General features: G+C 33.3%; 2 protein-coding genes and 1 pseudogene across 4 annotated transcripts; 1 reads left to right on the top strand and 2 right to left on the bottom strand.

Moving 5' to 3' along the window:
* Positions 1-67,961: 67,961 nt before the first annotated feature.
* LIN28B (lin-28 homolog B) lies at positions 67,962-193,662 on the top strand. 2 transcript variants are annotated; one of them, XM_031964477.1, is made up of 7 exons: positions 67,962-68,309; positions 77,488-77,536; positions 86,847-87,034; positions 142,822-143,006; positions 162,175-162,225; positions 178,433-178,489; positions 188,449-193,662. In XM_031964477.1, exons 2-7 carry the CDS (start codon positions 77,500-77,502, stop codon positions 188,816-188,818), a joined length of 888 nt encoding a protein of 295 aa, XP_031820337.1. In that variant the 5' UTR covers positions 67,962-68,309; positions 77,488-77,499; the 3' UTR covers positions 188,819-193,662. The 2 variants fall into 2 exon arrangements, 1 of the variants encoding a protein (XP_031820337.1); XR_004233641.1 differs by lacking the exons at positions 86,847-87,034; positions 142,822-143,006; positions 162,175-162,225; positions 178,433-178,489; positions 188,449-193,662 and adding an exon at positions 83,129-83,206.
* A 28,497-nt stretch (positions 193,663-222,159) lies between these two features.
* On the bottom strand, positions 222,160-287,982 carry BVES (blood vessel epicardial substance). 2 transcript variants are annotated; one of them, XM_012549242.2, is made up of 9 exons: positions 287,728-287,980; positions 286,773-286,894; positions 275,442-275,678; positions 274,186-274,310; positions 269,472-269,659; positions 268,665-268,773; positions 253,554-253,721; positions 251,493-251,634; positions 222,160-224,529 (listed from the first exon to the last, which is right to left on the bottom strand). In XM_012549242.2, the coding sequence occupies exons 3-9, from the start codon at positions 275,665-275,667 to the stop codon at positions 224,420-224,422; spliced, it is 1,068 nt and encodes a 355-aa protein (XP_012404696.1). In that variant the 5' UTR covers positions 275,668-275,678; positions 286,773-286,894; positions 287,728-287,980; the 3' UTR covers positions 222,160-224,419. The 2 variants fall into 2 exon arrangements, with proteins under 2 accessions (XP_012404696.1, XP_031820332.1); XM_031964472.1 differs by lacking the exon at positions 222,160-224,529 and adding an exon at positions 249,858-250,922 and having other exon boundaries at positions 287,728-287,982.
* On the bottom strand, positions 255,670-257,001 carry LOC116423159 (annotated as a pseudogene).
* Positions 287,983-288,358: the final 376 nt, after the last annotated feature.

Here is a 288,358-nt window from a genome sequence, read left to right as displayed (position 1 = left end):
CCTATATGTTAAATCACCAAGGCAACTACAAAATCAGGAAGAGATTACTGCTTCCTTGTGATAAATCAGTTTTTCTTGAGTTCTATAGTTCTTGAGCTGGCAATGTCAAAGAAAGTAGGAAGAAAGAATAGGAAAAGATATTGGAACCCATATTTAAAATTTGCTAATATTATGATATTGTCAAAACACATTTCCAGAAGCATTCTTTCACCTGATACTTATTGCCATCACATGAAAATCCAAGATCTCTTAACTTAAGAATGATGATGGCAATTACTTCTATATTTTCCCATCTAGTCAATACCCTGAGGCATATAGTCATCTCTGACTTTCCCTGTCCACACATCCCTTACTCCAGTCTGCTTAAACAGGTACTAGTCTTATTTGTGCTAAGAAAGGGAATAAAATGTCATAAAAGGGATAAGAGCTGATTATGATAAATCAAAGATGGCATTTACATAGTTCTTTAAGAATAGCAAAGTAATAGAAACATACCTTCCATTAATAATATTTTACATATGTATAATCTCTTATATTTTACAAAATATTTTCATATATCTCTTCTAAAAGTATTTCAGTGCAGCAACATGGAAGTATCTCTAAGTTGTCAAAGATTTATTCCAGCCTAATGAATGTTCTGATAGATGTTACTAAGCTACAAAGAATTCATTCATAAGTTGAAGGACCAGCCTAACTAAGTTAGTCTAGGATGCTGACAACAGGATGATGAGCTTTGTCTATCTATTTCCACATTGATGATCCTATGAACTCTCAAAGAATTCCTATAAGATTGTAGAGAGATTGTGATCTGCATAAGCAGAGTATCCTCACCACAAATTCAGAAATCCTTCAAGTTCTGAAATAATTTCATAAACATGACCTCATCCGAGTCTCACAGCAACCCTGGAAAATAAGAAAAAACTGAGTGCTCTTCATCTAAAAGATGAAAAATTGGCATCCATAGACAAGAAATTGCTTATCCAAGCTCACATACCTAGTTGGTTGCAGAACCAATAAAAAGACTTAAGTCTCTAGTTATTTAGTATGGTGTTCTTTCCACTATATGCTGCCTCCATTGAAAGAATCACTAGAGATTTGATGCTGGAAGTTTATTTCATTGACTGAAATATCCTGATGCACGGTATAATTCTGATAGAAAGTGAATCATATCATATGAATAAGATACAATGTTCATCAAGACTATAGAACATCATACTTTTTTACAAAATATTATTAATTATAAAATGAAGGGCAGAATGACATAGTAAATAGCTGTTTTCAAACCCAAAAAGACCTAGGGGTTCAAGTTCTGTTTCTGGTACATATTAACCTTCTGACTCTGGACATTTAACCTTTCCATGCTCTAAGAAATTCACTAAGATTATAAGTTGCAGAGATGTTGACCTGAACAGATAGAAGGAATTTCCCCACCTGGGAGTTCAATGGGTGAGATGAGATGTAGTCCACAACTTTGATTGATGCTGGAATCAGATTAAAATGTAACTGGGAAATATTTAATAAAATAAACAAATAGAAATGCAATAAAATGAGTGTTAACAATATAAAAGTAAGTCAACATGAAGCCACAAGAATCATTGCTCTGATGTATGGTAAGTCAAAACTAAGATCTATAAGAAAAGACAAAGAAAAAATGCTTTTAAGTACTTTGTAACATTTGTGCAGCTGGGTCCCAGCAATGGGCATATCAAACTTTTGTGTATCAATTAGAAAGTGGGTTGGTTTAATGGAAGTGTCACATAGACTACACCAAACTATTACAACAGAAGAATAATAAAATCTGATATAAGTTTATTTCTATGGTTCTAAAACATTGATCCATAAGAGAAAGATGTTGTGGTCCAAATGATGGAGCAGAGGCTTTGAAGATCAATGTGAGATATTTGTGATTATAATAGAAAATCTTTGTTGCATTACTTTATTCTATACTTTGCCCTATTTTATGTCTCTGGGATTGCTTTTCTCTCTGTTTACACAGCCTAGGTGTTAAAAAATACTTGATTCCTCTTTTATGATTAAATCAGGCTTTACTACGTAACTATAACACAATGCATGACCCCTACTATACCATCCTGTTCCTTATTGTGTGATCTGATTGATGCATTTGTGTTGATTCATATGGTTTATTGTATAATTGTATAAATTGTATAAATTTGGATCCACAACTTAACTCCTAAGTATACAACTTAACTCCTAATTTTGCCTACTTTATCCTGAAATTTCCCATAACCTGCTATTAATAATGACTATCAAGGATATTAATTTTAAGTTCAGAAACATATCCAACTCTATGGGCAGATTCTATAGTAGGGGACTGCAACAGTTTTTGGATCTTGTTTTTGGATCATATCTTTGATACAATAAACATTATTGTATACATTCTACCACAGGCCACCTCAGCTGAAGGTGCACTTAACCTTTTTGGGTATCAGGTTCCTCATCTATAAAATGAGGGAGTTGAACTAAATGATCTCTAAGAGCTCTACCAGGTTTAAACCTAGTTAATAACTAACTACTAAAGTTACTAAATACTAACAATATTTGTGTTGATTTTTATGCATCAGATCTGGGGAGTCCTGACACCAAGGTTGATGGTTATGTGACCTAATTAGCCCACATATCAAAGATATGATCCAAAAACAAGTGATTAGTGCATATTCCGTTACTAAACTCTAGTCTCTGAGAATTTATTGGTCTAAATGATGAGAAGGATGAGTCCTTTTTGGGTTTCACTGCTTGAAGGTTTGTAGTCTTAAATTAATGAACGAATTGTGTATACATTCAAAATAAATGATGTATTTAGTCAGAATTATTCCCATCTTAGACATAACATCTACTTCCCCTCCCCCCAGTAGCCATTACCATCTCCCAGTGATGAAATAAGAAAGCAAATTTTATTTGCCATGATTATTTAGTTTCTTCCTTTTTATATTTTTATTTTAAATTTCAGGAGGAAGAAATTATGTAAACCTATAGATGTCGGGTCATTGTCGCCCTCCACATTCTTAATCATTGAGACTATTCTACTTTCCAAAATATATCTTATCTAAAGACATAACTTAGTGTAGTAGAAAAGACAAATTCTTAGCTTTTTTCTTGCTAAGTCACTACTGAGCTACTTTTTTTTCCTACCTATTGAAAAAGAGTAAGTGTTACCAGTGCTCTCTAAATTCTAGTATCCTGGGGGCAAAGCCCAGCTCATCCCACCCTGTTCGTAGGTCTGGATTTAAAAGTTGTACTCAAATTTATTATTTCTTTAGTCTTGTTTAAGAAAGTCAGGAAACTGTTGCTGTCCCCTACTATAGAATCTGCCCAAAGAGTTGGAGATGTTTCTGAACTTAAAATTAATATCCTTGATTGTAATGAGCTGAGGCTTGAGTTGATGTACTGAGGTCCCAAGAACATGAGGCTAAATAGTAATTGGACTATATTAATATATATGCTTGGATAAAGAATGGCCCCCACCCAGTCTCTGTGCAAGTCCTGATGTGTTGTATAGGAAATGACGATTTTGGTGGGTGGAGGCAGAGAGAGACAGGAAGAGAAGCTGGGAGAGATTGGGCCTGGGTTCTATGCTCTTAGCTGCTGGTCCTGTGGCTGCTGGTCTAGCTAGTTTCTTGACTCAGCTACACACATTGCTATTGCCCATTCTCTTCCACCTCCAATCTTTCTTCACTGAGAATAAAGACTGACGATTTTCCCCTAACCTGAATTCCTGACTCCAGCTGATTTTAAAATACGTGGTCTTCACACTTGATAGTCATTATTAATAGTAGGTTATGGGAAATTTCAGGATAAAGTAGGCAAAATTAGGAGTTAAGTTGTATACTTAGGAGTTAAGTTGTGGAGAACAGTTGTATACTTATCGTAAGTCCTGAGACAAAACAAATATAATAATACAAAGTTTCTTAAACTGTAGGTTGTAATCTCATATAGTCACATAATTGAATGGGGGGGGGGTCATGAAAAATGTGACAACAGTAAAAAGTTTCTGAACACAACGACCAAGAATTAATTCAAAATCAAACATATAATGATTCCAAGGTGTTTCTGGTAGTGCTTTCCCACGTTGCACTGTACATTTTTCACTGCAGCCTTGGCTCTGAACATACAACATGTAAACTTTGCATTGTGCTTGCACAAATATTTCCAGAAATACCTTGGTTCAGATACAAGGCAACATAAAAATTTATAGCAAAAAGGGGGTCGCAAATGGGAAAAGTTTAAGAAATCCTGGTTTAATGTCTGGGATTTCTAGAATAAAAGATTAAAAGGCCCAGGGTCAGAGCAAGCATGCTAAGCTTAGTGTCCAGAGGTCAAAGCAGAGTAGATGGTACAAGCATAAGTAAAAGCATAGAAAGAATGGCAGTAAACATTCAGAGATCCAAGCAAGGAAAGATAATAAGGAAGAAGCAGAATTCAGTTATAGGACCTTGAATCAGTGTTTGACTAAAGTCAAAAATCAGATCTTGATTATTAAATTTAATAAACAGAATTTATCAATCAGTTTAAAACATTTATTATATGATGTACCAGACACTGTGCTAAGCACTGGAGAATACAAAAAGAGGCAAAAATGCAGTCTTCACTTTCCAGGAATTTATACTTTAAAAAGGGAGACAATATGCAACCAAAAATATACAAAGCAATATGTATGAATGTTACATGGTTGGTTATTGTCATTTGTTCTTGAAAATGACCAAAATGACATCATTATGTTGGAGTCAGCTTGCAATGTGTCCAACTATAGCTGCTCAGACCAATATGAGCTGGAAAGGCTCTTCCACAGGTTGGGCACAAATAATCCACATGAATATTTAAAGTGGAGATGTCTCTAAATTTGCACATCCCACATTTCTTTTGAACTATTGCAATTCTGATTTGTTCATAGAGCGTAGCACCTTCTTTGATGTGGAAACATCATGATCAATATATTGTTCTTTGCCTATGTCTCACATGTCTCATAATCAATTCCAAAGTTCTTCAGAGAGATTTTGAGACAGTCCTCATATGCCTTCTTCTGAATCTGACATGAGTGCTTGCCTTGTGAGAGTTCTTCATAAAATAGTCTTTTAGGCAAATGTACACTTAGCATTTGAACAATGTGGCTAATCCATTGGAATGCACTCTGCAGCAGTTTGAATGTTTGGCAATTCAGTTCAAGAAAGGTACTCTATTTGGTACCTTATCTTGCCAGGTGATCCTCAGAATCTTCCTACGACAGTTCATATGGAAATGACTCAGTTTCCTGGCATGGTGTTGGTAAACTGTCCAGGTTAGCCAAGGTAAGTGAATTTATCCACAACATTCAAAATTTCTCTTGCCATAATTGATGTTCTATGTATGGTCGCTGCAGTAGCTGGTGGAATCCTGTGTTTTCTAGGTGTTTATTAAGCCAAAATCAGCACAAGCAGCCGAGAACAGATCCATACTTTATTGCATCTCGGCCTCAGAGAACCACTTTTTAAGGGCTAAAATAGTCATGTGAGATACACTACACAAATATGCAAAAGGAAGATATAACTAGATGTCAAGATAAGGAAAACCTGGCCTTTGGCCAGGCTTTAAGCAAAATGTCTCTATGAAAACAGAAATGTTACTATTATTATGAAAACCCTGAACCTAAGCTTTAGAGCTGAGCGCTGTCCATGGTTCTGACAAAGTCAGTCTTAGGGAAACTTGAATAATTGTGCAGTGTTTAAAGGAAAAGGCTGCCTGTTATTACAAGGGTGTGATTTAGCACCTGCTGTTCTGGGACATAGCATAGTATTTTCTTACACAATAAGAATGATTTTCTGTTTTTAACCCTCAATATTCTGAGATTCATAGCATTACTTACAAACCAGAGGGCACTTTATTCCAGGATTCAGTTTTTCTAAGGACTTTGCCACCACACTGTTTAGTAATGTTCTTCTTTTATAGTGTTATGAATTCTCTTGTTCTATTCTTTATTAGGAAGCTGCCATTGTCTGGGAATCAATATATCGTGTACTCTGAAGTGCACATTTCATTGATGAGTCTCTTGATCTCCCTGTACCACTGACACAGAGCAGAAATGGGAATCTAATTGATTCTCAATTAGTTAAGCCTAGTCTGAGTCTGGATTAGTAGGTCTGAGATCTAGAGTGACAGTTGGTTCATAGATAAGTTAATTCTTTGACTTCTGTGTAACATCCTTTACTCTCATCATTCTACTTTCATCTTTAATAGAAGGATATGCTCCAAAGTGCTCTGATGATAGACAAAAATATTATTATTTAAATATTATTCAAAATATTAATACACAATTATAACAACCTTCAAAATATTATTGTCAGTATTTTTCCATGAGAATGTTTGATAAATTGACAGCCTTCCTTAAGGAGAAACTATCATAGTAGTCTCAGGACCACCAGGCCCAATCTTATAGCAAGATTTGATATTATTGGGGAATAGACCTAGTAGTGGTATTGATGAATCAATTCAATCCAATAAATATTTATTAAGCACCTCTCATGTTCCAGGCACTGTGCTAAGTGTCAGGGATACAACTAATAAAGAAGAACAAAAAGCTTATAGGAAAGCAGGATGAGCAGGAGGAATAGAGACAAAACATCTTGTCCTATGAAGTTGAAATCAGGCAAGGAAGTAAATACAAAGCAGAGTGATCCAAGAGTCCAATTTCTGCCCTCTATAAAGGAAGATGTTGGGAGGAGTTTGATACTCTACCCTCCCACTCTTTAAACGGAAGAGAGAGAAGGCTGAGACAAGTGGAATCAGTTGAGAAGTGAATTAGCAGCATGATCATGAGTTTGATATGGATCAAAGCACATGCACAGTTTTATAATCCTTTATAACCTTAAAAACTACTTTTAAACTGTTCTTCAGAAAGGTTGAACTAGTTCACAACTCCCAAATGGGATATTAATATCTGTGATTTGTTCTAGTGCATCTTCTTTTCTTGTATTAATGCAACATAAAGAAGCAGCAATCCTTCCACTTTTCTCCAGGGCAAGATGATCATTATTATAGTTTCAATTAGAGTTGATCTGTAATCTTATGCTTACCCTATCTGTTTACTTGATTCTTAGAGAAGTCAAATCTTGGCTATGATGTTAATCTAATAAGTACTATTAGTAGACTTCAATTTATCAGCATTTCAAAATTCTTGTGAAGTCTTTACAGGTTGTAATAGTCTGTTATTATTTTTGTTAGTATTAGAAAATCTTATTATATTTAATAGAATTCAGATAGAAATATAATATAGAAATAATCATCAATATAATTAAATGATCCTTCTATTTTCCTTTTATATTTAACAATACTTGTCCCATGCACCAGAAAATTAATTGTCAGAAAAACATTCTTCTGCAATGTTCAATATGTAAATATACAAATGATCTGTAGTGGTGTTGTGGAAAGAATATTGGATCTGGGTTCAAATCCTGGGTCTGTCACTTAATATCTGTATGGTCTTAAGCAAATTATTTAACCTCTTTGGACATTAGTTTCTTCTTCTATCAAATAAACGATTTTGACTAGATAACACCTAAGATATCTTTAAGCTCTAAATCTATGATTCATTCCCCTCCCCATCCCAATACATCTCCAGCCTTCTCTCTCTTCCATTTAAAGAGTGGTAGGGTAGAGTATCAAACTCCATAGAAACATTTCTATGACTTAATAGATAAATACTAAGAAATTATCTTGCATAACAAAAAAGTTAAATGACTCCCCCAGGGATCCCAAAGGAAGTGTAAATAATTGAATATGAACTCATGTCTCCTTAACTCCATACCGAGTATTATTTCACTATATTGAATGGCCTTTTTTATTTTTATTTTATTTATTTATTTATTTTTGCTGAGGCAATTGGGGTTAAGTGACTTGCCCAGAGTCATACAGTTAGAAAGTGGTAAGTGTCTGAGGCCAGATTTGAATTGAGGTCCTCCTGACTTCAGCACTGGTGCTCTATCCACTTCATCTGGCTGCCCCTGCATAATCTTTAAAAAAAGTTTTATTAAAATATCAAATGCCTTATATTAATAGTAAATGTTTACTTAAATGATATTTAATAATAAATATTTCATAGTAAATCTTAAAATATTAACATCTATTTCTTACATTATTATAGTTATCTCAAGTTGTCTCAATTATACCTTTCTTTCCCTCTTCCAGAAAACCATCTTATATAACAACAATTAAGAAAATAATTATTATAATTGAAAATAATTATTATAAGAACTGATATTTACAAAGCCCTTTATAATTATTTCATTTGATCCTCACAACAATTCCATGAGGTAAGCGCTATTATTATCTCTATTGTGCAGATGAGAAAATTGAGGCAAATGGGGATTAAGTGACATACTCAGAGTCACATAGCTAGCTATCCATGGCCATATTTGAACTCAAATTTCCTGACTTCAGTCTCAAGAGTACTATCTACTGCTGCAGTTAGCTCCCCAAAAAAATAACACAAAGAGAGGAAAAAAACAGCACAATTGATCAATGCATTGGAAAAAGTCTAAAAATATGTGCAATGTTATAATACTTGTAAACTTCCCACTTCCAAAAAGGAAAAAGTTGATGATGTTTTCTCAAATCTCTTCATTCAAGTCCTACTTGATCTTTATAATTTTGTTATATTTGCTTTTGGAATTTTGGTGTGAAGTTGTTCTTTCCATTCTTATTGTTGTTATGATCTACATATTATCATTTTTTGACCCTGCTTACTTTATTCTGCATCACTTCATATCAATCTTTCCATTTTCCTTTTTTTTTTTTTTTTTTTTTTTTTGCTGATCTTCAGAGTATGAGATAAAACTACAGGATTGTTTTTGCTTCTATTTCTCTTATTGTTAATAATTTGGAGCATTCTTTTATATGCTTGCAAAGAATTTGCAGTTATTTTGAGAGCTATTTATTCATATCTTTTGTCCACTTATCTATTGGGCAATAATTATTTCTGTACAGAAGTTTTTTTTTAAGTTTCAAGTAATCAAAGCTATGTTTTTATCTTTTCTATTGTCTCTACTTCATGTTTAGTTAAAAATGCATCTCCTATCCATAGACGTGAAGAGGTATATGATTTGTTTCCTTTATATTTTTTGTAGTATGATTTTAAAATTAAAGTTATATATCCATTTAGAATGAATTGTGGGATATGGTGTAAGATGTTGGTCTAAACCTAATTTCTGTCATTTCCTTTCCAGTTTTCCTTGTATTTTTCCCCCACTTATGTCCTCTACTTTAAGAAACATTGGGTTAATGAATTCCACTGTTGCCGATTAAAGGGTAAATTAATTTTAGTAGTATTGTCATTTTTATTATACTGGCATGACCTATCAATGAACATGGAATATTCCTCCAGCAATTTAAGTTGTTCTCTGTTAAATAGATATTAAAGTCTCCTGTCACTATTTCTTCATTTGTAAATTGTGTACAGTATTTTTCTAGGACAAAAGGTAGGTGCTCAGAAAGTTCATTTAATGAATGACAATGGCAATATGCAAGGTTAGGTCTTAGAACTCTTCCTGATAATCAGATTATCATGCTCTTTACATTTTATATTGACTAAAAAATCAGGAACAAATATATTTCAAGTTATTTTTTCATGATTTGAAACAGAAAGGGAAAATACCTGACTTTAAAGAGCATGTTCAAAACCAGAAACTCAACTTTTTAAATGAAGAAATAAGGTCAGTGGATAATGTGAAAGTACTGTTGCTTCCATGCTTTTAAAACAATTACTGTTACTGTATATGTCTTTAAGATCCAATAATGTTTCTTTGAGGAATTTGGATAACATACAGGTTTGGAACATACAGGTTTATTACTGATTTTTTTTTGGCTATGGCTACTTTAATCATAATATTGTTTTCTTGTTTATCTCTTTTTATTTTTTAATGTTAATTTTTGCTTTGGCAGATAGTACAATAACTATTTTTTTATTCATTTGATGCATGGTAATTTTTTACCCATGGAGGAAAGCTTTATTTTGTGTATGACTCTGTAATTTAAATTTATTTCTTATAAATAACAAATAGTAAGGTTTTGTTTTCCCACAGAGGGAATGGTAGTGCAACCTATCACTCTTTTTCATTTTATTGAATTGTTTAATCCATTCACATTTAAAGTTATGAGAATTTGGTTTATATTTTCTTCCATGTTTCTAATATATTTTCTCTCTTCTGCTATATCTTTAATACTTTACCTCAGTGTTTTTTGAAAGTGACCAACTTCTCATTGCTTTTTTCTATTCACTGACTCCCTCCTCTCATTGGTTACCTATTAGTTTCTTTTTCTTTCCCATATTTATCTACTTATATACATCTTTCCCCTCTCTTTTTTCTCAGCAGATTCCTTTTGTTTTCTTCCCCTTCAATTCATTATAGTTTTTTATTTCATTTTTGTGCTCCTTTCCAAAAATATTTCTTACACTCTCATTATGGATCCTCTCTACCTAATTTAGACCCCTTTTATCTGAATCAATTCCTATAATTATCTGGCCTATCTCTTTTTTCTATATTTCTCATTCAATCAAAATTTCCAATTAGTCTCTTTCTATAGACAATTTCTACCACTATCTTGTAGAGCTTGTCTTATAGTTTCTCCTTTTCCATTGTGCCTCACTTCCAGAACAGTGCCAATTAGTGCAGGTATCATAGTTTCTTGTCCCATGGTAGGGCCTCTTCCCCACCATATCCCCACTTACATATCTTACCACTGATCAATACTCTTCCCCCATTTATGTTTTTCTCCCTTTTGTTCAAAATCTCCTCCTTGGATCTATTCTTTCTTACTCCTTTAGATGTACGTTGTTCCCTCCCCCTTCCCCAGCCACCAAGAGTTCATACTCCCACCCACAAAGGTAGAATGAGTAGACTTTTCAATAACCAAATTCCCCCAGCCATATCCAGTTCCTAATCTCCATTCACAGACTACCTCTCTTCACCTACAAAAGCATTCATCAGAGTGGAACTCCCTCTCACCACCAAAACAAGGTATCCTTATTTTCCCTTCTCCTCTTTTTAATTCTTCCTTTCCTCCTCTTCACCTTGTAGGCTCTCTTATTTCTGAAATGTCAGGGGAAACCTTCCTTTCATTGCTAATCCAAGATTTGACCTCATGACATCACATATTTCTTTTTATCTCCCTCTTACCATTGTAGCCATTGGTTGCTGCGTTTATTCACTCCTATTGCATTTCTATTTGAGGAGATGTTTGAGAAGCAAATAATCTATTCATTTCTGTTTTTCTTTCTTAAAAGGTTTCAAATTTTTTTTATTATTGAGCATTCTTCTTTTTCTTTTTTCCTGTATTGTTAAGCTCAGATTTTCAAATCAGGTTATAAGCTCCATTGCTTTTCAGAACACATTATTTCAGTCTTTATGTTTTTGAGTAAGTGCAAAATAGTCTTGTATTATTTGAATTTCTTTTCCTTTTCATTTGAAAATTTCTTCCAATTGCTTGCAGAATTTATTTTTAATTGAATTATTCATTTTAACTTCTATCTTGGATTTTCAGCCTTGAATTTCGGGTTTTTTCTGGATGTGATCTTTGATTGGTATATCATTTTCTATGTTCAAAAGTTTTAGGCAGTTCTTTTCTATTATTTCCGTCATTGGAGTGAGAGGATTTTTTCCTCCTCTTTAGTGCTTTGTGAGATCTATGATTCTTAGATTGTCTCTATGCGTTCTATCTTCTTTTTTTTTTCTTTTTTTTTATTTAATAGCCTTTTATTTACATGATATATACATGGGTAATTTTACAGCATTAACAATTGCCAAACCTCTTGTTCCAATTTTTCACCTCTTAGCCCCCCCACCCCCTCCCCTAGATGGCAGGATGACCAGTAGATGTTAAATATATTAAAATATAAATTAGATACACAACGACCAAAACGTTATTTTGCTGTAGAAAAAGAATCAGACTCTGAAATATTGTACAATTAGCTTGTGAAGGAAATCAAAAATGCAGGTGTGCATAAATATAGGGATTGGGAATTCAATGTAATGGTTTTTAGTCATCTCCCAGAGTTCTTTTTCTGGGCATAGCTAGTTCAGTTCATTACTGCTCCATTAGAAATGATTTGGTTGATCTCGTTGCTGAGGAGGGCCTGATCCATCAGAACTGGTCATCATCTAGTATTGTTGTTGAAGTATAATGATCTCCTGGTCCTGCTCATTTCACTCAGCATCAGTTCATGTAAGTCTCTCCAGGCCTTTCTGAAATTATCCTGTTGGTCATTTCTTACAGAACAGTAATATTCCATAATATTCATATACCACAGTTTATTCAGCCATTCTCCAACTGATGGACATCCATTCAGTTTCCAGTTTTTAGCCACTACAAAAAGGGCTGCCACAAACATTCGTGCACATACAGGTCCCTTTCCCTTCTTTATAATCTCTTTGGGATATAATCCCAGTAGTAACACTGCTGGATCAAAGGGTATGCACAGTTTGATAACTTTTTGAGCATAGTTCCAAACTACTCTCCAAAATGGTTGGATTCGTTCACAACTCCACCAACAATGCATCAATGTCCCAGTTTTCCCGCATCCCCTCCAACAATCATCATTATTTTTTCCTGTCATCCTATGCGTTCTATCTTCAAAATAAATGTTTTGCTTCCACAATGAGCATACTTCTTTTTGTTATTTTTTTGCTTCTCCTTCTAAATCATCCTTCATTTGGGTATATTTGCATTTTAAACTATGACTCTTTTTTGCTTCTTTGGTGAGACCTGGCATTGCAGATTCTATTCTGCCCATTATTTTTTCTGTCCAAGTCATAGATTCTGCTCTCATAATTCTCTTTTTGCTTTTGAACTTTCAGGAACAGCATGTTATGTTTCCATGTTTTCCTTAAATTTCCACAGGGTTCTTTGTCTCATTGAGTGTTGAACAATTTTCCATTTTGTGTTATATTTCTTCCTAGAACTCTGAACTTAATTACCAAATCTGAAGGCTGTATTTCCATCTATCATTACTGTTGCCTCTGTTAATTTATCTATTTACATTCAAGGACTTTGAATTTTTTTCTTCCTGAGATTTCTGGTAATTTCATTCTTTTTTTCCTCCCTGTTTTTCTCCTATTCAATTACTGATTCTGTCCCTTCTGGTAATGGTTTTGTTCGGGGCTATTGTATCTCAAACCACCTCAGACTCCTCCCATGATGGTCAATTCATGCTAGGTCTCTGCTCCAAGGAAACTTTGGGTGGTAAGAACTTCCCCCAACTGCATGCTCTTTACCTCAAACTTAGTAAAGTTGCACAGTCTCACACACACATAAAGTGTCCTATAATGGTGTCCTATCCCATTCCCTCTGTGGCAACACTGGTGCTACAGGATTATCTGCCCTGATAATTCAGAGCTTTATGATACTGATGAACCCCACTAGACTTTTGCTCAGAAAAGCTGTAATCTTCTACATATGCTGTCTATTACTGCCTGAACAAACTTCCTGAGTGAGCTCAGGGTCAATAAGCATCAATTCAAGGGTTATTTTAGGGTTTTATCCTTTTCTGAATTTTGGGTATCTCAGAACATGAAGAAAGCTGAAGTTGCTTTATGTTTGGTGCATAGTTTCTGTTTTGGAGAGGTCTGACCAGTCATGGAGATCAGAGAAAATATTTAGTCCTACATCTTGCTTCTGACATGTCCCAGAAATCCACTGTGCTAACCCTTATAATCAATCAATCAACAACATTTATTAATCACCTTTTATGTGTCAGGTTCTATAATACTCATGTAGAAAGGTAATAATAATATCATTACTATAATGCTTATGTAGGGGAATGACAATTACAGAAAAATATTGACTTCAGAGTATATACTTTTGAAACAAGTAGACACAGCTTTACTGAACAATAATATAACTGAAAGAATTTTGTTTCCAGCTGGATCTTATGAAATGACTAAGATCTGATAGTGAAATCAAAAGTTTCTCCCGGGATGATATCCACATGAACTCAGTCAACAATATGTTGAAAGAGAAGCATTTTTAAATGCATATTATTGTCTATGAACCTAATGGAATATTATTATTGTATAAGAAATGATCAGCAAGCTGATTTCAGAGAGACCTGGAGAGACTTACATGAAGTGATGCTAAGTGAAGTGAGTAGAACAAAGAAAACATTGTGCAAAGCAACATCAAGATTATTTGATGATCAACTGTGATAGAGTTGACTCTTTTCAAGAACGAGGTGATTTGGGCCAATTCCAATTGACTTATGATGGAGAGAGCCATCTGCATCCACAGAGAGGACTGTGGGGATTGAATGTGGATCATAACATAGTATTTCCAGCTTTTGTTGTTGTTATTATTGTTGTTGCTATTTGCTTGCTTGTGTTATTTCTTTCTCATTTTTTCCCTTTTGATCTGATTTTTTATGCATCATGATAAATATGGAAATATGTTTAGAAGAATTGCACATGTTTGATCTATATTGGATTATTTGCGTCTAGGGGATAGGGGAAGAGAGGAGAGAGGGAGAAAAATTTGAAACACAAGGTTTTGCAAGGATGAAGGCTGAAAACTATCTTTGCATGTATTTTGAAAAATAAAAAAGCTATTATAAAAAAAGAAAATAAATAAAAACAAAAATGCATGTTGTTATGGGCATTTCTTTATGAAAACAAGTGACTTATGATGACTCTCATTGCTATCATAAATTATTGAAGAGTCATTGTGAAGAAGTTGATATTTAGTGATCAGCGGTAAGGTAGATGGTACAAGCGAATGGAAGAAACTATGCAAAAAATCAATACAGAATATAAAATTTTGTACTCACTGAATGGTTAGCCAGACATGGTTTGTTGGATAGAATTATATGTCAGAAGCTTATTGCCTTTCAAGGACTGACAAAACAAAACCCATAGTACAAATAAAAAACTCAATATATCCTGGAGAATTCAGCCTCCTCATCTATTAAATGATGGAGTTGTTCCTGAGACCTTAAAAAGTCTCATTCACATTTAGAATCTATGGTTCAATAATCTTATAAAAACAGTTGCTTTATCTAATTCTGTAATAAATACTACACAGAACATTAAATATAAAAGAATAATAACAGAATGAGATTTGTTCTACAACTGTGTAATCTGATTTTCATTGATCAAGGTAAGAAAAACAAAATAATAATAACTGATATTTACATAACACTTTAAAATTTACAAAACATTTGACATATATTATCTATATCATCAGTTTAATGAAATTCAGTCACTTCTCTCATAAAAGGAAATTCTTTCTAAATGTATTTAAATTAATTAAACTCATTTTCAAGAAGATGCCTGACTAAATAGATCCCATATGTGATAGTTATCTTACAGAACACAGAAACTATATAGAGATGAGGGTAATGACTTGGATGAATGAACAAATAGGTCAGTTAGAGATGAACAAACTGATTTGTCTAATATTAGAACTGAACCAGACAAAAACCTCTCCCTGAACTAAACTATTCAGTTCAGTCTATCTCTTAAGAATTTCAAGTAGCTTTCCATATATGCTCAGTCTTTCATTTTCACCTATTAGAGAATTTTCTAGTAGGGGAAAATATAAAGAAGCATCATCTCACAAGATTTCCACTAGTAGAGATTCAGATTCTCCAACATTGATGACAAATAGGCTGTGACCTTTAGCAACTGATTCACAAAGAACCCTGAATTTGGAGTCAAAGAAACTGATTTCAAAAATGGGCTTGCTTTGCTCCCTATGTGACTTGGAAAAATTCTGATCTCATTTTCCTCATCAGAAAAATGAAAAAGTTAAACTAAATGACCTGCAACATCCCTTCCAGTTATAATCTACGATGCTATGGACAAATGCCAAAATAATATTTAATAAGTGTCTAAGGCCATGGATTAAGTAGCTAGCAGAGAAAGTGAATTGGTCTAAGAATCAACAGACATAGACTTTATTCCCCACTTCTACCTCCACACACCATGGCTTTGGGTAAGCTATCTAACCCCTTCATGCCTGAGTATTTCCTTTTGCAAAAAATGCTGTCTAAATTTTTAATATTTCAGTAGGATAAGAGAGGGATCGAGGATCTATATCCTGTTTTTCCTTCATTAATTGAAGATTTGCTTTTTGGTTCCATCAGTCCTTGGGCCTTGAAGTCTATCAGCTCAGATGATAGAGGTAAACATGAGGAGGATTATGAAAGAAAATGCTTTGGGGATCTGAGAGGCCAACTTGTTTCTATACACAAAGTATAAGTGTAAATAAATTCCATCCTATTACTAACCAAATACAGAAATAAAAAAAGCTATGTGACAAGAATTGAGGCATTTCTCATGTCTCATTGTCTTAAACTTCAATGTCAATTTACTCAGGTGAGAAACATGCCGTAAATAGCAGAAGTAGGATGGGTATTACATATGGGCAGAATACACTAAGAGTCAAATTGTGCAATTTTAGGAATGTAAATAGAACCCCAACAAAAAATCCTTTGATCTGGAGTTTTTAAAAAAAAGTTGAGAATAAGAGTGGGGCATTACAACAGTCTGAGCTGTAAGCTTTTTCCAGAGAGTATGGCCACCATCATGATGAGGAGACAGTGGTGAGTGGGAAGGTGGAATCCTGGACATAGTGGGAACCAGATGTGGGTCATACCACCTGGCAGTAAATGTCTGTCAAAGATCCAAATCTCCTAACTCCTTCACCTACTACTTCACTCTCCCAGTTTTTTTCTTTTATTTAGCTTATATTTGTGCTATTTTTATAATTGTATATGTGTATATTGCCCTTGTTTCTTCCCCATCCCAGTAGAATATAATCTCAGTGTAGAATGTCTTCCCTTTTTGTCTTTGTGTTTACAGTGCTTAGCACAACACCTGATACTTTATTAGCACTTAATGTTTTTGTGTGATTAGTCTCTGAAAATGTACTAGACCTGAGTTACTGTGAGGTTTGGCCAGTTCTGAGCTTCAATAACATAAAATTGTTATTGACCTAATTAATAAGTACTAAAGGGATAGGGATACCACCTAGAGTTTCATTTATATAGGGAACTCCTTATATAAATGAACTCCCTTTTATTTATGTAGGTTAGCACATTTTCTGAGATTATTTTGGCTCTATTTTTTTTGTTTATAATTTTTTATTATAGCTTTTTATTTACAAGATATATGCATGGGTAATTTTTCAGCATTGACAGTTGCAAAACCTTTTGTTCCAATTTTTCCCCTCCTCCCCCCACCCCCCCTCTAGATGGCAGGTAGACCAATGCATGTTAAATATGTTAAAGCATATGTTAAATACAATATATGTATACATATCCATACAGTTATTTTGCTGCACAAGAAGAATTAGACTTTGAAATAGTGTACAATTAACCTGTGAAGGAAATAAAAAATGCAGGCAGACAAAAATAGAAGGATTGGGAATTCTATGTAGTGGTTCACACTCATTTCCCAGAGTTCTTTCACTGGGTGTAGCTGGTTCAATTCATTTCTGCTCTATTGGAACTGATTTGGTTCATCTCATTGCTAAAGATGGTCACGTCCATCAGAATTCATCATCATATAGTATTGTTGTTGAAGTATATAATGATCTCCTAGCCCTGCTCATTTCACTCAGCATCAGTTCATATAAGTCTCTCCAAGCCTTTCTGAAATCATCCTGCTGGTCATTTCTTACAGAACAATAATATTCCATAACATTCATATACCACAACTTATTCAGCCATTCTCCAATTGATGGGCATCCACTCAGTTTCCAGTTTCTGGTCACTACAAAGAGGGCCGCCACAAACATTTGTGCACATACAGGTCCCTTTCCCTTCTTTAATATCTCTTTGGGATATAAGCCCAGTAGTAGCACTGCTGGATCAAAGGGTATGCATAGTTTGATAACTTTTTGAGCATAGTTCCAAATTGCTCTCCAGAATGACTGGATGTATTCACAATTCCACCAACAATGTATCAGTGTCCCAGTTTTCCCACATCCTCTTCAACATTCCACATTATCTTTCCCTGTCATTCTAGCCAATCTGACAGATGTGTAATGGTATCTCAGAGCTGTCTTAATTTGCATTTTTCTGATTAATAATGACTTGGAGCATCTTTTCATATGGCTAGAAATAGTTTCAATTTCTTCATCTGAGAATTGTCTGTTCATATCTTTTGACCATTTATCAATTGGAGAACGGCTTGATTACTTATAAATTAGAGTCAATTCTCTATCTATTTTGGAAATGAGTTGGCTCTATGTTATTAATTATTCTGGCCACCACCACCAGGAAGAACTCCCACATCAAGAGTGGGAATCACTTAGAGAGCCAAAATAATGTCAATTAATTAACACTGAATACTTCCCATAAGGACATGATTCATGATGCCAAGATAGACTATTATGTCACCTCGTTGACCTCCTAATCATCAGATATCTATCAAAAATTTTGATGAGTAAAAGGGGGTCAGATTCTCATTTCTGACATGAATTATGAAGGCTCTATTTGGCAAGTGGCCTGGGCTCATCCTATGTATGTAAATAGCTAATCCTCCTGCTCCTATATCTAACCAGAAAGTCATCATGTGGAAAGAAGAAAATTATACTTGGGGGGGGGGGAAATATATGACTATACAGGACTTCAGTGAACAGAGAACAGAGAAAGCTAGACTCCACATTAGTATGAGTTAATTCTTGCCTATGGCAGCTCAGACAGACCAATCTCACTGCTAAATTGTGGCAGTAGGAAATGAAAAAAAAATCAATAATGACACTTCTGTTGGCTGCAATGGTGTCACTGGGTTTCTGCTATACCTGGAAGCCAAGGAGATAGCCATCTAGGCAAAAACCAAAATATATCAAGAAGTTTGTATTGGTGACTGTGACTTGGCCAACATTTTGAAGGAAATGGAGGATGAACAATGAAAAGAGGACAGAAACTAGAAATCAACAGTGCTAGAGTTCAAAATTTTATCTGGGCTCCTTCCATTGGCCTGCCAACCAGCACCAAAACCAGCTGCTTCTAGGATGACCTGAACCTATTATGATATTTTTGGAAATACATCATTCCCAAGTGAGCTGATCTATCCCAGTTAATATTCTGGCTGTTTCATGAGGAAACAGCAAAGCTACTCTATGGAAGGAAACAGTCAATAGATGGTGGATATGTATCAACAACATCAACAAAGTCCAAGGTGCAGTATTTGCAATCAATAGAATAAACAGTGACATCAAAGATGCTGATGGGGCAGACACACCAGAAAAGTAGCCAGTCACTGGAACTGGGGAGCCAGAGGACCAAAGCTATGATCTCCAGGACTGCTGTACTATGGTTCAGTTGATGAACAGCTTTTCTTTTTTTCTTTTTTTTAATAGTTATTTATTCATTTGCTTGTTTAATATATACATATATATATATAACTTTTTATTGACAGAACAAATGCATGGGTAATTTTTTACAACATTATCCCTTGCACTCACTTCTGTAATGAACAGTTTTTCTTTAAAACTAGGAAAGGAAGTAAAATAATTCTGAATTCAATAATTCATGTGTTACTATGAATACATGAAACCATAGTATTAATCATTTGACTTTCATTTGATATGGTCTCTAACTTAACTGGTTCACATTAACTTATGATTTAAGAAAAAGTAACTTCAAATGGTCTTCAAAGATATTCACTTTAAAATATTTTTATTGACAACTTTTGTATGCTACTAGAATGTGGGGTTTGTGCTTATGGGGAGGGGGTTATACTCAAAATAATTGAATAAAGTCGATAATAATTATAAATCTTTTTTCAGTTATCTTGTGATTATTGCTTCTTCCATTTACATTCTTGTGGTCATTGTATGTGTTGTTTTCCTAGCCCAATTTACTTCATTTTGTACTAATCCATTTAAATCTTTCCATGTTTTCCTATATTCATTATACTCATCACTTCTTGCAACACATTCTACTACATTCATGTGCCACAATTTATTAAACCATTCCTCAGTCACTGGGTGCCTACTTTCTTTTCAAATCTTTGCTACCACAGAAAGTATTACTTTGAATATTTTAGTGCATATAGTGCCTTTCTTTGGGTCAATGGCCCCTCTGAAGTATATGACTAGCAGTGAAATTTCTAGGTCAGTATGGATAGCAATATTTTTTGGAATTTGCATAATTCTAAATTGCTTTACAGAATGGTTGGGCCAATTATCTCACAGCTCTACCAATGTATTAGTGTGGCTGTAGTTCCCTTTAATATTTATTATTTCTATCTTTTATCAACTTCACTAGTTTTCTGTGTATAAAATGAAATGCAAATTTGATTTGCATTTATCTAATTATTTAATGAAATGGAACATTAATTTAATTAATTGCAAATGGTTTACAATTTTTGTTTTGAGAACTTTTTGTTCATATCCTTTGACCACTTCTCGGTTGGGAAATGGTCTGATGACCTCTTGGTGATAATTTAGGCTGGACCTCAGAAAGCAAACACTGTCTGTTACCAGGACTATGTGTAGAGCCTTTTCTTCTGACTAGAACTTGTGTTAACATAGATTATAAGGACCCAGGGTAAACTCCCAAACACTTTAAATCATTGGAGTAAGGTTTTTGTAGAGAATTATACAAATAACGGGAAAATATAACTGACAATATAGCAAATTATGAAAATAACCACTAGGTGTCAGTATTTATGAGCTATAAAAAAAGTGGTTATAGTGTTTAATTTCTTTTACTATATGTTTATGATGAGTGTGATAAAAATTCTGTTAGGGATTAATAAAAATGTTGTTTATCTAAAACATATAGAACAGTATCTTCAGTTACCAGTTGAAATTAATTAATTCATTTTAAAAGATAGGTCAATAAAAAGGAAATTTGTTATAATAGACTGGAGAATAAGTAGACTTGGATTCTAAGACTAACTGCCATTTATTCACTAGGTGATTTTTCCCAATTCCTATATGTAAAATGACAAGTTTGAAAAAAAGTGAGCTGACAAGTTCTTCCAGTTCTAAAATTATATGATTTTATGGTTTCAGTTTCTTGTTATTCCCAGTTCCTTTACTTAGAAGTAGGACAATTTCAACCTGATCAACAAAGAATAGTAAGAAATTTCACAAAATTCTTTTTTCTGGGAAAAAAATTCTTTGGTTCAAAAGTAATGTAATTGGACTTTGAAACTATAAATAGGATCCTCTTGGTTGTTCAAAATTCTTCCATGACTGTGAAATGCCTTTATTTGTAAATAAACTATATAGTATTATCCAACATAAATGGTTGTTCTGTATTCATCAAAATGGCTGTCGGGGGCACTAGTGGCATAGTGGATAGAGCACCAGTCCTAAATTCAGGAGGACCTAAATTCAAATATGGCTTCAGACACTTAACACTTCCTACCTGTGTGATCTTGGACAAGTCACTTAACCCCAATTGCCTCGGGGAAAAAAAAAAGATTTTTTAATGAATATATTGTCCTGAGGGGGAGGAAAATGGTTGCATAGGTAAGCTTAAGTAAAGAGAATTACAGACATATTCAAAGTCTAAGTCCTTAAAGAAGACATTTAAAAACTGAATAGCTACAGTAAGTGGTTTCTTCAAAAGCAAAAAATTTAAAACTCACAACAAATTAGTTATAAGAGAGCAAGAAAAACACAGAAAGAAAAACAGATTGAGAGAGAGACAAAGATGGGGGAGGGAGGTAAAACCAGTCAAATCAGTTCAACTGCCTTAATGAGCCAATGGGGAAATCCATTGTATATACTTGATTTATATTGAATGGAACTACATTGGTAAGAGTCTGAACCAAAAAAAAAAAAAATTAATTATCAAAAAATTCTCATGACAAATCATTTAAATGACTTCTTGTCTTCTTCCACCAACTGACCTCGTATTGAGTTTTTAAGATTATGATTATGAAAAATAAATCTATGCTCTCTTTAGTGGTAAGGCAAGGAGCCACTAAGAATTTTTTTACTTGATCACCTAAGAAATGATAAAAGAAAAGAAAGCTATTAGAGATTTTATTGGTTTTGGCAAAATTTTATCTATCTCAGGAATAAAACCTGTAAAAGAATGAATCCTTTAAAATTGAGTTGAATAGATAAATTAGAAACAGATCTTAAAGATTTTGCTGATCTAGTGAGGAGTTTCTGAAATTGTGTCCTATACTTTCTAAAAATTAGCTCTAAATATAAATATAAATATATAATATATATATAATAAATATAACTCTAAAGAGATGAACATTCCAACTTGTAAATGTTTCTAGTCCAGCTAAAATTCATTATAACAAAAGGAAAGCATGGATTTTGCTTTTTATACTTAGAATTATAGTATTTGTCTTAATATAAAGAAAACAAAGACATTACTATGATTGCAAGATTTTGACAGAGATTACTGGTTTGGCTCTTTCCCACTAAAGTTTCTAGGATGTATTTTCTGGGATGTATTGAAATTTCAAAGGAATTTTCATAGCTGGATGCTCCTCTGCTTTCTGTCTCTGTACCTCTACTGGTAGTGTTGCCAATGCCTGGACACATGATCATAGAATCACCACTTAAGAGCTGAAAAGAACTTAGAGAGGATATGTATTCCAACTTCCTTTTTCCTCTTTTCCCCTCACCTATTGAATTTTCACTCACCCTTTAGAGCTTAACTAAAGAAACTACATCCTCTGTATAGCCTTGACTGATTTCCCAGTTTGGTGATAATCTTCCCTCTGGAACTCACATGGCACTTTAAAAAAAGAAACTAATTTCATTATTACATAAAATTTGATATTATATGTTTTTATTACTGCAATTGAATATGAATGGAAAGGATAACAAAAATTAAATGAGCACATAGAAAGGGATAAATGTTTTTATTTCCTGCCTCAGATAAACCTAACAGAAGGCACTTACGGTGAAGTGAGTGTGAGAGAACCTAGTCTATACCTTGAGGCAGGGAAAATATGAATAGAATTTAGGCACTCTGACCATGTTAGAAATAAGAGGTGAGAAAGTGTAGAAGGAATTCCTGGAAAAGGCCTTTTGTAGAAGGTAGGATTTGAATTGGTAGGGATAAGGAGGTAAGCAATTTACTCTTGAAGGACAGCCAGTGAAAAATCACAGAGTCAGGGGATGGAGTATCATGTGCTAAGAAAAACAAAAAGGTGATTATTGCTAGATAATAGCATAAATGAATGGGAGTAAAGTGTAAGAACACTGGAAATTTAGAAAAGATCCAGGTTGTAAAGAGACATTTTATTTTTGCATGGATATAGTTGATAAAGATTTGCACCAGTATAACTATCAAGTAGGTAAATGGGTCAGTTGATAGAATACAGTAACTGAAGTCATGAAAACCTAAAATCAAATCCAGTCTCAGACCTTTACTTAGTTGTGTGACTATGGGCAAGTCACTTAACCCTGTTTGCCTCAGTTTTTTCATCTGTAAAATGAGTTGAAGAAGGAAATGACAAACTACTCCAGTATCTTTAACTTGGACATAATTGAAGTGACCAAACAACATCAAAGCAACTGTGTGAGTGAAAAAAAAAGAAAAAGTGTTGTAAAGAGATTGTGTCAATATAAAAATAATGAGTTTGCAAATAATGGGTGAATGAAAGAGAAGAGTCAAGCATCATAATAAGGTTGCCAATCTAGGTTACTGGGAAGATAGTGATGCTCTCAAGAATAACATGAAAGTTTATAAATGTGAATAGAGAGGTATTTGAGAGAGAAAAATAAATGAGTTCAGTTGGACATAGTGACTTTGAGATATTACTGTTTGAAATGTCTAAAAGACCACTGATAATACAAGACTGAGCTCAAGATAAAGATTAGGATTAGACATATAAATTTTGGAATTGTCTTCATAGAGATAATAATTGAATTCATGGAAGTGAGTGAGAGAACAATATGGGAGGAGAAGAAAAGGAGATGCAAGATAAAGACTTGGTGGGGGAGACCCCATAGTAAATAGGTATGACCTAGATGAAGATCTAGCAAAGACTGATAGATAACTCAGAAAAAGCAGCATTAAAAAAACAAATAAAATAAAAAAAACAAGAAAAGATCAACAGTGACAAAAATTACAAAGAGATTAAAAAGGATGAGAAATGAAAAAGGGACTTCAGATTTGGGAATTAAGAAATCACTAGTAATTAAGGAAAGAAGAGCATCAATTCAATTAAGAGCTCAGAAGTTAGATTATAGAGAAATAAATTGAGAGGAGAGAAATTGGAGGTGCCAAGTGAGTTTCTTGCAGAATTTAGCTGAGAAAAGGAGAGATATAGGATCATAGCTAGAATATAAGGTAGGCTCAAGTGAGAATTTTTTAAAGATAGAAGAAATAGGGTACATTCATTGACAACAGGGAAAAAATCCAGTAGATATGAAAAGATGGAAGAGAAAAAAGTTAACAGGGGAGGTACTTTGAAGAAAATAAGCTGGATCGAGATCAGTGATAAATAGTAGAGGACTTTGCCTTGACAAGAACAAATGCCAAAGAATAAAGAAAATGGGGGGAAATATCTGAATTATGTGAGAAAATGGAAGGAAAAGCTCTTGTTAAATGTCCTTTTTTTCAGTGCTTTAGGAGGTGAATTCCTCAGATCAGCAAATGGAGAAAAGGTACCACTGGAGACTTGAGGAGGGAGAGTAAGATTTGGCCTACCATTGTGGAATATTAAATTGGTTAGAGAAGTATAAAAAGATTGCCTTGTTACTGTGAAGATCCAGTTGATATTAACATAAATTTGTAGTGGGCCCAATCAACATGGTTTTGTGGTATCCTTAGCTCCATTCAGTAGTACCTGAACAAATAGATAGAGAATGGTGTGAGTAATCTACAGTTGACATTTGACAAAGTATATCTGTTGATAGGATAAAGGGACAAGGATTTCTTTTTTTAATTTTTATTTTCCCCAGTTATATATAAAAACATTTTGGGAGGTTTTATATGTATACATTCATCTTTTACATGTTTCTTTATAAATCATGTTGGAAAAGAAAAATCAGAACAAAAGGCAAAAACCACAAGAGGAAAAAAAAAAACAGAAAAATAGGAGGAAAAAAGTGAATATAGCATGTGTTAATTTACATTCCGTCTCCATAGTCTCTCTCTGGATGTAGAAGGCATTTTCCATCCAAAGTTTTTTGGTATTGCTTTGGATTACTGAACCACTGAGAAAAACCAAGTCAGTCATAGTTGATCATCCCACAAACTTGCTGTTGCTATGTACAATGTTTTCTTGCTTCTGTTTGTTTCACACAGCATCAGGTCATGTAAATTTTTTCCAGGTCTTTCTAAAACCAGTCTGTTCGTTTTTTTTTTTTTTTACAAAACAATAATATTCCATTACTTTCATGTACAATTATTTATTCAACCATTCCCTAATTGATGGGCATCTACTCAATTTCCAATTCTTTGCCACTACAAAAAAAAGAGTGTTACTAACATTTTTTATATGTGAGTCTTTTTTCCTTCTTTTATGATTTCCTTGGGATATAGATGAGTAGTAGCACTGCCTTATCAAAAGGTACACACTGTTTTATAGCCCTTTAGGCATAGTTTTAAATTACTCTCCAGAATGGTTGGATCATTTCACAACTCCATTAACAATGCATTAGTGTCTCAGTTTTCCCACATCCCTTGCAACATTTATCTTTATCTTTTCCTGTCATTTTAGCCAATCTGAGATGTGTGAGGTGGTACCTCAAAGTTGTTTTAATTTGCATTTCTCTAATCAATAGTGATTTAGAGTATTTTTTCATATGACTATAGATGACTTAATTTCTTCATCTGAAAATTGTCTGTTTATACTTTGACCCATTTATCAATTGGGGAATGACTTGTATTCTTATAAATTTGACACAGTTCTTTTTATATTTTAGAAATGAGGCCTTTATCAGAAATGCTGACTGTAAAAAAATTTCCCCAGCTTTCTGCTTCTCTTCTAATCTTGGACATATTAATTTTGTTTGTGCAAAAACTTTAATTTAATGAAATCACATTTTTTCATTTTGTATTTCATAATGTTCTTTAGTTCTTTTTTGGCCCTCCAAAGATCAAATATTCCTTGCTCTCCTAATTTGTTTATATTATCACCTTTTACATTTAAATCATGTACCCATTTTGACTGTAGGGTGTGAGATGTGGGTGATGTTAAGTTTCTGACACATTATTTTCTAGTTTTCCCAGAAATTTTTGTAAAATAGTGAGTTTTTACCCCATAAGGTGGAGTTTGGGGGTTTATCAAACACAAGATTACTATAGTCATTGATTGTTGTATCTTGTGTGTCTAACCTATTCCACTGATCCACCACTTCTATTTCTTAGCCAGTACCATATAGTTTTGATGATTGCTGCTTTATAATAGAGTTTTAGGTTTGGTACTGCTAAGCCATCATCTTTTGTAAATTTTTTTTCATTAATTCCCTTGATACTTTTGATCTTTTGTCTTTCCAGATGAATTTTATTTTTTTTTCTAACTCTATAAAATATTTTTGTCAGTTTGTTTGGTATGGCACTGAACAAGTAAACTAATCTAGGTAGATATTAACTCAGCCTATCCATGAGCAATTGATATTTTCCCAATTATTTAGAGCTGACTTTATTTGTATGAGAACTGTTTCATAATTGTGTTCATAAAGTTCCTGTATTTGTCTTGATAAACACCCAAATATTTTATTTTGTCTACAGTTATTTTAAATGGAATTTCTCTTTCTATCTCTTGCTGCGTGGATTCATTAATAATATACAGAAATGATGATTTGTATGGGCTTATTTATTTATCCTGAAACTTTGCTAAAGTTGTTAATTGCTTCAAGTAGTTTTGATTGATTCTCTAGAATTCTCTAAGTATACCATCATATTATCTGCAAAGATTGAGTCTTACCTCACTGCTTACTCTAATATCTTTCATTTCTTTTTCTTTTCTTATTCTAAAGCCAACATTTCTAGTACAAAACTGAATAATAGTGGTGATAATGGGCATCCTTGTTTCATCCCTGCTCTTATTGGAAATGCATCTAGCTTCTCCCCATTGTAAATAATGCTTACAGATAGTTTTAGATAGATGCTGCTTATCATTTTAAGGAAAATTCTATTTGTTCCTATGCTTTCTATTGTTTTTTAATAGGAAAGGGTGCTGTATTTTTGTCAAAAGCTTTTTCTGCATCTACTGAGATCATCATATGATTTCTATTAGTTTGTTATTGATATGGTCAGTTATGTTAATAGTTTTTCTCATATTGAACCAGCCCTGCATTCCTGGTATAAATCTCACTTGACTATAGTGTATTATCTTGCTAATAAATTATTGTAATCTCTTTTCTAATATTTTATTTTAAAATTTTGCATCAATATTCATTTGGAAGATAGATTTGTAATTTTTCCTCTGTTTTGACTCTTGACAGTTTAGTTATCAGCACCATATTTGTGTCATAGAAGTAATTTGGCAGAATTCTTTCTTTACCTGTTTTTCCAAATAGTTTACATAGTATTGGAATTAATTATTCTTTAAATGTTTGGTTGAATTCATTTGTAAATCCTCTGGCCCTGGAGATTTTTTCTTCCTAAGAAGATGGCTTGTTCAATTTCTTCTTCTAAAATAGAGTTATTTAAGTAACTTATTTTCTCTTCTGTTAATCTGTACAATTTATATTTTTGTAAATATTCATCCATTTTAATTAGATCATCAGATTTGTTGACATTCAGTTGGGCAAAATAACTCCTAAATATTGCTTTAATTTTTTCTTCATTGGTGATAAGTTCATCCTTTTCATTTTTGATGCTGTGGTGATTTGGGGTTTTTTTTCTTTCCTTTTTCTAATCAAATTAATCAAAAGTTTATGTATTTTGTTGGGCTTTTTTTTAAATAAAATCAACTCAGTTTTAATTAATTTAATAATTTTCTTACTTTCAATGTTATTGTGATTTTCAGAATTTTTAATTTGGTATTTAATTGGAGATTTTTAATTTGTCCTTTTTCTAGTTTTTTATTTGCATGCTCAATTCATTGATCTCCTTTTTCTCTATTTTATTCATGTAACTGATTCACCCAGGGATTTATTCACCCAGTGCAGGGATAATGACTTATGAAAGAAGTGAAGAATCAGAGTTTTGTTAGGCAGAGTGATTTATGGAATGATAACAGATTATGATCAGAAAAAGAAATTTCAGAATTCAAGAACACAGAGGTAAAATACTTGAGTAAAATTAAAAGTATGACTATATCTAAATGTAATTTAGATGGTGTAAAGTGCTAGATGGTGGGAACTGAATAGATTGAGGAATTGGTAAATTAGAGAATTTGAGATCGTATCAATATAATGTTGAAATTTCTTAGAAAACAAGAGTTTTGTAGCTACACCCAGTGAAAGAACCCTGGGAAATGAATGTGGAACATAACATAGCATTTACACTCTTTCTGTTGTTGTTTGCTTGCGTTTTCATTTTTTTTTACCAGATTATTTTTACTTTTCTAAACCCGATTTTTCTTGTGCAATAAGAGAACTGTATAAATTTGTACACATATATTGCATTTAAGATATACTTTAACATGTTTAACATGTACAAGATTGCCTGCCATCTAGGGGAGGAGGTGGAGGGAAGGAAGGAAAAAGTTGGAACAGAAGTGTTTGCAAGGATTAATGTTGAAAAATTACCCATGCATATGTTCTGTCAATAAAAAGCTATAATAAAAAATGAATTTAAAAAAAGAAAAAAAGAGTTTTGGTGGAGACACCAAACCACTGAAGAACAGGAGTTTTATCCAGGTATTAAACCACTGAAGAAAGCAGAATGTCTAAGATGGGGTTATATGTGATGGCCACAAAGATCTGGATCAGAAAAAGTTGAATAATGTGAACCTAAAATGAAGAGAGGTTTCTGAGTGATGGCAGTAGAGTAAGAATTTAGAAGCAGCAAAAGGAAACAAGATTATTCTATTCTCTCACCATTTCCAACAAGCTGAGAGAAAATACTATTATTGTTTGTCCTTCATTTTTGAAGAGGACCAGTGACATCACAGGCTGATAGCTTGACTCATGTGTGAATTGAATTTAAGTGAGTCAGAGTTGCACAAAGTCATCAGTCTCATTCTCTCTTCCAAAGTCTTTGACGTCCAGTGGGAAGGCAAAAGTCAAGAGGAGTCAAAAGTCCAGGATGCACTATATGACTTTGTTGTCTTCAGTGTTTGACAAAGCTTTAAGAGTGCCATAGTGCCTGCTTCACTCTCCATCATGGACTTTGGAACAAATTGTTCTCACAAATTTTTGCCAGGGGAAATCTTCACATACTTGGGGCAGACATCCCCTGAAATCACTGACAGTTTGAGAACTAAACCATCTGTTGAGATGGCTTTACTGGGTTATGACTACTACACATGTTACGGCTTGTTGGGTGACAGGTGAACACCAAAGATAGATGAGCAGGGCTCATCTGAAAAGGGCTAAGCAAGCCCTCATCTCAGAGGTATTTTTCCTCTCTGAACACCCCATTCCTCCCAACCATCACTAGAGAACGTGGCAAGGGATACAGAGACAGCAGCAGTGATCTAGATATAAATGAGTTATGGAAGATAGAAGGAGTGACAAAGGAAAATGGATTAACATAAAATCAGATTTGTTAATCATGAAGTAGGTATTCCAGAAAGCATAGTAAAAGGGATGGGTAAATTAAAAATTAAGTGATATAAGAATAAAAGAGAAGGCAAATGGGGATGGAGATTGAGGATTACACACTGGTAGTCCATGGTCCAGCAATAGCTAGAGAGTTGCTAGATCACATAAAGGAGATGTCAGAGGTAAAAGTGAGAATAAGTTAGGTACAGCTCCACGTTCAGAATCACAGTGATGGAAACTTAGGCAGAAAAGTTTGTCTAGGTAGCACAGTAGATAAGAATGTTCAACTTAAAGTCTGGAAGGACTGAGTTTAAATCCTGCCTCAAGCAGTGAATAGCAATATGATGCAGGATAAATCATTTAGTTGCAATTAGTCTCAGTTTTCTCATCTGTAAAATGGAGATAATTGTGTTACCTACATTACAGAGTTATAAAGTTCCAATGAGATTACATATAAAATGTTTTACAAACTTTAAAGTGAGATCTATATATATGCCATTCTTATTATTAGCCATAAAAAAGGTAAATGGCACTAATGCCATTGAAAGTTGAGATTTCCATGTTTTGTTCTCTTCCTTACCAGTACATGAGTTATAGGAAATTTCCCCACTTTCCCTATGAATGAGGGCTTTGAATAATCCTACTTCATAACTTTTCCTACTATTTATTTTGCTCTTCTTTTTCAATACATTATTATATATGGTTCCTTTTTGATCTTTTAAGGAAATAGGAAGTCAGTGGAGGCTCAAGCTATAGACTTCTCTCCCACATTGAACCCACTTAGTATATGATTTTAGAGTTGAGTGAGAGATATTATACTAGAAGAGCTGTTCTTTTTGGTTTAAGATATGCTCTTTTATTCCCTTCAGTAATTACAAATTCTCTGATATCCCACATAAAGAAAATTAACTTTTCTGTAGCTTATACCGTCACAAATAATTGAAACAGCATAAACATGCTAATGTAGTTTCCTCTTTGGGGAAAAATGATCATATGACACTGTTGAATTTCACTTACAAAGCAGTGAAAATTTAAAACATGTTACACAGTTAGGCATTTTAAGTCAAGTTCTTTATAATACTGATTTACAGGAACAGTTTTTTTTCCTTATTGTTTTATAATTGAGATATAAAATTTACAGCACTGTTTTCAAACAGATAGTTCTATTGTAATCATTCTTCATATTTATCATGCTTTAAAAAAGTAATGCATAATATGTTTATATACATATAGAACCAAAAATAAATTTAATCCAGTTGGGGCTAATTGATAGAAAATAGTCTCAATTAAAGAAAAGTGTGAATAACAGAATAATATCTAAAGAAATGGCTGTCCAATAATATAAATTAATACCATTGGTAAATATATATTTGCACATATATGTCATACATATATAAAGTTGCATTCAAATACAAGTTTTCAAAGCTTCATATATATTATATGCTTTCATCTCTCCAAAAAACTTTGTGAAGACAGTGATATATGTAATAGAATATTTATTTTACAGATGAGAAAGCAAATGCAAGGAGATTATCTGACTTGTGAAGGTTATGTAATAAGTAAGAAGCAGAGCAAATATTCAAGATTAAAGTTTTTTGATACCAGAGTCAGTGTTTTTTCAGAGAATCACAGAGACTCAGGATTGGATAGGGCCTCAGGAGACATCTAATTTAATCTACTTTTGACCAAAGATGAGTTTCCATTGTTCCATTTAAAACATTGCCAAGTGGTTATTTAGCCTATGATTCAAATATCACCTTGTCCATAAAAATAGCATGAGGAAGTTTGCTATATGGTTTGTTGAAATTTATTTATGTATGTTTCATTTATGTATATATACAACTAATCCAAAAGACTAATTGCTGTCTAGATATATGTTTATCGAGAAATTTAGGTTGGTCTGGAATGACCTTATCTCGAAACTGTTGTAACTATTAGTAATGACTGTTTCCCTTTCTGGTGGCATATAGATCATAGTTTAAAATATAGTCTATAATTTTTTAAAGAATCAGTTAAAAACACTGATTTATACAATGCACATTTTATTATCTTCCTTTTTGAGAAAGCATTTATCTGATCTAATTCACCTATTCTGTTCTTTGCCAACCAAAGATCATTTACAACATCTCACAAATCACATCTTTGAGTTCTTTTAGTACCATTCGGTGTAATTTCTTAGGGAATTTCTACAAAGATAATTGCTTGAATAAGAAGCAGACTAGCCAGCTCCCACATACTATTCCAACAATACTCTAATTTTTATGCCAGACCAAATAGTAGATCAAGAAATCAAATTAGAAATTATAGTAACTATCCAAGAATGGCACAAAAAGTCAGACAGAAACCCAAGGAGGATAGGAAAAATGACTACCAGAAAAGCCAGTATCAGTATAGGATAGTCTTCCAGGACGACTAGAGATGAACCACAGACATTTGTAGACTGTAAATCACTATGTCTAAAGGCCATTTTAGAACTGCCCAAAGAAAGCTTCAACATGTATGGAAAGTTCCAGGGTAAGAGCCTTGGAAATGCTATAGGGCAACAATGAGCAGGAGATACAGCATCTCTCGGAGAGAGACACCCAGGACCAGGGGCTCTGAAATCCTTTGTATTCTGAGACACAAGAAAGAACCCTGAGTATCCAATCTTTTAAATCACAAAGCTCCAGGGGTTCCTAATCCTAGGAAACGAAGTCCAGTGCAGGAACCCAGGTTTCTTAAGACAAAACTAAACAGGTTCCAATATTGGCATAAAATCTCAATTAAGAAATTAAAACTGCAGAGATGGTTATGTCAACCAAAACACCAACCAGCACACACACAAATTTATTGCAAATCTAAAGGCCTCCCAAGGGAAGAAGCAAATAACTCCCAAACAAATGCAAACAGACACTCAGAGAGAAAAAATATATATTTTTTCGAAAAAGAAAACATGACTTCCCACAAAAATGAGGGAAGAGATAACAAAATAGAATCTTTTGGGGGAAAAATAAAGAGATGATAAATATCTTAAAAAGGAAAATGGCAAATCTTACCTACCTTACAGAATTACTGATGCCAGAACAGACCAAACAGAAATCAATTACTCTTGATACAATAGAAAAAAAGTGAGAACAAAAGAAAAAAATTGAAAAAAATTAAGAAAATGTAAGAAATCTAATACTCTGGGGGAAATATCTTATTATGCATTATTTATTAATATTATTTGAACCTAGCTTTACGTGGCTAGAAATTGTCTAACTTAAAAGTTATTGTAGAGCTCTGACTCGTCTCAGAGATCATCCAGGGAGCCAGATGACTATAGAGAATGCTTAGATCACACCCGGGTCTTGAGTCTATCTAATGTTTGTATCTTGAGTTCCCTAAATTGAACCCTAAATCTGAATGTTTATACTTAAATCTCATTCAACCATGATTTGAATGTTTATGCTTACTGATATACATATCAGTAGAAATTGTCTAGAAATTTTCCAGCTCAGTTTATTCTGGTTGTCAGAAGGCTATAAATCTCAAAGACTGGATAGGAGTCACCCTTTCTTTTGACTTTCTCTTTTACCAAATAACCAAATAAATTTCTTCCTATAACTATTTCAGATTTTGGAGCTCATTCTCTTGACTCACAGTAACAAAATTAATTGACTTGGAAACATGTCAAGAAGAAATCATTTAAGAATCAGTGGATTTTCTGAAAAACATAATATAAAAGAAATTCTGAACACAATTTTAAAAAGTTATAAATGAAAATTGTCCAAGTCTATTAGAAACAGAGGGCAAAATGAAGACAGAAAGAATCGACCACTTTCTAAAATGAATCTTAAAAGGAAATCTTGGCAATATTATAACCAAAAGCTAGAACTCCTACATCAAGGTAAAAAAACAAAACAAAACAAAAAAAAAAAAAAAAAAAAAAAAAAAAAAACAACTTCAAGTATAGTCTTCACTGAACCACCTACTGCTTCAAATCACTTAATTCTTTAAGTCTCAGTTTCCTTTTCTATAAAAATAATTCATAGGACTATTGTGAACATCAGTGGAAATAATACACATAAAGTCTTTGGCAAACCTTAAAACATTATCAAAATATTAACTATTATTATCATTAAACTAAATTTGTGATCTGTTTTCCGAATAATTTTCTAATTCTTCTTTCTGTCCAGGTAGTCTATAGTATATAGACATTTCATTGGTTTGGCATTTCATTGATTCTTACCAAAATGTCTTTAATCACTTTTTTTACTTCTCTCTACTCCTCAAGGTTCCTGGATCCCTATAAGAATATGTCTTTTTACTTCCACAAAGTTATTTTACCTGCTTCATCTTATCTTTTCAATTTCTTTTGAATAGAATAAATACCATTCCAGAGCCACATGAATCCCAGCAGTGATACTTAGCAGGTTTCCTTCCAATTCTAAACCCGTAATTTAAGGAAAAAAAAAAAAAAAAAAAGAAAATAGCTCTTCTCCAGTTATGGGTTTTAATTTTTTTTTTTTATCCAAGACTGAATAATCTCTAGTTACAGACCTAAGTTCCTTCTAGAAACTATACCCATATGACACACAAGAAGTGGATAATGGTCATTAGTACAACGTAAGAAACTTAGTTTTTCTTTTTGTCTTTATATCACAGAGCTTAAAATAATGTGTGTGTAAACCTTGTGACTAAGTGTTTTGGCAAACTTTTTTGTCTGCCAGGTCTTTTTATCAGACCAGGGATTCAATTGCTGACTGGATTCTAACTGGATTTTTCCAAAAGGATAAAATGAGGCAGCTATCTGCTCTACTGTCTTTAATGGGTAGTTAGCACATTCCTGATGAGTCTAATGCAAAGAAGAGGAAACAGAACCTGATCCACAAACAAAACCACAAGGTCTATATCATAGCCACCTCTTAATGTGTGGTATATAGCTTAATGCAAAATACATAAGAAGCAAATTGCACTTTCAAGCACATTAGCTCTTTTCACCCTAAAAATAACTCCAAAGACAGGAACACATATTTGTTAGTATCCTGGTTTTAGAAATGTGATAACTGCACTAAAGGAAAGCTAAATTATTCAAACTAAATGAAAAAAGATATTTTCGTCCTGTAGATCTTTAGGGTACCTGCTTAAATTTTAAAAAAAACTTCAATATTTCAGCAAACTATGATACAATCAGAATGGTAATTCCTGCTAATGCAGAATACAACTCCTCTTTGATTGATACAAAATCTTCAGGAATGACTCCTGCTTAACATGTACATGCATGCATGAAAATGCAGTGTACAGTACATATAATACACAAAGGTGTGTGCATATTAAGATATATATAGTATAATACAGGTAAATCCATGTGTAAGTATGAATTCACATATATATATGCATACACAGCATGCACAAACACATATATGTTATCCTGTTGCCAAATTGGTTATAAACTTCCCTAAGTTGGTTCTTAGATGCATGTCCTTAGACATAGAGTTTATCCCTAGACAAAGGACTCAAAGCCATCTTGAGGAAGAGGTGGAGGAGTAGGAATTTCCAGAAGTTCTAATTTTCTGGCATAGCCTTTGAGAATTTAGGATCACCTACACAATGTCATGAGATATTAGAATAAGGCTTTTTAGGAGAATTAATAAGTATAATTTACAATTGACACAATTGTGCATCCAACATTCTCAAAACCTCTGTTCTGGAAAATAATTTAAAATTATGTAAGATAAGTCATCAAATCTATAGAGTCATAGTCTAATCTTTGACCTAGCACTTTGACCCATTATTAGGGATGTATCTGAAGTATGTCAAAGATAGAAATAAAGGCTTCACATATATCAAAATATTCAATTGCAACACCTCTGTATTGAAAAAAATTTAAACAGCAGATGTCTATCAATTGGCAAATAGCTAAACAAATTGTTATATATAGATATAGAAGAATATTATTATATCATAATAAAAGAGGAATAAGAGAAATTCAGAAAAGCATGAAAAACCTTGTATAAACTGATTCAGAGCAAAACATGCAGAACCAGGAGAATAATTATAAAATGATTATATAGCATAAATGAAAATAATACTTGAAAGCAGCAAAGCTCAGATTCCTTGCAATGGCTAATCTTGTCCCAGACACTAGATAATGAAACACATTTCTCGTTATGCAATCATGGATTACGAGAGCAGAATGTTTCAGAAGCTTTATCTTTTCTCTCTTTGCAAGTTCTTGTGTTGCATTTTAAAAAAAAATATTACAAAGCATAGTTCAATAATGAAGTATATATTAGAAAATGATTGTTATAAAATATAAAATGAATCAAAAAAATTTAAACTGCTTGTAATCCCTTTGTTCCTTTAAATAGGGTAGCCATTCCCTTTGTCTCTCCACGTATTTTAGTGATATTTTCATAAAGAATACAAATCAATATCATCCCGTTCCAATTCCATGTTAAGTATAACTATAAAGTAAATAAACTGATTCTACACATAACCCCACATAAAACCACACATAAAAAAATCAACTTTCATATTTTATATCAAAGAACATATCAATTTTTCTTTTAAAGATAAAAATCATTTGCCCCCAAACTGGAGACAACATATGCATCAAATATACTGACAACTGTCCTTTCCTACTCTGATTCCTTTGAGCTTCTGTTGCTTAAGAGGCTGCTAATGATCAGAGCTATTGTGAGCTCTGCCTAATGGGCAGCTGTTTAAGCTGCAGAGGCAGACATTAGAAGAAACTGCCTTGCTGGGAGGAAGGTTTATCTTTACTATAAGTAGCAATTTGAATTTTCATTCAGAAAAATTCATGTTGTCCCATGTTCTGGTTCCACAAATACTCAAAAAGTACAATACAGTGTACTCAGAAATAAAAAAAGAAATGGTAGAATATAAAAATCCCTTGAGGAAAAGATCTATTTTTTTTTAAACTTGGTATCACCAGCACTTAGCACACTGCTTTGTCTGTAGTAGGTGCTTGTATGTGGTAGGTGGTTAAATCAATATATGTCCAATTAAATTGTATTTTTATATAGTATATTTTATTTATCCAAGTTTAGTATCACTGAGGAGAATAAATTGTGAACTGAGCTCCCATCGGATATATTATTCTATTGCCATACCATCCCAGAGCCACATAAATACAACGGCAAAAACATTTAATAAAGACATGAAACAACGTAGGTAACAAGGAAGAGAATCTGCACCCATGGACAAAGAGATGAAATCTATTATGCTCCATGGTAATTATAATCAAATTCTCTTTCAATGCTCACTTATTCTCCATAATAGCAAGAAGATAGTTACTTTAGATCTCATAGTTCCACTGGTGGATACTAAGTATGCAATACTGTCTACTGCTTGCAGTGTTTTTCCTGTGTTTTCCTAGGGCCAGGCTAGAGAATAGCTGAAAGCTTTTCCCTCAGGTCTGAAGTATAACACCCCAATAGTTATTTTCTCTTTTTCCTTTTGAGCTCATTTCCACATCTTGCCTTTCCTGTTCACAATTCATCTAGTCTATCTTTTAAATAACAGAACAATGGTGGATAAAGCACCAGCCCTGCAATGAAGAGGACCTGAGTTCAAATGAAATCTCCAATTCTTAATACTTACTATGTGACCCTGGGCAAGTTAGTTAACCCTAGTTTTGAGAGAGAGAGAGAGAGAGAGAGAGAGAGAGAGAGAGAGAGAGAGAGAGAGAGAGAGAGAAAGAAAGAAAGATAGATAGAAAAGAAGGAAGGAAGGAAGATAGAAAGGAAGGAAGGAAGGAGGAAAGGAAGGAAGGAGGGAAACAAGGAGGGAAGGAGGGAAGGAAGAAAAAACAAAACAAAATAAAAAAGCAATAACAAAAACAAAACAAACAACCTACCTGATGCAGCACTTCACCAATTAAAGCCCTTGTCTGGTAGAATCACCATATTCTAAGCCCACATAAAGCTCTTGTTTCTCAAATGTTCAAATCAAAGAAGTTCTGAATGAGCAATGTTCTCCCATACAGAATCGTGAGAAATGAAATCCTACAGATATACCTATTACACAGAAACTGTATCTGATTCTTCTGGGCAGCAGAAATAGGGAGAAGAAAAGTATATAGGAAAATTTTCAGTGTGCTATTAAAGTTCATTAATGGAGGAAGATAACACTATGAAATATAGCAATATGGATAGAGATCAGTCCTGTGATTTCATTGGTACACGGAAATTTTGAGTAAGGAAATTCCCTCTACTAATCCAAATCAGCAATTTCTCTGCAACTTATGGTCTAAGAGAGTTGCCTAGAGCAGAGGCATCATATACCCATTTCCCTGCCCTACTTCAGCCTGGGAGGCAGCCTAAACCAGATTAAAATATCACAGGAAATAATAAAATAAATAAAAATATAATAGAACACAGGTACTATTGTCATTTGGTTTTCTAGGTCAACACAAGGCTGCAGGTATCCTAATGAAGAATCTGCTAGTCTCTTTTCATTTGAGTTTGACACCACTTGCCTAGAGCACTGAGAGGTTAAGCCCAGAGTTGGAGCACAACTTGAATTCAGATCTTCCTAGCTCTTAGGCCAGTTCTCTATCCACTATATCATGCTGCTTCTTTGGCAACATATACAAATAATCCTATGATTAACACCACACACCCATGTATAGTACTTGGTAGACAAACCCCAAGAAAGATCCAAAATAAAGCAGAAGTAGTCAATAACCTCTTTAGTTCTAAATGTCACTAGTGAACTTAAGAAATTCCTGTGCTTGACACTTGGTGTTATTGATAGACCCAAGATATAAACAGGGAATAAAGAGAGAAAAAAAGAGAAAGGAAAGAAGAAAGAAAAGAGAGGGAAAAAAACTTTTAAATTTTTCTTTATAGAGTACTTTCTGCAACTTCAAGGGTATTATTCAAGTATATAAAGTATATATTCAAGTAAGGGTAAAATATATATTCAAGTATTGTTATCTACCTTTTATCTAAAGAAACTGAGGCACAGTGGAATTAAGTGACTTGCTTGGGATCATACTGATAGTTAAGTGTTAGAAATAGGAATTAAGTCCAATTTGAATCTCTCCTTCCAATAAAAGCTTAAGAATTCCTTCTGGTACTACTCCTAGTCCATAATACTATACATCAGGGGAAAGTTGGGAAGAGAGAAAGGTTTTACACTTGTTATAACTGCTCTTAAAGAATAGCTGCATATCTAACAACTCTACTAGAAAAATTAGTTTTGTGTAGAGCTTTTTTTTTTTCTTTTTTGTTTTTGACACACTAAATATTGAGTGTATCCCTGCATGTGAAATATAAATTTAGATGACATGTGTCTCTTGCTGAAGTGGAAGCTTCATGACGGATCCTGCACATAGGACTAAGAATCCAAATGTGTATATGTATAATAATAATAATAATATAAAATATATATGTATAATAATAAGAGTAATACTCTTAAGTACTTTTTCAAACAATAACTGACATTCACATAGAGCTTTACATTTACAAAGTACTATAAAGATACAATTCATTTCCTAAAATTTTAAGCTCTAGACTTATAAGGATCAGCTTCAAAACTGGAGGTAGACTCTCAAATTATTCTCTTTGCCTCATTAAGACCCCATACCTAAAAATAAAACCTGTGTTTAAGTCTCCACAGATATATTTCAAAGGGTCTTCAGTTCCCATGTAAAGGTAATTACACAGGATACAGGACAGCTTTTATCTCACCCAACAGACAGAATTCTACAAACACAAAGGACTCACTCACAGAAGCACTCAAACAATTGATACAACTTTCTTCCTGATCCATGTGAGACCTGCCTTCTACCTAGATATCTATATGGACTTTAAGACCCACAGTGAGACTCTGTGGTTTGGACACCCTTGAAGGGGAAATTAATTTGAGGCTACATGGTCCTCTTCTCCTGGGGCCACAGATTTAAGAACAAACACAGCTGGAACATTCTTTTTATCCTCTGTTTTTGGCTGGTTCCAGGAAATCATGGTTTGAGATGTGTCCAATTCCAGGCTCCCTTTTTAAAGTTTGCTCTTGAGGGGAAATAAAGCTCTTATAATTGATCATTCACCAAAAAGAGGTTGCTTTACTACAACACAACAAGGAAAACAAAGATACAGTGGTAGCCCCTTTTGTCTTCATATAGCCAAAAGGTCTTCAGATATCCACCAAGTTTGAGGGGTACTGAATACATAGACTGGACTTTTTATATCTTTAGGTGACCCAGAAGCTGGTTTTAAGGGAGGAAGGAATTAATCAGTTCTTTTGGCAGCTTTGTGGTCTTTTAGGAAAAACTGATCCCTGTCACAGGGAAATGGAGTTCTCTGGTTCTATCACAGGGATCCAGCAATTTGTTTCTGCAACATTTCCCACTGAAATTGCTGTTTTATACTTAGAGGCTCTGCTAATTGTTTCTCCATGACTGGTATCTCTAAGGCTCAGGAAGGGATTGATGGTGAGATAAGAACATTTTATTCAATATGCAGGAATCATCCCCTCCTAGCCAGCAACAAATCTTTGATTGCAGATCTATACTTAGTGTTCTCTTGTTCTGTCTGGTAAAATCGGGCAGCTAATAAGCATTTTTATTATGGACAAAGGCACTGCAGGTCTTTCAAAAATCTAGAATAAAGTGTTGGCTCTGATTTACAATACACTGAGCCAACCAAATCACCATATCAATAATGAATAGGTGGACCAAATGTGTGAGTTCCCGTTCTTCATAGAGAAATTCCTGCCAAGTAACCCCCAAAACAGACCAAGAAACTTCCTTGAAAATGAGATTGTAGATTTAGAGCTGAAAGTCACTTATATGACATCTACTCTAATTTTCTCATTTTCCAATAATTAAAAACTCATTATGATTAAATTGTGCACAGCTACCCAATCAATCAATCAATCAATCAGAAGAGAATTCTAGGTATCTATTACATGCCAAGCATTGTTCTAAGTGTTAATAATAAATTTGAACTCAGATCTCCTGACTCAAAAATCTGATAATTTTTTATTTTTACATTAATCCTGGAAATAGGTATTATAATTATTGTCCTCATTTTGTAGAGTAGGAAACTGAGGATGAGCTATTAAGCAACTTTCTTAGTGTTGTACAACCCTTATATATCTGATTAAGACCCCAAATCTTTCTGACTCCAAATCCATCCTCTTTCCAATAGGCCATTGAAGGTCAAATATTATTATTCTGAATTTATAACTGTGGTAACTGAGATCCAGAGTTTAATTGACTTACAGAAATTCATACAAGGAAGAGACTGTTCTAGTTTCTTAGTGTAGTCTCTTTTGTTGTCTTTTTCCAAGAGAAAAGTTTAGTAAGTTGAATTCAATCACACCAAGAATGTGGATTTTCTGATTAAAAGGGTTATATATATATATATATATATATATATATATATATGTATATACATATATATATATGTATAAAATCATTTTTTAAAAATTTATTTAATAGCCTTTTATTTACAGGATATATGCATGGGTAACTTTACAGCATTAACAATTGCCAAACCTCTTGTTCCAATTTTTCCTCTTACCTCCCCACCCCCTCCCCTAGATGGCAGGATGACCAGTAGATGTTAAATATATTAAAATATAAATTAGATACACAATAAGTATTATGTATAAAATCATAACCACACTTACACAGAAATGGCTTAACCAGGAAATTTTTTTTCCATTCTTCCCCTTATACACACTACTACCACCACCACTACCACCGCAACAAAAAAAAAAATCAAAGCAACTTGTCAGACTACACATGCTATTTATGGTTCTCCTCTACTATGTTAAGATTGGTGTTCCATTGGAAGAAAAAGGGGTACTGTGTTAGGATAAAGTTTCTGCACACACAGCCATTCACTAGCAAAATATAATTCTGGAATCCAGCCAGGTTTTACTACTGAATAGCTTTACTGATGGCATAAGCCTAATCTGCAACCTGCCACAGTTTAACATCTATTGTGCTGTTGCTTCAGGGATATATTCTCTAATGATTGAGACATCAGTTAATGGGATTTCTCCATTAGTGCAAATAAAGATGCTGGGTGACAATGTTTTTATTCTACCATACAGACAGTCTGAAACAAAAAGAAATTAATGTAAGCCTAAAATAAATCAGGCTGTGGTCAAGTAAAATGTTTTCTAACATTTTAATAAATTTTAAAATAAGAAATGTAATCATAGCAAAGTAAAGAACTTGCCCTTTATGGGAGGAAGCTTAATTAAGGAGGTACCCAGCTGGCTTCATTAAATGTGGTCCTAATAGCCAATATTTAATTTTAATCCCTTCATGCTCCCCTGCAAATCTAATTCCACTCAAATTTTGCCTAGCTAAGATGATGGGTTAGCCTGTTCTTAAAAGTGAACATTTCAATATTATGACATTTCAGATTATTTCAGAAAAAGAAATCTATCATGCATCTTGATTCCAAATGGTAGCCATATGGATTACAATCATTTCAAAACACAGATATTTCTATTAGACATACAAAGCAAACATGTAGAGATTATCTTCACCATATTGACCATTTAATATCTTCAATGATTTCCTCTTTTAATTGGGTCATTTAAAAACGATTATTAACATTTTTTCTTCTTAACTAAAATATGTATATTCAAAATAGTTAGTTAGATAGACTATAACGTTTTTTCTTTCAAATTATTTTTAATAATTGGAGAGTTTATGTGGATTGTTAACTATATCTGCTTTCTTTGACCAAGTTGTTATGTTATTCCCCTATTAATCAATTAGCTAAGCACATAAATCACTCGATTCTTTCAGAATACTATGATTTAGTATATATTGCTAAAGTATAATACAAACTTGAATATAATTAAGAATTTGTAAATGATTAAGTTAATTATAATTAACAGTACTCTAGCAGCCTGGGAAACTGTTTTAGAAAGTAAACTGAGATTTAAACAGCAGAATATGAAGCAAAAAAACTAGTATATTATATTTCATCTCATTCCTGCATCATCACTGTAATTCCCTCGAGCTCCATGCCTTTTGGAAATCCAGGCCAGGGACTTGGCTCATCCTTTTGTTGCTAATCATCCTCTTTTATATAGAAAATCTTCTTGCTTCAAGTCAGCTTTGACTGTGGATGCTAAGGACTCTGATCCTAGAGCTCATGAGGCTGTCGTCAAAACCAGAAAAGTCCATGTCAAGGTTGTTGTTCAGTCACTCTTGTTCTACAAAGAAGCAAAGAAGAAAAAAAAAAAAAAAAACAATAGTAAGGGTTTGTGGTGCTCCCAAGACTCAGCTCCACTCTAACAACCCTAATTCACTCTCAAACTAGTCTTACAGCCAGGTTACAGACCTCCTGTAAGTCATATCACAGCTTCATGCTGTTGACTCTTTTTCTTAGAGAAGATTGAGGCAAAGGACATTGAGTAGAAGAGAGGCAGCTAACAATTGTTGAGGAAAAGTTGTTTACCCTTTGTTCTGGAAGAGGATCAAGACTTTAGGGAGGTAACATCATGAAGTGCAAGTGATTTGGATTTGAATGAGAGAGAGTGGTACAAGATCCACTGCCTCACTTTCCCCTCCAGAGCCCTCTGAGTCCAGGGGCCAAATGCAGATCAAGGCTACTAGAAATGGCCGTGGATAAAATGGGAGATCTTGACTTTTTTAAGCTCAAATCTTCAATAGATCTGTTTGACTGAGGCTATACACACTCATTCAATGATTAAGGCTAGTTAGCTGTTGAGGCAAATCTAAATAAATAAATGAATCTCGGAGGGGAAGACCCTCAGGGTTTCTGGCCAAAGCAGAAATCATTGATATTTATATTCTATCTGAGTCAATCAGGACCCAAACAATAACCAAATGGGATTTGACCTAGAAAAAGAAACCTCCAGGGAAAGGAGTTGTGATAGACAAAGTAAACAGCACACAGTATTGATTTAAGCCAGGATTATATAACTAAATATAAGGCATTAGGCAGGAGTTGGGAGTGGAATTCATCCCAGTGGCGCAAAACTAGAGGAGTGAGAATACTCCATGATAAGTGAGATGACAATTGGTCTCATATAAATTCTTTGCCCAATAGAATATTTTCCCATGAGCATTGAGATGGTCTTGGACATGACCATAATAAGTTCTAACACAGTACTTCCCTGTGGCTTTTGGCTTAATCAAATTGGCATCAGTAAAGGGAAAGAGAAAGAAAGGATCAGATTAAATAGAGTAGAAGGAAAGAAGGGTGAGAGACAACAAAAGGCAATGGGCCAAGAGATGTCCCCTGACTCCTAATGAAATGTATTTTATGAAGGTCAAGAGAGAGCTAGTAAACAGGCTTTGAAAACAATTCTGGCAGAGGAATTCCACAAGCTTAAAAAATGATAATATTATTGTAATTAGTACTTAGCCTCCCAAAGCTACTTTATAATGGACAATATTGTAGGCAAAGGAGTATAGTGTAAGTAACAAAATCCCTTACCAAAAATTCCACTGACTCACTGAAGAATGCAGGAAAGATTTATTTTACATTCTTATAAGAATGGGTGCCTAGATAAGTAGCTATCTTTGAAGCTCCAAAAGCAGCATTTTGTTTCCTATCCTGATTCCCCAATAACTGGATGTTACAGAAATTACATGACATCAATCCCCACTTCTCATTGGGCCAGTCCCTGCCCCAAAGGATCTTACTTTTTAGAAAAGGGGGAAGATAACAGAAGAGGACTAAAGGCAAAGAACAAAAGATTCTTTTCAAATTTTAGGCAGGCCATCATCCCAGATTATAAAAGTCAATCCCTGTCCCCAAGGAGTTAATATTTTTTTGGTGGAGGATAACCTCCACCCCTGATTATTTCTTGATGTCCTTATGGGTTTCAATTTTCTAATTTTAGTTTCATTTCACCTATTTAACTTTCATAACTTTGAAAAGCAGATGCTCTGTCCATTTCTCATGTTTTCTCTCTTTTTTTCTTTTTTTAATAATTTGGTTTCCACATCCTTTTCTCATTCCTTCAAATTTGGCTAATTTTTTTTTTTTACATTTCACTTCATAAAAGTCTATTAACCCATGCACAGATCTCCTATACAGGATGAATAATTAATGCCTGAATTCTCTGCTAATTCTTTTTACAGGATTGTATTAAGAGTAAAATTACCTCCAATTGTAGCATGTTTCCTTTTTTTTTTTTGCCAATAACCTTTCCAGAGTCATTCTGTTTTCCCATGCCATTCTGCTAGTGATATCTAACTACTCCACAATTCCCTTCACTGCTTCTTTGGCGTAACTTATCCAATAATATTTACTCATCAGAGTAGAAATGACCCAGATTCAGAACTAGATTCCTAGCCTTTAATTCATCAGTTACTATCCTTGATTTAATTTTTCCTGATTCACTCTTACTTTTTTCTTCAAATGCCAGGGTAAAAGGAATAGCTAATTGGATCGATGCATAGGTGTCCACTTAGTTCCTGGGCAAAGCAGGTTCGAGAACGCTGTCTCCAGCATACCACCCAAGGTTTGCTTGGTGTGTGCTCATCCCCGAGAAATTGCCAGCGTTACCCTCAATTACATTCTAGACTCAGGGACTTGCCATTACAGTCCCTAAATTTTGGAATCTTTCATCCTGCCATAAGAAGCAAGCTGATTGATCTCCAGAGGTAAGAGACTACTATAAATCATTGCAGTTCTCCCCAGAAATGGTATTTTGTGAATGGGAGGAATTCACTCTCATGTTTTACCATACGCAAAGGGAATGGTACTATCTGGGCATGGGGTAACCTGTAACACAAATATAGAAATTGCTTTTTGTTCAGACTCTTTACAGAGTACTTTACCATTTCTACTCAGACATTAGTGTTTATCACTTGCTTTAAGTCCTTAACTTGATTCCAGATCTCCTAAATGATCCAGACCTATTACACTTTGATCTGCATTTTCTAAATGTTCAGCCCTTGTATCAAACCAAACATTACTCCAAATTGGACAGTCAGTTCCATAAAATCCTCTCTCTCTATTAAGATACAAATAGTTATTGTACCTATTTGTCTATAGTCAAGTCTCTATAATTCTATAATATGGCAAGCATCAAACTATATTGTTTGTGGGGTATCTTTCTCAGTAATATTAATCCAAATCTTAATCCAGTGTCCCCATCCTGAGTCTCAAATACTAGTGTAGCAGGGGAATAGCATTAATCCTATATAACCTACCCCCTTCACAGGACTGATAAGACTCCTTACAGGGAACTTACTCAGACACTGAGTACTTTGAGATCCATTCACCAACCAGTTCCAGTTCCTTTCCAAACAAATGGAGCCCAAAGTCCTTTGGGGTATAGGGTGATGAAGCTAAAACTGCTTCCTGCTGAGAATGGACATTGAGCTGGATCATCCCACAGGGTCCCATTTGGAAATTTTTGAGCTGATTGAAGATCCAGTGGGTTGAATCAGATCACTGAAGCTGGTCAATACAGCTGTCTAGTGCTGGTCATTTGAAGATGAATTGCTCAAAGCCTAGAGAAAGACAAACTGAAAAGAACTAGAAAGAAAGAGCAAAGAGCAGAATCCTTCATTTGTGGGAGGTGTGTTTATAACTTCCCTGAAGATTCTGCAAATACCTAGTTAAACATCATACCTTTTAACAGAATAATATATATATGTGTGTGCATATATAATTATATTATAACCCAAGAGTAATTTTGAGAAAAGGGGAATCCCATCAGAATAAGAGGTTTTCACAGAATCCTTCTTTCACAGGTCTTTTCATATAAATTATTCAAAAGAAAACAAATTTAAGCCACAGGAAATAGCATACAAACAAATGTTATTCCCACATTAGTAACAAACTTAAATAAAATTGACTTTATAACCATAGTTCATAGGTTATATCCCTCTTTAAAAAAAACCTGAATACACTACAGTCCTCTTTTCTAAACCATACTAAAGATGTTTCAGTTTTAGTTTCAATAATTAATAAAATAATATATTCCACAGATAGTTGTATCAATTTTTCTTACATTTAGAAACCTTTAAGGATCTTATTTCATATATCTAGCAACAGATAGGTGACTAGACCAAATATTCATTTACCTAATTATAAGACATAATGGCTATATATTTTCAGATTGAAAACAGCAAGATATTACATATTTGAACTGTGTTAATGGTTTCTATTGACTATTTACTCTAATTATAGAAATTTGCTGTAAGAGGAAAAAGAACTATCTATCGCATGTGCCTGCAGAACATGACCAAAACTAGACGCAGGACTGTCAGGTTGAAATCCTGCTCTAGGTACTTCAAGAAAGCTATAGATCATATTTGCTAATCACATTCATTAAACAATGACATCATGATGCATTTTAGTAATTTTTCTGAAGACAGATGGAAACCTTGGTAGAAGTAATCATTTTCAGAGAACTTGCAGTTCTAACAAATTTCTCTTAAAAGTTCCTTGCATTGAAGGACAAAATACCCAATAACTTTAATAATCTAGTGTTTGACAAACCCAAAGACCCCAGCTTTTGGGATAAGAACTCACTGTTTGACAAAAACTACTGGAAAAATTGGAAATTAGTATGGCAGAAACTAGGCATTGACCCACACTTAACACCATACACCAAGATAAGGTCAAAATGGGTTCATGACCTAGGCATAAAGAATGAAATTATTAATAAATTAGAGGAACACAGGATAGTTTACCTTCAGACCTGTGGAAGAAGAAGGAATGTAAGGCCAAAGAAGAACTAGAGATCATTATTGATCACAAAATAGAAAATTTTGATTATATCAAATTGAAAAGTTTTTGTACAAACAAAACTAATGCAGACAAGATTAGAAGGGAAGCAATAAACTGGGAAAACATTTTTATACTTAAAGGTTCTGATAAAGGCATCATTTCCAAAATATATAGAGAATTGACTCTAATTTATAAGAAATCAAGCCATTCTCCAATTGATAAATGGTCAAAGGATATGAACAGACAATTCTCAGACAAAGAAATTGAAACCATTTCTAGCCATATGAAAAGGTACTCCAAGTCATTATTAATCAGAGGAATGCAGATTAGGACAACTCTGAGATACCACTACACACCTGTCAGGTTGGTTAGAATGACAGGGAAAGATAATGCGGAATGTTGGAGGGGATATGGGAAAACTAGGACACTGATACATTGTTGGTAGAAATGTGAATACATCCAGCCATTCTGGAGAGCAATTTGGAACTATGCTCAAAAAGTTATCAAACTGTGCATCCCCTTTGATCCAGCAGTGTAACTACTGGGCTTATACCCCAAGGAAATACTAAAGAAGGGAAAGGGACCTGTATGTGCAAGAATGTTTGTGGCAGCCCAATTTGTAGTGGCCAGAGACCGGAAACTGAGTGGATGCCCATCAATTGGAGAATGGCTGAATAAATTGTAGTATATGAATGTTATGGAATATTATTGTTCTGTAAGAAATGACCAGCAGGATGATTTCAGAGAGGCCTGGAGAGACTTACACGAACTGATGCTGAGTGAAATGAGCAGGAACAGGAGATCATTATATACTTCAACAATACTATATGATGTTCAATTCTGATGCACATGGCCATCTTCAACAATGAGATGAACCAAATCAGTTCCTATAGAGCAGTAATGAACTGAACCAGCTATACCCAACGAAAGAACTCTGGGAGATGACTATGAACCACTACATAGAATTCCCAATCCCTCTATTTTTGTCCGCCTGCATTTTTTATTTCCTTCACAGGTTAATTGTACACTATTTCAAAGTCCGATTCTTCTTGTGCAGCAAAATAACTGTATGGACATGCATACGTATATTGTATTCAATATATACTTTAACATATTTAACATGTATTGGTCTACCTGCCATCTGGGGGAGGGGGTGGGAGAAGGAGGAAAAAATTGGAACAAAAGGTTTTGCAGCTGTCAATGCTGAAAAATCACCCATGCATATATCTTGTAAATAAAAAATTTTTTAAAATTAAAAAAAAGTTCCTTGCATTGCTAAGCAGTAGAATCTTTGATACAGCATCACAAATGATTGTCTTAAAACAACCACCAACTTGAAAAATAAAAACAAATATTCAGTTATTAATACTGTGTAAGCATAAGCTATTTCTTTAAGCAAAAGAAACAATTAATGTTAAAGGAATTTCATTTAACCAGAGAGGGGGGGGAATATAAAGTGTGGGGAGTGACCACCAGTGAGTGTGTTTGTTTTCTCACTTCTAAGGAGCCACCACACCCAGTGGGGAAGGGTAGACTAAGTCTTCACCTTCCCAAGTCATGGGATCCCAAGATCATGCAAATAATTAGTATAAAGTTTTCAACCCTAAATTTTAGTTAACTATTAAAAATCCTAAAGGTGAAAACCTAATCCTAAAGGTGAAAATACTAGAATTCCACCCCAGAACCAAACGTTTTCCAGACCTGGAAAGTTCACAAACCAGAGGAATAGACCCCGACACCCCAAGGTGATGAACCCCGCCTTAGAATTGCTATGGGCTTTACACACACACACACACACACATGCACACACACACACACACACACACGCACACACACACATTGTTGAAATCTTCAATGTCAGGTGTGGTTAGCAGAGGAATTGATCCCTGAAGCAGGCAGGGAGAAGACTCTGATAGAGATCAGTTTAGCTACATGGTTCCATCCTCTGCTAAGATCATTTCAACTATGAGAAACATAGAAGACAAAACACAGACTCACATTCACACAGAAACACAAACTGCTTTTAAATTCCTTTTCTGTCTAGTACAGTTGTCCCTTCCATACTTTCTGGAGAACCTCTTCTCTTCCTGGACCCCATTTCCTTACTTCCCTCCTAGAGTTTCTTGTAAATGTCTCTTGTGCAGATCCTTCCTGCACAGTACATAGCATGAAGGTCTCCACACTCCAGTGATTCTGGATCACTAATATTTACTCAACTCTAGATTTCCCTACATCCCCTTTCTTTCAGGACTATATGAGAAGTATGTCCTAGGGGTTTCCACTTCTTGGTACCTTTCAATTCCCTATTTTACCAATCTTTCTGACACCACAGACCCCATAAAATAGCTCTAGTCACCAAAAGCAATACTAGATAGTCCACATTCTTACCTTTGGTCTGTGCAAAGAGTTGCCTGGCTGCTGAAGAACCTACTCTAGTTCCTTTCCTGATTCTAGGGTTCATCAGTGGTCTTATTTACCAACATGGTCCTGGTATCTTGAATAGTCTATGAGTGGGGGACACCAAAGCCAAGCCATAAGGCCATTGAAATCAATGGGATTCCTCTCCTTGTGTTTCTACAGGGGCCACTCTGAAGTCATAATGTCTAGACCTCAGATGAGCCCCCATTTGTAAGAAACAAAAACTCCACTGACTCACTGATGAATGCAGGAAAAATTTATTTTACATTTTTGCAAGAATTGGTGCCTAGATGAGTAGACGCACCTTTGAAACTCCAAAGGCTGTATTTTATTTCCTATGCTGAAACACAAGTCCCCCCGATTCCCAGATAATTGGATGTTACATAAGTTAAATGACATGAATCTCTACCCCTCATCACATAGCCAGTACCTGCCCCCAAGGAACTTACATTAGATACCCTCTACCCCTTATTCTTTGATGTCCTTGTGGATTTCAGTTTTCTAATTTAAGTTTCATTTCTCCAATTTAATTTTCTTAACTGTGGAAACCAAATGCCCATCCATTTCTCACAATAGCAAAAGAGCATTGGCTTTGGAGTCAGAGAATTTGAATTCAAATCCTGTCTTTGAATAATTTATCTATTTTACCTTGAACAAGTAATTTAACCTCCCTTGGTATTCAGTTTCCTCATCAGTTAAAAATAAAAAGGGTTGGGCTGAATTGTTTTTTTTTTTCCAGGCCTTAGACCTAAGATTACAAAGCAGATAGATGCCACAATAAATAGTGTTAGACTTGGAGTCATGAAAACTTGAATTCAAATTCTTCCTCAGATTTGTCCAACTCTTTACAACTCCATTTGAGGTTTTCTTGGCAAAGAAATTGGAGTAGTTTGCCATTTCCTTCTCTAGCTCATTTTATAGATGAGGAAACTGAGGTAAACAGGGTTAAGTGATTTTCCCGTAAATATACAGCTAGTAAGTCTCTGAGGCTTGATTTGTCTTCCTGTCTTCAAGCCTGATATTCTATCCACTGTCCCACCCAGCTGACTCTAGCTGTCTGATTCAGAATAATTTAATTTCTCTGTGCCTCACTTTCCTCATGTGCAAAATGAGGTAATAGTCACAGGTGCATTAAAAGCTTTAAAATGCTATATAAAAGGTGATTTATTATTTTCCTTATGAATGGCTTTTTCTAATATTTATATGTTATCTTATGTTTGTAAAAAAAAAAACCCTCCTTTCTTTATAGCTGAATATGTTATTCAAGTATTAATATTATTTAAAATTTCTTTTAGAAAGGAAGAATAGGATTAATTGTGGTTGCAATCCACTATCATAAGAAAATATTCAGGATATATGCTGTCAAGAAATAAGTTTGATTTTATCTATTCAAGATCAAACTTATGATCATATGCCTTTGAGTTTGACTACCATTTGAACCAAAGATTTAGGTTCTTTTATCACCAAAAAGTAGCAACAATAAACACTCAGGTTCTTTTATCACCAAAAAGTAGCAACAATAAACTAGAAAATAGAGTGTAAGGTTTAGTTCATGCATTTTAAAGGTAAGTATGTTTTGCAACTTAGGGTGTAAGGTACAATTGGTTGTGCTGATGAGATGGCAGTTGAATAAAGCAGAAAGGCTTTCTATTTTCAGTACCTCAAGTGCAAGAAAACCAAAACTTAATCCCTACTGTCTGTACTATGGGAAAACATCCTTCCCTCAATAGTTTCTCATGAAACTATCAAGTGGCTCAAAAACATCTCCCAAAATTTAGATGCCAGACATGTCTTTTGTAGGAACCAGAGTTCTCATTTTAAAATAAGCAGAATTCTTAATGCAGGGGATGGTGAGGGAGCTTTATAATTTTTGTCCTTCCCTCAGTTTCTTGCAGCCCAAGTCTGCCCTCTGAATGCAAGAAGGGGAGCAGTAGCATTAACTTTTCCATTCTAGCTTTCTAACTTGACTTGGCCAAGTTGGTAATTACTATAACCTCCATCAATAATATCTTACATATACTCTTCCTTCTTAGAGTGAAAAATAATTGAAAGATCAGAAAATGATTGGACAGATAAGCAAACTACAATTAAAGAGATCACAGTTTTACTAGAAGTAGGTTTCCCTGGCCAAAACCCAGCACTAATCACAAGATTGAAGGCACCAAATTTAATTGCTGGTTCTTGTGCCGGGGACAGATTCTAAGAACTGCATTCCAAAGCGTTAGTCCTACAAATTCAAATTTACTCAACAAATGAAGGAGTATTTACCATGTTCAAGAAAACTCAAAAGCAGGAAATAAATATGAAATAGATTACATATTTGAGAATTGAAAAGCTGATAAAGAAGATTGTTATCAGAGAACAAGATTTGAATTTTTGAACCACAGATTGAAATATGGGAATGATGGACTCTTTCCCAGTTCTCATCTCATGAGAACAGATAAAATTAAATTTATTTGGAGACTTGCAGATCTACTCAAGAGAGATATAAACTGAAAAAAGGAGGGAGAAAAAGTAAATAGCCTATTTGTCTACCAAATGATACAGCATAAAGAACAGTAGCTACAACAAAGTAAAAACATAAAAATGCAAATGATTTCCAGGACACATAATCCAAGAAAGGAACCAATAATGATCTACAATAATGTAGGTCATTAGACATAAGCATATACATATGTATATTATAAGAATAACAAATAGAGTAAACTAAAGGTCCTAAAAAAAATAGACAAAAGTGGACCTTCTAGGTATCATTGAATCTTGGTGGAAAGTGACTGGAAATTCCATGAATAGGAAGGACATAGTAAAACAGGACTACCCAGGCTGGTCTGGCAGCTCACATTTGAGAGAGGAACAAAATAAAACACTTCTACTGTATCAAACAGTTAACAAAAGGAAATTTACTCAGTCGCAGTGAGAGAAGGACATGCTTAGAAGGAAAAGAATATTCATTGAAGAACTAGCATTCATTAAGTTGAGCACAACTTCACATGCAAGTGTTGGTCATGCTGCCAGTCTGTACTCAAAAGCTTGAAGAAGGAAACAGGACTCTTTTGTCCTTGCTATTTTTATATTCAAGCAACCAGGAAGTTAATTCAGTAGTTTGAACCTTATTCTTTTGAGCCAATTGACTCTTTCAATACTATTTAAGTATAATGCATACTCTTAAGCAGCTATATACTAGCCCACATTAACTAAGTCTGGTCCCTAGACTATGGCTATCATGTTCTCCCAGAACTATGAGATTAACCCTGAAGGGATGGGGAATCTTTTTAATGTTGACAAGCCCCAGCCAGTATGCTTTCTACCATAATTTTCAGATGATATCAGTAAGATATCAGTAAGATAATTAACTTTATAAAGTAGTACAAAGTAATTCCCAAAAGTCTATGACATACATTATCTCAAGTACATATGGAGTGTAAGGAAAAATGGGTTCAAACTTAAAGTACACATAGAACTTCTGGAAGTCATTTTGCTCCAGTCTTCAAAGACTTTCCTTTAGGTATAGTGTATCTTTCTTTCTGGACTTTGTAGAGTCTTGAATCTACTTGTCTAAGTGAGTCCAGTCTTTCAGTGGCTTCCAATATAGACATAGCCATCAGTTATTCTGGGAAGACTGCTAGGATGCTGAGGAAAAAGTCCAAATCTTCCAGACCCTTTGAGCCTCTTCTGGCCGAAGGTGAAGTGGGGGTAAACAACGACAATGATAAGTCACTCTCATTCCCACAAAAATTATTCCCTTTTAGAGGCAATTTTTTCCCTTCCACTTCTAGATGCTTGAAATTCATTCAGCCTTCCAGATGTTTGAATTTTTAATTCTATCTACCTTTATGACTTTTACAAGTCCCAAAAGGCATGGCCAAATCCCTTAACTAATCTGAACGAGTTTCCCATTGTATCTACAGAGATGTTTATGTCTTATTCATACCTAGTGATCAATTTATGTTCTCACCAGATAAATGTATAAGGCCTTAGGATATTAACACATTTTAAGAGGAGTGGAGATGATTTGAAAATGGGAAAGGACTGCAAGGTACAAATTTATAGAAACTTTTTGTGGTATCAAAGAATTGGAAATTGAGATGATATCCATCAATTGGATATAAGAAATGATGAGAGGGATGATTTAAAAAAAACCTGAGAGACTTAAATAAACAGATACATAATGAGTGAATAGAAGTGACTGAATACATATATAGTATTTTTTTATAATAGCTTTTTATTTACAACATATATGCATGGGTAATTTTTCAGCATTGACAATTTCAAAGCCTTTGTTCCAATTTTCCCCTCGTGTCCCCCACCCCCTCCTCTAGATGGCAGGTAGACCAATACATGTTAAATATATTAAAGTCATATATAGTATTAATACAATATTGTAATGATGATCAACTGTCAAAGATTTAGATACTCTGATCAGTACAATGATCCAATCCAAGAGAATCCCAAAGGAATTACAATGAAAAAAAGCTACTTCCAGAAAAAAGAACTAATGAAGTCTGTGTACAAATATTAATTTTTTCCTTGTCTTTTTTTAAAACAACATGGCTAACATGGAAATATGTTTTGCATGATTTCACCTGTATAACTGATATTGTATTTCTTGATTCTTCAGTGGGTATGGAAGGGGATAGAAGAAGGAAATTTATTGCAAATTAATATCAAATAAAGAATAACTTAAAATATATATATTCTCTGAAGAAGAAATCCAAGAAACAGAGGAGAGGAGCAGGGAGGTGAACATTTGGGTAAGTATCAACAGCAGAAGACTCAAAAGCAATAGTTAGAATATGCCATATACTACCTGAAAAGGAGGAAATAAACAAGAATCCTGGCACAGAAACATAACATAGTGGTGTTGTGAATTGTCAAGTATGTAGACATCTGCTTGAGCTCTCTCTATGCCAAAAGCAGAGCAGTTAACACATTCTTGGTTTATCTTAATGAAAATTTGATCTGTCAAAATGTGAAGAAAATGTTAAAGTGAAATGATGTTTCTGGACTTAATTCTAACTGTAGGTAAGGAATTGATTGTTGAAGTGAGCATGATTGGTTGCTTGTGGGGAACTGATCACTTAATCTTTAGAATTTGTAGTAGAAAGACAAAGGAAAAATCAGACAGTCTGAGATGCACTGCATGTTTTCAGAGAATGGATTTCAAAGAATTTTGAGAAAGGTTAAGAGTAAGTCTAGGTTTAAAATTCAGCAAAGAAGTCAGCCTAGGTAGAATAAAAAGCTCTCAAGAGTGAAATTCTGAAGACACAAACAACAACAACAAAATTGAAATAAGGAAGAAAAGAGAGTCCTGCAAAAAGATCAATGTGGATGTGCTGGTAATTTATCATCTAACTTGATTTTAAAACACCTGGATAGAAGATGGAAGCAAAAACAGTTCATGACGTATGAATACAAAAGTCTGACATGATTCTGTAAGATGCGTCAAAAATGCTAAAACTCAGAATGAATGGAGGATGACAATGATACAAAAGACAACAAAATAGGTGTTTTATTTTATTTTGCTGCTGGTAAGTTTTAAAGTCTTGTTGAGGGGAGGGGAGGAATAAGAAGGCTTTAAAAAAAAGAGAGAGAACCACTGATTTGAGACAGAGGAGGGAGAATGTGTGGTGGTATGTGAATATGGTAACTGAAAATAAAAAAAGGTAAAATTACTCAACTGTTATTGAAAATCTATTTTCCCTGCTAAAGAAAATGTAACCAGTACTAAAAAAGTCAAAATAAAGATGGTCAACAGGGAGTTGAAACTAAAGTTAAATAAGATATTTCCGAGAAGCTCTCAATGAGTCTAAGTTACTATCTATGATGAATTCTCTCCAAAGACACTGAGAGAACTAATAAATGATATTGCTAAATCTTTGCTGGGAACATTTGAAAAATTTTGGAATGAAAGGAGACAGACAATTGGGGAAATATTAATGTTTAGGTAGTGCTAGTAAATTTTAAAAAATAATAATACCTATAAAAGGGTATGGTGTGGTGATTAGGGGAGTCACTGATTAATCAGCTTAATGAGATTTTAGGTCATGACCCTTTGTATGGACACAGGCAACTCTTTATAGAATATGAGCATGCCCACTGGTGCATTACCACCAGTTTTTGGTTTTAAAGATAGGAACTGCCTCCTGATGGCTGATGAACTGAGAATGAACAATCCTTTACTTGTGATGAATAAAATCAAGTTGGTTGTTCTTTTGCTCTATTGAGTACTTTTTCTTGGACTTTTCCCTTGTTCACTTTGTCAAAAAATGTATCAAGTTTGATGGAAGGTGAAAGGATTAATGTTTTCATCCCATTCCAGAGTAGTTGATGGCTATTTGTGTCAGATGCACATTCCAGTGGTAGGCTTGTGCTTATACAAGGCCTGAGAAGAAAGACCCTGAAAGTGTGATTTCCTAATTTAACAGCTGGTAGTAATGAGGGATTGTCTGAAGAAACACATGACAAAAGTATGTAGGTGCATGTATATTTGACCCCAGAAGGAAAACCCAGCCTTGGATAGATACTTCATGTATAACTTCAAATTCCAGAGTTCCTAAATTCAAAGATTTGATCAACAGATTTGTAGAAAGAGATTTATGATACAGTATCCTCCTTGGATGATCAGTATAGTCCACATTGTTCTTGCTTAGAAAGAAAGTTAGAGAATTGCTTATATAGAGTGAGTCTGGTAAAAATGAGAAATTCTTGCTCAGAAGCTCTCAAATTATACTATATTTTTCAGAAGTTGAAGTCTCAGGGTCACAATATGAATCTGGAAAATACTGTGCGCAATTCTTTGGGAGAAAAGGATTTTTACCAGAATGCCATGGCATTGACCTAGTAGCAACTCCAAATTCACTCATCTAAGGGGAGTCAGTGTAATTTGCTGACAAGCATTGTAAGCTTCTAATGTATTTCTGTTTCTATAACAATTCATGGGCTCTTATGTATTTGTTGTAGAATTTGTATTTTATGTTAGGTGAAACAAAAGTTAAACTCTTTTATATTCACATTTGGGGAAAACCTAGACACAAACTCCAAGTGGAGACAATAAGCCCCAGAGAAACTGAGATTCTTAGGGTCACTCCCCTAGGATAGATCCAGTCTGTGGGATCTAAGAGTCCTAGAATGGTCCTGAGTTATGTGTTATGAATTAAATTTACTTACAGATTTAGTTCTGGACCAAACTACTAAGACAGATAGATGGCACTGGAGTCAAGTAGAACTAAATGAAAATCTGGCCTCAGACTATTGTTTGTCCTTCATTCTTGAAAAGGACCTCATCACCAGGGAGGCGATGCCATGACAGCAATTGAATTGGATTTGAGGAAAGACTGTGCAAGGTCACCTGCCTCATTTTCCCCTCTAGAGACATCTGGTCCAGTGGCCAAATATAACTCAGGACCACTGGAGATGGTCCCAGTTTAACAGAGGGAGCATCTAATTAGTGATTAAACTTAGGTAAGAAAGGAGGCAGATGGGGAAGCTATATGGCACAATGGATAGAGCAGTGGCCCTAGAGTCAGGAGGATCTGAAGATCTTAGATAAATTAGTTAGTGGCTGTCTGCCTCAGTTTCTTCATCTATAAAATGGAGATTAGAATGTTAAACTCTTTTATATTCACATTTGGGGAAAACCTAGACACAAACTCCCAGTGGAGACAATAAGCCCCAGAGAAAGTGAGACTCTTAGGGTCACTCCCCTAGGATAGATCCAGTCATAATGAAATATTTGTAAGCACTAATATTCTGTATAGCTACTTACTACTGAGTTTAGGTAGCTATTATTAATTCTCCCATCTTGTTTCCATTGTCACAGAATTAAGCCAACTCCAGAGACTGCCTTAATTAGCATATTTTAAGAAAGACTGGTACCTGCACATCCCTTCTAAAATTCTAATTCCTCCCTCACTCCCTATGATTTTGCCCTTACTTTCCTCCCCCTTTCCCCTCCAACTTTAAAAAAGTCCACATCACTTATAACACATTGCTTAGTCATATATGATTCATTCTTGCTTACTCATATTTGATTTGACCAGTAAACTGTTTCATGGAATAAACGGCATCTTTTGTGGCTGTGATCTCATGAGTTTTTCATGTTGGAACCACTCTCCCACCTAGTAACTTGGTACTTCATTTATCTGTTACTTCTTCAACTACATCATGTAGACAAACATTTTACATCATATTCCACAATAAGCAACAAAAAGATACGTGACCAAAATATAAATGATAATATCATAAAATATTAGAAGAGAGTGAAAGACAGTATCTTTTACAATCCTGTGCATAGGAACAATTATAATTTTTAAAGTTTTATTGAGACCTTTTGTTTTTATAAGAATTTCCAGATATCAATCCTCTTTTCCCACCTTAAATCCTCCTCTTAACAAAGAAGACAGCTAAACAAAATTAATCTGTGTAATAAACATAATGTATTTCATCTTTCTAGTCCCATTCCTTCACTGAGAGGAGATAGTATGTTTATCTGTTTTCCACATTATATATTTTCAACACACTTATCTGTTCTCTAAGACCATTATCAGATTTTTCTTGTACTGACCTTTTCAATTATATTGTTGTAGTCATTATATATGTCACTCTTATGGTTTTTCTTATTTCAATCTGCATCAGTTAGTATAAATCTTTCTATAGTTCTCTGAATTTTATGCATGTAACTTTTTTATAGCACAATAATATCCTCTGGCATTACTATATTATTCAGAAATATTTCCAAATTCCACTTTATTTTCATTCTTTTACTATCATAAAAATAATTTCTATAAATAATTTGGAAGTTTGTCATTGACTTCTCTGACATATATGCCAATAGAGAGACTATTGTGTCAAAGGATATCAACATTTTATTCAATTATATAGTAAGGTTCCAAAATATTTTTCCAAATGGTTGAACAAATCACGATTCATCAACAGTGTATTAGTGTTTCTGCCTTTCCACTGACTCTTCATCAGTGACTATTCCCATTTTTATCATTTTTGCAAACCTGATAATTGAAAATTCATTTTTATTAGTGATCAGAAGCACATATTCATATATTCATTGCTATTAATTTTTAATATAGTTCCTACACTTATGGATAACTCTTGTTATCCATATCTTGTCTTTACATTACAAGAATTTCCAGATATTAATTCTCTTTTCCCACCTCAAATCCTCCCTCATAACAAAGAAGACAGTTAAACAAAATTAATCAAAATGTATATTTGTGTCAATTTCCTATATGTCTATAGCTATGAAACATATGAACATATGAAACATAAAATCATATCCTTTGATCCAATAATACCACTGCTAGGTCTGAATCCCAAAGAGATAAAAAATAAAAATCCACAAATATTTATAGCAGGTCTTTTTGTGGTGGCTAAGAATTGGAAGTCAAAGGGATGCCCATCAATTAGGGAATGACTGAACAAACTATGGCATATGATTGTAGTGGAACATTAATTGTGCTATAAGAAGTGACAAGTGGGATTATTTTTAGAAAAACCTGGAAAGACCTACATGTATTGATACAAGGTGAAGTAAACAAAACCAGAAAAACACGTACACAGTAATAGCAATATTGTATGATGAATTGTGAATGATAATTTAGCTATTTCCAGCAATTTAATGATCCAAGACAATATCAAAGGATTCATGATGAAACAAGTTATCTGCCTTCAAAGAACTGATAGTGTTTGAATACATTTTTCATACTACTTGCCTACTATTTTTCACTTTTTTCTCTCATTCTTTTTTATTTGAATCTTATACAAAATGATTAATATGGAGATATTTTACATGATTACATATGTATAATCTATTATCAGATTGCTGATTCAGGGAGAGGAGAAAGAAAGGAAAGGGAGAAAAATAGAATTTGGAACTCAAAACTTTTTTAAAAAAATGTTTGAAAGATTATTTTAAAATGCCCCTAGAATTAAGTGATTGGTTTGAGATCATCCTTAAGATTTACCTAAAGGATGGGCTTCACTGATGGATTATCCTAATGTGAATTATTGAGTTTTTGAATTCTTACAAGAGCAGACTTATGGGAGTAGTCAGCTTATCTTTGGCCCATAAAAAGAACAGTCATTGAAGACAACCTTCTTTTGGAGGGCTTTTCTCTTTTGACTTTCTTTCAGAGAGAGATACTGAAGTTGAAGCATCTAAGAGTATGAAGGGGAAGGGATGATACAGTGGTAAAGCACAATGGCAACCTCCCTCCCAATTCATGGAAAACAGGAAATAGAATATTATGTATAAAGACTACCTAGTCAGCCAGTTTGGTTGTGATGTTGGTTGAGTAGTTAGGGAGCAGTAATACTAAAACAACCTGGGAATATAGGTTGGAACTGATTCAAGATCCATTAATAACTGCTTTATGGTTAAAGGAAGCACACGGCAAGACAGACACGCTTACTCATACAAATTCCTGAAAGAATTGTTCATGACTCATTGTTAGAGGAGGATGGAATTCCTTAGAAATATACTAGAATTTGTACTCTACTCAGAAAAAGATTCCTTGAGTTGCACCAATAGCCTGGGTTTTCCTTTTGAGAAACTACAACATTTAAAAGAATATACCTCCTAAAGAGAATGAGCATGGGGCTATCAATGCTAGGAATAGTAGGAGCAAAGGATTACAATCCATGAAATGTAAGAGCAAAAGATCTGTAGTCTTCACAATTAAAACTAGTTAGGTGTTGTGGGTTTAAGAGGAGAGGGAGAAATTGGTCAACAACCCAAAAAGCATTTTCCCTTAGAGGATTTGGTGAAGAATGCAAAACTCAAGGTGGCACTAACAGCTGGGTGGAAATTTGTAAGGTCTAATAGCCCCAATAGGGATTCACTGGAATTTGGAGTGTTGCCTTGATGTTAATACTAAAATTAATATTTTAGTGGAATCCCAGCTAATTTAATTTAATAAACATTTCTTATGTGTACTACATGCCATAGTGGTAGACACAGAAGATTAAAATTAAATAGTCTCTGCTCTCAAAGAGCTTATATTCATCCAGAAATAGACTGTCTACACAAATAAGTCAATGAAAATATAATCCTAGATTCAAAGGGGCATTTGAATGGAACTATCCTCATCAGTAGAGATTGATCAATCTCCACAAATGAGATTCTTATGTAAAAAGTCCTTTGAACCAAGAGTTATACAAATTTATAGTTATAACTAGAGAGTAATAATAGGGGGCACTAACAATTCAAGGAAACAAGATTTGCTACAACAGTTGGTATATGAAATGTCTTATAATGAGCTAAGTATCCCAAGAGATTGAAATGAAGTAAAGACTACCAAGCATAGGGAGATAGTATTTGAAGGGCTGTCATATAGGAGGAAGATTAGCCTTGTTCTGTTTGATTCCAGTAAACAGAGATAGGAGAAATTTTTGGAAATTGAAAAGAGGCAAATCTAGATTTGATGTTAAGAAAAACTTCCTTAGAATGGACCCAAAATGAAGTGGAGTTCCTAGAGAAATGGTAGATTCTTCTACCTTGGAAGCTTTATAGCCAAGAGTGGAGATTCACCTATTGGGTATGTTAAAATGGGAATGCCCTTAGTATACGAGTTGGAGTACATGGCTATTAGAGTCAAATTACAATTTGTGATTCTGTGTTATAAATCCATGACTATAATTACTTCAGAATCCTTGAGAAAGAGAATATGCTGATTGATAGGGGGAAATAATTCTCATTATTTTTGTGTTCATTTTAATCCATATCTTCATAATAGTAATTATTTTAGTATTTTAAGAAAATGTTTATATATGCATATATACAAATATATGTATATTTAAGTATGTATATGTGTATATATAAAACCATAACAAATTTATACCAAAATAGTTGATCATGAACTTAAAAAAATAAAGGTATGGGAGCATTTAAGTGCATCTCCATAAGTGCATTATTTGTAAACGCAACTTCATAAATAAACAATTACTATAATGCTTGCACATTTTAGCTTTAAGCACATTCTATTTCAGATAGAATGATTTACAATTAATTGCTTTATTTTTTTCATATACAGTAATCATGTCTGCATTCTTTTCCACTAAATCATCTCTGGAATCTTAAGGCATGATAGATTATCTAGAATTTGCCACTTGTATGAATCAGCATAATAGTTAGTGCATATTGGAATTAAGAATTGTATCCAAAAGAAACGTTTGAAAATGCTGATATTTAATGTGAGAAATAAATTATGGCTTGCTTAAAGAAAAAAGCATTTTTAAACTCATGTCACCATTGGGGGGTAGGAGTGGTAATCAATTGAGAGAGTAATCAATGATTATGTGAAAGTGCTGTGGAAAGCTATTAAGCCTGTGTCTACATAGATAAAATTAAGAAGAGCAACCATCTAGGGGATCTGACCATAGTAACTAAATTGGAGATATTCTAGATTGCCAAAATACTGCCAGCGTCATAATGAAAATCTGAATCAGAAATTTGCTTACACTCATATCCCAAATCCAGAGCTGGTTCCTCGACCAAGGCTATATTAAAAAGAGACTAGATATGTAACATTAATACAAACATGTGGAAGAGGATTGTAACCACCCTAATATTTTGAAAGTCTTATGCCTATACCTGCATTATACATAGTACAATTTTCTCATAATATTTGACAGTTTTGGTGAATTTTTTCCACTTGGGATTGATTTAAAATCTTCATATTTGGCTGTATCAACATATCTATTTTATTCATAGTATTTTAATTTTGATATAAAATATTTTCCTCTTGGCTCAATTACACATGAATCCAGTGTTCATTAAATCTCTAGCTTAAATCCTATTTTTAAGACCCACCAATTAGGAACAAAAGGTTGTTGAATAGTGTGGTTCAGGATTGAGATGATAATGGAAAAGATTCAGGAAAATATAGAAGTTAAGATATTCAGTTGCGGGAGTTGTTAATTTGGGAAGAAGAAAAACAAATGCCCCCCAAAATATGTTTCAGAAAAAAATGCTCTCCTTCATAGACATAGTATCTTTAAGTACTTCACAGATGATTGTTGGGTACTGCCCTCCTTTTGTTGGACAGGAAAGAACTCAGATAGAATGTTGCAAACACTCTCAAAATCAGTCTTCTATCAGTTTTTATTACAATTTTTTTTTTTTGGTACAAGGAAAAGAATTCATTAGTATATCCAGAAATTACTATAACATAAAAACAAAAGGCATCAATAAAACTTTTTTTAAAAGCATATTGATTGAATATAATTACTAAAAAATATCATAGTTAGGCGTATAGCTACATAATCATAGATATAGAGTTAGATGAATCCTTTGCAGTGATGGATTCCAATACTTTCACTTTAAAAATAAGGAAAACTGAGGACTAAAGAATTTTAAGTAACTTATCTAACATTAAACATATAGTAATCAAGTTGGGATCTAAATGAAACACATTTGGTGGTCTTTAAAATTTCATTATTCTTTACTAAATAAGTATCAAAGAACATGGTATATAAACCTCAGTTTATATACAAACTGTCACTTTTCAATATATTCTCTAAAATTCATTCTCCATACTCTCATACTCTTGTTTTATGTTCTATGTGTATGTCTCTGCTCCATCTGATGGAGACCCTATTTCTTCATCAGCCCAACAAACCTTCAACTAATCAATCTTTAATTTAGATAGCACAATGTTATTAGCTAGATCCCATCTTTCTAAAGGTCTCCACTATCAGTACATTTGCAGCAAAACCTATGATCTTCATGGGCCAGATATGACAAACTGATATGTATTTTGTCATTTTGGGATATTGGAAAGAATATTTTCAAAGAATATGGTAAGATTTATGATAGTGACAGTATAATGCATATAGTTCAAAATTACTAAATCCAGTCTTACAGCCTGTCAAGTCTGGAAATGTCAAATTTACCCATATTGCAATTGTTTCTAGCATTGTTTTCTTTAGACTATTTAAAATGGCATCATACAAAAAAAAAAAAATAGCATCATACCACCTAACAGCTCCACTCAATTGAGGACCACAATGGTTGAAGACATGGGAATATTCCATTTGATGCCCCATAACTACAGCAGAGATTGCCTCCAGAGTCAAATCCTGGCCCCATTCAAAAGGACACTACAATCTGGCTCTCTGAATGAATCAGTCCATTTATTGCATAAAGGATCTTTCATTTGAAAAAAGGAAAAAAAAAAGAGCCTGTAATTATTGATATAACAGAATATATTTTACTCTGGTCAAATCTGCGGATTAGGTACTGTTCAAAATAATCTCAATAAAAGAGGGAAGATGTTGCCCATGTGCAAAAATGTTTATAGTATCTCCTTTTGTCATTGCAAGAAACTGGAAATTGAGTGAATGCCCATCAATTGAGGAATGTCTAAGTAATAGTACATGAATGTAATCAAATATTGCTCCACCTGAAATGAGCTTTTCAGAAAAGTCTGGAAAGACATAAATTGATGCTGAGTGAAGTGAGAAGAACCAAGAGAATATTGTTCACAGTAATAGCAAGATTGTGATTGATGATCACCTATGATCGACTTATTCCTTCTCAGCAATACAATGATTCAAGACAATTCCAATAGACTTGGGATAGCGAGAACTATAGAGACTGAATGTGGATCATAATATTTTCACCATTTCGTTTGCTTTTTTGGTCTCGTAGTTTTTTTCTCCTTTGGTCTCATTTTTCTTGTACAACATGAAAAATATGGAAATACATCTAAAAGGATTATATATGTTTAATCTATCAAATTGGCTGCTGTCTTGGGGATGAGGGAGCTAAGAGAAGGCGGGAGAAAAATTTGGAAAAAAACCAAAAAATTTTACAAAAATGAAATGTTGGAAACTATGTATTTGGAAAACTAAAAAATTTTAAAATACAATATTAAAAAATCACAACTTATTTTAAGTTCCTCTTTACTCTTTCTAGGACCAAGAGGACCTTCATTCATCCAGAGACAAGATATTTGCTTTCTATTCAGTTGAAATCTTAACTGACAATTGTCAGGAAGCTATCTGAAGCCCCAACCAAATATTAAATGCTTACTGCAGTTTCCTTTCCAAATTCTCCTTCCATGAAGTCATTTAAAGAGATGGCAATGTTTCTGGCTGAGAGTCACATTTATTTACTAAATAAATAGGAAATCCAGCTCTGATCTCTTTTATAAAGCCCATCCCATCTGACATCTCATCTGGATGTTCCATTGTCATTTCAAATTTAACATGTCCATTTAAATGTCCATGGAACTCAATCTCTCTCCCTATTTCCACCCCTCCTCTAAGATTCCTCTTTCTGATGATATCATTGATGTAGGTTTATAACCTGGAAGTAATCTTTGATTCTTTCTTCTCCCTAACCCTGCCCCCGACAATGAGGGTAATGACTGTGCTATCATGATGACTCTTGCTATCATTTCTCTTCATTCTCATGGACATCACTCTTAATTTTTGTCTAAATTACTGTTATAACCTCTAAATCGGTCTCTCTACTACCAATCTCTTTCCACTTTATCCTTTATATAAATACCAGAATAATCTTCCTAAGGGACAAATATAATCATGTCATTCCCCTACATAAAAACTCAATAGTTGAATGATATACACTTTAAGCTAAGAGTTTAAGCCCTTTTACAAACTAATGTTTATTTACCTTTCCCTTCTTATTGCACATTATTCCTTTTAAAAAAAGGATCATAGAGTAGGAAGACATTTTAACTGGCCATTTATTCAAAACCTCTCATTGTACAAGTGAAATAAGGCCTAGTGAGATGAAATACCTTTTTCAAAGCCATTCAAATAGTAAAGTACTCAGTATTGGAACTGGGATTTAAACAAAGTTCCTCAAAGTCCAAATTCAGCATTCTACTAGACCATGTACACGAATTTGTCTTTCAGACAAACTGGTCTACTGGTTGTTCCCTAAAATCCATGTGCCCATATCTTATATCCCTGAACTTCTACACCTTGTCTGTTCCCTGTCTTAAATGACCTCCATTTATACCTTTCAAAAGCCTTATCTTCTTTCAAGAAATTAGATACCGCCTTCTCTTTGAAATTTTCCCTTTTAAGCTATTAGTGCTATCTCTATCTTTTCTCAAATATTCCTGTGCTTTTTGATTCCACTGTTTCTTCCATTAACTCATTATCTCGCTTTTTACTCATCTATCTACATGCTATATCTCTTTTCTATCAGCTCTTCAAGGCCAAGACATGTTGTTGAATCTTTTACTTTGTTTCACCCTTATATCTCTAGCACCCAGCGCAGTATCTTTCACATAGAAGTTGCTTTAAAAATATGTTGGCTGAGCAGTGTTACTACTGGACTTATATCCCAAAGAGATTATAAAGAAGGGAAAGGGACCTGTATGTGCACGAATGTTTGTGGCAGCCCTTTTTGTAGTGGCTAGAAACTGGAAACTGAATGGATGTCCATCAGTTGGAGAATGGCTGAATAAATTGTGTTATATGAATATTATGGAATATTACTGTTCTGTAAGAAATGACCAACAGGATGATTTCAGAAAGGCCTGGAGAGACTTACACAAACTGATGCTGAGTGAAATGAGCAGGACCAGGAGATCATTATATACTTCAACAACAATACTATATGATGACCAGTTCTGATGGACCTGGCCATCCTCAGCAACGAGATCAACCAAATAATTTCCAATGGAGCAGTAATGAACTGAACCAGCTATGCCCAGAGAAAGAATTCTGGGAGATGACTAAAAACCATTACATTGAATTCCCAATCCCTATATTTATGCCCACCTGCATTTTTTATTTCCTTCACAAGCTAATTGTACAATATTTCAGAGTCTGATTCTTTTTGTACAGCAAAATAATGGTTTGGTCATGTATACTTATTGTGTACCTAATTTATATTTTAATGTATTTCACATCTACTGGTCATCCTGCCATCTAGGGGAGGGGGTGGGGGGTAAGAGGCGAAAAATTGGAACAAGAGATTTGGCAATTGTTAATGCTGTAAAGTTACCCATACATATAACCTGTAAATAAAAGGCTATTAAATAAAAAAAAGAAAAGAAAAGAAAAATATGTTGGCTGAATTGAATTGAATCAACACTGAATGGAAGCAGTGGAAAGGGTACTGGCGTTGGCATATTAAGATGGTAAGATTTACTGGTATAACTTTGGACAAATCACTTGATTTCTCTGGGTCTCAATATAGTCTTTTGTAAAATAAGAGAATGGAACTAAAGGTCTTCCAAGTCCTTTCCAGATCTAAATTTCAAAATATTGCACAGTATTTATTGGTAACAGTTTTCTCCATTTTTTCAACAAGTGGTACATTTTATGCTTCCCCAATGTTATAATGCCAAAGTGAATTGTTTTATGCTTCCCAGTGTTATAATGCCAAAGTGAATTGTTTTATGCTTCCCCTATGTTATAATGCCAAAGTGAATTGTTTTCCATTCACATTAGATATAAAGGACATTTTGCACTGAGCAGAGATAATAAGTGGAGAGTTTCCCTCATGAAAATTGATCTTAACTAGGATGGTATTACTTGTTACTTTTATTGTAATGAATGGGAAACGAGGGAAGAGGTTGTACATAATACTTTTGTTTTACCCATGTGGCATTACTATCCTGATTTTTTAAAATCTGAGTTGGAAAAACTATTTTTTTTTTTTGCTCTTTAGGCACTTTACTGTACTTTTGTAGTAAACGTTGTGCAAGAATATCGTGAAGAGATGAAGAAACTCAGAGGGGCTATAATTTGCCCAAAGAGATACACATCTATTAAGTGACAGCTCTGAGAAACAAACTCGAAACCGCACCACCACACCTCAGCCCTCGGCTTTCCGATGGGTATGCGGACTGCGGCCTCAGGCGTGGGTTCTGTGTGGGGCTGCACGTGTGGGGAGAGAAGGACAGAGCAAGAGAGAAACAGACTCGGGGAGAGAGAGAGAACCCACAAGACAGCCGGTGCTTTACCCGCGAGCTCTCTCGCCCCTTCCGCCTCCACCCCCTCAAACTCTCGCAGCCCTAAGGAATGAATGGGAACACTTCAATCTCGCGCGCCCCTCCGAGGCAGCCAATCCGGAGGTAGGGCCGGGTGGTGGGCAGGTGTGCGCGTGCCGCTGCCTGACGCAGGGCTCGAGCTGTTAGTGTCTGCCGCTGCCGCCGCGTCTCACAACCTCTTCCCGACTGACTCCCCGGCCCTCCTCCCCTTCCACTCCCTGCCCGCTCGTCCGCCTGCCCGCCCCTCTCCCGGCGGCGGCGGCGGCGGCGGCGGCGGCGGCGGCGGCATCAGCGGCGGCGGCATCAGCGGCAGCGGCGACAGCGGATTCCGAGCACCGCAGCTTCGAGCCGCTCTCGCTTCTCCCCTCCCCGGCTCACCATGTACTATTGACCCTTCTGGCCTCGATCCTCAGTCTTCTGCCCTCACCAATTTTCCTTCCCTTTTGACATCCCCGCCCTCGACCTCCCCCCGGTCCTCTTCCCACTGCCCCTCTTCACTCCCCTTTTGAAGGGATTAAAATACGGGCTCCTTCCTCTCACCCCAGTCCTCTCGAATTACACTCACACACACAGACACGCACAGATACACAAACACACAGAGACACACACATACACACAGAGTTAGCAGCGCGACCATGAGGCCCGGGAGGTAAGCTGTACCATTTACCCGCCCTCCTCCTCCTCTTCCTCCTCCTCTTCCTCCCTGTCCTTTCCCCCCCCCTCTCTCCATCCCAGTCGCTATGTCTGTTACTGAGTGTATTCGGGTGTGCGCGCGTGGGGGGTGTGGTGTGTGTGCACGCGCGGACATTCGCAGGCTATAGAGTTTGGCACGTGAGTCGCGTCGAGGTGGGCAGCCCGAAAAGGAGAATGGAAGACCAAAAAAAAAAAAAAAAAGGGAGGGATGAACGGAAGGACTAGAGAAAGGAGAGGAAAGAATCGTTAAAAAAAAAAAAAAAAAAAAAAGTGACATCTGCCCAGGCGTTGAAATGCTTCTTCCCCTCCGCTCGTGATTTATTGCCCTTGTGTTGCCATTAAATATGCTGCGTGGGTCGATGTACTTCCGGGTTCACACCTTTTTTTTTCCTCCTTGACTCGCACCTCTTAGCTCTGGGCTGCTGCTGGAAGAAGAGATAGTGTATCAGCTCAGTTGCAAAGTTATCGCTTCTCCACCGACCCTTTCACCGCCTAAGGTGCCACATCCTTAGAAGGATGTGAGGCTGCTTGATTCCTTAGGGAAAGAAAGGGGCGGGGGCCAAGGACCGGTAGGCGGGGTGAGGGAGATGATAGGGAGAAGGTGGGAAAAGAGAAGTGTCTTGGAAGGATGGAGCAGACGTTTGAAACTTCAATGACGGTTTAGAAACAATGAGATGGTACCAGGGAGAAGCAAAGAGATTTCATTAACTTAAGTTACTCCCAGGTCAAAGTAAATCCTCTACTTGGAGGGGTTTGCAATAATGACATTGCGGCGACTGGACACCAGGGGGCGTCCAGCCCGTCTCTTTATTCTCACTCCTTTACAACTGGATCGGCTTTGTATCCGTAAGCGGCCGGGGAAAAATTTATGCGCAATGTATAGGAAATAAATGCATGAATTAAGATAAAGAACTTGGGAGAGAAGGAAGAAGATGAAATTGGATTTCGAATTGGTTTCTGAAGGAGAACGCTAAAAGAAGAAATAGCATGCTTGCAACGTATTACTGATTTGAACGCATTGAAAACGGATGCTTTCTGAGGATTTGTGCTCCCCAAACTGGTTTTTTTAAAATTGATCGTCGGTAATTATAGAATATTTTTAGGAAGCATTTTATATTATACTTATTTTCTTTTCTCATAAGCCGATTTCTTAAATGTAAGTAATAGTAAGTCCGCCATTTTGAATTGTTTCATGTAACACAGAATGAAATCTTAGGTCACTCCCTGTGTTTCCTTAAATTTCCCTTTAGTTCTTTCTTTGGTTTTTCCTGATATATATAGCTTGTGAAAGAATAACGGAGACTATTATATTTCTTTGTAAACATAAATTCTGTGTGAAGATGGTTATATCAACAACTATATTAATGTTAATGGAATGCAATACAAGGGAAAATAAATTCCATTCAAAATCAATGTAATTTTTGTTTTATTCTCTTGAACATTGTGGAAAGTGTACACAACAGAAAAACTGGCAGTTTTATTTTATGAAATAGTGTTATGAGTAAATTTTTAAACATAATGTTGTTACCAGAGGAAAGTGACAATTGAACTGGATTTTTATTATGGTCATGAAAATGCTCCATATTTCATTTTTATGCTGATAATTGATGAGTTTAGACAATAGGATAACAATAAACCATTTAGTTATCTATTAATACTAGGAAAAAATTACTAAGTCCAAAGGTAGACCCTCATCAGAATTTTATCAAATGTTTAAAAGCTTTCAAAGGTTTTTATAAGACTGGGATAATGTGAAATGCTTGCTTTAGATATGAGCACCAGTTAGGTGGTAAATTATTTAATAGTAAGATCAGGGACAATTTTTAAAAATTGAAATAATCAGTCTGTAAAATTAAACAATTAACAAACACTTGCTATATTTTTAGAAAAAGCTTGTACTCCCTTAATTCTTTATCTCAGCATGTGTGAAATAAGGTAATCCATTGTATGTAAAGGGCTTAGGAATTAAATTGGCACATGGCCTCTTTCTGACACTTGAGGGGGGATGGGACAATATTTTAAATGAATAAAATGCTTTACTTTGAAATTTCATTGCTTTCAGAAATATTGTTTTATCATTGTCATCAAAATTTAAGGAAATAAGAAACAATTGTAGTTATCTTTTGCGTTACTCCTTACATTGTCATAATTGTATGGGATCATTTCAATTAGTCAAATATTTAAATAAATTTTTTTGTTAATAGTACGATTAAAATTGTATTTTGTGATAATAATATTTTGGAATCAATGAAAATATGCTGAAAATTAAGGTTGAAAATTTTGTACTAGGTGGAAAAACTATACAGTTAAATTAACCATGTGCTTTTATGAGTGAAGTAGTGTATTTGTAGTGAATTTTAAAATGCCAGTATTCTAACACATTACTTTTTAAATTGTTGATTTTTATTTGTGTGACAATATAAATATATGACTTTAAAAATTATAATCATGTTTTTGTAAAACGAAGCAGTGTGTTTGTAGTATATTTTGTAATGCTAGTATACTAACATATTTCTCTTAAAATTGTTAATTTTTATTTGTATGACAGCATAAATGTAAATTGCTCAAATGCCACAAAGAACTGTGGTAAATATACTAAATGTAAAATGTTTTCTTCTCATGTACCGTGTACAAAGAAAACATTAAACAATGGTTACCTGTTTGGTAATAAGGTAATTCATACTACTGATAATATAAGTTTTCTGGTGTGTGAAAAATATTGCTATGGTAGTTTCTAATTCATGATTAAGAAAAAAATAAATTTTAGGACATATGTGTGTATATATATATATATATATAACATTCAGATTGAGAAAATATCTCCTTAAAATGATTAAATTGTTATACACATGTATCAGATTGTGATGATCTGAAAATAGAGAACATGAAATGATTTTTTTTTTCTAGGCCTATGTTTTAATTGAATAAAATATCTAGGATGAATTGATGAATTGTAAACAAGTTTTAAACTGCTTAGGGACATGGTAAGGTGAAGATAGCTAAAGAATTTTGTTGTTGCTTTGAGAAGTTTTTTTGCAGTAGACTTTAAATTTCCTTTATAGTCCTATGATCCAGAAACATGATTTGTCATTTGGAGAGAAGAAGGGAAGAGGTTGGATGGAGGAGAAAACAGAAAAAGTTTAATGTTCAAAGGCTAAGTATGTATATTAAAACTGATTATTAATTTTTATATAGAAGGAACTTTCTTTAGTAATATATGGTTTGGTTTTGTTTCTTTTAAATTTAAAGATCATAAAATAAGCCACTGGCTCACCAAGTAAAACAATGGTGATTATTTGCATTTAAATATTTTTAACTTGCTATACAAATCCAGATAGCTATACTTTATACAATTACCATTATTTAGAAAATTCATTCAATACATACATATATAGTGGTATTGTGGAGGAGCTCCTCCTCTGACATAATGACACTATATGATGTCGCTGACCGGAGTGCTGAATCAAGACAGACAGCCATATTGATGACTACTGAATCCAATTGAAAACAGTCTAAAGTTCTGTGGAGGTTGAGATAGAACAATAACTGTAGTAAGATATGTAGGGTGTGTGTTTGTGTGTATGTGTGTGCATTTCTTTTTATGTCAGTTGACCATGCATCATTATAATAACTGTGAAAAGGAAACTTGATGACAAGGAAAGTATGTCAATTTGCTGTATATCACTGATATTGAGGGGGTGTCAGTAAAATCAATAGGATCAATATTGGGGTTTTCTCTTGTTTTAAGACCTGTATATTTACAGATAAAGATGATTTTAAAACCAATTTGAACAACTAATGACCATATATAAAAACTTCAGATTCTTAATTATGAGACTATAAGGTTGTAAGGTTGAGGATGAGCATGAGCTTTGTGTTTGCCAGTTTTTTTCCCTGCTGGATCTGATTTTGGAAAAATGTCAAAACTACATCAAAACATCATCTCCAAAATTATTTAAATTAGGAAATCATCTAAAAACATTCCATTCTACAATACTACTAAATGAAGTAATTAAAGAAGTTTAATATAATTTTTAAAAACAACTTTTCTTTGCCCCTAAGACTCAAAAGATGAGATGTCATTGAATTTATTTAACTAGAATTCAATTTGACATGGAAATGTTATTTTTTGGGGTTTATGGTAATATGGAAAGATTGCTTGAAAAGGAAATTATAATATAATTTTTCAAAACAAAGATAGTAAGTTTTTAAACACAATTTTGTTGACATTCTACCTCTAAAAATAGAAAGAGTTGATATGCAGGATCATCAAATTAAAGGTCAAAGGTGATAAACCAGGACAAAGGTCATGCAGCTCATTTTCAAGCAATCAGTTTCTAGTTGTTTTTTTTTTTTAGCTGAACAAAAACTTAATTGTACAGAAAAAAAGGTCTGTAGTGTTAAATGATCAATTATAATTGGAGAAAATATTTTCCAATATTTACTAGAGATTATATTTTAACAGTGAATCTTCAAGTTTCCCAAGTCTTATTTCTAAGTAGGTAGTTATGGTTTAAATTATTCCTTAATTCCAAGAACAAAAACATGCAATTAAAGAATCATTATTTAGACTATTATGTATATTGCATATAACTTTTTGGATATGTGTGTGTAACAATTCATGGGATAGAAGGGGATAGCTTTTATATACTCTTTCTCATCAACATTTATATTTTAATTAATTCCCATTAAGCCTTTTCAAAATCTTTAAAAGAAAGTATTTTGGATCATTAGTATATAATCTTGCAGGCTTAAAAAAATAATAAAGTATCCAGGACCATTATTAAATACATGTTAGCAGTTATAACCCTATTATTTATTAATTTTATAAACAAATTATTGTTGCATATTTATTGTCAATGGTATCAAGATGAGAAAACTAAAACATCTTTTTTAAAAATATATTAGATGCCCATGGAAAATGCTTGAGCATATTAAAATTGGTTCTTGCTTACTTATTCATTTCAATATAAGCATCAAAACAGCTATTAGCATTGTTGAATAGCAAAATTATGTACAAAACAAAATACTTTGTTATCATTGGAATTTAATGAAAGTGGTTTTAATTTCAGTAAAAAACTTTTTGTTATTCATTTTATAAGAAGGCAATTCAACTTAAAATGTAATTCAATTAACTTTGAAGCTATGGTTGGTCTTTAAATGTATTAGGTCTTTTAAAAGAGGGTTTTTTTGCACTTATTTTCCCCTTTATCTTAGTAATTAAACTATTCTTGCTTTGTCTTTATTTCACCTCTGTTCTTTGTGATCTGAACAATTACTCAGTTGGAAGCTTTATCATATAAAACTATTGTTTCTTGTGGTGAAAAACTTGGATGAGCAAAACCAACTGTGTTGTAGCCCATTTATATCTCAATATACACATTTGTTTAAAGAAAAGTGTGACTTATTAGATTAACATTTGTGCTATAGGCAGTATCTTTAAATTGTTTTTATAGTGTGCCTGTTGACTTTTATTCAGTTTCCTGGAGATTGAAAGTTCTTATTTTCTGGTAAACTATTCATAACCTTGTTTGTTTGTTTGTTTGTTTTTAAGGCAACACTTGTTTTCAGAGGTATTCATAGCTTATATCAGAGTAATTGAAATCAGATTTGTAAATCTATTCAGAAAATTAAATTCTGTGTGGTAATTCAGCAATGCTATGAATATTATTATTTACAATTAAATACTTTATGTGATGTAGATAAAAGATTTTCCTGAAAGATAAAAATGAATGAGTTTTCAATAATTTTCATAATTTCAGAATGCCCACAATTACTTTTCTCTCATGCTTTTTTTCAGTTAAGTACTTCATTAAATTTATATGGAAAATATGTTAAATAAAAACAAAAAAATAATCAAGACAATGTACTATTTTGACATTTAAGTTGCTCTATATTTATTTCACACATAAATTCCTAACAAACAAGATCAACCTTTTGTTTGTCACCATTTTGTGGCCATGATTGCAATCAAATGATATTTCTAGTATTTAAAATGCAGTTCAATTTTCATCCTTCAACCAAAAAAAAAAAAAAAAAAAAAAACTTGAATTCATGGATTGTAATTTTATCGAATATATTTTTTTTAAAGCAAGACTTGAAAATGATGGCTACTGTACAATGAGTAATTTGCATGATAACAGTGGAAACTTGTTAACATGTACTTGTATCTATATTGAATACTTCTATATCTAGCTAAATATATGAATTTCCTTTTTTTGCTGTAAGAAGAGCAACAATTCCTATTGTGATAAATATTAATTCCAATATTCCTTAAATTATATTTATAGACAATGTTCAATTATTTTAAATTTAAATGAACATTTTAACTTGTGTGTGTGTGTTTTTTTTTTTAATACTTTTGGTATATCATTTTCTGTGTAGAAGATTGAATTTAAAAAGTTTTTAACCAATTTGCTTGATTTTTAATTTTTTTTTTTTTTTTTTTTTGGTGTGCTGGCATCAATTAAGTTCTTTGGCACATGCACACATGCACTTATATTAGTCAGGAAAATATTATTAGTTGAATCCATAGATTGTTCAAAATGTTTTTAGAAATTCTTATTGTTGTCACTGATCATGAAATAGTTTATTTCTTGGTTACTATCCTGGCATTTTCCTTTTAGATACTAAATGCTTTTTGCTGCTTGAAAAACTGCTATTTATTTGATTTTTTTTTTACTGGTATTCTTAGGAACGAAAATTAGAATTAAACAGTAACATTTGACTTTAAATTGACATTAAAATTTTAATAAGACTAAAATTGTGTTTCCATTGTTATATATTAGAAATATATGGTTTATATTTCTGTGTGACTAATGCTTCACATCTTTATTTGTTTGTTTGTTTTAACTTGTCACTTGCCAAAATTCATTGGTATCAACCCACCAAATTGTTAACCATATAAAATAATGCTCATGTACATGTGAAACATAATGTATTTGCCAATTTTATTGCATAATTCCACTGCTTTGATATTAATACTTCAGGGTTAAAGTAATGAATCAATATAAGTACTTCCCATGGAAAATATGTACCATATTTGAAAAAAAACTGTTATAGTATGTATTTTAAAAGGCTAATGTAAATCATAAGAGTACAGGTAGTTCTCATGGTTTTTTAAAATATAATACATCATGCTTCAGTAAACCACACCTATATCTGTATAAACAAATGATGAAGTTATTGGTTATTTGCATGTTTTATTATTTTGGTTAAGAAATGAAATAACTTGTTATACTTTTCTATGTAAAATTGCTCTGATCATATCTTTGCTTTCAAATAAGATCAAATAATCCATGTACAAATATTTAAACGATAAACTATTTTTAAGTAATAAGGTAAAAATAATAGTGAATAAATTATTATTAAATGTGTTCAGTGCATTCTTGGGTTTCAGAAACTTTTAATTTTTAATTTTGTGGTGAGTCTTAATCCCAAAAGACTGAATAATAGTTTTGTTCTTAACAGTCATTCTGAAAGAACATTGAGGTTGAATGATATTTTAATTAACTTGAATATCCAGATTTAAAAATAGTCTGTTTTTCCCACCATATCTCTTTGGTTTCCTTTAGGAACCAAAAAAGAAAAAGTTTGAAATCAATGAATTAGCCTAATCCATTTATATCTTTAAAGTTCAAATTTAAAAGTCCTCCAATTTATAAGCATAACACAAATTATAGTGGGATTCACTTGTTAATAATTGTAGTGTTAAATTAGTTTCAAGATGGAAAGATGACACATTATGATAAATACAATGCTACATTTTTAAAAAGGAAAGGTACATTTTATTGTAGATTAGCCTATCTTTTGCTCTTAAAGACCTTGCAAGGATACAACTGAAGAAGGCTTAATATATAGTAGTTTGACCTTTACAAACCTTTTATTCACATTTTTGCTTCTAACCCTTTATAAGACAGAGTCCTGAGTCAGCATTCAGTAGACCTCTACATTTGGAGCAGCCTCCATTTTCTTTTGATAAGAGAATTAGATATCCAAAAGATGCTACAAAAATGGTTTCTTTGAGAGGTTGAAATAGTAGAAAGTGTTTAAAATCAAGCAAAGGGGAGAAAACTTGCCTAAAGAAGATGACTTGTGAATGTCCAAACAAATTTCTTTTTTGTGCCTTGAAAGACTATACAATCTGAGCAGAAATTATCACTTGAATGCTATTTTGCCATTTACTGTTCCTTATTGCTGAATAGCATTTAGGAAGTGAGAGTGAAGGATGGGAGCACATTTTATTGTCCTGTGACATCTTCAACATTCTACTCATTAGAAAGAGGACTATAACTTACACAAGTTCTTTGGAAAAACAGTTTTGCCTTTTCAGATTTAGTTTCCTGCACAGTTAGTGTCTTGGGATATATATATATACTTTCAATTCTTAATATAGATGAAAGGGTTTCTGTCAATATCTGGAAGGAATTGTAAGATCTAATTTGGATAGTATGTAACAAAGCTTATATTTTTGAACTGTTTCTTTTAAAATATATTTGAAAGGAAACAAAAATCAAATATGGATACTATTATTGATGTATTGTAACCAGGAGCCAGACACTTGCCCTCTTTGTCCCTCAGTTTCCTCATCTGTTAAAAACAAAGAATAAAAGCTATATGATTAGCTCTACTGTGAAGTTTAAATTATAAAGGCTACATAAAGATTTTTGCAAACCCTAAAGAGCTATATACATGTCAGCTGTTCTTTGATGAATTATGTATATGTTAAATTTTTGAGTTTTAAAATTATTGTTTATAATAAAGTCCTTATTAATAAATAAGGAGATGTTTTAGTTTTTCAGGAAATTTGTATCTTTAGACTAAAACATTAGTTGTATAGTGCTAATAAAATAAAAACCAAATTAAAAGACCTTATTTACGCAGTGCCCTTTAACCGGAAAAGGCTAGGCAAGGTGCTGCATTCCCTGTTTGATTGTTATACCAATTGGTTATCTAATTGTGGATTTGATGAGCTAGGTAAGTCTTAAATTGTTGAAAAGTTTACAGGTCACTTCACAGAGTCAAAGCCTTGCCATTTTATGGCCTTATAATGAGCCGTTAAGTTGGGGAAGAGGCAATTAAATAGGGTCCTCTGGTAGAATGAAAAAGTTCTGACTTGAACTCTTTAATTTCAGGTTCTTCAGAAGATGATGAGGTCATTTAAGAAGATTCCTTCAAGCCCAGGTTAGTTTTGTTTGTTTGGTTTTTGTTTGTTCATTTATTTGTTTTTTAGTATTTTACTTAGCTCCTTTTTTTTTTTTTTTTTTTTTTTTTTTTTTCATGAGCAGCCGGAAACACAGCAGATATTACAGCTCCCAGTATTTCTCCTTCCTTTAGTATTTCCCTTATAATAAGCTTATTTCTAATGTTATATACTAGGAAGAGAGTATTAGGTTAAAAGTCCCAGTATCTTGTTTAAATATAGTCTCTTTTAATTTTATTTTTGTGTGTGACCTTCAGCAAGGTTCTTAGCTGCTTTGGACCTGTTTCATCATCAGTAAAATGAAGGGTTGGTTAAAATAATCTCTGAGATCCTGACTAGCTTTAAAGTTTGTGATACTTCTATTCAGATGTAATATTCATTAGAATTACTATCTCTTTGCCTAAAAATGTCAGCGATAGATAAAACCAGGAAGGTGCTGGTTAATGTTTAACAACCAGCTCAGGAAAAGAGAATGTAGTCACTGCATACTTTTAAGTTTAATCTGCATTACTAACATTTTCTCCATAATTTTCTCGTCTGAAAACCAACAAAACAATAAATCAAGCTCTGATTTGTAGCATTTGCAGATTTTCAAGGTGTAAATGTTCACAATGAAATTGGACAATCTGTTGGGCTCTTCCAGCCTTTAAGCTGGCTACTATTCATCTATTTTTGAAAAAGGGTAGGTATTCCTATTGTTAACAGGTGTGCTTATCTAGAATTTGAGATAGAAATTCAAAATGCTAATAGATCTATGAAAGCACTTTTCTAGGATAAGTGAGCATCTAACAATAGCTCACATTTATGTATAGAACTTTGAAGCATAAAAAATATGCTTTAAAGTAGATGGTAGATGGTGTCTATTATTAACAATCTTGTTCTACTGATGAGAGAACTGAAGTTCAAAGGAATTAAGTCACTTCTTTATATAATTCAGCTACTAGATGGCAGAGGCAGATCTTGAATCCAGGCCTTTCAACTATAAGACCAGTACCCATCCCACACATACACTACACCTCTATAATTAAACTAGAACTGTGAGTTGACAAATAATGTGGCTTAACTTAAAAAAAAAATTAGTGTGTAGTTTATAGCAAATGTTCTTGGAATTATTCAAGAAAGTTCAGCAAGAATTTGTTAAGCATCTGTTGTATATTAGGCTCTGTGCTAGAGGCTGGTAATGCTAAAATAAAAAAGAAATAATCCTTATTCTCCAGGAGCTTACATTTTGGGGTGTGACAATTTGTATCCACATAAGCAAATACAAAATAAAAAAAAAGTTCTTTTGTTGTTGTTTTATGGAGAGAGGGAGGTTTATGATAACAGGGGAAGAGCCTCATACTGTAGTTGGTTTACTTTTTCTTTAAGGGAGATAGGAATTCCAAAAAGGTGAATTGAAGCAAGAGAACATTTTTTCTTTAAGAATCCATGGTCTTAAAAAATTTAATTGGGAAATAATTAACAAAATAAAACCACAATAGAACATAGATAATAGAAAAGAATATGCATTTCATTAGTGTTAGACTGGAACTGATCATAAAGTTTAATATTTGTCATGTCATTTTGAGAAGCATATGTGGTAAGTGCAAAAAGCACTTGACTTTAGTGAGGAGGCTAGGTTTAAATGCTTGTTTGAGTTCTTATTATTATGGTATTCTGATAAAAGAGCAAATCACTTTAATTTTTAAAACAGTTGCCTCAGTATAAAATGGGGATAATGGTTCTACCTTAGAGGGTTGATGTAAGGAATATACTTTTAAAGTGCCACATAACTGATAATTATTGTGTTCCAGAAATCATAAGAAAAAAGAATGTAATACTTATTAAAATATTTTAAAAATCAGTTTATGATGATATAATTTGATAAATTTGTCTGACTTTTGTCCAAATTAATTCAGTTCCATTTTTGCTGTCTGTGAGTGTTAATGTGGGCCAGCAGGGTGTAAAAGCATCAAATACAAATGCTGTTAAAGAGAGGTTATCTCTTAGGATAGTTTTCTTGACTGACTTATCAAATTAATTAGCAAAGATGAATAAATAAGTATCAAGAGATTTAAAAATGGTTTTGGTGTTGATAGAGTTTTAGAATTGAATATTTCATACAAATGCATCTTTTCCTACTTGAAAAGATGGTAGAGAATGTTTAAGCCTTTTGGTTTATATCTTCTGATAATGGTGTTAGCATGATAAATTATGCAAAAAGAAGATTCTAAAGTGTAGCTTTACTGTTGGCTCTTCTGTAAACTATGAGGGGAAAAGTTGTAGACTTTTACTTTTGTAAAATGTTTAACATTGATATTTTTAGTGAGTTGTCATTCATGGTGAAGAAAGTTCATATATTATTCTAAACGAGATTTCTAGACAATCCCTTAAAATTTTCATCAATTTAGTACATGTTGCTAATACATTTGTGGCTCAAATTGTTAAGGTATTAGAAGGCTACATCCTGCATATAAAAATAATAAAGTAATAAGATTTTAGTGCTGAAAGGGAACTTTAGAAATCACATTTTTTAACAACTTCATTTTACAGATGGTGACACTGAGGCCCAGAAAAGTTCATTGATTTAACCAAAGTGATGCAGTAAATAGGATTAGAACCTAGGTCATCATTCACTTTTCACTTTTTAAACTAAATCAAGCTTCTTCCATGTTGTAAAATCTTTATTATCTGAGGAATTGTTTTTCTCTTACTTTCTGTTTCTCTCCTAAGAACATTTCAACTTATTTTAAATATGTCAGGATATATGTTCAGTTGACATATGTAAATTCCCCAGTAATTACCATAATCCATTACATAATAAATCCATTAAAATTAGTCTAAAAGTTGTTATTACTGTGTCAGTTTGTTTCTTTCACCTAATTATATTTTGTATGAGATTGAAAGAAAAGTCTCATTGTCTTTAGGGAGGGAAGCTGATTATTTCCTTATTTTAATTCCCTTAATTTTCACTAATAACATGCATTAATTTCAAATTACACATTCTCTACAAAATTTTTTTCAAGGAGAAAGAAGTTAGGGAATCATAGCATATAAGTAATATTTGACATTTCAAATCAATATCCAAGGTGAAAAATATTTACAATTTTACATTTTCCTAAAACAAGTATGAAAAAAATACACTTAACTTTGAAAACTTACAAATCATGTTGGTCTATTTATGATATATGAAAAGTAAAGACATCTGGAAAACAGTTTAAAGCTTTTTTTCTTGTGTTTTCCTCCTATTTTAAGTTAAATTAATTATTGGATTTTTGAACTCAATTAAAATCTTCCAATTGGATATTGAAACATTTTAAAATTTATTTTTATTCACCACAAATCAGGAACTTTTGAGTGAAAGTAACCACAAAAGATTTATTTCTCCACTTGATTCTAAAAGAAAAAGTAATAGAATTATCACACTTACCATTTCAGTTATTTAGGGATTAAATTATCTTTGCTTATTTTGTTTTTGATTTTTTAATGGGATTTATTGAAACAAAATACTGTGCTTATCTAGAAAAAAGATCTCAGTTCTACTTTTTCTTTGGATATATATGAGAGAGACAGATTGAGAGAGACAAAGATTTATTTTAATACTTCAAATGGAAAACATTGTTCCATAGACTCATTTTATATTTGGAGAAAAGACTTGAAGAAAGTTGCTTAATTCTGCTTTTCTTCTGAGTTTAACCTGACAAATTTAATCATTTTACCTCCAGAAGATTAAATTAGAGACAATACAACGAAATTTTGCCTTAACAAATAAATTGATGGAGATATGGTGCCCTTAGATTACCCTCTTTCTGTCAATTAGCCCATTTACTTGGTTTCATGATTACAATGTTTTCTACGCAAGATAATTGCCTGGAAATCCCACAAAATGCTCCCTGGAACAAAAAAGACAGAAGGGAAGAGTTTACTAGAGGGACGCTTTGGCTGTGTCGTCATTTAGGCGGGAAATGATCACGCCGCAAGAGGACAAGTTCTCTTTAACGAGAGCATCGCTGCTTCCTCTCTCCCCTCTTACACCTTCTTTCTCCCGACGTTTTTTTTTTTTGTTGTTGTTTGTTTGTTTGTTTTTTAACATTAATCCTCAAACACTTTAAGTAGTATTTTGACTCCAAAATGATTGTAGTAGAGCTTCATACAGTATCAGTTATCCTTATTTAGACATTCTCTTTCTTGGCATTGCTGTTGAATTCTTTCACTATAACTAATCTTCTCCCTGGCCTTTCTTACGTTTGAGTTGGTTTCTTAAAGTGTCTGTGTTCATCCCGGGATTTCAGTAATAAAGGAATCCGGTTTTAGGTGATGAACACCTCAAGATACAGCAAAAGCAGTAAATTCTGCTCAATGATTGTGGATGGGGGCGGGGCAAGGGAGAGAAGGACTCTTTTGTTTAGTCTTGGTTTTTTTAGAAGTACATCTGGGCAGGGGCAAGAGGCCAAATGTGAAAGTCGTTTAATTAGTGAGACATGATCACTAGTAATTCTTGAGAAGGAAGCTTTGGAGTATTGTTGGGAACAGTTCAACATCAAGAGAGGCAATGTTGAGCTGAGGAAAAAAGGAAAAGGTGAAGCAAGAGAAAGGGAGAGGAAGTAGCCAGGGCTAGAGGTGCTGGAAGAGTGCAAGTCAACCTGCCATTCTTGGCGGTGGGTTTCTTTGACCCTGGGGGATCATCTCTATCCGTCTGTATGGGAAAGATTCAAGGGTAAAGTACCGGGCAAAGCTAGAATCTGTATTGGCTGAAAACGCCGGGTTTTATTTTGAGGGAGGATAAAACCGGTGCACTTATTAGCGGGAGTGCGGCAGCCCCTCCCCCTAGTTTTAAGAAGAACCGGTGCATTGTTTCTGTCTATAATAGAAGTCACAGTGCACCAGAATAAGAGTTTAAAGTAATGATTGAGTAGTGGTACCTCATTTGGCTCCCAGCACTGCATTATTGCAAAACAAAATAAAACAAAACAAACAAACAAACAAAAAAAAAACCCCAGCTGGACTACTAAGAGAAAATACGTTGCTGCTTGTTTTAAATGGAGAACCCAAATAATCGGGATAAACAAAACTCAATAGCCCACTTTGTATTTATTACATTGTAATTTTTAAAAAGCACATTGACTATTCCTAGGTAGCTACTTGATCTTATTTCAAAGGATTTTGAAAGAACTGCGATAAATCAAGCTAACAAAGTATTTGGCTCTCTCCGATATAAAACATGCGTTTTGAGTCAAATGCAAGTTTTTTAAGGTATTAAAATTAGTCGGAAATGAAAAAAAAATTAAAACCAGAAGACTGCAGGAAGGTGACAAATTGGAAAGCATTCAAGTCAAGCTGTAGGGCGTTTTCATGTCAAAGAAACCCGTATGAGCATCAAGAGATTGTGTCCAATTTATAAAATAATTTCTCTCTCAGAAGATTTCTTTGGGGGTGGAGCAAGAGAATAAATCGATTTCAATGACTGTGACTTTGCCCAGAGACGTAAAATGGGACAGTGATACTTTATTTATCAGCCTTGTTTCTTTTGTGTGTGGGTGTTTTAAAAGGTATGTATGTGTATTTGCCTCCAATTCTTTGTGAATGAATTTTAGAGGATTTCTGAAGAGTTCCCAGTTGGAAAGAGCTCTACGTTCTACACAACTTGAAAGGCCGATGTCCCTCTCAGGAAATGAATGAGTCGATAACATCTGACACCAGTGACCAGTCCAGTGAACCCTACCTTAATTCCACTAATACTGGAGGCCCCCAAATCGGGGCAAGTTCGTGTATCTTGTAACTATAGCATTAAACGTGCTTCAGCTGTCTTTGGTGATTGTAGTCTTTTTTTTTTTTTTTTTTTTTTCTTTAGCTAATTTTACCTTTGTCTTTTTTTTTTTTTCACTTAGCAAATTGGATTTCATTAAACAAACTAAAAACAAAGGAACAAGACATACCATAAAAGCACTAAAAATAGTTTGGGTTCTGTCTAAAAATATTCTTGTTACATTAGGTTTTTTTTAAAAATACCAATAAAATGAGAGATTTAAGATAAATGTATGTTTAACAAAACACTTTATAGGTATTATAGCATGTTCTAAAGAAAAAGATATGTGTGCCATGTTTTAATACATTAATCTAAATTACTTTGTTCAGAAACATTATGTATATTTTCCTATTGATTTTTTTTCAAAGCAAGTTATTTCTTAAGCATTTGAAAACCTGGCAATTTTTATTAAGAATCGAATTTTAAATTTTCTAGTATACAAAATGTTTTCACGTCAAATTGCAATTGTAATATAAATCATTTATTTTGTATGGACCAGATAATCTACAATCAAGTTACATTACTATGGATTTTTATTGTTTAAATAGTGTATAGTGCAAAGAAAACTCAAAATTTAAACCTTGTTTCCCTTGCCAGATTGCTTGTATTTTTATGCTACTTTATGTTAGTTCCTTTTCAGTTCCACACCAATTGAATCATTTTTATCCTCCCAAAATTAAAAAGAAAGATTTGTACCCCAACCTAAGAAATAATAAATTAAAAAAAAAAAAGGTAAATCAAGCAAATAAATCTTTCTAAACTGGTCAGACTGATTGACGCCATTCAGCTTCAGCCTTTCCCTCCTGTACTTCCCAAAGAACAACAACTGAAAATTACTTACAGTTTAGTAAAAACTCTTTATTTCAGATCTGGACTGATTGCCCCACATTTTTATCTTCTAAAAAGGACAATAGGATACCATGGGAATCCAGTGTGTGTTTTTCTGTGTCTCTTAGATTGACTATATCTTCATTTTAGCATGTGCTAAACTAAGCTTTTAGAGTTGGGAGTCTGTGTTAGGCTGAGAAGGGTGGGTTAAGAGGTGAAAGAAAGGCCTGGGTGTGGTGGGGGAGGGGGACTCTGGAGCTTATAGAAGGGAAGTAGTATCTGTAGTTTTTGTGTAAACTGCTTATCTAAGAAAATGGGGGTGGGGAAGGGAAGCGAAGAATTGGCTATTGTGTATTTTTGATATTCGTAAACGGGAAATATTTTGTCTTAAATAAAAAAAAATAGGAAAACCATATCTAAAGTCCTTATCATAATATTTCATAAATGCTATAGTATTGACACCAGAATCATGTAATCATACCATTTTAATAGCTGAAGCAATATAAAAGGTCCACCCTTTGAGAGGGAATTACATTGAAGTGGGAGGCCACTAGATCCGTTAGAAATTGTTCATATATTTGACTCCACCAATAATAGTGCAGCTTTAAAATGTGAGTGTCCTGGTCAATATTATACCTAATTACCTTCTCTTGCTCCTCCTATCTCTACTTCTTTCTCCAGCCAATTCCACCTCCTTTCTCCTTTCTTCGTACTGTCTTCCCCTCCACCCCCTCCTCCCCGCCTCCTCCTCCCTTCCCCTTTTCCACTCCTCCCCCTCGTTCCATTTCCCCTCCCCCTTTCTTCTTCCCTCCCTTCTTCTCTCCTCCCCTCCTCCCTTCCCTCCTCCTCTCTGCTCCTGGGGAACAATCGCCGCTGATTGAGGTTCACTCTTATTCTAGTCTAGAAAACTAGGCTCTTATTTAGGAAGTCATTAATCACATCTCCTCCCCCGGAAAGAGATGGCGGAGAAACCTGTGAAATACAATTTCTCACTCATTCCCTCCAAAAACGTTACGGAAAGCCAAACCTGTACACATTTTGACAGTATTAAAATGATATCAAGTTTCTGGTAGACTTTTAATTTGAATTTGAAATTATTCAGCGAAATCAAAGACTGGGAATCGTGCGGTTTTGCGTACTATTAGAGATGTGTAATCAATGATCCGAGTAATCGTAGAAACGCAATTTTGGGCTAATTGGCTAGAATCTTAAGTATTGTATTTTTCCTCTCAGAACTGCCTTAAATCAGGAAATAACTTATTCTAGCTATGCTTGCTTCTAGCTATTCTGGTTTGGAGATAGAAAACATGTATATTATCAGTTCCATTGTGTAACTTCCATACATTCAAATACATGTTGTTGATTTTTTTTTAAAAGAAACATTTAGAAATTTCAGTCTATGACACACGAGTACAAACATGACTGTTATTTGCTTTACATAGATGAATCACAAGGAACCTGAATTGTTTCAGTGAGATGCACAGAATCAAGTCCCGTGGTTTACCGTAAAGAATTTTCCAAATAATGTGTAAGATAACATGTTAGAGTTCTTGTTCATTCATAAATTATTTTGATGTCAGCATAGATGAAATGGCGATTGGTTATCTCTTCCTCTTGCCAACCCCTTAAGGATCCGATGTGAAATTAGTAGCAAGAAAGCATGTAATTGACAAAGTCACGTGTGCTCAGGGGGCCAGAAACTGAGGGAGAGAGAAGGGGGAAAAATCAAAAGAGGGAAAGCACATTAGACCATGCGAGCTAAATTTGTGATCGCTCAAAATCAAGATGTTAGGCTGATGCAGAAGATCACTTCGTTCCAAAGGGAAAGTTTTCATCTTACGAGTTTGGAGCAGAGGGCCCGTGGGGCAACATGGCCGAAGGTTAATTTTCTTTTCTATTGTTTTACTATGATTTTTTTCCTCTTCCTCTCTCTTCCCATCCCCCACTCCCACTCTTGCCTGCTTGTCCCCCCCCTCCCCTTTTGCTCCACTACTATGCATTTACTTTGCGCCCCCCCCCCCTTTTTCGGATCTCTCGAGGGGGGGGCTTTCTACAAACCTATTGTTATAGATCTCCAAAATGTTTTGTACCGCCCACACTGATTCACAACTTGAAAAGCTTTCTGGGGGCTATTGTTTGAATTGTTCGGGTGTGATTAAGCACAGTTTCAGTTGGTGCACCCGAGAAAACATTTATACACCTGCTCTCTTCCCCCCATTCTTTCCTAACTTTAATCGAAGGTTATTTCATAGGAGATGCTCGTTGCAAAATAATCCTCGTTCCAGTGCTATTTATTGCTTGTGCAATAACAAATAGTTATGGTATCTTCCCGGTTTCTCCTTCCTCTCCGCGCCTTGCAAAGAGAATAGTTTGGTGGAACATTTCCTTTAGGAAATATGATCAGTGTTAAACTAACCATATTCTTGTATGCTATAGTTTAACGATACAACTGAAAAATGGAATTAAATGAAAAAATACACATGTACAGAAACGTGGGCGCTAATCTGATCTGTAGAGCTTTACAGGTCTCCCCTTTTAATGACCGCTTCTAGAAAATGTAATTCAAAAGATTTTATAAAGATTTTCTCTCCCACTCTTTAGCTCTCTCCTTATATCGTATGTATGGACATGTGGTATCATCGTAGTAATTCCATGTGTTTTGTCGCCTTCCATCAAAGGGGGGGCAAGTAAAGGTGGTGGAGACGAACCCGGGAAGCTGCAGGAGCAGGAAGAAGAGGAATCCCAGGTTTTGCACGGAACAGGCCACTGCAAATGGTTCAATGTGCGAATGGGATTTGGATTCATCTCCATGATAAACCGAGAAGGAAGCCCCTTGGATGTTCCGGTCGACGTGTTTGTACACCAAGTAAGAACAACTTTTTTTTTTTTTTTTTTTTTTCCCCTTTCCATTTTCTGTTTGGATTAATTGAGTACTTGTTAGGTGAACAGAAAACAAGTGCAGTTACGTTGTTTTAAGCTTCAGTGAACTAAATTTTCGCCGATAAAATTGTATAGATTTTATGATCTTTGGGTCAACTACTTGAAAAGCCGTCCCTTCCTAAGGAGTGCGGAGTCTTTGAAATTTCATGACCCTTGCTTTATAACTGTTTAGTCTATAGCAAGATTAATAATAATTTTCCTTAAAAGATGAATGGCAAAACAACAGATGAACAAATAAAATGCCAATTCAGTTCTGAGATAATATAAGAAAATAGTGTTTGTTTCTACAGGTTCTCTTTTAGCTACTTCCCTTCTGTAGCTAAAGATCCTTTCTCCCCTCCCCAAAAGTTAGACTTATGTTGAGTCTAAATCAGCCATTATATCTCATCTAATTATTTGGTTCTATAAGAAGATTTAATAGTGCGCTCCATTATGAAACAGTAATTTTGAGAAAGTATGTAAGGGAAGAGATTTGCTAATCTATCATGTTGGTTATCTGCAGGATGTAGGAAATAATAGGTCCAAGGATACTGTCCCTTTAAGGGAGGAAACTCAAAAAAGCATGTGGCCAGAGGCGGTTCTAGCTTGTATGTTTAAAATGGACCAGGCTATGTTTTATAGTAATGTCTAACTGTACATATAAGTTGTTACATCTTTTTAAAAAATCTCAAAACACCAGAAAGTCAGTATTTCGTCTCAAAAAGAAAAAATCATTCTACTCTTCATTCTAACCCTAATATTGTAATTACAATATTGCAACAATAATATTCACAAAATTAAAAGCTTTACTAAATACCTTGAAAGTATAGAAAGTAGCACTTACAGAAAAGGGGGGAGGGGACCGGAACTTGAATCTCCTGTTTTGCTTTGTAAGCAAAAATAACTTAAAAACCTTTTTTTATTAATAATATGTTACTCTTCTTGTTCAAACCTTCAAACCTGTTAGAATGAATATTGCTAAAATTCTTAGTTTCTTTTTGTGTATAAAATTTAGATGTATTTATGTGTCTGTGTGCACACATCATTCATACATAAAAGTGTATTTAGTGTTGCACATTTGTAGTAACGTTTTCTTCTTCTCTTTCCCCCTCCCTCCCAATATACATACAATTGAAATTAAGCAGATAAACTGTGGAAACCATAAGAAAATAATCTCTTTTGGTCTGTATGTAGTCTTATGGTACTTGCAGCTTCTTGATTTAACTCTGTAGCATTTTTCCCTTTCAAAAGGTCTGGGCATCATTATTGTCTGTTTATATGTGGAAGAATAAGCATAAACTGTGAAGGGAAGCAGGATTTATATACATAAATATATTATGAGTTCTTAGACAAGCTACTTGATTTTATGCTTCCTGTCCAGTGTGTGCAAATGAAGCCATCCCTTTTGGTTTGTGGGTTTGGTTTTTTTTTTTAATCCAAGAATGAGTTACTAAAATCACTGACATCAGTCTCTTTCTACTCCCACCCTCTTTTAACCTTATTTAGGTTGTTAAATTGTTCTTTACGATCTCATAAATTTGCTTTATAGATAAATGAAAAAAAAATCTCTTTTGCTAATCATACCTTTGTGTAATTTTGCTTTGTTTTCTTTTTTTTTTTTTACAGACATACATAAATAGATGTTATGACATTTTATAATACTTATAGTTAAATGCCAGTTCTTAAATCATACAGCATCCAAGTTTAAATTACTTAGTTACAATTTGTAATAATTGATAAATGTCATATTTAGGATTTTGAAACTTTTAAAAAGGACTTACTACAATATAACTCTTCACAATAGCACCTCTAATAAGTCTTTTGGCAATAAATTTGCTTTCAGAAATACATAAGTGAACTTTTAAAGTACTGATATATATATATATATATATATATATATATATAATTCTTGCAATGATATGAATGTATAATTTGAAGTCCTTTTTTTACAGGCCTGTTATAACTATATAGGCTTCAACAATTTTATAGCTAGTATGAAATTGATGAGAATATAATTTACTCTTATTTTTAAATTTTAATCTGGTTAACATTTTAGAATTTTTCCAATAATATTACAAGTTGATTTTGGAATGTTTTCTCCTTCTTAGTTTAACTGATACTTAATATAGACTTACCTTCTCTTCTTCAATTCATTACTGTGTTTAAAATATTTCCTGGCCTTCGTTGGGAAAAAATAATCTATTTATATAGGTAGTGTATAAATCATATGATTGATGGTTTTGAAAAAAGCCAAAAACCTTATTGACTTTGAGAGGGCTACTATGAAGATATGTGCATACTATGTGATAGTGTACAATAACTACTTGAATATTTATGTAAAGGTATTCTATAATGTTAGAATGCATTGGTATTTGCACAATTTTCATTAAAAAATTTTAAATATATTTTAAAAATAGTATGGCATTTCTAAAAGCTGCCTTTCTTTCTGGAGTGTACTTTTTTTTTTTTAAACAGACTTATATTTATGGAAATTATAACAAAGTTTTTTATAGTTTGGGTTTTTTTTTTTTTCTCTTTCATGACTTGGAAAATTAAGAACATTCAACTTAACTGGTATCCCACTAAATTGACTAAGTACCATCACTGATATTTTATAAGGTATTCAGAAAGGTTTTTGGTATAGGGTTAGTTAATTTTGAAAGTTATCTGACTATACTTCTTGAAAAGCTTGAATTTAAGGGTTTTATAAATCATTAGGGGGATTGGGTCTTTACAGTAATGAAAACAATACACAAAAATGCCTCTCAAAGCATATTTCTCTTCTTTAAAATAAAATATGGACATAAATAACCCTAAGCCTATTGTAATATGGTTTGTTTAGAATAAAGAAGAAAGTGTTCATATCGTCTTAAAATGATAATTTGGAAGCAAAAATTGGTGGCATAGGATTCCAACACAACTTTCCCCAGGAGAGTATGATGTAATCAATACACACAGAAGAAAATCATGGCTAGGTGCTGCACTATGTCAAACCATAATCTTCCACATCATTTTGTTATATAAATTGATAACATATTAGTTGAGAGAAAAATGCCTCATAATGTTGAATTTTCATTGTGGAGAAAAGCAGTTTAGGAGGAGTGTTTTGTATAGTAAGCCAAAATACAATTCTGAAAGCTCTGTAAGTAGGTATGGATCAGTTGATTCTGCTGAAATAACTGTGTAAGAATCTTAGAGCATATTTATGACCAAAGATCCTTATCAAGATATTTCATAGATTCAAAAGAATAAAGTTATGCTGTAAATTATGATCATTTAACTTGGTATACCTAGAATATTGCCTTACACATAGTAGAAACTTAAGTAATATTCAATTTGTTTAACACTACCTTATTTCTTATTACTTATCAACAATAATAAACGTAAAACACAAGAACCATCATATTTAAATGAGAAGGTACTCAAGTCAAATTATTTACAGAAAAAATTTCTGAGCTTCACAATGATTGATGGTTGAAAGTGTTTATAACTAAAAGATTTAAAAATAAAATTGTTTCACCAATATCTGAAATTCATTCTAATGATTTATTGTAAATTATTGTACATGGAATGAATTTGAAAAAATCATGTCATTCTATGGAGCTTTTGAATTATAATACTTTAGGGATGAAATTTTAGAAGTGATTCAGAAAAGGAGACACTATATAACCCAATGCAACCTACCAGTTGATATTGTTATCTGTTAAACCTTCTAGTGCTTCAGTTTTGACATGTTTATTTTCAAGGTGCCATTACTTCAATATGTAAGCTAAAATGAACATTTTGAACTTTGTTCTATTAATATAAGGAGGAAGAGTAGGGATTTGTTGTTTTTAAACAGTGGAACATGGAGTCTCTTGCATCTTAATAGTGTTTACAGAATAAGGTTTTCTTTTGTTAAGTATATCACATTAGAGATAGGATACCTAACACCCATACAGTATTATATTTATGAGAAGATAGAGACAGAGACTCAAGACTGACAGAAACAGGAAAGAAGCGGGGTGCTTGGCTGTCAGATTTTTATTTGAGCCTTACATTTCTAAATTAAAAAAAAAAAAGTATTTTAGATTATAGGATAAATTATGCAAGGATATTGACTTTTTTCAGTTGGGAAATGTTTTAGTTCAGTTATTGTATTAGAGTAACCTCATGTTTGCCAAAATAGGAGCTTTGCTTTCTTCCTTTAGACTTAAAATTCATTTTGACAGCCATTTATTTAGTACCTACTATGTGCAAGTCACAATGTTAAACTATATATACAAAGATAAGTAAGATCATGTTATTAGAATTTTATCTTCAGCAGATTGTTTCCATTTTGATTTAATTTTTGAACTATTTTTTTTTCTGAAAATTGTAAGCATTTAATGGATTATTTTGTTTGGAAGTATAAGTTTATGTAGGCAAAAAGAAATTACCAAGTTATTTTAGTGTATAATTATTTCTGAAAAAAAATTTCAGAATATTTCTTACCGTTAGTAATATGGAGTTTATATCGACATTATTGTGCATTATAAATTTGTATAGATGTATACACTTTTAATCATGATTTTACTCACAGGTGAGGCATCAATCATTTGAATGTAGCAAATAATTCAAGAATTGGTAATCTTTAGAGTAGTTAAATATTTTTTGAAGACATTTATTTCAAACTTTTCTTATTGTGATAATTTTCCTCATAATGCAGTATATTCATTACCAAATTGTAAAATGTTCTTCTTTTGATGTGACAGTATGGAAGTGTATTTTATTTCCATGTAAAAGTTTCTCATAGTTAGTGATAGACTGAGTGCTTTAAAGCAATTAAAAATATTAGTTATACTAAATGAAGCCTTATAAATTTTATTTAAAAATTTTTTTTAAATTAAACTTTATTGCAAGCCTTTTTGGTATTATAAAAACAGTGCCTAATTTACTTAGCCTTAAGAATTATTGGCTTGGTCAAGTCTTCCAAAGAATTATAAACAAAATATATTTTATGTGTTGTACTAGCAAATTCACTTTTTTACATGTATTTAAAACAAGATTTTGGGAATAGCTCTACTGATAGAACAACCCAACCCTTCATGGTAGGGATAAAGATGTTGGGTCTCCCTCTTATCAACTGGTATATTTTCCATAATTTTTTGTCATTTCATCCATCTAAAAAGAATTAATCTTGTTCATTCTGCACCTTGATTTTGAATTATGTTTACAAGAGAGTATTTACAGTGTTCAGACTTTTTATTTAAATTCTTTAAGGAGACTTTATTGTGTCTACTTTTTAACATTTTCCTTTTTCCTTAGTTGTGTTTCTTTTTCAAGACTATGGTTAAAAAAAAAAAAAGACTATAAATTATATAATTGTTTGTTAAACAACTATGAAAGATTTCACAAATTTCTTACAGACACTTAAGAGTTTAACTTTTTTAGACCATCTTTTGACCAAATGATCTTGAAGTTGTGGTTACATTTGGTCAACTCTAATTGGTTAGGAACATCTTTGATACTTGTACTTAACAGTGTGAATGAACTTCCTTGTGAAGGCTGCTGCTTTTGTGGGCAACCAAATTTTTCATTATTATTAGAACTTCACTTCTTCCTGTGATAAAATGAATAAAATATTTGTATAAAATCTATCACTTAAAGATTTTATAATTATTTGAGGATGAGTAATTGTTTTAGTAGTGAGGTTAACTTACGATTTTGTAAAATTGTTGTATAAATTACAACACCCAGTTATACTGGAAAAGAAGATGTATATTTGGTAGAAAGACTTAATATTCAGTTATTGAATTAAAATGAAGTACTTTAAAATGTGGTATGCCACTGAAGAATTTTTTAAAGTTAATCTAAAATTAATTTCACCAGGTAGATTGTTTAAATGTTTTATTGTATATTCACATGTTTGTGCCTGTAGGGCATGCATAAATTTTAACAGGAAGTTCAGCAGTGCAGTTTGTTGAGATATTTTAAAAGATGACATTACTAATAAGAGATACTGAAATGGTTTACATTTCTTCAAAAAATAATTTGATTTAAAATGTCCAAATAACTAAATTAATAGCTATCAGTAAATTAAAACTAAATACTTCCATGATAATTGTAAATAAAATGCTCATATTACATTAATAAAAACATTACATATATTGAATATACATTGAATGAAGAGCAAAGGTTTTAAATTGCACTTTAACTCTAGTAAGAATAACAAAATATAAGCATATTCTTGTCATTGTTTCATTTTGTCATAAAAATATTTGTCAGTGTTTCTATTGAACTACATTGAAATTTATAAATAATTGTTCTCTGTTTTATGTTTTTAATTGAAGGACAGGCTAGTTTTGTGCATTTAAATAGTTCCTAACTTAATGGTTAGCACATAGTACATCTTCAATAAAATATATGTTGAAGGGATGAGTAAAAATTAAAAAAAATTTTCCTTAGAAAAACCATAGTCAAGTGATTTTGCTATATACTTATATTTGAGAATTCAATTATTTCATGGGATGCTTTTGATTTGAACAAGCAAGGAACTACCTGTATTCTTTTGTGTATTTTAACTTTGTTCATTGAATATTATCTAAAATCAATGAAAATAATTTTGTTACACAAGCATTTTTTATTTTAATGATACCTGGTATAGTGCTATTTGATCTTATATTGGTTATTATTTAGTGCCTGGATTTATATAAGTAGGAGTTACTGCAAAAGCAGTGTTGCTTTAAATAGTGTTCCTTGACTGCCCAGATATATTTATTATATTATATTTAATTTAAGGACAATGAAAATAGACATACAACATTATTTTCAAATATAGATATCTAGATTGTGAATGCTGTTAGAATCTAAACAGTTTCTTTGTTAAGGTATGGGCTTTAAGGCTGTCTTTGTAATAATTTGGTAGGTGATGGGGGCAGGGAGAGGAAGAGAAAGTGAAGCCATATTGTCTGCTTTGACATTGGGTCAAATCAAATGAGTATTTCTTAGTTTTGACATAAATTTGTTCTAGTATATATAAATACGCACACGTGCGCACACACACACACATACACACACACTGAAAGTCATGTACCTATAGCTGTCTCTGGATTTTTCTAGAGAATTTGGATTTTCTCTGGATAAAGATATCTAGAAATTATCAGAGCACAAGTTCATTCACTGCAAAAGTTAATTGGCACGTCTTTTACTCTTTTAAATGTTAATTTACTTTTACTTTATTTTCAAACCATTTAAATTTTGTAAATGGTATGAATTTTCTTGCTAATATTCACATCTGATGTTAGGAATTTCCCCATTGGTTTTCAGTTGTAACAGGTTGTTTATATTAAATTTTGGGAGGAGTTAAATAGATGACTTTTATTATTGAAGAAAAAGAACAAGTATGAAAATATTTGGAGTTATTTCTTTGTAGTAAAATATATGATTACTCATGATAGAATAGTGTTTATTTTGCATTTTAAAATAATTGCATAGCATTATTTTGAGCATATATGTGGATAATTTAGAGAAGGAAAAAAGGTATTTAGTTTGAAAGCTTTTTGTTAAGGTTTTTTCTTTAAAAATCTCTTCAGATTGTTAGTATTCATTCATATAGAACAAAGTATAATGCAAGTGGAGGAATTCAGTTCCTATTTAAATAGACCTTCCCATGTTGTCTACTCTTCATTTACTGTTGATTACCTGAGTTAAAAATATAAATGTTTGCATTTTAATTATGAAACAGATTTAATTATTGCTTCATAATAGTATTGGGAGGAAATATCCTGATTTTCAGATGTTCATGAGAAACCAGAGGGCCTCTTTTTTATTATGCAAATCCCTATCTATCTATCTAAAATTTATAATTTAATGATTTACAATGTTTAAATAGAACTTTTTTCATTAGAGGTTTGTAAGAATTACAACATATCTCTCATTTTAGGTAGCCTAAAAGTACTTAAAACTGTGTTTATTATTTTAAATGTAATATATCTTTCGGTAAATTTTAAAAAATCTCCTTAGCTAGTTCTCTAATTAAACAAAGATACATGTATGATTTTCTTCTCTCTCATGGTGTAAAGTTACTACAAGTTTTCAAATTGATTTTATTTTGTACAGTGTTCTTTTCCTGACCATTGCCTTCCACAATCCTGTAGGCCAATACTGTTGTTTTAAAATGCTTGCAATATTCACATTCTTTTATCTAACATTTTCTTTTCTTGAATTTCTTCCACCTATCCTTGATGTTACATTTTGTGTCACACTGTATATACTAAAGGAAAGGTTTCATTTATCTTATAACAAAGGTGTCTCACAATTTAAGGTTATTGATTAAATGTAAAGCCTGGCTTGGATTATATAAAAAAATTTTCCCTAAGCTTGGGAACTTTTCCATTTAATAGTTAACACAACTGGAACCTCGGAGATTTAGAAGATGATCTAACTTTTCAGTATCTTTACCAAAAATAGTTTAAATGACAACTTGTTTCAAACTTGATTTTATTTGCTAGATATCTAAGAAGAGAAGTAATGAATTATTCTGATTTAGAATTAATCAGGAAGGAAGGAAATGCTTTCTCATTTTTGAAAACCATTTTAAAATTAAAAGTTTCTAAAATCTAAAAGACAACACAATCTGAAAAAATGCCTTACCACTTTTAAAAGCAGGAAAACAAAATCTATATACAATTGGATTTGCACGTATCCCTTCTTAGAGTTTCCTCCCCCATTCCATTGAAGAATTTTGAATGGTGAGGAATTTGCACCCTTTGGCTCAGGTTGCAGGCCCTCTTGATCAAACTGGGGAAGCTAGGGTCAGAGCTATTCATTGCCTATCACTTCCTTGGGCCATTTATAACCGACCTTTCTGCTTGCAAAAGATTTTTTTTCTTTTTTTGTTAGTCTTTTAATATGACATACATTTTTACACAAATAAGATCATTGTTTTTTGATTATTTCCACTACATGGCCTGATCTTAATATCTGAGAAGGTTCATTATTAATCATTTGGTGAATTTTATATTGTTCTTATTTAAACATTTTAAATAGCTTTAGGTAAGTACTTTATTATTATAGTAATAAAATGGTTTTTCTATCTGTATGAGATTCTCTACCACAGTTCCCTTCTTTTTTTTTCAAACAATCTCTTCCAAATTAAATAAAGCATTTAATTTGAATTAGAAATGCAAAAAACTCAGAAGTACTTATAACATTTATGCTAACACATAGAAAAAGCAGGAAACAATATTTGCACATGTGTATGTGAAGCACTGTTAAAGATATAAATACTTTTCATCTGGACTCAGGTTCAAACAAACACCCTACACTTTGTTCTTATCTCTGAATCCCAAATAAAGTATACAGCCCTGGTTCAAGACCTTAGGACCACCCATCACCCTGGACACTGGATACTCCTATTTATTCAAGAAGCTTGTGAAGTGTGTGTAGTGTGTAGTGGGGGATGGTGTGTGTGTGTGTGTGTGTGTGTGTGTGTGTGTGTGTTTAACATCATGATCATAGGTGATTCTTCAAAACAAAGACACACTATTACTTGTAAATTTCTGTAGATGTTCCAATTTTAATTTTACTTCACAGAAAATTTTATTTGTTTTCTTGAAAGTACTGTCAGTGTAGTGTATGGAACTGGGGAGGTGGGGAGTAGGGAGGTTGGATGCAGTTTTCACATTTTTGATGTATTCAGGAGGTTAAAGTGGGCCCCCATTAAGATTAACCTCAACCCATTACAGCTTTTTGGCTTGCAGGCCCCACCCATGAATGGCCTTGGATAGCTAATACCAAGCTTTTGTTTCTCCTGTAGAAAGGTTTTTAAGAAAGGAAAGAAAACAGTTCATTCTCTTTCACTGCTTCAGTCATGTGACTTCCCTTTTAGTGAGTCACAGGGTTGAAGGTGAATTTCAGAATGAATAAGATCAAAATTTTAAATTTATAAAAATAATGGTTGTTGAAATGGTTAATAATGTAATTTATCAAACTGCGTTCACTAGAATATTAATTTTTTTTAAGAATTAATGTGCTTTATTTAGGGATATACTCTTTTTTTTTTTAAACCTAGAGATGCTCTATGCAAAACAGGTTTTCAATTGAAGCTGAACTTATCTCTTGCATCTCCCCTAAATTGGTAGTTACTGAATTTTCTGCAGAATTTTTCCACCATCCTCTCTATCTTTCAAGCTGGCTTTGAGGTTTCTGAACTGTAACATATTTTCTCAGAACACATATGGTAAATAAAATGGGGGAGGGGATCTCCTTACCTACTTCCATTGTATGGAGTTGGGATTGCTTCTTGTCATAGAAGTTTAATAATAAATATACTGCTGATATTAAAAAAAAGAAACTATATAAAATGGCATGTAAAGAAAGATAAAGGTAATTTAAGGATCACACTTCTTTCCTTTTGCTTATGATAGAGGATTGAGATGAAAAGAAAAAAAGTATTATTACCGTCATGGTTAGTTTCGAATTTAGATAACTTTGAATAACATTGGAGATTTGATTATTTTTGAGAATATTCCTCCAATTTTAATTTTTCAGTATCTACCACCAAAATGTTTAATTCTTTATTTACTTTTGTATAAATTAGCTTTTCAAAGTGTTGCCATCGTTTCTAAAAAAAAAAAGGGGGGGTGGCATTTTTGACAAAAATCTTTGAAATATTGAGGACTTCAAAAAAGAATTCACTTTTCCTATCTTGGTTATTCTTTACTTTTAGCCAGGTCATTTAACACCTTGGGCATTTGTTTCCTTATCTATCAAATGAGGGTGTTGGGTTGTTTAGGCTCTTAAAATTCCTTTCAGTTCCAAAGTCTTAATTTTTTTTTGTGTTAGATTTTGTTTTGTTTTAAGGAAAGAATAATAGTACTTTTAAGAAATGTTTAAAAGACTTCATTTCCATTATATTCCAAAAAATGAAAAGAACAAAATTAATTGAAATAAATAGGATTATTTGAGGATTCTTTTGATCTTTTTCCAGTTAAAAACATTCTAGATTATTTTAACAGAAAATAATACTTTTTTATGTCATGTTCAAAATAATTAAAGGGCAATGATATTTGACTTTTATCAGATCCCTAAAAAGGATAACTGAAATTACAAAGTAGGATTTTTTTTTTATTTCATTTTTTAGGGCAAAATGAAGTACAACAATTATTTAAGGGATTAATTGATTCAGTGTTATTACTTACCTGATATATTTTGTCCATTTATTTTCAAAGGTAAAAAAGAGATATTAAAATATGAAGGAAGATAAAAATATATTATTTAGTCAGGTGTGAATTCAATTAAGTACTACCGTGTTTTCTTTCATTATAGCAGGTAATTTAAAAAATTTAAAAGTTATGTTGTATTTTGGGAATATAGTACAAATGCTTCTTTTTTAACATTAAAATTATTCTTTTGGGAGTAATTAATATGTATATGATAATATACTTTACATATTTTAATCTTTAATTTTTAAATTAGTATTTTAGTTTTTGGTTTACATTTCACTAAGATGTTTCAGACCTTTCAAATCTTTGTGTCACTCATTTCTTTTGTCTAGTCTAGTTATATATAAAGTATCTATCATTTAAGGATCTGAATCTTTAGCATTGATATTTATCATTGAGATACAACACCTGTTTTACAACTGTCTGTAAAAGCTTTAAAATTAGACAATTACAAAAAAATTTTAGAATTGCTTTGAAGAGATGTTTCTTTAGTTAAAGGAATTAATTACTTTGGTTTAGAAAAACTACAAATAAAGACGGTTAGAACAAAAGGGTTGTTTTAAAATCCTTATTTTCTTCTCAAAAAATTTTTTTTCCTTATATTTTTCTGGTTGATTTCCTTTTGAGCAAACTTTCAAATGTTTCCTGTAACTTAGTAATATTGTTTGAGGTATGTTATTTTTTCACTTTTTTTTTATTTTTAATGAGTGAAATACAAAGTTGATGAATGATTGAATGTCACATTTTCATCCAGAAAATAAAAAATTTAGGAAATTTTTAGGAAGTTTTTCAAAAGGCTAAAGTGAAATGCCAACTGAATTTGAAAATTTACTGTAGTAAAGATTTAAGTCTTGTCAACATATCTTAGTCTTCCTTTTACAGTGGGAATATTTATTTTGTGAAGATAAATCAATGAAGGAATCTTAGCAGATAATAATTGGTGAATTATTTTTTTAATAATTTAATAGTGAGAACCTTTGCCCTTGTTCCTCTTTTTCTTGATTAAAAAATAACCACCCTCTCCCAATTTTGTAATTGTTAAAGATTCCCAAAGAGAGTAAAGGTTTTTCTTATAGAATTTGAAATTGATATTCAAAATTCACTTTGAAATTCACCAGAGTAACTAATTTTTAAAAATCTTTTATTCTTGGAATTAAAAATCATTATCAAATAGATCATTTAATTTTTTCAAAGTTGATTGGTAGGTTTTTAAATACAATAAGCCCTTTTTTAGTTTTCCTTATATTCTAATGTGTAATTTTTTTTTCATTCAGATACATCAAATTTCCTATGTTTTTAATATGTTGAGATGCCCTCAAATGAGTCAGAATTTCCTGAGTTTGCACCTCTCCTTACACTAACACCACTGTCTGAGCTGCCACCAGTAATTATCACTTCCTTTGTGGGGCCTCCTTGGTGTTCTTAGTGTTTCACATCCCTCCCTTCCCCCCCTCACCTCCTCCCTTCCACCTTACCCACCCGAGATCAGCAGCTGCAAGCTCCCTTTGGGGAAGGAAGCTGGAAGCTTGTCTTTAGCCATGGTAAGAACCCAGCCATAGGGGAGTATGGGTAAGAGAAGAATAGATTTTATCTTAGAATTTTCAAATTGGAGAGAGTATCTATTCCAATCCTTTTAACAGAAGTAGAAGGATAATGAGGCTCTTTGGCATTTTCTGTTATCTGGACATTACTGACACTCTGAAAAGAAAAATCTGACTTAAGTATGATATGCCTAAAAAAAGTCAGAGACAATTTATCAATAGTTTTTTCTTCCCAGTTTTTCCTCTCAGCCTTCTATTCCTGATTAAGACAGACTGAGTTTCTTTCACTGTGGCCTACCTGTAGCCATGTTCTTGTTACTGGTCCAGCAGTCAGTGGCAACAATTTTCTTTGACAATTAGGTCTTCCCATTGGTATTATATATTCCCATTGATTCTGGGGAGTATATCCCCAATCATATGTAGACAAAGAATATGCATAAGGACTCTGATGCCCCATAAAAGCCATGAATGTAGTTTTACCTACCTCTAAAAGAAGTACCTTATTTTACTTTAGAATTGTGACAGCTACAATATTAAAAAATCAGTTAGTATACGTTCAATTTTAATGTTAATAATTTTTCTGTTTGCAAATATGTTGATTACTTTATAAAAATTAATATACCTTGTGATATCTTATTCAGCTAACGTTGTGCCACACATATTCTTAAATCATTTCAGATTTTTTTTTTTTTTTTTGCTGAGGCAGTTGGGGGTTAAGTGACTTGCCCCCAGGTCACACAGCTAGGATATGTTAAGTGTTTGAGGCTACATTTGAACTCAGGTCCTCCTGACTTCAGGGCTGGTGCTCTATCCAGTTCCCCATCTAGATAACCCCTATTTCAGATTTTCAACACAACATAGTTTATAAGTGTGTATATATCATTTCATTTGTGAAGATTTTTAGATAATAAGAATTATAGATAAAAAGAATTATTAATAATTTTCCTTTTCCTACATTGTTATATGCCTATAAAGATATATTATTATCCACTAGTGACTTTTGATCCTTTTTATAACTCATTAATTAATTAAAAAATCAATAAGTAAATGCCATGGGGAGTGCTATTTTGTGATGTTAAATATTTACTGAAAGACTAGTTTTTCGATATTTTTCAACGAAATTTCGATTTCATGAGCAGGACCAGGAGATCATTATATACTTCAACAACAATACTATATGATGACCAGTTCTGATGGGCCAGGCCATCCTCAGCAACGAGATCAACCAAATCATTTCCAATGGAGCAGTAATGAACTGAACCAGCTATGCCCAGAAAAAGAACTCTGGGAGATGACTAAAAACCATTACATTGAATTCCCAATCCCTATATTTATGCCCACCTGCATTTTTGATTTCCTTCACAAGCTAATTGTACAATATTTCAGAGTCTGATTCTTTTTGTACAGCAAAATAACGTTTTGGTCATGTATACTTATTGTGTATCTAATTTATATTTTAATATATTTAACATCTACTGGTCATCCTGCCATCTAGGGGAGGGGGTGGGGGGGTAAGAGGTGAAAAATTGGAACAAGAGGTTTGGCAATTGTTAATGCTGTAAAGTTACCCATGCATATATCCTGTAAATAAAAGGCTATTAAATTAAAAAAAAAAAAGAAATTTCGATTTCAATATTTTATGCATAGCACTTTAGTCAATTTGATAATTTTCCTACTCCTAGTCCCAGGTATGTTAAGAAGGGATTTAAAGAACCTGAAGAAGAGGTCTCTCCAAGTGCCTTATACCCACAGCTATGAGCAATTAAGTAATTTCTCTCTAATTTGCATATTACTGATAATTATATGTAATTCCTTCAAGAAAAGAAATGTAAGGGAGATATTTTACTACTCTAAAGCCTTTCTTCATATAGTTACTTGAATACTCAAGTGACCTGTGATTTCATCAATTCTTATGTTCTGTTCAATGCTACTGATCACAACCCATCCATGCCTGCCCACTCTGTGTGATTCTTATCTATAGCTTCCCATAAGGACACCAGAGGGGGTCCACCCATGCTAGGTACTTTACTTTTTCCTGACAGCTAGGCTGCTCACCTCTTTTCTTTCCCTCTTGCCACATGATTGGCTCTTCCTCCTTTTCAGTCATAGATTTCTTTGATGCAATTGACTCTAATTCTTAGTTTCTTAATTGTTAAATCTGCTCCTCATCAGTGTTTCTTCATTGCCCTCTGAATGATTATAATATGTAAACCAATAGAATCCTCCTACATGCATATGTATGAATATGTATGTATGTGTGTGTGTGTGTGTGTGTGTGTGTGTGTGTGTGTATTAGAGACTGTAGATGGAAATAAGCTAGCTTTTAATTATATAGGACCAGGACAGGCTAAATTGCCTTTGGGAAATTACAACTCTTTTAATGACCTTAAACAACTTCTATTGGGAGCAGTTTAGTGGAGCAGTGAATAGAGCACTAGCCCTAAAGTCAGGAAAACTAACATTCAGATCTGGCCTTAGACACTTAATACTTCCTAGTTGTGTGATCCTGGGCAAGTCACTTAACCCCAATTGCCTCAGCAAAAAAAAAAACAACAAAAACTTCTTCCAGAAATAAAAGCTCATTAAAAAAAAAAAAATGTCAGAATTCTACTTGTATTATTGTGTGATTGATACAGGGAATACTATAAAATTTAAAATTTATTCTTATAAAAAATCAATCTGGAAGGAGTTTTTTATAATGAAAAAACTTCATAGTAGAATACCTAGTTTGACAAATACTTTCTTAATAGAATATAATTTATCGCAGGTATTTTCTTTTGGGATATTATGGTAAAAGTTTTTTGGATTAGTTACAAAGACTTGCCATATCAGGAAGATCGTTCAGAATTAGTTGTTCAGAATAGTAATAAGAAAATGCTATTTCAGAGGAGTAAAAATGATGTCAAAATTTTTTTTAGCTCCTTCTCAAATAACCTTAGTCAAGCCTTAAGATTTGTTAAAATGGGTGAGAGTGGAAGAGACCCAAGGAGAGCTCTTTGATATCTATTGTTAGGGATTATTGTTAAGTAAGTTCTGACTTTTATATATGTTTATTTGGATTTTTCTTGATTTTCTTAGTTCCTTATGCATTTGGTTTTTATTTTTCTTGTCTTCTGTCTTGATGTCTTGATCCTCTGTAAACTTTTCATCTACATAGGACACTAATGAAACCTAAAGTCACAAAAAAGGTGGATGCCTGAAAGATAATTAATAGAAAGGAAGATCTAATTCTGGTTTATAAAAATTAGCCAAAAAGTTCAGTTCTAAATATATCAACATTTTAAAGCTATTTTTAAAGAACAAATCAATATTTTATGAAAAGGTAATAATGAAGTAGGTGGCATCAAAGTTACTTTTTTCATTTTCTTTTGTACTTTATCTGCACTCTGCCAAGAGAGCAGACTTATATACCTTATCTTTAGTCCTCTAAAGTCAATTTGATTACTGTATTGGTCAGAATTCAGAAATTTTTTGATTTAAAAAAAACTATTTTCCTTTACATTATTTCCATGATCATGTGAATTGTTGTGGTTCTGCTAACTTCACTTTGCATAATTGCATATACTTTCCCAACTATCTCTGAATTCTTTTATATTTCCCCTTTTAGGATTAGTGATGCTTCATTGTATTCATATGTTACAGTTGGTTCATTCATTCCCCATTGATAGATACACTTTTTCCTTTCATTTCTTTACGATTTTAAAAATCATTTCTATATATAATTTTAGGTCCTTTCCTTCTTGTCTTTGATTTCTTCAGATACATACCTACTAATAATATCTTTAGGTCAAAAGGTATTTACAGTTTAATTATATATTTTATATATTATATATATTTTCCAGAATGATTGGCCTATAGTTTCACCAACAGTGTATTTATATTCCCATAGCTCTTCTAGAATTTATCATTTTTGTCTTTTTTCATCTTTATCAAGGTTATGAATATAAGGTGAAACCTCAGAGTCATTTAAAATTTGCGATTTACTTATTCGTTGATTTGGAATAATCTATCATGGTTTTTATTCCATGTTTTTGAAAATTGCCTGTTCATATTCTTTGACCATGTTTTATATCACATCCTTCTATGTACCACTCCATATTGCCATCCACTTTGCTGTTTCCCTGCTTCTTCCCACCTGGAATAATACCTCTAGGCAGAAATCTACCTATCTTCATTCAAATCTTGATCTAACCTCAGTAGTCAAAATCAATCAAATCAATACTATGACACTACCATTGCTCTTGAAAAGGGCATGTCAATTGATTGTTCTGTGGATCAATTCACTATCCTTGTGACCTCCTAATTCCCCAGATATTCCCTTTACTGACCAACACTCATATGTACATATATTTCTATATTATATCATGTAAATATGTCTCAATATATACATAAATGTATGTGTTTGGGTGTCTAATGTTTTCCCCGATTGGAATGTAATCCCCTTGAGAGCTTGGACTATTATTTTTTCTTTATATTTTTATGTAGTATAGTGCTTCACATAATAGTAAGCACTTAATAAATGCTTTTGTAATTTATCCTTTCATTCCTTTGTTCACTTTTGAAGAATATTATTCCTTTTTTTGGTTACTAAGTATAGCTTTCTTTTTACTTGTAGTCATTCTGTAATTGTCTGGTTCTGCTTATTTCATCATTTCCTATCAACCTTTTATCTCTGAATTCCTCATATTCACCATTTCTTAAATATACTTCATTCCAAATAATATTCTATTACCTTTTTATTCTAGTTTGTTCAGCCATTCTGTAATGGATCAGTACCCACATTTATTTCTAAAATACTTATATGAATATTTTGGTGTATATTGGACTTTCTATCTTTGTCCTCCTTAGGGATATGTTACTAGTAAGGGATCAGTGAGTCAGAGGGAATGAACAGTTTGGTCAACTTTTCTTATATGATTCTTATCTATGGGAAAAGATATCTAAGGAAATATTGGAGAAAAAACAAAACTGACTTTCAGGTAGTGAATATTTAATAAATATTTATTAAGTTGAATGTTTTTTGTTGCATTGTATATTATTAAGTAAATTTTAACTTAATGTATTTAATATAGTCTGAGTTAGTTTTCTAATGATTTTTGCTTATTTTGTCAGTAGCCTACTCTCTGTGTGTATATTTGTGTGTGTGTGTGTGTTCTGTAGTTTGATCCATTTGAGTTACATGTTTTCATTCTTTAAAGTGAAAAATTAAAACGTAAACTTCCTAATCACAAAAAGTAGAAATAAATATTTCAGATGAGTTATTATTGTCATTGTAGTCATCATCATCACTCTTATATAGATATGTGACTCTTAGTTGCCTCCTCATTTTGCTCCTATAGGCCTCTTCTCTCATTGATGAGTTCTTCCTGGAGCCTCCATATTGGGGAAGGGCCCAGACCAGCCATCTGTGAGTTTTAGTACTTAGCTATCATGCCTCTGCACTGTCTCCTCATTGTGTTCCTGCTGGGTCCCTTCCCATTGAGGAATTCTTTCCAGAATCTCCATTTTGAAGAAGAGTTAATAGAGCTATACTGAATTCCCAGAATTCAGACAATGTGCTGCTATAGTGGTACCTTCTCACCTCACCCTTTTCAGCTTCCCTTTTATGTGTGGTCTTCATTCATAAGAATGTAATCTCTCTTTGGGATCAGGGACTTTTGCCCCCTCCCTCCCCTTTTAACTACAGTACAGGTACATAGGAAGCATTTAATAAATGTTTGTTTATTTGACTTGTGGATTCTGTTGAAATCAAGTCATAGAAAACTTGTTTATTTTGTTGAAATATGTCATTAGAAGAGCCTGGAAGTGAATTCAAATTATTTAAAAAGGATTTTCAACAATGTTCTTCTGGTCCTGACTAAATGGAGAGATTAATCTGTATTACCAATTATAACCTTAGGAACAAATACTGTATGGAATCATACAAACCAAAACATGTGCACAAATTATAATAGAATTCATATAATAAATACATTTTGATACCTTAGGCAATCACCTAGTTAGTGGAAGAAAATTCAGAGCAATAAAAATAATTTAAATAGTTCATTGTAACAAGGTCTGACAAGTTATACTTCTTTTCCTATAGGCAACTTTTTTTTTTTTTTTTTTTTTTTGATCTGAAAGAGGTAACCAATTGCCTTTTTAATCCTGGGTACCATACTTTTCAAGGCTCCAAAAGTAATAGGATAGAAGAAAAATATGAGAGAAAAAAAAAACAGAATTATCATGAGAAATGGTAACAAAGGTGATTGACTTGGGTTCCACTCTGGAAGGATTAGTTTTTCTATGTGGATGGAAACTTTTTTCACAGAGATACATATATTGCATATTTTTAAGAAGGATTTTCATGGTCTTTTAATAATTATTTTGTTGCTAAACCATCCTTTTGATCATGTAAATAAATTTCTGAAGTTCCTGTTTTGTGCCAAGCACGGTGCTAGGCACTAGGGAATCAAAGACAAAAATGAAATAGTGATATCCCTCCAGGAACTTATATTCCACTGGGAGGAAACAGTGTGTGTGTGTGTGTGTGTGTGTGTGTGTGTGTGTGTGTGTGTGAAATTTGTGGAAAGTCACATAATATAAAATATGTGGAAAGAAATAATGTGGATGGTGAGGTAGTAAAAGGAGAGTTAGAAGGAACATTTTGATAGGTGGGAGGAAGAGTATGACTACGAAAGAACAGTGTCATGAAAACTAATATCGAAGAGAAGAAGAGTTGCCAGCAATGTCAGATGCTCTAGAGAAGGTCAAGAAAAGTGAAGATTATGAAAATATTTCATATAGGATTAGTAGCTACCATGGTTTCCCCCATTCTCATGAAATCCCCATCTAAGTTAGGCTAATCCTAAAAGACAAGAACCATGTTCCTAAAATATGCTTGTTGTAAGGTTTAAGCACTATCTCAGTTGAAACAAATTTCTGTTAGCTTTAGGATGTATTGATACAGTTTCCTGGGTCACTTAAGGCATAAGACCTGTTTACATGGATTCTAGAACCTACAGAATAATTCTAAGTTGAAATTCATCTTATTTTTGGAAGATATTTAAGGCTCTAGACAGTACCAGGAACTGGTCAAAGGAAAGGGGTAGCAATATAATTTGAATCCCATGAGAATGAAGACCATTTCACCATGGACAAAATGGTGCATAGACCAACTTTTTTCTTCTGGAAATCCAGATATTTCAAATATTGAAATTCTACAAGAAAAAATTCCTTGGTCTACAGAGGTTTCTAGTATTTTATGTGCTTTAATAATATTATTACAAACATTTTTAATCTGTATATCAGTGGATAAAAGGAAACATATTTGAAGAAATAGGCTTGCTTATAGAATTTGACTGTCCAGAGTTAACATGGCAAACTATGCTATTGCCCTAAAAGAAAATCTGGCATCTTTTTAAAATTATCTGCTTTTCTTTGACAAATAGCAGGTTCTTAGAAAGCACAGCTCAATATAAATTGAGTACAAAGAATACATGGATTTATGTACTTAATTAACATTTTATAATGGCTGTTCATAGCATTGTTAGAAGGGTTAGCCAAGTTTTCTTGTTATAAGACTAATTGTGGGAGTTGTAGAAGAAACAAGCCTGTCCTTGTCTGATTAGCATTATCATTAATGACTTGTAAGACTCAGCAAGCATGTTAATTATATTTACTGATAATACAAAGTTGGAAAGGATAGCTAATATTATACATAGATGACAGAGTTAAGATTCAAACCATCTTGAGAATGTGGAACAAGAAATCAAAACAAATAAAAATAAAATTTAACATGGATAAAAGTGAAATCTTAGATTAATTTTAAAAACAATATTTACAAAATCAGAATGAGGAAAGCCTAACGGGACAGCCAATCACATATAAAAGGCCTTCGGGGATTTTAATTGAAAACAAAATATCTAAATAGGTACATAAATATGTACTGGAAAGTATGGCTGCTAGAAATAGCAACCCAAGTAGTAAATGTGTGTGTGTGTGTGTGTGTGTGTATTTTTCCCCCTCTTAATGTGGGGGAAAATCAAATAGCTCTTGATTTTAGATAGATATTGTTTACCATTAATGTGGTAATGCTGGAAGGAGAAATGTTGGAAGGCTTTCCTATGTTTTTTGGATTTTTTTTTTTAAATCATTTGTCAGACCTAATCTGGAGTAATTTGTTCAGTCAGAAGTGTCACATTTTAAAAAAGACACTGGCAAATTTACATTCATCAATAGGAGTCTTAAAATCAAATCATTTAGCAACAGTTTCATAAAGAACTAGGAATATTTGATTCCAAGAAGTGGAGATCAAGAAGACCTGCAAAGAGCAGGTATCTTCATATATTTGAAGAGTTATCATGTAGAAGAAAGAATATTCTGTTTTATAAAAGAATAAGAGCAAGTAGGCAAAAATTAGAGGAAGGCAAATTTCTTGAAGGTATAATAGTGGGGCAATACAGTACAATAGAAGAAGCATTGGACTTGAGTTCAATCATCTGAGTTCAAATTCTGGCTGGAATAATATTAATAGCAAGCAAGTCACTTAGCTTACTAAGACTCAGTTTCCTTAAGTACAATACAGCAGTGATAATTATCATTACTTTAATAGACCTTCTGTTCAGAAAGTTTTTGTAAATTTAATTAGTGATTTGCTCCTGTTATTAAAGGAAACCTTTGTAGCAGAGCTATTCAAGAATGGAGTAGACTTGTTAAATAGTGATCCCTCTGCCTCCGCAAGTATCATGGAGAAGATGTGAGGGATGCGTTGTTGAAGAGAAAGGAGATTGTACTAGATGACTTTTGGTGGGGTGAATTTTTTTTTTAAATATTTAATTCAATGAATACTAAAAAAAGAAAAAAATCATATATAAAAAGTAGAATAGAAAATGAGGATTATATGTGATACTTTAAAAATTCTTGTAAATTTTATTTATTTTAAATTTAAATATGAAGTTAGAAAAAATCATTGTCATGGATTCAATGTAAAAGGATAAATTTTTATTTCAAGAAAAACCTATATAATGAGTACTATGCGTTGTTTTCAAAACTGTCCAGCTTTTCTTTCTTCTTTTTAGGTATTCTTTTGTTCTCTGCTGTGTACTTTTTATTTTATTACCACCCTTCATTCCCATTCACCTTCCTTAAAGAAGGCCACAATTCAGTATGAGCATACATGTACACATACACACGTGTATCTGTAAATATACACATATACTCACACACATATATGTAAGATCATACTATGCTTGTTATCTGTTTCTCTGAAGGTAGATAGCATCTTCCTTAATAAGTCCAATCTTCCCATAATTTCTAAATCAACCAGCTCATCATTTTCTAAACTATAGTAATATTCCAACCCAATAATATCCTTAGAGTTATCTTCTAAAAGTGTCCCCCCAATTTTCTGCATTCCTTCTATTCTTGGCTGCATAGATTTTATTTATACAAGAAATTTTTAACTTAGACTAATCAAAATTATCTGTTTTGTATTTCAATTATCTCACCTTATAATTTAGTTTATTGTCTGATATTGCTGAGTCTGCTTCTTTTACATCTTTTACCCCATTTTTAAAAGTTTCTGAAGTTCTTTCATATGAACTTTATAATTTTTTTCTAACTAAACAAAATAATTTTTTAGTAATTTAATTGGAATGGCATTCATCTGGTAAAATTGTCATTTTAAAATTATGTTGGCTGTACCCATGAACAGTAAGTATTACTTCATTTATTTAGATCTGAGTTTGTTTAAAAAATGTTTTATTTATGTCCATACAGTTCCTTTTTTAAATAATACTGCTGACACATAGTGGTTTCCCTATTTTTTCTCTTTTGAGTAACTCTATTTTAGCTTTAACTTTATCTGAGATCATGATTACTATACCTGCTTTTTTTTTTTTTTAACATAATAAATTTTACTCTTGACTTTTATTTTATCTTTGTGTGTAAAATTCTCTTATTTTATAACATTTTGTGAAATCAGTATACTGTTGGATTAAGATTTTTAATCTATTATCAGTTTCAATTTTATAGGTAAAGTCATCCCATTCATATTCTAAACTATAATTATTTATGTATTTTTTCCTTCCTATTTTTCTTCACTTCCTTCTCACCCTATTTATCTTGTCTTTTACTTTGTTTCTATGGCTACCTTGCTCTCCTATTCCTTAATCCACCCACCATTCCAAGAGTACCTCCCAAATCCTCTTCCCCAACCCTATCCCTTTGCCCTCCTGTTTCTTTCTGGATTTAGAAGACTTTTATACCATATATGTTATATAATATGTACACACATGTGTGTCTGTGTGTATATGTAAAATTATGCACACAGAGACCCATACATATATGTTTCCCCTTTAACCCATTCCTGATAAGAGTAAGATTCTATCACTACCCATCCTTCCCCCACTAGCTTCATCTGTGTCATTTTCCCTTTTATGCCTCATATATATGAGATAATCACTCCTTCTTATCTCTTCCTATAGTTTTATTTTTTTAGAATTGTACACAGCTCAGTCCAAATAGTTTTTTGAAACTGCCCAAATAATGATGACTATGATAAGAATACTGATAATATTTTCACATATAAGTAAACCATTTGATCTCATTGAGTCCCTTAACAAGTGATCTTTAATGTTTGCCTTCTTTTATTTCTGGATTTTATGTATTGAATTCTCTCTCAAGTTCTGTCATTTTTGTCACAAATAACCTGTAAATCTTTCAGTTCATTTTATTCCCTTCACACTTTTCAACCCCCATTCAGGATTATAGTTAATTTTGCTGGGTAAGTTATGCTTTGTTGTAACCCCAGCTCTTTTGCTCTACTTCAAGACGTATGGTCCTTCAACATAGTGCTAGGTAGGCCTTTTATAATCCTTATTGTAGTTACATGATAGTAAATTTTTTTTTTCTTGTTGCTTCCAATATTTTTTCCTTAACTTGGGAATTTTGAAACTGATTTGTGATATTCCTCCTGGGATCTCTTGCAAGTGGTGATGGGTAGATTTTTTTTTTTCCATTTCTGTTTTACCTTCTTGTTCTAAAAACTTAGGATAATTTTCTTGATCATTTCTTGTAATACTAGACTCTTTTTAAAAGAAAAATTTTAACTTTCAGGTAGTCTGACTATTTAATCTATTCTCCAGATTGGTTGTTTTTTTAATGAGATAGTTCACATTGTGTTTTACTTTTTCATTCTTTTGATTTTGTTTTATTTCTTGATGTCTTAGAATGTTATTAGCTTTCCTTCCCAATTCTAGTTTTCAAGAAATTATTTTCTTCCTTAAGTTTTTGATTCTCAATTTCAAGTTGATTTTTCTTTTCATAATTTTCTTGTCTTGCTCTTATTTAATTCTCTCCTCCCCTCTTAATTTTCTTTGAGCTCTCTTATTTGATTTTTAAAGTTTTTTTGTTTTTTTTTTTTTAAGTTCCTCTAAGAACTCTTTTTATGTGCTTGGGACCATTTGTCATTTCTCATTGAAAAAAGTGGATTGTTTTGCTCTGTTACTTTCCTTTGAATATGAACCCAGATCTTCTTTATCCCCATAGTATCTACCTATAGTTCAATTCTTTCTCCTTTGCTTGCTCATTTTAATTAATTTATTTGTTTTGTGGTTAGCAGCTTTTAGTGTAATCAAGCTATGTTGAAGTATGGGGAACAATGTCCCAAGTCTCAGGTCTTTTTTTACTTATTTTCTGAGACCCTTATTTTCTGTCTGTCTGAGGTCTCAACCATAAACTCCCCTCTCTATTCTTAAGCTATAGATAGGCCCTCTAGGCACCTCATCCGAAAATTATCATGCTCCTGTGGTCTCTTGGATGGCTTCAAACTTGAGCTGTCCTCTCTGCCTTGGAAATGAAACCAGGGAACTCTGCTCCTCTTCAAATGCTCACAGCCAGCAGTTCCTGCTACCACACTTCCCAGTTGTGTGCTTATGCCTTTTCTTCAGCAGCCATAGCTTCAGAAGCATCTGGTAATCACAGCTTTGCTTGGCATTCCTTGACAGCTGAAAGTCCTATAGTCTTCTCCTACTCAGTTTTCAGACCACCGATTTGAGAACAGATAGTTTCTAAGGCTGAGGGTGCCTCTCATCTCAACTCAGATGTCCTCAGGGTTTCTTGTTTGTTGATTTTGCAAAGTCAGCCTGGAAGTGCTTGTACTTCAGTGTGCCTGAGCCTCCACCTTGGAGGGCAAGTCTTCCCTTATATCTTCTCTAGTTGTTTTAGGAGAATAATCCTAACACTTGTTTATTTCTGCTGCTCTACATTCCCTCTGAGGCTATGTTTTGTCTTTTTTGTCAAGGAAATTCAGAGAGCCAAAAGATCAAAGTTTTCTGAGCTACTTTGCCAATTCAGAATCCTATGTGTGTTATTTTAAATTTCTTAATACATTTGCTTTTTTAAAATTTGTAATTGAACATGTTGTTTTAAAAGCTGTCCTAATTATGTTTCTGCATTTGTTGCTATGCATTTTTTAAAAAGTGATTCAGTGACTTTCTTTTCTTTTTCTTGTTATACTTTTACTAGTTCCCCCCCCCAAAAAAAAAATTCTCTTCGAATATCTTGATGTCAGACTTTTATCAAAGAAACATCCAAATTTTAACTATATTTATTGATGCAAAAGTTTTTCAATTTCATGTACTAGTAATCATTTGTTTTGGCTTTTGGGATCTTCTCTATCCTTATGGTCTAAAACTTGTCTTCTGTGGTGGCAAAGATATATTTTTACCCTTGGTCCTCTAATTTGTTTATGATATGGCCTTTCATCATAATTAGATCCTGTTTCTTTCTTTTTTTTTTTTTTTTTTTTTTTTTGAGGCCAGATTTGAGCTCAGGTTCTCCTGACTTCAGTGGTGGTGCTGGGGTTAAATGACTTGCCCAGGGTCACACAGCTAGGACAGATTAAGTGTCTGAGGCCAGATTTGAGCTCAGGTTCTCCTGACTTCAGTGGTGGTGCTATAGACATTACACCAACTAGGTGTCCCAGATCCTGTATCTTTTGGGGAATTTACTGTATATCTGGTGTGAGATGTTGATTTAAAGTTAATTTCTGTCAGATGACTTTCCAAGTTCTCCAATTGTTATAGTGAATAATATTTGATTTTACAAAACACTGTTCTGCTGTGTTCATTTCCTTTGGTATGTTATATACATAATCTGTTCCACTGATTACTTTGTACTACTAACTTCCTTTTTTTTTCATCTTTTTCATTATCAAATTTGAAATATATTTCATACATCCTTGTGGAGTGGTAATGCTCTATAAAGTAAGTTTCCAATTTATCTCTTTTATAAATTAACCCTTTCATATGTGGATTTTCCAAAAGCCACACATTCTGAGAATTTTGTCATGAAGCTCTCATTAAAGTAAATAAGAAATAATTGCAAATTGAATACTTTTCAAACTCATAAATTTCTTCATTTGTTAGTTTTCTTTTGTATCTCTGAACAAATTTAATCATTGGAGTATAGGCCTCATATCTTTAGTCTCTATAATCTTTTGGCATTCTAGAATTCAAATGAGTTTTTACTATGTATGGACTTGTAATATTAGGCAATTAGTAAATATTTAATCTTTAATAATTGCAGGTTATAATAACATTTTATATATATTTTAAAGGCAAACTTAGTATTCCTTTTATAACTGATATATCTTCATTTTTCCTTAGTATATTGCTGAAATAAAAGTAATAATAGCTCACATTCATTTTAAAAAATTATATGAAGACCTTTCATTTTTACATTGCCTAAATTTCCCTCTTATCCCTTCTGGAGAGTCATCCCTTGGAACAAAGAATTTTTAAAAGTGGGAAAAAAAATGAAAAAGAGACAACAATTCAGTAAAACTGATCTGTATACAAATAATGTGAAATTATAGCTAAGGTTCTGTACCTGTGAAACCGTAAACTGCAAAGGAGAGGAAGGATATGTGTTATTATTGTAATGCCGAAGAAACTGAGCAAGACAGAGCCAATTCAATAGTTTATTAAATGGAGAGAAATACTGGGACCAGTGGATCCATGTTTGATCCCAGGGCTGGATGACACTATCATCTCAAAGAGCCCAGCCCCAAGTATTGGGACAGCAAGCTTTTTTATAGCATAACAAGAACAGTGACATAATGGGGAAGGTACCTAGGTGGAGACAACCTAATGGTGGGGGAGGCCCCTGGGATGACACAATGGAGGAAGGTTACTGATATTCTAATGACATCTAAAATGAATAAACCTTTATCCTGCCAAATCTTAAGGAGGAATGTCTATAACCTAAAGATATAAAACCTTTATCTCATCAAACATTAAGAGGGAAAGGTTATAACCTGAGGCAGAATAACTAAATAGGACAATTGGAGAAACTGGGTCACAACCTTAAAAGGGAACGTTGGCACAACATTATAAAAGCTCTTTTTTGAGGCCCATTTTGTTTGTTTTAATAATTTTGAAACATTAATTTCTGATACTGTGTGGTTATTCTAATTTGTTTTACATTGTTATAGTTATGTATATCATTTTCTTGTCTCTGATTCTTTTACTTTTTATCAGTTCCAGTCTTTCTATGCTTCTCTGTATCTCTAAAACAGAAATATTCCATTACATTTGTGTACTAGTTTAAAATTTATTCATCCTCCTTTTGAAGAGCATCTGCTTTGTTTCTGTTTTTTACTACCCCAAGAAAAGTTTGCTATAGATGTTTTAGTATATTCTTTTTATCAGTGACCTCCTTATATTCACATTTCTATAACTCAGTAAGATTTTAAAATACTTTCCTCACAATACTATGAGATAGATAAGACATTTATTATTTTATACAAATACATCATACTTTCCTCACAATACTATGAGATAGATAAGACATTTATTATTTTATACAAATACATCATTTTATAGTTGAGAAAAGTTAGTTATAATTAAGAAGATTAATTAATTTGTCCAGGGGCACACAGCCAATAAATGTCTGTACCAAAATACAAATTCAGAATTTTTGAATATACACAGTGATCTTCAGAAGCTGTCAGAGGGATAGAGCTGGAAGGTCATTGGTCCACTGATCCTATTCCCTCATTTCTGTAGGTCAGAAAACTGAGACACCAGTATCACAAATAAATTGTCAGAACTAGGATTTAAACCAAGATTCTCTCACTCCAAATCTAGTTATTTTTAATCTAGTCATTCAAGGTTAATCACAGAGTAACTAAATTGATAAATCAGGGAAATGCTGTAGACCTCTTAGTACATTTAAATTTACCCTACCCTTGTAGTAGGAGCTAGTGCAATAGATAGAACATTGGGTTTGGAGTCAGGAACACTCATCTTTCTGTTTTCAGATTTGATCTCAAGACACTTAACTAACTATAGTTAACTGTGTGACCAGGGGCAAGTCACTTAACGTTACTTGCCTCAGTTTCCTCATCTGTGGCAAACAACCGGGATCACAAAAAAGTCAGACATGACATAAATGATTTAACAGTAACATCCTTATGAATATTATGACAAGTTGTGAGCTAGATGCTAGTGCAGTAAAGTAGAAATAGAAGTTGTGGAATGATTGGAACCAAAGAGTTATTTTTTTTTAATAATAGCTTTTTATTTTTCAAAATACATGCCAAGGTAGTTTTCAACATTCACCCTTGCAAAACCTTGTGTTCCATTTTTCTCCCTCCCCCTCCACTTCCCCTAGTCAGCAAATAATCCAATATAGGTTAAACATGTACAGTTCCTCTAAATTTATCATGCTGCACAAGAAAAATCAGATCAAAAAGGGGAAAAAATGAGAAAGAAAAAACACAAGTAAGTCAAAACAACAAAAAAGGTGAAAATACTATGTTGTGATCCACTCTCAGATGCAGTGTAGTTCTCTCTGAATGCAGATGGCTCTCTTCATTACAAGTCTGTTGAAACTGACCTGAATCACCGCACAGTTGATCATCACATAATCTTCTTGTTGTTGTATAGAATATTCTCTTGGTATTCTACTCACATAATACTCATTTCACTTAGCATCAGTTCATGTAAGTTTCTCTGGGCTTTTCTAAAATTATTCTGCTGATCATTTCTTATAGAACGATAATATTCCATAACATTCATATACCAAAACTTATTCAGCCATTCTCCAACTGATGGACATCTACTCAGTTTCCAGTTCCTAGCCACTACAAAAAAGGCTGCCACAAATATTTTTACACATGTGGTTTTTTTCCCCCTTTTTATGATCTCTTTGGGATATAGACCCTAGAGAGACGTTGCTAGATCAAAGGGTGTGATGACCACATATTTTAAAATCAGCCCGAGTCAGGAATTCAGGTTAAGGGAAAATCTTCAATCTTTATTCTATAGTAGAGGTGAAGAAGGATCAGAGGTGAAGGGGGGTTCATGATCACAATGTGTGCAGCTGAGTCAAGAAGCCAGCCAGACCAGAAGCCAACCAGCCTTCTTTCCCCACCTCTCTTCCTGCCCCTCTGCCTCCACCCACCAAAACCATCATTTCCTATGCAACACATCAGGACTTGCACAAAGAGTGGGCGGGGGCCATTCTTTCTCCAAGCATATATTAATAGAGTATGGTCCAATTACTATTTAGCCTCATGTGCTTGGGATCTCAGTGCATCAACCCGAGCTTCAGGCCATTACAAAAGATTGAAGATTTTCCCTCACAGGAACCAAAAAATTGTATGTAATCATTCAACTATGGGCCATAATGAATCAGTATTAATTTGAGTCAGAATTAATTAAAAGTGGTAGAGTGCTTCAGACCTGTTCTCAATCCTATGCTACTTAACATTTTTATCAATGACTTAAATGAAGGTATAGTAGGCATGCTTGTCAAATTCAAAGATGAAACAATCTGGGAAGTCTAACAAAAGACATTAGTAATACAGCTTCCAAAAAGATTTGACAAGTTAGAATGTTTGGCCAAACCTAATAATCAAAGGAATCAATTGAAATTTTCACACTTGGTTTTTTTTTAAATTGTTAAGTACAGGTTGAGGGAACTGTCTAGCTAACAATTCATTTGGAGGGGTGGGGCTGGTGAAGATCTAGATATTTGAGTTGACTATATATAGGAAAAGGCAGAAATGGGAACCAAAAATGCTGTCTTACATTGCATTGAAAGAGTTCGTATCTGTAACAATGGAAGTTCTGTTGTACTCTGCAAGGCTAGACTACCCCTGGAATATACCATGATCAATTTTCAGTGCTCAGGGCACTGACAATCTGGAATGCATCTCAAAAAAGGCAACCAAAATGGAGACCTTCCCCCTCTTTCCTCCCCCAAACATAGAGGGTTAATTTAAAGAAACTGAGTATGTGTAACCTGGAATAGAGAACACCATGTTGGTGGGTCAGGAGGTATGGTAATAACCTTGAAGTACAGAATGAATTTTGGAAGAGGTATTAGATCTATTCTGTTTTCCTTTAGAGGGCAGATTTATGAAAAGAGGTGCAAATTGCAGATTTTAATTAGATAAAAGTGAAAACTTTATGAGCTTTTTAAAAATGTAAGGGACAAAGTAGCTTAGTAGGTGGTGATATCTTTCTCAATGTAAATTCTCACTGAGCCTCAATCAGACTTATCATTAGTATTCTTTAGAGGATTCTTGTTCAGCAATGTCTTGCATAAGATGGCTTTACTCTGTAATTTTATTCATAGAATTTTATTGTTAATTGTAGACTAAGTTTATTTTCACTTATAGTGGTAAAACTAGAGGAACACTCACCACTTTATTTAGGTTTGTCATTTTTCATTTGGAATAGAATTTAAAATATATCACAAAGAACTCTGATGCAGTTTGTACTTACATGATTTGTATCCTACTTAAAAGATAAGTTATACAATTTATTAAATTAAGAATCTAATCTTTGGACATCCAGATTTTAATCATGGTTTTTTAAAAAGGAAACATGTAGCTTGGATGAGAAGAAGAGGGGAGCATTTGAAGTAACAAGAATTTCACATGAAAATTTTCAAAGATAAGAACTGGTTCTTAGAGGTAGCTAATTTTATGTATTTCGAGTTCCCAGTAATATCCTTTTTAGTTATGTCTTCAAAATTGGACCTGCAGAGATATATCCATGTATGTGTTTCATTAAACCTACCAAGTAATAGAGCTTATCTATATCAAATTGGTTGGTGTTCTTCAGGTTCTATAAGTTGCTAAATTAGATCTTTTTTGACTCAGAGGAAAAAACAAATGAATGTACAAAGGACAAATTTCATTTAACAATAAATATTTTATGTTCATTTTATTCTTTTGATTATTCTCCCTCTACGGTTTTGACGTCTACTCTTTAACATCATCTACTACTTAACAGGTTTTCCACTGTTTCTTTCATGCAAGTCATATAATTAGTTTATTTTTAAAACTTAGACTGGCCTAAGTCACCCTGCTTTGTTTCTCAATATAACAAGCTGCTCCATTTCCTCAGTTACCTATTGTTATTAATTTCTGTCCTATATTGTATGTTCATTTTATTCCTTTTGTTGCTTTTCTTCAAATTTACTTTTTTCTTCTTTATGCTTGCTCCACCCTAGGTGAATTGGCACTGCAAATGAAAATGGGGCTTGACATGCATTTAATGAGTCCCTGAACACTTTAATTCTGTGTCATAAAGGACTTTGAGAATGGGTTTATCTACATTGCTTCTTATCCTTTGTTTTGCTAATGCTTTTATTCCTTACCTTTTCTAACTATTATCTTTTTTTTTCTACCTCTTTTTTCTTTCTGATTTTTGTACCCCTTTCAACCTTTATTTTCTTTCTTGTTTTTTCCCTCATTTCTGGCCTTGTTGTAAAGAGCTTCTGTAGGAAATTGATAATCTGTTTCTTTCTGCTTCATACTCTTTAACACATGGAGCTGGCTGCTAAGGGAAATTGACTAGGAGCCTGTGATCCTTGTCAGCATATCTGATTAATCAATTTCTCTTTGCCACAGGAGCTGCTTTCAACAAAAGGAAGCTATCTTGAATTTCAGTCATTTGCCCAGTGCTGCTGCCTAGCTCATACTCTACTTTTCTTCTGTAACTTTCCCTTTTTTACTGCTTATGTTTAGCTCTCCATTTTTACATACGTCATCTGTGTTTGGAATGTAAAGAGCTTATTTCAAGTTATTTCTTCCTAGGTTTTGAATGACTCCAACTAGGCTTTGATAGTTTCAGAGGCCAGTCAAGCAGCTTCCTAGTCATAAAGTAGTGACTACAAACATTAATGAGGATTCATTTGTACTTTGCTTTGTCTTGTAGAGAAACCAGATTAGTGGAGCCTGTTTACAAATGAATTACAGTAACTGAAACTAATATAAAGAAACTGGGGGAGGAGGAGAATGGGTGGTTGAGATTGAGAATTTTTCCAATGTTTTCAATGTACTGAATATATTTCATTTTACATTTATGTTAAGTTAGAAAGAATTTGCCTTTGGGTCAGGGACAAGTTTGAGCAACCAGATAAGGTGAAGAATGAAATTCTAATATTCTGTTCCGATAGATAAGAAATAATTTTTTTTCATATATGTAGCCTTAATGAATAGGGAGTACTGGACATATTGTAGTAAGGTATTTATGAAATGACATACATATAGGCAGGAGAAGAAATCGAATAGATTTATTTATATATTATTTCAATATTATATTTATTACATATACCATATTATTATATATAAAAATATTTACACATAAAATTTATGCCAGTGATTTGCTTTTTGGTATTAGTATTCAAATATTCCTCACAGGCTAATTTGTCATTGCTGTTTTGGAGGAGAGGGGTTGTTTTTATATAATACAGTTAAAAGAAAATGATAAATTCCAATGACATTTTTGTTGTCAGAAATTTCATTATTAGAGGCAAAAATAGATATATTTTAGGACATCAAAAAAGGAAGACTACTGCATATAAATAAAATTAAACAATGACTATAATAATTTGAAACATTCTGGAATTTTCAGAAATATTTTTCTAGTAGTCTTGGACCAAAGGGGGAGGGTTAAGTATGATTAAAAGGGGAAAACAAGTTTATTGGGTGGAAAGCTAAACTCGGTGTTCCCAGAAGAAAGTGAGCTAGCCTCTTAATAGTTCGTAGGACTCCTGTGGGCCCATGTTGGTAGATGAGAAAGGAAGAAGGAAGTAGAGTATTTTGCTATACACTTCCATTCTCATTTAAGGAGTAGAGCCCTTTTAAGGATACATGTGCTGTTAACATCTTGTATATAATTTGTATTGTATTCTTCTTCAACCACATAGACATAAGGGAAGGGATAAACATTTATATGGCATCTGTTACATACCAGGCATTATGCTAACTGCTTTACAAATATTATTTACTTTACTTTCACAGTAATTCTACAAGGTAGGTGCTGTTATTATGCCCATTTTCAGTTGAGAAGAGAAGTTGTGATTGCCCAGAATTTTCCTGATTCCAGGCCTAGTGCTTTGTCCATTGAGCCATCTAGCTTCCATTGCTATTATTTACCAAAGATACTAGCCTTGGAGAAGTATTCTTAATGTAATGGCAGTTGCATACTTCTGTTTATGTCGCAGTTGACAATCTTTGCAAGTGTGAAACCCATACAATCAGTCAACCAACAGGCATTTATTGAACATTTTCTATGTGCTAGGCAACATGATGATGGACCACTTAAGTAGCTATATGAATGATGTGGAGAGGGACTTGAGGAAGCAAAAGAAGATGATTATTGAAGTAATCCAGCACTTGAAATAGAAAATAGGTGGTGAGTGGGGAGGGGAAAGGGACAGATGTAGCTTGGTATAATGGAAAGACATTGGCTCTGGAAACAGTTACTTTATGACTTTGGACAAGTCATATAACTTCTTTTTGCTTCACTTTCCTAATCTGTAAAAATGATGGGGGCGCAGATTAAATGTCCTTTAAAGGCCCTTAGTAGCTCTAGGTAAAGGATCCCATGAAGGAGATGTGGGGTTAGAATCAAGAATTAAATAAATAAAGCTAGGTGACTAGAATGAAGGTGATGTCCTCATTAAAAACAAGAATGTTCAACAGTAACAACAAGATTATATGAAGATGATTCAAGGCAGTTTCAATAGATTTGGGTTGGAAAATGCCAGAACTATAGAGACTGAATGTAGATCAAACCATAGTATTTTCAGTATTGTTGTTTTTTTGCTTGTTTTTCTTTATCATCTTTTTTCCCTTTTGATCTGATTTTTCTTGTGTAGTCTGATGAATGTGGAAATATGTTTGGAAGAATTGCACACGTTTAAGCTATACTGAATTGCTTGCTTTCTTGGGGAGGAAGAAGGAGGTAAGAGAGGGAGAAACATTTGGAGCATGAGGTTTTGCAGAGGAATGTTGAAAACTCTTGCATATATTTGGAAAAATAAAAAGCTATTTAAAAGAATGTTCAGAAGAATGGTATTTTGGGGGAAGAATAGTGTGAGTTTTTTTTTTTTTTTGGAGGTATAACTGGAAGTATGTCTAGTTTTTTGTTGTTTTCTCAATAGAATTTTATTTTTTCAAATACATGTAAAGATAGTTTTCAACACTTTTTTTTGACTTAAATAAAATATTTTATTTTTTTTGAAGTGTTTTATTTTCAAATCATATGCAAGGATGATTTTTCAACATTGACCCTTGAAAAATCTCAACATTTATTTTTATAAGACTTTTTGTGTTCTGAATTTTTTTCTTCCCCAAGACAGCAAGCAGTTTGATAAAGTTTATGTTCGTGAGGATACCCAGTTTGAAATTAATTTGATAATTGTTGATTGAGACTAGCTTTGAAGAGACTAGGGTTAAGGATATGGATTTGAGGTTTGACAGTGTTTAAGGGAATTATTAGAGAATAATATAAAAGACAGGTGATGTTGTTAAAGAGCTAATATAGAGAAATAAGTAAAGAATATTAAAAAAAAATAGAAAGGACCCAAAACAAAGCTTTGGTAGCAGTTAAAAGATAAGGCATGCTCATGATAAGCTATTTAGTAACTGAAAAGGCACTGTTGGAATGTAGGTAGGTGGTGAACCAAGAGAAAGAACAGCTTCCCAAAATGAATGGTGAATATGCTTACATGGTACAGAAAAGTAAAAAAGAGTAAGGCTTGAGTAAAGGCCTTAGGATTTGAAAATTAAAAGGCAAAGTTTAGAAAGAGCATTTTCACTTGAGTGATGAGGTCAGAAGCCAGATTACAAAGAGTTGAAAAATTTGGTAGAGGAGAAGAGATAGGATAGAGACAAAAATTGTAGATGAATTTTTCCCTAGGAATTTGGTTGTTAAGGGAGTAAAGTTGTGAGATGATAGGTCAGGGATTTTGATTTTCTTTTATAGGATGAGGACTTGGTCATGTTTGTAGGGAAGAGGGAATGAGGCATTAGCTGGAGAGAGAGAAAGAAACAGAGTATGTTATAGATACTATCTGCTACAGAAGATGTGGGGGATAGAGGGGTTGACCTTATCAAGAGGGAAGGCTACCTCTTTATCAGAAACTGAAAGAAAGAAGAGAATAGGATTGTATCAAGAAGTTCCAAGGTATCGAATAATAGAAAAGAGAGATTTCATAGTCAATATACACTCTTTAAAAAGTAAATTATAACTACTGGGTCAAAGGAGAATGTTGGGGAAGGAAAAAAGGAATAAGCATTTGTACACACACACACACACACACATATATATAGATATAAATATGTATGCATATACATATCTATCTAGCATATACTTAGCTATTTATAAAGTGCTTAACTAGTGCCTGGAATATATGCTTACTTTGTGCAGATCTTATGTTAAGTGCTTTATCAATATTATCTCATTTGATCCTCATAACAACTCTCCAAGGCAGATACTGTTATCTTCATTTTACAGTTTAGGAAATGGCAGCAAACAGAAATTAAGTGACTTATCCAGGATCACACAGCTAATAATTGTTTAATGATGAATTTAAACTCGGGTCTTGTCAATTCTAGGGCCAGTACTGTACACTGTGCCACCTAGCTGTTAATGGAAATGGGACTGCTGTAAATGTCTCATAACTGGAACCGGCTCCCCAGTGGAAATAATTTATCCAAGAGAACTCAAGACAACAGCAAAAAAAATCAGATACTCCAAACTTTTCAGAGTATCTGAGAATGATTGATGATCACATCCAGAAGAGGAAGAGTTAACCATCTTTAGAATAAGTTTCTTTTTTTTGGCTGAGGCAGTTGGGGTTAAATGACTTGCCTAGGGTCACACAACTAGGAAATGTTAAGTGTCTGAGACCAGATTTGAACCCAGGTCCTCTGACTTCAGGATTGGTGTCCCATCCACTGCACTACCTACTGCCCTGAGTTAAGCATCTTTAAAAGAAAGACACTGAATAAAAGGTAAAGATAAACAGTACTATATGGAGTAAAATATGGAATAAAGAAGAAGAGAATGGGATCATATGTGGAAATCCACGAACCTACAGGACCTACAGGTTTAGTTACATGACAGTTTTGATAAATCAGAGCAACAAAGGGGTGCATGGCTAGCACACTGTTGTCACAAAAGAGCATTGTTCTAGTCAGGGAGGTTATTTGAGACAAATTGACCTCTTTCTCCATTTTAGACTGTTTCTCCTAACATTGCATTATATGTAGGTATAGTGCTTTCCAACTTTAAAACTTAAAACCAGCTAAAAAACTTTAAAACAAACTCTCCCAGTTGGGATGTTGAATTTTGCTGAACTCTGATTTGATGTCATTAGGTCCCTGCTTTACTTAGATCACCACTTGGGTCATATTCTCTTTCCTCAGGATGTTTGCTTTCCTCATCTGTTCCAATTGTTCATAATCACCAGAATTTCAAATATCCTTTAGGTATGAGGGAGTTGACAGGAAGAAGCAAGATGGGATGAGCCTAAAGGATAGAGAAATAAAGTTGATAGACAACGTTTTTATTTTACAGATGAGCAAACTGAGGCCCAGAAGCATAAGTAATTTGCTCAGAGTTCACATAACTGATTAGAACTTGTGGAACTGAAACTGGTGTTATAGAATGAGCGATGGAACTTGCATTTTGACAACTGTATATAGAATTAATTAAGAGGGAAAAAAGGTCTAGATAAGACTTTGGTAGAAGGTTAGTCTAATTTATTTGTGAGATGAGGCGGGTTAATAATAAGGCTGTTAAAATGAGACATTAAGAAATGGAAATAATTTTTAGATTTGATGGCTGAATATATAAGACACTTGAGAAAGGATTAAAAAACTTTAAAGCTGTGGCTTTCAAAAGTATTGATTTGTATTATAAAAATATGTGACTATTGATTTTGTTGATAAAGATTTCCCCTTATTCAAAACAGCAAATCTTACTGTTAAGTATATACTGCAAGGTTGTTAGAAAAGGAGAAAAAGACTTTATATATGTCTGGGTGTGTGTGTGTGTGTATGTGTGTGTGTTTAGTGATAGTTAACCCTTTTTGGGGGGTGTCAAATTAATTAGAAACAAAGTAAGGTACCAGTCAGCTGGAGAATAGCTGAGTAAACTCTATTATATTAATGTAATAGAATATTATTATACAATAAGAAATATGAGGAATTTATGGTAAGGTTTGTGTGGAATGATGGAGAATGATAAAACCAGAACCAGTAAAACATTATATATAGTGACAACAGTAGTGGAAATATAAAGAAAGCTTCTCTTACCCCTTACCCTATATGGCAAGTAATCCTTTCTCTCTCTCTCTTTCTCTCTCTCTCTCTCTGTCTCTCTCTCTCTCTCTCTCTGTGTGTGTGTGTGTGTGTGTGTGTGTGTGTGTTAAACTTGGTAGAAATATATGTTAAATCCAATATATACACACACACATATTTATACAATTATCTTGCTGCACAAGGAAAATAAAATCAAACAGGAAAAAAATGAGAAAAAATAAAATATAAGCAAACAACAACAAAAAGAGTGAAAATGCTATGGTGTGAGCCACATTCAGTTCCTACATTCCTCTGGTGTAGATGGCTGTGTTCATCACAAGATCATTGATACTGGTTTGAATAATTTTGTTGTTGAAGAGAGCCTTGTTCATCAGAATTGATCATTGTATAATCTTGTTGCTGTGTACAATGATCTTCTGGTTCTGCTCATTTCACTTTTGTTGAACATTTCTTATAGAACAATAATATTGCATTACATTCATATGCCATAACTTATTCAGCTATTCCCCAATTGATGGGCCTCTATTCAGTATAACTTCATATGCTTAGCATGAGTTAAGGAACTATGGAATCAGAGACACATATATGGTCTTTAGTCACTCCTTTTATTTTTCTTGATAAAAGAAAAATTTCAATGCTCAAGAGTAGAAGGTGAGGCTAAATATCCAGAGATGATCATGATGAAAAAAAATTAAAATATCAATAAAACTTTTTAAAATTAAAAATGAATAATGAAAAGGCATAAGACCAGAATATATCAGTATACTAAGAGCTCGTAAGACAAAGTGAAGTTTTAAATACAGAGTAGAGTCCTAAAAATGTATGTTTGGAAGTTGAAATGTTTTGAGTTCATAAGAGTGGGATGTAAGAATAGGGATTGGAGGTTTTCAGTAGTACAAAATGTCACAGAGACACTGGCATGGACAAATACATATTAGATATATAGTTGTTAAAAAGAAAGAATGAAGGCTCTTTGGGATTTGTATGTTTAGATTCTCATTAGCTTTATTAGTGTGATATGTGTGCATGTGTGTGTAAAAAAATTCACACCCTTCCTGGAAGGAAATTTATCTTTTGATGATTTATCCTGTCATCATTGTGTTGCTGTTGAAAGATCTTCTCTAAGAGGGCTTTGAAATTACTACGATATTCATATTGTATTTGTAGTCAGAAAATATTTCATTTTGCAAATTTATCAGCATCTTATGTTAGCAAAATTAAGGAGAATGATAGACTAATTTTCTCAATATTTTTGTCATTGATAAAATTTAATGGTAAATATACTTGAAACAGATGTTAATATTCATTACCAAAGGTAAAAATGAACTAAATGAACTGTTAACTACAAGTTTAATATATTATTAAAATAAAGATTATATTAACTGAGATTTTTATCTGTCAAATGGAAATTCTTTAAGTAGGTTTGACTGCATGTTCTTTTTTCTCGTCTCATTTGTGTCATCTTATTATTGCTATGTATTTCAATTACTAGTATAAAAAATTAATTTCTCTTTTTCCATTCATTTTCTGTTACAGCTAGATAATGTTAGTCATTCACTGATTCAGATATTCAAAGTCTATGTAGGAACAAAATTATGTAGCTTAATACACATTTTATTTAATATCAATTCACCTGAATATTTGAAAGTTTTTATCTTAAGGAGACTTAAAAAAATTTCCATAAAGAAAGTAAACTGTTTATAAATTAGATATAACATATTTGGGGAAAAAAGGTCAATTTGACAAAATGTCAAATATATTATGGAAGAACTTGGTTGACTATTTCAGCTGTTTTTTGTTTTAAACTTTGTTTTCAAAGCTAATTAAAACCACCAAGGATGAAGTTCAAAACAAATAGAACCCTTTTTAAAAAATTTTTTTTATTTTTTATTTAATAGCCTTTTATTTACAGGTTATATGCATGGGTAACTTTACAGCATTAACAATTGCCAAACCTCTTGTTCCAATTTTTTCACCTCTTACCCCCTATACCTCTTACCCCTGTACAAAAAGAATCAGACTCTGAAATATTGTACAATTAGCTTGTGAAGGAAATCAAAAATGCAGGTGGGCAAAAATATAGGGATTGGGAATTCAATGTAATGGTTTTTAGTCATCACCCAGAGTTTTTTCTCTGGGCGTAGCTGGTTCAGTTCATTACTGCTCCATTGGAAATGATTTGGTTGATCTCATTGCTGAGGATGGCCAGTTCCATCAGAACTGGTCATCATATAGTATTGTTGTTGAAGTATATAATGATCTCCTGGTCCTGCTCATTTCACTCAGCATCAGTTCGTGTAAGTCTCTCCGGGCCTTTCTGAAATCATCCTGTTGGTCATTTCTTACAGAATAGTAATATTCCATAATATTCATATACCACAATTTATTCAGCCATTCTCCAACTGATGGGCATCCACTCAGTTAGAACCCTTTTTAAAAGCCATTGTTGGAAAAGAGAACTACTATTTACCTTATAGGATTTATTTGATATCGCAAGTATTCTATACCCTTATATTTTAGGAGATGTGATTCAATTTGTAACAAATAGCCTTGTTATAATAGTCTGATTGTACTAAAATTACTCTTTTAAAAGAGGAAAATCTGTTTCTACAGAGTAAGGCAAGAAGATAAGTGTAATTTGGAAATAAAATACTTGTCCTAACATTTTTTTAAAGTCTTCCATAATTTAGTGTGTTTGCAAAACTCTTCCATATTTTTCTGCTCTTCTATTTTTTTTCACTTATGTTAGAACTGGAATCATTTTTAGAGATTATGGAATACAGTACCCACTTTTTTACAGATGAGTAAACTGAAGACCAGAGATATGAAGTGATTTGTCCATAATCACTCAGCTAGTTAAAAGAAAGTTGAACCTATGTTAGCATGGTAGCTTCCTTATATTTTAGTAAGGATTTATAGATGTAAAAGTAAGTTCACATAAATATTTATCATATGTTTCTATTTTTGCTTGCATACTATGTAACAATTACAATATTTATCTTAAGAAATCAGAATATTTTATGCTAGAAAGAAATAGATTTACTTTCAAAGGAGAAAGTAAGGTTTGTATTTATATAGTGAAGAGGTTGCATAATTTAATGGAAAGAGTGCTAAAGAAGGTTAGCAAAGGTCAGACCACCTAACCCCAGGTTCTCTAGTAACTTAAGTCTTCCTTTTATTGATGGGTGAAACATATCTCCTGAGTAAAGACTGTTAGTGATCAAACTGGGCATCTTCCATCTGCCCCAAATAAACTATTTCTGTCTTTACTAACAGAAGGCATCTTCTATTTCCTGCTACCATCCCAATTGCCCAACTGGAATGTGGAAAACCTACAGTGCAAAGAAGAACCTTCTCTTTGAACTCAGGCCTTTCATCTCCTTCTGTGACTATTCTTGGAAGGTAGAGAATTAGTGCCCACTATCAATGATGAATATTCTCACCCCTGGTCATACCCTTCACATCCTAGTGATTCTGAACTTCTGTAGATTATTAGCCCAAACCCATTCTCTACTTCTTACCACTTAATATCTCTTTCAATTCTCCCTCCCTAAGTTTCATCCTAATATCACTTAGCTCTTTCAATATGCCTTCTAGAATGCCTGTTCTGTAGTCAATGCAATTACCTTCACTCATCTTCTATTCCTTCCATATACTAACTTTTACTGAAATCTGACCTCTATCTGGTGACACAGCTTCCCTGGATATGCTTTCCAGTACTGGTTGCATATTCACTCATTCTCTTAAGTTCACTAATCAAGGCAGGACATTTGGCAGGACCTCTCCCCTCCTCCTTCCCTATGCTGACAATTCCAGATTCTATGCTCTCTTCCATCCCTCAGTAATCTCTCCTTCTATTAAGTTCATGCTATTCATATCTACCACTCAATCAAAATCGTGATAGCTGTTGTCCATAGTTACTCAGGTCACTCTCCTTTCTTCCTTAATAAGTTAAAAACTTGGTTTACAATTTTTTTCTCCTTCCTAACTCATGCTCTCATACTAGGGGACTTCAGTATACATATAGATTCTCCCTCAAAAAATCACTCAATTCCTCAATATATTCACCTTCCATGACTTATTTCTTCCCCTCATCTCATCCAAGATAGTTATGTATCTGACCTTTTTATCACTCACAAATATACCATCTCCATGTTCAAGAATTTGGAAATTCTCTTATCTGACCATAATTTATTGGGTTTTCAGTTTTCCTTCTGTCTTCTTTCACCTAATCCTACTCTTCATTCATTTAGTAATCTCCAATCCTTTGACCTCTTAGTTCTCTCCCAGTACATCTCCTCTACAGTAGCCACTCTCTGCTTTTCTCCGTATTGACTCTTTGGTAAACCATTCCAACTCTATGATATCTTTCTCTCTTGAATCCTTAGCTCCAGATTATATTGCAGATTGTACCCAGCCAAGCCTCAGCCTTGCTTCACTCCCACTATTTTTGTCTTCATGCCTACATGCATGCTTGCTGAACAGAGGCAGAGAGAAGTCATGCAACTATTCTGATTACAGAATATTAAGAATATATACAGAATATATTAAGTAACCTCAAATGGGCCCTAATTGCTGCTAAGTAATTCTACCTATACCCCCCCTTGTTATAACACTGTCACACTGTCCATACAACTCTTCCCAAACTTTTTATCCCTCCTCAGAACTCCTGCAGCTCCCTTTATCTGACTTTCTCAGTTGAGAACCTAACCTCAAATTTTATGGAAAAAACTGATATCATTCTTCCGTCTTCTCTCCCCTTCATTTCTTGCCATTTTTTTCCGCCTTCATCCTTGTCTTATATGAAGTAGGTTAAGTAGCCTTATTTCTTACCAAGGCTAGTCCTTCTAATTGTTCCAGTGACTTCATTCTAGCCCATCTCCTCCAACAGTTTGTGCTTTTTTGTCATCCTCATTCTCTTATTTATTTTTAGTTTCTCCCTCATTCTTTTGAATATTCCCATGGTTCCCCTCTCGTGGAAAACCATCACTTAATCTTTCCATCCATGCTAATTATCATCATATATCTCTTCTGTTCTTTGTAGTTAAAATACTTGAGAAGGCCTCCTACATACTAGGTGCCTCCATTTTCTCCTTTCTTATTCTCTTACCTCTTCACAGTGTGGCTTCTGGCATTATCATTCCACTGAAACTATTCTCTACAAAGTTAACAATGAAGTCTTAGTTACCAAACACAATGACTTTTTCTAGATCCTCATTCTTTTATTACTTTCTTCAAGTATTTTATCACTCTTCCTTCCAGCTCATATCTCTAGGTTTCTGGAACTTCACTGTATCTTGGTTTTCTTCCTACTATCTGAACGCTTCTGCTTCCTTTGCTAGATCCTTCTTCAGATCATGCCCTTTTACCTTTAGTGCACTTCAGGATTCTGTCCCAGGCCTTCTTTTTTTCTACCTCTATATAACTTTACCTGGTGATCTCATTAGCTCCCATGAATTTAATCATTCATCTCAATTTGGATGAATCTCAGGTCTACTTTTCTTGCCCCAATTTCTGCTGATCTCAAATTTCATATCTCCAACTTCCTTTCAGATATCTCAAGCTAGATGTCCAATAGACATTAAACTGAAAATGTCCAAGAAATAATTCATTGCTTTCCCCCTTAAATCCTCCTTTCTCTTACTTTCCCTTTTACTGTAGTGTGTTAACACCATTCCCCTAGTCCTTCGGGTATATAATCCAGAAAACATTATGGATTCCTCACTCTTACCACCCATATCTAGCTGTTGCCAAAGTCTGTCGATTTCACATTTGTAGCATTTCTGGTCCTAACATTGCCACCATCCTGGTGCAACTCCTCATCAATCTCATACTTGATGGATCTGCTTGTCTCAAATCATTCATCAATGATTTTTCTCAAGTTTGGGTCCAGTCATACCATCCCACCATTCAGTAAGCTCCAGTGGCTTCCTGTCTCCAGGAACAAATACAGAATGCTCCGTTTGAGATTCAAAGGCCTTTATTACATAGTCCTCTCCTACCTTTCCAGTTTTCTCGACCTCTTACTCAGCAACATGTACTCTTCAGTCAGTAACACTGACCTGATTATTCCACCAGTGGCATACTCATCTCCCAGCTCCAGGTAATTTCTCTTGCTGTCGTTCATGCCTACAATGTTCATTCTCCTCCACTCTTACAACTGACCTCCTTGGGTGCCTTTAAGTCCCAATGAAAATCTTCTACAGGAAGCCTTCCCAAACCTTTTTTATTTCCATTGCTTTCTCTCTTTTAATTATTTCCTATTTAGTTATACCTATCTAGGTATAGCTTACTTTGTTTATATTATTTTGCATGTTGTTGGAGGCAGGGGCTATTCTTTTGTATCCCCACATTTAGAACAGTACTTGACACATAGAAGGTATTTGATAAATGTTTACTGATTGATTTATTTTATTATGCATCTATCATTTATCTACTTAGCTAGATGAAACATTTATTAAATACTTATGTACCTAGCACCATGTGAAGTGCTGGTACAAAGATAAGCAAACAGAATAGTTCCTGCTGCCAAAGAGCTTATATTCTAATGGAAGAAGAAAACATGAAGCAAAACTAGAAAGGACTTGGGTGGAGGTGTATGAATGAATGCAAGGCATAGAGATGGCCAGGATATACTTACTGGCCAGCCAGATTTTGAAAAACTTTAAATGCCTGAAAGTCAGGCATCTAGTAGTCTTCATTCTTCTTTGCTTTGTTGTCCTTTAAGAAATATTTGAGGATGTAGGCCAACCTTTTCTCCCTATGTTTTTTCCTAATGAGATAGAGCTCTATTTTGATATCAGTGGGAGTTATGTCTACATGGTATTAACCACCAGAAGAGTTCTGCCATTAGAATATATATATACACACACATATATATTTGTCTTTTGTAATCAAAGATGGCAATGTTACCAATATTTTCTTCTAATCCAGATTGCCAGGTTCTATATTTATAGTCTTTATGATGGTAATTGTTTATATTGAACAAATTATGTTATCTTGTTTATGGCACTCTGAATGTATAACATTTAGAGAGAAAAATGGCAGATATGAGTATATCTGTCTGATAAAAGTAAATAACAGCATTTTCCATGTGCTTTTTCTAGTAACAGATGTAGATGTAATATCTACAATATTATTTAGATGACTACATTACTCTTTTGAATATAGCAATCAAGTAAGCTAAATAAAGATACTCAGTGGAGTTGTCAGAATTTTTTTTCATGTCAAGGTGAACTTAGTAATTCATCAGTCAATCTAGTTGGGTCTCTCTGTTCTCACATTTCCCCTGCTCCCTTTTTTTTTTCTTGGGGAAGGATTCTAATTTGGTCAGACTATGACATTCATAGAAAGAAAAATATAAAAAGTTCTTATATGAGCTCAGAAAACCATTTCATATATGAGGCCATTTCATATATGGACAAACAGGTCTGTGTACCACAAAAGTTACTGAGGTTTTGGTATTATTGTTGCTATATTATACTTCTTGATATGCCTTTGATTCATCAAGGAAAAAAAAAAGTGCTAAATTACCATCATTAGTACTCCTATCAGGGCAGTTTTGTATTAAGAAAAATCCAAATCCATTGGGCAAATAAAGTATGGCAAGTTCCATAGTATACACAGAATATATAGCTAGGGAATTGTGAAATAGGATGAATATGAAGCTAATTTCAATTAAAGTTTGGGAATTCTATTATCAGGTTAGTAAAAGGGATTGTCAGGAAGAAAGTTGCTTAAAATGCTATCAGTTGAAGAGGAAGATCACAAGTCAGGTATCTCTGTGATTGGGAAATGACCTATTTTCTTTGCAGATAGCCTGACAAGGTAGGCTCCATAGGTTTTTTAAACTCTTTAAGTTGATTCAGTAAAAAGCTACTCAACATGTTTCAATATAGGGTAAAAATATTTTTCCTATATCACTAGTAGATATATAACTAAAGTTGATTTGTTAGGTCAGGATACTTTTTTTTTTTTTTTAATTAAAGCTTTTTTATTTACAAAACATAGGTAATTTTTCCAACATTGGACACTTGTAAAACCTTTTGTTCCAAATTTTCTCTTTTTCCCCTCCACCCTCTCCTCTAGCTGGCAGGTAGTCTAGTACATATTAAATATGTTGAAATTCAACATATGTATACATATTTATATAGTTTTCTTGCTGCACAAGAAAAATCAGATCAAGAAGGAAGAAAAAGAAAAACTGAGAAAAAAAATGCAAGCAAATAACAGAGAGAGTGAGAATGCTATGTTGTGTTTCAACCGTCTGTTCCCTCGGTTCTCTATGTGGGTATAGATGGCTCTCACTGTCACTGCACAAGTGGAACTGGTTTGAATCTTCTTATTGTTGAAGAAAGCCATGTCTATTAGAATTGATCATCATATAATATTGATATTGTACAACGATCTCCTGGTTCTGCTCATTTCACTTAGCCTCAGTTCATGTAGGTCTCTTCAAGCCTCTCTGAAATAATCCTGTTGGTCATTTCTTACAGAACAATAATATTCCATAGCATCCATATACCATAATTTATTCAGCCATTCTCCAATTGATGGGCATCCACTCGATTTCCAGTTTCTTGCCACAAGGAGAGAGGCTGCCACAAACATTTTTGCAGATGTGGCTTCCTTTCAGAGGTCAGGGTACTTTTAAAGAAAGTTTCAGTGTTTGTTTTAAGAACATAGTGGCACATTTTCCACATTTCAGAGATATAAAATTGAATTGGTAACATAATAGGATACCTCAATGATTGTCCATCATGGTTAGGAAAAGAAATATAAAGTAATTTTCCAGAGAAGTGAAGCCTACATCTCAAGTTCCAAAACTTAATATATGTTAGCTATTTTCTTGGAACTTTTCTATAATTTATCACATATTTCCCTGACTTCTAAAACAGAAACATAATGATAGTAATTTAGCTGTTTTTTTTTTTTTTTTAATGAATGAAGGGCATATCAAGAACAATTATGATATAGCAATAATAATGATAAAAACTCAGTGACCCTTGTGGTACGAAGATTTGTTTAATCATATATGAAATGACCATTGCTATAATTTTTGAGCTCATGCAAGAACTTTATTATGCTTTTGTCTCTTCTCTTGCTATGAGTGTTATAGTCTGACCAGATTACAATCTTTCCTCAAGAGGAAGAAGGGAGCATGGAAATGTGAAAACAGACAGAACCAACTAGAATGATCAATGAATTGCTAAGTTCATTCTCTGATATGGAAAGATTTCTGACAACTCCACTGGGTAACCTTATTTTAGCTTACTTGTTTGCTTTATTCAAAAGAGACCTGGGATCTGCTTCTGTTAGATTTGTTTGCATGACAAAAATGTTTGGCTCCTTCCATTTTCACCTTGTCATAACTGCTGAGGTAACATTTAGAACCAGGTCACAGTTCTGGGGAGGGCTGATTTTCCTGGAACTATCATTTGTTTTCCTTTACCTGCCTTAAGATCAGAATGTACAGCTGAAACTTTGAGTGGCCAGGGAAGCTAATTAGCCTTTGCATCTTTGAAGTCTGTGCATTTGTCCATATGTGCAGATACATGAAGAAAATTTTTCAATGAATCTTTTAGTTAGATATAAAGAGTGTTTCTACTCCTCAGAATCAAGACTTGGACTAAATCAGTTAGGTTAAGTTGTTATCTTTATGGTTTTTTTTTTTTTTTTTTTTCTTTTAACTGAGGCAATTGGGGTTAAGTGACTTGCCTAGGGCCACACAGTTAGGAAGTATTAAGTGTCTGAGGTCACATTTGAACTCATGTCCTCCTGACTTCAGGGCTGGTGCTCTATTCACTATGTCACCTAGTTGCCCCTATTATCTTTATTTACCTTACACTTTGTGTAGTGTTGTGTAATGAAAAGAGCACATTATGTTTGGAATTGTGAGACCTGTGTTTGAATTCTGCCTGGTTCTAATAGTTAATGGTTCTGTAATATTGAACAAGTCATTTAATCTTCTGAACCCCAGTTTTCGCTTCTAAAAATATGTGAAATATATGTACTATTTATACTTGTAAATATTGTATATCAAGTGCTTTGTGAGTTAAAAAGCCCCATACAAATGTGAATGGGATAATTTCATTTTACAAAAGAAGACTCCAAGGAGAATCCAAAAGATTAAGTGATTTGCCCAAACTTACTGAGATGGTGGCAAGTAGGAAAAATAGAACTTTAATCCATGTCTGCCAATTATCACGTAATGTAAATACCAGCATCCCTGTCTTTGATAGATTCCTCCTCTCTCTTTTCTAAATTTATTATTTAATATGTTCTGTAGACCAGAAAAATAAATTATTGTGCTTATTGGAATTATGTATGAAATTAGAACAATTAGCCTGAGAATGAGGATCTATGGGCAGAGCCATGGGTACTCTCTTTTTAATCAGGTAAACTGATTTATCCTAATAGATAACAAAAAGAAATCAGAGATTGAAAAAAAATGTATATGCACACCCTCATTTATTCAAATAGCAAAATGAAATAGAAGAAAAAAATGTGTATATACACATATACATATACCCATTTATCCAAATAGAGAATGAAAAGAAATAAAAAATTTCACATACACACATACACACACACCCATTCATTCAAATAGCAAAAAGAAATCAGAGAAGGAAAAAATGTGTATATACACATACATAACACCCATTTATCCATATAGATAGCAAAATAAATAAATAAATAAAAGAAGGAAAAAAGTGTGTGTGTATGTATGTGTACATACACACACATTTATCTAAATGAATATCAAAAAGAAATTAGAAAAGAAACACACACATACAAACATACATGTGCACATGTACCTGTGTGTGCACACGTGCAATTATGTACTAGACAAATATAGAAGACTGCCTGAACTCTCCCTCTAGGAGGGAGAAAACTCAGCTCAATTGAGGAAGAGAGTCCTAGATCTCAGCCATGGAAAATTCCCCAGACTGTCCAGTATAGCAAGCTGGGGATGGGGATGGGGATGTCATTGAGACTACAAATTATTTTACAATTTGACTTCTTTCAGGAGTGCCTCTTCTTTCAGATACCTGAACATAGATGTTAAAATATTGTGTCATTTCCCTTGAAACTGGAAGCTAGATCAGATTTCTCTCCTATCCAAATATTACCATCTTCACTCATCCCTCATACAATTTCAGAGCTTTGGGGAACCAATCTTCACCAATGAGGAGAAAGTTAATGGATGCTCTCTTAATGAGTTAAATGCATGAGGTTCAATATTGAACTTTCCCCCACCTATTTCTACTTAGAAAACTTTTGCTTTAACTCTTGGTTCTAGAGTATGTTCCATATAGTTGAGGCAGCTGAATAAGTAACTAATGAACAAATAAGTAGATATTAGTGATGGAAATTAGATGGGGACACATCGCAGTATAGAAGACTGATGGAAAAATTTATCTGATATTCTGAAACAGCTCACTCTTCGCTAAAAAAAAGAGTAGCTTATTCTTCACTTATCCTAAAGATCATTTCATTTGTTAAAAGGAAGAAGAAACTTATATTCTGGATTTTATTCTGGCCAATAAGGTGGTACCAGTGGCCAAAGTAGATATGACAGGAACAATTTGTTGTGGAGTGACAAGAGTCTGGTTCATAGCAACTGAAAGACAAGAAATAACCATCAAGGTGAGAGGGGGGGTAATTAATCCTTCTATCCTTTGAAATTTGGACCAGAGTTAAAACACTTGTTCTCTCTTTAGTGTGGAAACAAAATACATGTACCTGTTGTGTGCCTTTATTAAGCAATATTTTCAAAGATATATTTGATGCAGTCATCCAGTTTTGGTGAAGTATAATATAACTGCTTATGATTCTTCAGTGCATATATATTTGATTTCTCTAGGGAGCACATCTCCTAGATTTATATTTTATTATTTCATTTCAATACAAAGCATGAAGCAGAACAATAATGAAGACTGTTTTAGTCTCTGGTATTTTTACCCTCTGGTATTGGTGTCTCTAGGATCTCTGCTTTCCAGTGTCTAAGTTACATTGTGAGCATCATATTTAGTGGAAAGCATATAGCTGAGGGGTTGCTGCTTTAAGGTTGACTTCTAAAATCATCACATATAGTATATCTATGACCTTTGTCTCCATGGGGTCTTTATTTTATTTATACACATAGCTGTATGTATTAAAGTATATTTTATTGTAATGTTATTGTTACTTAGTGACATGCAAATGTTTCTGTCTTTATTTGTAATATTCTAAGCAGTTAAATTAATCATCAAATCATAGTTGATTTAACAGTCACACATATAGATGATAATTTCTTATTCCTTGCTCTCCCTCCATTCCCCATTGGTATTTCATGACATATTTGGATAGATGATAGTTGATAGTCTGAGATAAGGAAGTGAAAGTCAAGCACTCAACTTTGAATTTCAGTTTCTTCTGTAAAATGAAATAGTGCAATTAGATGATCTCTAAAGTCCCTTCCATTTCTAAATTCCATGGCCTAAATTTTTAAATGAAAAATTTATCCAAGTGATTGAATGCTCTGATGACATGAACATAAGTGAGCCCAATGAGGGAGAAAAGAGAAAGCTATCTTTAAAAGATGAGTTTGTGTATAGTCAGGGAAACTCAGAAACTAGTTTTTTTAAAAAGTTTTTAAAAAGACATTCTCAATGAAAGCAAGCTCATGGTAACAGGGTAGCACATTCTCACAAGAATAGTCTTCCAATAAGCTAAAATTCAGCATTACCTGAAGCTGGTAATAAAAACTTAAGGAAAAAAAGAAAAGCTAAAAGCACTTTAAAAGTTATTTTAAAGGCAAGATGATACAAGACTGGGACATTGCTAATACATGATAAATATAAAGCAAAGTGACTAAAAATTTATTTTATTGGTTTTTTTTCCTATCAAAGAGAATGATCTTCAACTTGAAAAGATGCAATCAAAAATGATTTAACAGGTATGTGGAATGATGAGTGAGGAAATTATTGAAGAACACTAGGTTATAATGTGTTATGTCCCAGCATAATGAAAGTACTTATAAATGTAATTGCTGAGCTGCTTTTATTCATCTGAAAAATGATGGAAAATGGGAGAGGTGCCATAGGACTTGAGATTGGTAAATGTCTTCACTTATTTTTTATAATTAAAGGGTTTTTTTTATTTTTCAAAACATATGCATGGATAAATTTTCATTAACCCTTGCAAAACCTTGTGTTCCAATTTCCTCCCCCTTCTCTCCACCCTCTCCCCTAGATGGCAAGTAGTCCAATATATGTTAAACATGGTAGAAATATATGTTAAATCCAATATATGCATACATATTTATACAATTATCTTACTGCACAAGAAAAATAAAATCAAATCAAACCAAAAAAATGAGAAGAGAAAATAAAATGCAAGCAAACAACAACAAAAAAGTGAAACTGCCATGTTATGAACCATCCTAAGTCCTACAGTCCTCTCTCTGGTTGTAGATGACTCTCTTCATCACAAGATCATTGGAACTAGTCTAATCTCATTGTTGAAGAGAGTCATGTCCATCAGAATTGATCATCATATAATTTTGTCGTTGCCATGTAAATTATTCGGCTATTCTCCAACTGATGAGCATCCACTCAGTTTCCAGTTTCTTGTCACTACAAAAAGAGTTAACCACAAACATTTTTGCACATGTGGGTCCCTTTCCTTTCCTTTAAGATCTCTTTGGGATATAAGCCCAGTAGACATACTGCTGGATCAAAGGGTATGCACAGTTTGATAAATTTTTGAGCATAGTTCCAAATTGCTCTTCAGAATTGCTGGATCCATTTACAATTCCACCAGCAATGTACCAGTGTCCCAGTTTTCCCACATCCCCTCCAACATTCACCATTATCTTTCCTTGTCATTTTAGCCAATATGAGGGGTGTGTTGTGGTATCTCAGAGTTGTCCTAATTTGCATTCTTCTAATCAATAATGATTTAGAACCATCTTCATATGAATGTCCTCATTTTCAAAATGGGAAAGAATGTTTGTTTTTTATATTAAGTTTTTTCAACTATGTGAAACATACCACAATTGAGGAAATATTAATAATTAAGAAAATTATCTAATGATTTGAATTCAGCAGTCAGATGAAGGGTTCTGGGTATAGTAGAAGTAGGTTGCTTTAAGTCATTGAAGACAACTAGGTGTTCTTACTATTTCCTAATTTATTTCATGTTTAATTTCCCTGTTAACCGTTTTTGTTCCATCTTTTCCAGTCTATGCATCATTCTCATTGGCAGACAAAAGTGAAACTAAATAGAAGCCATGTAGTTCTACTTTTTAATCTCAGCTTTTACTATTACCTTCCTGTAAACTATTCCAAGCAAGTGTCTTTAACTAGCCAACATTTCACTCTTGTCCCCATCATAGCTTTTTAAAAAAATAGTCTTTTATTTTATTTTATTTTAGTATTCATTGTTAAGGGTCTCTTAGTCTTCCTGCTTTTATTCTTATGGGATATTGTCACTTTTATTTTCAATATTTTATTGCTTGATGTGCTTCCTAATACTTGAGTTTACTGATGAACTTCCTGTATAGCAAATTATCCTTCAGTCACATTTCCATCCATTTTACTTTCTCATTGGAATAAATTAATTGTAATTCTCATTACAGTTTTTGTTCTTGTGAACTTTCCAACTCTCTTAAGCCAGTTTTCCTTCTAAATTCAAAGGCCATAGAATCCTAACTGTCCTATCTTTAGAATCTACTCCACTATGGCATTTGTCTTCTCATCTATTCAAACTCTAAAATGGCATGGACTTGACATCTAAAGTATTCTGACATGTTCATTTCAATAAGCATTTCTCAGTGATCAGAATTATGTCTATAATAGGATTTTCCCTTATTGCTTTCACTGATGAAAGATGACATTATTTAGCATAGCCAGGTAAGAATTTATTAGTTTGTAACAATTCCTTGATTCAGGAGTTCCTAAAGAGCTAAGATGCTGTCTATTTAATTTACTTTGTTCGGTGAATACAATGGTGCCTTGCACACAAGGCATCTATTAAATTGTATATAAAGATAATCATAATGGCCTCCTGTTTCTTGTCATCAATTTCTCACCTTCCTCCCGCTTCAGCTTCTCTTATCTACCTCTTGAGCATAACCAGTCCTCTCTCATCCTTAAATTATTACTCTGTCAAAGAGTTCTGTACTTTTACAGATGAAATAGAAATCCTTTTGAAGTAGCCAACTCATTCTATTTGAAGAAATGAATTTATAGTAAATCACTCATTTGCATCATAATTATTTGAAATTTCTAAGTATTTTCAGTAGCTAGACTAAACTTTAATTTACCTATAGGCCTAAGATGACATTTTAGTTACCCTCCAGATTTACAATCTGATTCTACAAATAAAACTTAATTATACTTTGAATGCAATTCTAGTACCACCACAATTTTTGTTGTTTTCATACTACTTTTTTAATTGAGAGAGTTGAAGCATAGTCCTCTGTAGTGATCTTTTTCAGTTATATTGTTAGGAGTATTTTTTTTTTTTTGTGTGTGTGTGTGTACAACAACATTTAAGATTTGCCTCCTTATAGTGTTACTGATTTTTTTAAATGTCTATATATCTTGTCTCTTCAATTAAATAATATACTCAGTATTAGAGAATGCAAACATGTCTTTGTATCACCCAAAAGCAGCTAAATACAGTGCCTTACAAATAACATTCTCAATAAATATTGACTAATTTTATTGTTTGAGATCAAATACAATAAAGTCGGCTAAGTGGAATTAATTATCCAACAAGCATTTCCAAAGTATAGTATCAAAAACATATATTACTTTTTAGGAAAAAATAAAATAGGACATTTTATAGTACTCATAACCAAAATCTTGCTTACAGGGTTTCCTTTTTATGAGTTTCATGGGTAGCTCAATGCCATTCCTTTATCTAGGTTGTTAGAGCAAATTAGCAGTGTGATCATGGATGAATTACTTCATTCCTTTGAATCTCAATTTCCTCTTCTCCATAAAAAAGAAAAATGAGTTGGATTGAAAGAGTTCTAAAGTTTCTTCCAACTTTAAAATTTTATGAGTATTTGAAATAATGAAATTATGGAGAACAAAATTATCATTGAAACCTCAGGTTTTTATGAGAGCCTTCTATATTGGTAAGCATGGAGACAAAAAGTGGCATAGGGAACCAGGCTGATATGAAGCCATATTTGCAGATTTTCATTGTGTTCCACTTAGATTGAGGACCATGACTCTCCATGCATGTCTTTCTTTTGCGTCTCTTATTTCCTGAGTGCCCTGTAGAGTTATCTTGCTCCTACAAATCTATGAAATACACTTAATTATAAAATTTCCTTGCCTCCTTATTTTGTGCTTTTGTCTTCTGAACCATACTTTCCCCTGACATTGTTTTGTTTTGTTTTACAGACCCTTTTAACCATTGGGATAAAGTTGGGAAACTAGTGTGTCCTTTTTGGCTTTATTTGGGATTATGAAAACATGGGATGAGATTTTGCTAATGGAATATAGCCTTTAATTTGAATAAAAAGGTTTTGATTATCCAGGAATTTTTTTTTTTTTTGGCCATTTTCCTTTTATTTACTTTTTTCTTTTATCACCACAGTACTAGTTGTAATGCAGTTTCACAAAACTCAGCAAAACTACTCTGGTGTTTAAAATGTCTCATGCAGTGTAAAAGCCCTGTTGTGAATCAACATTTTCACACATGACTAGAAACAAAACATGCTTTTGATCACAGATGACGAACCCTTAGTAAGAAGACCAAATCAATCTGAAAGCAGGAGTTCTGGAACCAAGCAACAAGTTCTGACTTCACAACAAGCAGACACCCCCAGAGTCATTAAATTGTATTTTTCAGTGTCAAAGAAATGAACTTTTTCATGTTTGGTAATGTAAATTTGCCAGAAATTCTATTATAATTTTACATTGAACACTGGACACAATATTTATCAGCTTTATATAGCTGATAAATATTTGTAGGAACTTTTGGCCTCCTACTTAAAAAAAAAAAAAACACCACCATACACACAAAGAAAAACAAAAAAACAAAAAAAGTCTGACTCAAGGTGTAAGAGATAGGAAAACATTTTGTAAGATACTTAAAAATCTTAGAAATAACTATAAAAGTTGTTTATAATTTATTTCCAGGCAGGATGAAATTCTTCTTGCTATGTGCACATAATCATGCAGAAGAAAAATTAGGAATGTGGTTCCAAGTTGCCAACTTTTTTAGTAATTACTTTTTGAAACATGGGTATTATTTACTAGAAGAAGAAAAAAAGAACTGGGCAATATTGCTTTGGATGTATTTTCAATTGTTCATAATGATTTGATATTAGATTTTTTTCTTATTATACTGCTTTGAATAATTTATTTTTTTGACTGAAAATTATCATTTAGTACATTCTTTCTATTTAGATGCCTTTTTAAAATTTGTCTTATACCAGACAGTTAAGAAATAATTTAAAAACTATAGTGTCAGCTGTAAAGAACTCATGATGAACTATTATATCTCCAGAGAGAGAGAACTGATGAACTTTTGAGTATAGACTGAAGCATAATTTTTTCATCTTTATTTTTCTTGCTTTTTTTTTTTTTACAGCAATAAGGATAATGTGGAAATGTCTTGCTTTATTTCACATGTATAATTGATATATTGCTTGCCTTCTTAATGAGTGAGGAAGGGGCTTGAGAATAGCAGAGAATTTAGAACTCAAAAATTTTTAAAAAATGAATCTTTAAAATGACGTATTTTTTCAAGATTAGTGTCTGAAATTAGAACTATTTTATGCCCTAAAACTTATAGAATGAAATTTACAAAATAGTTTTTATGTATTTTCGGCAGGGAAAAGAAGAAAATGGATTTATCTTTGAATTGAAATCATATGTGTACATATGTGTGATATTATATTTTGCAGATTCCATTTATAATTTAGAATATATTGTTTTGGGAAGAAAAATCCCCTTAATTTGATTATAAATTATATAAGCTCACTTTGACCTTATTAAGGATATAAGAAAGAATATGATGGTAGTGAAGCATGTTTCTCACTTCTTGGCATTGAGGTATTTGGCTAGAGCTGCAGAATGAGAGATACATTTTCAGTTATGGTCAATTTGTTGGTTTCTTTTTCATGAATATACTTATTTGTTACAAGGGAAGGAAAGTGGGTAGATATGGAAATATCAAAAAATGAAAGGGCAAAAATGGAATGTTAAAATACATAGCAAAAACAAAAAAACTCAATCACAACAGGATATTTTTGTTACTGTCATATGAAAGTTATAGACTTAAGAACAATAATAATTTATTATTTTGTTGTGTGAGCCTTTAAATTGCAAAGATTATTTATATAATAGTGGTAACTGAGATACTTTTTGTTTCCTGTTTACAGAGCAAGCTATATATGGAAGGATTTAGAAGCCTAAAAGAAGGAGAACCAGTGGAATTCACATTTAAAAAATCTTCCAAAGGCCTTGAATCAATACGGGTAACAGGCCCTGGAGGGAGCCCCTGTTTAGGAAGTGAAAGGAGACCCAAAGGGAAGACACTGCAGAAAAGAAAACCAAAAGGAGATAGGTAATGATTGCATTGTTACTTTACAGTTTTGTAAGACTTTGTTAAGAGATTTTTTTTTTTTTTTGGATGTTCTTAATGCCTTCTTAGAACATGTTTATATTGCTCCCAAATAGGACCAATTCAGTAGAACTCCTCCAACATGACTTGGATAAATAAGAAATGACTTCATTGTGAATTTGCAAGTAAAAAGTATCTAGGGCCTAGCTCCAACTACAGAAAAAATACTCAAATACTGAGCAGTCAGCAGATCCTGTTGTGAGTCTGCATTACAGAATTAAAGGAGCTGCCTTTTAGATGAATTCTCCTTTATGATATCTCTACATGGTAGATATCTCCTCTTGTTGTTCCTTTGAGCTACCTTGCATGTATTGGAGCTGTCTTCCCCTTCTAGTGCTTTTATTAAACTGGAGCCATTGTTCTAATCCTTGCAGCACTTTTGAGGCAGCATGCATATAGAGGGAGGTGGTGTTCAATAACATCCATAACCTTGGATCACTGATCAGATATTCCAGTAGATAGCAGCCACAGGTTTCTGAGAGGGATACAAAGTGGGATCCAGGAGTTCAAAGGATAGCTTAGGCTAACTGGTAGTTTGGTTCCTACTGTCAGGTTTCAGGTAAGAGTGAAGCTTGTGAATGAATGAGGGCTACATTTCATTCTCTGTATAGAACCAGTAGCCAGTCACAGGAAATCCACACAAAGCTGTAACGTCTAGCTATAATGTTGCCTAGCAGGAGAAGCAGGCCTTCTGTTTATTTGGTGGTCGTGACCCCCAAAGTATCTGTAAGCAGTAGCAAATGTGCCACAGCATGATCTAATAGAAAGAGCACTGTGTTTGGAATTAGGTGAAGTGCGTTTGAATCCTTGTGCTACTATGTATTTATGATCTGTGTGATTGTGGACAAGTCACAACCCCTTTAGAGCTCATTTTTCACACTTATCAAACAAAGGAATTGTACTAGATAGTGTCTTTGATAGTTTTTGACTCTAAATATTTTGATCTGCAGTCTTTTGATATAGAAAGATAATTAGTACATTGGTTCAGGTGTGGGTCTATATTTTCAGAATTGGATTCAGACCTAGCCAAGTATTTGGGAGGCTTGCTCAGATCAGTGTTTTATCTAAAATTGTGCTAGTACAATTTTATTGTTTTTTTTGAAATATGTCTTTTGGTCAACTTTTTGTTTTGCTAATGGCTTCAATTTCACCTAGAATAAAACTGAACATATGACAATAGAGGCTTCATTAGAATCGTGCTTTCATAAAAAGTGATTTTTTTTTTTTTGGTTTGGGCGAGAAGTTTGTTATAAATGTGCCCTTATTGATGATAAAAAGTAAATCTTATATACAAGGTTAACTTGAACTCCAAATTTAGTAAATACATACATGTAAAAGAAGAGGGTTGCATGGAATTTTTTTCTCCTAAAACAAAACAAAACATTGCTTTTTATGGTCTGAAATTTTTTGAAGTGTATTTAAACATTATCTGGATATATTAATATTAGAAAAACATGAAAATTTTGGTGAAATTAAAACTACATAACCATATGGAATTAATACAATATATATATATATATATATATATATATATATATTTAGTATATAATGGAATGACAGGAATCTTCATAGAACATGTGAGTCTTGAAGAATAAGATTTAGAAATGGGAAGAATTATCAACAAAAGTACAGAAGCAGAAATGTGCATAATATTTTTATGATCATATGATACCCATTTAATTAGATAAAAATGATGAGGAAAAGTAGAGAGAAAATCATAACTCCTTATACTAGTTAGCACTCAGAATTATTTATAATCTGTGATCTTATTTCACCTGGTTGGCTTTATTCATTCATCTTTAAGTAATAAAGAACCATTAATGCTTTTTAAGCAGAAGAATGACATAATGAAAGAAATCTTTTTAGATATATTAAAGTGATGGCAGTGTTCAGGATGGATTAAAGTATATGGGAGCAGAAGATCATATATTAATCTAGGTATGGAGTATGGAGAACTTGCTCTACGGCAGTTATAGTAAATATAAAATAGTAAGGGGTAGATAGAGGAAACATTTTGAAAAATGAACCAGTAGGATTTACTTGATTTTTTTGGATATGAATTAAGGAATTGATAATTCATGATTTATAATCATGATGATAATTAATGAATTAAGGAATTGATGAATTAAGGAATGGATAAGGATAAGGGATTAAGGAAAAGGGGAGTTTAAGAATATTCTGAGATTTTTGAGTCAATATGACTGGAATACTGCTGGTATCAATAACCCAGATGAATCATTTTAATGAGAAAATCATTTTGGAGGAGAAATTAAGTTGATTTTTTAGAATACTGAATTTGAGATTATAAAATAGAAATGCCCAGCAGATAGGTGGATGTGTGGGATTAGATTTTGGAGACAGATTTAACAATTATTAGCATAAGAAGTAAAAGAAATATCATGTGGAAAGAGTATTAAATAATATTTTTTAATATGCTCCAAATTAGTCAGATGATTACTAAATTATGATGTCTAGAATGTTGAGAAACTTGAATAGATTTCAGAGAATGATAAAAATAATCAAAGACTTAGAGAAAACAATAAAGGAACTATTACTACTATTTCATCTAAAGAAGAAAAGGAAATTTAGTAAATATTTCCTGCCCATTTATGTGCTAGATAGTAGTAAATTGCTTTCAGTTTTAGGAATATGTAGTCCACTGTAGAATATAATTTGCAAAAGTCTTCTTATTTATTTCTCATATTATGTGCCAAGTATTTTAACATTATTAATCATGGTGGATCACATTTTTATCTAGCACTTTTAAGTTTATAACATTTTCTTTACAGGATATAAGGTAGGTATTACAAGTAGTATTATTATCTCTTATTTTATAGATCAAGAAAATTAAGTGACATGCCAAATGTTTTACAAGTATAGAGTGATATAGTGGTATTCAAACTTAAGTGTTTTGCATCCATAGCCAAGGATCTTTTCTCAGTACAGCACTGTCTTGGTCATTTATTGTTTATCATAAAGGGTTTACCTTTTGAATTACTACAACTTAAAGTTCTTAGCCTTTTTGCTTTGACTTCTGGTGAATCCTATAAGCCCTTTCTGGAAATAGTTTTTTCAAGTGTGTAAAATAAAATACCAGAGATTACAAAGGAAATCAGAAATTAGTGAGACTAAAGATTTTATTCCCCATCCAAGTTCATGTACCCTATAAACCTATTGATGGAACTTCAACAGTCTATGGACTGGCTAACCAGACTTTAAGGTTTTTGTGAATGGAGATCAAGTTTCTACACATTTTAATGCATAGCATATAGTTTTTCTAAATCCTGAGAATTGATGAAAATACAACACAATTTGATTAAGAAGTTTGCTAGCAATTCTTTTTTTTTAATTTCGATATTCAGAAATTATATCTCTTATGTGATTCAAGATGACTTTGGTGTTATCTTACTTAGGAAAAGAAAAATAGACTTTCATTTCTATTCAGTTTGTGGTTTAAAATCAGCTGTATTAGTTAACAGAATAATTCTCAGAAGTAAACATTTAGCAAAAGAAGACAATCCTAGTAGTTTCTACAATAATTGGCACATGCTTTAGAAAAATGTGTTTGTGGTATCAGAAATTAGCCTACTTGACTACAGAAAGTAAAACTTGTGTAGGTCTTTATACCCAGAAAGATGGCAGTTACTTTCAGTAGTATCATCCTTGATTAGCAAAGATTGGTTTTCATAATTTAAGAAAATTGTCTATCTCCTGTAACATTTCGAAGAATATTAAAAAACTAACCTTATTTCTAATAAAATTGTTTTGTAATTAGTTTGAAATATACCAACTACTTTATAAAAAGGAAATTTTTAGAAACTATCATTGTATAGAGAAGTTACAAGTCTTTGGGATTTGACTATAATTTGAGTAGTTACTTGCAGCACCACCCCCAGTTTTATTAGTTATTTAATGCTAGCAATTACTTGCAGCACCACCCCCAGTTTTATTAGTTATTTAATGCTAGCAAAAACTGAACAGCAAAAACTAGTGAAACCTATGGAAATTGTTTTGAGATTCTTAAAAAGCAAGAACAGATGTTACAAGTGGTGACCATTGTCTTCCTTTTCCAAATTAGAATATCAGCAAACAGAACCAAAGAAATGATTTGGCATGAACTGGTATTCAAACCAGTAAGACAGTCCTTTTGTGTCTTATGTGAAAGATGTCCAAATATCTTGCTTGCTTATTAGTGATGCTTAAAATTTTATTTTGAAGTCTACCAAATCTTTAAAATTAATCACACACACAGCTGATGAAAAACTGTTGTGGGTACTAGAATGCTAAATATCCTTTTGATTTTGTTACTGGGGCAACTAAGCATCCATAACATTTGTAGACGTTCTTTGACTTATATAAGGGCAGTAATGTAATGCTTGCAATGGATAATAGGGTCATTTAAGGATAAAATAATTTAAAAGATTTTTGTCATACATAATATGTTTGTATATGGGAATTTTCAGCTTAGGCTTTTAAAAATTAGGTAAAATTTTGTTCTTAGGATACAAAAAAAGATTTTAAAATATTTTAATTGTCATCAATCATAAAATGAACTAGGGATTTTTTCTCTTTCTATAGTAAAACTCTTCAATATTATTGTTATATAGTATGCTTTATTGTAAATAAAATTCAAACGTTTTCTTTAAAATTTTAAACAATTCTAGGCTCATTTCTTGCTATTCTTTATTTTTCTCTCTATTTCTTTTCTCTCCCCCTCCCACCCTAGGCAATTGGGGTTAAGTGACTTGCCAAGGTCACACAGCTAAGAAGTGTTAAGTATCAGAGGTCAAATTTGAACTCAGATCCTCCTTACTTCAGGGCTGGTGCTCTATCTACTGTGCCACCCAGCTGCCCCTCTACTTTTTTTTTCAGTACAGATATTTTGCATGTGTGCTTTTCACTCTGTGTGGAAGAAACAATTTTAGCACATATTTAAATTATTAATGAAAGATGGATGATTTCTGATCACTTCCCGTCTGATTTGCCTTAACTTCCTTTTTCCTTAGAAGAAGCCTTCCAACTTCCTTTCTCTAAAAATAGCTCAAACCATGTGGAGAGCACAGTAATTTCTACTGTTAAAGAGGGAGAGTTATTTCTACAGTTTTTCCTTCTAAACTATAAACAGTAATATTAGCAAATAGTCTTAAAACTTGTCTCTGATTTTTTAATAACTTTTTCCATTTTTAACTGATGTACATATAAATTTCATATATGATGATTTTATAGAAAATATAAAATTTATATAACAATAGCTTACTTTTGTTATTGTTGTTGTTGTGTTAATCCTTTTTAAATTTTAATTTCCTTGGGGATAGAGACTATCTGTTACCCCATAATATCCTCTCTCTCCAGAAGGACTAGTCACATAAAACTTTGCCTTTCCTTACGTATTAACTTTTTGGGGATCTTAAAATATAATTTAACAAATTGCAAGTCTTGAAGTACTCTCATTCAGTTTTTCTTAATGTTTCATTTATCACATCTGATTATAAGCAAAATACTTTGGTTTTCTATTTTAGACTGCAGTATTAGTACATTTTTTTTACTAAAAGGTAGATTAATAATCAAAGTTTAAAGTTAATGCTTTCAGTTTTTTAATACAAATCTTATCATTTGCATTGACAAGCATATGAGTCCTCTATATGAATATCTTGGAATCAGGTTTTTTTTACTTAAATTATAGTAGGCTATATATATAAAACTAATTTTATTAATTCAACACTAATTGTTTAATTGATAAAATTTTATTACATAATCGAGGTGTTTTCTTTTTACCATTTATGCTATTAAGATTACTAAACAGATATAATAAAAAATAATGCCAAGTTTGTCATTGTTTTCGAAATTCCTACTTTACTAAATTGTATCTGAGTTTTTTTTTTTTGTCAATGCTTGTATATAGTAATAGTAAAATATTTTTATTGTAATCTTTTTCAGTAGTTTCTGATGAAATTTTAAGTTATACAGTCAATTGGAATCCTTTCATTTTATTCACAAGGACTTTCTTCAACTGTGGGTAGTACATTTTTCCTAATCTAAAGAAGAGGGCATTTATATTTAAAAGAAAATAATTAATAACCTGCTTTCCAATACAGCAATTTCCTTTTTCAGTAATAGTAATTATAATTTCATTTCTAACCATGTTTGCTTTAATAAACCCTTTTTTAAATTATCATCTAAAATAGATTAATTTAATGATTTGATTTTATTTTTCAGTAAGTTGTACTTAAAGGAAAAGTAATCTTTTTAAAGGTATATGTTTCAGAGTATTTGCAGCTCACATACACCAATGAATTTTTATGTTAAAGTTAGTTTTTACAACGATCTCCCACTATAAATTCCACCCATTTTAGCTGTTAATTTTTTGATAATTTTATTTAAAAGATATTCAAACACCTGCTTAGGAGAAATAATAATAATCAGTGTTGCTTAGGTGCCAGAGATAAAGTTTTTGGTAAGAGACACATCAACAAATTCCAGTAAATAAGTGTTTCATCTTTATACTTCTGTGATTAGATTTTGGAATTTGCTGTTTAGTTGGTTTCTTTTGTGGAAGAGAAATCTTTCAGGCATGAATTGATAGGCCAGATCCTTTGAGGTCTGTCTCCTCTGACCTATGACCCCTATTCTTACAAGGTCAACATCTGAGGGCAGGAGATTAAGGCAGTTTAAAGACTGGAATGGTAAATGGAATGGAAAAATTAGCCAGCACATTTTGGGTGCAAAACATCAAAGTCATCAAACAGTTTACTTATTTTAAACCTGGCTTAAGGATGTAACAAGCTAATTGTACTGGGCTTGTTGGCATAAGAATATATATTTTTAAGAAAAACTTTAATTTATTTGCAAAAGATCATTTAGAGTGTAAAAATATTTTTAAGAGTTTAATTCAAATTAAATTGACAAATGTAAGCAAAAAAGTTAAAGGAAAGCAAAAATGCAGTATTCCTAGTACCTTTAGCTTATACTGCTGCTGAGTTTGGATACTTATTTTTTTATATTTTCATTGGAGAAATGTTTGATATTATTTTAAAAACTCAATACATTTGTTTGTTAATTAAATTTGCATTTTTGTGTACATTGCTTTCCTAATTAAGTAGTAGCTGCCAATTAAATTATAATATATTTCATTGTCTAAATAAACTATGCTTTTAGAGATTTTAGCTAAAATATCAAAGGAGAACTGAGAGTGAATCCTAAAAAGTTAGAGGAAAGGACTAGTGTGTTATCTTCATCCTCTTTTCCTTTTTTAAATATGCTTTCCCTCATCCCTTTTCTATTCTTTCATTTTGCTCCATAATGACATAATTGTATAACAATACAAAAGGAGCCCAAGTGTGTATCACCTCTTAATTGCTGTGTCCTGGTCTCCAATAAGACTGAACTCCAAATAAATTCTTTATTTTATGTTTGTTTGGTTTTTTCCTGAACAGTTGTGAGTTTCTGCTTCTTACTTATTGGTGAGGGTAGGAGTTGAATGGGCTCTATTAATTCAAGGTTCCATATAGGCATGCATAGCTGAGGAAGTTAGTAGTACAAAGAGAACACCTATATCTTCAGGAATATTTTGCATGCTTTACATTGCCTCCATTTTACTCACCAGGGATTTAATTTTTAAGTTGCTTTTCCAAGTCTCTTCCTTTCAGGATTATTTGCCCAGGGATCTCTTAATGAGGCAATTATAGCTGTTTCCTTCATTCACATTATCTTAGCAGATGCTTTCCCTGCTGTGACCTCTGGATAGGCTAGTCAGACAATGTGCCATTCTCATCACCTTCTTCAAGACATTGTATAGGGATGAGCTTGATTTGGCCTTACTAAATAAAGTCTTAGTGGATTCCTGATAAAAATGATCAAAAGCAATTATCAAAAGACAACTTCAAACTAATTTTCGCTGGGATTTGTAGATGTCTTCACACTTTGCCTTCCCCTTAAAAAACATCAATATTGAAAGTGAATCATATGAAAAGTTAAACATTTCAAAAAAAGTTTAAGGAATAAAGTAACTACTATTGTCTTTACCCTTCACACATTGTGACCATGGGTAAGTAGGATCAGCCGTTCACTGCATATCTTATAGGGCTATTGTGAAAGTTAAGTAGGTAACGTTTATTAATATCCTTTCCAGAAAGGATAATTTAGCTACTATCCTCAAAATATTTAGCAGATATATGCTATTGGTTCTCTGTACAAAAGTTAAAGAATATAAATGTCATGTCTTTTATTTAAGAATTGTGATGTCTATGGTTTGTTCCTACCTTAACAATTTTTGTTAAAAGAAAACAGAATAAGGGTGAATACAGGCAGGCCCATCATACATTCTTGTATTCACCTAGATAAATAAATCCTCTAATTGAATAATACTTCTTTGCCCCAACTCCTATGAACAGCAATAGAGATTAACAAAGTTGTTAAAACAGTTCTCACAACATCCCATCTTTATTTTCTCTCAATAGGGAAGTGCCAGTCAAATTCTACTTAGAAAATTTTACAGTCCAAATTTTATCTCACATTTAGAAAACAGTGTTGTACAAAACTAAATAAATGTTCATTGAAACCAATGGACCACTGGCTATAGTATGAAATCTTTTTGTTGTATAGAGTTGTTTGTTATATTGGTATTTGACTTGAATTTTAACATTGTCTTTATGTGCTTACTGAGAAATTTTAAGCAAAATAATTATACTTTTTGCATTGAAATAGAATGGTTAAAATTATAAGCCAAGATGCATGCATTTTTCTGCTACAAAGCAGTTCAGTCTTTTGTAATAAAATTTTTAATGTTTAAAGTAAGGGGATATATATATGCGTGTGTGTGTGTGTGTGTGTGTGTATCTGCATCCACATAGATATATGTGAATATATATATTTTATATATATATATATAATATATATATATATATATATATATATATACAATGCTAACAGTATTCAAATATAATTTTTAAAAAATATTTTTTAAAAGAGTGATCTTGTGAAGTATCATAATATTTGGAGCAAGACCAGAGAACATTAATCAAGAATTTGAAATTAAATTTTTTTAAATACTATAATTTTTGAGTTGTACATCCATAAAGTTTTTTAGTACCTAAACGTGGTTTGAAAGTTACCCATGTTTCAAAGACTATGTCAGTGTAACAAGAGCCCTTTCAGATTCTATGGTATTGGAAAAGATTTGAGTATGGTCCTGGCAACAGAGTGATTCTTCTTTCCAAGGAAAATTCTAAGTAAAGAAAGGCTCATCATTTCTAGACTGTCTACTTGCTAATGAATTCTTTGGCCATAGCAACCCCACTAGATAGAGTAAGCACTAAGTAAAATCACAAAAGAAAAATTAAACTGATTATATTTCAGCGGACAGGAAATGACTTGCTACTGATGTGAATGGCATTCCTGAATTAACTCTTTGGACCATCTGATCACTGGCTTGTTAAAACAAAGATCAAAATTTACATAGAATTTTAGGAAAGAATAAAAATAAGAGACAGTATGACAAGCAATTTAGAAAACTTCATCCTTATTCATTTAAACCAGTTGCTGATCGTGAAAAAGTGGGATTTGGACAGAAGAAAAAATATAGACACAGACTTCAATATTTTCATCCAGAAACTTTGCTAATTTAACAGCAATAGAAATGAACAAAGTTGTTAACAGCTCTCAAAATATCCTATCTTTATTCTTTCTTAATAAGGAAGTGCAAGTCAAATTCTACTTAGTAAAAATTAACAGTCCATATTTTATCTCAAATTTAGAAAACCGTTTTGTACAACATTTAATGTTGATTGTAACTAGTGGACCAATGGCTATAGTTTAAAATCTTTTTGCTAATTTCCATAATGAGAAGTCCATCATGACATAAAAAGTATCCTAGGAAAACAATTGATTTGCTTGCTAACAAGAAAGTTATGAATATTGGAGACACTATTGCTTTAGAATGAGAAATCAGAATTTAATTTGTAAAATTTTATAAATCACGAGTATGAAAAAATAGTAGTCCCATCTCACAAAGCATAGACATTATAAAGAACAAATCCATTTTAAAGAAAGTATGGAAATACCCATCTAAGTAAAGTAATTTAAAGATGAACATTGAAGAAGAACAAGAAAAATTTATTAAAATAAAAATTTATTTAAAATTGTTAAAATTATTTATTAAATATGAAATATTTATTAAATTAAATAAATGTAATAAAACTTATTAAAATATTTTTATAATAAACTATTCATTGTCAAAGACTGTAATAGATATTAAGAATTTATCTTTTCTGTCTTAAAATATACTTCTAGAGGAAGTAGAAATGAAACTGAAGAGATAGGAAAAATAGCTAGATTTGACCAGGAATAACATAAAGGACATAAAAACTTCATATAGTTCAAACGTGAGAACATTGATAGATCAATTTGTAAGATAGCTGAATGAGTGGAAAGTACAAAGGTATGAACAAATGTTGGGACTTAGTAAAACCCCCCTTCCAAAGGGGATGACCTAGAAAATATCGACAACTGCTGATCTATATGCTGCTTATACTTTGTAGATTTGAAGTAATGAAACTGAAAGTAATCTTAGAGGCTAACTAGTACAACCTCATTTTACAGAAGGGGAAATAAAGAGAATGAAAGTAGTTGAATGCCTTCCCTAAGGTAACACTAGTAGTGAGTTCCTCCAGAGCCATTGCTCCTTTGGCTATACCACAGTGAATCCCAGCTATGTCACAGAATAGAATACATACACAAAGCGTGTGTGTATGTGTGTGTGTGTGTGTGTGTGTGTGTGTGTATGTGTATGTGTGTGTATGTGTGTGTATGCTTACATGCCTACAAGGGTAGTCGTGCCTTTGTTATTGTTTGTCCTTCGTTCTTGAAGAGGACCGTTAGAGGGGTAGACCGATGCCATAGCATACTAGTGAACTGGATTTAAGTGAAGGAGGGCTGTGCAAGGTCACCAACCTCACTTTCCCCTCCAAAATCATCTGGGTCCAGTGGCCAGATATAGATCAGGATGAGTGGAGATGGCTTTGGATGCAGTGGGAGATCTTGGACTTTTTTTTTTTTTCCAGTAGTATCTTTAAGAAAAATATGGAAGAAGAAATGAGGTTTTTGTTGTTGTTGTTTTTCCAAAATAAGAAAATAAACAAAATAAAGACCCAAGGTTTCTTGAGGAGAAAATAGGGAACTTGGAGAAGAAAGGGGAAGGATTTAGTTTTAAACTTGTTGAAACATATATATGTGAAAGTATATTATTGGTACTTGAAACTATAGGACTAAAGCTTGTAAGAGATGCAAGGGTGGATAATAAAGTTTTTGGAGTAGAAAGGAAATATTTGAAGATGCTAATAAGGACTGATGAATAGGAAAGAAGAGAGAAAAAAAAGATAATTGATGATGAATTTTAAAGAAATGCCAACCCATAGGGAATTAGAAATATAGTTAATGAAAGGGACAGAAGAAAAAATTAGAGAAATTGAAGAATAAAATTAAGTAAATGCCAGTGAAGAAAAATAAATAAAAAATTCAAAGAGAAAATAGTGGTTAGCTGTTTCAGATGTTGGAAAAAAGGTAAAAAAGGATTGAAAAAAGACCATTGAAATTGTCAACTCTGCAAGTCATTGGTGCTCTTTCAGAGAGCTGTTGTAATTGATTGATGGGAGAAACCAGATTGCAAGAAGCTAATTAAACACTGAATAGAGAGGAAGTAGAGAAAGTGAATGGAGACTTCTCTTTTAAGTAACAAGACATTTATTTTGGATGGTGTATACCTGAACAAGGAAGCTAGTAAAGAGAAATAAAAGGTACTAGGGCAATTATGACTGGATCAAGTTCTGGAAAAATGGGAAAGGATAACCCAGGAGCATAGGTACCGAGATTATTTTTAGGGAGGAGCAGGGGAAACACCTCTCTAACCCAGGATCAGATACAGGATAAAGGGAAAGTCTGGGAATTCCTACCAGTTGGCTTTAAGTCTTTCTAATAAATTAGATAAGTTAATATTTTGTGAGTGCAGTTTATAGTTTTGGAATGGTAACTCAAATCTGAAAAAGCTTTCTAATAACTACATCTGGGAATAAGTAAGAGTTGAGAAAGTGGAGTAGCACTGAGTTACCTTTTGAGATTCAAAATGTAAATTTAATGTAAAAATGCTATATGGCATTAAAAGTAGTTTTTACAATGGTCATCAAAAATGTGGCAAAATAATGTAATATAGGTATTCTCATAATTGTCACTTAAAACTATATTTTATAATCATTTTATGATTTTTTATGAATCTCAGATAATAGTGCTTACCATTTTATAGGTGAAGAATTTTCTTAAGTATATATATCATATTCTTCAGAATCCATTAATAAAATAATTGGAAATTGTTACTAAACACTTTATACTCTTAAAATACTTTGTTTATAGAATTATTTAAATTATAGTTATGTACTACTTTCAGATACACAGTGTAGTATAGTAGAGAGTGCTGGATTTACAGTTAGGAAAAACTGGGTTCAACTACCATGTCTGACCACTAATTGACCATAGACAGGTCATCTAATCTCTCTGGTTAAGTAGATTTGAAACAGTTGTTTATTTTTGAAAAATAACAATTTACTCTTATCTTCTTAACATCAGATACTTAATATTCAGATCTCTTATGGCCTGGGGTCAATATGATGCATGGCATATGTGAATAGCATTGGATTGGTGGTGGTGGTGGTGGTGGTAGAAATAAAGTGGTGTGCTGCTATCATCAATATCTCTTACATATAATGGAGCTAGGAATGCTAATTATCATCATCATAGCTCATTTTTCTGTAGTTCTTTACCAAGCATTTCCCTCAAAATAATCCTATTAGGTTGATAGTGTTAGTATTACTTTCTCCTTTTTATTGATGAGGTAATTCATGCCTATGATGACTTAACAATGATTAACAAAATCAAAAGAAACTCTGTAGGACAAAAAAATCAGTCTCCAGCACAGTTTCTATTTCATGAAGTATCTGTCAGAAGTGAGATTTAGTTAGAATCAGGAAAAAATAAGACATATAACAGATATAGACATGGAAGAGTTCTTAACCAAACAAGTGATAGAGGATATATCACAAGAATCTAATTTTTATTAGATGAAATTTTTAAAAAATTAGATTAAGAAATTTAACGCAACTGAGATAATAGAGAAAATTGTCACTTGAGAAAATCTTTGAATCAAACATCTCTGATGTCTTAATATTCTATATATCTATATTAGTAAATAAGAAAGAACTTGCTGAGCTGTTTTAAGGGATGCTCATCCATCCACCATTTGTAATCACTTTCAAAACTCAATTCTCACCTCTAGTTCCCAGAAGCTCTAGCAAGTGCAGCGGCCACACTTTGATAAAACAATCTCAGCAGATGGGCTAAACCAGGTTGAGGATAGTTGATAGACCAGCAAATTAGGGGGATGTCTTTCCAAAGTATATGAAGACTTTTCTTGGCTGAAAGAGTAGATGAGAAGATTTGTTCCAGTGACCATGAAGACAACTGAATCAGGTACTGTGAAGCACTTAGAGCTTGGTCAGATATTGAAGATGCCAAGTTTGTCCACTGCTTCATGGGACATTGCCAGTCCTCACTTATTTGTCTTGCCACTGAACATTGATGACTCTGGAAAAAAAAGTGAAGTGGATGACTTTATGCAATTCTGCCTCACTTAAATACAATTCACCAGAGTCAAGCATTGGCCCTCTTTGGAACAAAGGACAAACAACATGTGCCTATATTGGACAAAAAGATGTTCATCAGTGGGTAAGTAATCAATGAATATGAATAAATAGTTCTGAAAAAGAAAAAATTAAAATTATTACAAACCACATGAAAGATTGCCCTAACTGACCAACAGTAAGAGAAACACACATTAAAAACAACTCTGAGGTTTTATTTTATACACAGAAAATTGGAAAAGATGACAAAGGGTGGAAATAGTCAATGTTGGAGGAAGTATAGAAAGACAGGTGGTGTGTGTGTGTGTGTGTGTGTGTGTGTGCTTATAAACACAAATTGTAGCAAAGAGACAGTAATATACTGTATGTATATTATGTATATTATACACATATAAACCTGTAGAAAGACAGGCAGACTAATATGTTGGTAGAACTGTAAATTGCTTCAACCATTTTGGAAAGCAATTTGTACTATTTTTATTCCTTTTCTTTTTCCCCTTGTCTGCATCAGAATATTCATGAAAGATTTTTTTTTTTTTGGCGGTAGTGAGAAACTGGAACTAAAGTACATGTTAATTGATTAGAAAATAATTTAAAATATCATGACATACTAATGTAATGGATTATTGTATCCTAAATATAAAATATTAAATGTGAAATAATATGAAAAGTAAGTAAATAGGAAAATTTCAGAGAAGTGTGGAAGCACTTTTATGAACCATTGTAGGGTGAAGAAAGCAGAATAAAATAATACATGATGACTATATAGAATCATATAGATGGAAATAACAGAAAAAATTTAAATGCTTTTATCCTGACCAAGATTGATCCCAAGAAAGAGATACTTTACAATATATTCTTAATTTTGAATGATGCACTGCTTAGTTCAGTTAATTAGTTAATCAAGAAACATTTATTAAATGCCTATTATATTCCAGGCACAAAAATGACATTGTTTCTTGAAGGAAAGGACTAATGTACTGTTACAAATCATATGTAAATATATGAGTAAGTGAAAAATAAATTTTTGAATGGGAAGGCATCAGCAAAAAAGGTTTAGAATTTAATATGGTAGGAAATTTTCTTTTTCTCCTTTGGAAACCAACATCAAATAGATATTGAAGACATTTAGATTTATGTTACATAATCACATACAGACTTTTAAAAAATCACATTTTTGTAGCTATCTTTTTTTAATTGAGATATTTAATTGTATTTTAAAGATTTTATTGGTGACTTTATTCAGCAGTCTTTTTCCAGTATTCTCTTTCCATCTCTGCCCACCCTCATCTTTGAATCATCTATTCAACAAAAGAAAAATAGTATGTGCTATATGTCAGGTACTCTGTTAGGTGCCAGAGGTATAAAAATAAAAATAAAATATTTCTTGCCCTCAAGGAACTTACACTGGATCAAGAGAGGTTACAATAGAAATATCAGTTTATTTAAAACATAAGTATGAGACTAAATATGTGCTTTAAGTGGTTCAGTGAAAAACTTTTTTCTTAAACAATTGTCTTGCACCTTTTTTCTACTTAGTCTTAGAGAACTGCCTGAGACACGAAGAAATCCTGGATCAAATAGCCTTGACTTGAACTCAAGACTACTTGTCTCCAAGGCTGCCTCTCCATCCATTATGCCATCCTACTCTATAGAGAACACAAAATAAATGTAAAATAAACATAAGGTAATTTGAAGAGGGAGACCACAAGAGGAAGTCAGGCAGAACATGTTATCAAACTCATAGAAATGGATTCTGATGGGCCACTTATTGACTTAGAAAAGTATAAATCAACATTATCAATTGTTTTTGTTGTTGGTTGTCTCCTTCTCTTCTTCCTCCTCCTCCTCCTCTTCCACCATCTCCTCTTTCTTCCTCTTCCATCTCTTTCTCCTTATTCTTCTTTTCTATTTCTCAATTACATTTCAGTCTGGTTTGGTCCTCATTCTGGGAGCACAGGTTTGGAGTTTGACATCTTTAATGTAGAAGATGTTAATCTGAATTTTACAAGCAACCACAGAAGTAAAAGATGGTAGATCCTGCGTAAGCAAATATCAAATGCCAGCAGAGTTGATATTTGATCCTAGAGGAAATAGAGACTTAGTGAATAAAATACTAGGCCTGGAGTCAGAAAAATATGAGTTCAAATTTAACTTTAGACATTTATTAACTTTGTAATCCTTGTTAAGTCACTTTACCTCTATTTGCCACAGTCCACTGGAGAAAGAAATGGCAAACTATTCCAGAGCCCTTGCCAAGGAAAAACCCCTGGTCAATAAAAGAAGACAGTTTAAAAGCAGGCTTGAAGTTTAATATCAAAATTGGCAGTTGGGTGACTCAGTGGATAGAGTCATAGGCTGGAGTCAGGAAGACTTGAGTTCAAATGTGACCTCGGATACTTAGTAGCTATGTGGTCCTGGACAAGTCACTTAATCCTATTTGTCTCAGTTTTCTCATCCGTAAAAATGATCCAAACAAAGAAATAGCAAGTCACTCTAATACATTTTCCAAGAAAATCCTTCTCAAAATTTCAAAGCAATAAAAGTGTCTGAGCAATGACACTTGAAGGAAAAGTCTAGAAGTAACAGTAGGGAGTTTTTCCAATTCCCCATCTAAGACTATGGTTTCAAGGGAGAAATAGAGAATAGGGAAAATCATAGGAGAGAAAGAGCAGCCAGTGCTTGGGAGAGTAGTCAAAGGTAGTGTCATTTAGGAACACACACAAAAACCTCACAGCACTCCCCATGCTGCCGATTAAAATGTAATTGGGAAATGTTACTAAAAATAAATAAAAATACAGTAAAGCATAGATAATGTTAATATGTACTTTTCTAAGTCAATATTCCCACATAGAAATCCCTATGTATGATTTAGTGGTATAGTTCTTATTTGAGTTTGACACCACTGATCTGTAGAAAGCTTGGTTTCTGTCAGTAAAATAAACTATGTGGTTTATCAGGGATAAGGGTAGAAGCCTTCCCCAGCTTTCACTTTATTATGGAGAGCAGAAAATCATGTTTAATCATCTCTAGTACCAAATTGATTATTGTCATTGAATTTAGCTGTCTTCATTTTCTGGGGTTTCTTGGGTTGTTTTCATTTATATTCTGGTAGTTCTTAAGTGTATTCTTTTAGTTCTGCTTAATGTCTTCTGCGTCAATATAAAGTCTTCTGATGCTTTTCTGAATTTTTCAAATTTGCTATTTCTTTCAGTGCTATAGTATCCCATTATATTCATATCCTTCAATTTCTTCAGCCATTTCTCAATCAGTGAATACCCACTTCAGTTCCAGTTTTTATGCTGCTATAAAATATACTGTCACAAATATTTTATGTTTATGAAACCTTTCCCCCCAACTTTGATCTCTTTAGCTTAGATATGGAGTAGTAGAATTTCCAAATCAAAAAAATATAATTTTTGTTTGTTTTATTGACATTGCTTACTAATTACAGATTGTTATCTAAGGATTGGGCCAGTTGACAGCTACACCAGTATTTATTAATGTACTTATATTTCTAAGGTCCCTCTACCACTATTTCCATTCTTAATCAATAATCAATTTGGTAGGTGACTCTTATTAATGATTTGGAGCATGTTTTATAATCTTTTTAAAAACTGTTCACATTCCCATCATTTTAGGTTCTTAGCTCTTGGTCCCATATTTTTTCCAATTTCCTATAAATTTTGAATATTATATTATCATCTGATATTTCTAATAGAAAGTTTCCTCTTCTTTCCTTCCTTCCCCCACAGTATCTCTTCTTATTTCAGCTGAATAGATTTTCTTCTGAAAAAGCTTAGGCTCACAGACAACAGAAATATAAATACAGAGCTGGAGCAATCATTAGAGGTCTTTTAGTCCTACTATATAATTTTATAGATGAGGAAAATGAAGTCAGTCTATTCAATAGATAGTAGATATCTAGTAGAGGCTAGAATTTCATCTAGGACCTATGACTCCAGATTGTAGGCCTATGATAGCTTTTTAATGTCATGTAATCAGAATTGCATTTTATAATTTATTTTTACCATTTATTATTATTTCCTTGATCTATCTATTTTTATTGTTGCTATTTTACTTTATATTATCACCTCTATCCCTTGCTTGGTTAAGAATTCTCACACTGAATATAATTGTCCCCTTAATCATAGTTGTGAAAAATACCTTTTAGTTTTCTTCTAATATAGGTCTTATATAAATTTGGAGCTTTTAAAAAATATGTAGGATAAGGGGTGGTTTCAACCTATTTTCTTCTAAATAGATTGCAAATTTTCCTGGAAAATTCTATCTAATGGGAGTACTTCACTTAGATATTTGTGTTCAGTTGCATCTGGATTTTGCTTACCTAATCTGTTCCACCAATTTACTTTTTCATATTTTAGTCTTTATCAAATAGTTTTTATATTCACTGTTTACATGGTGATTTGAGATTTGGAAATGATATGCTCACTTAATACCTACTTTTGTCATGATTTCCTAATTTCATCTTTTTCATTAACATAATACTAACTCAATTTTAGATACCTGCTTTTGGTTGTATTTTTAAAGGATACTTTAATGCTTATGTTTTTTAGGGTTTTTTTCTGTATTTTTTTCATATGTTTTTCTATATTTTGAACTACATAATTATCCTTTTGCTATTCCTATTATAAATTATTTTTAATAATTAATATTTTTAATTAATATTTTCTTACTTGATCATGATGAAAAATTTAAAAATTATTCCTATTTAAGTTTTGCTTAAAATGTTAATATCCATGTTTCTTAAGGGAATTCTTTTAGTTTTGAATTTCTTTTTTTCCCCTCTTCCCTGATTTTGTTATTAGGATTATCTGTGACTCACAAAAAGTATCTGCTAAAGCGCCATGTTTCTTAATTATTGATAATAATTTTGTAACATATGTATTAATTGTTCTTATATATGTTTGATAGAATTAAATTGAAAATGTGCCTCAATTAGGTTCTTCTCTCCCACCTCCCTTTGGTAGTTCATTTATGGTTTGCTTAATTTCTCTGCAATTGTGTTATTCACTCTCTCTCTCTCCCTTCCTCTCTTTCTTTCTCTTTTTCTCTCTCTTACATTTGGGTATGTTACATTTTTTAAATAATTACCCTTTCCTATTAAATTATCTGTTTTGATGGCATATAATTGTGTATAGTAGTTTCTGAAATCTTTCTTTTTGTTGTGGATGTTGATATGTGATTTTGGCAATTTTTGTTTTTTTTTTTAATCATTCTCAATTGGTTTTTCAATTTAGTTAGTTTTTTAAAAACAAATTTTACTTTTGTTTATCAGTTATTTTAATTTCTTCTTACATTTGACTTTTTTGGGGATACTATTTTGTTGATTGTCTAGGTTTTTTTTTTTTTTTTTTAATCTCATGTTCAACTCCTCTTTTTTCTATTTTCTTTCTATATGTTTTCAGAGATATAATTTTTCCTCTGAGGACTGATTTAGCTGTACCCCCAAAATTTTGGTATGTTTTCTCATCGTTATCATTCTATTTAACAAAGTTACTTATTTTTATGATTTGTTCTTTTACCCACTTGCTAATGTTGATGTTATATAAATTTCATTTAGATATGCCCCCTTTACTTTAATTCTATTACTGTTTTTAGTGTGTTATGGCCTATAAAAGATGTATAATACTTATACTTTTTTATTTTTTAATGATTTCTTTGTATACTAGCACACGAATGATTTTCATAAAGGTACTATTAACATTAAGTGGTATGTGCCTGTGTGTGTATCCCTGTCACTCTTCTCATTCCCAAGATGACTTAAATCTTATTTAGTCTGATCATGTTTTCCATTTTTTTTTATCTTTCCATTATGCTTATACAATTTAGAGAATCTAAATAATCTAAATAACTCTTCTAGTTATTTTGTTGCATTTTTATAATTTGATTAGCTTTTCTTTTATGAATTTAGACACTATGCCATTTAATATATATATATTTAATAAAGATGTTTCATTCCTTATATAGTTATTTTATTTATCTCTTTTAACATTGTAAATTTTTTTATTGTCCCATTTAAAATTACAATTAAAACTCCTGCTCTCATCTAAAGCATAATATATTTTAATTTAACCTCTTATTTTTATTCTATCTTTATTTTTAAAATGAGTTTCTTGTATATAAGAAATTAATTATTTTTTTTCTTATCCATTCTATAATTTTCTTTCATTTTATTAGGCAATTTAACCAATTTATATTTAAGGTTTTAAATATATAATGAATTTTTTTGATTTTCTCTTCTCTTTCCCCTTTTAAATTAGAACTTTGTTTTTATGTTTAGCTTTGCTTACATTAACTTAATTCTAGTCTCCCAAATACTCTCATTTCATTGTTCCTTTTCTCCTGCCCTATCCAAAGTTCCCTGACTTTGCTTTAATTATTTTTTTAAATGCAATTTTTAGTTTTATCTTTTCCTATGTAATATAAGTTGTAGTTCAGAATTCTCCCTGTCTTCCTTTTCCCAAGATATACTTATTCCTGTCACTCCTTAGTTTGTTTTTGTTTTTTTTTTTAAATTCTTGAACTTTTTCACTTCTGCATCTTAATTCTTTCTGTCTCATCTATAGGACAAGATTTGGTCTTTCTACTGTCTTGTTGATCTCTTGATATGGTTGCAGATCTTGTACATGCCTGCCTTTCCCATCTTTTTAAAAGAAGTCTTTTAATGTATTTTTAAAAATCTCAATATTAGAAATATTAATTCTTAGAGAAGGCGGTCTGCTATTACAGGACCTGGTATAACTCTATGCTTTTAAATATACTATTTGCTCATACTAAAGTCAATATATCTTAGTTCTGGACTGATATCACAACTCCCCTGCTTCCAGTCCCATTCACATACATTTTGCTCTGGATAAATGAAGAAGTCTTTCCCTCAAGGTTTTTTTCCCTCACTCCTCTCCTATATTAGATTGCAATCCTGAGAACTAGAACCATTGCTAGAATGTGGTCTTCTGAGGTTCCCATTACTTCTAATCAAAACCTGTTTTTTGATCCTTCCAACACTTATTTTACAATACCACTTGTCTTCCACCATCAGTTTGCCATCTAGGAAGCATTTTTGTTCCTGTACCAACCCCCAAAAAAGCCTTTCTCACCAACTTATACTGTAGTCTTCATTTCCATATTATTCCAAGTATGTTTAAGCACCTAATTAAACTCAGAAACCAGGCAGAACTTCATTTTTGTCCCTTGCTCCCTCTACATTTGCCAGATTGACTTATTTATGAATTGTCATGAATTTTCAGTCAAAGAAATGTTGTTTTACTTATCTTTTCTTACTCTTAATTCTTAACTTAGTTGAATTTTCAACCCCAGAGATCAGAGAACATTAGAGATGTATATAGTTTTGAATTCCCAGTGTGTAGTATCATTCCTAACATATGACTCTTAGTTAAGTGTTTAATGAATTGAATTGTTATTGAATTTAGAATGGAAGAAATTGACTTAAGAAAGCATATGACATACCCAAACTCATATAGCTAATAAATGGCAAAGGTGGGACTAGAACTTACTTCACAAAAATCCAGCACTCTGTCCACTGTGTCTCATAATTTTCTTGAAGTTCTTGTAAACCAGTGAAGTCAGGAAGGGGAAAATTCCAGGAGTATGGGAGACGACAATGCCTAGAGTTAGTTGGAACACAGATTGTTTTATGCAAGGAATATGCAGCAGACCAGGGCTACTAAATTTCGGTATATGTGGGAGTAATTAAAGTACAAAGAAGACTAGAAAGGTTAGAAAGGGTTCAGATTAATAAGGGCTTTGAATAGTAATGGGATTTTCTATTTGATGCTAGAGTTGATAGGGAGTCAATGGAATTCACTGAAGAGGAGGTGACATAGAACTTCAGTTTAGGAAGATGACTTTGACAACTGAGTGAAGGATAGATTGGAGTGGGTAGAAATTTGAGGCAGGAGACCAACCAGCAGGCTCTTGCCATACTACAATTGTGAAGTGATGAGGTTATGCACCAGGATGGTTTCACTGTCAGAGGAGAGAAAGAGACCATATAGATGAGAAATATTGTGAAGATAAAATTGATACTATTTACCAAGAGATTCAACATGGAAGCAGAAAGAAAGGGAAAAGTTGAGGATGACATTGAAGTTTCAAGTCTAGATGATTGAGAGGAAAACAAGGCAATTTTCTACAAAAATAGGAAAGTTTGAAATAAGGGAGGACTTAATGGAGAAAGAAAATGTATATGTTTGAACATTTTGAGCTTAAAATGTCCACTTGACATCAAATATATTTCATCCATTGGAGATGAGAACCTGGGGGTTACAAGGGGAATTGGGGTGAGCAGTTTGGAGATTCTTCAACATAGAAATGATCACTGGATATTGATAAAATCAGCAAGCAAAATAGTATAAAAAAAGAAAGAAAGAAGGATCTAGGACAAACTCTTGGGAAATACCCATCATTAGTGGTTGTTACCTGGACAAGATCCAGCAAAGGAAACTGAGATCGATGAAATGATAGGTAGGAGGAGAACCAGAGGGTATAGTGGCCTGGAAACTTAGAAAAGAATATCAAGGAGAAGAGCGTGATAGTCAATGTCAGAATGTGAGATAATGAGATCAGCATGAATTTTATGATATTCTGCATGTGAGTAGGAGAGAAGGAAGTTGATGTATGGGATAATTCAAGGATGAGGCTTGTCAGGGCAAGATCTTGTGTAAGAGATTGAGAAGTAAGGGATAGTATTGAGCATTATGGATTTTTTTTATTATTTTGAAATTTTTTCACCCCAAGCAGAAGTAATCTAAAATAATGTTTACTCACTTTGAACATGTTCCTCAATTGTGCAAATATATGAACATGTTCAGTCCTTTGGTTTTATCTCCCATTGAAGAATAAACTACATTCTTCATCTAAATGTCTACCAATGGGATGAGCAATTAAATAGAACATCTGGAAGAATATATATATATATATATATATATGTATATTTTTTTGGCTGAGGCAGTTGAGGTTAAACTGATTTGCTCAGGGTCACATAGAAAATAGAATATCTATTTTCAAAGAATGGGCATGATATAATTATGATAGCTCACATTTACATGGCATTTAATGATTACAAATATAGTACTTATAAATGTAGTATTAGACTTGAAGTCAGAAAGGGTTGGGTTCGAATCTCACTTTGGAATCTTATTAGCTATGTGACCACAGACAAGCCACAACCATTCTGCTCCTTTTCTGTAAAAGGAGAAAATTGACTTCAATGACTCTGAGGTCCTTTCTATTCTTAAATAAAGCCCATGATTCTATTTCTATATTTCATTTGATTATCTCAACCTTTTCAGGCCAGTAGTTGAAGAATTATTGTCCCTAATTTTCAGATGAGGTTCAAAAAAAAGGGTACTGCTAAGAAGGGACATAGTTTGATCTCAGACACTGATTTTCTGATACCAATTCGAATCTCTTTCCATAACACTGCTTTGCTTCCAAAATATAAAAGACTAGTAGTCTTTGAATACTACATAATTTAGCTATAATGGTTTCCAATAAAAATAGCTTGAATGTGGGGAGAGCATCTCAACTCTATCTGGGTACTATTATTCTTATTTCCTTCAGTTTATAGTTAATATTTATTTGTTCTTTTGACTTTTAATTCAGTTTATTTTTTACTTCCATTCTCAATTCTATAGCTATGGCTTTCTATTTCAAAGATTATTCGTTTCACAGATTTTAAGTGTTCAGTCTGTAAGACAAGACTTAAAAGACTGCCCTACAGGAAAGTTATGTCAAACCAAGGAGAGTATTCTTGCTTCTCAATCTAGAAAGCAGTTAAATGGTCAAGGCTGGTTATTTGGATATTGTCTTTAGCTTTTTCATCCTTAATTTTTCAGTATTTACTGAGAGAAGTTGGTGCCAGAATATGAGATAGTGATTTTCCCCTCCACAACAATATTTTACTTCATACATTTTTTCGTCTTTACTTGGTGAACAACTTGAAAATTTATGCTTTCTTGCAAAGGAGAAACTTAGGCATGAACAACAACAATCAAAAACAATTGAAGGGGAGGGGATAATGAGCAGAGGATCATTTTGTTCTCATTTGTACTGTCATTCCTCTTCCTCAGTGGTATCTAATCCTGGAACATGAGATCAAACTTATTGATCACTAGAGGCATTTCCTTGGGTATTTCAGCAAAGCACTTTTAACTCTTTAAGATTCTTAAAAGTGTTGAAGGCAAAATGGTTGTTTTTTGTTATTATTGTTGCTGTTTATTGTTTTTTGTTTTGCACAATCTTTTCTTTGTACTTTAAAAATACGGTAATCCAGAAAGCATAGTCTAGATAATAACTGAATGAGCTGAATGTAAGTCATCTATTTAATACTGCCAATAACTAGCTCTACTTCTATTTGCATAGCAAAAGATTTGGATATACAATAAATACTTTAGAAATTGAAAACATATGTGTTTCTTATTATTGATTCAAGGTCAGTTGCTAAATTAACCCTTTTTATGTTGAAGAAATACAAGTTTAATAGTTGTTTAGATGATAGACTAGAGAGGGGAGAGGCTGGTGAAATGAGAAGATCCGATATTTTTAAAAACACTGACAAGGCTTCCTATAATTAACAAATAGGCAAAAATAATTTTCACATCAGATTTTTTTTTTTTGGCAGGGGGGTGTTTATAATGATCACTTCAGACTAGTTTGAGATAAGCCAAAATGTATAATTTAGTATAGAAAAATTTTCCCTTGTTTAAGTTTTTAATAGATCTAACCTTTTAAAAATCTCAATTCAGTATTTTTTTTTCCAACAATGTAATGTCTTGATTTTAATTCTTTTGAATAAACACAGTTCCTTGTTACTGCTACTACAAATGCACGTGTGGCTTGTATTATGTTGTATGTGTAATAGACCTGACTTGGACACTCCTCCCTCAGATGTCTTAAGAATGGAAAGTGCTGTTGGCAGCATGCCCACTGCACGTGGCATCAGTATCGAGTCCTATTTCATAACAAACCTCTTTTACGCCAGAGGAATTAAAGGGCATAGAACTCTCAGGACTTGAATCTATAGTTTTCCTTATTAATCTGATCTTTTCCATTAGCCAAAACTGATAGCAAATCATGTTGCTTAGCTCTAGTTTTCTCCCTTTGCCTTGTATTCGTTGGTGGTGTGAGCTGGGGAGGTCTAACACTATACCAAGTGTAGCTTTGCTCTTGGGAATATGAGAAGAATCATCCAGTCACAACAATAGTCACATTCTGCCACCTACTCTCAGGAGCATTAAATATTAGCTTCAGATTTGATCCAAAGGAACAAATTGTGCAGCCAACTTTTATCAGAATTAACCAAGATTTAAGATTATTCTTGTTAATTTGATACTTAATGCTAACTTGTTCATCTGTAAAATCTATACCTTTCCCTAGGGGACTGGTCACTATTGCCTCTCCATTCTTAATAGAATCAGAAGCCTAAATGATAAGGTATCCTGAAAAGTCTTTTGTGTTATTCCCATTATACAGGCATATCCCATTTCATGTCTTAAACTGGTTCCATGAAACACATTAGGCAAAACAACATTGGGTCTGGGGAAAGAGTGTCAGTAGCATATAGTTTCATAGGAACAATGTTCTCAATAGGTAATTGACCAAATAATGTTATAACCTAGTTTTTGGTGTTATAATGGAATTCCATTATAATATCAATGAAAAGACTTAAGGTTTGGTGGAAAGAACACTGGAATTAAACAAAATAGTTTTGCTACCATCTTTGTTATCTTAGTCATCAAACTGTTTTAGGCCCAATTTCCTAATCTATAAAATGAAGAGTTGAGATTAGATAATTTCTCTGCTTGGGAGTGAAGTTCACTAAAGAAAGCTCTGCTATTATTTTATTCTGTGATCTTGAAGGCTACTCAAAACAGTAAATCCTATAACCTTTTTTAAAAGACATTATGATAACACCATGTATGGTATCTCTGTATACCACAATGACTTCTGTGTTTGTTTTGTGACACTATACATGAAATGTCTCTAGTGATGTCATTATGTCATAAAATTCTCAAATCAATATTAATTTTATATAAACACTTGCCATATAACTTTTAGGAAGATGATTGAGAGGAATCAGCACAAAATCAAATGAGTAAAAGTCTTGCAAGTATTTGATCCATCAGTAGGAGAGGCTTTTCAAATTTTTTCCCCTAGGTATAATGAAGAATCTATATTAATTTGTGCATATTCTTTCCCTTGATATTTCTGTAACCCAAAATTTCTTAAATTGTAAGAATTTAAACAACCCCTCTTCAGCCAAGAAATTTTTATGTGACCTGGATTATAAAAATAAATATACAAATCAAATATTTTCTGATAATAAATGTAATTTCACAATCCCCACATTCCATTATGAGAACCCATATGGAGTTATAGAAGCTGGGTTATGACCAACAACATGTATTTATGAGATGGTTATTATAATGCAATTTGTGGCCCTGGAACAGAAAAAAAAATAGGTTCCTAGAAGGATTTAATTAATGATTTTTGTCTCATCACCAAAGTCAAACTAACTAAGCTTTGTGACCACAAAGCAAGTTAAAAAATAATAAATGTAAATTAAAGTCACTTAATGCTGTTTGCTTCACTTCCTCATCAGTAAGATGATTTGAGAAGGGAAGGCAAACCATGCTGGTATCTGTTTAAGAAAACCCCTAATGAGATCACAAATAGCTGAACGTAACTGAAACTCAACAACAACAACAAAAGAATCACAGCATTTTAGAGTCAGATGGCCAAGTGGCCATCTAGTCCATTCTATTTCTGAAAAGAATAATTATTGTTATTCTGTAGAATTGGTCCAATATTTTGTCAAATATTTTGAAACAGTGAAATGAAGATATATAGTAGAAAGAATACTTTCTAGATTTCTGGATGCTTGGTGTCTTTTTCTAGCTTTATCACTAACTTAAACTTGTACAACTAGACCTTATGGCCTTAGCTTCTCCATTTATAAAATGAGAAGATTGGGCTAGATTATTTCTTTCTAAAATGAATTTTATTGATCTAGCTTATTTTGTTGGGAGGAGGAGGTTTGTATCAAAATTTATTCTAGAGATTTCATAGAATTTCCCTTTTACTTTCTAAAGTCTGTAACAGTTATCCCCAGTGCCTTAGTGATAAGTTTGTTGTTGTTGTTATTGTTGTTTTCCAGTTTCAGGAAGCACAAGATGAATTCATGGCAGCACTTGCAGAGTTCTTGATCATTTTTCCACAGAAATATTTTTAGAAGTAGTAGTTAGGTGCATCAGTATTGTACTACACTCTAGTAATACCATTGATGATGAAAGAGATATTTGGGGACTGACCCTGAGAACCCATAATATAAAGAACAAAAGTTCTTTGAGAAAGTACTTTCTGAGTTTCAAAAAGCTGACTTACAAATTATAATTGAATCTGGTAATGGTGATAGTGATTGTTTTAATAATAATAGTTTGAGATTCTATACTATTTTAAGTTTTATGAAGAGCCTTTCTCACAATAACCCTGTGAAGTAGATATGGCAAGTATTATTAATTGCTATTTTGCCAATAAGGAAACAAAGACCCAGAGCAATCAAGTGACTTTTAATGCTCCCTTCATTTCTAAATCCTTTGATCATTTTCAATTCCAAATACCTTGATCCTAAGCCAACTATGTCTGACCAATGATCCATTCAGTCTACTATTAACTTTCCCTTAACCTGGTAGTGATATGCTATCCATGAATAATAATAACAGCTAACGAATGTTATGTGGGCATTCAATAAATGCTTCTTAGTAAATGATACAAAATAAATATGGAAGGTCTTCTGGAATAAGTATTCTTTGAATTCTATACTAGAAGTATTTGTGTGTTTAATTAGATTGGAGTGAGGAGGGATTAAGTATCTAATTCATTCTTATTCATATAGAATGAATGATAAGTGATGTTCTAAACTGAAATCTTGAAAGTGAATGAAGATGACCTTATAAATAGAAAATGTATCTAGGAGCTTTTTAATCTTAAGAATCAGATGACCCACAAGAAAAATTTCAATATTAATTACATATAGCATTTGAAAGTCTATAAAATACATTACTTATAGCAACACTTTGAGCAAGTACTATCATCCTAAATACACACATACATATATATACCTACATTCAAACATACATAGACATATATATATATATATATATATATATATATACATAGACATATATACAAACATATACATACATAGACATATATATATGCTCAGAGAAATTAAATGACTTCTTTTTGGTTATTTAATGAGTATGTGATAGGATCAGATTCAATTCGGGTTTTTCTAATCCCAAATCAAAGTTCTTTATATCACACAGCCTCTCAGAGTTCAAAGTGGTGTTTTGAGATCTAAACTATTGAAGGACAAAGGGAATATGTTAATTCTCAGTTTAAGTTGCCCTGGAGTTTTGGATCCAGTACCAGATTAGTTCTCTTGCTACCTGTGGGAGATCAGAGGAAGTTACTTTAGAGCAAATATCAAAACTGAGTGCCTTGTCAAAGCTGTCAATAATCGGTGTAGCTTGTGGAGACTAGCCATTGGATGTGGAAAAGAAAGGATTGTGGCCAATGTTAGAATTTTAATTAGAATGATTAATTAAGTGCAGAGATCAATAATATGACTTAGAGGAAGAGAGAAAACATTGGGGACTTTGACTATCTTGCAGTTAGCTGTGGGACTTTGAGTCTGTGTGAACAGGAGTCACTCAAAGAAGAGTGAACAAATGCCCAGGAGTTAAGGGTCTGGAGATTTATGTATTAGCTTTTATTTGAGGAAATGAAGAGAGATAAAGTGCATTACTCAGATAGAGGTAGGTGGGCCTGAACTCTAAGAAATTGTGTGTCAAAACATGCTCTACCTAATATAGAATAGTCTGAATCTCTAGGGACTCTTCTGGAAGTGATCTATTCTTTGGAATTGGCCTTATGGGACTCTAGTCCCAAAATGAATTGATGAATTAATGAAAAAGCATTTATTATTATAATATTACAGGTACTAAATGCTGGAGATAGAAAGAAAAGAAAAAAAAATGAATCATTTAGGATCCAGCAAGAATTGACCATAGAAATGCACTAACCTGTACTTAATCATCTGTCTGTTACCCTTACCATTTATCTAAGTGGGTTTTTAGATTTTATATAGCATTTCTTCACTAATGGAGTAATAGAGAGTATAGCTCTTCTTACAGAGAATATATATTCACCTCTAGAGTCTTCAAGATGTTGGCACTCTTAGAAAGAGTTCCATTTACTCCATTCTAGGTACAACATTGATTGTGAAGCTGTACACCCATTAGTAGACCACAAATCTATTGAAGTTTTGAAATATAATAGACATTTCTGTTTTAGGCAGAAATAGAACCCATTGAAAATTTATTTAACCTTTTAAAGCATCTTTTTTGCAACGGATAAATGTAAGTAAACCTGAGAATGCATACAAAATTGCAAAATTCCAGTATGAGATAAAATTAAAACATAGAAATTTTGACGTCACCTTTATAATGGGAATTAATTTTTATTTTAAAACCAGCAGTAATGATTTGGTTTTCTAATGATTCACTCATTGAAGCATATGTCTTTTTAAAAAATTGTTTTAGTTGTAAGTAAAAAGCGATGGAGAGTTATGCTGTTGAGGACTATTATTTGATGATTATTGGTGATTCAGGGATATTATAAATTGCCACCCAACTGAATGATTTTGATGCCCAATATTGGTGTTGATATGGTCATCACTCATTTAAAAAACTCAGTAACAATCTCAGCAGCAGAATACACTTCTAAAGCTAAATCCCCTGGTCCTTTGAAGGTTTTCCTCTCTGAGATGGTTAAGGAGAAGCATTATCAACAGGCAGCCAGAGGGATTCTCCACTATTATAACAGGGAGTCTGGAAAATAATTTTCTGTTCCCAGTAGGAAGCAAGAAACAGTATGAAATGATACTACTTCTGTTTGTTTTATGAAGCCGTGATGATACACTGAATTGTTGAGACTTTGACAGACTCTGTTTACTTTGCAAGTTGAAATGTTATTTTGATACATGTTCTGTTTTTGGAGAAGCATAGTAACTTCATGATAGGATTATAAACTCTTTCCAGGATAATGTCTTCAGTGCTTTGTTTATAGAGAGGAGCTCTGGAACTTCTTTAATAGTAAAAATTTAATTACTTTGCATTATTAGATTATAAGTTGAAAAGAAAAGCCTTTTGGCTGTAATTGTTTTATAACTTTTTAGAACTTTTTCCTCCCCCTTTTTTTTAACCTGCATGTAAGCCTAATTTGGATGCACAGATTCAAAATAATTCTATTTTCTTTTGCTTGTTTATGCTGACGCTCTATACAATTGTAGAGAGTTGTAATCAGCTCTGCTAACAATTATTTTTCTTAATGAAAGGTAGGAGCCAGCATAATCAAAATAGTAAAAACCTGCCAAATTCTTTATTTAACTTTAGAATGTTTTATTGTTACTCATTTTGCATTTAGTCATATGCACCATTGCTCTAAGACACAATTCTTCAGAACAGTCAAGTATCTTTGTAAACATCCCAGTGGTCAATGTCTGGTGAATACCCACCTTAGTAGGTACAAACCTTAACAGCTGTGCATTACATGTAGCAAGCTGTCCTGTAATCAGGTATGGTTGGTAAAGACAGGTAATCAGGATAGGACTGTAGGACATTTAAATTTGCTCTGACTTAAGACTAGTCTTGAGTAGTCAAGAGTTATTGGTAAATAAATATGATTAAGATGTTGTCACTGAAGATTGTTCTAAGGGCTTGCTTATCAGAGATCTGAAGTCAATATTGGTCACTTTAGCACAGAAGTAAAAGCAATCAAGACATTAGAGTTAGAACACATAGTTGGAATGGATATCAAAAGTTATATAGTCCAAGGCATACTTGAACAAAAACTCCTGCGCAACATTCCAAACAAATGATAATCCAATCTTCACTTGTGACCTCCAATTGGGAGAACCCATTACTTCGTAAAGGAACCTGCTTCAATTTTGAATAATTCTGATTATTAGGAAAAGTTTCCTTAAATCAAGCCTCAATATGCCTCTTTCCAACTTCTACCCATTGCTCCTACTTCTTTCTTCTGGCTTCTGCCTTCTGCCTTATAGTGCCAAAGAGAATAAATCTAATTTGTTTTCCACATGACAGCTCCTAAAATACTCAAAGATGGCCATTATATACTTCATACATTTTTGATTGTCTTATCCACACATGACTCATTGAATTCACAATCTTTTAAAATGTCAAAACTTTTCAGAACTAGTATCTGACCAAGTTTTTATATTCTTATTCCAGTGATTCTGATTTTTAAAATCTGCTTGTAAGACTTATAACTTTTAAAATTTGTCATGTCAGATATGGCACATCTTAGCCTGTCAATCTTTTGAAGCTCTCACTCTACCATCTGATGTATTGGCTATCCTTTGGCTTTGTATCACCTGAAAATTTTGCAAGGATACCCTAGCTTAAGACACTGATAAAATATGACACAGCACTAAGTCAAGCATGGGTTCTCCAGGCACTTCCCTGTAGTGTTCCTTCCATGGTGATCAACTCATTAATGACAATAAAATAATAATAATTATTATTAAAGCTCAGAATAAAATTAATTGTACTATCAATTATCCCATACTTCTCTATCTCATCTGAAAAGATGAATGAGATTTAAAATATTTTGTTTTAAAGTTTTTTATTAATAAGCTTTTGTTTTTTGTATTACTTATGTTTACTAATCTATCCCTTCTCCACTTCTAAGGAATTCACATTCTCAAGAGGTAGATGACATACAAAAATTATGTACAAACAAAATATATACAGGAATAATTAGGCATTATTTCAGAAGAAAGACACTAAGATTAAGGAAGGCTGGAAAAGGATTTTAGCTGAGATTTAAAGAAAGCCAGGGAAGCCACGAGAAAGAGCTGAGAAGGGTAAGAGTTATAGACATGGGGGACAGCCACATGTATAACACTCCAAGATGAAAGATATTTTGTGGAAGGAATTGCAAGTATGATTCTGGTCATATCACTCTCCTAGCCAAATGCTACTGGTTTCCTATGAAGTCTAGAATCAAACATAAACGCCTCTATTTAGCTTTTTAAAGTCCTTTATAATTTTGCGACTACCTCTCTTTCCAATATCATGGTATATTGTTTCCCTTCCTTTCTTATTTTATACCAGACAAACTGTCCTTCTCTTAGTTTCTCCTACACAATACCCCATATCTCTCATCTTTATGTCTTTACAGTTGTTCTTCACAAATTTTTTTTTCTTTAAGATTCAAGTTCAAGATTAAGTTTAAGATTTAAGTTCAAATGTTATCATTTAAATGAAACTTCTTAGGATTCATTCAATTACTAGTGTTCTTCTTCAAACAACTTTTATATATTTGTATTTAGTCACTTAATATTTATTCTATATGTATATGTCTTTGTCTCATCTGTAAGAATTATGAGCTCTTTTGTGTAGTAACCTTTATTATTCTCATCTTTTAACACAGTTGTGAATGTGTTCTTCCATGGTTATAATTTGGTCAGGGGTCTCATAATAAGTCCTAGTGATTTATATTTGGTCCAGTTTTCTTCTTTTGGTCAAAATCAGTGATTTGTTTAATTTGTGTATAGCCATTCAAGACTAGGGATTTTATTGCTGGCTCTTCTTTTAATTTTTTCCCCTTCTTCTTTGGATTACTGGATATGTACAACTATTATTCTTTATATTTTGTAAGTAAGATTATCTAGATTGGTAGATGGACAAAGAGCATAAATAGTTTTCTCCCTATCCTCTTTTCAGTTTAATGCAATTTTGGGGGTGGTAATTTGTACAACTCCAAGCAAGTATATTTACCAAGTCTTCATTAGGTACATTTCATTCCTGGAAAAGAGTCCATTATTTCTATATTTATCTAACAACATGGTGTACTCAAAAGAGAAAGTAAATTTAAATTAGAAGTTGTGAGTTCAAATCTGCCCTGATGGTTGCTCCTCAAGCAACCTTTATAAAATGATGGTGCTGTCCTACATAATAATAATAGCTAGAATTTATAAACAGAATTTTGGTTTTTTTTTTTTTAATCTTATCAATGGTGTGAGGCAAGTACTCTAAGAATTATTCTTCAAGTGACTTGCTGTTGGTCATATGACTATAAATATCAGAGGTAATCTTTGAATCTAGGTTTTTCCTAGATCTGTCATTTTCAAAGCCTTTGCTTTCAATCAAAAACAGTAGTCAAAACAACAGCTTATGCTTCTTAAGGTTAGTTTCTAGCTCAGGATTTCATAATCATTAGCAGTTCTTTATTATCTCTTCATGTGCTTTGAGTGCTAGATCTGATGACTCATTCCTTAGTCAAGCAAGATCCCATAAAATCTGGATCCCTACAGCTGTTTTTTTTTTTTTTTTTTGAGAAGCTTCTACTTTTTCATTATTTGTATTTTCAAGGGAAGTCATGTCCTTTAACTAGAAGAAAATCTCAGCATGACTTCCTCTGGCTAAGGACAGTTGACTATTGTTGTATTTTTTCTGTTTGTACTAACATCATTCCATCCTTTTTCATCTTTGCTCTTCTTATTCATGGTGACCCTTCAGTATTGAGAACAATAACAAGAGAAAAGAATAGGATATAGAGCTTTATAACCAAATCAATAAAGGGGCTAAATGTTTTCTAATTTCTTTGCCTGATCTTATACTCCACAATGACACTTTAAGACTCTACCTTTGGGGAAGGGGGCATCATTGAGCAACCTCTCCTTTTTTGAGCTTCTGGATATACAATTTTATCACCTAATCCAGTGTTGGTGGTCATTTTCCACTGACTCTGAATACATTCTTTTTTACTCAGTGAGTTTAGTGCTTGGCCCCAACTCCTCCTCTTATACTATTGGACTTGAACATAAATATTTGAAATTTCTTCAACAACTTAACCTTCCTATTTCCACAGACTGCTCAGTTTGGACCACTGTTTCATAAGGGAGGCTTACCATGAATCACATCACTCCTGGTTCCACTCATTCTCCATACTTCTTTACTTTGTCAGCTGCTCCCTCTCCCCTTTACCATTAGAATGTAAGTTCCATTAGGATAGGAGTATCATTTTTGTTTGTGTTGATATCCTTAGTGCTTAGCGCATAATTTGGCACATAGTAGGCATTTAATATTTATTTAGTTACCTCACATAATCTACTCCATTCCACCTTAACTATACAGAGTGTGGCCTTACATTGGTCTAGCACTTATAAGTATTCCCCTTATTGTGCATGAATTTTAAAATTCCTTTATTTGGTCATAAACTTTTGTCATTCTATCGTCCCTCTATGCCTTTTGATCCTCATACCCACTTTTTCATTCTCATAGTAAATTCAATCCCTCTAACACTTGTATTTTTCTATCATATCTGCACTTCCTACAATCTCTTTTCTAACTAGTTTTGATTCTCTGATGAAAAAGTTCAACTATACATACCATCTTCCTTTCAAATCCCTTATCTTATCTGTAGTCATTCTTGGCTTGGCTCCAATTTTGGATTACTACCACTACCCACCTCCTTCATTCCTATTCACATGCTACTAGAGGAAATCAGAAAATGATGCTGTGACTTAATCTAGGCCATTATTTCATCCAAGTTTTGCTTCTATTTCTTAATTAGTTCTCTATTCCATTCACTTCTGTAACTGTTCCAAATGTTCTCTTCTTTCAGAAAACCTTTCATATCATTTCTCCTCCAATCCTCTCAGCTGATGATCTCACTTCATTATCACCTAAAAATTGAAGCTATTTGTTGAGAGCTCCCTCTTTTTCCCTTGTCCTCCTCATATCACATCCTTCTGACATCTTCACCCATTAACTTCTCCATTGTTCTTCCTTTATCACTAATCTACAATCTTTCCTTACCTTCCAGTTCCTTTCCGCGTGTTTACTGATGTATTCTCCTTTAAAAAAACAAAAACAAAAAATAAACCTGCTTTGATCCAACCATTCCCACTAACTCTTGTTATATTTCTCTACTGCCTTTTTAGCTAAACTTGAAAAAGCCATCTCTACTATACTTCCTCTATCCTTACTTTTTTTTTCTAAATCCTCTGCAGGATGGCTTCTAATCTCATTCAACTGAAATGGCTTTTCAAAGTTACTGATGATCTAATTAACAAATGAAATGGCTTATTCTCAGTTCTTAGCTGTCTTACCCTTTCTGCAGCATTTGATATTCTTTTTTCACTTTTCTCTCCCACATATTCTAAATGGCCTCCTTGCCTTAATTTTCTGTCTTCTCCAATTCATCCTCCACATATTTTCCAAAATGATTTTCTTAAAGCATAGGTCTCACCATGTCTTTTTTCCCCATTACTCTGTGTATGCTTTGTTTCTATCTGTATGCATGTTATTTCCTTCTTTAAAATGTGAGATACTTTGAGAAATATGGTTTTAGTGTTGAGAATGAAGATTTGTCATTTTGTTACCCCATATGACTGAATCACTAGTTTTCTTTTCATTGCTACCACTCAAGGGGTAAAAATGGTAAAGGGAAAGGTAGAGCATATTGTAAGTAGTAACTTGGATCCTGCCTGTTCCTCTTTTCTCTCAGTTTTCTGTGGAAGTAACTCATCTGCTATCTTGTCCCCTGCAGGCCAAGACACAGTTCTGATGCACAATTAGACTTGACTACAATGGGAAGGAATTACAGGTACAAAAATATAGTTGCCAAATGATATTTTTATGATTTCATGTTTTGATTGCCTTACTTCTAGTTTAAGAACACTCACTGAATATTTTCCAAGATGCTGGTTAAATGTCTTCCCCTACTTCTTTATCCTTTTTTGCATGAGAAGTGGCCTTTCTTGTCTATTGGACCTCTCCATGTGTGTCCTTGTTCTCATTCTATCCTGCTTTCTCCAGCAGATTGCCTTCCCTCTGATTTGAGAAGGGACAATCTTTAAACTTTCCCTATTTTATTGGCTACTTCTCTGTTGGCTGCAAGCATGCTCATGGCTTCTTCAACCTTACTTAAGCAAGAAAACAAAGCCCCAAACATTTTTACCCAATCTGTTTGCTCCTACTAGCTATTTTCCTGTAGCTCTTTTCCATTTCTTAGCTGAATTCCTTGAGAAAGCCATTTATAATCAGTGCCTCTACTTTCTGTCCTCTTCCAAACTCTGCCATGTGACTTTTAATTACTTCATTGAAACTGCTTTTCTTAAAGCTATTAGTGACTTTATAGTCCTCATCCTTAATTTCTCTGAAGCCTTTGCTATTTTCACTCATCTTTTTCCCTGAATACTTTATCATCTCTAGGTTTCTGTGACATTGCTTTCTCCTGGTTCTCCTGTCTGTCTGCTGTTTTTTTCTTTCTTCTTTGCTGGATCATTATCTAAGTGCTGCCCAAGGGTATGTCCTGGGCTCTCTGCTTGTCTGTTGGATTTCATTTAATTATCTCCTCTCCTTTGGATTCAGTTATCATCTCTATGTAGGTAACTCTCAGATCTCTTTATCTAATTGCAGAGATCTTCAGTCTCACATTTCCAACTTCCCATTGGCTGTCTCAAATTGGTTGTCCATAGACATTCCATAGACTCCACATATCCACAACTGAACCCAACACATTTAATCACCCCCCCCCAAAGTAACCTCCCTTTCTCAAATGCCCCAAATGCTATCAAAGGGACCGCCCCATCTTTCCACTTGCTCAGGTTTACAACCTAGGTGTCATTCTAACTTCACTTTCACTCAAAGTACACATGTAATCTTTTGCCAATTTTGGTTATTTCTGCTTTTGCAATGTCTCAGGTATTTCTTCTTATTTCTAATGCGAATACCTCTCTGGTATAGATTTTCATTACTTAATGAACATGCCTTTTCAAAAGCCTTTTAGTTGATCTTCCTTTCTCATATCTCTCCTCACCCCAGTCTGTTCTCCACTCATATGTCAAATTGATTTCCCTAAATTAATGGGTCTTTCCTTATCACTTCCTTACTCAGTAAAATCTAATAGCTTCCTAGTGCATGTAGCATCAAATATAAAAACCTCTATTTGACTTTTAAAACCATTCAAGACCTATCCCTTTGTACCTTTCTAGTCTTTTCACACCTAATTCAATTCCCCTCTTATTATTCTTTGATTCAGCAACACTGGACTTTTTGCTTTTCTTTGCACATGACACCGCATCTCCTACAATACCTAGAATGCTTTTCATTCTCACTTCAATTTCCCTTAATTTCTTAAAGACTAAGCTCAAACTATCTACTTCAAGAGAACTTTTTCTGATTCTTCCCATTCCCTTTGAAATTATCACCAATATGCTATGTATGCACATGTTTATTTGCATGTTGTCTTTTTTTTTTTTTTTTTTTTTTTTTTTTTGGTAATTAATAGAAAGCCATTTTCTCTCTCTCCCCACCCACTACCTCACTAGAAAAAAGAAAAAAATATATTCTGCACCTCCAGTTCACCACCTCTCTTTTGGGAGGCATGTAACATTGCTTCATCATTGAGCTTCTGGAATCATGAATGGTCATTAGAATTAAACAGAATTCTTACAGCGTCTTACAACTTTTCAGTGTTACTATTATTTCATTAATTATTCTTCCCCATTCAAATATGAGCTTATGGGCAGGGACTATTTTTTTTTTTAATTCTTTGTTGTTGTTGTTGTTCTGAAGTTTAGCACAGTATCTTGGATTTCTTCACTTGGGTTTCTTGCCAAATTTTCATTTAACTAGTTTTTACTTCCATTGCCTCTTGCTGTTTTATGAAGTAATAGAGCTCATAATTTTCTACCATATTTCTCTGTAAGATTTTACAGTGAGTTTATATTTTAAATCAGTGTTGTCTTTGATTACCATATCCTCTCCATTAGTAAAGATTGTTTAGGCTCTTCTAGTCTCTTTGTTATGTCAATTGATTATAGTGATTGAACTTTCATATATGTAATTATTTTAATCAGTGTCAATATGTGTTTCTTCTGTTTCCTTTTTTTAGAGCATCAATAACCTATTTATATTATTGAAATCATTTTAACAGTGGACTATAAATTTTATCTAATTTTTAATCTTATTTTAATTTTCTTTCCTCTTGGCTAGTAACTCCCCATATTAGTAATAGGTCTGTTAAAATAGAATGTTTTCATTCTTTTCTGATGCTTTTTGATGCTTGCTAAGGGCAGAGCCTCCCAATTCTTTTTTGAAAAAAAATTTTCATCCTAAGCAGGCTTTATTTACAACTGTATTTCCAGCACATTTTTTGGTCACATGTCCCCAGTGCTTCATTTTTTCCCCTGCAAATGCAGCTTTTATTTCAGGGAACACTTACTCCCCTATTACTTGCCAGCACAAAATTAAAAAAAAACTTCAGGGGGAAAGTGGAAGACAGACTGGGGCCAGTAACTCAGTTGCATTCATGTCCTCACTCCACACTCACCCGTTAGGGCCCTGAAGCAGAAGGTTCAGCCACCTACAGGAACAGGTGGAAGATTGAGGGAAGACTGAAGGAGGGTGGAAGGATCACAACCATCAGGAAGGCAGCCCCACTCCATTCTATTCCAAATTCCTTCCCCTGCAACCCCCTCCCAAGGATGTAACAAAGAAACCAGGACTGACATTTAGTGATAGATAATTTTCTTTTATGTTTAAAAACAAAACAAAATATGAAATAACCCCCCAAAAACAAACAAAAAAATCCAGATTAAATAAAATTTACAGTGAACATACTCAGCAAACATCTGTATGTGCAATTAAATACTGTGTCTGTTACTGCGGCATGAACCTCAAACAAACAATATAAAAGTGTTCTGGGGGGCTGGGGTGGATAGAAGAGGGGTAGACACAGGTTTTTTTTTTTTAACTCATGGGATAGGGGAGACAAGACTTCCAATTGTTCATTGATAACACAAAATAAAATTGTATGTACATCTAATTTGGAGGGTTCCTCTTCAACAGCTATTGGTAGGTAATTTGGTAATTGGTAGGTATTTTCAAAATATCTAAACACAAGTGCCCCCATTTGTAAAAGGTAGAAAAGAAATAACAAGAAAAGTTAGTGAGGTGTGGTAATCTGAGGACAATTTCCAAGTCCATAATTAAGGAGAAGCAGGCTACAGATGAAATTGCTTAGTATTTCTTCACAATCCAACTTATTTTTTTTCCTGCTTTATTTTACACAAATATCCCTTCCTTCACTTTTATAATTTCAACCAAACTGGACTATTAGCTGTTCTTTGACCTCAACATACCTGACCTAATTCTTTACATTCACACATATAATCTTCCTTGATTATAATGCACTTTCTTCTTTCCTTAAACAGTGGAGATGCATAATAAAGTTTGAGTTTAGCATAGTGTCTGGCACATAGTAGGTGCTTAACAAATGTATATTGATTGACTGAATTAAAATAAAAGTGTCTTCCCAAATATTAACCCTGCTTTATTTTCTTTCTCTCTTACTTCAGACTTACATATGTAAGGAGAAAGGGCAAAACAAGATGAGACACAAACAGACCTGGTCCTGGTATGAAAGGGACCACAACTGCTTTCTCTATAGGGTATACTGCAAGGGATCTACTGGTCCATTTTCTCCATTTCACTATCTCCTAGTGTGTCTCTGGTGGTTTTCTTCTGATTTTTAGCAGCCAGACAACATTTTTTCTCCATTAGGAAAGATATTTCTTTTAACTTCTTCCATAGGTTGCTTCACTTCTTTTGTATTTTCAATCACAAATGTAGCTAGCTAAAGAAGTTTTATAGATATTTCCTGTTTATTTTATTCCTTTTTCTTCTGCTCCTACTGCTGTTCTTTCAACTCCATCTGTTCTTTGGTAGTATGTGAAAATTTCTTCAGTTTTCATTAGGCTCTTGGTTCCTCCCTGGATCCACACAGAGTATCTCTTGGACTTCACTTAACAAAACTGGATGAAGGGACAGAGTAGTATTGCTCTGTATTCCTTGCTAGCAACAAAATCACTGCCCTTGCTACATATCCAACAGATCTGGGGAATCAGTAATGGTTTTTGAGTAAGGAAATAAAAATACCTAAATCTATCAAGAGAAGATGAGAGAGAATAGAGGCTGGAAGACTTAACTATTAGGTTGTTTTAGAAGTCCTGAAAAAAGTTAAAGGCCTAAAGAGTATTAACATGCCAAAATTAATGTAAAGCAGTTCATAGAACTTAAAGGGCTATGTAAATTCGTGCCATTAATAATACTAATGGTAGAGAGATGGGAAGAAATATGAGAGATGTTTTAAAAGAAGATGTGGCAGGCTGGTCATGGCTACTAGATAAGGAGTAAGAAAGAAGGAAGGAAGAAAAGAAAGAGGAGGGAAGAACAAAGAATAATTTTGGATGACTAGAGCAGTGGTGATTACAGCTGACTACTTCATGTATGTGAAACAGTGTAATCACTGTTTCAAAGCCATCCTCTTAGTTGTCTCTCATAGATTCCTATGATTTTATAGATTTCATATGGTTTATAGAATCATAGCATTTTGGGGCTAGTAGGAGCCTTAAAGAACGTTTAATCTAACTCCATTATTTTGCAGATGAGGAAATTGAGTCTCAGAAAAGGTTAATGACTTTCCTAGGTCACTCGATTTCTTAATCATGGAGCTGGAATCCATCTTCTGACTATAAAGCCAATGCTCTTACCCCTATCTCACTGTACTTCGAATAGAATGTGTGCTATATGAAACAGTGTTCCCCCTGTGAAGACTAGTGGGGTCATCTAACTGTGATCTTTTAATATGCAATAGAATTAACTCAATGTTGTCTCATGATGTTTTTAGCAATATAGGCAATTTTTAGGGTTTATTTTTCAGATAACTAAATAAAGTCTTATTTTCTATAGAAATCAATTCTTCAGATTTTAAGTTTTCAACCTTCAAATAATAAGTGGCATAAATAGACTCCATAAATGTGTATTTGATGGTAATAATGATAAGTAGCTTATATTAATGAGATTGCTGGATCATCTAATTATTTCTTAGTATTTCAACATTTCTTCTAATGTGATCAGTTACTCAGTTTCCCTGAAAAGAATAACTCATATTTATAATTGTTCATTGTAAGAGATTTAGATTATAGTTTAGTCTATATACAGAATTCTAACCAAGTGTATTTAAATTATTAAAGTTAGAATTCTGGACTGAAGTATTAAAATAAATGACTACTAAAATTGGCAATATTCAGTCAAATTACTTAAGGTTTTATAGGGAAATCATTGTTTTTGAACAATCTGTAAACACATCTTAGCATGCTATTGACCTTTCTCTATAAAATACAGTTACTGTGAGGTAACCATCAAATTGAGCAGAATTAGAAGAAGGTTGGGGACTGTTTATGTCCAGGAAATTAGATCCCCAAAGTTTAAAGAAATATTTAAAGTGACTCATAAAACTGTTTAGAAAAGTAATATGTATGTCAGTACTTATTAACTAAAGAACTTTTGAAAATCACTCATTTCTTTTGAATACAGTTTACCATTCAATCACTTGGAGTTGCTACGAAATTACATTTTCCCAAATATTCTAAGCACTGAACTTTGTTAAATAACAGGACCATTGATGGTTCATTGTATGTTTGTATATTGTTTATTTATTCATATTTGAAGGAAGAAAAATCCTAATTATAAAAATCACAAAATCATACTAAATTGAATTAACCTTTCCTTCACTCTTTTTAAAAAAAATTAGATGCAAAGTATCAGGTTGTCATCTCCAAAAATGTTATTTACAAGATTGTAGGATTTCTCTTTCCCCTTTATTTTCAATAGATATTGGAAGGAAAAATTACATCTCTATTAGTCATATATACATTTATTGTCACTGTTGTCCTACTTGTGCTATGTATTAGAATTAAGAATCAGATAATTTGACTTGTTTTCTTAATTGCTTAGGTAAAATATTTTCGAATTATAAATTGGATTTGAAAATATTTCACATGCTTAGTTGCTAGTTTGGTCATTTTCACTGCATGTGAATTTAAGTTAAAATAAACTAGTTATTTTGCATGCAATTTCCACATCTGAAACAATATTTTGTTTTTGTAGAGCCTCATAACATAATATCCATTAATGTCATAAGATTATTATGTCCGTGTTTGCGTAACATTTTGCATCATAAAATTTCTTATTCAGAATGAAATATTATTTAGGTAGAATAAAGTATTTCTAAAATCCTAAATACTTTTAAAAATTTATGTGGTCTTAGATATCAGAGAGATTTTGAAACTGCTGTATACTGACATTATTATCTATTAATTTAAAATTTTCCTTTACTCTTTTAACAGATTAAAAAAAAACTGATTAAACAACAGATTTTTTTTTTAGTAACTATCACAGAAATTCTCTTGAAACAGTTCTTAAACAAGAAGTAATCATTTTGAATTAAGATCTCCCCTCCTCCATTAAAAATAAAAATAAAAGTAGCTATATTTTTGTGAAATACTTTGAAGGAGCACAATGTCCTATTAATTAATTCTGCTTGTAGATTTAACTTGGTGTCAGGGATTTAGTAAAAATTTGTGTTCATGTGTACATTTTTATTCTTACTCTAAAGGTTTTAAGAGATCATAATAGGGTATGGTTATAGTTCTGTTTATATGTATGTGCCTATGGGGTATGTGCATCTATATATTTATTCACATAATTCCCCATAGCCATATGCAATTTTGGTGCAGACACTATAAAGTAAAATTAGTCCATGCATAACAAAAGCAAAATTTAGTTTGGAGAAGCATTCCTTAATGGTGAGTGAACAAAGGGGACTAGTACTACCACATACTGCTTGCTTGGAGGATGTGGTGTGGTATCATTTGTGTGCTGAGAGGTAGCTGAACATTTCCATTTTGGTGTAAATCCCTTGAGAAGGAAAGCATTTCAGAATGGGGTGTGATCTGCTCTCTTAGTAAGAGTGATTGACATGGAATGAATAAATAGAAGAGGAGAATAAATACCACTCCTCCCCTTTTAAGCCCAAGCACATATACATTTAATGCAACGCTTTCTGTGCAGAAGACTAGCTTCCTTAATGACAGCAAATTCCTTAAAAGCCAGGCAATAATTTTCCATTGGTTCTGGTTAAAAAAAAATGCCAAGAAACAATCAAATAAAACCCCCTTCGAAAAATATAAACATTTTGCCCCACAAATATGTTAGTAAATATGCAGATGAAATATATGATGAAACTCCTATATGTGAAAGTGGAATCTTGACAGCAGTTCTTGGTCAATGGGTGAGACAGAATGGTTCACTGAATTGGATAACACAGTGCATACCATAGTGACTGATTAAATTGATTTGTCTGTAGCTACAGCCTACTCTATTACTGAAGCCCTTTAACCTATTTTGCAACTCTTCAAAAACTGAGATCCTGCATGAATGTGATCTTAAAGGAAATTAACTTAATTCAAAAGAAGGAATTTTATAAATGCAAATTTAAATTTGATCAAGTATTCATTTTTCTTTTGAACACTAAACAAAAGAACCATAGCAAAAAAAAAAAAAAAAAAAAAAAAAACCACACACATTAAAAGGAATTTTTTTTTAATTTGACTTTGAGACTTTCAGCTTTCTTAGCTTATAAATGAATTTGTTTTAATTATTTTTAGATTCCTTCTTAGAAAACATAAAACAAGGTAGAACCAACAGTGTTGCGCTTTGAAAATGAGTTTAATTTACATGACCTTAAATATAGACACATAATTTAACAAATATATTTATAAAATATGTGGCTTTTTTTTATTTTGGGAGATACACAACAATGTTGTTTGAGATAAATGCTTACTGACTGATTTAACATTAATTTATAGCTAAAACAAATATAGCCAGTTCATTATATTAATTTCTTGTGCCCAAGAAAGCAATCAACTGTGTATCTAATTTTTGCCAGCTTACCTATTGCATGGAGCAGAGAGATTGAAAGTATACAAATTAATTTTTGTCCTTAAATGAAATGGACAATTTTGAACTGCTTATTATCCTTTCTATTTGTGTTTGAGTTATAAAACAGTCTAATTTCCAGGACCTAGTCATTTCAAATATTAGTTATATTTGCACTCAGCTAACACACTACCACACCTGAAGATATATAATATCAGCTATAGAAATGTCAGTTTCATTTACATAAAAATAAATGATACCCATGAAAGTAATACTTTTTAAAATGGTGAATTATTTTTCTCTCTGGTATATTAGGAAAATAGTGTCTCCATTTTAGTGTAACAGTTGCAAAATTTACTTCCTGCACAATAAATGTAAGTTGAATTGTAGGTGTACCATATAGTTATGCAAAGCATTTATTTTTTAGAATAAAGTGTCAACCCAGAATTGATTTATATATTCTAGACTCCACTTTGATCACTGACCTCAGTTTCTTTTAATCTGAAAATAATTTATATTTTATTGAACTAAGGAAAGCGTTTGCTTTAAAATTTGTATTATGAAGAAATGAAGAAACTGGTTAGGAGTGAGTAAATGATGTGCTTTCATTTCTAAATGAAGCTTTTAGAAGATGAGTAGATTTTTCAAACATAAACAGCCAATACAACAGTCATGCACTTACTCAGTGAATACTCACAGTTTTTGATGATAGATTGATGTTCATTTGAATTGAGAATTTAGCCTAGAGGAACAATGAAATGTTTTCAGAAAGAAAAAGAAATCCGTTCAAAAATGAACGACAAGCATGTTAATTTTTTTTCCACAAAAATTGTTGGCATTCCTTTGAAAGCATAGGTATTGTATAGAACCTCCCACTTCCTTCATTAAATTATCATCAGCCTTTACATTTGTGCTTATGAATCTGACCTAAGTGTCTGGAAACATTCCATTTGTAGTTATGTTCTGACTCAGATACTTTGCGTATTTCTCTTGAAGAAACTGGTGATTTGCCAGATATTATTCATTAAAGATGTCTGAAATTTGTGGATATTAAATTTCACTTTAATTTTTACAAAGGGAAAAAGTATTTTCTCCTCGTTCAGGTAGTTATCAAAACCAACCTAATCACATTGCCACCTTATTTAAGTTGTAATTTTCTCAATTACAGGTTGAATTAATTTCTTTCAGAGTTGAATTAAGTATGTATATGAATGTATTTTTTAAGTTCTTTGCAATGCTGTATACTGTGTTGTTTAATAACGAGTGCCCTCTAGTGGACTAAGGTATGCAGAAACAAATCCATACAATTTTTAAAGAAAAGTTTTCTTTTTTGAGACAAGTGCTCACTCTGGTGGACCTGGATTTGCATTCTACCTTTACAGCTTCCTATCTTGTGACAGAGAAGTCACTAACCCTTCCTATAGACCACATTTCTCACATCTTTCAAATGAAATTTGTCCTAAGTGACCCCTGAGACCCCTTCTAAGCTTTTAAAATTTGCATCTTTGATAACCACAATATTTTATCTTATCTAAAAACATATTGCATCTATTGGTTTTGAATTATTGCATTTGAAATAATTGGTTTATGTAAACTCGTTCGTTTTAATCATCAAGCTCCAATTAACCCCTGCAAATAAGGGAAATTGAAAAATGTTTATTTCACCAAAGATTATAATGTATTAATAATGCTAACTTAAGTGAGGCTCCTACTCTGTTTTCTAATGCTTCCTGCAATTAAAATAGCTTTTCCCCTCCTCTTTTTTTTTTTTTTTTGCAGATGCTACAATTGTGGTGGCCTTGATCATCATGCTAAGGAATGTAGTCTACCTCCTCAGCCAAAGAAGTGCCATTACTGTCAGAGTATCATGCACATGGTGGCTAATTGCCCCCATAAAACTGTTCCACAGCAGCCCACTAGTTTTCAGGGAAGACATGAAGCAGAACCACAGCCATCCACTTCGACTTTTCCCCGAGAAGTGGGAGGAGCCTATGGCTACTCATCTCCATCGTATTCTCAGGAGGGCAGATCCGAAATCTCAGAACGGTCAGGCAGGTCACCTCAAGAAACTTCCTCGAGTAAGCTGTCCACCTCACCTGAAGAACAAAGCAGAAAGGGGCCTTCTGTTCAAAAAAGGAAAAAAACTTAAAGCTTTTTTGTCACCATTTTATTTTTTTATTTTTTTTTTTATTTTTTTATTTTTTTTACCCAGTTGGGATGTCTACCTCATGCAAGTACAGGGGAAGTAATTTCACCATCAGCAGCTGACCTGAAATTTTGACTACTGTTGAGGAACTGTGAAATTTTCTTTTAAACAGACAAATCACTCTAAGCAAATTATATTTAAGCAGGGTGTCACGTTTTATGTTATTGGAAGAATGAGAGCGAATATGAGAACATATGTGTATCTGCGTCTGCGTTTGCATGTGTGAAAGGAAAGAATATGTATCTGTGATGAGTGTAGCTTTATATACAGGTATGTAGACATATATATAAAGAAGAATATGTCTTTATATATATATATGTGTATATAGATATAAGCATACACACACAACTGGAAATGTCCAAGAGTTGAATGTCCATGTGAAGCAATATTCACATTTTAGGATGTTTTTGAAAATTACCCCCTGGAAACTTTCTTGAAATAACACATTTTTATTTATAGCCACTTATAAACAAGAAAAATATGACTGTTACTCTTTGTCTGAACCAAATAATACTTCACATCTCATAGCTGCCAGTCATGTGGTACCAAGAGTATTAAGACATCCATTTTCCCCAAATTAGGGATAATTTTTTGGTTTTGCTTTCTTTTCTGATGCTCATAGATAAGCATTTCCTATTATCATGTCTCAAAGGCAGTACCTTAATGTTCAATGCCTCTAACTGCCATTGTTTTTTATTTGTTCTGGAATACAAGACTCCAGAAAAGACAATGAATGTGTATTTTATGTGCTGGTATCTCAGTGTTACTTTATATGAATACAGCATAATTGTGAATTAGATGCCTACTAGGAGGAACAAAGGGAAGGTAATGTAAAAGTTGTTATGACTTGATCATTTTGAATGGTGGTGTGATACCATCCCACTGTGACCCTTTATGTATTATCAGGTGGTTGAGGGTCTATTGGGAATAGCAGCTTTCCTGGTCAAGTTAATAATCCCTCTAACCATTGTTTTAGATCAAAGGGCCCTCCTTTTAAAAAACAAAACAAAAAACTACTGAAAAACTCTTAATAGTTTGATATATATATATATTTTTGGTGATGGTTTTTTCCAGGAGAATGCAGGAATAAATCTGTTTTTTAAAAAGATCAAATGAAAAAAAAAACAGCACAAAAATGAATAAACCATGATGATAAAGGTTGAGAATGAAAATGAAGTGGGTACCAACAGTTATCCAACCTGTATTAGAAAAGAATTATATTTTGGGGGAAAGAAAGTGCAGTATTTAATGGCGCACAACTTGAGTGATGAAACTTAGGGCAGAGGTCTTTACACCTCAACTGCCTGAAATCTAGGGGTATATTGTGTATGTGTGTGTATATAAATACACACACACACACACACACACACACACACACTCACACACTTGGCATGATGAAATTGACCATATTACAATTAATTACTTTATCACTGATGCTGAAGTTAGCTCATAGAGACTTTGAGCTCTGAAGTACAGTCCAGGATGCAGCATTGCAGGCTTTGCATCAGTCATCCCAGTAAATAATTCCTTTGTTAAACTGATAAAATGGTTGGGGAGAGGTGAGGAAATGTGGGCTGCATAGTAACCGTCATGGTATTGGTACCTTGAGATTCATACAGAAAAAAATTACAGGACATTCCTGTTCAAGTTGCTATTCATAAATTTATGAAACATATCCAAGAAAGTATAATTTAATTATAACACCTAACATTGGCAATAATTGTTGGTTTGCAAGTGTCTGGTGGGTGTAAGCTCAGATAATCAAAAAAAAGAAAAGAAAAGAAAAGAAAGAAATAAAATAGCATGAATCAAATTAGACAGTTTCCGTTATATAGTTTGTTGACCCTCCCCCACTTGTCCTGCTATGGGAGACTTTTACAGTTGCTACTGCTTCAGTGAGCAGCAGATAAGGATATAATGCCTCAGGCTGTGGCACAAATCCTTTACAATTTAGCTTGAATTCCATGACAGTGTTTGTGAGAATCTCCATGGTTTATACTGATATTCTCAGTGTGCTATAATGCAAAGCTTACCTTTGACGATATTGAATGTGATATATCTATAGAGAAGTACTTCCTTGCCTTATGTGAGGATTGTAAGCTTATTTAAATTATGTAGACAAATCAAAGTGGCATTGCTTAACCTTATAGCAGGTATTATAACCAGGTTAAACAGTATAAAGATGCAAAACATAGGTCACTTTGAAAATTCAAACCAAAGTTTCTTGACCTTGTAGAAATAGGAAATTGTGCATTTGAGAACTGGACATTCCCTGTTTACATATTAAAAAAGTTCAGAGCTGAGATCATTTTATGGAGTAAGATATTCAAAGTTAGGGTCAGAATTTTAGACCTTACTGGCGCAGTTTAAAATCATTGTAAGCGTCAACCCAGACTGAACTACTAAGAGCACATACCAAACCTATCTTATGGTTAAAAGTTTAGGGTTTATTTTTTTATATAAGAATATTATCACGATTACATAACATACTCAGGACAAAGAACTTTACTCAGGGAATATACCATATAATGTTGGGTTTTTTCTTTACAGAATAGTCTATGGGCCTGCTTATTCAAAACAAACCAAAAAACTTAGACCTTTATGTAAGTATTATGGACTGATGTTAGTAACTACCTCTGAGTTTGACATAGACCTAAGTTTTTGATAATCAGATATCAATTTTTGTATTTTTGTTTCATGTGAAAACGATAAAGTGGTATTCCTGTACTGGTTGCTTATGTGAATATCAGTGATGTTAGTCACAGTGTATTTGCATAGGTGAAAATGTTATATTCTGTTTACAGCAAAAGACTACCTCATAGTTAATGCAGAGCACACCTTTATGCTGCTCCAGCCTTAAAGGTGGCTGTTGACCCTATGGTACATACTCTTTAATATCTGTATAATATATAGAAATTCACCACTGCATATTTCTGACAAACACTTGGTGACAATGAAGCATCTGATTTTAGTTGTGTGAAGTCTCCAGACATTTCTTTTAAAGTTATTGATTTGGTCGAAAGGATGATTATGGGCACTCTTCACAAAAGCCAAATAGAACACTAAAGCAGCCTTGGAAATAGCCTGATTGCTGAGGGGTGAATAATCATTTATGCTAATTTCATTCATATTGCTACTGGTCAAAGCTACCAAAAGCCAAACATTGCAGCTTGTGGCATGTAACTAACTAGCACTGCATTTTCAGGAGATATAAAAAGTGCAATTCCATACCTACCTACTATAATTGGCCTTTAAAAGGAAGATGGAGTTGGAATGTCCTACAGAAGAAATGGCCGTTTACATGATCTAGAGTTTCTTGGTTCAAGAACAGGGCTATGGTCTTGAGAAGAGATTGTTCCTTGTCCTCCCATGTACATCAAATGGAACACTTAAAGCAGTCTGTATATTTGAACAATAATAAAACCCGAGAAAGGTGTACTCCTATCCTCCCAGACCTCACAAAGATATAAATGGCTAAATATCAAGATAACATTTTCATAACTGAATTTATGTCTTTACTAGAAGAATTTGCTTGATTCTTTTTGTAATTGACAGATGAAACCAAAAGAACATTGGGCACCTGCACATCACCCAGAGTAATTTGAGTTGTGTTCTATTTTTGAGTGCAATTTAGGGAAAGAGATCAAGGAATGAGCCTTATAGCTGACTGGCCTGATATGTAGTAGCTTCAATCCTCCTTCAAACAGAGGATATTTTAATTGCCAATCTTTTTTCCTTTTTCCTATTATGGCTTAAGTTTATTTTGCACCAGTGCTATCCCCAAGTTACTTACTGCTAGTTGTATTTAGTTTTGTGAATAGAGACCCATACGTGTTAATAGACTTTGTAACATTCACTGTAAGATGAATTATAAAGGACATGGGAAATCTCATTAAGTCTTAAAATTAATTTAAATTAATTTATCTGTTTTCTCTAAGAAATGTTTATCATAAAAATATGTGTGTATTTCCCCATTGGTTATAAAAAAAACTGGGAAAGTATATACATGTGCAGATGCACTGACTTTAATTTTCTAGATGTCTTAATGAGATTTATTTGTTTTAGAGAACCCCTCATGGAGAACATCCAATTCTCTCTTACACATCTATCAACAACCTCTTTGAAGATGTGGTGGTTGTATTAGCTGTGTCAAAATTGTTGAGTTGTAGGAAGAGGTTGATCTATGAATGTTTAGGGCTTTTTTCCATTTTGTGCTTTAAATGGAGCTGCAGAATTTAATATTGTACCAGAAGAAAAGAGCTGAGCTATGTCCTACACCTGTTGCTTAACATTTCAGAGTTACCAGCTTTAAAATAATCGTGTTGGGCTACCTCTTGAACTCCTTTTTAGCAATTATTGGCAACCACCACCAGCCTGGCTTTAACTAGTATGTGATGCTTTATGATGACAACTGTAACCATACTAGAGACCAAAGTGAACACTGATTTCTATTTGTCTTTAATACTGTGTCTTATCTAGTGTTTTTTAAATTATCCTATGTAGTATATAGATTACCTCATTGTCCATTTTGACTCATGTTGTTTACAAGCTAAAATAAAAATCACTTGAATTGTATGTTTTTAAAAGGAGGAAAAGAGTTAGATATTTTGAAGGGCATTTCATCAGTTTATGGTCATCTTGCTAGACTAAAGCACTGATTGCCTTTCTGCATATCATGTATTTTATATTCTCATTTCATGCCTAATGTCTTATTTCTGTCAATCATGGATGTTATGAGGTTTCAAAGAAGTACTTGATTAAAAATAAAACATATAACGTTGGCATTTACACGAGCCTTTGGAGATTGTCTGTGATTTCTGAGGTTGAAGGATGACGGCTGCTCTCCTCAAATGGCGTTCACACTCACCTGAATGCAGAGAATGGTTTATAACATCTCATTCACTAAAGACTATTTTAGTTATGGAAATCATTGCTTATTCAAAAGCATGTAAGGCCAGATGGATAAGTTACTTCAGGGTTAGGTCAGCTGTAAAAATTCTCCCCACATCCTGCAGCCATGAAACCGTAGGAGATTATTGATTTTGAAATCAGTTCAATGCATGTATCCTGTAGTCATCCCAAATCTTCAGAATGATCCATTTTCAGACACTTTGGGAGGAATTCTTTTTCTCATTTTCCTTCATCTTTTTATACTTTCATCCCTATCAAAGTATAGCTGAGGTTACTGTCCTATAGCACTGTATGTGATAATGTAAGATTCCAGATATAGATTTAATATAATATAATATAAGACTATATTTATTATTTGTCATGTGAGTAGGAGACCATTCTAATGAATCTTTTGGATCTCTCAGTCACACAATTCAGCCCTGCAACTAGATACATATATATTTTTAAATAGCTATATGAAAGACTATATGTTTGTATGTTTCCATAAAAGCAAGTATATATTTTTTCCATGGTTATTTTTTTTTCCATTAAGGTTTTCCATTTCTAGATCTTAGCATAAGCTTCATCTTTTTTTTAACCATTAAATTTTTTTGACCTATTGAGGAGACTCCCTTTTATAGAGGATCCATATAACCAGAATCTTAATAACTCATATTTATGTAGCCTTTCAAGGCATACCAAGCACGTTGCTCACAATTCCTCTTGCTATTCATTTCATAACCCTTGTGAAGTGGTAGTGTATTATTATCCTTATTTAACAAATATGAAAACTGAAGCTCAGAAGTGAAAAGACTAGTACAAAGAACTAGAGCAACTAAATGGCAGGATTCATATTCAGAGATATATCTTACGACTCCTCTACATTATGTCACCTCTTAATGGTGTAAAAATGAATGCTACCCAGAACATCTATGTTATAAGTAAAAGGCATTTTATTTAGTTAGAATCCATTATTTTTGTACTTTATTTTGTTATATATTTGTATTTTACTTAGTTTTAATCTATTATTTTTACCCAGTATGCAAGAGGTAGTTTCAAGTTCTTGTTGGTCACAGTATAAAAGGTTCCATGGCATTATGTAGTTACAGAAGGGAAATTTTTAAACCAGCACTGTTATAAATATCTTAAAACTAGTTTCCTATTGTTTGAGGGTTTGAATGGTGCTTCTGACCTAATACTCTCCTAGTACCTTTTTCTGGGTTCTCAGAATGTTATCTTTACCACCCCTTGTTCTAAAATAAAGTTCATACACTAATTCTTGAAATCTCATACTACCTTTTAAACAGCCCCAAATTACAGAAAACACAGCTTAATGATAGCCAGGGCTCAGCAATGTATTTTTGAGCTGGTATGGCTGACAGTTAGCTTTGATCTCCAAGAAGACTTAAAAACCCAGTGAAGAAGATAGATGATGTCTAATTGGAAAATGTCTGTTTTTTGCAGTAAGAAAGCAATATTCTGGAATCATAAATTACTGAGTTAGCATATATTAAATTCAGCCCTTCAGAGTGAACTAAACTTACAAATGTATTTTTTCCCTTCTTCTGATAACTATTTATTTCCCTTTGGGGAATAAACAACTTGGAAGAAGCTAAATCAATGATACTCATTTGGTCTTTTCCAGAAGTGTAGTATGAGAGTTTTTCCAACTGCATTCTAGAGAAGAAGTTCCAAGCAATATGTTTCATAGAGAAGTGATCTAAGGTTAGTGCCCAGTTTTCATGTTTTTGAGATATTTTTAGGCTATCGGTTTTACTTAACAGGTGTAATGACTTGAAGTCGTGGGCCTGCAAAGTCTTTTATCTATATTGACCTAACCTCACTTGAAGCAAGATATATTTCAGTTATGAGTAAATCAAAGAATTTTCAGTATATTGAGATAGCTGGCTTTTTGTAAGTCTTTTGTAAGAAAAAAAATCATCACCTCCATAGTTATTTTTCCTGCTAAATTCTGATTGCTATCAGTTGGCTTTCTTAAAGTAAACCACATCTTTCTACCATAGATCTTGAATCATTTGAGTCAGTCCCAAATCTGGGAGAATACTAAACATTCTCAGACAAGAGTATTAACTTCTAATGATTTTTTCCTTTACTTTGTTACTGGTGAAAATAGGCATTCTGTGAAAATTATTCCTCTTTTTACTTTTCCTTCTGTATTAATTAATCAATAGCCAATAGCCATATCATAGTCTAATATTTACTATACTGAACATTTGGCTTAGACATGGTAGATATTGCAAAATTTAACTTTGTGACCGAATCAAAGAACCCTGTAGAAAGGAGGAGGTATGGACAATGAAACATTTGTCCCAACATGATATTATTGAATGATCTGACTTGGTTGGGTTGGAGATACAATTTTGCCCCTTAATAGATGTATGATATTGACCAAGTTTTCCCTTCTCTGAGCCTCAATTTCTTCATATGAAAAATTGGAATAAAAGTATTTGCCTTATCAACCTTAAGATTCCTGGGATAATTCAATATAACATCTGCAAAGATGCTTCATAAACTATAAACTCTGTTTTAAGATAGAAGGTAATAGTTTCCAGAATCCCACCTTTGGAATATATTAAACTTTGAGGATTTTTAATTTTCTCTTTTTTCAATGCATCAAATTATTTTTAAAAGTTTCTAATTTACTGTCAAAAACAATGTAATTTAAAAATTTTTAATAGTATTTTATTTTTCCAAATATGTGTAAAGACAGTTTTCAACATTCATTTAGAACTTTGTGTTTCAAATTTTTCTCCCTTACTTCCTCCTTCCCCAAGACATCAAGCAATCTGATACAGGTTAAATATATGCAACATTTAAATTTTTTTTTCATATTTGTCATGTTGTACAAGAAAAATCAAACAAGAAGGGAAAAAACACAAGAAAAAGCAAAAAAGAAAAGTGAAAATACTAGGCTTCAATTCACATTGTTTCCATAGTTCTTTTTGTGAATGTGGATGGTATTTTCTATCCCAAATCTATTGAAATTGTCTTGAATCACTACATTGTTGAGCAGAACCACATCCACCACAATTGATCATCACATAATCTTGTTATTGTGTACAATGTTCTCCTGGTTCTGCACACTTCACTCAGGATCATTTTATGTAAGTCTTTCTAGGCTTTTCTGAAATCAGTTTGCTCATCATTTCTTATAGAATAGTAATATTCCATTGCCTTCATATATCATAACTTGTATCCACTCAATTTCTAGTTCCTTGCCGCTACAAAAACATTTTTGCATATATGGGTCTTTTCCCCATTTTTGTTATCTCTTTGGAATATAGACCCAGTAGTGAGACTACTGGTTCAAGGCTATGCACATAAAATCAATGATTTTAAGGGAAAGAATAACTTCACAATTTAGTTGTTCAGATTTATAACACTCTGGCATATTTGGCAGCATAATTTCTCTTTCATCATAATCTGAGTTATTGCCAGATTATCGTTAAGTATCACATTCCAAGTCAATCTGCTAGTCATTGATGCATCATTGATTTTGCAGTAGCAGAGGAAATTCATAGTTATAAGGAAATCAAATTCATAGCTGTCCACATTAACCAGAGGAGGACAGTTTGGGGCTTTTATTTTCTAATTGGAAGAAATTTCTCAGAAATCCAACAAAACATACAGTCTGAAAAAAGTCCTGGACAGTTCTCAACTCCTAGAACGATTCCTAGTAACCAGTATACCCTTAATTATGACCATATCTCCATGGTGAGGGTGATAACAACAGCTGCCAAGCAAACCATATGCCCTAGGCAATCCTTATAGAATCTCAGAACTGGAAGGGACTTTTTTTTTTATTTAATAGGCTTTTATTTATAGGTTATATGTATGGGTAACTTTACAGCATTGACAATTGCCAAACCTCTTGTTCCAATTTTTCCCCTCTTATCCCCTACCCCCTCCCCCAGATGGCAGAATGACCAGTAGATGTTAAATATATTAAAATACAAATTAGATACACAATAAGTATTCATGACCAAACTGTTATTTTGCTGTACAAATAGAATCAGACTCTGAAATATTGTACAATTAGCTTGTGAAGGAAATCAAAAATGCAGGTGGGCATAAATATAGGGATTGGGAATTCAATGTAATGATTTTTAGTCATCTCCTAGAGTTCTTTCGCTGGGCGTAGCTGGTTCACTTCATTACTACTCCATTGGAACTGATTTGGTTCATCTCATTGCTGAGGATGGCCAGGTCCGTCAGAACTGGTCATCATATAGTATTATTGTTGAAGTATATAATGATCTCTTGGCTCTGCTCATTTCACTCAGCATCAGTTCGTGTAAGTCTCTCCAGGTCTTTCTGAAATCATCCTGTTGGTCATTTCTTACAGAACAATAATATTCCATAATATTCATATACCACAATTTATTCAGCCATTCTCCAACTGATGGACATCCACTCAGAACTGGAAGGGATTTTAGATACCATTCTATTCCAGCCTATACTACTGAAAATCTCTTCTATATCACCAGAAAGTCATTCAGCCTTTGTTTGAAGACCCCCAGTGATGGAGAAACCATTGGCTCTCATAGCAGCTTGTTGGGAGAGGTATAACCTTTAGGAAGTTATATTGAGCTTAAATAGGCTTCTCAGCAGCTTGTTCTAAGTATTCCTAATTCTTCTTCCTATCAAACCAGACATGGTAGCCTTTCATTTGAAGAAAGCTCTTAAGTCCCTATAGAAGTCTTCTCTTCTCCAGACCAAACATTACCTGTTTTTTCATACAGTTTACTTGGGACATAACTTTTAGACTCTTTATTCTTCTAGATGCCTTCCTCTGAATACTTTTAGACTTATTGTCATCTTTCCTAAAATGTGGCTTCCAGAAATAAGCACATCAATTCAAATATATTTTGTCCAGGACAGACTCTTGGGATTAACACCACTTTTTTTTTTTTTCTCACAAGAGTTGAATCCAAGAGATTGACTAAGAATTCCTTAGTTTAACACTCAGGGGTGCTCCATATTTCAGGTAGGATGTAGGAATCAAACAAACAAAAAGCAACAAACCATAATGATGCCATAGTGGAGCTTGACTGAAATAGACGAATATCGTAACTCCCATATGATTTCTCTTGGGATTTGACAAGGAAGGAGCAAACTTGCTTCTACCACAATAATAATGGCAGATGGAATAGTATAGGTCTCAGGCAAAAGTAATAGGACTGGGAGGATGATAAATAGGGCCAGATTTAAAATTAGAAGGATCTTTAAATTCATCTAGTCAACCCTTTCATTTTTATGAATTAGGAAACTGAGACCTGCATAGGTTAAATAACTTGTCTAAGATTTCATAGATAGTAAGAGCTAGGATTCATTCCAAGGATCTCTGACTCCAAATCCAGTGTTCTTTCCGTTGTGCCACAGGATTAAAGAAGCAGGAATAATATTGGAACCAATACACATGTAATTAAACTTTGTAGCCTGGACTCACACATGTAACCTATTTTTATTAAGTTTCTGCCACATGAATATAAGTTGTGAGAGTTATGGGCTAAATAGAAGTTAACATCTACAAGCTTGGATCTTATAATCTATTTAGGAAGAGAAAACATGAAAGATACAGGTAATAATAAAATATAGGATAAATTGTTCAAATCTGTACTAAAGCCAGTTAGCACTTTAGGAATAGAGAAAAGAATATTGTGGTTTAGAGAACTGGACAGTGGTCAGTAGACCACAGCCCAAGGGCCAAATATAACTGGCTACATGTTTTGTATATCTTGCAAACTAAAATGGTTTTTATACTTTTTGATACAGTTCTTAGCTCTTATCCTACAAAAAAAGTTGCAGCTGGATTTGGTCTGCAGGATATAGTTTGCTTATCCCCACTGAGGGAATTGGAAGGGGTCTAGGAATGGAAACAGCATGTCATGTTCATGAATCATGAGGTCCCTCAGGATGAGTAGATAAGAAGTTAGGAAGATAGTAGGTCCAGATTATATAGAACAGTGGTTGGTAGCCTAGTAAATAGACCACTGAGTCTGGAATTGGGAAGATCTGAAATCAAATCTCATTTGCTAGTTGTGTGACTGGGCAGTCATTTAACATGTCTTTCTCGGTTTCTTCATCCTATATAAAATGGGCTACTGATAATACCTACTTCCCAGAGTTGTTAAAATTAGATAATATTTGTGAAGCATTTTGTATACTTTAAAGAAGTATATATTTTTTTTGGAATTTACCCTCCAAGCTATAGAGCCAAATGGAGGTTTTGAAACAAGTTAGTTATAACCCTAGGATTTAAGTATTTTTGAAGATTCAGTTAGTAGCAATATACAGGATATTTTAGGGGAATGTATAGACATTAGAGGCTTGTAGAAGAGGCTATCACTCACCACAAGCATGATGATAGTTGGAGTATAAAGGAAAGAATGTAGATTTATTCAAGGAAGAATCAACAGAAATTGGTGACTAATCATGTATGAGATATAAAAAGAGAGCAAGGAGTATTTAATTTTAAATTTGATGACTGGAAGATTGTGATGGAGATAAAAAAAAAGACAAGTAGAAATCCCAAGATGAGAAGGAAAGATTCAGAATTCAACTTAAAGATGTTGAGATATCCATATGGAAGCAATTACCTAGAGTTAATGAAAGAGGAAGCTTTGGAAAGATAGATTTGGGAAAGAAGCATGATATAAATGGAAAAACCTTGGATTTGGAGTAACAAAAACTTGAATTCAAATTCTAACTCAGACACTTAGTAACTCTGTGACTTTGGGCAAATCAGTTTATCTCTTTAGTTCTCAGTTTTCTCAATTGTAAAATGAGAGAGGACACATCTACCTTTAAATCTATTATCTTATGAAGTCCCAACTCTGAGAAGAAATGATTGGGTTCCCAAATTCCTGAGCCTACTGGTAGCTAGATTTTATTGCACTTTTGGGCCCTGATGAGTCTGGATATATAGAAAGAAATTATTTATCAGGTGTATTCTTTAATAATCCCCAGTACAATGGTAAAAACCGTGATTCTGATGTGAGCATTTGGCTAAAGTGACGCAGGAAGTCAGCCTATAATAGAGGTAGTCAACAGAGACCTCTGTTGAGGTCTGGTGAAAATTATGGATCATTTCTCAGAATAGTGGTTTTAAATAATTAAAAGAATGTTAGATTTTAGTTAGAATTTCATGAAAATAAAGATATACCCTTTCTAAATTCATAGATATCTTCTCAAAAAAATCTATCTGTTCAGCCCTTGGGGGTCTATTGACCCCAGGGGAAGAACCCCATTCTTTAAACATTGTAAGTATTTAGAAATAACAGTTAGTCTAAAATGTTTCCATGTGTCCTAATAGAAACATTCATCTCATTTTTTTTTCAGCAGTTCTATTAAGGAATGTACAGTTTTTAAATCTTAATTGGGAAAATTAGGAAAATAAGTAATTGAGTTCCAAGACACCTCTGGTGTGCATGATTTGTACATAAAAATGATAGCAAGTCAAAAGGATATTTAAGACAAAGAACCCCAGAAATTTTGCCCCTGAATTATATGGGTAAGCACCCCTTCCTCAGGCGTTAACCATAGGATGTGTGTATCTTACTGTGGCCTTGATGTACCATTTTTATAAGCTTTTTTTGTGAGGAGCTTTTGCTTGCTTTGCTATTAAATCAAAGAATTGCTGAGATGACAACCCATCATTTTCTGATCGATAACCCTCATGTTTTCTTGTTATTTTCTTGAAATTGAAAATGTCTGTCAAATGTCCTTTCTGTGGACTGGCTTGCTCTGCTTCCTGGAAACAATTAGGGTTAAAAAGTAAGTATTCACTTCTCAAATTCTCAATTCTATCTTTTTCAATTTAAAGATCAGCATGTTATTCTCTAACTAATTTCTTCCCCCCTCCCTCTGCTCACCCACACGTGCATTTTCTCAAGTGGTTTCTCCATGTTTTGGGAAACTAAATGCAAGGCTTTCAAGAATGTACACCCAATGGGCCTCTTAGCACACACTCCTACGGCTCAGAAATGTCTTGCTCCTCAAGCTTAGCCTTCCACCATGGAAACATATCACTTGGCTATGCGTTTTATTTCTAAAATGACCTGAAAGTCTTGAAAACACGTGCGCGCGTGTGTGTGTGCATATGTACATGTGCACATGTGCATCTTTCATGCTTTCTGAAGATCAAAAATCTCAAATTTTCTCTGGTTTGGGAACTGCCCAGTAGCTATATTCCCAGCACAAATTCTCCTAGGTTGTGTTTTACTGCCTTGGCCCTTCTGTCTTAGGTAACTTTTGCCATGGAAGGTCTGGTTCAGTCTCTAGTCTGAAAGCCATCAAAAGCCTGATCTCAGGACTGATATACTAGGGCCTATTTGGGATTACTAGAAACTCTGCTAGAGACTAGTTTAAAGCTTTAGAGAAACTCTATAACATTTCAATTGTTCAATCATTTTAGTTGTGTCAAGCATTTTGTGACCCAATTTGGGGTTTTCTTGGCAAAGATACTGGAGTGGTTTTGCCATTTCCTTCTCCAGTTCATTTTACAGATGAGGAAACTGAGGCAAACAGAGTTAAGTGACTTGCCTAGGGTGTCCTTACTCCAGGGCTGGCATTTTATTTACTGCACTACCCACCTGCCAACATTTCAAGTATGCCGAATTAAAACTGTTTGTTCTATTGCCTTTGGCAGTGTTCTTTAATCTTTTCTTTACTTATTTCCTAAACACATTGCCCGAAGCAATGTACCTGGTGAATCCTCACTTTTATTGTTAGAGTAGCAGAGGACTATTCATCATATTTCTCATTTCCTCTCCAAGGAAATTTAGATTGGCTAATAGGATCATAGATTTAGAGCAGTAAGGAACCTCAAAGGTCAGCTTTCATTTTACAGATGAATTACATGAAGCTCAAGAATATTAAATGACATGATGGTCATATGGCGCAGAAACAGGATTTGAATTCCAGCCCTCTTTAAAAAGACAATTTTCTTTCCACTGATACTTTTAGCAATAGAGATTTGTATTGGTGCTTCAAACCCTCTCTCTTTTTTTCATTAAGTTCATTATCGGACAATTGTTTTTCCTTGTTCATTCTGTATCATTTCATATAGCTTTTGTGAACACTGGTTATTATCAGTCTCCCATTGTGACCTATCTTTAAATACCTATTTTTTTCACCTGTTCTAACATTATCCAACCATGCTCCATACTACTTCCTCTTGTTTCCTTCTTATCATGGGTTCATATAAGTGCAGGGCTGAACTAGAGGGGAAAAAATCTATAAATGACTGAGGATAACAAGCAAGACAAAAAAAGCTACTGCAAGGAATCACAGATTGAATCAATATTGGAGTTCAGTTTGTGCCATAGGACACAAAGGAGAGATGTTTCACTTTTCAAACCACAGTTGTTGTAATTTCCTACATCTGAGGACTGGGCAAACTAAAAGGCAGCTGCAAGAATTCTCCAGCTGTACAACATCACTATAATTTCATTATCTTCTAGCCATTGGATCCTGCAGGGATTCAAAGACCTTTTGGACACTTTTTTCTCCTTCCCAGAAGCTTTTCGCTGTAGTCAAAGGAGCAGTCCAGAGAATTAGTGAAGCCTAAAGTAGGGATCATCTTTGAATTTCCATTTCTCCTGAGCCTTTACTGAAGGATTTTCCTCCCCTCAGATACTTCTAAAGATGTGCCTGCTTTTTATAATAGATGACTTTCTGGAAAGTCAGAGTAAGAATATATGGGAGACATTTCCAAAGGAGGATGTTTCCAACTTGGGAAGTCATCAAGCATGATATAGAAAAGAGGATGTCTTTCCCCCTTATCCTACTATATTGACACTGAAAATCTGATTGTGACTTACCATGAAAGAGAAGATGGAGATGGGGTTAAACCCAGAAAATCAGATATTCTCCAGTAAATATCATATATCTGTTTTAATCCTTGGTCCTTTACTTTTGCAAATAAAGATGAATAGACTAGGACTATTTACACACCATTATGGGTATTCATAGCAATATAACGAGAATACAATGGCTCTATAGGCTTGGGACCATTAAAAGGAAATTAGTTTGGTTTTTTTGGTGCTTATTTCTATATCCACGATCGGATAGTTAACTTCTATCCAAGTCTAGCCAGTCTCTTGAATTTCTTTGAAAGAGATTACAATGAATATGCATTCTTTCAAAAAATGTGACTATAATATGCCTAGTAAATTAACACAAGGCACTGTGTAAGAGCTCTTGAAGAGGCTTCTAATATAGTGAGTAAAAAGGAGATGCTTTGATGAAGTCTATTAGTCTATTTCATTTCAATTAATTGGCTGTCATAGGATCAGAGATGTAGGACTGGAAGAAACCTCAAAGATTATCTAACTCAATATCCCTATTTTACAGATGAGGAAAAGTTGAGTAATAGATCTAAAAAAGAACAATCAAGTCTCACTATATAATATTTCCTTTCTCAATAAAATCTAGTGGTTCCTTATTTTTCTAGGATCAAATACAAGTATTTAGAGCCCTTCACAACTTAGTTCCAGTTTATCTTTCCAGTCTCAAGGTCCAGCAAAACTTGTCTTATTGCTGCTCTTTACATATGCTATTCCAGGTTTTGACTCTGTCAGGCTGAACTATACTCATCTTAGAATTGCTAATTTTCTTCAAATTTCAGTTCATCTATGCCAAAAGGACTATCAAACTGTGCATACCCTTTGATTCAGCAATATCTCTACTGGGCCTATATCCCAAAAATGATCATAAAAAAAGCAAAAACGACCCTCATGTGCAAAAATGTTTACAGCAGCTCTTTTTGTAGTGGCAAGCAACTGGAAGCTGAGTGAATGCCCATCAGTTGGAGAATGGCTGAATAAGTTATGGTATATAAATATATGAATTTTGCAAGGGTGAATGTTGAAAGTTATGCATATGTTTTGAAATTAAAAAGCTGTGGAAGTATTCACACATATATATATATATATATATATATATATATATATATATATATATATATATATATATATATTAGCATTATTTCCCAGTTTCTTTTTAGTTTGCCATTATTCTTTACCCAAAGTGTTTGTCACAATTAGAGGAAAGAATTTTTTCTTAGGATAAAGTGATTAGAAAGAAGTTTATCCATATATTGGATTATATATGAGATTCTCAACTTTTAAAAAAAACTAGTAAAAAGGAAATTACATAATATGAATATAGTAATATAAATATTATTGTTCTATAAGAAATGATCATCAGGATGATTTCAAAGAGGTCTGGAGAGACTTATGTGAATTGATGCTGAGTGAAGTAAGTAGAACCAGGAGAACATTGTACACAACAACTGCAAGATTATACAATCATAATTCTAATGGATGTGGCTTTTTTCAACAGTGAGGTGATTCAGGCCAGTTCCAATGATCTTGTGATGAAGGGAGCCATCTGCATTCACAGAGAAGACTATAGGAACTGAATGTGGATCACAGCATAGTATTTTCATTTTTTTCATTGTTGTTTGCTTGCATTTTCTTTCTCATTTTTCCTTTTTGATTTGATTTTTCTTGTGCAGCATGATAATTGTGGAAATATATATAGAAGAACTGCAAGTGTTTAACATATATTGGATTTCTTGCCATTTAGGGGAGAAGATGGTGGTGTTCCCAGGAAGAGAAAGAAAAATTTTTGTGACATGAGGTGAAAGTTGAAAATTATTTATGCATATGTTTTGAAAATAAAAAGCTTTATTAAAAATTTCAAATCAAATGGTAGCTTCTAAATAAAAGACTTTCCTGATCCCAGAGATCCTTTCATTACCATATTTTAATTTTGTATATATTTTACATATGATGTATAAAGAAAGAAATAGAAAGAGATTGATTTATCTTGTCTTCCCCTGATAGAATGTAAGCTCCTTGAGAAAAGGAGCTAAAAAAGCTTCTAGCATGGCTCCAAAATAGATAATTAATAAACTTTTTATTTATTGATTAATGGCCATGGGACAAATAAGTAATAAGTGGCAATGTATAGGTTCTTATATTTAGAGAGACAGTGAAAAGCTGTGGAAGTATTTACATGATAACTTGGTCACCACACTATTTCCCAGTTTCTTTTTAGTCTGACATTCTTCATCTGAAATGTATGTCACAGTTAGAGGAAAGAATTTTTTTGGGGGATAAAGTGGTTAGAAAGAAGTTTAGGACATCACTGGAAAAGGAAATTCTAAAATTCATCTTGAAACTCATCAGAGCCTAACAATTTAACCAACAATCCTCAGAAAACCAGTCTGCATTGGGCTGGTGACATTTCATTTACAGGTGTAAGGCTGAAAGTTTAAACTGGTCCTTCTGAGTCAAAATATTCTGCCACACTCCCTCTTCCCTTTCCCCATCCAAAAAATCATTTCTTCATGTGACACAACTCCAACTAGAACGTTTTCCACTTCTAAGTAACAATGATATGAGTAAATGATAAGAGACTGCTTTTTCTATTTGATATATGCTGTGACCTAAATAATATAACTCACTGGTTGGATGACACATATCTCAGCCCATTTCTATATTCATTAATCTTTTAGAAATGTAAAAATATGACTTGTAGTTAGGATGAAAGTTAAAGCTGTTTAAGAAAAAGTGAGTAGACTCTCATTTTGATGATCTCATAGACATAGAGGCTCCATACAATTCAATTTAATGGCAATGAATCGCCACGAGAGGGTGCTCTTGACTAGCTTGCTTGCACCCAGTTTTGTATTTTCTCCTACCCATTGAAATTTTTGCATATTTCATATTATTGACAGAATTACCTAGGGAAGCACATGAGCAGATATTTACATATATTTATGTCAATATAATGTCACATGTTTTCATATATTTATTAATATGTAAATAGCTACTTCAGAGGCCATGGCCCACCTGGAACTTAATGCAGCCAGGCTTCTAAAACCAAGGAATAGTGAAGTAGAACTTACCCAGCTAGTGGCTCCCCACTACCAAATGCCCTTTTCTGTGCCAAAAACCTTCAGTACTTTGAATGAACAGAAATCTTAATCTATTATGATTTTCAACCTCTAAATCTCCATCCAGCTTTCAAGAAGTATGAAATACTGTGATCCCAAAACTAAGCTCTTAGTTGGGTTTTATAACTTTCTTAAAAGTTTTTGATGCTTTCCTTCCACTTAGAAACAAAATTGTCACAAGAACTAGTGTGCTTGGCAAAAATTCATTTGGGAAAAGGGAGGAAAAGACAGTGATGGACCTTGAGTCTTGTATACTAAGGCCTCTTGGAGAGAGACCTCATGAAATTACCATGGATTAAACCAGTTTTAATTTGTTGAGATCACTCCCTTCCTCCATTCCTTCTAGTCTGGAGCCATGTAGAGCTCAGTTAAAGATAGGCTTATCAGGGATATAGCAGAGAAGTATAAGTGAGCTATGTGAGACTAATTATGTTGCTAACTAGGTAACTACTTCTAAGGAGTACAAATGCTGTTTGTACTCTGGGTCAAAATGCCTTGATTTGAGGGAAAAGTTCCAGCCATCAAGAAACTTGTAGTCTATCAAGAAGGTATTCTCACAAATAAATAAGAATATATACATATACTTCTGTGTGTCCAGTGGACCTTTGTTTAATGTACTGTGGCTTTATATAGATTTGGGTTCATCATGAGGTCATAAGCCCCCAAAGTGTCATCTTATCTCTGGCTCTATCCCCACAACCTCCAGGAAAATCCCTAAACCAGTCAATCTTCCCAAATGTGGATAGAGTCTTCTCCCACAGAGATTCTCAATATATAATGTGGGTATTAAATATGGGTCACTTTTTTTTCTTCCAACATAGAATTGCAATAATCGACATAAAGGACTCAGAGGTAAATATTAACAAAAACAAGAAATAGAAAACATTCAATAAACTTATTATACTCATCATACAAAGTTATTTTCCTAAAGTGAAAATCTGATCATATTACCTGCAATTCAATAATTCCATTGGCTTTCAATCAAAATCAAAATAGTTTTTTGTTCAACATTTAAAATGCTTGATATGTCTCCTTTTCTGTCTTTCCAGTCATATATTTTGCTCTATACTTTACTTTTAATATTTCACTTATACTTTGTAATTCATCCTGGCTGGCCTTCTTGCCATTCCTTTTTATATGTCACATCATCACTTGTTTCCAGGCTTTTGAACTGTCTGTTCCCATTCTTTAAACTTCTTTAGAATCCCTAGGTTTTTTAAGGATTCAGCTCAAATGCTATCTTCTTCAGGAGATGTTTCTTGTTGTATTTTTGTACCTTGCCTAACCTGCCCCCTCTAGAAATGACAGATTTTCTCCTTCGAGATTATTTTCTAAAGAGTATATAATACGATGAGCCTAATCATTTACATTCCCCCCCCCCCCCCCACTGAAATATAAACTTATTGAGGGCAGGATTTATTTTTGCTATTTTGTGTGTGTCTGTGCCTTGCATAGTGTCTGGCCCATAATGTTAACCACATATTAGATAATAAATACTTGTTGGTTTTCCCCTTTCCCCTAAGTAAAAAATACTTTGTGAGATTTTTTAAAATTTTCAGTAGTATATTTTTACAAATATATGCAAAGATAGTTTTAGACATTCACCTTTACAAAACCTTGTGTTCCAAATTTTTCTCCCTCCTTCTCTGCCCTCCCCCAAAGTAGCGAGCAGCCCAAATAGGTTAAACATGTGCAGTTCTTATAATATTTCCAAATTTGTTATGTTGCCCAAGAAAATCAGATCAAAGCAAAAAAAAAAAAAAAAAAAAAAAAAAAAAAAAAAAACCACACACACACACACACACACACACACACAAGAAAGAAAAAAAAACCCCAAGCAAATAATAGCCAAAAAAGTGAAAACACTATTTTTTGATCCACATTATCTCCATAGTTCTCTCTCTGGATGCGGGTGGTAGTTTCTAACACAAGTTTATTGGAATTTCCTTGAATCACCTCATTGCCTAAAAGACTCAAGTCCCATCACAGTTGATCATTGCATAATCTTATTACTGTGTATAGTGTTTTCTTGGTTCTGCCCTTCGTGAGATTCTTAAACAGATATTCTACATTCATTTAAAATATTCACTACCACAGCAAATCACATCAATTATTGGGATTTAGTAAAGTCCAGATTAGGAATTTAAAACATGGTTTTAGGCCTTCTTTTACAGAATGATCCTGTGGTCCCCATGGAAAAAAAATTTAGAAAATCTTCCCTCTGGAAAGCAACCACTTCACATGGAACTTGGCAGTTTCCAAATTCAGAATTACCCATAAAATAACCAAAAAAGTTGGAAACATTTATATCTCATATGAACTGTGCTCATAACAGGAAAGAATAAAATAGAATAAGGCTCTCCAGTCTCAAACTTTCTTGACCATGCACAAGTCTCACATAATTGTGTTTTGTGCTCTTAGTCACCATTGCTATTTGGGGTTGAGAAGTAGAAATTCTCTTCCTCTACCCCCTGTTAGAAGTATAAGGAAGGTAAAAGGTATAAAAAAGGAGAAAAGTTAAGATGACATCAAAAGAAGATAATGTCGATAGAATCATATTTTCTTGCTTTTATGGAAGAATTCCTCTAATAAGACCCATCTTCCTGGAACTCAGAGGGAAGTGCTAGTCACTAGGGTACAATCAGGAATTCTTAGTCCTCTCAACAAACAGTGATAGGAAGCATGTCAAATTCCATGAGAAATATATTTAACACCAATCAATCAACAAAGTCCTCCATTAAAGTCTTTTCCTATAAAAGTATGTGGGTTGGATTATATAATTTTCAGGGTCATTTTCTCCATTAGAATTTTATGGTTCTATTTGGGAAGATAGGAATAACAATGCAGAACTTGATTGGATATATTTTAAAATATACATTGACATTTTTTGCCACTTCATATTTAGGATCATTAAGTAGAGATCATGTAGTTTAATCATTCTGAGGTAAGGAAATTTGACAAACATGATGATGTTAGGACCAAAGCCACTTAAGATCCCATGACATGTTCCGTAAATGGAATCAATCTCTACCTCTTTTCAAGACCTGACTCATATTTTCCTCCTCCATCAGGCCTTTCTGGTTAGTACTCTGTTCTGAGCCCATCCTTACCTGCCACCTCCAGATTACTTCTGTATTTTATTGATATTATATCATTTTAGTTGTGTGACTCTGTGTGAACCCCATTCTCCAGCTCATTTTACAGATGAGAAAAAGAGGTAAACAGAGTTAAAGGTCACACAGTAAGTGGCTGAGACTGGATTTGGACTCAGGAAGATGAGTCTTCTACCATGTCACCTAACTACCCACTCCTTTTGCATATATTTTTGAATTTGAAAGGCAGAGTGAGGCAACGAAAAGAGGACTAGCCTTGGACTCAGAATGACATGGATCCAAGGCCTGCTTTAGAATCATACCTCCTCAGCAAGGTACTTCTTCATATTTTAGCAAACTCCCCAAAACTATAAGTCTAGGGCCACTCTATAAGACTAATTTTCAGAGGAATCTATGCCAGTGGAGAGCATTTCGACATTTTGAATTTCTTATACTCATGAAGCCACAGATCTGGCTAATTGAATCAATAAAAAAAAGTATATTTTTTATTCCCATCCTGAGAATGTAAGCGACTTGAGCATAATACTTGTTTTAGTTTTATCATTGTAACCTAAGATACTAGTGTTATGTTTGGCACAAAAGAAGCATTTAAAAATTTAGTTGGTTCAATTAGAATGAAAGTAAGGGGTGAGTTTCCAGTTTCTTGGAGATCTGCAAGCAGAAATTTGCAGATCACTTTTTCAGTAATAGTTAACAAGCATTAATTAAGCATCTGATATATGCCAGACACTATGTTAAGTATTGGGGATATAAAAGGACCTGCTCTCAAGGAGCTCATAGTATGAAGGGGAAGATAAAATGCAAACAACAATGTACAAACATATAAGATAAATTAGACATAATCAACAAAAAGAAGAGGGATCAAAAGAAGCTAAAAGAGGTATTAGCTTAGACTTGAATGAAGATAGGAGACAGAGGATGAAGAAAATTCCAGGTGTGAGGGAGGACAGTGAAAATTAGTCAGGAAATGGATTGTTTTATGTGAATAACAGCAAGGAAGTCAATGCCATTAGGTTGTAGAGTATGAAATGGGAAATAAATAGTTAAGAAAACTAGAAAAATAGGAATGGGACAGATTGTAAAGGGATTTGAACGTCGAACAGAGGATTTCTTTTTTGATCTTAGAAGTGATGGGAAGCCACTATAGTTTATTCGATGTGGATGGGGAGGAAGGGTTTCCTTGGCCAGATCTTCACTTTAAGAAGATGAATCTGTCAGTTGAATGGACTGAAAGGAGTGGAGAAAGACTTAAATTGGAGAGACTAATTAACTGACCAGTTGCAATAGGTTAGGGATAGTTATAAGCAATAGTAAGGGATAAGGGCCTGAATGAATTTCTTTTTGAGTGTGGGTTAGACTGGAAATCCACTCAAATCTTCTCCAACTCAAATTATGAAATTTAAAAAAGAAATGTGGCATAGTATAAAGTGCTTGGGTGTAGATAAACCCTAAGAGCTAGAAATTGTAGAAACAAAAACTTTGAGTCAAATTAAATCTTAGAGATAATAACATCCAACCCCCTCATTTTACAGATGAGTGAACTGAGTCTCAGGTCAAGCAATATGCCAAAGTTCACAGAGGATGTAAGTGTTAAAAGCCATAGTCAAACCTAAATAATCCTAAATAAAACGTAATTGGTGCAGTAGATAGAGCACCAGCCCTGAAGTCAGGAGGACCTGAGTTCAAATCTGACCTCAGACACTTAACACTTCCTGGCTGTGTGACCCTGGGCAACTCACTTGCCCAATTGCCCCAACAAAATAAATAAATAAAATTAAATAATATGTCCCATTCCTACTAACTTCCCATATTAATTGTATGGCCAGGCCCAAATCCCTTAAACTCTCATTTTCCTCATCATCGGGGATAATAAACCTCACAGATTTATTGTGAGACTTAAATGAGATAATGCATGCAAAGTATTTTGTAAACTTTAAGGTGACATAGCTATCAGTTACTATTGTGCTTTCATTGAACTCAGGTAGTTTAAATCAATTAACTGTAGTGAATTCTCCTTGGCTTTACATTTGGGATTTTCAAAGGTAGGTGGTATTACAGGTACTTTTAGAATTTGTGCATGACTGTCACCAAGGAAAGGTTAAGCCAACTTCTCATTATTTTCCTGCCACTGAAATTGTAAGAAGCATAACCTACCAGATAACATATGACATTTTGAATTAATAGAGAGAAAACAGTGAGGTTGGAGTCAGAGATGTGGGGCCAAACCCATCTTTAACAACTGTCTGCTTGTGGGATGTTAGCCAAGTCATTTTCATACTCCTGGTCTTAAGTTTCCTCATCCATAGAATAAAGCAGCTAATCTAGATGGCTTCTGAAATTTCCTCTAGTTTATAGCCTATGATTTTAAGGAGAGGGAAAATAGAAAGTCCTGTTTCCCTCAAATGCTCTCTATTCAGTTGTTATTAAGGAAAGCAAAGTATTTCTTTTGTTAAACATTCCCAACTTAAACCCTGAACTCCAGTTTTCCCAAATCAAAATGCAACATTGTGCTGATTTGAGTTCATTGAAGACTAATTTTCCTTTACCAGTTGTATTTATTCATACATGGAAAAGGTGAGCACTAGAAAATTATCTTTGGCAAGATCCCAGGACTTTGAGACCATGGTCCTATAAAGAAGAGTCAAATATACATATCCTAAAGTTAAAAATAAGACTTTTTATTTAAAAACAACTTTATTCTAAAAGCAAGGCACTGATAAAAAAGTACAAGTTTAGATCTAATCTAGGGAAGAATAACAGAGATTCCCCTTTCTTAGATCCTGATACATATTTTTAAATATGTCATTTCCCATTTCCTTTTGAAAAGTTCCTGTGTGCATTTTTAGGACATTCCAGAAAACTTGGTGAAGTTTAAAACTGTTATAACTCAAAACTTGGAAAATTTTAATAGCTTAAAACTATATTAAGATTTCTGGAGCACCTTATATAGCTATATATGCATATATATGTAATAATATAAATCAAATTCTTTTCTATTTCAGGATGGAAGTTTCTTAAGTAATCCAAGGAAAAATGGCTGAGATCAATCAAGATGACAGTAATTACACATACAAAATCCAAGGGGTTGGAACAGAAAGAAAAAAATTCTAGAAGAGATTTGTTTGGAGAAATTAAAAAAAGTAAATGACAGATTACAAGTGCCAATTTAAAGAAAGTAAATTCAGAGAAGATGAAGTGAACTTTAATCTTGCTTCATATACTATATAGTCCATGCATAGAAATCAATGGCAGAATATCTGTTAAGGTAATTTCTCTAAAAGAGGATTACATGGTCCATTGTAACATTGATGATCCATCATAGATATCTTTGTATTCACTTGGACATAAATACCTATATCTATCTATAAAAATATAATTAATTTTTTTTGGAGGAGCAAGGCATTGGGTTTAAATGACATGACCAGCTAGTAAGTGCTAAGTATCTGAATCTGGTTTTGAAGTGAGGATCTCCTGACTCTAGAGCCAATGCCTCTTTCCATTGCACTATCTAGCTGTCCCAAGCATCAATTTTTAAAAATGTCAATTGATGCTATTTATACACTTTACTTGTTTATGTCTTTGTGTCCTGCATTTCATATTTTTGTTACATGCTTTTTTCTATAACTCAGCTCAATACATTCTATAATCAATCAGTGGGCAAGACAAATGTCATAATTGCCCTTTAAAGTCCAACTTGATGGTGAAATCAAAGACTCAATGTTCTTGATGTTGGGCTACATGCCGGTGTTGCCAAAGATCTCCTCACCTTTCTTCACTTGAGGTAAATTTCCATGTAGAAGATGGTGTGCTTCAAGTGGGTAAACTCAATATTGAGATAGGTGCTCTGGTGTGGTTGTAGTCATTCCTCTTCACTTGATGAAAGAAGGAGGAGGTGAAAGTCATTTTGTATTCATTCAGTACAGCAACTACCAGGTAAAAGATAAGAGTCCAAGGAGTATTTCTGTAGAGTGTAGATTAGGCTGGAGTTGCTGTCTTGGTTTGTACCCAAGACTCTTGCAGAGATTATTCTGGAGTCTTTACATCTCAGCTCTCCTCAGATCCAGCAAAATTCCTGGAATACATAGTTTCTAATGCCACATGTAGGACAGAGTTCTATACTGGTAGGGACTAAAGAACTCTTTGGAGAATTCAAGGAAATTAATTTATTTGCTTCATTCAAAATGGCTTTTGCCTGCTGGCAAATTAAGGCAAAAATTATACCTACCCTAGGAATAGATCTTAGAGGTCTGGCTATGTCTCTCCTCTAGCCCAGACCCTTTTGTAGGAGACAGATTTTTTTCTATATATAGTCTATGTGACATTATAGGTAGGAAATTGGATTTATCTTCCATATTATTACTGGATCATATCTGCATAAACAGATTCTTGGGGACAAAGAACATTTCCCAGATATGTCATCTTATGTGAACAGCATTAGATAGATTATGCTACTTACTTTAAGTGGTAATGTAATGGATCTAGTATTTAAAAGAAATTGGCTACCAAAGGAGACTGACAATTAATTTATGACAAATCATATTGCTTCCTTAGTTATTGCTGATAATATTACCATTTGAAATGCTTATACAAAGCTCATTAAGGTGGTTAATATAGTTCAAATCAACTTAATATTCATAGCTCTGAATTACAGTCTGGTCAAATGAATGAATTTTCAGTGGGTTTGATTAGAATAGAAATGAAGTGAAGAAAGGAGAAAAAACCATACTGCACAATTTCCTCATTTCTAGCCACTTAATCATATATATTCTCTGTATCAATCTGGGTGATATTCTAACCTTTTTACTTCTGTCTGCCATCCAGATTCATACCTCTATCAAGCATTTAAGAAGATGAAATGTCAGGAATAATTAAGACAATGTACCTTCTTTTATCCCTTAAACCTTTATCTCAATTAGAACCTTTTCAAATCAGAAATAGCTATGGCTAACTTTAATGAGAGAGGAAAAAAACATTTGATTTATGAATATAAAAATTTGCAAAGATTGTATGTATTTAAATATGTATACATATATGTAGTAAGTATGTGTAAGAAACAAAATATCTTATCTTCCACTGATGAATGCCAGAAGGATTTTATTTTGCATTCTTGCAAAAATGGGTGTGTCCCCATTTCATAGAAAGGGAACACACCTTACTGAGGCCAGATCTAGTCAGTCCTACTCCTCCTATTAGGATCCAAATTGGTCAAGATCCTCACAAGTTACAATTCTTCCTTATATAGTAATAATATACCCAAATTCTAAGTAAAATGTAACCAGAGAAGCTCTTCCTTTTGTTCTTTGAACTCCTGCTGTTGGTTACCTCTACTTTTCCAATACTTCCTTGTCTAGGAGACAATCTTGCCTTCTCTCCTTTACTGCAACTTAGTACAATCCCTGGAACATTTCTCAGGGACATCTGTAGAAGCAAAACAGCTAAGGTTATAAACCCCCATTTCTCACAGTATGTAATCTAGAAATATCTATATAACATTTATTGTAATTAGTTTACACGTGTACATATTTATATATTAGGCTATATAATGTATATGCCACTTACATTGGAGCCTATGATTGCAAATCAGAAAGCTTGAATATATAGCTATTAGCTAAAGGTACAACTGTTAGCCAGTCACTGGCTAGGAAGTGGTGGTTAGATGGGTATATTTTTTACCTGATATAGCAGATTAGAATACTAAAATAATTTTGAATGAAGAAAGTCATCAAAATTTATGAAGTTGCTAAGAAGTATAAGGTTCAGTATTAAGCATATTCATGATTTTATATGCCATTCCTGTGCTCCAAAATGTGTGTGTGTGTGTTGTGCATGTAGCATACTCTGAGAGTCAACCTTGTTGAAATCTAAAAAGGGTACACTTTTGTCTACATACAACCTATTTTTTCATTGATGTAGTATACTCCTGAATGAAGAAACTCCTTTTGCTATTGCAAATAGATCTTTTTTTTTTTTTGCAACTTAATAGTCTGAGAGTTACTTAGATTGATATATTAAGTGAACCTGGGTTATATATCAAAGATGAAATATGAACCCACAACTTGTTCACTCATTGGTTTGGTTTCTCTTTACTATACTGATGAGGCGCAAATGATGAGGTTAGTGGTAGTGAAGAGATGTGAGAATTGGGGTGGGAAATCCCCTCTGGTCTGCACAGGTCCAAGGCAAAAGAATTCACAAATCTGAAAAGTCTGTATGGCAAAAGGGAATTTTATTATTCACTAAGAAGCCAGCCTATTAGGAAGACAGACTTCTTAGTGGCAAAAGGTCCCGTTAGGGAAATAACAAAGTTTAACACTGAGAGGAGAAAATCTTCACAGTGGACAAGAGTCCTGAGGCTGCTTTGCCAAGAAGAGAGCTTCTTTGGTAAAGCATAATCCTGTTTCAGATTTCTGCAAAGATTTGGGGTTCAGAATTATCTTTTATTAGCAGTCTGAGGCTTGAGCTTCCATTCAAAATTAAATGTTTGATTTGTATACTTTTTTTATATACCTCTAAACGCTGAGGCTTGTAAAAATTTCTTGGGTGAAAAGGGGTTGTAAGTGGAAAAACTTTAAGAAGCCCTGCTCTAGAGCATAGAGCACAAATATAAAACAAAAACTTCCTCTAGAAGCAGACATTCTACTTTGTGGACTGGGGCGGCTGGAGAGGTGAGTATAGCATGAACAGAGAAAAATAAATATAAGGTCACAAAGTTAGAAAAATACTATTCTAATAAGCAAAGAAATCAATGCAATTCATTTTATATTAGCTATAACTTCAATAGCTGCTTCTTTACTCTGGTAGGATGCTGCAACCCACTCACAGATCTGTTTGCTCTTGCAGTTTTTATATAGCACCTAATGTCTTAGCAATCATTTTGTCGGCCTCTTTTTCTGAGTTTGCAGTTTTAATGAGATCTTATTCTTGACTAAGAATTGTTATGTTCAGAAATAGAGCCAAGAACCTCTGAATGACTTTGATTCTGTATATTCAGCATGCCACAGTTAATTCAGAAACACAACCTCTCATAGTACTTGTGATGACAGATCACAGGGGTATTTGCCCTCCACTTCGTGGGTTTTCAACCACACACAACTGGGATTGAGATAGAAGTCATTTTTTCTTTTATCTCAGGCAAAAGAGAAATTTGTTTTTATCAACTAAAAATTCTATTAATCATTTGTTTGATCGAATACTACTTATCAAATTAAAATTATAGACTTTAAAACTAAAATGAAATAGTAAAATGGACTTATATCTGATCAGTACTCCTTCATACTAAAGCCCTTCCTTCTGATTAGAGAGGACAGCCATAGATCTCCTCCAGAACCTTTATTTAAGGAGGGCACTGAGGCCTCCCTCATTAAATGATAAACTTCTTAAAGATAGACTGTCTTTTTCATTTTTTCTCTCTTTCAGTGCTTAGCACATAGTATACACTTAATAAATAAATATTGACTGACTCAATCTTTAGTCAAGAAAAAAGAATTTCAAATGTGACCTCAGACACTTCCTGCTTGAGTAATCCTGGACAAAGCATTTAACATCTGTTTGCCTCAATTTCCTCATCTAGAAAAATAGAATAAAATGGCACCTTCCTTCCAAGATAAAATGAAATAATATTTGTAAAGTGCTTTGAAAACCATAAAGTGATGCATATTAACTAGTAGCAACAGCAAAGGTAATAGTGGTGGTAGTGATGGAGGTAGTCATAATTGTAGTTGAAGTTGTGGTTATAGTAGTAGTGTCAGTTATTATCAGTTTTAAAAAAGTGTTTAGAATGATGCTATTGCTGATCAAGTGCCTGGCCCTATTTGATAATAAGGATCAAGAAGGGTCAATCAAATTCTCATCTCTGTAATTACACACTCAACACAAAGGATACTCGGGGGATTGTAGCATTCTCTCTATGACTCCCAGAGGACTGAAGACCTGCCTTCCCCAACCTAGCCTCTTTCTTAGTCTTTACTTAGTTTAGTATATGTGAATGGATACAATTAGCTGTTTACTCTTCTCCTTAGATTCCTTCTTCATCTGATGCTAGTTACTTAGTTGCTCTTCTTTGTAATATTCCCATCTCATACTCTTCACTGCCACATGTTCCCAATTCTTCCTCCTCCTTTACCCCGTTTCTGCTCATTACAAGAGGCACAACCTTACTATTCAAATTTTCTTAAAAGAAAGTAGAACGCACAAAGCCCTGAACCCAGTACCTGTACTCTGTAGTCTAATGGAAACAGTCCTGGCTGAAAAGTCAGAATGTTGAGGTTCAAAGGGACCCCCAGAAGGTTGTCATGAGCAGTGTCACAAGGTGTCTCAAAAGAATTTGCATGCTCAGATCCATCTCCAAGTCAAGGAGCAAAGTTTTTTTCTTTTTTTTAAATAATTGTAACACTAATTAAAATGGGCAAAAGAAGAAGTTAGCAAAAACTAGGGGCAAGAAGATAAATTTATAGGGAAAATTAGAGACACCAGGTGCTTCATGTCACTGACATGCTAATTTTACAGTTTAGAGGTGCCTTTGAGTGATCTGGCTTTGTATGCAGCTGTACTACCCATAATTCTCTGGGCAGAGCTCAAGATGGGGGGAAGGAATCTCCTTGACATGCCTTTTTAGGCCTGAAAGGTCATTAGGCCAAGTGGTGTACACCCAATTTTGTTCTTGCCTGTGCCCGTTTTAAGCCCCTCATATTGCTGCCCATTAGTCTCAGAATCTGTCATCACTAACCAACAAGCTGTTATCTGACAGCTAGCAATATTTGTAGCCATAGCATCCTGGTTATATAGAGTAAACTGGGGCAGGATATGGAAAAAAAATAGATATCATTTCTTACTCCATCACTTCCAAAGCCTAAGGACCTTAGGCTTATTGCTACATCTCCCTAGCAGCTGCACCACATCAAGAACTGAATTCCAATTCTACTTCTATTTCTTCCAGTTTTTGTGACCTTGGAAGCTCATTTAATCTCTGTGAAAAGAGGGAATTGTCCTTTAGGTTCCCTCCTAACTTCCCATCTCAAATGCATATCCATATTGTCTTATCCTGTTTCTTATTTTCTTTGAGAAGCCCCAGTCCAACATCATTCTCACATGTCAATCATTTGAGTGTCCTGCAGGTTTACTTCTGCTTCTTCCCTTTATCCTTCCTGGGGTCTTCCTCTTGCTGCTGTAGGGAGGGGAGGGGAAGATTCTAGAGGAGAGGAATGTTACAATTAAAATTCAAATCCGTTTCTCTGTTAGCCTTTCCTGAGGCTTCTAAATATGCAGAGATGCCAATGTATCACCGAGGAGCTCACTTAAGTTGTTTCTCCAGAAAGGAATTTTATGAAACATTTTTTTTCTATTGATTTCCATTATAATATAGAGAAGAACATGGCATTGCAGATGCTGAGTGCTGAACTTGGAGAGTCAGTTAGATCTGTGTTAAAATTCTGCCTAGGACTCTTATTAGTTATCTGACCTTGGGCAAGTAACAATCTCTGAGTTTTAGGCAAAAAAAATGTTTTCACTTTTCTACTGTGTAGGTTTAGGGAAAACTTACCCTGACAAAATCACAGACATTTAATCATATTGATGTCAAATGTTAAGTTTTGGTTCATTGTAAAATAAAGTTGAATGAGGGTGATTTAGTCCCAAGTTACTGGAAATGTGAACAAATATTATCCAATCCTCTCCCTAGAGTATTTATTTTTCCTGTTGTATAATCAGCAAACTCTACTAATGAGACTTGGCATAGATATCTACTTCATAAGTTACATTGGCTGTGGTGTGTCCCAACCAATTCCACTGGGCCATTCTAGGTGTATCTATTCAATAGAGGCATACTGATTTGAATGCCTATTGTTTGTAGTGTTTATATTCCTTGGGTTCTTAGAAATTTATTAAGTATTGACAAAACATGGGTGGCAAACAGAGAATGGGCAGCCAGATATCCATTGCAAGTTGGCTTGAGTAAATCTTTGAAAGGAATCTTTTGAGCTTATGTTAGCAGGAGAAGAATTGAACCCTTCCTTTTATCTTGAAAAGACAAAGGATATTCTATTCTCATTCAGGACCAGAGATTACACCATAGCATTCAGTTAAAAAAAAAAAATAAAAGAGGAAGAAAACATTTTAATTGCTTTAAATCAAGTGTTCTTAATCTTTTTTGGTGTGTGTAATGGACTCCAATGGCAGTCTGGTTCTTATGTATCCATCTCACAGTGGTTTTAAATCAGGAAATAAAATTCATGGAATTACAAAGGAAAAAAAATATTTTGAAAGTTATTAAATGGGTCCTTGGGGGAGCCCTGAGTTTCTCCAGGATAGTTTCTAATACTAGTTCAAACAAGTTAGGGAATTCTGTATATATACCTTTGGGGCAAAACACATCTTTAATATTGCTGTTTTCTTCCAATGTCTGAGTCTTCCCATTCAAAGTTTACTTTTGTTTTTACCTCTTCTGAGTGGTTCTCTTTGGAAGTTTATCTAATAGGAGTGGGATTCTTCCAGAACCAAGTCCAAGGACCTCTGGAGAATTTTCCAGTGGGCTTCTGCCAAAGAACTCAGTGTGAAGACGACCCTTCATAAATAAAAACTATCCCAGAGGAGCCCCCAAAGCTGTGTGTGTGTGTGTGGGGGGGGGTAGCAACTCTTTACCAAATTAAAATCAGAGACACTCAAGATAGGAGACAAAAAGGAATTTATTTACAATATTGGGAGAAAGGGCAACTTCCCACTGCTATGGTGTTAGCAGAGAGAGAATACCATGTGTGCACTGTGGAAAGTAAATTATATAGTCCTAGCACAGAATTCTCCCACCCCTTCTAAACTTTTCTCCCATTGGCTCCCATTCACAATTTAAATGCAAAAGTCTACCCCAGAGGCAAAGAATAAGGAAGTTGATAATACTAGCCAATAGCACACTCTTTACCATATTAGGAACTTAATGCTGATGTGATAAAAAGGAAAGGGGGTAGGGAAATGTATGTTTGCCTAAAATAAGCTAACATCTGTGGCTTTTGGCTATAGTACAACTTATTATTGCAAAGCTTCAAGTTATAACTAGAGCACAGATCAGGGCCATATCCTTATGGGGGGGTCTTCACTCAATTCATCCCATTCAAGGGAAAAAAAATCTTCAGCTAAATCAATTTAAAGTAATTACCCATTCATCTGTCCAGGAGTGCAAAAATGAATCCTACTTGAAAATCAGGACAGAGATTGATTTCAAGCTCCCCTAAATTCAGCAGTCCATGTAAAAGCTTGAGCCATTAGCAACTTGGTCCCTAACTCCTATCTGGTTATTTCCAATCTAATACGATTTGGATACCAAGGACCATTATATCAAATTAGTTTTTGTGACATTCTGTGGAGTGATTTTTGTCAATTAATCTTATGAAACTTAAGAGCTATATCTTAGAGTATATCTTATTTCAGTACTTAAAGAAAAATCATCTTAAATTCTTAATATAAGGATAAAGTTTTCAATTACTTACCAAACTACTTAAATTCTCAAAAAAGATACCCCATTCTAGGTACTTAAGTTCACAAAAATAATATTTGATTTGAAAAATAGTAGGACTAAAAATATGCAAAGTGAAATTAGTTCTTTTAATTTATGATTTTAATATTTTAGATACCAAAAAGAAATGACAAGTATCTCTGCTAATATTTGTATTTTACAAGTGAAGTAGAGAGGAAACTGTTGCTTTCCTGATATTTAGAGAAATACTTTCATTTCTTTAAAAACATAATCATAGGGGAGGCAGCCAGGTAGATAAAGAGTAGTACTCACAGTCAGGAAGACATAGGTTTAAGTAGTACCTCTTACACAGGTTCTAGGAGCTTGGGTATTTACATTTTGATCTCTTGGTCCTTAGGCAACTTCTTTGGACAGGAAGTTGCAAGTTTTTAACTATTTGCTTGGTAGAGACTTCTCTCTGGAACTTGCCTAATAAAATCTCAGGATGATTTTCTTCTCCTCCTCTCCCTTATCCCCAATAAAAAATGGGCAGAGGTGATGAAATACAGGCATGAAAGGAGGAATATTATGTCAGAAATGGCCAAAGGACTCATTTGTAATGCTTAACGAAGGACCTAAATTTAAGAATACCTTGAGTGACCAAGAATGCATTAATTGACAAAGTGCTTTTTTAAAAATCTATAAAGTGAAGAAAAATAGATATGATAAAATTTTTATTTTCAAATAAAATTATTTAAAAATTGTGTCAATATTCTGTTTCTTGTATTTTGTAGCTAAAAGAGAAAATTATATATATATATATATATATATATATATATATATTGTGTGTGTGTGTGTGTTTGAGGGGGAGGTTGAGTAAGAAGGAAAGTAACATTAATAACAAAAGATCTATAATATATATTTGTTTTAAGTGACTACATTTTGAAAGATTACTTATTTTAAATTTTAGGTAATAAATACAAAAATTATAATATACATAAATTTGAAAGAAAATAAACCCAAACTTTCCTATCTACTTTCTGAAAACTGAAAATCAACTAGATTGTTTTTTTCTATTATTCCCCTTTTTCCAATACACATAGTTTAAATGTTTAATTTGCATGTCATCTATGCAAACAGATTGCCATTATGCACAACATCTCCCATGAGTGAATCAGAATGAAAATTTCTCAAAATTAAATTACTAAAGTAATCAACTTGGGAATTTAGGTTAGATGGGATAAGCATATCCCTCTCCTATATATGTATATGTATGTGTGTTGTGTGTATATGCGTATGCACATATACATTTATATAAACATGTATGTGATAAAGGATTGCCTCAGCCTGTATCTGTATATGTTAAACAAATAAGTTAATGGACATGGGACATAACCAGTTTATATAAATTATCATGATTGGTCTGCTCAAACTATCTTAATGACCACTAGTCAATCATTCAGTCTGACCCAAGTAACACTATATCCTTGTCACTGAAATGCCACTATTTGCATTCACAATTCCATCATAGATGAAAATTTAACTTAAAATCAAATTCTCTGAAGCCCTCACTAAATTTTTGCATTGCCATGTCTATGCATCTAAAATGTTTATTATTACTAGTTTATTTTGTCTGAGATCTAGGTTGGGGCTCAAATTTTGGATAAATAACTCGTGCATTAAAGAAAGGTGTGGTTAAGTAGCTTCAGGATTTAGAATTCTCAAAAACAGAATAAAATTAGGTTAATCATGCTAGCCTATCATGCCTGTGGCACTTCTCCTCATCCACCCAACCACTATGGCCACTTCTGCTTTTACAGTTACTCTAAGGTTGCAAAAGCATAATGATACCAGGCTTGGTGTGGTATTTGGGTTGGGAGGGCCTGTGGTGCAGAAGACAAAAATTAGATGAAAAGTCACAAGAGAACAGATAGATAGTAATGAATGAAAACAGGTTCAATATTACTTTCCTCTAGAATTGACAACCATTTTATAATTATAATGCTAACTATATCAAATGGTAAGTGTGATAAGCTTTGCTCTTATCAGGCTGCCAAAATAATGCATCTAGTAAATTATTTTAGGGAGGACTAGGGTGAAAAAAGTAACCCACAATAGTCAAACTATTCATTTCTCTGAGATTGCTAGAATTCTGTCCAGGAATATAAGAAAGCTAGTAGCCTTATCCAGACAACCCAAATAAATTTGCCTGCTTTTTACTGCTACTTGAAATGAGTTTTACAATAACTTAATAGGATTGAAATTGTCTTTTGAATAACTTAAAAGGATTGTTATCTCTAAAGCTGTACTTCATGTTAGTGAATTGATTATTGTTTATGACAAAACAATAAAAGCCTTGTACTGAAGATATGACAAGGTGATGATGTCTGTGTCACATGATAATACATCCTAGTGAAGGACCATAAGACAAAAAGCATGGAAGATGGTCATTTTTATGGAGAAAAAAATGCTCCCACTCTAATTTTAGTGCTTTGGGACAAAGCCTGTTTGTTCATTGCTAGTTGTGTCTATTTCATAAAATATATTAGAAAGACTATTGTAGGTGTCAGAAGACCCGAGTTCAAATCTGGATGTGTTACTTTCAATAAGTCATATAATCTCTCTGAACCTCATTTTTTTTCTCTGTAAAATAGAGAAAGTTGTACTACTTACCTCAGAGATGCCATGAAAATTAGATGAGGTAATATATGTTAAGGTTGTCATAACCACATAGCATTATGTGAATATAAACTATTAAAATAAATGATGGGAAGTTCTACATCAATTAATGTTAAGAAAGTTGACTAAGTTATAAAATGTCAAGAAAATGTGAATATTTATAGGTTAAAATAGAACTTTGTTCAATCAAGACACAATAAAACGAACCATTAAAAAGCTGAACAGTAAAACAGAAAGTAAATTAAAAAAAAAAACCCTTATCATCACTGACCACAAAATTTCAACAATCTGGATTTATCTTGGCAGGGAAGTTTGAAAATAATAATAATAATAAAACACTGGTAATTCTCAGGATCTCTTTAACATGATTATTTTTTTTAATTGACCAGAGTACAAAGTCTCCTTGATCTTGAACTGTTTGTATGCTGGAGTAATCAACGAACTTTAGTCTTAACTGGAGATTCTGGCTCAAAGACATCATCTTCAACAGCTTCTTCAATGGGCTTCATTTTTTCAGAGCCTCTCATGTACGGGGAAGGCACACCTGTCAACATTTCACAAAGAAAATCAATTAATAGATCTTAATAGCCAATCTCAAATTGTAGAATCTTCCAAATAGAAGTCTAAAGCAATGGCTCAGCTTAATATATTGTTAATCACTTACTATGTTCTGTGTGGTGCAGCAGGGATGCAAAGGCAAAACAAAAACTAATACCCACTCTGAAAGGACAGCAATTATGCTCAGTTTTTAATGAAACAGAGATATGGAGAAGGGAAACTTGCCCTAAGTCTGATATTACTTTGTCACATAACAAAAAAAAAAAAAAAAAAAAAAAAAAAAAAAGAATTCAGAATGGGGAATAGTTGTATTCATGTATTTGGAGGAACATTCTTGTATTGATTCTGCTTAATGTGCTTGTATAATATGAGCCTTCTTGAATACTCAGTCTGGCTAGATTGTAGTAGTTGGGTATTCAGGATATTTGTTGAAAAACTGAAATACAGCATATAGAACCCAAAGAACTGATATGAAAGAGTGTTTTCTAAAAGTAATAACAGACATGGGATTTTCTAATAATACATAAACTCCAATTCTATGCTTTTTGTTTATCATGATTAGACAAAATAAGAACAAATACATTGACTCATGGAGTATTTAAAGGTCTCTGAATAAATGAATGTATTTCACAAGTAATTGTGAAAGCTTATCAGTAGGTGATTATGGTAGGATTAATATCTAGCAGGGTTCTGCTCCTGCCATATAAATCAGGGTAATTCTTATCTAAAAGTTAAGGAAGCTATCCTCCAAGACTTTATTGGCCTGGGGGCTAAGGCTCAAGGCTCAGGACTATTAACTGTGTGACCTAGCTTCTGTATTGATATGTTTCTAGATCATGTAAAATCATAAATAGATTCACCTATCTGGAGTCAAGGTCCTTCAGACTTGGCTGATGTCCCACTACCCTATATTATATCCTGAACTTCTGACATTCTCATAAGGAAGTGAGTTCTCCCCCCTCCCCCACTTTGTCTTTTCTACACATTACCTAAATTGGATATCTTACTTTTTGGACCACTTGGCCTTACTGTTTACCCTGCTGCAGCACCTAACCACCACAGGCCATTTTTATACACATTGCAGCCTTAACTTTCCTATGTGTTTTATCTCTCCCTATTAGAATGTGAAGTTCTAAAAAGGGGGGACTTTTTAATTTGTCTTCTAAGCAATTAGCGTAGTAATTTTACATAATACTCATTCATCAATCAGATGTTTATCTAGTATTTACTATTTACAAGGTTCTAGATTAAGTACTTGGGATACAATACAAAATCAAGCAGTCTGGCTCTGAAAAGATTTTTACATGATTATGGCTAAGTCAAAACAAAAGAAATACAAAGTTATTTCAGAGGAAAAACTGGGGGGGGGGAGATGTCTAAGTGAAAAAAAATTAGAAAATAGAGAAAAAAAGAAATCAGAAAAAAGCTTTATGGATTAAAAAAAGGAAAATAAAAATTAGAGAAAATCAGAGATATCAAAAAAAAAAAAAAAAAAAAAAAAAAAAAGCTTTATAAGTGAAGTTGTACTTGACCTGAATCTTGGAGTGAGCTAGCATTTCCAAGAGAAGAAAGTAAAGATGGAGAACATTTCCAGGTATGGAGAAAATAGTCTTAGATGCAGATGATTAACTTCACCTGAGTTAAAATCTAACCTCAGACCCTAACTAGTTGTGCAACTATGAACAAGTCAGTTAATCTCTGTCCACATCACTTTCCTCTTCTATAGAATGGGAATCTTATATACTAACACCTATTTTTCAGGGTTCAGATGAGATAATAACTATAAAGCATTTAGCATAGTGCTTGACATATAGTAAGTACTATATACTTATTGCTTTATTATTATTAGTTTTTATTCTCATTTTAGCCAAAGGGAGAAAATTATTTGAAGTCACTGTGGATTGGTTTGACAGCTCTTATTCCAGTGCTAATTTGGCCTTGTGTCACAGCACCATTACACTATGTAAACCTTTCCTGTTGTTAGAATCCCAGAACAGTCTTAAGTGCATGGACTGATATTCAAAGGGAGTGAAAATAGGAGTGGCTACCTATTTCTCTGTTTGTAGCAGTCACTGTCAGGAGACTGAATTATCATCAGACTTGGTGTTTTCTAACTTGATAAGGGATCTGAATTCTTTCTGGGAAAGATTTAGGTTTCATCATAAAATAATAATGAATATTTCTTTCTCTAAGTAAATCAAAAAACCAATTAAGAGTTTGAGTAAAGTGAGAGAATAGAATAAGGAAATTATTTTATATAATCCCAAGGTGGATGATGATAAATCCCTTTTTATGTTTCCTACTAACTTTTATAACTCATCAGGACTTTGCCCAGAAAGTGCAAACTAACTTTTTAAAGGGGATTTTATTGTACTTTATTTATTTTTTCATAATAGCTTTTTATTTTTCAAAATACATGCAAAGATCATTTTCAATATGCTTGCAAAATCTTGCATTCCATATTTTTTCTCCCCCACTCTTCTTCCTTGACCCTCCCCTAGACATCAAATAATCTAAGTTAAACATGTGCAATTTTTCTAAACATATTTCCACATTTATCATGTTGCACAAGAAAAATCAGATCAAAAAGGGAAAAAAAAGAGAAAAAACAAGCAAGCAAAAAATAACAATAATAACAAAAGGTAACAATACTATGTGATGATCCACATTCAGTCCCCATAGTCCTCTCTCTGGATGCAGATGGCTCTTTCCATCACAAATCTATTGGGAATGGCCTGAATCACCTAATTTTTGAAAAGAACCAAGTCCATCACAGTTGATTATCACATAATCTAATTGTTACTGTCCCAATGTTCTCTTGGTTCTACTCACTTAACTTAGTATCAGTTCATGTAAGTCTCTACAAGCCTCTCTGAAATCATTCTGATGATCATTTCTTATAGATCAATAATATTCTATTATATTCATATACCATAACTTATTCAGCCATTCCCCAACTAATAGGCATCCACTCAATGTAAATTAATTTTGTTGGCTAGTGGTGCAATAAAGCTTATTTTTGATGAGATGTTCATTCATATCACTCCTTTGGCTCTTGGAGGATGAGTCACTATGAAGCTGAGCACCTCATATGTAAACATACAAACAACTTATTTACCTTCAGCGAATTTCTTATACTCAAAATTTTTTCTAAGAGACATAAACCCTTGCCTAACTTCTTAAATTGAGCATATTGAATATAATTTAACTTATTTTCATGGTTCAGAACTAACATTCTTAATACCAACTATTGTACTATACCATAAGATCCATAAGCTCTCTAGGGTTGTTAAAGAGAATAGGACTACCTATCTCTACATTAAATGGTCCCAAGGATCTATGATTTTGAGTCAGATTCAGATTTCTAGTTTTTGTTGCTCTACCTTTACCGTCCTATGGCATTTTCTGTTTCTGTCAACCAGAATCACAGCTGTTTCTCTGAAGGACATCAGCAATCACCTTCTAATTTTCTATGGGAGCATCGAGGTGATGCAATGGATAGAAGACTGGGCCTTGAATCAGGAGAACCTGAGTTTGAATATGGCCTCAGACTTTTCTAGTTGATTCTGAAAAAGTCACTTAGCCCTCATCTGTAAAATGAGTTGGAGAAGAAAATGGCAAACCATTCCAGTATCTCTGCCAAGAATACCCCGAATAGGGTTACAAAGAGTCCAACCTGACTGAAAATGACCAAAAAAAAGTTTTCTATGGGTTGGAAATGCAGATGACTTGATGGAATTGTATTTAAAGACAAAGTAAATGGCTTCTGAGGAGTCTCAAAGGATTCATCTATAGAGAAGAGAAATAGTATTACTATTCAGATTTTGATAACTCTTTCAGTCTTATTTTCTTCTGCCTTTGAGATTTACTCTAGGTAGGTGAAATTGAAAAAAAAAATCTCACTTTCAATTAAATAGAGCATTACTCTATAAAGTTTGTCAAGGAACCTTTTTTCCTCAGGTAATATACTTAAAATACATATGATTTTGTAAACCACAGAATAAAATTTCTTGAGCCTTTATGCCCTAGAAACTTTGTCAACATTTTAAAAATTCCTTTGAAAATGTTATTATTTTGATTATGTTCAACCATCTGGTCGACCAATTAAGTAAGTAATTAAAAACTTCACAGACTTTTGAAACCTTATTTAGACTTATACAGTTCTTTAGATTTATTTATTCAAATTAATTGGGAAGGAGAAAGTGTTAGCACCTTCTGTAGAAATATTTCTTTTCTAAAATTTGCACTTTTGTTTTACTGATTTGTTTCTACGTTAATTGAAAGAGCTCAAACCTTTGGCCCTTGTTAAGTCATGTTGAGATAGTTTTATATTCTTGTTCTTGAAAGAATGTTCTTGGAAATAGCTCATAAGATCTGTGTGAATCCCTCAGAATGCAGGTGTAAAATATGAAGGGGAGTGAAGGAAGAAATAAAAGAGTAATATTCTTTTAAAATGGAGGTTACTTAGGCTGCATTTAAGGTTACTGATAAAAAAAGTCTGCCCTTTCAAAAAGGACCATTTACATACATTGTAGGGGAGAGGAATATTTGGATAGAGGTTTCATCTATTTGGTGTGAATACTTGAAACTACTGGAAACACTGGATTTTACATGCAATATTCATACTCCTACGTTGAATTCCCTGAAAATTCAGAATTGAAAATTGAAAATTGGTAATGCAATTGCAAGACAAACTACAAAAAGTAATGGAAAAATTGTACTATTGGAGTGAAGGATGCTTCCTTATGAGACATTTAATAACCCATCAGTGTGTTTGTCCAAAGTTAGGCCTGCATCTCAGAATACTGTAAAGGTATTTATTTAAAAAAATAAGAAAGAGTACAATGATCCTTAGCCGGGATAGGAGGAAACTAAGAGAATTATTTGAAGTCACCAAATTTTTACCAAACTGACGTTCAGGATGTGCTGAATCCAACTCTTGATAGCTTTCAGTTATTACATTTTCAGCGTGAGCAATTGCATGTCAGAAATCCTCAGTCTTGTATCAGAACTTTATTTCATTGTTTACATTAATAAAGTAATAGAGACAATATAAATAATGCAGATTAAACTATTCCCTCCCCCCGCCAGAGTTGATTGTTGGAGATTTACCAGCACAGCATTGCCTGTATTATAATAAGAATACTAAAATTCATTTATTTATTTAAGAAATATTCCTTAAGTATCTGTTTTTATCATTTATATATTTCACTATGCTATTATTGGTTTTTTAAAATTTTGTCATAGTATCAGGATCCCACCCTCAAATAATTCATTTTTAATGGTTCCTTTTCTTCTTAAATTAATTCAGCTCATTCAAGTCAACCAGAAAACATCTATTAAATATCAAATAGGTACAAAGTACGATGCTGGATGCTTGGGAAATAAAGAGAAAAAAATGCTTTAAGAAAGAATGCAACTGACACCTACACAAAACGCATTGTATTAAGGAATGATTACCTTTCTCCCTCTTTCCTTCTCTGTTAGTCTCATTTGTATCATCTGTAATCCCTGGGACATTGAATTAGATCAAGGTATTCTTAAACTTTTGGGGGGTCATGGACTCTTTTGGTGTAGCTTTTGGATTTATTCTCATAGGATGATGTTTTTAAATAATTGAAGAAATGCTTAAAGGTTAGTGAAAACAGAGGTGTAATTTTTTTTTTTCTGTCAGCTCTGGAATTTATTTATGGGACTCTGAGGAAATTTGTGGAGCCCAACTTAAGACTTCTGGAAATCATAGACATCCCTCCAAAAAGGGAAAGGACCTATTTGTACAAAAATATGTATAGTTAACTCTTTTTTGTAGTGGCTAAGGACTAGAAATAAAAGGGATTCCCATGAATTGGGAAGTGCTAAACAAACTGTCATATGTAATTGTAATGGAATATTATTGTAATGTAAGAAATGACAAACAGAATGATTTTAGAAAAACCTGGAAAGACTTACATGAACTGATACATAGCGAAGTGAATAGAACCAGGAGAATATTGTACATGGTAACAGCAGTATTGTATGATGAAGAATTGTAAATGACTTAGCTTTTCCCAGAAATACAATGATCTAAGACAATCCCAAAGAAGTAATAAGGAAGCATACTATCCTCCTTCAGGGAAAGAACTAATATTGTTTGAACATAGGCTGAAGCACACTATTTTCCACTTTATTTCATTTTTTTTCCCTTTTATTTGCGTCTTCTTGTACAAAATGTCTTCTATGGAAATGCTTTACATAAATGTACATGTATAAGCAGAGATCCATTAGGGTCATTTGGGTTTCTAAGTCAAACCTCTATCAGCTTTCAGATCTCTTAACTATCAAACTCTTTCTACTCTTCCTTAAATTCTCATTTTATTTACTTTATTCACATATGTCTTACTTACCCAAAGGGATTATAAATCAAGACTCTTTTATTTCTTGATTGTCTCATTTGGTTATAATTTAAATTGTGTGAATTTTATTCTGGCATAATACCTAAGGCAGTCAGCAGTAATCTTTTCAGTTTGACTTGCTAGCTTAAGGGAATAGATGAGAAGAAAGAATACCTCATCAAGTATTAAATTAAATTTTAGTTCCCTACTTTGCCCCATCCAAAAAGGGAAGAATAAGCAGATGAAACTTAAAATAATTCTGGGAGAGGAACAAAGGGCCTATGTGGAAGGCTGTTGGGGTGGGGGAGGCAATCATTTGGGTACTGAAGAGGAAATAGAGATAGAGAAAAATTAATGATGGCAAAGGGTCACCAAATCAAATGTTCTGACTCAAAACTATCTTAGAATGGATGGTAGTAATGTCAATCCCTGCCTGGGAGTCTTATCTATCACCTGGATATTACTCCTTACTAGGATTGGTTAATAGACTAATTTCTTATTTTCCAAGAGAGTAGTTGGGTAAATTTCAATTCTAGATACATACCTAATATAGCTAGTGATAATTCATTAAGAATGTGATTTCAGGGACAGCTAGTAGAGGTGCAGTGTCACAGTCAGTGGGGAAACTTTGGGTGAGGGATAAGACCTTTCAGCCCAGAAGGAACTGCTAACAATGTCTAGTTCAGCTCCCCATCTCCCCTAAGAGCTCTCGACCTTCCTGAGAAGTCACAGGTGGTGACAACCTGTGTTGAGACTGAAGCAGAGTGATAGCAGGTGGAAGAGTGATACCAGATGGCAAACTACATAGAATAGCAAATTGTTTATGTGGTCCCACATGCTCAGTGTTGTTTTTGTTACATTATAAAAAGGGGAAAGCCCTTGAAATAAATGGACTCCATTTTTCCACCCTCCTCAGGAGTCCCGCCTCATCACTTCTCCATTAGGAAGGTATATTTAATCATACCGGTGTGGTGATTTTTTGAAGTACAAAGTTAAATTCTAGAAGGCAGTGTAATGTTTTGTCACCCCAGCTTGGGGGGCTCTAGAAAGCAGGACACAATAGCGCAGTAGATAGAGCACCAGCTCTGAAGTCAGGAGGACCTGAGTTCAAATCTATCCTCAGACACTTCACTTCCTAGGTGTGTGACCCTGGGCAAGTCACTTAACCCCACTTGCCTCGGGGGGGGGGGGAGAAGGGGGGATGTGATTTCATACCCAAGTGGCCTCTAGGTAGTAGAAAGAATAATAAATTTGGAGTCATAGGCTTTAGGTTGAAGTCTGAGCTCTGTTACTCACTACTGCATTACCTTAGGTGATTTAACTTCTCTGAGGCTTAATTTTTTCATTTGTAAAATGAAGGGGGTTAGATTAGATGACTATAACATTCCTTTTGGTTTAGTTCTATGATCATATGATTTCTAATTTCCCCTTTCTTCTTCCTTCTATGATTTCAAACCCTAAATATCCATCCTTTAGACATATCAAAAATTTTCCACAAGGGTAAGTTAATTGATGCTAATGTACAAATGGCTTCATAATTATTAATAATTCATAATTATTATTCTGGGAAATGTAAGTCTAAGTTTAGAAATTTAGGTGTTAAAAATAAGTGAGGTAGGAAGTCTTTTAAATATTATCACTAACAAACAGTTTTTGGACCTCAGATGTGCAAAGCACTGAGAAGGAAGGAAAACTTTCTCATTATACCATGTACATGGACATAAGCTAATTCAGTTTTAAAAAGTATATTTCTTTAGGAGAAGAGATTACACATAAAATGAAGAGGTAAAATAAACGCAGGAGTGATAATCATGAAATAGATTTAGAAGAGCAATAAGGGTTACCAAAGAAAGGAATCTGGAAAAATCTATTAAAGGAATATGCCATGAGGCCCAAGTGTGCCATTGACTGATAGATTAAATCCTTAGAAAAGTGTAGCAGACTAACCAGATCAAGTGTCTATCAACTGGAAATGAGAATTGCACAGTCATATAGCCAGTGATGCAATTATTAGAGTATGCAAAAGTATAGAATTTGTGAGCTTCATATATTGAATTTTAGGAATAAATAACTTCTATAGAATTAATAGGCTAAGGAGACAGTTTTAGGAGTGAAGAGAAATTTTAGGAATTTTATGGCAATAGTGGTAGCAATCAAAAATACTTTCCAGAGAAAAATTTTTTTAAAATTACATCTAGAACTCTTTGCCAAAGATATGAGCCTGACAGTAACTATGCCTCGGAAACACTTTAAATGTCTGATTGCTTCTGAATCTGTTATTCACTTCCTTAGAGACTAAAAAAGATCCTGACTGAAAAATGGTAATGGTAGTGTGGGGGAAAAAACATAGACATATAGAAAGATCAAGGAACTGTGCCTCAATTTCCCATTTGCAAAAAAGAGAGAACTGAATTGGGATCTCTATAGTTACTTTCAGCTCTAAGGTTCTATAACTTCACTGTTTCTTAATCTTTAACTTTCCATTCTAAAAAAATTTTAAACCTTCTGATTAACACTGTAATTTATGGAGTTCTGCTAATCCTAAATTAGACCATTTCACTATTATTCAAAAATAAGTAAAAAGCTACAGTTATTTTCTTAATTATTTTAAGCAAAAGTACTTTGATTAGAAGCAATTTTGACAAACACTTTTATACTCTGTGAATTAAGATCATTTACTGTACACATGGTATACTAGAGAATGAATAATTATCTATCAATAGTACAAAATATAGTACATATGGTGTGCCACAGTTTCCTTTTATTGTCCTGCCTCAGTTTCCCTAAATAGTCCTGCTTCAGTTTCACTGAACTGTTTCGTCTCAGCTCTTTGAATTGTTCTGCCTCAATCCTCCTGGTTGCAATGCCCCTTCCTGACTATTAGGACTGAGATAATTAGGGCTGTAGAGATCTGGCATTCCAAAAGATAAAACTCCAGATGTCCTATCTCAGATATCTAATTGGTATCCTCAATCTCTAGGTTCTAGACTTTCTGTCTCTAATTACTCCCGGTTTATCAGAATTTATGGTCCTCTTCCAAACCTGTCAGAACCAGATTGATGATCCCTTCTTGGAAATTCCCACTCTCAGTGTTCAGAGTCCACCCCTTGCTTTTGTCTCCCCTGATTGCTAGAGAGCTATATATGTAACTCATTGGAATCTCACATTCGGGGCTGATGCCATTTACCAATGCTTGGACTCCATCCCCTGCCTTTGTCTACCCTTATCTCTTAGAGCCACATATATAAAAACCATTGGAATCTCACATCCCATGCTGCTGCTGCTGCTGCTGGTGAATGCTTTGAGACTTCAGCCCTGGGATCCTTTGGTCCCACAAAATCTCTCCCTTTTAGAAATCCAAATAAAATATTAAAAAAACTCTCTAATCTCTATCTTGCCTCAGTTTCTCCAGCATTACATATATCCTGAAAGGATTTACAATTATTGTATGGATTATAATGGAGTAAAAAAATCCACATAATTTGGATTTAAATTTTCATTTTCTTTTTTGGAAACATATAGCATTAAGGCTTCTTTTTGTATTCTGAAATATTAAGATATAATATTAAAATAGTGTGTCCTAGTCTAAAGTCTTTAGTATCACTTGAACAAAAACCTTACTTATACTTCTTCAAAATGTCAAAATTCTTTGTTTCATCCTTATCAAAGACTTAATCAGTTTTTTGTAATAGAAGATGATCAAGTTCAAGGAAGGATCTCTTAGAAAACTTGTCTGTGATGCCTAAACTAGAAGAAATTTCTTTAACTCAGTAAAGAGAAATGTCTCTTGAATTCACCTTTGAATTGAAGTAGAAATCTTTTGAGGAAATTTTATAGGGATCATTCTTTTGTTAACCAAGGCAAGTAGTTTTGTCTTGGACTAAAATCAAAGGAGGTAATCGATTTGTTTCACAGTGGACTTGACTGGTTTTTCCAATGTAGCCAGACCTGTCTCCAAGTGTACAATTTCCTTTATGGACATTTCTATCATTTTATTTTGTTTTGTTTGTTTTAAACCAAACTTCCAAAATAAAGTATAATTTTGCTTTAATTTTTCTGTGGAATTTAACTTTGTACTTCCAAAACACTATAAATTGCAAATCTCTAACTTGAGGCATCAAGAAACTGCTCTTTGGCATTTCAGCATAACAATATTTTATTTGTAATTAATGAATTTGTTTCTGTCAGATTTATGTTAGAGTTCTAACTTATTCCACATTTCTAGTGACCAGGTAATATAGGATAAGCTCGTTAAGCAAACACCGACCTCCTGCCCCCCTTCAATAGTTCTTCAATTCTTCAATGATCTGTAATGTCAATAGTGCCAAAAACAAACAAACAAACAAACCCTCTACCAAGTCGATTTAAAGCCACTCTTTCAATTTCCTTAAAACTCAAGTTTAGGTAGTCTCTAAGTGTCTCTAAAAAACTCCACCTCCTCAATCCTCCTCCCCCAACTCTTCATGCATACAACTGATAAGCCTTTTCAAATATGTGTCTCTAGAAAAGAGGCAGATAATTGATTGTCAAACCCATGTCTGAATTTTTCCTAGTTTGGAAAGAACCTATCAGGCCTTGGGCTCTGCTGGCATAGCTTCTAAACTATCAAGGTCATTTCTTCATGTGAGAAGGTATCAGAATAGAATTATCAAAAGCATACAAATTATTCCATCTAACATTAGAAAACAATAATTTGAAATGGCAGTAATTCCACTGTAGAATTGTATTTAAATAGGATTTTTTTTATAAGTATATTTCTAAACCTTGAAGCTATGTTATTGTAAATAATTCTTTTGCAGTAAACAAGTAATTATAGATCCCTTTGCCTTTAATAGAACCTAGATAAATGTGAGCTGAACACAATTACATAACTATGTACATTTCCAACATACAGTGCCTGGGGACTGAATTGATTATCTTTTCTATCTGTGACAGTCAAAGGTCAATCATTGTGCCTATTGTTGAAAATTTAATATACTTTGATGTCCCCTGACAAATTCAACTTTTTTTTTAATAGCCTTTTATTTACAGGTTATATGTATGGGTAACTTTACAGCATTAACAATTGCCAAACTTCTTGTTCCAATTTTTCACCTCTTACTCCCCCACCCCCTCAGATGGCAGGATGACCAGTAGATGTTAAATATATTAAAATATAAATTAGATACACAATAAGTATACATGACCAAACTGTTATTTTGAGTTATCAGACTCTGAAATATTGCACAATTAGCTTGTGAAGGAAATAAAAAATGCAGGTGGGCAAAAATATAGGGATTGGGAATTCAATGTAATGGTTTTTAGTCATCTCCCAGAGTTCTTTCTCTGGGCCTGACAAATTCAACTTAAAGAAAAATAATTTTAGCACTATTGGTCCAACACTTAAGTTTTATAGGTCTAGTTCTCTAAATAGATTCTGGTTAATAATAAAACTCCTAGAACTCATACTAACTTCATAGGGAGAAATCTTGTGTTAGTGCAATAAAGAAATCAGCAGTTTACTGTGGGTGATGATATTGAATAGGATAGTTGGGGGAGGGAAATTAACATCACGAGGTTTAGATCGAGAAGAGAACTAGAGCATATGGCCCAGAATCAGGGTACAACTTTAGTGACATTTCACCTGTTTATTGTTTGTATCAAATCAAATGTTTACAAAGAATTTGCCAACCTTGAAATACAGGTGAAATAGATGTTATCCCATTTATATGTGAGAATACTGAGACAAAAAAATGAAGCTCTTCCCCTCCCCAGAGTTACATACCTAGGAAGTATTTAAGACAAAATTCGAACACATACACACACATACATACACACAAACACTTCTATCTATTTATATATAAAACTGTCACTAAAGTTTTACCCCGATTCCTCCTGATGGGATAAAAATAATCCTAGGTTAGAGATTTTAGGATCATAAAATGATAAAAGTATCATAATAACCTTCTTCTACAGACATAGAAACTGAAGCTGAGAAGTTCTTTTACATGCCCAAGATCATACAAGCAGATTTGAATGCAAACTTTCTGGCTCAAGAATCCTGACTCCAAGCTCAGTCCTCTAGCCACTGCACCACCTAACTGCCCTCAAATGGCTAAATGGCAATTCAAACTATTTGGATTGGATTGGATTTAAGCTGAAAAAGCTACAAAGCTACAAAGGATAATATTTGAATTAAATGATTCTCAAAGCAACAACTATCTTCTTCCCTTTAATCCTTGGATATTCCTGAAACAGTATAAATATCTAGGCACAAAGTATTCTTAAAGAAAGAGGAAAAGTGTCCAAGAGTCTTGGCCTTAGAAATTTGGGTTACTATGTGTATTATTTTTAATTACCTATGCATGCAAAATGTCCTTCCCTTTGTTTTTCTTTGCTTTTTTGTCAAACAAAATAAAACCAAAAAAACAAAAACAAAAACAAAAACAATTCAGTGAAAAAAGTTAACATTTGAATTCTAAAAAAAACTGACATTTGTTTTATTTGCTTGAGAGCATATTGTAGTAAATAAAGTGCTAACTTTAGAGCCAGGAAAACTTGAGTTCGAGTCTTGATTTTAGCAGATATTTGTTCTGTGATTGTGGTTAAGTCACTTAACCTCTCAGTTCTTTAGGCAATGCCTAGGGCTCTAAATTGCAGAGAAGGAGCCAATTTGAATTGGCAAAGAGAGTTTTCTTTTCTCATCATACTCATGATATCACAAGTCTAGCTCCTATTCCTATTTAATTGCCTATAATTACTGGGAAGTAGGGAAAGGTATTAGGAGAGGAGGGTAGAAGGCTTCCTCCAAAGACTAGCTCTTACTAATACAAGGAAAAACTAATGAATAAGAAATTAATTTTTGTTTAACTCTTGCCTCCCCTCAAATGAAAGAAAGAAAAGAAGAAAGGAAGAAAGGAAGGAAGGAAGAAAGGAAGGAAGGAAGGAAGGAAGGAAGGAAAGAAAGAAGAAAGGAAAGAAGGAAAGAAGGAAGGAAGGAAGAATAATAGTTTTTTTTAAATTTTTTATTCTTTATTCTTACATTTTTTATTCTTCCAAAGTTTGTAAAATTCAGTTCACATTGAATGCATTCAAAAGAAGAACCAATTTTTGAACCCAGGAACCACTCCAGAACTTAAGGCCTGTAGTTTGTTTCAAATCAAAACCACTATTCCATCAGTTTAGTCTTAGTTCAGTCTGAAAAAGTTCTATTTGTTGATTCATGCTATCTACTGGGAGTCTCCAGAAGCCAGAAGATTGAGAAAGTAATACTAATCTGGGGAATTTTTTCATTCTAGAAAGTTTCTCCAAAGGTTTCTTTAGGATTACTTGAATTTGGGGGAGAATAGGCTCAAAGGGAAATAAAATATAAACATAATATAAAACATTTAGTAACTGTCTTTCAGTTTAAAAAGAAAAAGGATTCTGGACTAGACCTTACCAGCTAGTACCATGGACAAGTCTTTTCACGGTGGGATGCTATATAACTTAGAGATCCTACCAACTTTTACAGGAATTCCTGGAGTTATTCTGCAAGTACTGGGAAATCAGGTACTGAGATACTATAGATGGGTTTTTGGATCTTGCTATAAGAGAATCAAACCACCAGTATTTTGCACAGTGGGGAAAATTAAAATCAGGCTAGCCATCTTTGGGAAGCATGACAGCAATGATTTTTTTTTTAAACACCATTTCCAAAGGTTTTCGTTTGCCAAAGAAAATACTTAAATTATTTAGTTTAGGATGGCATAACCTTTCTTTAGGCATAGATATTCAACTGTGATGAATTTCACAAAGAAGGAGCCATAAGAAGCTAATGCCCAAGGGAAAAAAAGCTTTCTCTAATTGTGTTTCCTTCCTTTAGTTTCAGGTTAATCATCAAGTAAGTTCTCATAAGCTGTCCTTGGTATGACAAATGTACCTGATGCTACAGTCTGCCCTATGCTGAATGATAATTCCTTTGAAAATATTTCATTCTTTTCCTGATGTATATTTAATTTAGAGTTTAGTAACAGAAAAGATTTCTTTCTACTTTTGTTATTGTTCAGTCATTTCAATTATGTCCAACTCTTCCTGATCCCATTTGGGATTTTCTTGGTAAAAATATTAAAGTGCCTTGTCATTTCCTTTTCTAGTTCATTTTAGAATAAGGAAATTGAGGCAAACAGGGTTAAGTGATTTACCCAGGGTCACACAGCTAGTAAGTGTCTGAGTCCAGATATGAACTTGGGTCTTCCTGATGCCTCTAGTGACCATCTCCTTCCTACTATGCAAGAATGTACAGTGTATTAATGGTCTTTAGTTATAATAAATAATTATAAAATAAATTCCCCATTTGCTATGTTTAAAAAAATATCTAAGGAAGTAAATAATGTTTCCCTTTAGCAATTTTGATGAATTACTATTTTTAATGCCCTTTGCTTTACTTTCAGTTGCAAAAAGCAAAATAAAAGCTTAAAATATTAATAAAGATTTGTTTTAAGGCTTCAAGATTAAAGCAGATCTATATGGTCCACAACTTTCACGTAAATAAAGATGTACTTCCAAATGACTTTAAGTTTATGTATTTGTAATGTTATAAATCACAGACCTATTGTGAAGTACTTACTTTTATTAACTTTGTTTTTATTATGCATTAGTGCCATTTGTATCTTAATTTATAACTTCACTTGACCATAAAAATAAACCACTTTTAAAATTTCATACTTAACTTGGGAACTGGTTACATTCTGAAATTTCCTTTTTAAGTACACTCAAAATGATTTCCCAAAGAAATAAAGTAATATGGATCAGCCCATTCACTAAAGTATTACACAAAACAAGTGGAAGCTCAATAGATTGGTCTGGAAGTACAAACTTCTTATACAAGTATTATGTATCAATGAATATTGACTTCAATGAAATTTTGAACAGGATTTAGGTGATCAGGCTTAACTGCATTTGGAAAACTTTACAATATACTCAGTAATCTCAAGCTATCTGTTATTAGAAAAAGCCACCTTTTATTCTGGATGTTCTCTCAATGATGCTGTAAGATTATAAATCATAGAATGCCACAACCTTGGAAGTATCAGAATTCCAAGTGATCCAGAGGGCAATTGAGGGATGCATAGTGGGTGTAAAGTAACAGTTTATTGTCATCCATGACTTCAATTTAAAAAGCAGCACAAAGGCATCATTAAAGACATCAATGGGATTTGGTGTAGTCAAAAGAGTACTGGTTCTGGAGTCTGTGGACTCTGATTCAAATTTTAATTCTTACTCTCTGTGTGACCTTGAGCAAATTACCTGATCATTCCTGGTTCCAGATTGCTCATCTGTTAAAAAGAAAGTGTTGGACAAGTTGTCCTCTATGGTCCTTTTCAGCTTAAATAGGAAACAGGCATGCAGTTAGAGAGAGTAATAGCAGTGGGACAGCCAAGGTTTGGCAATCGTATCCATGAAAATTAAAATAATCTGAAGAAGGCCACTCTGTCCTGCCTCTATTTCTCTATCTATAGAATGGAGCTAATCCCAGCTATTATTAATTATTTTATGTAGCAATTGTAAGGATCAAATGAAATGTACGTAAAGCATCTTGCAAACCTTAAGGAGCAATATTAGTGATTGGTTATTAGATTAGTTCTGAAGTGAAGGATTTATGGAAATTTTCACACAGGTTGAGAAGGTAGGGATGAGTTCAATTTCTTCCTCCTACAACATTGGCAAAGTGGATGACTCAGATCACACAGCTAATAGATATCTGATTTATAATTTGAAACATTTATTCCTGATTCCAAATCCAGGTTTTAATCTACTATACTACCTAACTGCCTCAAAAAAAAAAAAATCAATGCAATAAGGGGAAGGGGAAAGGAACAGTTAAAAAAGATTTGCTTTCTCTTACCCAATATGGCATGTTCTTGACTCAGAACAGCAGATCAAAACCTGCCACTTGAAACTGTTTTTGGGATAAGAGAAACAGGAGTGTTATGGTGAGGTGGTGTTAGGCAGCTTTAAAGGATGAAAAAGAAATAATAAAGAGTAGAACCTGTATGGGTAAGAAACTTCCTGCGGCCACTAGATATCCATTACTATGAGGCAACAGAATGTGGCTTAAAGGCAACTTTTAATGCCCAGAGCAGATTTCAACATTCTATTTGCCCTATCCTAAAACCACCCACTTCTAGTTGGTAAGGTTTTTTGAAACTGGAAATGATGTGAAAATTTTTGAAATAGGTTATCGATTTAGGTGGATTATTTCATTTTGAAATTGCTTCTGGTTTGCTGGAAATGCCCGTGTTAAAATCAGATGTGTGATTACTGTGCTCTGTCCTAGGGTAAATAGACATACCCTGAACCTTAAAGACATCTGTCTGAATTGTCAAGGCAGGCTAATTTGGTCAGCAAATCACAAGGTGATAGACTGAGAGCTGGAATGGACTCATCTAGCCCAATCTTTTCATTTTAAAGCTGGGGAAGCAGGAGGCTCAGAGAGGTCAAAGTGATTTGTTCATTGTCACAACAGGTAGTACATCATAAGACTGGGATTTGAACACAAGCCCTCTCACTCCCAAACTAATACCCTGTCTACAATCCCATAAAGAAAATGCAAGATTTTTTTAAATTATGAGAATCATATGCCTGCTCTTTGGTAGGGATATCTGAACACAATACAGGTAAAATCATGTCTTCTAAAATGTTGTACATAGGATGATGTAACATGGTTAATTTGTAACTCAGTTCTATCCCATGATATTAATGCTACAAATGATTCTACTTTATATTTTCTAAACCAAATTAATTTGTCTGATTGAGAACAGGTTTATGAAGCTATAGTGAATGTTCCTTTTTCTCTCCCCCATCCTGCAAATCTTATATAGACAGAGAACTGGGCTTGAAGTTGTTTTCTTAATACTGAAATGTCTGTGTACCATGTCTTTCTTGAGAATTGTATATATGCCCTGACAGTTTTTCCATTCAAAAATCCAGGACTGATAAGAAGGGAAACTAAGTATTAACTTGATAGGAATTGTACTTAGAAATATCCTTTGATGAGTTGGGATTTAAAGGATGGTTACAATGTTTTCCTTTTAATCTCTTTTTAGCTAACTGTACTACATTCATAGCAACAGAAAAAACACACACTCAAGTAATCATCACATGTATGTTTACCTTTTCTAAAAGGGAGATTATTTTAGCAGAAATAAAAAAGCAGAGCCTCCATAGGCACACACAGACCATGTGAGTGAGTAGCTGATGCACAGCCCCTCTGACAGAAGAAAAGCAAATACAGATAACTGGATGAAATGAAACCACCTTGGTGGACAAGGACCCTGTCTTGGCAATAACCACAATAAATAACAGCAACTATGAACCTTGAAGAGGGGGAGGGGCAATTTGTCTTGCCTCTCAGAAAGTAATTTTCTGATTTCTATTCCACAGGGCCCCAAAGAAAGACAATAAAGCCTGAAAAACTAAGGGGGAAAAAGCAACGTGCTTTCATAATAAAATCTTTAAAAGCTTAGGTTCAACTGACTGCTGAAGAGTATGCATCAAGATAAAAAAAAATCTACCTGAAGTTATTTAGCCCAGATGAACTAAAATGGAGGTCTGAAGCTTTCAAGAAAAATATAAAATATCTCTAGGTTGCCATGACAACACCATTGCTGTTCACCACTTGTCAGTGATGAGATTGCTTTGGCAATCTCTTTCTCTCTGATCATTAGAAAGGTGAGAGTTGAATACCTCCGAACTGTAGTAGCCCAGACTAAGAAGATGGGGTGTGTGTAACATAGCAACAATGATAATAATAACAATAATAATAGCTAAAATTATATAGTGATCTTAAGGTTTATAAATTGTTTTGCATATATCACTACACTTGATCCTCATCACTTATTTGTGAAATAAGATAATATTATTATCCTCATTGTACATATGAGGGAATAAAAACAGACAGAAGTAAAGAGACTTGCTCCAGATCACACAGCTATTAGATGTGTGAGACAGAATTTGAACTCAGGTGCTCCTGACTCCAAGCCTAAAGTTTATTTGAGGTTCAGCTGTAAATATAGCTCCAATACATTTAGAAAACTTTATTCTAAACCCTTCCCCAAATCCTTCAGAAGATCTACCTTTCTCTCAACAGTTTGTAGACACTACCACTGAATAAGAATTCACATTTATGTACTGTTTCTGTATTTTTTAATACACAACTTCATGAAATAATCACATCCCTAGTAGGAGTTAAAGCCATGAGTGGAAGCTAGGTCTTCTGATTCCAAGAGTAATGTTTTGTTTTGTTTTTTCATGATACCATGGCTGCCTTTAATTTGTATGGTTCCTTACCCAATGAAATGAGAAAAGAAATATAAAATTTAATTCACTTCAATACATACTAAATACCTATAACCATGTGTAGGTTGCCGGGAGATGCAAAGAAAAAAAAATGAAATATTCTTTGCCCTGAAGGACTTTGCATTTTACTGAAGAAATCCATCATGTACACAGATAAGTAAATAAAAAATAATTTGAGAAGGCAAAAAAAGATAATTAACAATAAAGGGGACCACATTAGTCTTCAAGAAGGAAGTAGCAGCTAAATTGAGCCTTAAGGGAAGATGAGAATTTTGAAAAGAGGAGAAGTAAATTCTAGAACTTGCCTGTTGTAAAATATGCATTTGGGAGAGAGAATATTTAATTCAGAGATGAACTAACTAATAGTTAAATTTGTTGGGATATTGGGAAGGTGTGAGTGGAGTAATGTGAAATAAAGTTGGAAATAAATTGGAGACAGATTTTGGTGACTTCTTAGTCTTTACTGAAGATGCTTCATTCCATTCTAAAGGCAATGGGAGTCACTGAAGTTTTTTGAGCTGGGGAGTGACACAAACATAAGTGTTCTTTAAAAGTTTTTAATAAGGTAAACCTGGAGAAAAGAGATTAGAAGTGGAATGTAAAGAGAAAGAATGACATAATTCTCAATGAGTTAAAAATCAGTGTTAGCATGAAGAACTGGCTAATGTTCATTCAAAGTGAACAAGCAAATCTGACTCTTTCAAGTGTCCATACTGGAACTTACCAAATCAACTGGGTAAAAAGAAAGAGATAAATGGTAAATACAGAGGGAGGACTTTAGCCCAAATTCTGGCTCTACAGCTGAAAACTTGGGCAAGTTGTATCACTTCTCAGGGCCTCTCTTTCCACATATATGAAGTTACAGTGTTGGGATAGATAACTAATTAGACCCCTTTCATCTCTAAATCTATAATTAGACTCAGGACAAACCCTTGGAGGAAGGCATTTATAATAGGGGCAGGAGCTATATGATATAATAAAGAATACTTGTTTTGTTATGTGAAGAACCAGAACATAGTAGGTTCACTGAGGAAAGAGAATAATCGAAAGGAATGAGTGGCAAACAGTGTCAAAAAGTCCATAGAAGTCAAGGAGGATAAGGATTAAAAAAAGAACCAGTAGAGAAAGGAAAAGATTGAAGATAGAAGGATACAAAGAACAGTTAATGAGAAAAATTTCTGGAGAAGAAAGAAGATGAGCTCAAGGATAAAAATAGAGGGTTGGCCTTGACAAAGAGAAAAGCCATTTTTTTCTTTCAGAGACTTGGAGCAAAGAGTATGACAGGTAGAAGTATAGAGGGATTTTGAAACAGAAAGTAGGAAAGATAAGTAAACTCTTGAAAGATATCCTAGGTTTTCTCAGTAAAGTAGACGACAGCCATTTCCTGACAGACTTTGGACTGCTGCTGTGAGGAGATTGATAAATCAATCAGAAAAATCCAAAAAGATTACTAAGTGGCACTGAGGGTCTAGTTGAGATTAAACAAAATGGTTTGTGGTAGACTCAGTCAGCAAATGGATTACTTCCAATAGTGGAATTGATGAGCATAGGAATAGGCCTATGCTTTAAGAATAAAATGCCCAATATAGTAAAACTGTTATATATAGTTTGAGACTGAAAACAGAGGAAAGTAAGTCCAAAATATTGGTGACACATATCCAAATGAATAGTTCTAAATTCTTTTAAATAAACATATGTAGCTTGGGTTAGGTGGGGTGGAAATTCAGAAATAAAAAAGATACTGTCTCCTTATAAAATATTTTCTATCAAAAGGGGCTAATGTGCTTTAACATATTCTAATGTAATTTTCATTTTATCTACCTACTTACTCTCTCCTTCACCCATGTAATTTTATAGTTCAGGAAACTAGAATACAGAAAGTTTAAGGGACCTACCCTTTCCTAGGTAATTCACTTAATTCAATTTGTTCAATCTCAAAAAAAATCTATTAACTATGTAAAAACAAGAGATCTAACATGATCTAGAAGTGATCATTTAAATCCATCTGAAAGAAAAAGAGCAAGAGAGTATGGCACAAATCAAGAGGAATTGAGTTTTGCTGAAATGGATGGTATATGCGAATCCTTTGAAATGAAGCTGAAAATGTAAATTGGAACCAAATTATACTTGCTCTTAAAATCTGACCAAGACCAAGTTTGAATTTATTTTTCTAGATGAGACTCATAGACTATTTGCCCACAGTCAGATTTATATTTTAGGAGGAATGGTTTGATTACTGAGTGAAGGATGGAGTGGATAAGGAGTGATTAGCAGCATAGAAAACAAAAAAAAAATTATTGTAATACAGTTGAAAAGTGATGAGAGGTTAAATAAAAATCATGGAATAAGAGTAGGGAAAAGGGACAGATATGACACTGTAGAGATAAAATTAACAGGATTTGACAATTATCTCAGAGTGAGGGTGTGGAGAAGAAAAAAGAATCTAAATTGATTTTGAAGTTTCAAGCCTGAGTAACTGGAGAATAGTGATGTCAATCACAGAAATGAGGAAGTTGGAAGAAGGGGTAGTTTTAGGGAAAATGAGTTTTTTTCAGATTTGGGAATCATCTCACCTACACAATGGTTATCTTTTGAGCCATGGTAATAATTTAGATCACCAAAGAAGGGAATACACAGAGAGGAAAAGGTCAAAGACAAACTATTGGGTGGATATTCATTTTTGTAAAGAGGAAGACAAAGAATCAGAAAAGAACACGAAGAAGTGGTCTAGCAGGAAAGAGGGGGAGAAGAGTAAGGGAGAGAGACCACAGAGAGAGGCAGAGACAAAGAGAAAGAAACAGAGAGATGACAGAGAGAGACAGCATTGGAAAGACACCCTATAAATTAGTCAATGTATGAACAAGTTGTATTTTATGATTGTGATGGAATACTACTGTGCTATAAGAAATTATTACTCAGCGATCTTAGACAAGCATGGAAAGATGCACATGAAATAATGAAAGCAAAACATGCAGAACCAAGAGAACACTATATAGGCTAAAAGCAAGATGGAAAGAAACATCAAAAAAAAAAAAAAAAAACAAAGTGGGGTTGGAGGGAGAAGAGAATACAAAAGGAAAGGGAATGAAAGGAGTTTAAAATGACAGATCAGGATGAGGTTTGATAGAATGAAGTACATTGGATATGGAAATTCTTGGAGCAAGCAGTTTCTATAGAATAGAATGGATGAAAGCTAGACTGCAAGAGGCTGAGGAATGAATAGGAATGGATGAAGGGGTGTTCTATTAAGTCAATCAATCAATGATATCACCTCACTTATTCTTAATATCTTTACAAGGTGAAAACACATATCAATGGACTTAATCAGAGGTGTGAACCGAGTGTGAAAAGTACTAGGCATCTACATTGAATCAATCAAAGGCATTTTAGTTAATTTCTTGGACTTGTAAGGAATTAGGTCCCTGTAGGACCTTGTATAAAACAATCTAGCTAATGTGAAGTCATCTCAAGCCAAGGCCTTACAAGGAAATTACTTTGAGTGGGGAAGGGAATTGCTTCATCCACCCCATCCCTGCTATTCTTTTGGCTAGAGGAGGATTTTGTGAGCTTTGAAAGGTTTAGAGAATTTTGAACTTCTCAAAAAGATTAACATCCCAAAATAGCTCATGGTATTGTTTTCATTGGGAGCCAAGGATAGACTGGTCATGATAAGGAAAGTCAGACTGAAGACTCTACAAGAAACCCTGCAGAAAAGATATACCATCACTAATTGTAGCATCTTCAGAACTCTACTGAAAGGACTTACAGGAGCTTTGAGATACATTTCACTATTTGATGAATTTGATTCTACTCATCCCTATGTTCTAGATGTGGAAGAACAAGTCATAGACTTCAGAAGAGGGAGAAGGAGGAAGGAGATATATTATACCAACTGTTATTACTATAAGCACCTCAGTAAAGAGTCCTTTTTAACAGCTAATTAAAATTAATTAACTAATAGGTAGCAACTAATATAATTACAGTTAAGAAGCATAGTGGTTAGGCGTAGCATTAGAAAGACATCCCATCAATTAGGAAATGGTTGAATAAGAAGAAATTTACATGATAATTCTGCTGTATATTTAAAAGGAATAGTAAGTTGTACATAGTAGATTTACAGTTTCATGTGTAATCATTTTTTGTTCTGTACTATGCTATGGAAATACTTGTTTTATTACATAAACTAATAAAAAAAAAAAGACATCCCATTACACCCAAACCCATAGGTTATTCTGGAACCCTGAAGGAAGACATAGCAGACATCTTCTACGAGCAGGATTTGGAAGGACATCTCAAGAGCATGAACTATAAATGAATGAAGACATAGACACAGTGATTGTATTCGGAGCCTTTTAAGAGTTTAGTCACCTGTCCATGAATGAACTACTCATATGACTGAAGTACAGTAGTTAATAGCCTTTTTCCATTCACATGAAACAGTGTTTACAAAATAAACATTTAATAAATAGTTCCTAGTATCACTGATTTTAAAACTGGTAGACATCTTGGAAGTCATCTAGTTTGATCTCCTCATTTACAGATGAGAAAAATGTTGTCACCTATCACACAGATAACAAATGAGAATCAAGATTCAACTCCAAATTCTTTTGTTTCAAATCCAGTGTTATTTTCATTCAATCATGAACCTCGTTACCAGTTTCATAGTTTCAATTGCACCTCTATGCAGATGATTTCCAAATCCTTATCTATAGTCCAAACTCTTGTTGAGCTTTAATTTTGAATTTTCAATTTCCCATCTGATTACAGATGTTTGAATGTTCATAAGTTCATAGGTTGGAGTTAGGAAGGACTTTGAAGGCCATCAAGACTAACTCCTTCATTTTACAGCTGAAGAAACTAGGTGACTTGTTTAACATTTTTACTCTAAATCTAATTTTTTTCCATTATATTAATTTGCATTCTTTTTAAAGGACAAGGAAGAACTGAAAGGTAGAGAGATATAGGGAATGAAGAAGTACTTTTGAAATCAGAAAGAGCTGGCTTCAAGTTCTATCTCTGACCTACTAGCTAGACAAGCAACTTCAACTCAATTCCTTAGAGACAATTTTCTAAAACTATTATCCACAAAAGCAATTGATGACCTCAGTTCCATCTAGCTGGGAGTGCCTTCTTCCTATTAAATTACAGAAATTACAATTTTGGTGGAAAAAAAACACATGCACACACAAACAAACAACTTTTCTTCATCCAAAACAAGGAAAAATTAAATTATTTTTGAGGTAATAGTTGTTGTAGGCACTTTATCAAACCATGTTATGTATGTGTGTATATGTGTCTCTAGCACTAAGTAGCATAATTAGTAATATGGATAAAACTTAATACTAAAAACATTTACTTCCAAATATGCAAAATCAGAAGCTATGCTGAAGAGAATTTCAAAAGGAAAATAGAAAAACCACATTAAAGCTCCATTGAGTTTCTGAAACCTAAAATACAATTAAGACTCAAATTCTGGCCTGGATGAGTTCTGAAAAATCCTCTTAAAGGGAATAAAACTGCTCACATTCAATATTAATGTGCTGATATGCTTCAATTTCTCAGTACTCAAATACTAGTATCCCATTAAGTATGGGAAGAGGCCAAGAAATTTTAAAAATGAAGCCAAAGGCAGTCAGAAAAGTCCTGTACAAACTACCTGCAGAGCATTTATTTTGTGGTGTTGAAACACAAAATGCATAAGCAGGGAATCCCTGTAGCTGCACAGTTATGACTGTGACAGTCAGTGAGATGATGAAGGAAAAGGAAAACCATAGAAGTCAAATCCAAGGTAGAGAAAATTACTTACCAACAGTCATTTAAGAAGAAAACTGATCAAACCTATAGCTATCCATGAGCAAGCATGAGGTAATATTGTGAACTGAATAACAGACAGACTCAATCAGGATTATCTTGCACCTCCAAAACTTATTAGCTGTGCAAATCACTTTACATCTTCATATCATACAATGCATCTGTAAAAATGGGTTTAATGATAGGATTTATCCCAGATGGTGTTTGTGAGAATAAAACAAAGTAAAGGCATTGCCATTACTGACAGAAAGGCCGTCCTAATACTTTTTCATCAGTTGCTTTGCTTTTAGGAGATGCTGTCTCTTTCAGAAGTAGCCACAAAATAGGTAGTATTTAGATTTAAGGCAATCTGTACAACTATCATCACTAATACAAGAGATATTAGAGAAAGGAAAGTGAAATAAAGGGATCAGTCTTGGATGAGCCTTTAAGGCCTGAGTCATTTGACTATTTTGAACTAATTGAAGGGCAATTAAATGACTTGGAGATTGAACAGGATGAGAACCCTGACCTTATTCCTGATTAAAAGACTTTGCTTCAAAGCAATGTAAAGTAGGTATGAAGGATTTGTAGATTAATGTGATTGATGTGATCTCAGACAATCTGGGATAAAATATTTTGTTATATCTGTTCATGTGTAGAATTCCACATATTCCAAAAAACATTCTATACTATTTTTGTTAGAAAGGTATTAAAAAAATTAGAACCAAGTAAAGACCATTTTAATCTCACTTACATATGTCACTGTTCCCAGGAGAAAAGATACTGTACAGTGAAATGAACCAACAAATTGAAACTATTTTCCTTAAATTTTTTATTTTGCTTTATTAAAAATCTCTTACAATAAAAAGTCATAACATATAAATAACTATATATCCTCTGAGGCTTGCTTTTGGTACATAGCCAGTGATAATCTAGAATTAAATTATGGAATAATACTGAATAACAAATTATTCAATTGGGGGAAAGTTTATCCAAATGGATCTTAACATTCAACTTCAATACTAACTTTTTAGAAGTTTTATGAATTATAGACCTCATTCATTTTGGTAATGTACTTTTTTAGAAGTTCAATGAAATGCATAAAACATTTAGCACATAGACCTATCTAAAAAATTCTGCTTTCAAGTATTGTTTCAAGATAGTAGACAACCTTAAAATGAAGTAAATTCTAACCATCACATTCTTTAGGAGGTATTCCAAATTTAGTCAAAATCTGTCAACTCATTTGGAAATTATACTAGAAAAAGCATAAAGACAACTGTTCACCATTTTGAATCTTAAGTGAAACAGAAAATATAGAAATTCTTGTTTAACAACAAATACTGTCCATGCCTTAAAGACTCTTTGAAGGTTTGTACTAATTATATGCCTTAGAAATAACTTTTTCCCATGAATTCATTACTAACTAGAATCTTTGACTTAATTTATCCATAACATATAAATGATATAAGATTAAAACACACAAACACTTAGGCTTGGGAGATAAAGGTATTTTTTGCAGTTTAAAGTTAACTGAAGTTTAAAATCCAGTAAAACCATCAATAAAAATTATTCAGTACATGCAAACATAAGAAATCCATAGATTTTATATTTTTCTTTGGATTTGCTGAATGGTTCTCAAAATGCAGCAGTGGCAGCAGAAACAGTGGTGGTGGTGGTGGCGGTGGTGGTGGTGATAGTAGTAGTAGTACTAGTAGTACTAGTGGTAGTAGTAGTAGTAATGTTAGTCCAGAAGGCAAGGAATGATAATTTAGCTTTTGATCTTCAGCATATACTTATGTTGTTAGTGTTCATTAATTGTCTTTTAGCTATCTTAGTCACAGGCGAGTCTTCCCTGGGTAAATTATTGTCTTGTAGCATCAGCAGCTAGAGTAGTCTGAAAGGTATCATTCACAAAAAGCTGTTATTTTTTTTCCCACAGATCTTCAGGGATGTTAAACTTCAAGCCACCTATGAACACCTGGCTGCTCACACTAGGAAACAAACAGCCAAGATACAAATATCCAGCTTTCTTCATTACTATAATTAGATCTATAAGAGGTTTTACTTTAAAAGTTCAAATTAAATAACAGAAATTAACTACCAAATTAGGTCTCCATGAACATATGCATAAATACATTGGCTTAATTTAAGTGGTTTAATGGATTAAAACTTAAAATATAAGCTAGTGTAAAACATAAGAATCATAATAATTAGCTCTGGTTTTCTTTCTTATTTTTCCCTTATTTAAGAATGCCCACTATTTACTTGCAAAATGAAGAGAACAAGCATATAACATTCTGTTACATACTTACCATCTCTGGATGAAGAAGTTAACTAACCATCTTTTGTCATTTCTCCATTCACATTTGCTCATACTAAATGTTTTCGCCATAAGAGCCATTTTTTGGAGGACTATTTAAAATCAAGATGTAAATTTATTTCATCACTTTACATAGTTACTTACGAATAGAAGATGCAGTGGAGGTCCCCCTGAGGAAGTGCTGCAATCCATCTTCACTATCACTTGAACTAGCCATACTGTTTCTCATTTGCATCACTGAAATCTGCGAGCAAAGACTGGGCTTGCGTTCCAACCTTTTGGCATTCTATAAAGCAAAGATTTTGGATGTATCTTCATTCTCAATGTGTACACCCAATAAATGAGATTCTTGAATAGAGATTCAGATTATCCCTGCATTTAAACAACTTCTTCATTATAATTTAACTTCTTTTCTAAGGGAAGCCTTTACCTTTTCAGGTCTCCAAACTTACTGACAAAACTTACCACTTCAATGTACTAGAATATTTATCAAGTTATATAAAAACACATAATGAAGAATAAAATGTACCAATATTTATCTTAACTTAATTTGTATTAAATTTTAAACTGCAGTAAGACTTTTGGGACAACACACACACACACACACACACACACACACACACACACACGCACACTCTTTCCCAGCTAGATTTAAGTCCTCAAGAATAGAGAATCACTTTCATCGTTGTATAACCAGCATCTAGCACAGTACTTGGCCTAAAAAGATGCTTGATAAATACTTGCTGGTTGATTGCTAATGTTTTTAAAGAAATGTTATATGAAGTAAACTATTTACTTTGGGAAATGGATGAACTTTTCAGCAATACTATTTATCTATGAAATATATATTGGCTGTATTACTCTTTTATTGCTGGTGATAGACTTATAGTGTGTGTCACATATTCCAGAATAAAACAAAAATGCAAGAGTAGACAAGTCAATACTGAAAGAACTATTAGAGATAGTATAAAAACAAATGAAGCCACTTGTACATCAATCCAAAACAAATTAACAAGAGCAAAAATATGGGAGGCAGTTGTTCTCAAAATAGTTTTGATATACTTTACCATGAGAATTATAGTTTCTGAAAACACAAATTCATACAACAGAAAAAGGAGATCATTATTTATAATGCTATAAGGATACTCCTGTTTTATATAAACTATTTTATGTGTTCAAATTGTGTTTGAAAATGTTTAAAGTGTGGAAGGAAAGTTAACTGGTTTTAAAGATGAGGTTGGCTTAAAGAGTATGTACAACTGTAGGGTTTAGCAAGGAAGTAATTCAATGATAACCAATACCTACAGAATAAATGGATTGTTAGTGACTTGGTTGCTAAGGTAACAGTTTTCCCAATGAAAAGAAATAATCACAAGCTTAGATACAGACTTTACACAGATGTGGATAAGATGAGTGTGGTCAAAAAAAAAGATAATGACAAGCTCCTCTCTGGAAGAAAGCTTGTGGATGGATATTCATGGTGGGGAAGTGAAAGGGGCTGGAAACTCTCTGAAATGAAATATTAGAAATCACTGGAACACCTCCCTTTTGATACTTGTGACGTGACTTTACCTCCCTTTTGATACTTGTGACGTGACTTTACCTCCTTCCAAGTTAGAGGTCCTGAGTTAGAAGGGAATGATGAGCTTTTCCAACCTTATAATATTAACAACAAATATAATTACAAAATGCTTTAGTACAGATTTTCTTTAAACATCCAAGTATGATTCTATTCTCAAAGATTTGAAATATATATGTTGTTTATGAACATACTTTATTAATCCAAAGACCTATGAAAAAATTCTCCATTAGCCACGTAGATTGCAAACCTTTTATGCTTTAGAAAATGATTTAATAAGTTGCTACAGACAAAAACATTCTTCACTTTTTTGGCCAACCTTCTGATAATGAACCTCTTGGAACTTGGCCAGGCTGATCCTTAGGCAACAGATATACAGGATTATAAGCCTTTCCAGCATGGTGCATTCTTCCAAAGTTTATTTTCAGTTGATGGGTATTGAGAACCTAGAGTTATCTTCATGCCATTATAGGTATCAGTATAGATGTGATACCTTTGGGGAATTTTTATTGTATAAAGTATAAAACTGTAGTGTGTATGTGTGTTTACAAGAGAAAAAAATAAACATAAAAGGCCACAGTTTGAACCTCCAAGGTACCTTTTAACTCTGAAATACTGTGACTTACCTTATCATTTAATGTGGGATCATTCAAGGAGTATAATTTATTTGTGATATCCTTTCCAATAAGGTATCTAAATATTTCATAAAGGAATGGTTCTGATTCCAGAAAAAAAGTTAATCTCTCTCTTGACCAGCACAAGAATCTACAAGTATCATCTGCAACAATGGTGACCTGGAAAAAAATACAAATATTGGGGGGGGGGTGTTTATGTGAATTGTGACTATCATACCATGCTAGAGGAAAGGCGAAATGGGATTATTTTATAGAAATTATTTTAACAATTATTTATTTAATCGGTTCAATTAATTCAAAACATTCACAATACACAGGTCTTTCTGTGTGTATAAAATTATAATGAGATATATTAAGCAGTTCAAAAACAATTACTTAACTAAATAAAAAACAACCTTATAGATATGTGTATAACACTTTTAACATCTGAGATATCTTGTAAACAGCACAAGGACAAAATACCAGGGACTGGAGGGGCAGCCTTCCAGGATATCTAGGTATAGATCAGGGTTGTTCAATACACACATCACAAGTGACCAATCAGTTGGTCAGAGGCCTGTGGTGAATTGATATTCCTGGTGCAGGGATGATTTATGGGCTGCTGCTCTTCAAAAGAAAGTTTAAAGAGAAAGAAATAAGCTTCTTAGGGCAAAAACTGGATAAATGAACTAGATTAGCTTTGCAAATTCTTTCATTTCTAGTAACTGGCTTTGCTAATTAATTTGATATCACTGTCTGGCTATCAAAGGAAAAGTTTGACTAGTGAGGTGACTTTTGTTGGGGGCAGCAATGGGGAAGAAGGGATGAGAAACTAGCTCTAGTCTTTAGCAAGACAGTACTACTTTATGAGTGATCTATCAGGACCAATCACTCTAGCAAACTGGGAGATAGGAGCTAAAAAACCCAGACCTTCATTTTAAACTCGATTATAGAAAAAAAGGAAGAAAATTTAGTATTTCCAACATGAAGCATGTCTACCAATCAAGGAAAATTAAATTCTGGGCCTTCAGAAAGAATTTTAGAAAGGCTAACTTATCTACTATTAATTGCGACCCCCTCCAACCCCAACATAAAATAAACACATCACCAGCTTCTTTGTAATATTGGGATTTTTATGGAACAATAAAAATGAAGCAATTTTCTCTCCTTTCTCTCTAGACATTTCTATTCCTAAACAATTGATACTTAGCAAGTTAAAAGGCTTAACCTTTTTAAGAGGGAGATAATGGGTTCAGTGAAATATTTAAAAACAAAAAGCAATATTAGGAATTCATGTAATCAAATCTCTCAAATTCATTGATCTCCAATAAGTTGATTTGTCTAAAATCAGAGACTAAATAGGAAAGCTGTGATTTGATGAATGAGTTAATTTAAGTACTCACTATGTGCTAGGCACTGTGCTAAACAAGTAGATACAAGTAGGGAAAACAATCTAGTTATTGCTCTTAAGAAGCTCATACTTAAATAAGAACATAATGACATAAAGAAAAGTTTAGGTATAGGACAAATGGAAAGATCTGGAAGTTCTAACAATGCAGCATCTGGGCAAGGCAACGATCAGGGCTCCTTAGGATAACATCATCAGTAAGTCATATGACAATTCAGAGGGCTTGCAGGATGCAGAGGTTATAGTGGTAAGTTAAGAGGTTATGATACCATATTCTAATGGTCCTATTCATTGGTAGGAAGAGGGTTACCGATTCCCACTGCATCTAAGCTAGGAGAACAGACAAGGTGATGAGCAATCAAGCAGCTTGGGTTTGAGGTGGCTGGGGCTAGAGCACAGAAAATTGAGGAACTGAACCCAAGTCCCTGACTTGAGAATCAAGAAAAATGAATGAGGAATAACCAACATAAGTTTAAGTACTCCTTAAAGCAGAAATCAATAGTATTTTTAAAAAATGTAATAAGACTTAAGATTCCATAAAATTCTGCAATGGACAAAATAATAGTACTTCAAACCTAAAGAGTATTTGTAGATCTTCCACACGTTTCTTCTACACTTATGAAATTTATTAGCAATATTCTAATTAGTAATACAATATGCTAATTTTAACACTGATTCTAATGCTAAAGCTAAGAAACTGTCTCAAAGGCATTTTTTTTGTGTGTTTTTTGTATTTTTTACAATCCTTCCTCCACAGTAAGGTAATGTTATTAAATAATCCAATCCATTCACAAAATGGCTCTCTGCATCTGCTCTGGTGTCTTCTGCCATATCACTGCATATTTATGCATGACTGAGATAAGAGTTTCCTTAACATTGTTATTTCGATAACCTGAAGCTGTTCTGTTACCTCTGGGCTCTCATCCTCTCCTATTTATACAGTGAAGCCCATGGCAAACAGGCAGAAGAGCTCAATAGCGGCTCCTCCCTCCATAACCCCCACTTCCTCCACTGCCTCCTGGACCATAGTTTCCTCCACCATATGGTCTCCCCATGTTCCTGCTACCACCAAAGTTTCCACTCTTCATTGGACCATAGTTTGAAGGTTGCTGATTATAGTTTCCAAAATCATTGTAGTTCCCACTTCCATAATTGCCTCCTCCATAGTTGTCATAACCACCTCTGTAGCCCCCACCCTGGTTGCCATAGCCAGGTCCTCCGCCACCATATCCTCCTCTTCCTCCTCCATAACCAGGACTACCTCCAAAATTGCCACCTCCTGGTCCTCCTCCATATCCATTGTAACCATCTCCGAAACCACAACCACTTCTGTATCCATCAGATCCTCTCTAAAATTGCTTCCTGGGCCTGGTCCAAAATTTCCACCACTGCCACGGGAATCCCCAAAACCAATGTTTCCTCCTCTTCCGCTCCTAGAACTCTGAACTTCCTGCATCTCTTGTCTAGATAAAGCTTTTCTTACTTCTGCGTTATGGCCATTGATGGTGTGGTATTTTTGCAATACAATTTTATCCACAGGATCATGGTCATCAAATGTAACAAAACCAAAGCCCCCTTTTTTTTTTTTTTTTAAACCAGACTGTCTATCTGTAATTATTTCAATAGTATCAATTTTCCCATATTCCTCAAAGTAATCTCTAAGGTGATGTTCCTCAGTGTCTTCTTTAATTCCACCAACAAACAGTTTCTTCACAGTAACGTGAGCAGCAGGTTTTCCAGATTCCTCTCTGGCTACTGCTCTTTTGGGCTCAACCACTCTTCCATCAATCGAATGAGGTCTTGCAGACATGGCTGCATCCACTTCAGCCATAGATGAAAATGTTACAAAACCAAATCCCCTTGATCTTTTGCTTGCAGGATCCCTCATGACCACGCAGTCTGTGAGTTTCCCCCATTGTTCATAGTAGTTTCTCAAACTTTCTTCTGTCGTTTCAAAGCTTAGGCCTCCAATAAACAGTTTACGGAACTGTTCCTTTTCTCTCTCCATGGCGGAGTCGGTCGCCTCAGGCCGGGCCCAGCAGCCGAGCGAGATGAGAGGAATCTCTGCGGCATGGCAGCCCCTCACCGGCCAGAATGTGATGGTTTTCAGTCCCTGTTCGGGTGCCAAAATGTGGAGGTCTTCCTTCCAAAATTAGCCCGGTTAGTTGAAGCCTAACTCTCTGCCTGGCTCCAAGAGATCTTGCTGTTTTGTCCTTGGCTTCTGCTTCTGCTTTCTTCAGCCTTCAGCCAGCTGCGACTCCTGGCTTCTCAATCTTCAGTCTGTCCCACCTGAAGAAGTCCTTCAAGCTTCAAAAGCTCCCTATATTTATGTGATCTCCCAAAGGTTAACTCCACCTTCTGGAGGGAGAGGGATTCTGGGTTATCTCCCAGAGTACTCTTTGGTCCTGAGAGAGGTGTGAATTCAGACTAAGCCAGCCCTGAATTCTCATGTGAACTCCACTCAGTACTTAGATACTTGAGCTCTCTAAAGGTGTGAACACAAGCATTGTTCAATCAGTTCCACCTAATACCTTGTTTCAAGTTCTGGCCCAAAATCAGATCAAATCAACTCCAATGTCTTCACACTTTGTAAAGAAATGTCTTAACACTTTGTAAAAGATTCCAACAGATAAATTCTTTGGCTGTGTCAATCCATGAAAAAAAAAAAGTCCTCAGTCTTGTATCTTCTGCTTTTGTTTCTACAGTGACATTAACAAAATTACAGGAAAGAGGATAGAAGGTACTAAGAATCAAGCAGTCTTCAGACTGTCTAAAAACATAAATTTATCTCTTAGTAAGAGCTAAATGTAAGATTTTTTTTTTTTTTTTTTTTTTTTTTTTTTTTACAAATAAGTAGATATACTATTGGAAGAACTTACTTAATCTTTCACTTTCATATGAATGAAATCAGAAAACAAACAGGATGCTACAGTTAAATGGAAGGATGGCTCAGAAGTTTTCCTTGCAGAGATAAATAACTTGGTTGGTTTAATTGTGCCAACAAAAATTTCACAGGATACTTGGCCAGCTCATACTTCAGTACTCATGATGAATACTTGGCAAAAGACCAAGATCTTTTGAAAATTAATTGAAACTCTTGCACCAGAACTTGTTGAGGAGAATAAAAATGTAGAGAAATTCTACAAAGAATTAAGAAGACTTTCCAAATTAAATAAATATTTTGAAACATGGCAATGTCAATGCAAAGAGAGGTATGGCAAGAGCCCATGAAATATGTGGTTCTTTGGTTCTATGATATCAAAAACACATGAGAAGCTAAAGAAATATATAGTCTATCAAAAAGTTTCACATCTCCATGTCATGAATACTTTTTTTTTCTTAAGAAAAGAATTGGCAAGTGCTTGACATGAAAAATACCAAAAGCCACAGAATAACAAAACTGGTTATATACTTTAATAGGCAGGAAGAAATTTATTGCTGACAGGGAGAGTCATTCTCAAATCAGATGTGATCCTATAATCCTAGATAGTCAGACTTTTAATTTGTGAAGATCAAAATTTTAAAAATGAGATGACATTCAACTAAAAATTTCCCACCTAACATATTTAGCATATTTGGTGCCAAAAAAAAAAAAAAAACTAGATGGAAAGATGAATGTCTACACAGATTAAAACCTCACCTTTAAAAAAAATTTAACTGGTAATTACCATAATAAAGAGACCAAAAGAACAGAAAAAACACGTAAGCCAGTCTTGCCAAATTGAGAGATACAGCAAACAAGACCAATGCCAGTTTAGAATATAAACTTATTTATAAACTCTTATGAAGAAGACATCAAGGTGTTTGGCACTATTACAGAGAAATTCAGTTCATAGAGCTGGAAAAAAATTAGAGTTCATGTCCAACCCCTTGATATTACAGGTGAAACTATAGCTCAAAAAAATTAAATGAAAAACTTGAGGTAAAAGTTAATAAGTGTCTGAGAAATCCAAATTAGGATCTTCTTGAAACCAAATCCAAGAGGTAATAGGTAGTGAGTTGGACAAAAAAAGAGTAGGTGAATTGCCTTTGGGCTATTGGCCTTGGGAAAGCATACAATTATTTCAGTGAATCCAAGCTTCTCTCTAAAACAAAGATCCAGCTTTTTAAAATGCCAACATTTGTCCTTCAGTGAGGAATCAATGCAAGTCAGAACAACAGAAACAGAAGCAAAGAGTTTGAGCAAGAAGAATCTCAGCAACTATCTAATTAAAACCATACAAGAAAGGAATCCTCATTGTAATACACAGGACAAGTGGTCAACTAGCTTCTCACTGGAGATGAGGAAATCACTACCACTTCTCATTCCACTTTGGGGCAGCTTAAACTGTTTAGAAGTTTTTCCTGATGTCAAACCTAAATTTTCTTCTGTAACTTCTACCCATCAACTTCTGATTTCATCCTCTGGGACCAAATAGAAGAACTCTAATATTTCTTCTCCTTGCTAATCCTTCAAGTATTTGAAGATAATGATCATGTCTCTTTCAACTCTTTTCTTTTCCAGGCTAAATTATCTTAAGCTTCTTCACTGATCCTTCCATAATATGGATGCAAGGTCCTTCATTGACCTAGCTGCCTTCCTAGGGATATTATCCTGTTTATCATCGTGTTTCTGTAATATTCAGAACTGAAGAAAGTACTTCTGATAAGGTTTGACAAAGCCAGAGTATAGTAGATCTGTGTCCCTCTTTTCCCGGAAGCTATGTTTCTTTTAATCCAGTCCAAGATCTCATTTAACTTTTTTTGGCCCCCACATCACACTGATGCTTCATATTGTGTTTATAATCCATTAACAACATTCCTCCCCATCTTTTTCATTTTCATTTATCACTTTTTCTTGGTATTCTAAATGTAAGATTCTTGTATAAATAAACATATTATTGAAAGAATTTATATTAATACTTTACATTTACAAGAACAAAACCAGAAAATAAGTATAATGCTACAACTAAATGAAGGATGGCCCAGAAATTCTCTTTGCAGAGAAAAATAATGCACTTAGCAGAATTAGTTTAATTGTGACAAGAAGAATTTCACAGGCCACTTGATCATCTTCTATTTTAGCATTCATAATAAATATTTGCCAAAATACCAAGATCTTCTGAAAAATAACTAAAATTTATGTATCAGAACTTGTTGAGGAGGATGCTACTTTATAAGCATTTTTCTAGTCTTATACCTATGAAGTTAATTTTTTTGTTTCTAAGTATAACATTTTATATTTATTCAAATTTAATTTCATTTTATTAGATTCAGTCAAATGCTTTGACTTGTCAAGATCCTTTAGCTTTTATATAGTTTATTATTTTTATATTTAAGTTTTAAAAATGTAAAAATTAATTTATTCTCTCTGTTCCTCCCTTCCTCCCTGACAATTTAGCAAAAAGAAAAAATTAGCCCCTTAATATATAGCTGCATAGTCCAACAAAGCAAATTTCTGAAAATGTCTCTTTCTTTATTTTAAGGTCATCATCTCTCTGTTAGAAAGGGGTGGTATATTTCATCTTTATTCTTTTGGATTTGTGGTTTACTGTGTTGATGATAATTCTAAAATCTTTCAAAGTTATGTTTCTCTATAATGTTGCCAATGTTGTATAAACTATTTTAGCTCTGCTCGCTATGCATCAATTCATAAAGATTTTTCCAATTTCTCCGGAAATTGTCCATTTCATCATTTCTTATGGCACAATAATATTTCATTACAATTCTATCCTACAATGTGTATAACCAGTTTCCAGCGGGTGTCTTATAAAACCGCTAACTTAGTTTCCAATTTGGGACTACCACAAAAAGAACTACTGAAAGTATATTTGTACACATAGATCCTTTTTCTCTATCTTGATTTTCTGTATAGGCTCAGACAGTTAGGTGTACAAAATTTGGTAACTTTTTGGGTATAAGTCAAGATCTTCATTCTATCATGTGATGTATTAGCTATCATAGTACACATATACAAATTAATACAAAAATATGTAATACAATCAGTCAACAAGCACTTATTAAATGCCTACTAAATAAGGTACTGTGCCAAGTTTTGGAGAAACAGAAAGGTAAAAGAAGTGCTAAAACAAACAAATAAATAGTAAATACATTGATTCAATTACAATAAGTTTAACTTGTATCAACTTCTTGTATACCACCAATACAGATGATAGTTGAACCATCCTGATTAAAATCTCTTGAATCTGATGCATAAGAAATGAAGTTTGAAAGGCTGATCTCATTAGCACTTACAGAATTAGAAAAATAGGTAAATATAAAACAATTGTTGACTTGGTAGACATCAGGAAGAAAGCAGTCAAACTTGGAGGACTGGACTACAGTAGTCGCACATTTTGACAAAAGCTGGAGGGTGACTGAAGAAAGCGAGAGACATCCCTTAGTCTTACAAGTCACCATCAGTTATTCTAGAAAATATAGTTTATATGCATAGAGAAAAGGAATAAAATAGTAATCTAGGAAACAATTGGTTTTAAGAAAAAATATTTTACTGATGCATGTGACCTTTTAATTGTTCTCTGTCTCAAGCCTCTTTCCCCTCCAATCCTTTCTCTACAAAAGCCCAAATTTATATTATTCCTAAGCAGATCTAAGTCAATCTTCTATTCTAGGACAGAGCTTCTTAAACCTTTTCCATTCATGACCCCTTTTTGCCTAATAAATTTTTACAAGACCCTGTCTCGAATCTGAGCCAAGGTTTTCCTGGCAGCATTTATGCATGCACAGTGTAAAGTAAGCATGTTGTGTGTTCAGAGCCAAGGCTGCAGCAAAGTCGAGAGATGCAACATGGGCATACCTTAAATTCGTTACACATTTGATTTTGAATTAATTTTTGGTTGTTTCATTAAGAAATCATTTACTGTTGCCAAATATTTCACAACTCCCTACATTGTTATATGATCCCACGTTGGGTCACAAACTACAATTTAAGAAGCTTTGCTCTAAGAGTTTCAGTGGCTCTCTATCACCTCTATTTAAACTACAACCCCCCTTATTGGTATTCAAAGTCCTGCATAATCTAGATCCAACTAACCCTTCTAGGCTCTTTTATATCAGTCCCCCCATGTATTCTGTGTTTCAGAAAAATTGGAATATGCTAAACGACCACATTCTGTCCTCTCTCTTCATGCTATTGCATTGATTTTCTCCTGTGCCTGGAAATCAGTCTCTCATTGTGTTTATTTCTTAGTATATCTGAGTTCTCCACAGGATGGACTCAAACACTACCTCCTATAAAAAAGCTTTGCCAAATCCCTACAATTTGCTAGTGCCCTCCTCCTGAAATAAATTTGCATTTTTCTTATTGCATCTTCCTATCCCAGGGCAGTTTTGTTTCTATTTCCAAATCCCCAGTGTCTGACCCTTAACATTGACTGATTGAATGAACAAATCCTACCAATTAATATTTGGACAATCTCTCTGAATTTTTGCATTGGGGATTCAAAGATAGTTTTAAAAATGCATTTATATCTGAAAAATAATAAACCATTGCCTTAAGTTTAACTCATGTTAAACTTTATTTTTAACTGCAATAATGGCATAAAAGAACTGTACTTAATACCATATACTATACATACATATGGTTTCATCAAAACCAGGTCATGCCAAATTAATGACTTTTTTTGGTAAAAGTATTAAATAGGGAAATTCTATGAATAACATTTTAACTAGATTTTAGCAAAACATTTAATAGTTTAAATATTTTGTAGAAAAGATAGAAAGATGTAGGCTAGATAAAAGTTAGATGGATTTAATCAATCAATCAATATTTATTAAGAACCTATTATTATGTGCTAGGTATCATGCTAAGCAGTGGATTCATAATTTGTTGAATGATCAGACCCAAAGAAAAGTCATTAATATTTTAATGTCCACTCTCAAGAAGATCTCTAGCACAGTGGTGTCAAACTACAATTGAAACAAGGATCACTAAGGATCACTGTGGAACGCATATTGACATAGAAAACTACAAATTAGTATTGTATATAATTAACTATATATTTTTTATTTTGTTCAATATTTCCTAATTACATTTTAATTGGGTTTGAGCTATGGTTGGGAATGTGAAAAGCCCCCATTTTTTATTCTTCTGGTAGAGTGAATTGCATTAGATATGATTGCTTGACACTGATATATACATTATTAATAACTTATATAAAACATATTTGTTATATTTGTTAAATTTCTCATGGCCACAAGTTGGAAAGGCTATGGTATTTGAAAGAGACAGGATCCAGAAAGAGCTTCAACATAAAAATACTGAGGAAAATCTATTTTTAAAATTTTAATAGGAATTTAAAGAAATTATTAATTATGGATTCAAAAAATCTGTTGATAGTGCAAGATGGAAGAGTATCTAATAGACAGCAGAGTGTATGGAAAAAAAGGCCTAGGGATTTTAGCAGTATGTAAACTGAGTGTGAGTCAAGATTATACTGCAAAGCATAGTCTCTAAGACTAAAATACTGCATAGTATTGCTGTACTCTGCCCTAGTCAGACTGTATCTGGAGAAGCTTCTTTAATTCTAGGTGGTACATTAAAAGATGCATCCTAAAAAGTTAATATATTTCTTTAGATTATCAATCGGTATAGTGAAGGAATTCTAGATTATATGTCTAAGGTGCAATCAAAGCAAATAGGGCAGTTTAACTAGGAAAAGACAAAATCTTGGGGGATTATGACATTCAAATTCAAATATTTGAAGAGCTGTTCATGGAAAGTGGAACAGACACTTTCTGACTGACCCCAGGAAGATAGAACTATGAAAATTTATTTCATAGATAGAAAAGCACAAGTTCAATCTGAATGTCAATAAAAAACTATTAAGAATAGTAATATCTAACAGAGGAATGAGGTCCCTCATAGAGAAAAATTACAAATTGTAAATCCCATAACTCAGAGTGAAAACTTTTCCATTGCACTAGATTAGCAATTCATTTGTTTTAGAATATCTGTTATTTACAAGAAGTTCAATTAAATCTAGTAAGCTTTTATTAAATGCTTTCTAGGTGTAATGATGCATATACACATACATACATACATACATATCTACTTTCTGTATTATTTGTCTAAAAGACTAATCTAGAATAACTTTATTCTTAATGTGAATAATTAAAGAATAGAAAAAATTGACAAAACTAGAAACTGTATGCATTCATTTGAAAAATTATTATTTTTTTGTCTGAGATTTTATTTACAGATTTTACAACACATAAACAAATATTCTTTTAAAACTTACTTCTAGTCCTATCTAGTTCTAAGACTTAAAAAATAGCAAGACAACTTGGTTCTAAGAGTATAGAACCAGATTGAAAAGAAAGATGACTTGCAACTGTTGGTTAATTGGTTAAAAAAAGTGGTCTGGATAGGGAAGAGTCTTAAATATGAGATAATTCTTAAGGAAATATAATTTTAATTCTTTTAAATAACTAGAAATAAAGAAACAAAATGTAACCAAGAAGAAATCCTTAGCAGAATTGGTTTATGGACAAGAATTACATGTAATTAATAAATTATGTTTATATATGAATATTAGTTTTAAAATAATTGAAAACTCAAGTCTTTTTGGTAAATTAAACATTTTCTTTGAAATCTTCTATACTAATTTACTTATAAAATCCCTTTTCCACAAAGGTATAAAGGCATAAAAGTATATCTCAGTTCAGTCCCTAATTGATAACAAATTTTGAGTTAAGAAGGCTTCAAAATGAGATTTTTCTATAAGATATGTCTGCAAGGTTTGAGAGGTAAATATTTCTTTCTTTTCCCCATGAGATTGTTTCGATATGGGGTTAGTCACAAGCATTATAACTAAGGTCATTCAATTTTGTGGGTAATGGTTTATTTCTGCTAACTGAGCAGTTTTATCTAAAAGCAGAGCTGTCTCACCAGTTAGCTGACAACAGACTTCTATAAAACATGAAAGTTTTATAATAGATTCCAGGAATTTTCAAAGCTACAGTAGACTAAATTTGCTTCCAGACCAATTAGCAGGGCTCTCTTCAATGGCGTATTTGAGTTCCTGCTAAGAAAATATAGTTCATAATGGTGTCAAGTTAGAAACACAAGGATTTCTTTTGGTTTTGGAATAACAGTAAATCTTCACAACTTTCCTCTCCTGGGTCCATGCCCAGGGGAGGGGTTGCCTGGCAAACAGTGTAGCAACTACTGACTTTAGATTTTAAACCCATCCAACATAATGAGACTGTAGCTTATTCAAGCCACTCATGGCCACACATCAACAGTTTCTTTATTCTTAACATTTTGAGAAAAACAGTTCCTATTTGTTTTTCTGGCCATAAAAAACATATGTTCTTAGACTCTTTGTCACTGAAAAAGGAAAGTGGATTTGACAAACAAATAAAAAATACTAGTATGAAAACGGCAAAAAAAAAAAAAAATGAAGGAATTTCTCAACATGGTAGAACAGGAAATATGGAACTCTGTTTAGTCGTGAAGTGTTGGCTGTCTTCATTCTGTGGAAAATTTACCTAATCTTTTTGGGCATGGTGCCATATTATGTACACCAAGAACAAGGGAATGTGTCCTGAGAAAAAGGTTTATTCATTCTCTTAATACTTATTGAATTCCCATAGGGTGCTTGGAACAGTATACTAGGTACTAAAAGTATAAGGTTGGAAACTGGCCAGTGACAGATGGAATTACTTTACTGCATAATTTGAAGTTTTGCCTTTGTAAATTAAGATCCTGTTTTATGTGAGTCCTGGTTAAAACTTAAGAGTTCACCCACTTCCTACCAGTTTGACAGCCTGTGAAATCAGCCAGGCCACTTCTCCTCTGGGTTTGAATTTTTGGCAAATACGGAACAGAAGTAGGCAAGCTGTTATCCCTGGAAAAATCCATTCTTCTGGAATTTCCCCCCTTCCCCACTTCTCTTTGGGCTAAAAAAGCTTTGGTTTACAAGCCTTCAGGCCACAGAACAAGCTGTTGATTTTGCTAGAAAACAACAGCAGGGAGGCAGTTTTTATATAAAGTTTTATAGAAACCTCAATTTACATAAAAAAAACAGTTCCACTGCCAGAAAGACCATACCCAAAGAGATTAGAGCTCTCCTGTTGGTGACTTTAGGAAGCAGTTACCTAACAAATTATATGTGCTCCATGGAAAGAGATAGAACAGAAAGCCAAGTTATCAGACTGCTCAGTTACACACACACACACACACACACACACACACACACACACACAGTTCATAAGTATTACAAATAGTACTTCTGGTAGTGCCATCTCAAATCATATCCTCTGCTACAGGCTAAGGGGCAATCATTCCATCTGTTTGATTTTCCTCTCCCCCAGCCTTAATATTTGTTCAATTTCTTTTTTCTTTATGACAACAATGACAACTTTTATATTTCCATAATACTTTAAAGTTTAATTTTAAATTAAGCTAATTTTAAGAGTACTTTATGGTTTACAGTGTTTACATATATTATTTCTTTTCAGTCTCATCACAAATCTGTAATGAAAGTTCCATGATTATTTCTGTTTTACAGATAACAAAACTGAGGCTGAAAGGGGTTGATTAGACTTGATCACAGTTACACTGCTAGTAAATGTCTAAGGCAGGATTCAAACTCAAGTTTTCCTGATTCTTAAATCCAACACAATATTAATACACCATCTAATTGCTTTAAAATAACAAAGCATTTTCTTTTTAAGGAACCTTAAAAGGTGGGAAAGGAAAGAATTGTTAACCTCATTTTGAAGAGAAAAGGCCTATGATCAGAGAAACAATACAGTAAAATCTAAACCTAGGAATTCTGGTCTAATGCCTTATCTCTATACTACACTAATTAAAAAAATAAGAAAAACTAATAAAAATGCAAACATTCAATTATGCTACTTGTTATAAAACACTTATTCAATATTCTCTGGCGGAAAGGTTACAATTTATGGCTAAAATGAAGGAGAAAAGAACTATTATCCATGGATTTCAATCATCCTTTCATTGGCACAGGTAATAGAGAACTGGCTACAAGTAGACTTGGCCATCTGTGGACTAGCTGCCAAATGACAAAGAGATCTGAGGACTATTTTTATTCTTGAGCTTTGTCAATAATATAATTTTTGACACAACAAAACTAATATCTCTCATGGTCTTAACATTAGCCATTCCTTTTTCTAATTATAGAATTCTTAGACATGGCAAATTGGATGAAGATCTGGACTGGAAGTCAAGAAGCCTGAAATTTGACTTCCAAATTAGACATTTACTAGTTATAAAGTCACTTAACTTTTCAGAACTACAACTTCCATATCTATAAAGTGGATACAATAGTTCCTATCTAGTAGAGTTATTTCAAAGATTAAATGAGATAGTAAATTATAATAAGCATTTTGCAAATATCAAAGGTTCTTTTTCTATAAACACCACTACCATTATCATCCTCATCAATAATAATCCATTTATTCACTGAGAAATAGCCCTCCAAGCACTTTCTACAGAGATATGATGAGTGAAGACTCTGGAAAAGCCAAGACTACTATGCTTTAGGAAACCATGTTATCTTAAGAATCATATCTCTTTTTAACTTAATTTCCAGGAAGAAATAGCCTAAGCTAATGGAAAAAAAAAATACTTTGAGAGAGTGGGTAAAGCGGCAGTTTTAATGTATTAATGTTAAGTACTTTGCTATCAGGAAGGGTAGGACCTTTATTTAGGACCTATTCTGTGGCAGGCAATATATTAAGTGTTAGGGAATGCAAAGAAAGACAATGTCATTCTCAAGGAAATCACAGTCTAATGGGAAAGATAATATGCAAACAACAATGTACAAATAAGATTTATAGAGGATAAACTGGCGATAATCTCAGAGACTGGTACTAAGGTAAGACTTTAGCAAAAACTTGACAGTTCTGAACCTTTTGCCTTCGTCAAAAACTTTTTTCTGTGAAGTTCTAAAACATGAAATTTCACCAAGACCTATTGCTTGACCTCTTCTTCCTAGTTACCTCTACATAAAGAATTATGCCAGCCTGCTCTGTTCTACTGTTCTATCCATATTTCAAGATCCATATTTTCCATAGTACTCAGCTCTCTCATAGCTTAGCCATTTGCAAATTTCATACTTCACAGCTTTTTGTTGCAAAATGATAAGACGGAAAGGGTACCCACACTGATGAAATCACAGATCTTTTCAAGTATGAATGAATCAATGTTATTGCTTAACCAAGAAGTGAGGAAAACAGCAACTAAGGAAAAAAACAAACAAACTCCCCTCACTATCTTTGTAGCATTAATGAAATAATAGTTACTAGTAAAAAGAGACCAGCATTTTTTATTTCTTTATATAAAAAAAGAAGAGAGTGTCAGGTAATGAGGTAGTTATTCTTTTCTGAGGACAAAAAAGAAATTAACCATACTGACTTGTTCACATATAAATTATCACCATTTTAAGAAACTCATTCTCAAGTGTGTTCATTAAGTATAAGAAAAGTTAATTAATTTCTCCTCTATAATAAGGAAATTCAAGGTTCCATTAAGTTCTATAGAACCAAGATAATTTGTAGTTTTATCTGTAAGTTAAAGTCATTGATTTTAAATGAACTCTGTACCCATGTCATGGATGTCATACATTGATTATTCACAGCTAGCATTACTTATGACTATCTATTTGATTTTTGTGGAGTCATGAGACTGTTCTGCAGTTTTCTTTGCCCTATACCTAGTTATTATAAATCACATTGAACCATACCTGAAATTTTTCACCACGGTTCATCTGAGTTGATCGAAATTCAGGTGAATCTATAAAGGCACAGGGGTAAATATTATGCAGAAAATGTCCTCGATAGGAGACCTTCATTCTGATGATAAAAATATTTGTTAATAACATGCACATAGCATTTTGGCAGCAAATGATATTATGAATTTAATCTAAACATATTTAATATGATTATTTTCTGGTGTTTTGAGGTTATTTTTTGAGGTTGTTTTATTTTTGAAGACTGACAATAAATGCTCTCATTTTGAGTGCTCTCCTTCAATCTCTAGGCAAATATTTAATCAATGAACTTTCTTGATACTACTTTCTGGAGTATAGAGCATCTCTCTATAAAGAAGAATTCATTGTTTATGCTATGATATCTCAAGTTATAGTTGTTTTGAAACAATAATTTTAATCCTATAATGTCTGGCATCATTCTTCAAAGTTATATTTTTGGAAATCACTGAGAATAAAACAACCAAATATGCTTCTACCTTCCCCCCCAAAGGTAAGACTTAAAACATTATATCCAAACTTTAAGAAGAGTTTTTATTTCTTATTCTAATTTTATTATTATGCCTTATGGCAAACTGTAATTCTGACCCTCTAAAAGGAAAAAAAAATGTGTGTGGAGAAATAACTATCTTATAAACAATTAAGAATTATGTGAATTCACCAAGGTGTGCAGAAGTAAATTCAAATAATCTCCACCAGTAATATCAAAATGAATCCAATGATTACAATCAATTATTTTACTGCTATCTAAAATAGGAGTCTCAGTTTTCATATAACACCTACTTTCCCTTTAATAAAATACTCAGACGATCATCCACAGATGTTTTATCCTCTGCAGCATAGGTCTGGCCCTTTTTTATGGTCTGAATATTGCAAAACTGTCCAGTTAATCTTTTGAACAATTCTGGGGGTACACGTAATGGTTCAAACATTCGCCGGTATATACCAGTAAGTTCCTTTTCGATCTTTATCTGGAATACAAAGAATAAGGATTAGCTGAAAGGGTTGATTCAATAAACATAAAAAATTTATTTCTATAGTCTTTTCTTAACAGGTAAACATATTTTTAATTTATATTATGGATAATATATATTAATATAATAAAATATAGTAATTAATAAATAATATATATTAATTTATATTATATTATAATATAATAAGTTATATTATTTTATACATGGTTTGTGGAGAGAAAAAGTGACAATGCTGATTTGTGTTTTATATTCATTTTTTAAAAATAGCATTTATTGTTATCTTTTGTTTTTTACAAATTCATTTCTGGATATTACAACCCCCTCCTTCTAATAACACCTTGGCCCAGAATCAAAATCTTCTTTGTAATAAAAGTAGAAAAAAATTAAGCAAAACAACTAATACTGTAACTGTATTTTCACTGAAATTGAACAGTGTAAATAAATAATTTCATAACTTTTTCATAATTTTTCTTCTTATGGATTGTGAAATAACTGAATTTTTTGTTATATGACCTATTGTCATAATATAGTATAGCTAACTTTCTTATTTCTATAAATAAATAGCATGAAACTTTTGAGTATTGAAACAAAACAAAACAAAACATGTTCATTTAAAAATACTGCATCAGGATTAGAAATAGTCCACAAAACAATCACTATCAGAAAATATGTAGCAGTTTACTAAGCATAGTCTGTAGAGTCCTGAGACGTCCCTAAGATCAAAACTATTCTCATAATAATACCAAAACATTATTTGCTTATTAAATTACTCTTCCCTCTCCCAACTATTTATCTGTATGAGGCCAGATTTTCTTTAGCTGAACTAGAAACAATGCTACTCTTTAAAAGCATCAACTAGATTTCATATTTATACATGTGATTCTTAATCTTAGAAATATTTGTTTTTGTGGGCATTTATAATACTGCCTCCTCATTAAAGTAGAATTCAGAAAAGCAAACATTTAGAATAAATCCTCAAGAACTTTCAATACATGCATGACCTTATAGGCTCTTGGGTGTACATAAGAGCTGTTGCATTAAGCCCTCAACCCAAACCACAAATCACACAGATTAAAAGCAGAAGTAGATATGAGGATCTAGCTGTTTTATATTTCTATTAAGACAGACATTAATGAAATTTTCAAAAATGTGTAAAACAAAGCTACTCTTCTCACTTTCTTGTTTTGGAAACTATAGTGATTTTCACACAAAATAATTTATATTGACATATTATGGGTTTATTATCATTATTTTAAAGAGAATTAATATATTTTTTAAAATTATCAGCTTTAATTTTTAACATGGTAAATGTCAGTAAGTATAATTCACATTAAAAAAATCTCTTTGGAGGATCCGCAATAATTTTTCAAGAATATAAAGAGCTTCTGAGACCAAAAAGTTTAAAGCAGTCTTTTTTGCTTTGAGGGAAATTCATTATCCACCATTACTTACTACTTGCCATTTATGTATCATTTTTTGTTTTTATCATTTTTGAATACATTTCATAGGCTATCATGGTGTGAAATATAATTATAATATGACATAATGTCACATAGCATAGCATAATAAATTTAGCATATTATGTGATATAAAGATATGTGATCTCTGGATCATAGATTAATATATTTATATTATATGTTAATATACTAATCATATGTTACATAGGATATAAACATAGAACATTATAACATAATTTATTATACAATTAATTATAATAATTATTCATCATTATATATTACAAAATAGCATGTTACATAATAAAATTGATATAATATATTATAATTAATTTTGTTACAATATTAATGTATATGTATGTGTAATGTATGTGTAATGTATGTGGGTAATGTCAATTTGTAATATTTATTTATTTAGAGTTCCCCTTCATTATTAGCAGGGCTTAGCACATAGAAGTACTTACAATAATACTTATAAATACTGGTCATTGAAAAACAGCCTCCCCTAAACCACATCCCCAAATTTAAACATGTGTAATGTTTGATTATTCTCTGACCTGAGCTACTCTTCCTTTCTGGGAAGTGACTGAGCACTCTGGAATCCAATTACCTATGAAGACAATGGAAAATGACAGTGCAAATTGTGCTCAATTTTAGGACCTAATGCAACAGCTCTTATGAACACCCAAGAGCCTATGGAGTCATGAATCTATTGAAAGTTCTTGAGGACTTATTCTAAATGTTTGCTTTTCTAAATCCTACTTTAATGAGGAGGCAGTATTCTAAATGCCCACAAAACAAATATTTCTAAGATTAAAAACCACATGTATAAATGTGAAATCTAGTTGATGCTTTTGAAGAGTAGCATTGTTTCTAGTTCAGCTAAAGGGTTTTTGAATATCATGGCTCTGGGAGCTCTTGAGCATCCTATGGGAAATGGACTTTGGTTCACCGAAAATAATTCAAGATTAACCTATATCAGAGTTACTAGTCACATTTTCCATAGGCATTTCATTTCCCCTTAACTGCTCTGAGCCAGTTTGTTCATCTTTAAGATAATGACAGCTTGGGAGATGGAGAAAGAGTCAGCCTGCTTTTGACACACACTGGCTATGAGACTCCAAGGAAATTACTTCCTAGGGCTCTCTCACAAACTTTAAGCTACGGACCAGATACCTCTTGCAGCCATGGCCTAGCCATCCTTCAAGCCCCTTGTTCAAGTTGGTATCCTCAGAGAATGTTTCTCTATGAACCCAGTTCCCATTTAATTCACCTTTCCCTGTTTAAATTCCTATTGCACTAGTGCCTGTAACTCATAATTTAGCACTTTAGGGTACGTTGTCACTTTGTGTTCTGATTGCACTGTTTGGGTAAGTCCTGGTCTTTCCAAGAAGAATGTGAGTTTCTTTAAAATATTCTATGCCCACCTTTCCATTGTGCTGGGTACAGAGCAAGCAACATCAGCCACAGTTATGATGAAATGATAACTTTTTTCCATTATGTTTTTAGCATCATGTATTTGTATAGCATCATGTACTGCCATCAAAAAATGTTAAAAACAAACTAATTCATAATATAGAAGGAGATGTCAAAACTGATACTTTTAGAACAATTCACAGGATAACTAGCTAACTAATTTTTATGCATAGAAATAGCTAAATTTTTATATAAAAATTTTATGCATTATTTATGAAATATTGCCTTACAATTAGAATGGCTTTTATGAAAAAAAAAGATTCCATAAATAGAACATGAAATTATTGATTAGTCTTACAAAAAATGAATGTTGAAACAAAATTATGTGTGATGTGAAGATCAACTGTGATAGACTTGGCTCTTCTCAACAATACGATGATTCTAGGCAATTACAATAGACTGGATGCTAATCTCATCCAGAGAGAGAACTATGAAAACTGAATATGGATTGAAGCATAGTATTTTCACTTTTTGTTTTTTGTTTGTTTTTTCTTTCTCATGTTTTCTCCCCTTTTGATTTGATTTTTTCTTGTACAACATGACAAATATGGAAATATGTTTAAAAAGATTGCATCTATTTAACCTAAATAAGATTACTTGCTGTATTGGGGAGTGAGAAGATAAGGGAGGGAGAAAGAGAAAAAAAATTTGAACACAAAAACTTAAAAAAATGAATGTCTAAAACTATCTTTGCATATATTTGGAAAAAATAAAATTCTATTAAAAAAGAAAAAAATGAATGTTGAAAACTATCTTTACATGTATTTAGAAAATAAAATACCTATTGAAGAAAAAAAGAATTGTCCCTAGCCAAAGCTATGAAAATCTGATGTGGTTTTCTTCTGCTTTTTTCTATGGAATAATCTTTAATGTTTAAGTCATATGGACATTATTTTAGTTTGCTATCATAAGGGCTATGTTACTCTAAATCTAATTTCTACCAGACTGCTTTTTCAGTTCTCAAAGAACTTCTCAGATACATAGTTTTTAAATAATAATAGTCTTAATAAAATTTAGCACTTGGTGATTTATGAAAAAAAGTTATTTAAAAAAAGGTACTAGAGAAATCTGATTTTAGAAGAACTGAAAATACTGGAAACATACAGGGACCCAAGAAAATTCCTGTTCTATAATGTCCGGGCTAGCTCTCTGGAAGGCCTCAGGATCAGTCAGAGTCAGGATCAGTCAAAATCCTTGGTCTTTAGGAGGAGAAGTGAAGGAGGCAGGCAAGCTGCCACGTGGCTGGCTCATCAAAGATGAATCCTGAACTCTCGAATCTGGAACCTGAATTCTCTCCTGAGCGTGCTGTGGCAGAGAGATTCTGACTCTCTCCCTCAGCCTTCCAATCCTTGCCTCTGATAACCTCACCACAACACATTCAGCAATCACCAATTGTGAGGAGAGCCATCACATCACCATATCATCTAAGTATATGTTTATGGAAACATTATCTCACATTGAGCAGGTACTTAGCCTTAAGTGCTCTGCTCTCTTGGATTCAAGTACACCTTTTTAAGAGTTCCAGCCCTCTATACTGTTCAAAATTCACATTAAACTTATGCTCATTATTAACCTATGAGAGGAACTACATACCGGTCTCTTTTTGTACAACAGGTACACAAAATGCAACAAGTTGACAATCAGGAATGCAGAATTCCAGATCATTATATCCAAAGCACACCTGTACAGTGTAGCCCAGACAATAAAAAGAGCACATCCTGTCAAATAACAAGTAAAAGATAAATTATTAGAAATTTCAAGTCTAACTTCAATATACATGTATAATATTTCTCTGATATGAAATAAACACATGAGAGATACTTTGGACCATTTAAACATTGTATACATGTGAAACATTACATTTATTTTGTTTTGTTTTATTTTGTTACTGCTGTGAATATGCCCTACGATTTTCCTGTGTCCTTTGTTCAATTTTGAATGAAAGGATTTAATGAATAATTAAAATTTCCAATTGATAACACTGGAAACTGAGGAAAAGCTAAAAATCTACAATATATGAATATAATGAGATATTATTGTATCATAAAACAATGAAAAACATGGTTTCAGAGAAGTCTGAGAGGACTAGTATGAATTGGTACAGAGTGAAGAGAACAGAATGAAGAGAATACTATTTATAAAAACACCACTATAAAGCAGTTTTGAAAAAAAAGACTTAAGAACTTTGATTACTGCAATGACCAATTAACCAATGACCAACCTAGAAAACCAATGATGAAGTGTACTACCTACTTCTGGATAGAGAGGTAATAGACTCAAAGTCCAGAATAATATGTAATTTTCTTTTGGACATGGCCAATATAGACATTTATTTGCTCAGTTTTATATATTTGTTACGTTGGTTCCCTATGCCTCACTCTCAAATGGTGTTAGAGTGAAGTAGAAGGAAGAAAAAATAGATTTGAATTGATTTAAAAAATTAATTTAAGGAACATCCAAAAAAGGCTAAATTCATATGACTGTATGACACAGGAACAAAGACATTTTAATTTCCAACAACAATAAACAAAAATGATTCATTTAAGAATGTCATCTGACATTTCTGAATATCATTAATATGACCCAATGTCACAATGTTCAACACTTTATGCAAGTTTTACAATGATGAAAGTATAGAACATGACAAAAAACACAAACAAACACATGTGCCTTTTCCCAAAGGGATAAATAAGTATTGAGGATCCTAAGCATTTCAGTTGACTCTTTAGGTTGCCCAGAGATAAAAAAAAATCTTTCATTTCATTTCATCATGTATAAACCTATATAAAATATAAACTGGTCAAATCAAGAACCATGCTACAATAATGAGAATATAATATTTATCTTACCTATAGTTAACAACCCTCTAAGAAATATCATATGAAGTGTCAAGGTAGTTGGAATAACCAAAGCCACTGCAAAACAGATATTTGCTACATGGAAAACCAGGTGATGTATCTCTCTCCAGTTTTCACAAGTGGTTCCATTGACAGGCACAGGCATGAGATTTTCATATTCAGATATAAGACCTCTTGTTGTTAATTCATCCAGTGAACTGGAATCTGTGTGATTCATTGTGAAAAACCCTGTTAAGAAAATAAATAAGAAATGCTGAAATTTATTTATATTATTTAAGACTCTGGGAGAGTTCTTTGCTTTCTTAGCAACAAAACTATCAGTTGACATCCACAGAAATAATTTATGCCTCATTTTACTCAAATGATTATCTTGAAAAATTTCTTAAAAGTTGAATTTTTATAAATTAAACCATACTTTAAAATACAATTTAAAAGAATTCCAATTATAGTTATTTTGACTATTATAAATATCCAAAGTAACTATAAAGTATATATGAAGAAAGATGTTATCTACATCCAGAGAAAGAACTGATAAATAAAAATAGGTACAGAATAATTTTACACACACGTGTATATATTTATGTGTGTGTGTACATACACACACACACTCACACACACATATTTGTGTCTCGTGGTAGGCAACTCTATGATGGGGGTAGGAAAGGAAAAAAGAAATCTGCATGATAATTTTATTATATATTTGAAATAAATAGCAAGTTGTGCATAGTAGATTTGCAGTTTCATGTGTAATCATCTTTTTATTGTATTATGTTATGGAAAAGCTTGTAATTAAAAATAGAATAGAAAAAGAATTATAAAGGAATCTCATTATACTCCTTATGTTAAAAGGAATCTTTACAATGAGTCCTTCTGTGAAATCCAATATATATTAACTATGTGCAGTTCTTCTATACATATTTCCACCATTATCATACTGCATAAGAAAAATCAGCTCCAAAAAGAAAAAAATGAGAAAGAAAACAAAATGCAAGCAAACAACAACAAAAAGACTGAAAATGCTATGTTGTGTTCCAGTCTCTCCAGGCCTCTTTGAAATAATCCTGCTGATCATTTCTTATAGAACAGTGATATTCCATAACATTCATATAACATAACTTATTCAGCCATTCTCCAACTGATTGGCATCCACTCAGTTTCCAGTTGCTTTACATTACAAAGAGGGCTACCAAACATTTTTGCACATGTGGGATCCTTTCCCTCCTTTATGATCTCTTTGGGATACAGGCCCAGTAGAGATACTGTTAGATCAAATGGTATGTATCTTCGGGTATAGTTCCAAATTGTTCTCTAGAATGGTGGAATGAGTTCACAATTCCACCAATAATGTATTAATGTCCCAGTTTTCCCACATCTCCTTCAACATTTGTTCTTATCTTTTTCTGAGATCTTAGCCAATGTGAGGAGTATTTAGTGGTACTTCAGAGTTGTCTTAATTTGCATTTTCTGATCAATTGTAATTTAGAGCCCCTTTTCTTATGATTAGAAATAGTTTCAGTTTCTTCATCTGAAAATTGTCTGTTCATATCCTTTGACTATCAATTGGAGAATGGCTTGAATTCTTTTTTTTAATTATAGCTTTTTATTTTCAAAATATATACATGGATTTTTTTTATATCCACTCCTACAAAACCCTCTGTTCTAATTTTCCCTCCCTCTGCACTCCCCCAGTCAGAAAGTAATCCAATATATGTTAAATATGTGCAATTCCTCTATACATATTTCCACCTCATCATGCTGTACAAGAAAAATCAGATCCCAAAGTTAAAAAAATGAGAAAGAAAACAAAATGCAAGCAAACAATAACAAAAAGAATGAAAATACTATGTTGTAATCCACATTCAGTTCCCACTGTCTTCTTTCTGGGTGCAGATGGCTTTCTTCATCACAAGACCATTGGAACAATGTGGAATAACATCATTGTTGATGAGATCCATGTCCATTAAAACTGATCATCATATAATCTTGTTGTCCTATATAATGATCTCCTGGTTCTGCTCATTTCACTTAGCATCAGTTCATATAAGTCTCCCCAGGCTTTTATAAAATCATCCTACTGATCTTATAGAACTATTATATTCCATAATATTCATATGCCATAACTTGTTCAGTCATTCTCCAACTGATGGGCATCCACTCAGTTTCCATTTTCTTGCAACTACAAAGAGGGCTGCCACAAACATTTTTACACATGTGGGTCCCAGTCCTTCCTTTATGATCTAGCCCAGTAGATACACTGCTGGATCAAAGGATATGAACAATTTGATAGCCTTTTGGGCATAATTCCAAATCGCTTTCTAGAATGGTTGGATTCATTCACAACTCCACCAACAATGTGTGTGTACCAGTTTTCCCACATCCCCTCCATCATTCATCATTATCTTTTCCTGTCATTTTAGCCAATCTGAGAGGTGTGTAGTGGTACCCCAGAGTTGTCTTAATTTGCATTTATCTGATTGAGAATTATTTAGAGCACCTTTTCATATAACTAGAAATGGTTTTAATTTCTTCATCTGAAAATGGCCTGTTCATACTTTTGATCATTTATCAATTGGAGAATGACTTGAATTCTTATAAATTTGAGTCCATTCTTTATATATTTTAGAAATGAGGCCTTTATCAGAACCCTTAAATGTAATTCCCCTTCCCCAATTTATTGTTTCCCTTCTAATTTTGTCTGCATGGCTTTGTTTGAACAAAAACTTTTTCACTTAATATAATCAAAAGTATCAGTTTGCATTCAATAATGTACTGAAGTTCTTCTTTAGCCACAAATTCCTTCCTTGTCCACAGATTTGAAAGGTAAACTATCCCTTGTTCTTCTGATTTGCTTATAATATCACTCTTTATGTTTAAATCATGAACCCATTTTGATCTTATCTTGGTATAGGATGCTAGGTGGGGGTTTATGCCTAGTTTGTGAATGGCTTGGATTTTTAACAAATCTGAGTCAATTCTCTATATATTTTAGAAATGAGGCCTTTTTTAGAATTTTTGAATGTAAATTTTCCCCCAGTTTATTGCTTCCCTTCTAATCTTTGTTTTATTTGTACAAAACCCTTTTAACATAATATAATCAAAATTATCTATTTTTGCATTCCAGAAGATATTCCAGTTCTCATTTGGTCAATTCCTTCCTTCTTTGTAGATCTGGGGGGTAGACTATCCTTTGTTCTTCTAATTTGTTTATAATATCACTCTTTGTGTTTAAATCATGAACTCATTTCAACCTTATCTTGGGATAGGATGTTAGGTGTTGGTCAATGCCTCGTTTCTGCCATACTATTTTCCAAATTTCCCAGGAATTTTTGTCAAATGGTAGTTCTTATCCCAGAAACTGGGGTCTTTGAGTTTATCAAACAGTAGATTATTATAGTCATTGACTATTGTGTTTTGTGAACCTAACCTATCCCACTGATCAACTTCTCTATTTCTTAACTAGTACCAAATGGTTTTGATGTCCTTTGTTTTATAATATAGTTTTAGGTCTGGTACAGCTAGGCTACCTTCAATCGAATTTTTTTTTCATTAATTTCCTTAGCAAGGATTTTTGATTTCATCAGTGTAGATCCTTTTAACTATGCAGCTCAAAACCTTTACAATGTGTTAACTAATGGCCACAACACTTCATCACCTTAGCCCCCTTCAATAATAAGTCTTTGCCCACTTAGCCAAGATGGTCCTCCAAGGACAGACATATAGTTTGGTCATCCATGGGTCTAGAATTGAAGCCCTTCTACCTTGGCAGGCTCTACTAAACCTTATATCCCATTGACATGTCATTAAGAACTCTGTATCATCTCCATGCTTCAACTGGACATGGGAATGGGATTTTAATTGAGGAAGTTACAGATAAATTGTTAGGGAATAAATGACATAAGCTCACATATCATTGGAAATATGAATTTCAACTGCCCCATTTTTGCTCAAAGTGGGGTATCTATTGTATACAAAAGTACTAAAAGAAGGAAGGAAACAAATATTTATTAAATTCCTATTTTTTGTGACCCAGAAACTGTAGTAAGTGCTTTACGAATATTATCTCATTTGAAATTCACAAACTTGGGAGGTAAGTACTATTATTATCATCCCCATTTTATGGTTAGGGAAACTGAGGCAAATAAAAGTTAAATTACTTTTCTAAGGTCACCTGGGCAGCTTGAGTGCAGAGTCGGAAAGACCTGAACTCAAATCCAGTCTCAGATACTTGTTAGCTATGTAAGCTTGGGCAAGTCAATTAACCTTGTTTGTTTCCTTATCCATCAAATAAACTGGAGAAGGAAATGGCAAATTACTCTTGTACCTTTACCAAAGAAACTCCAAATGGTATCACAGAGAATTAATTGGATATGATTGGAATGACTGAATAATAGAAACAAAAAGGGTCTCATATCTAGTATCTAAGGCTAGAATTCAAGTTTTTTTAACTTTATATCACTACTCTATCCTCTATGTTATCTATTTGCCTAAAAGAGAATTTAAATATAAGTTGTTTGCAATCAAGATATCATTCCTCTATTTTTCTTTTCTCTTTTTTTTTTCAACAAGACATAACAGTATGAGCTTGGGCTTTCATTAATCTGTAGAAATCTATCTTTTTCCATGTGGAATAGCAACTAGTCTGTAACATTTAATCTTAGAGAACCACCTATAGCATTAAAAGGTTAAATGTTTTTTCTATGGTCACACAGCTGGTCTGTATATTGCAGAATTTGAATTTAGGACTTTTGGACTCCAAGGCCACAGTCTAACTAATAAAAGAATCCTCTGCTTCTCTTATAAACCACATCTTAAATTCACAAAAAAGTTAATAACAGGAAAAAAAATAATAATGATAGATATAGAAGTGAGCCACAAATTTGTTAATTTATTACATAATTAAAATAAGTTAATTCACTGGCAGGGGAAGGGAAGACCAGGCAGTTGTAAAAGGTTAATTAATGAAGTTCACTCACTGGTTACATTATAATTATAAATTCTTCAGAAGAATAAAGCTGGGAAAGCAAAGTTTCAAATGTTTCATGCAGCCAAAATCCCTTAATTAAAGTATTTTTTAAAAATATATTTTATAAAGGCAAAATTTTTTATTGGTTCAGAACCATGGACTCCCCTCCCCTTATTAAAACATGTTTTACTTACCAAGTACAGATTTCTCTATATTTCAGAAATTAAAAAGCATATTTCTACACTGTATGCCAATTCCCTCTTCCCAGGACAGAGGTCATACTGTTGTGCCTCAGTTTCCCCAAATTGTTTGGCCTCAGTTTCCCTAAATTGTTCTGCCTCAGTTTCCCTTAATTGTTCTGCCTCAATACTCCTGGTTGTAACCCCCCCCCCCTTTCCTGTTCATTAGGGCTGAGATAATTAGGGCTGTAGAAATCTGGCCACTCTGGCATTCCAAAAGATAAAACTCTAGTTGTCTTATCTCAGATACCTAATTGCTATCCTCTATCTCTAAATTCCAGACTTTCTGTCTCTAACTAACTACTCTCTTCACTCCCAATTTATCAGAATTTGTGGTCCTACCTCCAACTTGTCAGAACCGGATTGATGGTCCCTTCTTGGAAATTCCCACTCTCAGTGTTCAGACTCCACCCCTTGCCTTTGTCTCCCCTGATTGCTATACATAACTCACTGGAATCTTATATTCCATGCTGATGCTGAATGCTTTAAAACATCAGCCCTAGGACCAAAATGGATCCTTTGGTTCCAGAAAATCTCTCCCTTTCAGAAATCCAAATAAAATATTAAAAACTCTCTAATCTCTATCTTGCCTCAGTTTTTCTGGCATTACAATAAATAATCCATAGTTTAACAATATACAGTCAGACACAACTAGAGATTTGGTTTATTTGACTTAGCTGTTCTTTGTTACAAAGAAGGACTTGACTAGGTATGGAGATAGGGAAGTCCCTGAAAAAAAAATTAAAAGATACCAAGCAAACAATTATTGGAAAAAAAAATAAGGGCTTATAAATTATAAAATCAAAGATATACTTTGAGTATTGATTTAATAAAAATTATAAAATAAGCAGATCAAAATTATCTGTAATTAGAAGTCTATTGATGTAAAAACAGAAATTCCTTCTTGGAATCCAAATATCTTATTTTGGTATATATGACTATTTAACAATTTTTTAAAAAAGCTTCTGTCTTTACTAATTGTCTAAACCAAATTAATTTCTCAATCTAACACAGCTTGGTGTTCATTTTTCAGTTATCCTACTATTTATTTTAATACTGTTATCTTTAATAAATATGGTTTGGAGAAAATCTATGTAGTCGGTAGCTTGCTTATATAAAACTCAACACCAAGTGGCACCATTTGCTGATTCCTTTATCATTTGTGGATTATCTCTCTTTAATGAAAATGTTTTATTATGAACTCTATGAATCCTAATCCATTACAAAAACTACTTGATTTAGAGGAAAAGCCCTAAAATATCAATGTAGCTATTTCAGAAAAATAATTACTCCAGTGGGGACAGTTTATAATATTTCATTTAGTTCATAATATGTTTTTCCATTAGACAACTTTGTCTCTTTCTATTACTGAAAACATGCAAAATAAAGATTTTTAAGAAGTAGAGCAACTAATGTAAGTTAGGTATGCTGAAAAATAAGAGCTTATCATTAGAATTAAATGAAATTTTGGAAGAATCCCACATTTCTTTAAATGTTGAAAAATTTATTTTCTACTTTTGCAAAATTTGCATGAAATATAATTAAATAACTTTAGAATATAAATTGTTCGTTTAATAGATGAACTACTGAAAAATCATTAAATAGAGTTGATATATATTAGAAAACTATCTAATTTCTGCATAGTTATGAAGCTCAAATATATAATGATATTAACAAAAGGCTAGTGCTGACTTAGACATTAATTTGCCAGGAAAAAAGATATCCTAAAATATTTTAAATGTCCATTTTGAAACAAATGAATTCCTACCAAGATTTATCCAATGATTTATTTTACATTAGGATTAATTAATGAAACTCATATTACTATGCCAAATACAAATAATGCAGTTCCCTTTACTGTAATTCAATAAACATTTATTAAACCTGTAACATCTGCAAAATATTATGTTAAGCACATGGAGATAGATAAATTTAGATAAGATCCTTATTCTTCATGGAGCTTAGTGTCTAGCATAAGGATAAGAAACATGGAAATGACTAAAACACAGGATAATCCCATTAGAAAATAGCAAAACATTCAAATATTACAATTTGAGGAAGAAAAAAAGCCTGAGGTTAAATTCTAATTTCTTTTCTACTAATTACCAGACTCCTCAGTTCATAAATTGATTCTGATCAACCCAGGAAAACATTTTAAATATGCCTGACAACATGAGTGGTAGCTGATGAAGCATTTCCTATTAGCAAATCCTCACCTACATTAGGCTTAATTTTCTCTGAATGATCACTTAAAAAAATCTTGGGGAAAAAAATAACAGATATTCACATTCTAGCTGTAGCTAAAGAAAAGTAAGGAAGAGCTGAAATGTTTTCATTGTAATAGATGGTTTTTACTAACATATTTCTATGATGGTACTGTAGTTTACTAATTTCTTCATACTGAATTAAGAATAGACAAGGAAAACTGTCAGCCACATTGTGATTGATTGCCATATCTTCCTTGTAGACATCCTGATGATTTCATTTATCAACAAAGTACATAAAGAAGATCAGAATCTATACTACAATATGCCTCCAAAATTAACTGAGTCAGATGACTGGCAGAAATGGACTTGTATTGAGTAGAATCTCAGAAGGTCTGATATGGAATTCTTAATAATGTTACTTTTAAACTGTCAATGATGTAGGACACTATTTACTTTTATGTAATATATAACATATATCTGCTTTCTTTATGCACAAAAATACATATTTTAAACATTTGAAAAATCAGATGAAGTTGTAATCAGTTTTCATAGCAACAATAAACTATTTTAGATTTCCTGAAGAGGGGTTTTGAAATCATATTTCTTCCCTGATAAACAAACTTTCAAATACAAACAAAAACAGATTTCTTTAATCTCTAAAATAATTCAATCCTGACATGGCTACAGAGACATTATATTTTGAAGCCTTGATTACTGTGAATTAATTTTATTTATAGAAAATATTATTTTGATAGAAGACTGCAGATTAAGATGCAATTGCTTAAAAAGGTGTAGTAAAATAAACTAAACCCAGAATAACTGAAGTTAAAGAAGAAACAGAAACAGAACATCAAATTCCAAAAGATTTCATTGTTTATCCTAGAGAGAAATGGATGGGATTTTTATATTAGAATGATTTGTTATAGCATGATAAAGATATAATTTGCTACACAAAGGAGCTCATTAAAAGATCAATCCAAAGAAAGTTGGATTATACCGCGATTGCATTTAATTGCCACAACTGAGACTATGAAAAGAAGATGGATATAGAATTTCTTTAATCCACCTCTCTAGATCAAATTAGTCCCTCTTAGGGATTCTCTCAACCACTTAGGGGAGGTATTCTTGAGCTTTTGATCATTGTGATTAATATCATTATTGTCATTAAAATTTTTAAATACCTTTTTTCTTCTCACCATTGCTTACACCAACCAATTTCTTAACAATAACTATGGCAGCTCATATTTTTACATCTCCTTACAAAAAGGGCTATGACAATAAGAGAATTATTGTAAGCATCAGAATTCTTACTTATATGAGGAAATTGATTCTTGAAAAAGTCATTTGCCTAAGATTACAAATGTTGAAGACAATACTTAAATATAGTGGTCTATTTACTGCACTACTTTAACAAAGGGAGAAGCATACATTCTTAAAATTAAAGTCAATAAAATTAATTTCACTAAGTTACACCCCCCCCCAGGGGTAGAGTCAGGGAAACATGTTTAAGACTCTCTCTATGCCAAAGTATAGTATTTGATTTGTGATGGAGAATCACCAACCTACCACTAATTCTTTACTTAACAATTAAATATAGAATATTCACAGACTATCACCAGTCTTACACAAATTCTGTCTCTCCCAGAAAAAAGTGATTCCAGAAGAATCCTGATTTATAGCTGTAAATTCTAAAAATATTAAACTGTGGAAGTCATAAAGGTATTACTCTCATCTTTTAGGTAACTATAGAAAAACACAAAACAGAACAACTGAACAGATGGCATTGCTAACAGATTATTTGATGAGTCACAACCTTTGCTTTCTGTCAAATTCCCCATTATAAATTCTCATATTTTAAAGTATGAAAATTCAACAACACAAAAACTGATCTGATCTTTATACTACCAAGATTACTCTCCTCAAAGTAAGAAACATGGCAGAATTCAAGGGGTGGTATGAATATCAATGTAATCTGACTGGACAACATAAGTTTTAAAACTACTTTATACAAGTCAACTAAACCATTTAAAAAGTTGCTTCTTACTCTAAGTTTTCAGAAAAGTTCTATGGAAATACCAAAGTACTTAATTAGCATACAACAATGTACAAATTTGGAAAGTAATATCCACTGGTGAATGGAAAATGCAAATCTTTAATCAATTATATGTTATACAGATATAGTCATAAAAACCTACACATAAATATAATTTAAATATATTTATGAATATATTTATAAATTATACAAAATTGTACAACATTTGAATAGGTCACATTTGCAAGTGTTTTATAATATTCCAAGAGCTTTCTTCCAGACAACCTTTTAATTCATTCTAATTACTTTTACAGATGAAGAAACTGAGACACAGAGAGATTACATGATATGTCTTAAATGACAATGGTAGTATTATTAATAATAGCTATATTTCTATCATATATTATCATTATTGTTATTAAAATTTTTATTTTTAAAGTTATTAAATCATCATTGTAAAAATATTATTAATAAAGTTTACAAAACACTTTTAAAGAGAGTAGGCCTTCATGACTAGATATAGCATTCTATCCGTTCTCTCAAGGACTTCTGAGATTATTTCAGAAGATATGCAAGGTCAAAATTATTTTCATAACAATACTAAATGCTTTTAATATCTAATACAACAAACATGGATAGATATATCCCACATAAACAAAAGTTCTTTGGAAGGTCCTCGAACATTTTCAAGAGTTCCTGAGACCAACAAGTTGGAACCACTGTGCTACACCAAGTGTTAAGCGTCTTAACATATTATTTGACAAGATATTCTTTTTTTTTTTAAAAGAGAGTATGAACACAAATATAGCAATAGGAATAATAAATTTGAACGAATACACATGATATCAAGTCAACACACATTTGTGAAATCCCTACTATCTGCTAGGAGCTGGACAGGATTTTTCTTATAAATTTCTTGGGTTTCCTATCAGCCACCAAAAACCATGATTAAGTATACAATGTACATGGGGAGTGGGGGAGGAAGTGTTGTTGTTGTTGTTTTTTTATCTGACCTATGATTTTATCAGCTTAGGAAAAACCTTGGTGTGGAAACTCCCTCTATCGATGGAGATCAAATACTTGACAGTAATTTATAGTTACCTTACCAATAAACTTCAAGTTATTGAGCCCAGAGATGGGGAAATACCAGTGAGTTACTAAAAACAGTGGTGCTCCTGTACACAGCTGTCTTCATAAGCATTTATTAAATAAGATTTTGTTACAAAAACTGTATGTGCTAGAGAAATTTCATATTCCCAGCCCTCCATAAATATTGAACAGATCTCTCACCTCCTAGTTTACTAAATTGGCAATTTAAAAGTAAAATAAGATTTCCCATTCCCATTCTCTCTGCCTCTGACAATATGCTACATTATTTAATTATTAAACACAATTGAAATGATTGATTATTAAAATGGCAGACTTCGGGGATTTGTCAAGAAATGATTATCATCATCCTCATTCATCTTAAGTCTCTATTGCAATAAATTACCTACTTTTTCTGATTTATATCTGCCATGCCAAAAGATATTGCGGATGAAAAAAAAAAAACCCAAAATGAAATTACCCCTAAAACTTGAGTGAACACAAAAACCCAAAGAAATATGGAAGGGGAAGAAGAGCACTTAAAATCCTTTTGCAAAAGTTTAGGATTACTTGTTTCTCTTTGAAAATTGGACTAAATTTTGCACACCTTTCTGAGATGGGGTGGAGGAGTGTCACTACATATGGTATTTCACTGCTGTTCTTCAAAGAAGGTCTTGTAGTTTCAAAGCTGTCACTACCTAACTATTACTAAACACCTTAAAATTTAGGCCAAAGGGTGCTGTTTCTACTGAAGATTTTAACTACACATGCAAGTTCACACAAGATTTACCTTACCTTGTTTCTTCCGGAGGGAAGCCCAACTAGCTGCTTCTGAAGTTCCTTTCAATTCTGAAATTCTGTGATTGCTAGAGGATGAAATTGCTGTTTCCTCCCTGACCTGCAGTTTTCCTTGGATCCTAGAGAGATAGAAGAAAGAGCAGCCGGATTTGGTGAAGCAGTGGAGCTCCAAAAAAACAAAAAAAAATCACAAACAAAAACAACAAAAAAACAAAAACATCAAGGAAACCTGCATTCTGTTAGTTAGATTTGGCTAGAAGACTCTCCATCTTTGGGAGGGGAGGGGGGAAAGGGGAGATCTAAACTGAATACCCTGGCAAAACCTCTTGCTCCTGGCTCCATCAAGACTTCTTAGACGAAACAGAAGTACTTTCAAAATCAGGGTTTGAAGGAATGGTTAGATACAAGAGATCCAGAATAGCCATCAATTTGGGCACGATAGCCAAAAGGCCATATGTTTAGAGGTCCAATCCATTTTTACAGGGGAGAAAACCGGGACCATTGTCCAAGAAAATCAATCAAGTAGTAAGGGTCCAAGCAAGGCCTCGATCCTCTAACATTTAAACCTGCGGTGATTTCCGAAGTTACCCCTGGGAGCAAAGGACACAGGGAAAAGGGGGTACCACGAATCGAGAACTGGGGCTGTGGAGCCTAGACAAGAGCTGTCAGATGCATCGCCGAACATAGGAAGGAAAGAAAGGAGCAGAATCCCCAGGAATGGCAGCCTGGGGCGTGAGTAGAGCCCTGGATAGAGAAAGGGCACAGACCTCCCCTTCTGAGTCCTTAGAAAAAGTTATTCTTAAACCCCAGCTCCTTCAACTTTCGTTTCCAATTTTCAATGACCAGGTGCAAAGTTGCAAATAACCCCCTTCCCTCGGGGCAGGGATTGGGAGGACTACTGAGAAAGAGATTGAAATTTGTGCGATTCTCTCCCCAGCCCCGCAGCTCTTACCTTTCGATCTTTGCCACGGAAAACCGAGCTCACATGGGCCAAAGTTTCTTCCTGAGCAAGCGAGTCAAGCGCTCTCAGAATCCGGGGCGCAAGGTTCGGCGCTAGCTCTACGATTCCCTGGGGTTCTGCAGGTGATTGTTCCCGGCCACTTTATTCTGCTCAGCCCCTTGCTTTCGCCCCCCAGCCCCTGCTCCTGGGCGCAGCTAGTTCTAAAATAGGCATCGGAGCCGGGAGGAGGTGGCGACAGTGCCCGGGCACGGGCTGTCACGGCGCACGCGCCCCCCCAGATGCGCCCACAGCTGCAAGTGCCGAGCTGCTTGGCAGGCGGAGACATTGAGCCCTGCAGCTTAGAACCGCTTAGAGGGAAGGACAGTTGGGAGGGGGATCGCAGCAGAGATATCGGGCGCAATTGTTCTCCCCCCGACTTTTCTTTATTGCGATTCAACTCATCCCCCCTCTCTAGTCTGCTTTCATTTTTATTCAAAGATCAGAAAAATGAATATCAAACAAATTACTTGCGCCGGGAGCTTCTCCTGGTAGCCCCAGGAGACAAGAATATGCGGCTGCAAGTTTTGTGGCTTTATTAATTTCGGGTTTCATAGATTTATGGACCTCCCTCAATAGATGCAGA

Source organism: Sarcophilus harrisii, chromosome 4, assembly GCF_902635505.1.
Source record: "Sarcophilus harrisii chromosome 4, mSarHar1.11, whole genome shotgun sequence".
In the NCBI taxonomy this organism is placed as follows: Eukaryota; Metazoa; Chordata; class Mammalia; order Dasyuromorphia; family Dasyuridae; genus Sarcophilus; species Sarcophilus harrisii.
The sequence above is the reverse complement of the archived record's forward strand: the minus strand, read 5'-3'. Positions and strand labels throughout refer to the sequence as shown.

What these genes read in the sequence shown, in the direction of transcription:
- LIN28B (XM_031964477.1), top strand. Translation starts at nt 77,500, where the DNA reads ATGATGAGGTCATTTAAGAAGATTCCTTCAAGCCCAG. An exon ending in TCGACGTGTTTGTACACCAA is followed by an intron (nt 87,035 to 142,821) that starts GTAAGAACAACT and finishes TCCTGTTTACAG; the next exon opens with AGCAAGCTATATATGGAAGG. An exon ending in GCTGTACCCCCAAAATTTTG is followed by an intron (nt 162,226 to 178,432) that starts GTATGTTTTCTC and finishes TGTCCCCTGCAG; the next exon opens with GCCAAGACACAGTTCTGATG.
- BVES (XM_012549242.2), bottom strand. Translation starts at nt 275,667, where the DNA reads ATGAATCACACAGATTCCAGTTCACTGGATGAATTAACAACAAGAGGT. An exon ending in TAGAGGGTTGTTAACTATAG is followed by an intron (nt 274,311 to 275,441) that starts GTAAGATAAATA and finishes GTTATTTGACAG; the next exon opens with GATGTGCTCTTTTTATTGTC. An exon ending in ACCGTGGTGAAAAATTTCAG is followed by an intron (nt 253,722 to 268,664) that starts GTATGGTTCAAT and finishes ATTTTTTTCCAG; the next exon opens with GTCACCATTGTTGCAGATGA.